General features: G+C 54.2%; 13 protein-coding genes and 4 long non-coding RNA genes across 44 annotated transcripts; 8 read left to right on the top strand and 9 right to left on the bottom strand.

The window, feature by feature from the left end:
• Positions 1-6,570: 6,570 nt before the first annotated feature.
• Positions 6,571-10,510, bottom strand: LOC148004445 (uncharacterized). Its single transcript, XR_015625054.1, has 4 exons — positions 9,923-10,510; positions 9,667-9,788; positions 8,430-9,540; positions 6,571-7,107 (listed from the first exon to the last, which is right to left on the bottom strand). It is a non-coding gene; the product is annotated as an uncharacterized LOC148004445 (long non-coding RNA).
• A 3,096-nt stretch (positions 10,511-13,606) lies between these two features.
• Mfsd12 (major facilitator superfamily domain containing 12) lies at positions 13,607-20,277 on the top strand. The gene is given in 10 exon segments (NM_001108730.1): positions 13,607-13,923; positions 16,120-16,330; positions 17,127-17,265; positions 17,340-17,525; positions 18,025-18,117; positions 18,205-18,297; positions 18,731-18,901; positions 19,001-19,095; positions 19,666-19,796; positions 19,883-20,277. Coding segments are annotated over 10 exon segments (1,431 nt in total). The 5' UTR covers positions 13,607-13,634; the 3' UTR covers positions 19,906-20,277.
• Tektip1 (tektin bundle interacting protein 1) lies at positions 20,162-21,921 on the bottom strand. Its single transcript, NM_001109605.1, has 4 exons — positions 21,834-21,921; positions 20,825-21,063; positions 20,619-20,744; positions 20,162-20,350 (listed from the first exon to the last, which is right to left on the bottom strand). The coding sequence occupies exons 1-4, from the start codon at positions 21,914-21,916 to the stop codon at positions 20,178-20,180; spliced, it is 621 nt and encodes a 206-aa protein (NP_001103075.1). The 5' UTR covers positions 21,917-21,921; the 3' UTR covers positions 20,162-20,177.
• A 1,713-nt stretch (positions 21,922-23,634) lies between these two features.
• Positions 23,635-35,473, bottom strand: Fzr1 (fizzy and cell division cycle 20 related 1). The gene is given in 14 exon segments (NM_001108074.2): positions 23,635-23,821; positions 23,917-24,009; positions 24,280-24,384; positions 24,644-24,877; positions 25,133-25,317; positions 25,398-25,500; positions 26,160-26,225; positions 27,267-27,450; positions 27,541-27,623; positions 27,779-27,906; positions 28,035-28,098; positions 28,174-28,299; positions 28,432-28,555; positions 35,362-35,473. Coding segments are annotated over 13 exon segments (1,482 nt in total). The 5' UTR covers positions 28,501-28,555; positions 35,362-35,473; the 3' UTR covers positions 23,635-23,779.
• Positions 35,474-35,853: 380 nt separating this feature from the next.
• Positions 35,854-39,769, top strand: LOC148004444 (uncharacterized). The gene is made up of 2 exons (XR_015625051.1): positions 35,854-36,116; positions 38,502-39,769. It is a non-coding gene; the product is annotated as an uncharacterized LOC148004444 (long non-coding RNA).
• Positions 39,770-41,212: 1,443 nt separating this feature from the next.
• Positions 41,213-46,043, top strand: Dohh (deoxyhypusine hydroxylase). 2 transcript variants are annotated; one of them, XM_087557061.1, is made up of 5 exons: positions 41,213-41,368; positions 43,419-43,733; positions 44,132-44,208; positions 44,811-45,051; positions 45,237-46,043. In XM_087557061.1, exons 2-5 carry the CDS (start codon positions 43,460-43,462, stop codon positions 45,551-45,553), a joined length of 909 nt encoding a protein of 302 aa, XP_087413187.1. In that variant the 5' UTR covers positions 41,213-41,368; positions 43,419-43,459; the 3' UTR covers positions 45,554-46,043. The 2 variants fall into 2 exon arrangements, with proteins under 2 accessions (XP_087413187.1, NP_001020177.1); NM_001025006.2 differs by having other exon boundaries at positions 43,416-43,733.
• Positions 46,044-48,120: 2,077 nt separating this feature from the next.
• Smim44 (small integral membrane protein 44) lies at positions 48,121-49,351 on the top strand. Its single transcript, NM_001408772.1, has 2 exons — positions 48,121-48,388; positions 48,556-49,351. Exons 1-2 carry the CDS (start codon positions 48,187-48,189, stop codon positions 48,756-48,758), a joined length of 405 nt encoding a protein of 134 aa, NP_001395701.1. The 5' UTR covers positions 48,121-48,186; the 3' UTR covers positions 48,759-49,351.
• A 1,674-nt stretch (positions 49,352-51,025) lies between these two features.
• Smim24 (small integral membrane protein 24) lies at positions 51,026-53,959 on the top strand. Its single transcript, NM_001398619.1, is given in 4 exon segments — positions 51,026-51,121; positions 51,715-51,826; positions 52,134-52,196; positions 53,310-53,959. Coding segments are annotated over 4 exon segments (357 nt in total). The 5' UTR covers positions 51,026-51,054; the 3' UTR covers positions 53,425-53,959.
• A 651-nt stretch (positions 53,960-54,610) lies between these two features.
• On the bottom strand, positions 54,611-89,287 carry Nfic (nuclear factor I/C). 4 transcript variants are annotated; one of them, XM_087555999.1, is made up of 10 exons: positions 88,513-89,287; positions 78,297-78,828; positions 67,855-67,926; positions 66,335-66,409; positions 66,107-66,230; positions 65,564-65,688; positions 64,047-64,172; positions 62,971-63,155; positions 61,602-61,678; positions 54,611-59,486 (listed from the first exon to the last, which is right to left on the bottom strand). In XM_087555999.1, exons 1-9 carry the CDS (start codon positions 88,756-88,758, stop codon positions 61,628-61,630), a joined length of 1,536 nt encoding a protein of 511 aa, XP_087412125.1. In that variant the 5' UTR covers positions 88,759-89,287; the 3' UTR covers positions 54,611-59,486; positions 61,602-61,627. The 4 variants fall into 4 exon arrangements, with proteins under 4 accessions (XP_087412125.1, XP_087412126.1, XP_087412127.1 ...); NM_031567.1 differs by lacking the exon at positions 88,513-89,287 and adding an exon at positions 84,839-84,868 and having other exon boundaries at positions 59,268-59,486; XM_087556000.1 differs by lacking the exon at positions 61,602-61,678.
• LOC120093769 (uncharacterized) lies at positions 68,865-69,858 on the top strand. Its single transcript, XR_015625055.1, has 2 exons — positions 68,865-69,131; positions 69,656-69,858. It is a non-coding gene; the product is annotated as an uncharacterized LOC120093769 (long non-coding RNA).
• Positions 89,288-92,045: 2,758 nt separating the features above from the next.
• LOC148004443 (uncharacterized) lies at positions 92,046-116,621 on the top strand. 2 transcript variants are annotated; one of them, XR_015625053.1, is made up of 4 exons: positions 92,046-92,239; positions 109,931-110,090; positions 114,508-114,706; positions 115,986-116,621. It is a non-coding gene; the product is annotated as an uncharacterized LOC148004443 (long non-coding RNA). The 2 variants fall into 2 exon arrangements; XR_015625052.1 differs by lacking the exon at positions 115,986-116,621 and adding an exon at positions 115,577-115,757.
• A 273-nt stretch (positions 116,622-116,894) lies between these two features.
• Positions 116,895-141,337, bottom strand: Celf5 (CUGBP, Elav-like family member 5). Of its 18 annotated transcripts, none has more exons than XR_015623990.1 (13): positions 141,087-141,337; positions 134,725-134,807; positions 129,358-129,409; positions 128,684-128,812; positions 126,956-127,035; positions 125,720-125,866; positions 124,838-124,979; positions 124,613-124,759; positions 123,719-123,781; positions 122,272-122,352; positions 120,399-120,501; positions 119,854-120,021; positions 116,901-119,512 (listed from the first exon to the last, which is right to left on the bottom strand). XR_015623990.1 is itself a non-coding variant. In XM_087557063.1 (13 exons), the coding sequence occupies exons 1-12, from the start codon at positions 141,229-141,231 to the stop codon at positions 119,894-119,896; spliced, it is 1,341 nt and encodes a 446-aa protein (XP_087413189.1). In that variant the 5' UTR covers positions 141,232-141,337; the 3' UTR covers positions 119,177-119,512; positions 119,854-119,893.
• Positions 141,338-145,196: 3,859 nt separating this feature from the next.
• Ncln (nicalin) lies at positions 145,197-155,148 on the bottom strand. Of its 4 annotated transcripts, none has more exons than XM_087557078.1 (15): positions 154,865-155,148; positions 152,177-152,367; positions 151,887-152,031; positions 151,657-151,751; positions 150,799-150,879; positions 150,007-150,110; positions 149,078-149,166; positions 148,654-148,972; positions 147,314-147,401; positions 147,192-147,230; positions 146,961-147,124; positions 146,623-146,676; positions 146,460-146,538; positions 146,291-146,378; positions 145,197-145,590 (listed from the first exon to the last, which is right to left on the bottom strand). In XM_087557078.1, exons 1-14 carry the CDS (start codon positions 155,046-155,048, stop codon positions 146,319-146,321), a joined length of 1,692 nt encoding a protein of 563 aa, XP_087413204.1. In that variant the 5' UTR covers positions 155,049-155,148; the 3' UTR covers positions 145,197-145,590; positions 146,291-146,318.
• Positions 155,149-157,094: 1,946 nt separating this feature from the next.
• S1pr4 (sphingosine-1-phosphate receptor 4) lies at positions 157,095-159,371 on the bottom strand. Its single transcript, NM_001108075.1, is given in 1 exon segment — positions 157,095-159,371. A coding segment is annotated over 1 exon segment (1,242 nt). The 5' UTR covers positions 159,059-159,371; the 3' UTR covers positions 157,095-157,816.
• Positions 159,372-161,633: 2,262 nt separating this feature from the next.
• Positions 161,634-182,286, bottom strand: Gna15 (G protein subunit alpha 15). 2 transcript variants are annotated; one of them, XM_087559329.1, is made up of 7 exons: positions 181,871-182,286; positions 173,578-173,762; positions 171,507-171,658; positions 171,086-171,214; positions 168,296-168,425; positions 167,328-167,481; positions 161,634-162,276 (listed from the first exon to the last, which is right to left on the bottom strand). In XM_087559329.1, exons 1-7 carry the CDS (start codon positions 182,013-182,015, stop codon positions 162,050-162,052), a joined length of 1,122 nt encoding a protein of 373 aa, XP_087415455.1. In that variant the 5' UTR covers positions 182,016-182,286; the 3' UTR covers positions 161,634-162,049.
• A 6,987-nt stretch (positions 182,287-189,273) lies between these two features.
• Gna11 (G protein subunit alpha 11) lies at positions 189,274-203,582 on the bottom strand. Its single transcript, NM_031033.2, is given in 7 exon segments — positions 189,274-189,692; positions 189,796-189,949; positions 190,033-190,162; positions 191,176-191,304; positions 191,971-192,125; positions 193,631-193,815; positions 203,215-203,582. Coding segments are annotated over 7 exon segments (1,080 nt in total). The 5' UTR covers positions 203,351-203,582; the 3' UTR covers positions 189,274-189,501.
• Positions 203,583-216,670: 13,088 nt separating this feature from the next.
• Positions 216,671-223,525, top strand: Tle5 (TLE family member 5, transcriptional modulator). Of its 2 annotated transcripts, none has more exons than XM_087556024.1 (7): positions 216,671-216,851; positions 218,395-218,492; positions 221,191-221,254; positions 221,784-221,828; positions 221,982-222,044; positions 222,435-222,509; positions 222,633-223,318. In XM_087556024.1, the coding sequence occupies exons 1-7, from the start codon at positions 216,825-216,827 to the stop codon at positions 222,849-222,851; spliced, it is 591 nt and encodes a 196-aa protein (XP_087412150.1). In that variant the 5' UTR covers positions 216,671-216,824; the 3' UTR covers positions 222,852-223,318.
• Positions 223,526-226,251: the final 2,726 nt, after the last annotated feature.

The raw sequence follows: 226,251 nt of genomic DNA, 5'->3' as shown, positions 1-226,251 counted from the left end.
AAACTATCTGTAACTCCAGTCTCAAGAGATCTCTTTTTACCTTTTTAGGAAAAAGAGCATTAGCATTAGACAAACGCGCGGGCACACAGGTTTACATGCAGGGAAAAATGCTCATAAACATGAAATAATAAATAAATCTTTTTTTTTAAAGAAATGCTTGAAGTTATTGCTCAGTGGTTAAATAAAACCTGCTGCTCTTCCAGTTCAATTCCTGTTAGACACACTAAGGGCTGGGGGCGTGGTCAGAGTGGAGCCCCGCCCATAATCCCCAATGAGGGACTGGGGACAAGATTAGGGCGTTTCCCTGATGCACTGCGGTCTTGGCCTCCGTCCTCCCTCACTGTTATAAACTGGAACCCTGTGATGGGGTAATGTTGGCCAGATGACAATGTGGTAACTCATTAGACACATGGCGATGATGGTATGTGTTTATGGGACCACGCACATGCTTACACATGCAACATGTGTTTGTCTGCCTTAATGGCAGGTGCAAGTGACGCCCCCAACTCGCGGCCTAGGGGATTCTGAGCCGCTTTTCTCAAGCAAGTGACAGTGCAGATAGAGCTGCTTAGATAAGGTTGGGCTTGATCAAACCTGGGCTTCCTGTTACAGCAGAGATAGAACATTGGGGGAGAACAATGGCCGGCGGCTGTGAGGACCGAGGCCAAGGTGGCCCAAGAAGGGAGCCTGGCAGTTACTCTGTACTGAGTCTCGACCTTCATCACTGGCTGTGAGCTTGGTGTGCCATTACCTACCCGCCTTTAATGCTGGCAGAAGGGGGGGAATCTCTGTAAGTTCCAGTCTTCCCTGTGCTACATAGTGAAAGCCTCTCAAAAACAGTTAAAAATAAATAAATAAGGGCTGGAGAGATGGTTCAGTGGTTAAGAGGACCGAGTGCTCTTCCAGAGGTCCCAAGTTCAAATCCCAGCAACCACATGGTGGCTCACAACCATCTGTATTGAGATCTGATGCCCTCTTCTGGTGTGTCTGAAGACAGCTACAGTGTCCTTAAATAAATAAAATATTAAAAAAAATAAATAAAAAGACAGAAGCCGGGGTTGGGGATTTAGCTCAGTGGTAGAGCGCTTGCCTAGCAAGCACAAGGCCCTGGGTTCAGTCCTCAGCTCCGACAAAAAAAAAAAAAAAAAAAAAAAAAAAAAAAAAAAAAAAAAAAAATTCCTTGGGCCTTCGAAAAAGACAGAAGCCGGGAGGTGGTGGCACACACCATGAATCCCAGCACTCGAGAGGCAGAGGCAGATGGATCTCTGTGAGTTCGAGGCCAGCCTGGTCTATAGATATGCAAGTTCCAGGACAGCTGGGATACACAGAGAAAACCTGTCTTGAAGAACCAAAGTAATTAATTACAATTAAAAAGATAGAACAGGGGGTTGGGGATTTAGCTCAGTGGTAGAGCGCTTGCCTAGCAAGCGCAAGGCCCTGGGTTCGGTCCCCAGCTCCGAAAAAAAGAAAAAAGAGAAAAAAAAAAAAAAAAAGATAGAACAGACCCAGGTCTGAGTTTATGGTGTTTTTAAGTCGACCTTGGAAGCACCAGGGATGTAGTTTCAGACAGGTTTGGCTGTGGGGTAAGGTTGCTGGGATGGAGTAACAGTAACGAGTCCTTGAGGCTCAGATAACAGATGTATCAGCGCGTCTGTTCTACGGTTGTTTTATTTTGTTTTGTTTGTGGTGGAAACAGAACGGAGACCTATAGAGACTGGGCAGGCTTTCTGTCTCTGACCCCCACACCAGCCCTCTCTGGGGGTGGGGCGACACTAGGCAGGGCTCCACCTCCAACCTCAGCTCCAGCCCTTCACTGAGGGAGTTTTAGGCATGAATCCCACCCTGGGCCATGCCCAGACCATTTGTCTGTCTGTCTGTCTGTCTGTCTGTCTGTCTGTCTGTCTGTCTTTCTTCTTTTTTTCGGAGCTGGGGACTGAACCCAGGGCCTTGGGCTTGGTAGGCAAGCGCTCTACCACTGAGCTAAATCACCAACCCACCATTTTTCTTTCTTTTTTGTAATTTTGTTTTCTGTGTTTTGTTTTGTCTTGTTATATGACGCAGGGTTTCTTTGTGTAGCCTGGCAGTCCTGTAGCTCTGTAGACCAGACTGGGCTCAAACTCACAGAGATCCTCCTGCCTCTCTACAGTGTAGGAATTAGGGTGTACGCCACTAGTCCCTGCCCTAGATCTTTTTAGATTTTTTTCTCTTCTTCTATCTCTTCTTCTTCTTCTTCTTCTTCTTCTTCTTCTTCTTCTTCTTCTTCTTCTTCTTCTTCTTCTTCTTCTTCTTCTTCTTCTTCTTCTTTAGATTTATTTATTTTATGATGAGACACACTAGAAGAGGGCATCCCATTACAGATGGTTGTGAGCCACCATGTGGTTGCTGGGAATTGAACTCAGGACCACCTCTGGAAGAGCAGTCAGTGCTCTTAACCGCTGAGCCATCTCTCCAGCCCCCTTTGTAAGTTTTGATTCAGGGTCTCTCACTCTCACTAAACTGCCCAGGTGCAGCTGAGCTTGCAATCCCCCTGCCTCACCCTCTGGTTAAACTTTCAGTGTGTTGTGTGGGAACAGAGCTCGGTGGCAGTGTCTGCCTTGCAAGCCCCAGGCCCTGTATCCACCCCAGTCTATCCCCCAAACCCCAAATGGCTTCTTAAACCTGGAGTGGGGGCTGGAGAGATGGCTCAGCGGTTAAGAGCACTGACTGCTCTTCCAGCAGTCCTGAGTTCAACTCCCAGCATCCACATGGTGGTGCATAACCATCTGTAATGGGATCTGATGCCCTCTTCTGGTGTGTCTGAAGACAGATATAGTATATTCACATACATAAAATAAAATAAACCTTTAAAAAAAATTAAGGGGTTGGGGATTTAGCTCAGTGGTAGAGCGCTTGCCTAGCAAGTGCAAGGCCCTGGGTTCAGCCCCCAGCTCTGAAAAAAAGAAAAAAAAATTAAACCTGGAGTGATGCTGCACACCTTTAATCCCAGCGCTTGGGAGGCAGAGGCAGGAGATCTCTGTGAGTTTGAGATCAATCTGGTCTATAGAGTGAGTTCCAGGACAGCCAGGGAAAGACCTTGCCCTGAAAAACTAGGGGCGAACAAAACACTTAAGTTAGACGTGAAAATGTTATTGACACACCATGGCCTCACACTCTCAGTCCTGTGAGGATCTCGTTCTTTTATTGAACAGTGAGAAACACTAAGGCCTCTTTCCCCTCCAGCCATCCTGAAATGTCAGGAAATTCAGGCGAGCCTGGCTCCCATCAGCGGGTCTGAACCCCACTGCATCAAAGCAGCCCCCGTGCCTGAGGCTGGACTTCAGCCACCAGGAAATCCGGATGGATGGAGGCCTGGGCTTGGTGTCCTGGGCTGCTAGGTCGCTGGAGGGACATCAAAAGCTGTCAGGATCTGTCTAGGCTCCCACCCCCAGGACCTGGACGCTGATTCCTTCCTGTCAACCTTCCTCTGAACTTGTCTTTTCTGACCTTTGCCCAATTCCAAAGCCTTTCCAGGGGCCACATCCCTTCCATTCACGAGGTTAAGCAGAACCATCACCTCTCTGTTGGGCTTTTTATCTGACATTGTCTCCGTCTCCCCGGCCAGAGATCTAACTAACATCCTGGCCGTCCAGCTTTGATCCTGCCTGACCCTGAAGGCTCTCAAGCCCACCGTGGCTCCTCAGGGCCCTCACTGTGACTTTCAGTTTTCAACATGGCCTGGAACCACAGATCCCTGGCGACTTCTCCAGCCAGCAAGGCACAAGGGAGGAGTGGGATAGCCTGAGGAAGTAGAAACCTGAGCTGAATCCATAAGGGTTCAGAAATGCAGAGACACCCTGCTGCTGCTGACACAGGAGGATTGCCCCAAGCCCGTCCTCTCAGCTCTAGAGAAGTGGGGGCAGGATCGAAAGGAAGAGTTCAAGGTCTCTGTTGATTATGAAGAGAGTAACCAGCCAGCCAGCCTGGGCTACATGAATCGTTAAACGGTGTTTAAAAGTAAAATATACTGAGCAGCTTGGGTTTTGTCCCCAGCAACTGAAGGAAAGGGAGGTGACGGCTAAGGCATTTGTCACAGCACTATGGAGGTCAGAGATCTAGGAAAGAGGCTCTGGAGTTCCTGGGCAGGAGTTTGAGGTCAACCTTGGTTACAAGAGACCTTGTCAGCAGACAGAGGCCACTGGGTAGGTGGATAGGACCTAGGACTGGAACAGAAGTTAAAACCCAGGCAGGCCCAGCCAGCAGTTAAGCGGTCATTCAGAGCTGTCAATCCAGACCTGTCTCTGCATAGCTTCCTGCCTCCAGCAAGTGACTTGGCTGAGAGCCTCCGTTGCCACATGCGTGACGTTTGGGTCAAGCACTAAGATTACAAGCTTGGCCAAGGAAGAGTGAGAAGAAATCACTCCAGTCCTATCTCTTCCTATCTTTTAATCCCCTTAGGCCAATGAAAAATCCCACGCAGAGAGACCCTTACTCAAGTCTTGGGAAATCGCGGACCCCAGACACAGAGAGACCATTTTGGATGTAATAAGCAAAGGCGAGGTTTATTACGGAGACCTATTACAGAGATCTCCGGGCCGACACGTATCCCGCGCAGGAGACAGAGGTGTCGGCCCCGAAACTCAAAAGTCAGAGGATTATATAGAGAAGGCTAGGGGGTTTTGGCATGGTTACATACAATTGGCTCATTCAAACATAGCAGTGAGAACAAAGCAGAAAGAGTACGTGTTAGAAGTCAGGGGCTTATCAGGGTCTGGAGGATGGCTCTGAGTGAGCTGGGGGGAGATGTCTTTCTGCCAGACGTCCCATGAATCAGTCCCATTAACTCAGGCTGGTTCCTGCATTCCTTTTCTTTATGGCTTGTCAGTCCTGCCTGGACAGTGTTTCTTGTGCTCTTTTATCTTTATGGCCTGCTAGTCCTGGCTGCAGGGCTTAGCCCTGGGTCTGTGGCCTTTTGGGGTTTATTCTTTTAATTTTTATATTTCTAAACCTAGAATTTGTATAATTTTCTTTTCATTCCCGTCTTCTCCTACTAAATAATTCTAATCTTAGAATTTTGATATCAAGTCTCGTATTTGGTCTCACCAGTTGTCCTAACTGACTGGTATTGTTGTCTCACAACCATCAACCGCACAGCACCCACTCAATTTTTAACAAAAGCAATTAACCTGTTTGTCACGCAGGAGCCAAAAACTAAAACCAAGAAAATTATTAATAATGGCCCAGCTGTAGCAGAGTGTAGGGTAGTCATCCAGGGAGATCTACTAAACTAGCTCTCGAACCATCTCTGATGTGTTTTCCTGTCTGTCTTTTGTCTAACCTTTTTTTAAAGTTTATTTATGGAGTCTTTAATTACTCCTGAATGGTCTGTATAGAAGCAACATTTTTCTTTCAGTATAGCACACAGACTCCTTCTTTAAGGAATATCAGGTCTGATCTTTTCTTATTTTGAAGGACTACCTCTGAGAGGGAGGTTAGGTATTCTTGGAGGTCAGCTAAAAAGTCTTTAGCATCAGGATTCTATCTGGACACTATCTGAACCTATATACCAAGGTCATGACTGTCTTTCAGAAAGAACTTCTAAACTTATACAGGTTGTGATCCCTGAGGCACAGTCCCAAGAATTGTTAGGAGTACTAACATATGTAATGTTACATCATTTGTAATAGAAATCAAGCCTATCCCCACACCTATCTCGATGGAACCCAGGACAAACATGACTGAATTTCCCTCTAGGTCCCAGCTCTCAGCCCTAACAGCTAGTACACGGCTGGTGAGGGCTGAGAATTGACGGCTGTCAGGGTGGTCAGCAGCACCAGGTACGGTCCTTTCTAGCGAGGCTCCAGTGTCTGGGCTCAGTGTAGCTGCTTCCGACCTGGAACTGATGGGATGTCTCAGGGGTCTCCGGGGCATAGGCTGTTGTCAGCTGTGAGCAGATTTCTTTCTGTATCACCTGTAGGTCTTTTAGCCTGGCACACAAATCATTATTACTATGGCACTATGACATGTTGGTTCAGTAACATCATCTAATACAGTCAGGGGAGCCGAGGCCCCATATAAGATCTCAAAGGGGGTAAGGCTGAATCTGGAAGGGGTATTTCTTGCTCTGAAGAGAGCAAGAGGGAAGGAGTGTCACCCAATCTGTGCCAGTCTCTATGGTCAATTTGTTCAGGGTCTCTTTTAAAATTTTATTTATTTACTCTACCTGTCCTGAACTTTGAGGTCTGTAAATATAATGTAATTTCTAATCGACCTCTAAATACTTGGCCACACCCTGGCTTACCTTGGCAACGAAAGTAGGGCCGTTGTCTGACCAGATTACCTTGGGCATTCCAGACCTGGGGAAGATTCTTCTAGTATCTTCTTGATGATTATAGAGGCCGTCTCTCGTTTGGTGAGGAAAGCTTCTATCTATTCCTGAAAAAGTATCTACAAGCACTAGGAGATACTTGTGATTATATTTTTCTGGTTTTATCTCAGTGAAGTTCACTTCGACTTTTCACTAAACTCTCTAGGTCTCTTTGCCCTGTTTGCTTGTTAAGCATTTACTTATTGACATATCTTATACTTTTTACTGTCTCTCTTGGCTAAAATCTTAAAGTCTATTATATATATTTTAACTATTTGGACAAACTTCTTATCTCTTAAATGAGTCCATTTCTTAATTTGGCAAAGTGAGTCTTTTGTTTGTTCTTTGGGGGGTATAGCTTTCTCTCCAAGTGTGTCATTGTCCTTTTATCTTTTAAACAACTTGGGCCTTTTCTTCTGTTGTACATTCTAAGTGAGGCCATCCCTTAGTCCAATCTCAGTTCCCAGTGGCTGTCTCTTGTAGGCCTGTAACCAGGATAGGCTCCTGTATAACCATTTCTCGAGCCACTTTATCTGTTTTGTTACTGTCCCATGTCACTGAATCTCTTTCCTCCTGATATCCTAAGCAATGAATAGTACTCACAGTTGTTGGCTTCATCAGGGCATCTAAGAGATGGCAAAGACATCTGTGGCGCTGATGTGCTGGGGGGGTTGGGGTTCAGCCATTCTAGATGACATTGTGTTGTCCACCATGGCAGCACCCACTTGTCTCTGACCTTCATTCATGAAGAGAACTGTTCCCGTCTGTGGACAAGGTCCTCGGCTTTCAGCAGGGGTCAATCAGCCAGTTGCAGAGGTCTTTCCTCCACCCATGTGCTTCTGTCAGTGTTTGACACTCGTGCTGTGGTGGCTCCAGGTCCGGATTGGGCAGCAAGGTGACCAGATTGTCCCCAACCGGTGGAGAATCTAGTCCATGGCAGCTGACCAGTGGTCCCATCTTTAGGGACACTCTATCAGCCACTCTATCACAGTTTAAGTCCTGGATTGGGTGATAATTGTTAGTGCCAGGCTGGCAGGAACGGTGTGTTCCAGGCAGAAAAGCACTAAGCCATTCATCTCCCAGCATCAGTTACTGGTGTACTGAGACAGGTCTTAAGCTCCACATACACAGTCTATAGATATGTAACACATGGCCTCATCCAGCCATTTTAGCCCACGCAAGCCAATTTGGAGAGCAATTTTCTCATGAGCAAGGGATAGGGGCAGTCAGGGATGACCATGAGCTAGTGGGTTACCCAGCCCACGCCAATGTCCACTGTTCTTCGGGCAGTCCATAAGTATTGTCTGTTGCCAGTAGGCCCCTGTACCCAAGGTCTTTGGATACTGGCCCACTGGAGCATAGGAGCACAGAGCATTGGGTCCCTGTATCCACAAAACAACTGGGCGGGCTTCCCTTCTATCTCTGTGTATAGCCAGCACCAAGAGGCTCTCCAGTGTCCCCTCTTGTTCTTTTTGGGGCAGTCCCTGACCCAATGTCCTTTTTCTTCGTATTAGGCACACTGATCTTTAGCCAGGAATTCTCTTCTGTTGTCAGGTACTATCTTCCTAGGTTCCCTAACTACTGTGGCCAGTATATGTTCCTCTCTCGTCTTTTATCCCTCTTTAGCTCTCTAACTTCCTCTTCTTAACTTTCTGTCTCTTTTCTTCTCTAGCTTTCTGTTTTTTTTTTTTTTTTTACGGTGTTTTTTTTTTAAACACTTATTTATTTAATGTATATGAATACACTGTAGCTGTCTTCAGACACACCAGAAAAGGGCATCAGATCTCATTACAGATGGTTGTGAGCCACCATGTGGTTGCTGGGATTTGAACTCAGGTCCTCTGGAAGAGCAGTCAGTGCTCTTAACCACTGAGCCATCTCTCCAGCCCGCTTTCTGTTCTTTTTACCTTTTTTTTTAACCTTATTTTCTCTGTAACTTATACTAACTCTCAGCAACTTAACCTTTTAAATTTTTGTAACTTTTTCTTTATATCTTTTCCTTATCTTAGCCAGATTGGTGGGGCACTTTCCAGCCCCTCAGAGACCCACCCTTGGAGCCTGGCGGCAGACCTGGAACACTCCCTACCTTTAGGCGTCTGAAGAGAGCAGGCAGAAGTGAGGGCCTTCCATCCATCTCTGGAACACTTTTTCTGGCCTCTAGTAGGATTCTGTCTTTCCTCGGTGGTAAAGAAGACCTGTAACAGTTACTAACAAGCATCTCAAATGGGATGGTGAGAAAACAAGGGAATCTTGAGAATAGAGGTCCACTGAAGAGGGCAAATAGCATTTAGTCACACAGCTAAGCCAGGAGGCTTTCTTGGACAAAAAGACCTTGTGTCTGTGAAACAGAGAAGTGAGCAGAGGGGCAGTCTATCTGTTACAGGTTGTCTCTCTGGACTTAGATTTTCCCTTAAGGAGTACCTTCCTTTAGTGTCAGCTCAGTGGCTTTATCGCTCAAGAGACCCATCCTCTAAATGGCACTGGGCTTCCAGTAACAACTAATAACAAAAGGATGGAGAGACGTTAGAACCTGGGTGTTAGATTCTAAGCAGCTGACAAAAGAATTGTAACCAGTTCACCTGGGGCTTTCAGGACCTCAGTAGCAGCCCTTTACCAAACTTTCTCAGTGGGCTAAAGGCCCATGGAAAAGAAAACATTAATCCTGACCTTGGCCACAGGCAAAGCCTGAATTTTAAATTCTGACTGGCAAAACAAAACAAAGTTCTTCACAGTTTGTTGTAGATTCTTTGAAACTATTTTAGGGGCTTCTCTGTCCCCCAACCTGGGACATTTCGACCACAGGGGCAGGAACTGGCTGCTGTGGGGATAGGATCAAAGGCATTCTCCATGTTAATGATGACCAGTGAGAAAAGTAATTTAATGCTGGAGACTGGCTCCTCTCTTGGAATAGGGCCAGCAGATAAGGCAGGCTCCTTAAAGAACTTCTCTTAATGAGCACCTTCTTTCTGTGAGCAAGAGTTGAAGGTCTGGTCACTAAAAGCAGAAATTCCTTTCTTGTTCTTGTTTTTCTTAGAGTCCTCCCCCACCTCACTCTCAGCCTTTTTAGATCATTCTTCATGTAGCATTTCTAACACAGCCTGTCCCTTTTTTATAGCCTGTTGACAGCATTTCTGATCTTTTAGGCAGCTACGCACTAAGTGTCATACCGGCTGAAACTCCGCCTTTAAGATTCCTTGCTCCAGGGGCTGGGGACTTAGCTCAGTGGTAGAGCGCTTACCTAGGAAGCGCAAGGCCCTGGGTTCGGTCCCCAGCTCTGAAAAAAAGAACCAAAAAAAAAAAAAAAAAAAAAAAAGATTCCTTGCTCCCAAGCAAAATTTAAATCCTTTTCCAGCTTATCTCAGCTGTCCACCGTGAGATTCCCAGAGATCGTGAACCAAGGTGTAGTAATTCACTAAGAAATCTCTCTATAGTGTTTCTTCTTCTTCTTTTTTTTTTTTTTTTTTTTGGTTCTTTTTTTTTTTTTTCCGGAGCTGGGGACCGAACCCAGGGCCTTGCGCTTCCTAGGTAAGCGCTCTACCACTGAGCTAAATCCCCAGCCCCTATAGTGTTTCTTTTTACCTTAAGCCTTTTCCTTTTAAACAGCTCCTGAAGAGCCAGAAAAATTGGGTGAGACTTGAGAAGTCCCCATGCTCGCTGCAGCAGCTCCGCAGCTAATTTCGCTCCCCCCTACTGTGTGTTGCTAGCACAAGCACAGATAAAGCACTATGTTTTAAAAAATTAACGTTGGCTATCAACCAACACACCACCACTAGAGCGGGGTCCATAAAATTAAGTTTCTTACTCACTATACTTGTTTCATACCGGAGGCCTAATCTGGGGAACTTTTTTATTTACGAGCGGTTTTGTCCTCAAGGTTTTTGTTAATGTCTGTTTACACAACTGTTAACAGCAGCTAGGCTGATCAAGGGGAGTAAAGGGAGGGGCCTCTCTCCTTGGGGAGGAGGCTCAAGAGAGAAAGACAAAACTCCCTGGCAGAAAACAATTTTTCTCAAGCAAATTATTTTTAACTCTTAACTTAAGCACCAAGAGGACCAAGTAAAACTCTATGACGAACAAAGCAAACAGTTTCATGATTTCAAACACAGTCGTCAGTCCAAGATTTTAAACACAGTCGTCAGTCCAAGATTTTAAACACAGTCGTCAGTCTAAATTTCAAAACGAAACAAAAGCCAAAAAGACACTCGACAATACCACAGAAAACAAACCAGACAAACAATATCAAGACAAAGCATCTTATAACCAATTTCCACAGATGCCTGGTACCTTCAGTACCTGGCCCAAACTGCAGCTTAACCTTAGCTGCTTCTGGGATACCAAACACAGAAACAGAATACAGACAACAGACACTAACACGTATTCTACTTCCACTCTCTAAGCACTGACCAGAGTGAGACTCCACGTCCACTCTCTAAGCACTGACCAGAGTGAGACTCCACGTCCACTCTCTAAGCACTGACCAGAGTGAGACTCCACGTCCACTCTCTAAGCACTGACCAGAGTGAGACTCCACGTCCACTCTCTAAGTACTGACCAGAGTGAGACTCCACGTCCACTCTCTAAGTACTGACCAGAGTGAGACTTCACCGGTACCGAGACACACATATACACACAAGGCGGAACCAAAACAGAGACAGACACAGACTGACAAATGCGGCGCCGCTCACACAGAAACACTCAGACAAACATCCAACTCACCTCCAAGGGGTCTTCGGAGTCTGGGGTGGTCGCGCAGATCCCGGACGAGCCCCCATTATGAAAAATCCCACGCAGAGAGACCCTTACTCAAGTCTTGGGAAATCGCGGACCCCAGACACAGAGAGACCATTTTGGATGTAATAAGCAAAGGCGAGGTTTATTACGGAGACCTATTACAGAGATCTCCGGGCCAACACGTATCCCGCACAGGAGACAGAGGTGTCGGCCCCGAAACTCAAAAGTCAGAGGATTATATAGAGAAGGCTAGGGGGTTTTGGCGTGGTTACATACAATTGGCTCATTCAAACATAGCAGTGAGAACAAAGCAGAAAGAGTACGTGTTAGAAGTCAGGGGCTTGGGCTGGAGAGATGGCTCAGCGGTTAAGAGCACCCGACTGCTCTTCCAGAGGTCATGAGTTCAAATCCCAGCAACCACATGGTGGCTCACAACCATCTGTAAAGAGATCTGATGCCCTCTTCTGGTGTATCTGAAGACAGCTACAGTGTACTTATATATAATAAATGAATAAATAAATAAAAAAAACATTTAAAAAAAAAAGAAGTCAGGGGCTTATCAGGGTCTGGAGGATGGCTCTGAGTGAGCTGGGGGGAGATGTCTTTCTGCCAGACGTCCCATGAATCAGTCCCATTAACTCAGGCTGGTTCCTGCATTCCTTTTCTTTATGGCTTGTCAGTCCTGCCTGGACAGTGTTTCTTGTGCTCTTTTATCTTTATGGCCTGCTAGTCCTGGCTGCAGGGCTTAGCCCTGGGTCTGTGGCCTTTTGGGGTTTATTCTTTTAATTTTTATATTTCTAAACCTAGAATTTGTATAATTTTCTTTTCACCAAGAGCCACGAGACGCCTGTTATCTGATGTCTAGCTCAAGCCAGGCCTCTTCCCAGAGCAGCCTGGGACACCCCTCCTGTTGTGCAGCCCAGGACTGGATCAGAACTGGAGGCTTCTGCCCCTACCTCCTAGATCTAGGATGGAAGTCTGTGTATATTTATTTAACTTGAGACAGGGTCTCAGTCTGTAGCCCAGGCTGTCCTGAAACTTACTATGTAGAGCAGGTTGCCTCAAACTCGAGATTCTCCTGCCTCTGCCTCTAGAATGTTGGAAGAAATGGCCACCACCCCTGGGTCACACATGTTGCTGGGAGCACATGTGGGGTCTTAGGCAAAGGAAAGACCAGTCCATTTGGAACCAGCCTGCATGTCTGTCTCTGAATGCCCCTGGAGGAAGGCATATGGTGATATGGTGCAGGCCTCTCATTCAGTGCTTAGGAAGTGGGGGCAGCAGAATCAGGAGTCCAAGGCCGGCCTCAGTTACAGAGCTAAGCGTGAGGTCAGCCTGGGGAAGGAAAAAGAATAACACATCACAAGGAGGGGGTAGGAGGACAGTTGTCCCTCTGAGGTCCCATGATCTGGGCCTGGAATTGTGTAGGGGTGTGTGGCACCTGTGTCTCTGAGTCACCGGGCCAACAGAGGCATGGCTTCCCCTTTCTGATGTGTTCCACAGAACCACCCACTAAGTAGGAGTGAAACCCAGGCGTCTGCCACGTGGGCGCCTGGCACCAGCAGCCCTCATTAAAGACTAGCCTGTATTTTGATGTTCTGCCCATCTATTATGTGTAATTAGTAATTAATTAGCACTAATACGTCCCTTAAGTGCTTCACCATGTATGTCTGGAAGTTTATGGGATCACCCCGTATGTTCTCATTCCGGCCCCTTCTGCAGGGAGAACGGGAGTGATCACCAGACTCCAGTTGCAAGATAGCTGGGGCCCACGGCAGGAAGGAGTGTGGATGGGCGGCAGACATCTGGGCTCCCTTGGCTAGGTCAGGCCTGACGCATTAGGCCTGAAATCCCATCAACCCTCGAGGCTGAGGTTGGAGGCTTGAGAGTTCAAGGCCAGCCTAGGTTGTAGAGGGACTTCAGGGCTAGCCTGGATAGCTTGTGAGACCCTGTGTTAAAACAGAAAGGTAAAAGTCGCGATTTGTGGATGCAACCCCACCACACCCATGGTGTTCTGTCCGGAAGGGAGGCAGAAGGAGCAGGAGTTCAGATCATCCTCAGCTGCATACTGCGCTTGAGGCTAACCTGAGCTACATGAAATCCTGTCTCAAAAGAAAAAGCTTTCAGGAAAGGGTAAATTTGGTGACTCCCAGAACTATGGAGGTGGAGGCAGAACGATGGGGATTTCAAAGTTGTCTTTTGCTAAGCAAAAATGTCAAGCCAGCCGGGGGTACAAGATACCCTTTGTTAGAAAATAAACAAAACCTTTTTTTTTTAAATCAAAGAAATTAAAAACACGAAGAAAGTAAAACAGAAACGAACTGCGACGATAAAAAGCCGGCGTTGTAGCGGGCGGCGTTAGGGCCGCAGGAGTACGGCGGACAGAGGCCACGCCTCCTCTTGCTGATTGGGCGCCAGGCCCAGACGCGCGGCTCCGGTTGGCGAGCGTGGCCGTTGCTCCGAGGCCCCGCCCCGTTGAGGCGGCTCCAGGGAGCGGCAGCTGGGTAGCTTCGCGGGTGGCGCGGGGCCACAGTGCGGTGAGGTACGATCTGCGGCCGCGATGTCGCCTCCGTCGGGCGACGCAGGCCCGGGGCCGCCGCGGTCGCTGTCCCTTGCCGCGCGTCTGAGCTTCGCGGTCGGCCACTTCCTCAACGACCTGTGCGCCGGCATGTGGTTCACCTACCTGCTGCTGTTCCTGCACTCCGTGCGCGGGTACAGCTCGCGCGGCGCGGGACTGCTGCTGCTGCTCGGCCAGGTGGCCGACGGGCTCTGCACGCCGCTCGTGGGCTACGAGGCCGACCGTGCCGCCTGCGTACGCTGCGGACCCCGCAAGGCCTGGCACCTAGCGGGTGAGCCGTCCTCCGCCCCGACTGTCGCCCTGTGTGTCGGTCCTCCCCTATGGCTGTCTCCCTCCCGGCCCCCCCCCCCCCCCGTGTCCGTCTTCCCCTCTGACTGTCATTCTGTGTCCATCCTCCCCTGTGTCCGTCGTGTCCGTCCTCCCCTGTGGCTGTGGCCCTGTGTTCCTTCTCCCCTCTGTCACGCTGTGTCCCATCTCCCCGTTTATGTCACTGTGTCTGTCCTCTCTCTGTCACCCTGTATCCTATCCTCTTCACTGACTGCCATCCGTGGCCCTCTAGCTTTTTAGGATTCTGTCCCCTCTGTTCCTCTGTCTTACAGCTCTGACCCCCCCCCCCCAGCTCCCTTCCTTCCCTGACTATCATCTCGTGTCCTGTGTCCTCCCTCTCTCTGTTCATCCCATGCGCCTGTGACTCCTGTCTGGGGTGGCCCAGCATGGAGTCCTCGTCATTTGGTGTGGACAGTGGAGAGGTTGGCCCTGGGGTTGTAGCCACTCCCTGTGGAATTCCAGCCTGGTTCCTGGAGGCTCCGGCCCTTTGCCTCTGGTAGTGACTGCAGAGTCAGCCCTGCCCCTTGATGACATTTTTTTCAAGACCGCAGTGACCAGCCCAGCTGCAGCTGCCAGCCTTGGAGGCTGGAATTTCTAGTTTCTCAGAATTATTTAAGGTTGTGGACCCCAGGAAGATTCTGGAAAAAGAGAAGGGGTACTAGTAATCTAGTGTGGGCTTCAAGGCACAACCTACATACCTGTCACCATATTCAAAAGCTGAAACAGGGGGATGGCTGCTTTGTGAGAGGCCAGGCTGAGTATCTGGAGAAGACCAGGATGACTCCTAGGCCAATGGTTAACTAGGCCCAGAAACAGCAGGGTGTGGTTTGGTCATGAGGTAGAACACACAGGCCTTACTGCGCCTGCCTGGAGCAGCCCCTGAAGATCTTCCTGGCGCCCCTCCTGAAGGCTGGTTTCATTTCTCAATCCAAAGCATGGTAGGTGGTGAAGTCACCTCCGGGCAGGAAAGGGAAGTTGGAAGCCCAGTGGCCAGGCAGGGGCTCAAAGTCCTTTCTGCAGGGTGTTTTTCTGTGTCTTCATGTGGCCTCAAGTTAAAACTAGTGTGGAAGGGTTGGACACAGTGCTTACAGCATACCCAAAGCCCTGGCTGCCATCCCAGTACCCTGCACTCGGGAGGCTGAGGCAGGAGGATCAGGAGTTAATTGCAAGCCTGGGCTCTGCGGTGCCATGGCCTTCCCCCAGATAGAGTGATAGTGTCCCCCTTCAGCTGCAAAGAGACCGCTGTTGTTAGCCCACCTGGGGACCTAGTGTCCCCAGTCCTGGCCTGGTTGCCTAGGATATAGAAGGAACTCTGGGGTAACCACACCCACCCTTGGAGCCTGTGGTCTGGTGGGCAAAAACAACTCAAAGGAGTCCCTCGGTGTGAGGAGCTCAGGGACTGCGGACACCTCAGGGTGAGAGATTGGTGGGATGGGTGGATGCATCTGGGGCAGCAGTGCAAAGGCTCTGGGGCTGGAGGTCACAGCTGTGCAAAGGCCCCGGGGCAGGACAGGCAGTGAACAGGACAGGTGGTCAGGGCATGATGGGATGCTGGAGGATCTTCCATTGATTGTATATTTTTTCTGAGTACCTGGAGGAGGATTGGGCACCCAGTATGTCCTGGATAGTGGCAGGATCTGCTCTGTCCCCAGGCCCAGGAGCAACCTTGACTCCCTCTAAGCCATCTGGGCTCCGAGTCCTCCCTGCCCAGCTGGGAAAGGAGAACATCGGTCAGAGAGTAGATGTGATGGGGCTGACCCCGAGCTCAAGGCATTGAGGGATCCCGTTCTTGTCCTTTCTGCCTGTCCTAGTTACAGGTCCTTAAGGTGTCAGGATGACACCTGGCCAAGAGTGTCCTTCCCTTTCTCCATCTGAGCAGGGGTGGAGGGGGCTCTGTTGTGTTTGCCTGCCTTGGCTGCCCCTCACCCCTATCCGCCCCTCCTTGCTCTTCCCTACCCTCCTCTCCCCTCCCCACACACCCTCACTCCTCCTCACCCCTCCTCACTCCTCTCCATCCCTCCTCACCCCCACCCCTCCTCACCCCTCCTCACTCCTCTCCAACCCTCCTCACCCCTCCTCACCCCTCCTCGCCCCTCCCCACCTCTCCTCACCCTTCTGTGTTGCTTTTCTACCATCATAGGCACTGTCTGTGTCCTGCTCTCCTTCCCATTCATCTTCAGCCCATGCCTGGGCTGTGGGGAAGCCACACCTGAGTGGGCTGCGCTGCTGTACTATGGGCCCTTCATCGTCATCTTCCAGTTTGGCTGGGCTGCCACGCAGATTGCCCACCTGAGCCTCATCCCAGAGCTGACCACCAGTGACCACGAGAAGGTGGAGCTCACAGCCCTCAGGTACAGCAGGGTTGGGGACAGTGATCTAGCCAGATGTCCCCTAGGAACGGTGTATCTGTCATCTATAGCTGTGTGCTGTGCCAGTGATCCCCACAGAGCTGGTGTCATCTGACCTCCACCCTTCTTTTCCCTCTTTTTTATTTTTGTTTTTTGCTGTTGCCTTTTGTTTTGGGAGTTTTGTTTTGGGGACAGGGTTTCTCTGTACGGTGCTGACTGTCCTTGAACTCACTCTGTAGACCAGATTAGTCCATCTCTACCTCCTGAGTGTTGGGATTAAAGGCGTGTACCATCATCAACCAATCAACCAGCTCATGGTTTTTAAAAATATATGTATTTTGAATCAGTTTCTTACCAATTTGCCCAGGCTATCCTCTAGCCTCAGTCTCCAGAGCATCTAGGACAACAGTGTGCACCGCTGTGCCTGGCCCAAAATGTAGCTACAGGATTTGAGGTGCTTCAGACTTCTCTGAGGCTGGCAGAGTGGTTGTGGTCCTGGGTATACCCTAAAGCCAGCTTCCTAAAGTGACCTGATCATGCTGGGCCTCCAGGGGCAGCCTCCCTTCAAAGGAACTCAGCTGACCAAGTTGTCACGTGACCCATGTGTTCTGGTGCCTGTCTCTCAGCGGAAGACACGGGCAGGGTAGGCTGAGGGTGTGGCTACTACAGCCACCGGTTTGAAACTTTAGGGCATAGTGTACCGGTGTGCTGACAGACAGTATTTATTGAGCACTTGCTGTGTGCCAGACGTAGCCTCTAGTGGACTCTCCAAGTGTTAAGGCCCAGCCCTCACCTGTAGGTATGCCTTCACTGTGGTCGCCAACATCACTGTGTATGGAGCGGCCTGGTTGCTGCTGCATTTGCAGGGCTCTGCGCACGGGGGCCAGAACATCAGTGTGGGTGACCAGCTGGGAGTCCAGGATGTGTCTGTGTTCCGGGTAAGTCAGGGCTGCATGCGAGCCCCGAGTCCTGGAGCCTGGGAGAGCCATTGCTGACCCGCTCTCCTCCCCAGAACCTGGCCCTGCTGGTGGTGGGTGTGGGGGCCGTCTTCTCGCTGCTCTTCCACTTGGGTACCAAGGAGAGCCGCAGGCCCCAGCACCGGGGGATCGAACCCGATGAGCACAGCCCCCTGGTGGCCCCCGTGCCCCAGTCACTGCTGTTGTGGAAACATTGGCTTCAGGAGCCAGCTTTCTATCAGGTATGTTATGGGGCTGAGGAGACCAAGGAAGATACCAGCACCACCTAGGACAGACATTACCAGTGGGTGTCACAGTCACACCCAGAGCAGACATTACTAATCAACCTTCTATGTTTACATGCAGAGCTGACATTAATCTCCAATGGGCCATGCATTATTATTCCACAGTCTATTCCATGCTCAGGGTGGATGTTTCTGGTTTCCATTTCACTACCAGGACAGACATCGCCAACAGCCTTCCATTTCATGTAGGCATAAATCCTCATCACCACTTCCCAACTGGGACACACATTACTCCTTTCCACTTCTCAGCTAGGGCAGACATTACCAATCACAGATCCCCCGCCCCTTCCTGGTGCCCTGGCCTACTGGCCAATCAGACTTAATGAGTCAGTACTATAGAAGCCCTCAGCTTGTTTTTAAATCCCTGACTTGTGGGAGGGAATGCACTGGGTCTCCTACTGAGCCCTGGCTTGTCCCCCTGCTGATCTACCCACAGGTAGGCCTGCTGTACATGACCACAAGGCTTATTGTGAACCTGTCTCAGACCTACATTGCCATGTATCTGACCTATTCTCTCAGCCTGCCCAAGGTGAGTTGTGGATGTGTGTGGAGACAGTGGGAGATGGGTTCCCTGCCGAGATACCCCTCTGGACTGCCATTGCTTCTCCCTCCACAGAAGTTCATTGCCACCATCCCCCTGGTGATGTACTTGAGTGGCTTCTTCTCCTCCTTCCTCATGAAGCCAATCAACAGGCGCATAGGGAGAAACGTGAGTGACAGGTGCTGCTGGGGAGGCAGGCAGGGGTGGGGACACACACACACACACACACACACACACACACACACACACACGGCCAAGGCAGACCAGGGACGAAAGCCCAGAGTCCAGGCTTCTTGGGCCCTCTGGTCGAAGGGCTCAGGAAACCTCCAGACTGTTCCTTCCAATACCTGGTGGGCTGGAGTATTTGGACTGCCTACCCAGATGCAGAATGGGAAATCGATTAGTAATGTCTGGCCTGGCCGTGGAACAAAGGATTAGTAATGTCTGCTCTGGGCAAAGACCAGTAGCGTCTATCTTGGGTGTGGAATAAGACAAGTTTTAATGGAGCCTTTTACTAGGCTGAGGACCAGAGAGGGCGAGTGTCTGGCACAGGGTGCCCAGCAATGTGGCCTTACTCAGGCCTCACCTCCTTCCTCCCTAGATGACCTACTTCACCGGGCTGCTGGTGATCCTGGCCTTTGCAGCTTGGGTGGCCCTGGCAGATAACCTGGGTGTGGCCGTATATGGGGCCGCATTGCTGTTGGGTGCAGGCTGTGCCACCATCCTTGTCACCTCCCTAGCCATGACCGCTGACCTCATTGGCCCCCATACGGTAGGGCTGATGGGAGGCGCCTGGGGGCGTGGTTAGGAGCTTGGGGGCGTGGTTTGGATCCTGTCCTGGGCACTAACCCGGTGTGGTGTGTACCCCCAGCACAGTGGAGCCTTCGTGTATGGTGCTATGAGCTTTTCGGATAAAGTGGCCAATGGGCTGGCAGTCATGGCTGTGCAGAGCCTGCATCCCTGTCCGTGAGTCCCTGTTCCTCATACTTGGGGAGCACACATTCCTTACTTTGGGCAGTTTATCCAACAAACACTGAGTTTCTTTTAAGCTGGGTGCTGAGGGCATTGTCTGCAGGGAATGCAGAACCACTCAAACCCTAATAGTGTGGGCTCCTGAGCCACCCAGCCACCCTTGCTGGCCCAGGACAATGGCAGCTGTGTCCATAACTGCTAATGCAGAAGTGGGGTTGAGCGTGGGGTAGGGGATGGTATAGGAGTCAGACAGGAAGCTGGGAGGCTCCCTGAGAACCTGTGCGGGAACCTCTGTACCATTACAGGGCCTGTGCAAAGGCCCTGGGGCAGGACTGAGGAGTCCATACAGGAGCCAGGGGACCGGGGCAGGGCTGTGGACTGCAGGGTACTATGAGCAAGTGCATGCAGCATGCATGTGTACATATTTGGGGTATGTGTCTAGGGTCCCCTGGAACTTTAGAAGGGAGCCACAGAGGCTGTTTCAGGGGACACTGCAGCAATTTCCAGGAACCAGCAACTGGAACCTTCCCTTCTATGTCCCTCCACTCTCTCTCTGTTCCCTAGCTCTGAGCTGTGTTGCGGAGCCTGCATCGGCTTTTACCACTGGGTGATGACAGCAGTGACGGGAGGCGTGGGTGTGGCCGCAGCCCTGGCTCTCTGCAGCATCCTCATCTGGCCCATTCGCATTCGCACCCGTGGGTCTCCATCAGTGGGACTTGGGTGGAGGCAGGGTGCAACCTGGGACCCGCCCTTGACAACGCCAACCCACTCCTTATTTCAGGGGACCCCAGAGACCGGCCCTGACTTCTGGCTCTCCAGGGTGACATGGTGAAGGACCAAACAGACATCCTGACCTCCGATCCCCCAACCCGCTCGGGGTCAAAGGGCCCAGCATGCAGGTGGGGGGTACCAGCCAAGCTTGCTGAGCCCTAAGAGCCCGTGGGTGCCCGACCCTACTATTGACAAGGATGCACCCGCCCTCGGGGAGGCTGCTGGGGACACATGCTTGGGCTGCACGTGGGAGAGATCGCCCGGCTTACAGGGACACGGACACATGAATCAGTAACACGGCTTTATCAGAGCGTGGGGGTGAAGACCGGGGGTGGCTGGCCAGTGGCCGGGTAGGGACGGTCCAGGCCCCGCTGTTTGAAGTCCTGTGCAGTGAAGCGCGGCCGATGTGGCGGCGACAGGTCCTGCACGTAGTCAGACCGCCGGGGCAGCTCTGCCCCAAACTGGTTCCTGTTGACCACTGCGGATAGGACCAGACTAGCTCTGCGCGTGGGGCAGGCGCCCCTCAATCCTTGTGCGGGCCGAGTCCACCAGGCCATGCCCATCCTGCGCTCCTGCAACTCTACCCACTGCCCGCCTAGTCCTCCTCCTGCTTTTTTTTTTTTTTTTTTTTTTTGACACTAGCTAGCTCAGGCTACCTCCAGGACTGAAATCCCCCTGCCTCTGTCGCTGAGAGTGGAGTGACCCACGTGCAGCACTGACCCTGACCCCCATCCCCCTCAGCTCACCGAACTCCTTGCCACGGATTTGCCTGTCCCTCCACTGCAGACACCCCCAGCGGGTGCCAGGGTTGAGGTACTGCGGAGGTATCGCGGGGTCCCAGAAGGCCGTCTCCCGCAAGTGCTGTGTATAGGCTGTGGGGAGGTGTGGAAGGGGCAGTGTGTGTGTCAGCGTGAGAGCCACGGTTGTGCGCGGCTGGGGGCAGGACACTCACCGGGCGGCAGGTCACGCTGGCGACTCTGGAAGCAGCCGTGCCAGCGAGTGTGGGCCTCGCGGTATGGCATGTCGAGAGCGCGGGGCAGCATGTACCAGGCATCACATGGATTCGAGTTGGTCAAGCCAGTGTACCACATCTGGCCGGCCGCGTCCTGACCCATGGGCGTGAACTTCCAGCGCACAGCTTGCTTGATGGCCTGCGCCCAACGGGGCCCTTCCATGGACAAGTAGTCATTGCTGTGGGAGCATGGGGACTGAACTGGGACGTCCTGCTGGTCCCAGGCAGTTTCCCTGTCTCAAGGGAGTATCTGACCCCTTTGCAAAGGTGCTATAGGGTGAGAGTCACCCCGTTTCTACCCAGCGCCTCCTCTGTGCACTTCCCCACCTGCAGTCTTTATCTCATGTAGCCGAGAATGGCCCTGCTTGAGGCAGTTGTCACTGTTGCCTAGTGTTGACCTCGCAGCAATCCTCCTGCCTCAGCCTTGAGCCACTTATGGATGCTGGAGGAAGGAGGGAGAGGGAGGGACCAAGCCGGGACCAAGCTGGAGTATGACTAGCCTGTAACTCCCCAGAGATAGTGCTCCTGAGTACAGTGTGCATGGGAGGCCATGCAGGCTGCAGTAGTGGCTCTTGCAAAGAAGGGCCCCATGGCTGAGGTGGCTTGTCATTAGCACTACAGAAGGCCAAAATATGATCAGGTCTATGAAATGGAACTTCTCTGCTGGGTGTGGGTGGAAACACTCAGCACACTAAGGCAGGAGGATCTCTGAGTTTAGGAAACTCACAGAACAAGAAAAGTGAAGGGTATTGTGGCACATAGCTGCCACTACAGCACGTGAACAGGAGAATCAAGTTCCTCAGCTAATGTGACTCCTCATCTCCCTGACCACACACAGACACCCAGGAGGGGCTGGGCACACTGCCTCCACCAACCCCTTCCACATGGTCAGGTTAGGGAAGGGGGTCTGGGGTCTGGGTGAGGAGAGGTCCCAGATACAGGGACCCACCGGTACAGATGGTCAGGGAAGTAGAGTTCGAGGGTGCCCGAAGGGACAAAGGGCCGAGTAGCCTCTCGCCTCACGTTTTCCATGTCTGGCCCTGCCTTCCGAGAGGGTCTAGTCACCAAGGCCCAGGGACCACTGTTGACAGGGACAAAGGTATCCCAGCAACAAGGAAGTGGGCAGCCACAGTCCATGACCTCAGCTTACTTCCTGGTGTGGGGCTGAAGCCAATAGGACCAAAGTAGGGCTGGGACCCCGAGTGTCCCTCAGCTTTCTCCCTGTACCACAGCGGGAGCTCATACCCAACCCAACCACTGTAGCCACCAGCCCCATCTGTGTCCTCAAGACATATCCAAGGAAGGGCTCGTGGGTGGCCGGCCATGTGCTCAGCAGAGACCCAGAGGCAAGGACCACAAAGTATGGGTTCCACACAAGTGGACACCCAGAGTCTTCCTTTGGTTGGAATCTTTGGTGACATCACTGGGTGCGGAGCCCAGGGTCATCTGCTTCTGTCAGTGCGTCTGCATCCTGTGTATCTCTTGACAATAAAGGCCAAATTGCAGCCGCCTGTGTGGGCGGGGCCTCTACCATGCCTGGCTCCATGTGGGCTCCTTTCCTCGCAGACATCACCTCCCCTCTGGTCGCTAACATGCTGAGCTTGTTCTGCTCCAGTCAGGCCTCTGGGGTGCCCCAGCCAGTCAGGGTTCTGGCCTTCTTACGGGGGTAGGGGGGTATGGGTGGGAGCCAGAGCCACAGCCCCTCCCTGCTTGGCTCTGTAACAGGCATTGTTCCTGACCCCCTCTCTCCTCTCTGACTCACCTGAGTGCAGGTATGTCCCGCCCAACCCTGACCCACACACCAGGAATGTCAGGAGTCAGAAGGCAGGCTGCACATACACACCCGCTGCATGTGTGCCCAGCAGGACTCCCACTAGCAAGAGGCCACAAGGGCCTGTGGCACTAGCGCATAACTTTAAAGTCCCCAATTGGGCACTTTGTTTTTGGGGACAGGTAGCCTTGAACCTTGAACCACTAGCTTGGGCTTCACTTAAGAATCCACGAGATACCCCTCTGGACCACCATTGCTCCTCCCTCCTTAGTTCATTGCCACCATCCCCCTGGTGATATACTCAAGTGGCTTCTCCTCCTCCCTCATGAAGCCAGGAGAAGCCACCTGAGGCTGTGACTCCCCTAGGCTGCAGGCAGCCAACACCATAATGACCTGTGTCCCAGTGGCTTCTCCAGCCATCAGCAATTTTGGGACAATGCAACAAAACACACAAGACAGACCCCAAGGTGTCACAAATACATATATATACACGTGCACACGCCATGGGCCACCACCATACTGGGGATGGATGCCCAGGTAAGGAGGGGCAGGAGAAATGGGGTCTGAAGACAGGAAGGCCTAGGAAGCTTAAAGGAGGCCAAGAAGAGTTGGACAAGGCAAAGTAGCTGGCTGAGGACAGGGCAGGGTGACACCAGGGAAGGGGTCACAGGAGGTGCAGACAGACACAAGGTGGCAACGCAATCAGAGTCAACGCACTTAGTGTCCCAGGGCAAGAGAAGCAGGTCCCTGCCACTGCCTCCCAGGATGTTCTCTGGCTTGGGTGTCCTGGGGTAGCTACAGGGAGGGGCATAACGGCTCCAGTCCATGGGTCCCCAGGTGACACTGGGTTTGGGGGTTTGATGGGATCTCGGCCTCCTGCTCAGCTGTGTCCAATATGGCTTGGGCAGTGGTAACAAGTAGCAAGTGTCCATCTGGCTGAGGGTCCCCACGTCCCTGTCCCAGACACTGGCTCCACAGCTCCCAATGAGGCATTTAATGAGACTCTGGGGTCTCCGGCCCGACTCCCGCCCGCCAGATGCGTCTGGGAACGGTAGGTACAGCAGGGCCCATGCATGCTGGCTACTCCATCTCTGCCCATGGGGCCGTGCATCCCGCCTGCGGGTCTATCGGATCCGGGTAAAGAGGTTGAGCACAGACACGGATTCCTGCAGACAGGGGACACAAGTGACTGTGTGCTAGGGTGCCCAGGGGTGCAATAGCAGGTGGGCAAGTGTGGCCACCACCCACCCAGCCATGTTACCTTTGTAGAGCGTGTCTTGCTGAAGACGTTCCAGAACCGAAGGGTCTCATCTCCAGCTCCAGTGACGATGGCCTCCCCGTCAGGGGACATGGCCTATAGAAGAGACATAAGGGCCCTGGCTATTTTCCAGCTCCAACAGGCAGCTTCTGCACCCAGGCAGGAGACACTGAAACTGGTATGGTATGGAGGCCTGTACCCTGTGGAGTGAGGTCTAGTAGATGGGACTCCCCACTTCCCAAACTGTGGGTTGTTAGTGGTGGCTTCTATTATGACAGCAGGAAGGCTAGGCTGATGTTGACCTTCCCAGCAAGGCCTGCCACATGGAGCCCCAGGATGCTGACAGTGACAGTGGCCAACACTCACCAGGTAGAGGACACGATACGAGTGGCCAGTGAGCTTGGCCACCTGTGTAAGGGACGGGTACTTCCACACGAGGATCTGGTTCTGTGAGTAGCCATGTGTGCTCACCTAGAGGAGGAGCTAGGCATCAGGGCTCAGAGGACCTGGGGATTCCCTGTGGGCTTCCCTCAATGGAGTCTGGAGGCCCCTGCTGCCTCAGAGATGGGACTGACCAGGACACATGCTGTGGCCTGCACTGCCTATTCCTCCGCCCAGGCTGACATCACACAGTACACAGGCAGCAGGCAGGGTCTCAGCCCCATGCTCCCACAGGCTCAGACTGCTCTGGGCAGTTTCTTCATCCTCCCCACACCCACTGTGCACTTACCAGCTCGTTGGCATGCTTGGACCAGGCCAGGTTGCACACTTGTGAGCCTGTGTCAATGCACTGCAGAGGCTGGCCTGTCAGAGTGTTCCAGAACCGGATGCAGCGGTCGGCAGTGCCACCACCAGAGGCCAGCAGTCCATGCTGGTGTGGTGACCAGGCAATAGCCTTCACGGCTGCCAGGTGCTCCGTGTACTGCTGCACAGGGCTTAGACTTGAGTGGTTCCACACGAGCAGCTGCAGGGCAGGGCAGGGCTATGACCAAGGCCCATTCAGGGACCAAGGATGCAAGGCAGGCACAACCCAGAGGCATGCGCACACCTCCAGGCCAGCTCTAGGGACAAAGTCCTCAAGATGACCCCCGACATACAAGTTTCCAATACCCAGGCCATGACCTCTGTGCACCCTGTAAACCCACCCTTTCCCTTGGGGGCATCAGGTCACATATGCCTGTCCCCGGTTCTAGCAGGAGCTTGGGGGACACAGCCCTACCTTGTTGTCATTGCCCCCCGAGGCGAGCAGCTGGTGGTCTGTGGACCACTTCAGGCCGCATACTTCCTGTCGATGGCCCTGCAGCCGCCGCTCTGACTGCAGTGCTGGTGTGCGGATGTCCCGTTGCAGGATCATGCGGTCCCGGCTACCGGATGACAGCTGGTCAGCATTCCAGGCCAGCGCCCCTACAGGGTAACAGCAGGTTAGCTGTGTCCTGCTCCAAGGCTGGGGCCCGGGGACGCAGCTGGGGAGGCTGGATGCTCACCCACGCGCGCTGTGTGTCCCTCCAGCACAGATAGCTTCTTGCCAGCGGCAGCATCCCAGATCTGCACGAAGCCCTTATGTGTGCCGACTGCCACCAGGTTCCCCTAGGGTGACAGTGTGGCAGGTGTCCATCAGGTGGGCATGGTAGAGCAGCTCACCCAGCTCACCCTCCACAGAGACTCAGGGCTATCTCTGTAAGCTCATTCTGTCGTTTTGCTTTTTCTTTTTTTTTTTTTCTTTTCTACGAAGCTGGGGACCGAACCCAGGGCTTTGCGCTTCCTAGGCAAGCGTCTACCACTGAGCTAAATCCCCAACCCCTCGTTTTGCTTTTTAAAACAAGGGCTCACTCAGTATTCCAGGCTAGCCACACACTCAAAATTGAGCCCAGGCTGACCTCAAACTAAGGACAATCCTCCAGCCTCAGCCTCTGGAATGCTGGGTTACAGGCTGCCTCTACAAGCTGCTTTGCTCAAACTCTCCCCAGTGTTTCTAGCAGTGGAGTCTCCTGGTCACAAAAGTGGCAGTCCGTCACCACTCAGGCAGCACTGCTCCAGCTCCAGCTGGGGCAGGCCACACTTCCATCCAGGAGTCGGGCTGCAGTAGGACCAGCACAGTCTCAAAAAAAAAGGCTGAGGTGTGGCTAGACAGTGTGGTGTGTACACCTGAGCACACTAGGGACAGTAAGCAGCCATACTTAGTCATCTGGGCTCTGCCATGGGGGGTTGGGGGGAGGTAGCCCCAGAACCCAGCCCTCTACACTCACCCGCTCAGACCAGCCCACGGAAGTCACTGAGTCCCCTTCTACGGAGAGGTCACAGAGCCGGGTCACCTGTTGGCAGGAGGTTAGATATGGGGCTGTGAAAGGCAGCCTGGTTCCGGGGGCTAGAGACCCCGGAGACCCTGAAGGGATGGGAGGCGTGTTGCCCGTTCTCAGGAAACTGGTCAGCCCTCCACAGATTTGTGGCCATGAGTATGAAAGGGCAACACCCCAAGCCCCTCCAACAGGTAGAGGATGTGACCACAGGTCACATAGGCTCAAGACCGATCTTTCTTTTTTTTTTTTTTTTTTTTTTTAATTTTTTTCGGAGCTGGGGACCTAACCCAGGGCCTTGCGCTTGCCAAGCGCTCTACCACTGAGCTAAATCCCCAACCCCAAGACAGATCTTTCTTATGAGGTACCCAAAGGCCTGGAGGGTTAGCTAATGAACTTTCCTTCCCAGACACTCCTCCCTGCAAAAGGTATTTAGTCTCAGGCTCACTCTGAGAAGTGGGGTAGTTTTACTCATCCACTTTCTGCCATGACAATAAATAATGTCTCATAACCACGGACTGTCTCTTCATCAGGATCTGCCGTGGGGAGCCACAGAGAAGGCCTCCCTGTTCTCCCAGCCACGGCCACAAGGACTAACCCCCCCAGACCCCCCTATGGGGCCAGCTGGAACTCCCTCCTTTCCCCTTTGGCCCCCGCGGCCCCCCACTCCATTCTCAGCTCTTCTGTGGCACCTGAATGCCGAAGAGACTGAGAATACAACAATCCCAGCCTCCTTGCAGGCCCAGGGACCCCCGAGCCAGCTCTGGCGGTCCCCCACCTCAGACTGTGCTTCCCCATCCCCAGAGCCCTGTCCCGCGGCTTCCCTACTGCTCACACCCGCCCAGTGCTGTAACTGTCAAACTTCTGGCATTCCGCCTCCCTGAGCATCGGAGCCCTGTGGCAGAGCAGATATAGGACCCCACCTAAACCTACTGTTAGAGTGAGGGGCATGTGGGCTGCGCCCTCCTGGGTACACCCCTGAAAGGCCTGGCCCTGTGTTGCACTGGCTGCTGTACTGGTCAGACCCCCAAGGAGGAGCACGGGTGCCTGGGTGCCCACCTGGCTGGTGCATGCGCTCCACAGGTACACGCAGGTGCCTAGCCCCACGCTGAGCACATTGAGGGAGGACCAGTCCACCAGGTTGAGGTAGAAGTCGTCCTGAAGCTCTGGCGCGTCCAGCACCTTGAAGGGAATCTTGGAAATCTTGCGCGTGGGCTTCCGAGGCGACCGCAGCAGCTTCTGACTGTGAGGATAGTAGGCTGCCGCTTTTGCCCCCCTAGACCCGGTACCCCACCGCCAGTCCAGGATACTTCGGGACCCAGCCCTGGCTTACCTTTTGTTGCTAACTGGGGATAGAGAATATGGGGACACGTCGTTGCCATCATCTGGACTCGAGCGCTTGCTGCTGAGGGAATACTGGGGGTAGGAAACTGGGTTGAGTGGCTTCTGCGGTCTCATGACTTGGGGAACCATGAGCACCCCAAAGCTGACACAGACAGGGTGGAAGCAGCAGAAAGGACAGAATAGACAGGACCCCAGCCTTGAGGGTCAGTGGCTGCCGCCTGGCTCACCGTAAAGAGACCCTTGTGCTCTGGGGTGGATGGCTGCAGCCGCCGATCCTCTGTCTGTGGGTCCTGCACCTTCTCGATGCCGGCACCCAGCAGCTCATTCTTCAGCAGTGCGGAGTAAGCAAGGCCATCTGTAAGGGGTGGGTGTGTCTCCATGGGGCGGGGCTTAAGGTGGGTGGGATATGCAGAGGGGGGCACCCAGGGGGAGGCCAGACTAGCTGCCAGGGGTTTGTGGGAAGGGATGGGGCCAACCCCTCACCTTTGCCGTTGTCTGAGGTGGCATCCTTGGCTTTGCGGTTCTGGCTGGGGGACTTCTCATTTTCCTATGAGAGAGGACATCTCAACATGACGCTGTCCCCTCCTCAGGGCAACAGTTCAGTGCCCTGCCTGGTACTCACATTGATCCTATGGAAGTTTACGCTCCAGTTGGCCCCGGCCCGCGAGGGGATGAAGCGGTCACCATGCTTGCTGGGAGAGGACACTGGGGAGTTGGCTGGTGTCAGGGTTCTCCGCATCTCTGAGACCTGTGAAGGGTTTGGGATTTAGTGGGGGTGACCTTCAAGTGGAATGCAGGCCCCTAGAGTGCCCCTTGGACAGAGTCAGGATCTACAGGTGATGTTGTTCTGGGGGACTTAACAGGATGGCCTGTCACTTACACACGGCACGGTGTTCTCATTTTGGATGATGATCTGTCGCAGGAGCCGTCGCTCATAGTCCTGGTCCATGGCAGGCGGGCAGGCGGGGCGGGGCCCGCAGCCGAGGTTAGCCTGCGAGGGTAGCCTGTGGGTGGGCAGAAACACAAGACAAGTCCAGGCCTCTGGGACACAACAATGGGGAAGGCCAGGCTGCACTTTTCTTGTAAATCTTTCGTTGCTGTTTTGAGACACAGGGTTTCTCTGTGTAGCCCTGGCTGTCCTGAAACTTGCTCTGTAGAACAGGCTGGCCTTGAACTCAAACACCTGCCTCTGCCTCTGCCTCCTGAGTGCTGGGTTAAACCACTACTGCCTGACTTATTATTTTTGAGACAAAGTCTCATGCAGCTCAGGCTGGTCTCCAACCCTCTGTGTAGCCAAGGATAACCCTGAAATATTGCTTGTCCTGCCTCAGGTATATGTCACCATATCAGCCAAGTACTCAGCATCCCTTAGCCTGAAGAGGAGATATGGGTGGGTGGGTGTGGGTTCCATCCTGGTTCTGACATTTCATCAGGGTCCTAGGCCAGCCCATCATGCTGTATGTGTGGTGAGGCTCAGTCCCTAGAGAGAGGTGGGGCCAGTGTCCAGTCATGACTGAAGGGGGGACTGGGGACTCCTTTGGCAACAGGAGCAACTGTGGCTGATGATCTTTGGTGCTCATGTTTACACTTGAGATGGGAGAGCGAGGTCAGCCACAGCAGAGGCCGTGGCCAGCGCTTTGCTCAGCCCATAGGCTGCAGGTACTATTTGATAGCACAGTATCCAATTCAGGGCTCCAGGGCTTCAGCTTCTTCCCACCCTCCTACCTGCCCCGCCCCACATCTCATGAGCGTGTGTGCATACACACACCTCCACCCCACCCCACCCCCGGCCCCCAGTCACCACCACAGACCCCTCTGGGCATGAACCCAAGGTTGAGTATACTGACTAGAGAGAAACACAAAGGCAGAAGCAAGAGATGGGCTCCAGCTCCTTCTCTAGAACATCCACTCCCTTCCCACACTGAAGCTTGTACTCAACACCGGCCTCCAGCCTCCCTGGAGCCAGCACCTTCTCTGCCCAGTCCCTTCAACAGTCAAAGAATGTGACCCAGGAAGTGCACACAAAACCCTGCAGGCTCAGGGGCGGAGGACAGGAATGGACAGACACACAGCAGGTCCATCTACATGCACTAATGTGACCTCAAGAACATCGTGCTCAATGAGGGACCAAGACAGAAATGTCACACAAGGTGGGCTCCATGATAGGGACCATGCCCACCACTCTATCCACCCACTGTCCTTGACACAGTGTCCTTGACACTGGAACTCGTGATCCTCCAGCCTCAGCTCCCTGGAGGATCATGAGTTCAAGTCCATCCTCAGGTACACTAGCTAGATTGCTTACACCTAGAGGACACAAAGCCAGGACAGCAAAAGGCTGGGGGCCTGTTCAGACGTGTCACCTTGTCACTGTAGGTGAGAAGCTGACTCTGAGAGGACAGAGCCTTCAGCAGCACTGGGTCCTACACCTTCCTGTGTGTGTCAGTGTCACCAGGCCCTCTCCTGCTGTGTCACAGGACACTGAGGAAGCTACTAGCAGTACTTAGTACCCAGCTGGGCCCAAGCACACTAGGAAGTGAGGCCACAGATGTGATGGGCTGTCAGTTTGTGCCTGCCCTAGACTGCTAGTGGGAGCCAGGGCCCAGCCGCCCATTTCCACTGTGCACCTGTGCTTTTGCTTGGCCCTCCCGCCCCTGCTACCAGGAAGCTCCCTGAGGAAGCAAGTTCAGCCCACCTGGCCTGCAACCACTGGTCACTCCTTCCAGAGGCCACAGATCATGAAAAACTGGTCCCCACAGCTAGTGTGTCAAGGACCTGAAGGAGAGCTCCCACCCATAGCCATGTGTGGGGACTCAGTGTGCTGCACTGTAGCCTCAGGCCCATATCACTTTCTATGGGGCTTGGTGGGCCCTGCAGGGTACTGAGTTGCATTCCTGGCCTCTACCCACTCCATGTCATGAACACCCTGAGTCCCAACAGGCATGCATGTTTCTGGAATCAGGAACACTACCAATGAGGGCAGCAGAGACTGCTCAAGGTACCCCAGTGTTGGCGGTCAGCTGCCCCCGACACCCTGGCACCACTGCCACCCAGGCACACAGCAACGCACTGGGCCTCTTCACCCCACTCTTCCCTTGCCACGGCTGCAACAGCCACCTTCCAGCCATGGGAGACCAGCACAGGGATATGGTCTGGCTGTAGAGCTGTCAGCCTGGCACACACAGTGACAGGGGTTCTGAGGAGCTGAGCCGTGAGAGGACAGAGCTGCGGCCTGGAGTCTGCGGTCAGCTCCTCTAGCACTGCCCATCTGGGGGGTGCCTGGACACAGGGCCCCTCCCATGTGTGACCTTGGATCAGATGTCCCACAGAATTTATTGTTGACAAGGGCCTGTAGTCTCCAGATACCCTCAGGTGTCAAAGGAAGGGATTTCCCAGTGACACAGGCCCCTAACAGGCTCCAAGTTAGCCTTCTACTCCCTCAAAGCCACCTTCTAGCCATGGAGACCAGCAGAGGGAGATCCTGACAGCCCCATTCAGCCAGGGACCCCAGGGGTACTACAGCTGCTCAGGTGTCTGCAGTCTGACCAAGGCCCAGGGTGCAAGAGAACTCCCAGTCTGCATACATACACCCATGTACTCCTGCACCAAGAGGTCGCACCCTGTCCCAGCCAGGCAGGTTCTAGCTGACCTCACATCCTACCGAGCTGGCCCATGGGGGAGAGACCCCTGCCACTGTTCTCCATGTGACCAGGGCATCATTCATGTATGCCAACTGTGTGTGAAAACCTCACACACTATACCCCCAGATTCCTTATGGCAGGCACAGGGCTAGAGGATGCTGTCTATGTGGTGGCCTGGGTCCTGCCTCTGTGCTAGGATGGGATGGAAAAGAACAACTCAGCAAGAGTAACAATGTGTGTTACCTTTTCCTTATGTTGCCACCTTGGGGGTGGCAGTCCTAGAACAGGGAGGGAGGGGGCTTAGCTACAGCTCAGGGCAGAGCAGATGATCAAAGCCTGCTGCCATCCCAGCCCCCAGGGACATGGCCCAGGTCCATCCCAGCCCCCAGGGACATGGCCCAGGTCCATCCCAGCCCCCAGGGACATGGCCCAGGTCTATCCCCAGACTCCAGGGACATGGCCCAGGTCTATCCCCAGACTCCAGGGACATGGCCCAGGTCTATCCCCAGACTCCAGGGACATGGACCAGGGAAACCATAACAGGAAACTTCTAGTTCAGACCAGAAGTAGGCTCCTACGCTCTGGAGGCTGGGGTAGCACCCAGTAGAGTGAATCACAGAACTAGATACCGGTGAACACATAAAAACCACGATTGTCCATTTTAATAAAATGTGGGACGTGAGAATGTTATCTGCATTAAGCAGATAAAAATCTAAACAAAAATTAATAAAAATCAACTTTCCTAAAGGCAAGGCCGGTGAAGACAGAGTCCCAGGTGGGCAGGGACACAGCAGCTCACCCCCACAGCCTTTGTGGGGCCAGGGACACCTGCCACCTGGCACATGGGAGGCTAAGGCAGGAGGACTGTTGAGTGTCTCAGGCTGAGCTACACTGAGACTGTGGTTAGAAAGAAGACCCAGGGGGTTGGGGATTTAGCTCAGTGGTAGAGTGCTTGCCTAGGAAGCGCAAGGCCCTGGGTTCAGTCCCCAGCTCCGAAAAAAAAGAAAAGAAAAGAAAAAAAAAGAAGACCCAGAAAAGCCGGCTGGGAGACGGTCTGGAAGGCAACTGCAGCCAAGCCTACAGGCCTGAGCTGCAGCCCAGTGGCCCATGAGGTGGACAGAGAGAATTCACCTCTGCAGGCTCCGTCTGACAACACGCACACAGAGACAAGTGGGTGCAGACACACACACACACACACACACACACACACACACACTTAGAGAGAGAGAGAGAGAGAGAGAGAGAGAGAGAGAGCGCGAGCGCTGAGTCAGCACACGCTGCCGTAGTGGAGGATCACCTCTAAGACCAGCTCTGGAGCATCCAACATCCTCTCTGGCCTCAGACAGACATACACAGACACAGACACACACACACAGACACACACACACACACGAAATAAAAAATAAATCTTAAAAGCAAAACAAAACCCCCTACAAGTTGGGCAGTGATAACACATGCTTTTGATCCCAGTACTTGGGAGGCAGAGGCGGGTGGATCTCTGTGAGTTGGAGGCCAGCCTGGTCTACAGAATGAGTTCCAGGACAGCCGGGGCTACACAGAGAAACCGTGTCTCAAAACAAACCAACCAGCCAAAAATGTACAACTTTCGGGTATGGGGCCACAGACCGCACCTAATCGCTAAAGAAAGGCCAAGTGGCAAGCAGGAGGCTGAGGCAGGGAAATGTTGTCCTGGACCTTGACTGTGTGGCAGGAATCTGCCACAAGGGAGCAGCAGAGGCTCTGGACTGCTCCCCACACAGCACTCGGTCCCAGCAGACAGGCCACGCACTCCCAGGATTTGCCAGTTTCTAAAATTCCAAGCCCCTTTCTCAGATCTTCACAGGCTTCAGAGGACCACAGAGCCCACTCTTTCTACATAACCCAGAACTGAAAGTCTCTGTGGTCCAAAGCCCCAGAGTCAGATCCTGCCTGAGAGAAACCTAGAAACACACACACACACACACACACACACACACACACGATTTAAAAATGGGGCTAGAGAGATGGCTCAACCATAAAGACCACATGCCAAGAGCCCAGGTTTGGTTCCCAGAACCCATACTAAGCGACTCAGAACCACCTGCAGCTCCAGGCGTAGGACACGGCACCCGGGTGGGCTTCTATGGGCACTGCATGCCAGGGGCAAACATACAGACACACAGATACACACTTATACACAAAAAATAAACACAGCCTTACGGCTGGAGAGATGGCTCAGTGGTTAAGAGCACTGACTGCTCTTCCAGAGGTCCTGAGTTCAATCCCTAGCACCTACAAAGCAGCTCAAGGCTGTTTTTAACTTCAGTTCCAGGGGATCTGACACCCTTTTCCAGTCTCTACCAGCATCAGGCACAAATGTGGTACCCAGACATACATGCATGAAACATACCCATACACATAAAAATAACCAAAAAGCCACACATACATTGTTTTTGTTTTGTTTTTTCCAGACAGGGTTTCTCTGTGCAATTCTGGCTGTCCTGGACCTCACTCCGTAGACCAGGCTGGCCTTGAACTCAGAGATCCACCTGCCTTTGCCTCCACATAAATCACTTCAGCCCAGCACCCACATACAGTTTTAAAAACAAAATTTAAAGGTAAAGAAGGCATTGGGCGTGGTCGGGGGTGGAGCCCCTGCCTAGAATCTCCCAGTAAGGGGCTGAGGCTCATTAGTGACCTCTCTCTTTTAAGCCATGTGCCTTAGGTTTCAGGCCCAGAACCAGGAAATAAAACACCAAGACTCCTGCAGTGCACTTAGCTCCTGACCCTCTATCAGAAGGAAGCAAAGGGCTAGTACTGGCAAAGAGAAGACACCCTTAAACAAGCCAGTGACCCATAAGCCATGGGCTAAATTCCTCAAGTACCAAATCCACACCTGAGAACTCCATTAATATTTACAACACATGCTTTCCCAGCCCCATGAGAGCCAGAGCCGCCAAACTCCCTTTCCAAGTCCTGATCCCCAGAGCCAGAGGTGGTGTCTGTTCTGGGTGAATCTTCACTGGGAAATCACGCTCATTCAAACTGCAGGAAGGAGCTAGGATTGGGACTCAGCAGCCAGAGGAATGAGGTCACCTCTCACACAGGATGGGTGGAGGGCATCCTTCCCACCAGGTGCTGTCAACTAGGAGTGAATTGGAGGAGTAGGGTAGGAAGGGAATACCCTACAGGGGTTAGTCCCAGGCTTATAGCTTGGAGACAAGTGAAGCTGGTGGGGTGATTTGAGGGCTTTGTAGGGGACAATGGCTTTGACTCAGGGATAGAGGATGGAGGGACCTGGACTTGCATTTGGAGACACAGAGTGGAGGTTCAGAGCATATGGTGGGTTTGGGGACACAGAATATCTGTGGTTTCTGACCATGTCTCCCCTGAGATGAGACCTGGTTGTTGGCTGAACCACTGGGTGTTACATGGCAAATTTAGTCCACAATCCCTTCCACAGGGGACTGCCAGATGTGAGATTCCTGGGCTCTGGAGGTTGACTCAGACCCCAGTTTGGATGGAGGGAGCATCTGAGGCAGGGGGATTTACATTCGGAAGTCAATAGGGTGTAGGTGAAAGGTTTGCAGTTGTAGAGTCTTGGGTGATCAGCATGGGGAAGAATTCCCAAAATGGGATATATAGCTCAAAAGAATAGTGTTGATGACAGACAGGGTGAGGTCATTGGGGACAGACGGCTCTGGGATCTGACTCAGGACCTCATCTCCATTGTGGGGTTTTGGTGGAAATAGTAAGGGTAACTTGGATTTGGGGGTGCAAGGAGCCTGACTTAGGGTCCTGAGTAGCAACATGTGGAATGTCTTGGATTTGTACATTGCTGTGTTCAGAACAAGGCTCTGGGGATGATTGCTGTGATGGACAGGGCGAGGTCAAGGCGAGGTTGCCAGGTGAGGGGACTCAGGGTTGGGGTGACGCAGGGACTCATCTGGAAGATGGGTTTGCATTCTGGGGTTCCGAGGAGCAGTATGGGTGGTGCCCTGGATTCCGGGAGCACGGCTCAGAGTAGAGCTCTGGGGATGGAGGACTCTCTGACAGACTCAGAGAGCTGGCGGGGTCCGGACCGAGCTGGTGGTCGCTGGAATGTGGGGTTCAGGGTCAGGCGGCACTGGAGCCTCTGAGAAGGAAGGGGTCGGCTAGGGGGCGGGTCCCCGAGTCACCCTTGTCCTCACCTGCCTCGCTCCGGTCGCCAGCCGGCTCCCGCCGGTTCCCGCTGGTCTCAGGAACACGCCGCGCCCGTTCGAGGCTCCGCCGCTGCGCCAGGCCCCGCCGCCGCCGCTCACGGGAATCCCCCGGCCTCCGCGGTGGCTAATATGGCGGCACTCAGCGGCAACCCGACTCCCTCCCCCCGTCTGTCCCGCAGGCCGCGCGCGCGCCCGCGACCGGCCCCGCCGCCCAGCGCAACACCGCGCCTAGGCCACGCCCCCTGGACCCTCCCCCTAGCGCAGCCAAGGTTTTCCTAGAACAAGCCACGCCCTCAGTCCCCGCTCACCGCCCACCACGCACGGCTCTCCCCGCCAACCCCCTGTGCCCTGAGCCGAAGCCACGCCCCTCGACTAACCAACGCCTCTCTCGGGACACGCCCCCGCACCGCCTCTGCCCCTGTTCCTTGAGGATACGCCCCCTAGACACGCCCACCCCTGCCGTGCTCGCGCCCACCCTGTACAGCTGCGCCTGCGCGCCCCAGCGCGGAGCAGCTCGGGAGTATGGGACGTCCTTCAGGATTTAAATCAATACAGGAAGCGAGGCGGCACTCGTTGCCCCGGGCAACCGTGGTCCGAAGAGCTGTCCGGGAAGCTGGAGACCAAGAGTGAATGGGGGAAGGTGGGGGTGGACACGAATACCTGGACTCGGAGGAAGGCGTGGCTCCAGTTTGGGGAAGAAATGGGGCGCGTCTCCCTGAAGCTTTGATTCACTCAACAATCAGGTGACTCCCCCAGGGACGCTGCTGGTTACTGTGCATTTATTGTTTTAATTTTTCGTGATGCCTCTCTCTCTAGCCAGGCTAGCCTCGAGCTGGAAGCAATCCTCCAGCCTCAACTTCCGCATTACTAGAATGACTGTAAGACAACTATCTCCGACTTCAAAAACTATTTATCGTGCCCCTGAGTACAGAGGCCCAAATGATGACAGCTGGAAACAAACCTCAAGAGGGTCCTGGTTCAAAACGATACATGTTCGGCTCATTGGGATGGTTCAAAACGTAGAGTGATCGCAGCCAAGCCAACTGGAGCCCAGTTCAATATCTAGAGCCACTTAGTAGAGGGCGAGAACCAACTCCTGCAAGGTATAACTCTGACCATCCCACAGCACACATGTACCAGCCCCTGGCTAAATGACACACACTAAACAAATAGGGTTGGTTTGTTGTTGTTTGTTGTTCAATTTTTGTTTTTTTGAGTTAGTGTCTCTTGGGGTAGCCCTGTCCTAGAACTTGCTCTGCAGACCAGGCTGGCATCAAACTCAAAGATCTGCCTGCCTCTACCTCCCAAGAGCTGGGATCAAAAGCATGCACCACCACCGACTGGCACAAGTAGAACTTTAAAAAAAAAATTGCATACGTACAGGGCAAAGGGTGAGTTTTGGGCTGAGCTGAGTGGACAAAGCAGGAAGGGGTCGTGGTGTTTAGGGCCTCTGGTGTTTAGCATACACAGCAATCTCAGTCTCAGATTCTGTGGCTGAATATTCTTCCTGTGGGGTCCATTCAAGTCCAACATAATACCAAAACAAAACAAAGCCTACTGCAAGACTCTGGAGGAAGCTGGGCCATCCCCCTTACCGGACAGGCAAGTTGTGATATCCACAGCCAAAGCAAGAGAAGTGGAACAGGCCTCTGCAAGGGCAGCCACCCACTCAGAACCTCCTACAGGAAGGTGGATGCCCCTTTATTCACAATCTAGTGCCCACCCACTGAAGAAGGGAGCAAGCCCTATTCCTGCAGGGGAACATAACACAGCCATGAAAAAGGTCAGGGATCTAATGGGTTATGAAGCAGAGGGATCCGAAAGGACACTGCTCAGTAGAGACAAGAAGTAAATTCATGGGTGCCAGAGGCTGAAGGAGGTTCAGGTGAGAAGTTAGGGCCTTCAGGGAGACCCTGGCTCAAAATAAGGAAGGAGCTGGTAAAGGGGCTTCCAGCCAAGCCTGAAGTGTGGAAGTTCAGTCCCAGGTCCAGGTGGAGGCAGGAGAGAATGAACTCCTTTCTGGTTGGCCTCCACAGGAGTGTTGTGGTATGCACACACACGAGCATATAGAAGAGATGAGCATTTAAAGATTTCAAATAATACAACTGGAAATATAGCTCGATGGGAGTGTTTGCCCAACATGAACGAGGTTCTTTGCTCAGCACCCAACAAAAAATAAAATGTGCTTTTAGGCCAAGTCTGGACCCTTACCTACACCATTAGCTCCATACAAACCAGGCAGCGTGGAGGTCATGAGTCATCTCAGAACTGGGAAATGGAGCCAGAAGGATCAGGAGCTCCACATGGGCTGGGTTAACGGCGCAGGGATTCTGTAACATTGGCTCTTGCAGAGGACCCGGGTTCAACTCGCAGCAGCCACGTGGCAACTCAAAACCGTCCATAACTCCAGGGGAACTGGATGTGGTGATGGAGAAGCCTGCACCAGCCTGCTGGGGGTGCACAGATGATGCCCCCAGGTAGCAACTTGCAGAGCACCTGCAGGCCCTGGGGTCCACCGAACGTGTGCAGGGAGATCTCAGCAAATGCATGGCTACAGGCCAGCCTGTGTGGGCTGCAGAGGGGCACAGCCCTCACCACCTGGCTCTGGCGTCAAAACATAAGTAGATGAAAAATTGTATTAAATTTTGAGGTGTGGGCAGTGGCACAGTGGGTAACATGTTTGCTCTGCAAACATGAGACAGGAGTTCAGATTTCAAGTCACGGGGCCAGTGAGACCAAGCTAAGGAACCTGAATTCAATCCTCAGAACACACACAGTGGAAAGAGGAGCTGACTTCTGCACATGGCACCTTGGCATATGCAATCTGCCCATAAATGTAAAAATAAAATGATAACAGAGCCAAGCAGCCAATCTCAGTGACACAGGCTTGTGATCCTACAGGGCCCTGGAGCAGGAAGAGACATAGGGGTCATTTCAACAACAAACCCCACTTTTCTCTTTGTTTTGTTTTCAGATCAGGGGTTACTGTTTTTAGGCCTGGCTGTCCTGCATTCACTTTGTAGACCAGGCTGACCTCAAAGTTAAGAGCCTGCCTTTGCCTCCGAGTGCTGGGATTAAAGGTGGGGTGTCCACTGCTGGGCTAACAAAACTGTCTTGTCTTTACAAAGACAGGGGTGATGGAGCCACAAGTTATCCACTACTAGCTAACCAACACGAGCTGGTGAAGCAGAAAAACTCCTCTGAGGGGAGACGGGCCTGTAGCCTCACGGATGATGGACTTATCACCACCACCGAAAAGCTGCTGAAGTCATCGTTTCTGGGTCCTGGGCAGTATTTTTTGGTATCAGTTACTCCCAGGGCGGCCTCGGCAGTACGCCAAGGTCTGGCACACCAGCCTCATTCTGAGTTCATATCTGCTTCCTACACCCCTGGGTCCATCCCTTCCCATTGGCTGGTATGGGGGGCTGGATCACACCTGGTATCACCCGATCCTGCGATCTGCTCCAGCAACCACAGCCTTTCCTGAAGCTGTAAACATTCGTTGGCGCTGTGCCTTGTGGCAAAGGTACCAGTGCTGTCTGTTCCTGCGGCCATGTTTGTTATTTATTCTATGCATGTGCCGGGCATGGATGGAGGCATTTCTTCAAGCTCTCTGTCTTATGTTTTGAGAACTGGTCTCTCACTCGACCTGGGGCTCACCCATTGGAGCAGGCCGGTGGGCCAGTGTGTTCCTGGCATTCTCCTGCCTCCGCACACACCTCACCTGGGAAAGCCAGCTTTCAGAGCCCACAGGATGTAGGTGGACATTTGTGATCTGTGGTCCCAGGACTCAGGAGCAGTGTCCCATGTTGGAGGCCAGCCCTGGTCTGCAGAGCAAGATGCTGGTCTCAACAACAAGCATCCAAAGGAAAAATCCAACCAAGAAATGAGAAGGTGCATCTGGGCCTGGCAGTGCCAACTCCACTGTGCTTTCCCACCCACACTGCTTGCCCATGGAGGACTGTCTATAAAAGAGCTGCAGCTCAGCGTGGATGGGGTTTTCACTGATATTTTAAGGCAGGTTTTTACTGTATAGTTCTAGCTGGAACTTGTGTAGACCTGGCCTCGAACTCACACAGCTCCACCTGCCTCTGCCTCCCAAGTGCTGTGATTTAAAGATGTGAGGCAGCGTGCCCAGTTATTAAATGTTTTAAAAATTAATTTCCGGGGCTGGAGAGATGGCTCAGTGGTTAAGAGCATTGACTGTGGGCTGGAGAGATGGCTCAGCGGTTAAGAGCACTGACTGCTCTTCCAGAGGCCCTGAGTTCAACTCTCAGCAACCACATGGTGGCTCACAACCATCTGTAAAGGGATCAGATGCCCTCTTCTGGTCTGAAGACAGCTACAGTGTACTTGTATGCGTAAAATAAATAAATCTTATAAAAAAAAAAAAAAAGAGCATTGACTGTTCTTTCAGAGGTCCTGAGTTCAATTCCCAGCAACCACATGGTGGCTCACAACCATCTGTAATGGGATCAGATGCCCTCTCCTGGTGTGTCTGAAGACAGCTACAGTGTATTCACATTCATAAAATAAATAATTCTTAAAAAAATTCATTTCCAGTCTAATGTTCATTTTACTTTGTATTTTTGGGCATATGCATTGTGTATTTTGGGGCTGGAGAGATGGCTCAGTGGTTAGAGCACTGACTGCTCTTCCAGAGGTTCGGAGTTCAAATCCCAGCACCCACATGGTGGCTTGCATTGTGTATTTTTATCCTGTCTACTCACATTTGCATTTTCTACATTTATATACATGTATCATACAAGCCTATATAATAACAGGCTTCCTTCCAGGTAGCATTCTGATAATACACAGCCTATTTTTGTCTTCATTTTTATTTTTAAGACATTTTTACCACAAATTAATTCTGTGATAATGGACTTCATGGGACTGGAGACATGCTCAGTGGTCAAGTGTACTGGCTGCTCTTCCAGAGGACCCAGGTTCAGTTCCCAGCCACCCACATGGTGACTCACAACTCTCAGGGGATCTGAAGCCCTCACATAAACACACGTCCAGGCAAAACCCGTGCATGTAAAATAAATCGTTAAAAAATTAGTGAACTTCATGATATTTATTTCCACACACATATTTAAAAAAAATTTTTTTTTGGTTCTTTTTTTCGGAGCTGGGGATTGAACCCAGGGCCTTGCGCTTCCTAGGCAAGCGCTCTACCACTGAGCTAAATCCCCAACCCCTAAAATTTTAAACTTCGATTTTATGGTCATGTCACTGCCATATAGCCTGTGGCTCCCCAGGATCGAACTCATGTCCTCAAATTGACTGCAAGTGCCCTCACTGCTGAGATTGCTCAGAACTCCGGAGCTCAGAACTGAACCCAGGGCCTAGGCAAGCGCTCTACCACTAAGCTAAATCCCCAACCTCTTGTTTTTTTTAATATTTATGTGAGTACACTGTAGCTGTCCTCAGACACACCAGAAGAGGGCGGCATCAGACCCTATTACAGATGGTTGGTCGTTGGAATTTGAACTCAGGACCTCTGGAAGAGCAGTTTGTGCTCTTAACCACTGAGCCACTCTCCAGTCCCAGAACTCCTATTTTATTTCTTTTTCTCCATTTGTTTGGTCCCACAGACCTCTGGCCGCCGCCTTCTAGAACACCGCCACGCCTATTAGAACCTGCGCACGTTCTGTGGGGATCGTCGCTGTTGCTCTTTGAATAGGATAATACCATTTTCTTTTCTCTATGGGGGAAAGTCGGAAAGACTTCTTCCGGAGGAAAACCGGAAGTCGCTTCTCCGGCTTTTAGGACAGTCCCGAGGCGTCGCTGCCGTATCGCTCTGTCTTTGAACACCCCTAGTCGCGGCGATGGTTCCGCCCCGTCTGATCACGTGGCCACCAAGATGGCGGCGCCCAGCGGACGGTGCGCGAGGTTCGTCAGCTGACTTGTTCTCGGAGCTGTGGCCGCGACCCGCTTCTACCTGTCCCGAGTGACCAGAGCTCAGTGACCAGTCCTTATAGTCGAAAGCAGGGTAAGCAGTGCCGGAAGTGCCTTCGGGGAGCTTCCGTTCTGAGGTACTCTCTGCCCGGGCGCGCAGGGATTGCCGGTGTGGGGACGTCAGGGCACCGTCAGGGTTTCCGAAGGGAATTGGACGACTTTGCCCTTTTTTACTTGCGTATTTGACACAGGGTATCATGTAGCCCAGGCTAGCCTCCAACACACTGTGTAACTACGAATGGCCCCGAACTCTAGCCTCTTCCTATCCGGTGCTCAGGTTTGCCGCCTGTGAGGGGCTTGCCAGATGCTAGGGTGAACTGGGGCTTCGTGCAGGCCCGGCCCGCGCGTAATCACTCAGCCTAAGTATTTGGGGACAAGATCTCCTGGGACCGGTTATCTTCCTGGTCAGCCTCCTCTTCTCGGGCCTGCCCAGCCCTGGAGCCTTTTTGAATTAGAGGGAAGCCCCATACTTCTAATGGGCCGCACTCTTGGACCCACAAGATATTTGGTCTCCTCTGTTGTTGATATAGGTAAATCGGGAGGTGGTCTTTTTTTTTTTTTTCCCCGGAGCTGAGGACCGAACCCAGGGCCTTGGGCTACCACTGAGCTAAATCCCCAACCCTGGGAGGTGGTCTTACTGCCGCACAGTGGCTGCCAGTTCCGGTGGACCTGCTTCATGTTTGTTGATTAATTCCATTTTCAAGGTGTGACTGTCTTTTTTTTTTTTTTTTTTTTTTTTTTTTGGTTCTTTTTTTCGGAGCTGGGGCCTTGCGCTTCCTAGGCAAGCGCTCTACCACTGAGCTAAATCCCCAACCCCAAGGTGTGACTGTCTTATGGGGTCCATGGTGAGGCAGTCATACCTGCCTCATTAAACCCAGGGCCCGAGGATGACACTAGAGCCCAGAATGCCTTCTAGTTTACCACAGCCTGTTAGTCCAGTGTGTTATGTATGCGTCTGCTGTCGTCTTTACTAGTGTTTAGCTGGCTGACAGGGTCGCGCCCTCTTGTACGTCTGGTTCCACTTAATTCATCCGGGAAAGAAAACACCTGTCATTGTGGGTGTGCTATCCTGCGTGGGGTCACGCACAGGGTAAAAGCTGTGCAAAGTCAGGAACAGGAAGAAGTTCAGAGGGAAGAGAGGAAGGACGAAGTGTATCCCAATGGGATTTGAGGGCTACAGGGAAGCCCCAGTAGTAAGGTGTTGAGAGTCACTCTGGGCAGGGATGAGATCCATTTTACAACTGACAGAGTTTCTAGATCATCCGAGCTGTCCTGAAGGAATGCATTCTCAGTTTCAGGGTTGAGTCCAGGAGGGGAGGTCACTGGTTGGGGTGGGGAGATCCCTCCCAATGGGGAACATGATTTAGGGCTAGGTCTGCATGCCCAGGGCCTGACTTCTGTTCGTGCCTCTCTGGGCAATGTGTGGAGCTTGTGGCAGATACATAGGGGAGAAGCCATTGAACCTGAGGCCCAGAGACAGAAAGTAACTTACTTGAACTGCACAGCAAAAACCATGGGCCGCTCTGGATTGTGAAGCCGATGCCAAAAACCAAGATGGCCTTGAAGAGTGCTCTGCTCACCCCCACCCCCACACACACCTTGGTGGAGGGTGGTGGATGTGGAGAAAGTTCTGTGGACTGGAACTCGGGATCCTTCTGTCTTAGCCCTGGGGCTGGAACGGCAGTTATGTAGGTGTGTTCCATAGCATGGGTCTTCTCCTTTTTTTTTTTTCTTTAAGATTTATTCATTTATTATATATGAGTACACTGTAGCTGTCTTCAGATGCACCAGAAGAGGGCATCAGATCTCATTACAGGTGGTCATGAGCCACCATGTGGTTGCTGGGAATTGAACTCAGGACCTCTGGAAGAGCAGTCAGTGCTCTTAACCGCTGAGCCATCTCTCCAGCCTGGGTCTTCTCCTTCTTTTTTTTTTTTTTTTTTTTTTTTTTGGTTCTTTTTTTCGGAGCTGGGGACCGAACCCAGGGCCTTGCGCTTCCTAGGTAAGCGCTCTACCACTGAGCTAAATCCCCAGCCCCTCCACTGAGCTAAATCCCCAGCCCCCTCCTTCTTTTTCTACAGCAGGTTTTTACTGCTGAGGACCTGGACCCGCTGGGAGGCTTGCCATGGTAACAGAACAGGAGGTAGAGGCCATAGGGAAAACCCTAGTGGACTCCACGCAGCCCCTGCAGGCCCGCTTCCGTGCCCTGTTTACCCTGCGGGGACTTGGTGGCCCCGATGCTATCTCCTGGATCAGCCGAGGCTTTGAGGACAGCTCTGCCCTTCTGAAGCACGAGCTAGCCTACTGCCTGGGCCAGATGAGGGACCCACGAGCCATCCCTGTGCTGGTGTCCGTCCTACAGGACAGGAACCAGGAGCCCATGGTGCGTCATGAGGCAGGTGAGTAAGAGCAGCCCAGTGGTGTGTTCATGTCTGTCCCTGGGGCACGGCTGGGTGCAGCTTCAGGGAGGTCCTGCGGAAGATGGGAGCCCCGCACAGGGCTATGGGTGGCAAACCGAGCAACCACCCACGTCCAACAGCAGAGCTTGGGCTTCTGAGCTGGCTTCCATGCCAACCCGTTCCTGGCTTCAGGGCCTTGGCACACTCTGTCCCTCTTGGCCCAAAGTCTGTTTGCTTTGTCTAGTGATGACTTCTCAACTCCACCCCGGGCACCGTCTGGGGTGGATGGCTGTAGGCCCAGCAGGCCAGCTCAGAGACTGTAGGCCTAGCCGTGGCCTGAGGGAGCACTGAGGTGCTGGGCATCGCGCAAGCTCCTTCCTACTGATTTGTCTCCTCAGGGGAAGCACTGGGGGCGATTGGTAACCCGAAAGTTCTAGGCCTCCTGAAGCAGTATTCCACCGACCCAGTGGTTGAGGTGAGGAAACTCTGACTGGTCCATCTCTGCCAGGACAAGCTCCTGACAAAGGTTGCTCTAGAGATGGAGGGGTGAGGTCAGGGAAGGTGGGCAGAGCCTCATGTGCTCCCCTTACCCACCCTACACCCAAAAATCTACCCTTGTACCCCCGTTCTGTACATTCCAGTCATGGAGTCTGCATTGTAGTCTTTTATGTCCTGTGTCTCACTGAGCACCATGTTCCAAAGGTTGATCTATGCTACGCTGTCGGAGCCTCGCTCCTCCTTTTCACGGCAGAGTAATACTTCAGTGTGTGAGGGCAGGCTATGTGTATTGTACCTGCTGGGCTCCCCTCTGCTCTCTGCCTCAGTCCTAATGTATGGGCTCCCGGGCACGAGTCTGTCCCCTGCCTTTTTCCTTGCTTTTCCTGCGATGTCCAGCCCCGGGGCCTTTGCACAGACTGCCTTGTGTCCCCCAGGTCTCCCCAGTGCCCACTCATGCCACTCTTTGGTCTGTGGTCTAAGGCCACTCCACCTGGCTTAGCCATAAGCCTGTGAGGACAATGACTGGCAAGACGTGCCCTCCACATAGGGACCATAGCTCCCTCTCTCTGCTACTTGCAGGTGGCTGAGACGTGCCAGCTCGCCGTTAGGCGTCTAGAGTGGCTGCAGCAGCACCCGGGGGAGGCCACATGTGCAGGACCCTACCTCTCAGTAGATCCTGCACCCCCTGCGGCAGAAGGTGATGTGGGGCGGCTGCGGGAGACCCTGCTGGATGAGGCGCAGCCACTCTTCGAGCGGTACCGTGCCATGTTTGCCCTGCGCAATGTGGGTGGCAAGGAGGCTGCCTTGGCCCTGGCTGAAGGTGAGGTTGAACCCTAGCCCCAGACCTGGGTGGTCTCTTGTGCAGCCTGAGGGGCAGCTTTGACTCCCAGGGGCCACCTCCTCCCCATCCAGGTGCTCCACACAGACCCTGGGGGGCTCGCCCTGGGCATCTGCCCTTTCCTGCCTGCCTGTCCTTACCCTGTTTTCTCGGCCCTTACCTCACAGGCCTGAAGTGTGGCAGTGCGCTCTTCCGACACGAGGTGGGCTATGTGCTGGGTCAGCTGCAGCACGAAGCAGCCGTGTCTGAACTGGCAGCCACATTGGCACGGACCACTGAGAGCCCCATGGTACGACATGAGTGCGCAGAGGCCCTGGGTGCCATCGCCAGGCCTGCCTGCCTGGCTGCACTGCGGGAGTACATCACGGACCCTGAGCGAGTGGTGCGGGAGAGCTGCGAGGTAGCACTGGACATGTATGAGTATGAAAATGGCCAGGACTTCCAGTACGCAGATGGGCTCGAGCGCCTGAGGCCACCGCCCTGACATGGCACCCGGCTCACCCAGCAGCACCCAGGACTCTGCCCGGCACCTGGTCACCTGCTGGGACTATCACCTGTCCTGTGATAGGCTGCCTCCCCCACCCACCACGGCCCTGGCCACATGGACTGTGTGGCCTCTGCTGGCTGTGCCTCCCATCTAGATTAGGGAGCAAGTAGCCAAGGGAGGGGCCTTGCTTTCCACTCTGTGTACCTGCCCTGCTGGGTGCTGGTGGGCAGTGCCACCCCATGCTGTCTGCTCTGTGATTCTGTCCCTCGCACCCTCCACACTAGCACAGATGGCAGTGCAGAAGCTTGCGGGCATTAGGAATGACTCAGCTCAGGAAGCTGTGGGGAAAGTTGTGGGGCCTGGGGCAGGGGTGATGGTTCTGAGTCCATAGGGGTCAGGCGTGGGGGGGCGCACCTCACATCTGGGTCAAGCAGGGAGCACAAGCCAGTTCCAGGGTGCTGCATGAATAAAATGTTATTTCTCACAAGTGCTGGCTCCTGCTTTGTGGGGACAGGGGCATGGCCTTTGGTGGGGCACAGAGAAAGGGGTTCAGTGGTACAGCTAAGAGTCCTTATTGTGGATTCCCATCGAGGCTCCCACAATTCCACGTTAGCTGGGGCACCCAGTTCCCCGGACCCCGTCCATCTCTTCCATAAGTGTTTTTGACACAGAACCCAGCAGCCCACAGCCATCTGTGCCAGCGTCCAAGGTCTGGGACTCAGGTGTCATACCCATGCACATGATGTCACCTGCCCAGTGGCCCCTGCCCTCCCACGCCTTCTGTGCTCTTCCCAGGAAGGGGGTGTGGCCAGCATGTATGCACCCATTTTTGAGTCTGGTTTGCCACTATGGCTGACCTGCTGAGGGCCAGCGGTCGGTCAGCATCGGTGACACCTGGGCACTTTTGATGGACTAGTTTTGTTCACTTTACTTACCTGAGACATCTCTCTCAAGAGCTTGCTGAATCACTTACCAAGATCATCCTCCTGTCTCAGTCACCCCAGTGCTGAGGTTACACTTATGGCCACCAGGCCTGGCTTTTCCATAGATTGCAGGATGTGAGTTCAGGTCCTCACAGTTGCATGATGAGAACCTTAGCCTGAGCTAGCCCTATGTATGCTCTTTAGACATGTGGGCCCTGGGAATCAAACCTGGGTGCAAGAGCATCCAGTGCTCTGACCAATGAGCTAGCTCTTGGTCTTTGTTCCTCTCCGGGCTGGGTCTTATGTAGCCCAGGCTGGCCTTGAACTCCAACCTGATGTGTAGCAAAGATGAATCTTGGTCTCCCTCACTGCCTTTGATAGCAGGTGAGAATCATGTTTAGCTTAATTTTTCTTTTCTTAGGGGCTGGGGATTTAGCTCAGTGGTAGAGCACTTACCTAGGAAGTGCAAGGCCCCGGGTTCGGTCCCCAGCTCCGGAAAAAAAAAGAACCAAAAAAAAAATTTTTTTTTTTAAATTGGAGGGTGCAATGTGTAGCCCAGGCTAGCCAAATTCATGGCAATCTTCTTGCCTTAGTCTCCTGGGTGGCACTCTTCCTGGCTGGTCACTTTGTGCTCAGCACAGTGAGGTTGCCAAGTCTCCTCACTTAAGTTTTCACTCACTCCAGACTCAAATGTCCTTGCCTCCCATTTCTCCCCGTCATCCTTTCCTACCTTCCCTGACACCATCTGACCTGGCTGATCCTCCGCCTCCTGGGAACATGACCCCTCCCTGACCCCTGGCTTTGCTTTTTCTTGGTCTGACCCTTAGCCTAGCCCTCTCTCCCCCTCCAGTCCTGTCTTTCTCTCTCCTCTGCCTGAGATTCTTGGGGCGTGAAACTCATGTTACAGATTGCAAAGACCACCATCTGGTGTTCGTGCCCCTACAGTGCCCTGCTGCCCCTGAATGCTGGGCTTATATGGGATGACTGAACCCTTGAAGCCAGAGGCAGTGTATGTGGGCTTAGCTGTCCTGTGATGACCAACCCCTTGCTGTGAGGAAATCTACCAGACCAGAGCCGGGACAGCCATAGCACTGAAAACCACCCTCAGAAATGAGATTTGAATCCCGCTGAACCACCCTCAGAAATGGGGTTTGAATCCCGTCTCTCTCGGCATACTCAGGCTGCCCTCGTCTGGCTCCTGTTGCTTCTAGAACTTCCCAGGGCTCCCTCCTAAGGCCCTGCAAGAGGCCATTGCACCCACCTACCCCTACCCTCTTCACCATCCTTCCCCATAGTGGCCGCTATGGGACGCCCTTGAGCACAGTCCGTTCTGCCTGCAGTTACCCATGGATCCCACCCAGCCCTATCCAACCTGCACAGTCCCCACTCTGCCCCTCCATGGTTTGGTCGGCCATAGCGACAGGAGCCCCCTGCATGCTCCCCGAGAGTACCAGGGTCCCGGTTGCCCCAGAGTCTTCTTTGCACAGGTGAGCACCCTGCCTGGCCTGTGCCTGGGCAGAGAGTTTTGACCTCCAAAGCCTCCAGGGTCAGTGTGGATATAAGCGTCACTTCTGCTGAGGGGACCAGAGATTCGCCACTGATCCCAACAGATGGCCTGGAGGAGCCGTCCTAATCCTTTTAGCTCATCCCCTAATACTCCCGTGTGTGGGTCACCTCCCTCAGGCTTCTGTTGAAGGTGTCCCAGCTATGGCAGGATCATTGGATGAAAGAGAGGCCGAGGACTGGAGCCCAGCCCCTCCGATGTATGAGGAATACCGGCCGCCCGCGCTGGACACCATCCGCCTGCCTCGCTATGCCCTGTATCTGCTGATGGCTGCCATCCTGGTGGTAGCCGTGGCCTACGCCATTGTTGGTCACCTCATCAAAGATCTAGCTCATGACCTGGCTGGTGAGCCACCCTCCCTTCGAATCTTTCCTGGGCTGAGGTCACGAGTGGAGTGGCATGGGATGGAGCTCCTGGCTGAGGGTGGGCGTGGCCAAGGTCAGGCCAAGGGGTGGGCTTGGTCACGGTTCCAGGTGGTCAGTCACTCCCTCACCAGCCACTTGTCCGTGCAGACTGGGCCTTTGGCCCTAAGCCTGACCAGGAGGAAGGTCCCCGAGAGCTGCGGGCCAGCTTGGCCGCGGAGGACCTGGAAGAGCTGGATCTTCAGCTGGCCCTGGCCTGGCGTGGGGAGGAGGACCCTGCCTATGCCCCTCGCCGCACCTCCATTGCCTTCAAGGACCCGCCGGTGCAAACCAACTTTTGGAGGCTGGACTAACCTGGAGGAGCAGTACCTGTGACGCTGGTGGGCTGGGCAGTTCCCTCTGCCGCAGTTGGGCCACCTGTGCATGTGACATGTCTGTCGTACAACACAGGGTTTGGCCAGGCTGAAACTCAAAACTCCCCTGCCTTGGCTGGAGTGTTCTGGTTGCAACCTGTCCTTCCACTTTATTAAGATTTTGAGACAGGTTCTCATGTGGCCCAGACAAGCCTTGAACTTGGTATATAGCAGAGGATGACCTTGAATTCCTGATCCTCCAGTCACTACCTCCTGGATGCTAGAATGCCAGGTCTGGGCCACTCTACCTGGCTTCTATGATACTGAGGACAGAGACAAGGGTCTTCTGCAAGGCTGGGCCAGTCCGAGGCCCTGACATTTTCCTTTTTTTGTTTCCTTCTTTCTGTTTCTCTTTTTTGGTTTTTGAAGACAGGGTTTCTCTGTGTAACAGCCCTGGCTGTTCTGGAACTCAGAGACATTGCCTGCACCATTTTTTTCCTTATAGGTAATTCCTCACACAGACTCCTTTTGTGTCTGGAGAAAAGAGTGAGACCAAATTTACATACAAATTAAAAGCCTACCTGACTATTTTAGTGCCTGTGACCTCCTTGTCTCAGCCCTGTCTCACACCCTCCCACAAAACCCTCCTGTCCGTGAGCCCAGTAGCAGACTGGAAACTGAGGTAGGCCACCGAGAAATGGCTGTGCAAAGGTCTCTTGGCTCAGGGACCTTGTCGCACACAGCATGGAGCAACCAAGCATTAGTGGCCTGTCAGCCTCAGCATTCAGGAGGCTGAGGCAGGAGGCTGAGGCAGGAGGATGGCACATTCCAGGCCAGCCTGGGCTATGGAACAAAAGGAGCCATGTAGGGTAGGTCCCCTCCAAGGGGCCTCCCCAACCTCAGCTGGTGGGCCTGTCAGTCTGTGCTCCTGACATCCCACCTGGGCTGAGCCATTTCAGCATAGGACTCCATGAGTATACAGTAAGAGCTTAATATAGGCATGCCTGGTTGGGTTCCCGGTGGCATCTTTAATCCCAACGCTCAGGAGGGAGAGGCAGGAGTATCTCTCTGAGTTCAAGGATAGCCTGGTCTACAAAGTAAGTTCCAGGATAGCTAGGGCTACACAGAGAGACCCTGTCTTAAACACCAAAACCAGAAAAAGAAGCCAAAACCTTTTTCCAAACGGTGTGAGGCTGGCCTCAAACTTGGCATGTAGACGAGGATGACCTTGAACTCTTCTTTCTCCTGCCTCCACCTCTGAATGCTGGGCTGACAGCATTCTAGTTTCTGGGGTGCTGGGGATGGAACCCAGGGCCTCATGCATGCTGGGAGACTGCACCGCCTCCAAGCTGCAGTCTCAGCACACACTTTTATTTCTGAGACAGGGTCTTGCTGTGGAGCCCAGGCTAGGCCTGGATCTAGCCATCCTCCTGCCTCAGGCTTCTGGTGTGTGGGAATGACAGGCACATGAGGATATCAATGCCTATCTCCTTACTGTCTCTTTCACGTGAGCAGGCTGTGTGACTGCGCCCACACAAAGGAGGACACCTTGGGTGGGGTCCTCCTTTGCCCAGGTGGGGCTCCATATCTAATCAGCTTGAGGCCGGAGGTTGAGGGCAGAAGCCTGTGCCCTGTCTGCGTATGTTGAGGTGTCTGTGTGTTCTGCAGGCAGGTGGCTCTGCCACTGCATTGAGGGTCCCCCTTCTGGGAGCCTGGTGCCCGCTACATCCTGGTGCTGCTCACAGAGCTGCACCCACCTTGCTGGGCTAACTTACCAGACACACAGCTGCCAGGCTTGTCCCAGTCACCAAGCCTGACTGTCACACTTAGTTGTGTGCACATGAAGGCATGGATGTCACATCTATGCAGCCTGACTTCTTTTTTTTTTTTTTTTTTTTTTTTTTTTTTTCCGGAGCTGGGGACCGAACCCAGGGCCTTGCGCTTGCTAGGCAAGTGCTCTACCACTGAGCTAAATCCCCAACCCCGCAGCCTGACTTCTTGCAAGAGGATACTGAGGACATGTCACCTGGGGCTGGCTGTCCCCAGGGCTGCTGGTCTCCAGGAAGGGGTGCAAGGCACGGGGGAAGAGACAATCCAGGTTAATATTAAACTAGCTGCAGACTCTGCCCTCTGAGGCTGCAGGAGTCTGATGCTTAGCCAAGCAGGCATGGGAGGCCGGGCCACAGGTTGCAGGTTCCTCACCCCGCCCCTCCCAACCACCCTGTCTTAACCCCACCCGAGCTCTGAATAGCTCACACCCGCAGTTGAACATCGACCTGTATGAAGCTCGCTGGTCATGGACACCCTGGGCAGGCTGCTGCTGCTGGCTACACTGTTTCTGACTCCCGCTGAGGCCCAGCAGGGTAGGACTGGGGTGCGGAGCCCGTGCTGGGTGGGTGTTAGGATCTGGGGCAGATCCTCGCCTCATTTCCCATGAGGAGGAACTGAGGCAAGGAAAAGTGTGCAGGAAAAGAGGAAGTGTGGAGGGGTTGAGTGCTCTACAGTGACCGCTTCTATCTGACACCCTTCTCTCCTGTCCCTCAATGCTGTAAGCTGAGACCACTGCCCTTTTCCAGCGGGTCCTCTGAGTTCCTTCGAGGCCCCACTTAGCTACCCACCCCCACCCCACCCAGTTACTTTCTCTGAGAACCTCACCCTCTAGGAGCTCAGCGTCTTTGGGATGTCCCGGCCTTTTCACAACCCCGCCCCTTGAGCCCCTGTCAGCTATTAGTGGACGTTCTTCCTGAGTTCCGCCTCTTTACTCCTTTTCTAAGCCCCGCCCTCCAAGGCCCACCCCCTTTCCGTTAACGCCCTCCCTCTCTCACGCAGACCCCTCCTCTCCTCACAGACCCTTCTCCCCCCCCCCCCCCCCCCCGCAGAACCCACTTCTCCTGCAGCTCCCCTTCTCCCTGCAGGCCCTTCGTTTTTTGTCTCTGATTTGTCCTGTCCTTCGCAGCTTCAGAGCGCCGCCTGAAGCCCTGGCTGGTGGGCCTGGCTGCTGTAGTGGGCTTCCTGTTCATAGTCTTCATCCTCATGCTGGTTAATCGTGTGTGGTGCTCCAAAGACAGGTGAGGACCTGCCCCTGCCCTACTCAGGGCCTCCTGTAACCTCCCTCCCGAGGTGCTCCCTCCCTGCTCTGCCTGGAGGTCACCTTACTTTGCTGCCCTCTTGATCCCTTCTGGTTCTTGGAGTTCATGACCTCAGCTGGGGATACTGAGGCAGAGAACAGCTCTTTTTTTTTTTTTTTTTTTTTTTTTTCAGAGCTGGGGACCGAACCCAGGGCCTTGCGGTTGCTAGGCAAGCGCTCTACCTCTGAGCCAAATCCCCAACCCCAGAGAACAGCTCTTATATCAATCTTTCTTTCTATGTGTGCAGAGCAGAGGATGAAGAGGCTACATTCAGAATGGACCACATTGTGAATCAGAACTCAAAGCCAAGGTACCCCGTGGGTGATTACCCCAGACAGTACAGACAGGCCCTGTTGGGGGCGGTGGCAGTGCCTGGCGGGGCGGGCAGCTGGGCTCTGTGTGGGAATCTCTAATGCAGATTCTGGATCTGGGAGATAAAAGTGGGTGAGTGTGTGTGTGTGTGTGGGGGGGGGGACACAGGCAGCTGGAGATACAGCTGTGTCCTGTAAACCTGAGAGGGACCTGAGGAAGGAAGGGCTGAGGACAGGCTGGGGTCACCTATAACCAGACCTGCAGAGAACAGAGCTGCCCGCCCTGTGATGAAGCATGGTTTCCTGTACACCATTGTTATCACTCTATCATAAGTGATCCACCCATCCACCCACCCACCCACCCATCCATCCACCCACCCATCCACCCATCCATCCACCCACCCATCCATCCACCCATCCATCCATCTACCCATCCATCCACCCATCCACCCACCCATCCATCCACCCACCCATCCATCCACCCATCCACCCACCCATCCATCCACTCACCCATCCATCCATCCACTCATCCATCCATCCATCCATCCATCCACCCATCCACCTATCCATCCACCAACCCACCCACTCACCCACCTATCCATCCATCCATCCACCCATCCATCCATCCACTCATCCATCCATCCACCCACCCATCCACCCATCCATCCATCCACCCACCCATCCACCCATCCATCCACCCACCCATCCACCTATCCACCCACCCATCCACCCATCCACCCACCCATCCACCTATTCATCCACCCACCCACCCACTCACCCACCCATCCATCCACCCACCCATCCATCCACCCACCCACCCATCCACCCACCCACCCACCCATCCACCCACCCACCCATCCATCCACCCACCCATCCACCCACCCATCCACCCACCCATCCACCTATCCACTCACCCACCCATCCACCCACCCACCCACCCACCCACCCACCCACCCATCCATCCACCCATTCATTCTTTTCTTTCCATTGAACATTTCTTTTCTGTGGGGTCATCCTGAGGTCACTGCAGCCCTGAGCCTGTCGTCACGTAGCCTGACAAGGTGGCTTGATGAGCAGTGACCATCTCTCACTGTGGCACCTTAACCCTACAGTAAAGCAGACAAGAAGAAGCAGAAGGTGGGCAGGAAGGGTGGACAGAGCAATGAAGGCTTGGACCTGGAGGAGGAGTTCTCAGACGATGAGAGAGACAAGAAAACAGCCTTGTAAAGAAAGCCTCCTGTTGCCTGGGGGGCTCCATCAAGCTGCAGCCACCACCTGAAACCAGACTGGTGTCATCTGGGTCTAAAACTGCCCTCCAATGAGGAGGCCAGCCTTGCCTATGCCACACTCATCCCCCCACTCCTCCACTGACGCCCCCCCACTGACACACTCACCACTGGCCTGGTATCCACTCCTGTTCATCTGCCTTCCTGCATCCTTTCTCATGTCCAATGTGCCCCTCTCCAGGCACGTTCCTGGTGTCACCTAACTGTCCCCTACGTCTCTGAGCCCCAGTGCTGCTCTTGGTGGCTTTCCACCCTCTGTGCTATGTGCTGGTGCCTTGGAGGAGAGACACCCCGTGGTCCAAGCTCTTTCAGCCAGAGTCTCTTCTCTGTCTTGACTCTGCCTTATGGTCACTCGGTTCTCTGTGAGGACAAGTCCTCCAGGGCAGGCTGTGTTTGGCAGACAGTTCCAGCAATGACCACCAGAGGGCAGGGTCACCTCCCAGCACCTACCCTTAATAAAGGCCCCTAATGGTGTAGACCCTTTGTCTGGATGGAACAGGGGTCCTTGCCACTGAGAGCTGGGCCTGGGCCCAGGCTGTGCACAGAGGCGTCTAGTTGGCCCTCATAAAGGTTATGGTCTTAGAGGGCTCTGCTCCTCTGTAATGCTGTGGGGCACTGGGAAGATGGTCTAACCTCTGTGACATCTGGGGTCAGGGTCCTGGGATATTTTCTCTCCAGCCCCTCCCACAGAGCTAAGGTAAGGAGACCCCAGCTCTTCACTCTAGGTAAGGGGGTTGGGTTCTTTCTTATTTTGAGACTTGGTCTCACGACAGCCAGGCTGGCCTCAAGTTCCCCATGAATCCAAAGAGGATCTTGAACTCCTGATCCTCCTGCCCCCAGACAGGCCTGAGCTGACCATGCAGTTCCCATGGCTCATGCTGGGACAGAGTCCAGGGTGCTGGCCCACGGAGGAGAGTCTGCCTTTCCCAAGCCTAGGCAGTGTGCCCCACAGCAGGAGGGGCCACCTGGTGGGCCTGGGTTGTCAACACAGGCCAGCGCCCATGGGCAGAAGGCACAGCCTGTGCAAAGGCCTTAGGCCTGGTGGCAGCCTCCCCTTTCCTGATCTAACTGGAGCGCTTCACAGACACACAGAAAGGAAGGACCCAGAGGAACCAAGATTAGGCGTATTTAATTTTTATACATTTTTCTTTCATTTATTTATTTATTTTTTTTGCCTTTTATTGAATCTTTTATGGACCCCCTCACTGTTTGTTTTCGTTTGTTTGCATAGGGAGAAACAGAACAGCAGGCAGTCAACGGTGCTCAGGCGGGTCCACAAAACAAAACAAAAAGCCAGAAACCAAAATGAGTTTGTAATATATGGTTATGAGTGGAGTATGCTGTGGGTGGGGGCTGTGGAGCAGGAAGGGCCTGGGGTGCCTCTGCTCCCCATGCAGACCCCATTCGCTCTGGGAGCAGGGGGCAGAGGTTGCCGCAGACCACGCAAGCGCAGTTAGGAAAAGCTGAAGACCAGAGGTGCATGGACCCAGGAGTAAAATACAAAGTGGCTGAATGGGAGGAAAAAAAATCTCAAAATAAACCCAAAAGATCTCTGCAGGAAAACACCCAGAAAACAAGGAACACCTAGGGAGAAGAGCAACGGAGAAAAAAAGATCCCCTTCCACTCCCTGAAACCCATGAGCACCTGCACTGCGCCCTGTCTAGTCCCTCAAACCCATGCTTGTCAGGCACTGCAGGGCACTCAGGGTCTATGCTGGGACCCTCAGACCCGAGTGGGCTTTGGTTGCGGGGGGCGGGGGGAGAGGGGGAAAGATGACTGCATAAGATCTGAGGTTGGATGGGGTGTGACATTTTGGGAGTATCCAGCTGGGTACCCCAAGTTGGGGTAGTGAGGCTGGGTGCTGGGGGAGGGGTGGTGGCTTGGGGGTGCATGCCTTCCTCCCGCCCAGTGCACCTGCTGTTTCCTGTCCCACATCTGAGGGGATCAGGGGTGGGGACTGAGGGGGCGGGGGAGGACCCCAAAACTGCACCATTGGATAGATGTGTGAGGCACTGATCGGGAAATGACTGTTTGGTATCATGGCTACAAGATCTGGGGACTCGCTGCCAGTCCTCTCACCTGGGCCCTGCCATGGGCGACAGTCCCAAGCTGAGCGCTCTGGAATACTTAGCGCTGGATAGATGGCAGAGGGAGAAGACAGCTATTAACAAGTAGGATATGAGGTTTGGGCAGGAAGTCAGGAGTGGTGGTGCACGCCTGTCGTCAGAACAACTAAGAAACGGAGGCAGGAGAATTGCCACGAGTTGGAGGCCAGCCTGCGGAGACCTTCCTGTCTCTAAAATATCAAAACAAAACAATCGGTGGGGAAATTAAGTGGCTGGATCTCGAACCCAGTACCCCGGAGGAGCAAGGGGCACTCAGGGGTCTCCGGGGCAAACTAAACGGAGGGAGGAAGCTATTGTGTCAGCGCTGCAGGGATTAACTGCAAACTAAATGTGCGTGTATGTACAAATGCAGCACAGCCCAACCGCGGCGGGCGCAATGGCCCCGAGAGTGGGGCATTTGCTGGTGGCCTGGGGGAGTCTTGCCTGCCCACATTGTAGTGCAGCATGGCCGGTTCACCCCTGAGGGATGGGGCTGGGGCGAGCGGGCACCACTCTTCTGGTGTCATTCCCACCACACTGGGTATTCCTGATTCCAAGATTTCTGGGCTCAGGACCTCAGACATGTGCTGGTCCTCACCTGGGAAACACAGTCGCAGGCTATACCCCAAAGCAGCCGGCTGTGGGGTTTCACCAAGGCGCCGATGCCCGGTTTGGGGCTGGGTAAGGGATGGTAGCTTGAGGAGAGGATGTTTTGAAAAATGTTAGGTTTCATACACAGGAAAATCAAAAAACAAAAACAAAAATCTGTCGGACCAGTATGGAGTCCCTGGGTGGGAACCGGAGATTTTTCTGAGAAATGGGGGGGGGGGGGGACGCTGAGTGGCCCCCTCCCAACCCGCCGCCAGGCATGCTCTGTCCACTGTCCTCACCACTACCCGCGTTAAAGGTCTGAAAGCTGTAAGTCAGCCAGGCCTACAAGTGACACACAGTGCACGTGAGGTGGGCAGGGCGGTGGTCCCACCCACCCGGGTTCCCCAATCAGGGCTGAGCCTGCCATGACCTCTCTGCCAGCGACCAACACTCAGGGCTGAGTGGGGCGACTGGCGGAGGTGGGGATGGGGGTGGGGGCAGGAAGAGGCAAGGGGATGGCTTGGAGCCTGGACTTCTGTCTGTCCCGCTAAAACCCCTGGCAAAACTGTCTTAGCTTTGGTGAACTTTAAGAGCAGATTTAACAGAAGACAGAAAAACAGAAGGACAAAAACCCAAAGGCAACTATAAACAGTAAAACCAAAAAAGAAAAACTGATATCACAGACTTGGGACGGGCCAGCTGTGTCCCCCCCCCCCTCCCCGGGACTCCCCACAGCTGAGCTCCACCCTGACAGACGGACGGATATTGCATATATTCAGCTTCGAGAGTTGGCTGGAAGACAGAGGAGGGGATTTGGGGAGGGACAGCCTCAGGCTGGCCCTGAGGCTGAGGCGGAGGGTTGGGGGGCTCAGGGAACAAGCACCAGGGCGACTCCAGTTCCCCACCGTGGGTGAGGTGGGGTCAGGGCTGCGGGTAGGGATCACAAAGCCTGACCAATTGTGACTTCCTTAATAGTGTTTTTCTTGTTTGTTTCTGTTTTGGTCCCCGCCCCTTCCCTTTTCTTGAGGCAACGTCTCGCTCTGTAGCCCAGGCTTGACCTGGAACTCACAGCAATCCTCCTGCCTCAGCCTCCCAAGGGCTAGGATCACAGGCGTGCGCCACCACGCCCAGCCTTCTTCCTTTTATTAAAAAAAAAAAGAATCTCGCTTTCGTTTGGCTTTCCTTTTCTTTACAAATAGAAGTACCACCCTTTTGAATTTTATTTTTTATTTCATGTAATCGCTTGTCTGTTTGTAACTATGCGTGCAGGGCATGCGTCTGTGTGCGCGGATATTATTAAAAGTTAATACTTGTCCTCGGAAGAGCAAGGCACATGTTGTGGTAAAAAGTTCGTGCAAATTTGGAAATAATGGATTTTTTTTTTTTGGTAAGGATATATATATATATATATATGGGGGGGTTTTGTGTGTGTGTGTATCCTTTTTTTTTCTTTCCTTTTTTTGTAGAGGCGGTGAGGGAAGTGGGTGGGTAGGCGGATCTGTCATGCACACAGCAGCCCGGCGCAGGAAGGGGGCTCTTGGGTGTCGAGGGGCCTTAAGCACCATGCAGTTAGGTAAATAGTTGGTTCTGTCCTGACCCCTGGGGGACCCAGCTGGCTGACTTGGGGGGATCAGAGGGGACTTGCCAGGTCTACCCACTGGCCTGAGCCCCATCTGAACAGTGGCCTCTGTGGTGTCCCAATGGTCCCCCTTCTGGAGGGTCCCTGAGGACAGACAGACAGATGGTGGGGGTTTGAGGCCTCAAAGGCTGGGGAAGTCTTGGGGAGCTTTGTACTTACAAGTGTCCCAGGGAGGGCGGCAGGTGGGTGGGGCCTGGCCCTGGGGGCTCTGCTGGGGTGATGGCCCATGGCCTCCGCAGGGAGGGGACATGACAGTGCCAGGTATGATGGGGCCAAGATGGGTGGCCGGGGAGGAGGGGCCTTTGTAGGTTCAGTGACCTTAAAACACCCAACATCCCCTCCCAGAGTGGGCCATCCAAGATAGGGCCCCAGGTGGGTGCCGCAGAGCTGGGGTTGGGGTATGGTCCTCGCCCCCCGCCCCCCCCCCGTCTTAGTGTTTTTAGTCAGTGAAGCACACATAGCAGATGGGGGACTCTGGCCATCAGTCCGCCCTGTCACCCCATCACCCCCAGAGCCCTCCCACCTGGGGTCCCAGTGCACTTCCACCAGCCTTCTTGGTCCCTGTGCTGGGCCCCACATCATCAGGAGGGTCAAAGTGCAAAGGGGGTATCCCCCTGCAGTGGGGTACCCCAGGGTGGGTCTCCAGGAAGTAAGGCACTGGCAGAAGTGTAGGGGACGGCGCATAGCCCCAGCCTGGGTTTCGGGACACCCAGCTCTACCGCCCTGGGGTCCCATCTCTCTAGCTTGGAGGGTGCGCGGTGATGAGCTACGGTACACAGAGACGAGGGTGGGGGTGCCCTGGCCACTCTGTGTCCCCAATGGACGAGGTGGACGGCGGGTGGGTGGAGGGGCTAGGCACTTAGATCGCGGCACCTCCCGCCTCCAGGGGCCTCGGCGTGGGGGGGTCCCCCGGTTCCCCCACCTCTGTTTCTCAAAGTGCTGATACTTTCCATGTGCGAGAGGAGGCCGGAGGGTCGGGAGCTGTGTGGCCTCTCATGCCGGGGTGGGGTGGGGACAAATTGCATAGAGAGATGTGTCCTTCCAAATGAGGTCCGCAAGGAGAGAGGGGCCAGAGGGCCCGGATGGAGGCTGGACGCGGGACCCTCCCGGGGATCCCGAAGTACCTGTGTGGCATGTCTGTCCCCAGCAGGGCCAGCGCTGGGCGGCTCCCACGCGCCTCTTCTGCCCACCGTGGACGGTGCCCACCGTGCCGTCCATCCACCTCCAGCCTCCTGTCTTTGGCAAACACTGTCGGTGGGGAGAGCCAGAGGTCCCCGAGGCTGGCGTTGGTGGCAGGCAGCAGGGGTTTGGGGAGAGGTGGCCTGGCTGGGTGGCCCACCCCATCCATTCTGCCCAGGCCTGGTCTGTGGGTGATGGCAGGGTCTTCGGGGCGCAGAAGAGCTGCGGGCAGCCAGTCGGCCATCAGCAGTAGGTGCCACAGAGACCCAGAGCTCCCATGTGTTTTCATCTTGGTTGGGAAGGGTTTTGTTTCTTGTTTGTCTTTTGTCCTTTCTCCTCCTGTCATTGCCATTGAGCTGGGAGTTGGCAGGGGACTTCTCACTCGTCTAATTTTCCACCAAAAATGCAGGCTGGGACTGTCACCCTGGGACTCCACCGGCGATGAAGGAGGTGTGGGAAGGCAACCTCCGCTACCCCAGGTACCAGGACTGCATGGTCCACAGAGATTGGGAGAGAGGGAGAGAGAAGGAGAGAGAAAGAAATTGGGTATCAGGAGAGCGGCTGTCTCTTCCCCTCCCCCACAGCGTGTGGACTCCTGGGTCCAGGTGTGATGCTGGGCTATGTCCTCCTGTCACCTCTGTACAAGGCTGCCTGGCAAAACAGAGGAGACCAGCGGAAACAGTGGCAAAAAGGAGATATGCCACTTCCAGTTAGTGTTGTCTGTCCCATGTGACATCAAGGGACTTAGAGTAAGTACATCCTGCATGATGTCACAGACATGTGAATACATTCCATGTGGCGTCAGAGGGCCGTCTTTGCTAACTTGACTCTGGCCCTGAGCATGAGAAAGCACGTGTGGGGGCGGCTCTGATCCTAGTTCAGTAATATACTGGGCTAGCCTAGAACTCGCTATGTGGCCAGGATGGCCTTGAGCCTTTCTTCCTCTTGCCTCAGTTTCCCTAGTGCCAGGATGACAGCCTATACATACTGGCCTTGTCTTCCCATCAATTATGCCCATGCCCCAGCTAGGAAGTTCCTGGCTGGTCTCAGAGTGGACAAGACCAGCTTGGATGTAACCTAGTCTGGTTCCCTTCCAAGACTCCTGGGGTGTCAGTGGAGCACTGTCCGAGGAGTCCTGTCTAGCCTGGTGCCTGAGAGTGCAGGCAGGGGTTGGGGGTGGGGCTGCCTCCAAAGGAGGCGGGGCCTGCAGTGCCTCTCTCAGCTCCGCCCTCAGCTAAGTTCAAGCCCCTCCTGCATCCCTTACCTCATGTCTGGTTTCCACTAGCAACCAGACAGGGTGGGGTGTGACCCTGCCCTGAGCTGGACCGTGGCGCTGGCATCCTAGGTAGCGAGAGGGGGCTGGAGCCTCAGACCCCGGGGGTATTTGTGTGCTTGGGTATCAGGGACCTGGGGGTGGTGGTGGAGTATGGTCGGTTTTCAGATGGGGGGAGGGCAAATGGGGGAACCCGGCTGCAGGGAGGCCGAGCCAGGAATAACAAAGTAGACAGCCAGGAAGTGCTGACAGGGCGGAATGAGCCGAGGCCCAGAGCTGAAGTGGAGGCCTGGAGGAGGGGAGAGCCCACACTGCAGCCTCCTGATTTCCCTGGTGGGGGTGCAGATCTTGTCCACTCCACAACCCGTCCCCACTCAGGGCTCCATCCCCCGAAAACCTTGTGTGGCTCCTTAGTATGCCAGGGGATGAGGCCTGCATTCGGAGGCTAACTCGCCCTGGCCCACCAGCCAGGACACTGCTCGGTCCTCCTCGGACCCTGGTCACTGGGTCACTGTGCTGTCTTCAGGCAGCAGTGGTGGATGGCTGACCTCAGAAACCCTTGACCCAGGAAGCCTAGGGAGCTACCATCACCTCAGTTTGTCAGGACTGGATTCTGGCTCAGCAAGAGGAAGGCTGGGGCTAGCCAGGGCAGGAGAGGAAGGAGTGAGGTTGAGGCTATGCTTGTGGGTCTAGAACATTCCCAGTCTTGTGAGGGGCTGGCCAAGCTACTACAGGAATGGGGGCTGGGCTTTGGAGGCTCCCAGGGTGGTGGCTGAGGCCTGAGGAACATTCCAAGCCCCTGGTCACATTCAAGGCTCCATGAGCCACAGATGGGAACCTGGACAGCTATAGAGGGTCCCACGCTAACATCTGACCAACATGGGAATGGAGGTGTCCCACCACTGCTGGGCGCCGGCAGGCAACTTGCCTTCCCTCTCTGAGCCTCTTCTCCAACACTAGCTTCCTACTCTACCTGCTCTGCACTCTGCCCAATCACCCTCCCTTTCTGCTCTGCCTCTTTCCAGAGGAGGGTAGGGAGCACAGAGAAGCCCTGGCCTGCAGTGTACTGTGTGACTCTGGGCTGGCTGCCTCTCCTCTCTGAGCCCCAGCTCCCAGGTTGGGTTCTCTGTTGGGTGGGAGCCATACAGTGGCAGACAGGGTGGAGGGAGACCTCACACCCAGGGGGGGCTCAAGGCCCGGGTTGGGAGCGAGAGGCTGGCTTCTCGTGAGTCCCTGCCAGGGCTGTAGCCAGCAGGCCTGCTGTCCCTGACCCCCCAGGCCGGCCCCTCTGCCCCACCCCCCACCCCCCAGCCGGCCTCTCGGCCCCTACCTGTCCCGCAAGAGGATCCCTCCGTCCTAATCCCACAAAGGGACTGTTTGCAGGGGACGTGCCGGGCGGAGAGCAGGCTGTGGGGAGGAGAGAGACCAGAGCCCGTTAGCACCAGAGCACGGGGCCCAGAGAGGGTGTCTGCTGCCTGGGAGTCACACAGCCTTCCCTTCATACCCAGCTGCAGTGGCCTAAGGGCTGCAGCCCTCATCATCCCCCAAGGGCAAATCTGGCCTCTCCAAGAGTCTGGGTTCTGGGTGACCTGGGGATCCCAGCTGTGGTCCCTGGGTGGTGAGGTAGGTGGGGCACTGGCCTTGGGCTGAGGCAACAAATAAAATATTAATAATCAAGGCCAGCTGTGAATAATTCAGGGTGTTCAACTGCGGCCAGGCTGGCGGCATCCCGCACACGGCGCCATCAATAATTAAGGGCATTTTATTTATTGATTCCTCTCGTGGAGAGTGTGGGGCGGAATATCTGCACGAATCTATCATCTAGCTGACTTTTGATTTTTTTTTTTTCCTGAGGCAGAGCCTCTCTCTTTGTAGCCCAGGCTAGACTTGAACTTGCAGCTATCCTTCTGTCTCAGCCCTCTGAGTGCTGGGATGACTGACAATCCTGTATCTCTATGCCCCATTCTCTACATATCTCAATCTTAACCATCAGCTCTTGTCTGCGGCTGAAAAACCTAGGTGCCGGGGAGGAAAGAACCAGGATTGTTCTTGCACCACCAGGGACAGAAAAGGGGAGAACACCTTATGGTGGGGTCAGAAAGGGGGTGTGGATCGCAAGCAAGACCCAAGGTGGGAGAAGGGACAGGACTTTGCATCTATAAAGGTCCTGTTGTAAACCAAACAGGGGCTCCACCCTGGCCACGCTCCCAACCCCTCACTGGGAGATTGTAGATTGATTTATTTAACTGGTGTGGAAACTGAGGCAGGGAGAGGCAAGTTCCTGGGGTTAGGCAGGGCACAAACTGTGTGGAAAGGCAACTTTCGCACCCATGGCTGGGTGGGGCCTGATGACTGCAGATCCCACGGTTGGTCATTGTGTCCTGGGACATGCTAGGTGTGGGTCTGGCAGGGAGGGACCCATGGGGACTCGGCTCACTTGGGATCTCATCCTATGCAATCCACTGCATCTCTGTGGCCATCTGTGGCCTTTCCACACTGCTACATGGCAAACCAAAGTTATTTCCCCAAATTCTCCCTGAGAGCCAGGTCCAGCGCCCCGAGTCCCACACACTCTTCTGTCACTTGACTGGGTTTTACCGTGCAGCCCAGGCAGGCCTCCAGCCTGTAGTAACCCTCCTGCATCAGCTCAAAGGCTGCACATCTCAGACATGTCTTGTGTTTGCAGCCATGAAACTCACCGGTCCTGGCTGCTGGGTGGCCGGGTCGCAGGCCAGGGACACCAGATCCTTGAGTGGGTCCTGGGGGTTGAGATGTGGCGGGTACCGGATGGCAGTGTGGGGGAAGTAGGTGGAGGCTGTCTGCGGCAGGATGGGCGTGGCAGGGAAGTGCAGGGCTGAGGACGGGTGGGGGCTCCGCGCGATGCCTGTGGACAGACAGTCCCCAAACTCTCATGATGCCCAGTATGGGTGGAACTTAAGGCTATCCTCCTGCCCCAGCTTAAGTGACACCACAGTGGTCCCCAGCAGGGCAGATGGTGGGTGGGTGGATGGGTGCAGCTCTGTGCTCCACAGACCCTTTCCACAAAGAACCAGGCAGTAAACCAGAACCAGGCAGTAAGTCGTGAGAAAGGACAACACAGGGCCTGGGTACAGTGTGCAGAGAGCTCCCCAGACTACACAGAAGCATTCGTGAGGTTGTGGCAGGAGGATTACTGTGAGTTCAAGGCCAGCCTGGGCTACAAAGGGAGGCATTGCCTGATTACAACTAAATGTCCAATTTTATAACCTCCGATATTTTCACCTTATGCTGTGGCAAATACCCCACCCCCTTCCAAGCCTGTGAACCCACTTCCTGTCTCTTGAGTGTCCTTTCACACACAGTTCCCGTCACAGAGCACACATTGTAAAATACAACCTATAGGCCCTCCACACTGTGGGGTGTCAGAGCCTTGCTCCTGTTCACAGCTGTGTAATACTCCAGTGTCATCAGGGCATCACTAAGTCCTCTCCACAGTGGTCACCCCACCCTACTCCTTCCCAGTCCCCTGTCTCTACCCTCACAGGGCTCTATTGGAGTATGGGTAACCTGGCATGTATACAACTGGAGTTCAATGAAGTAGGTGCTTGGGACCAATGCTAATCAAACTTTATGTGTCACTCTACAGGTGACACTTGGTACCCCTACAGGTCTCGCCACCCCAGGGCGGGTCACATCCTTTTTCCTGGCTTGAAGGCTACAATAGAACCAATGCTCAGAATCGGCAACACGTTTGTGGCTGTGCTGGTGGCACGTGCCTCCCACAGGTGACACTCACCGCTGTGTACCGCGATGACGGGCCTGTGGTGCTGTGTGAAGCTGGAGAGCCGGGGGGAGTCCTGGGGGGATGGGCTGTTGAATGGAGATTTGTCCATCTCTGTCTTCTTCACCGGGGATGAGATGCCTGTGGGGAGGGGACCCAAGTCTCCATTTCTGAGGGGCAGCAAGTGATGCCACTGCCCCCCCCCCCAGCCCAAGGCTGTACATGGGAAGTGGGAGAGCACTCAGAAAGTCCTCTAGTGGCTCAGGAGAGCGCACGGTGGAATACTACACAGCCACAAACAGGAGCGAGGCCCTGACATGTCTTCCGGGCAGGGTTCTTTCTGTTCTCAGAGACTTTTCTCTCTCTCTCTCTCATCCCCTGGGGACAGTGATGCTGGGGTTGACCACAGTCAGGTGCTTGTTCCCTGCCTCACTGGCTCAGACTAGTCTTCAACTCATAGCCATCCTCCTGCCCCAGCTGCCCAAGTGCTGGGATACCAACTACAGTCTGTATCTGCTCTCACCACCCTCATGTCAGCAGACACATATCCCAGGTTGAGAGGGAACAGACAGCGGTGGACACCTGCCTCCCTTGGGGGTGACATGGGAAGTAGACTATAAGGGATGAGGTCAGACTCTCTGGGAGCAGCGCCCAGTGTGGCTGCAGTGCCCTGCTGTCTCTGTCAGTCCTCCTGACCTCCCCAGTCTTACCCAGGGTCCCCTGGGGCAGCATCAGCTCACACCCCTTCCTGTCTAGACTGTCCCCATTACGGGCTCATTAGGGCCACTAAGCGGATTAGGGCAGCCTGTCTGTGTCCAGCCTTTGGCGCCAGGGCCTGCCAGCGCCAGGCAAGATCCCCTGAGCTCCAACATGCCCGGCCCCTCCCCGGCCAGGCCTCAGTTTCCCCCAGCCACATCGTAGCCTGTGGAGAACTCCGGGATCTCCAGTCCCTGCTCTGGACACTGACTAGTCTTCAACTCATTGCAATCCTCCTGCCCCAGCTGCCCAAGTGCTGGGGTACCGACTACAGTCTGTACCAACCAGAGACTCCGCTTCTCAGGCCGGGGGTCTCACAGCAGTACAGGGGTAGAGCTGGGGTTTGCGGGTGACTAGACCCCTCACCACCTGTGACTCCACCCCTTCCCACCCTCGACGCTTCAAGAATGGCCATCGGGGTGTTGCAAATGATGAAACGGAGGCTGCCAGGCTGGGCTCGATGACCCCCGTAGGCTGTGATCTCAGGGGTTTACAGATGGGGCCCCGAGATGCCCAGGACTCAGGGGGCACCCGAAACCAAGAGCTGTGGGAACGCCTAGTTTCCGGACTTGGCTACAGGACGAGGCATACAATTCCCAGGAGGCCCTGCAACTTGGTCCTGCTGCTTCTTACTTATGGCACCTGCAGTGTTCTGGCTGGGATATCTAGTTTACGTTAGGTAACATACGGCAGGACTACAACTCCCAGGAGCCCCTGCAACATTAGCCTAGCTCCTGCCCTGGGTTCGCGGGTCCTAACTGTGCCTCTAGTCCTACCTCCTTCCATGTCTTCCGTCCAGTTGCGGCTGCTACTCGTGGGCGAGTTGGGTGATGTGTAGTAGTCTCCGCCAGGGCTCGTGTCCACGTCCTCCTCCATCGAGCCCGACTTGTGCCGCTTGCTCCTGGAGTGGGTGGGGATAACAGTCCGGTTACCACGGAGATGGTGGAGCTGGTTAACTTCCCATTTGTAGGGAGAGTTATGGAGTCATCACAGGACTGGATCCTGTCAATTACCCTTTGCCAGAGACACAAGGGGCAGAAGAGAGAGGGCACCCCAGTGTCTTTGCAGGGTGTCATAAGGGAAACAGACACATGATCAGCTCTCTGTTCCACAGATCTACAGAGAAATTTGCTGGACTCAGCGGCCTATCAGGGCTCAGGGAAAGAGCACTAAGACTAGAGTTTTGATGGATAAATAGTTTATCAGCCCACCTGTAAAGCAGAAACAGATATTGCAGACAGAACAGTGGGTCAGCTAAAGTAAGAAGGGGAGGGGAGCTGAGACCCCGATGCACCCCGTGGGGTAACCTTGGCACCTACCCACTGGAGGAAGTACTGGGTAGAGTCCTTCTCATGCCAGCGCTGGCTGGGTTCAGGTCGTATGCCAGGTGGCCCTGCAGCTCTCCCAGGGAGAAGTTGGGCCCGGTTCCGGTCACCACAGGTGCTGGAGAAGGAGATGGATCTGATGAGAGGGCAGGGAGGAGCCCCATGGCCCCATGTGACCTCCCCAACCCTGGAAGTGGAGGGGCTGAGGGCAGGGACACTCACTCCGAGACACCTGGATCAGCTCCGTGACACTGAACACGCCAGATGTGACGAAGCTCTCCTGGAAGTCTGTCGTGTCTGGAAAAAGCACAGGGTCAGAGGTCAGCAGGCCAAGATGGCTGCCCCCTTTCTCCATGTTGCCCCACGAGGGGCCTGAAACCCCTCTGAGCCCTGATGGTTATGTGACACTCATGCTGAGTTCCTGCTCAGCTGTCACATGATCAAGTCTCCACGCTGGCAGCAAGTACTTTACCGGCCAGGCTGTTGGAATCTATGCCCTATGCTGTGGTGGGGACGTGAGTGTGAGTGCCACATGGCAGGAAGTAGCCACAATGGAGAACTACACAGCCATGAACAGCCCAACCAACTTGGGAGATGGGTCTGTGGGGATGGTGGCTCTTGTGAATATAGACTTGGTATGAGGGAAGATTCTGGAACTACTTAGTGGGCTTCACTGTGGGTGGAGGTGGGTGCAGGCTGGACAGCAAGTGAGATGCCATGGCCTGGACAGTACAAGGCCACAGGGTGCAAATGCAGTTCCCAGGGCTGAGCTGGCAGCAGGGAGCACACAGGGCAGAGCAGCAGTGGGACTGGCCCCCAGGGGGCAGCACAGTCCACAGGCACTGAGCACTACCCTTGTGGCTGGGGTGGCCCTCTGTGCCCAATGGAAGTGCCCCGCCCGTTTCCTGCTGACCCAAATGGTGGCGGGCGGGGGGGATTTCCTGTTTGTACAGCGCCCACCAAGCCCATGTCCGGAGGCAAGGGAGTCCTGAGCACTGGGATCCTCCCTTGGGGTCCCACCTTCTTCCACCATCTGGTTGGAAGGGAGGAGGCAGGAAGAGGCCCAGGAAGACCCAGGGTCATGGCCGGGATCACAAGCCTCCTGGCACAGCCCGGCTGCAGGGCTCAGGCCTTTGCTTCTCCCTTCCGAGCCCAGCTTCTTGTGCTTCTCTGCTCTTTCCTACCCTCCCCCGAAAACCTGTGTTTGCCACAAAGGCCATGATGTAAGCAAACCGCTGTCCAATCACCAGAAATATCTAAGTAAAGGGCACCCTCCCAAAGGAAATAGGACTCTTCCCACCCTTCACCGGGGAGGGGGGGGGAAGTCTAGACACGGCTCCACCCTGGCCACGCCCCCAACCCTCACTGGAGGAGTCTAGGCGGGGCTCCACCCCTGACCATGCCTCAGCCATTCACTGGGGGAGTCTAAGCAGGGCTCCATTCCTGACCACGTCCCCAACCCTCCCTGGGAGAGTCTAGGCGGGGCTCCATCCCTGACCATGCCCCCAACCCTCACTGGGGGTAGTTTGGGCTAGGCTCCATCCTGACCACGACCTCTAACTGGGGGAATCTAGGTAGATCTCAATCCTGATCACACCCCCAGCCCTGGGGGTGGAATTCTAGGCAGGGCTCCACCCTGGTCATGCCCTTATCCCCCCCCCAATTGTTTAGACACTCCTACTATTTAGTTCAGGCTACCCTTTTAAGTCATAATCCTCCTGCCTCAGCTCTAGCTGACTCACCCAGTGTAATGGGCTTGCTGTCCTCCTGGTCTGAGCCCACTCCTGTCCGGGGACTGCTGCTCTGCTCCGCATCTGCCAAAAGAGAAAGGGACAATTATTGACACGGCAGGGACCTCTGATCCTAGCTCTGCCATTTCTGTGCTGTGTGGCCTTCGGTAAGTGACCCCTCTGGGCATCAGCTGTGATATTACATATGGTGGGACTGAAGACAATGAGAGATCCTGGAGGCCTCTGGTCCCCTTTCCTCCCTGACCCCACCCACCCCATGCTTCTATCTTGAGGAAGGGCCTCATGTAGTCCAGGCTGGCTCCAAACTCCCTTTGCAGCTAGGATGACCTTAAGCCCCTGACTCTCCTTCTTGCACTCCCCCACCTTTAGTGCTGGGGCGGCACATCTGGTGGTGGGGCTTCCTAAGAGGGGCCTAAAGGGGCCTCCAGGCTCAGTGTCAAGAATCCCCTGGCTCCTCCCCTGCACTTTCCCTCCATTTTATGTAAAAATAATTCTCTCCTTGGCAGACACTGTGACCTGCTGTGGTGTGTGTGGGGGTAGGGGTGAGGTGGGAAATGAGTGAGTGGAGGGGGAGGGGTACAACCTGACCCTGGGCCTCAGTTTCCCCTAGCAGTGGCACAAAGGATTAGCAGGACCGCCTGGCTGGAGGCTTCTGGGAGGGGTCCCAGCTCCTGTTGAATCATGTGGCTTCAGGTGGGGGGGGGGCTCGGGGGAGGGACTAAAACTCGCTGACTCTAAATCCCAAAGTCACCGTAATAAGTGGGGCCCAGAGGTCAGGGGTCGGTCCATCCACAGAATCCCTCCTAAAATTCTGAAAGTGAAGCATGGCTGCACGCATGTTAGGAAAGTACTACACACCCGGACTCTCCTCCCAGGCAGGCTCCACCCCTGGCCACACCCCTGCCCCATACTGGGGAATTCTGGGCGGGGCTTCACCTGACCACGCCCCAAGGTGGCACTGGCTGGCAGGTGTGGTTTCGTGAGTTAGCCACTGTTCCCTCACTTTCCCAGTCTGCTTTGCTCATGCGTAGCCCACGGTGTCGCCTCCCATGCGCCCCAGTTTGTTCATACAAGGTGTGGGCACTGCAGCCACGGCCATGTCCTTCCCCAGTGGTTGAGAACTCTAGTGGGAAGGACACCAGAGACCTGGGATGGTGACGGGACATCTGGGGATGCCAGAGCAGCTAATCTTCCACAGCTGTGACTCCACTGTCATCCTCAAGGCCTCTGGGGCTGTCATATGACACTGATGGGCCTGGCCATGACCGGTAAGCTAAGGATGGTCATGTGACCATACAGGCCATTCTTGCGTGGGTCCCTAAAGGTCTAAAAATGGGTGCTTGGATCTGCACTCAAGATTCGGTGAGAAAGGGGTAACACAATGCGTGGAGCACTATGCATCCAGGATTGGGAAGGAGGCCAGTGTAGCTCATCTCTGCATCCAGTCAGCTTTGCTCCTCCCTCCAGACTGAGTGCTCCTGCCAGCTGCTGGAGCAAAGCTTATCCTGGGGCCTTTGCACGGTGCTCCCTTTTTCCCAGCATGCCCTGGCACAGGCTTAGGAAGCTTGGAAATCCCCTTCCTCCTCCCACGCACATCCAGTTCAGTTCTAACCTGCTAGGGACCCTGATCCCGACCCACCTTGTGCCTGTGTCCCTGCGGTAAACCTGGCATTTGTTGTATACACACACGTCTGATACCTGCTGTATACACACTGGCCTTGTCACAGGCACCCACAACCAAACGCCAGTAGAGACCACAAGGTTCTTAATCATGGATTTTTTTTCCCTCCAGCGAATCTGCAGGAGTCACAGCATGAATGGACTGGAGGTGGATGTCACAGGCAGACAGTGACACAAACGACCACCCTCGACCCACCCACAGAAGCTAACGTCAGCCTGGCAGTGCTGTGTCACTTCGCGGAGAGCACTTGACAGTGCTTAAAACACCCGCCAATCCACTGTTGCATAAATAAAAGAGGGGGCCAAACAGATGAACATGCGGGGAGCCCTGGGCTTGTGGAGGCGGGGCTGAACTTCCCATCTGGCTGGTGCTTTCCAGCTACAGCAGGCCTGGGCCAGAGCCAACTCGTTCTCCTGGCCAAGTCCTCCCAGGGGTCCTCCCTGCCACCGACAACCCCACCCAACCGCCCCGTAGGGCCCTGGCTAATGGCCCAGACTAGCGACCCTGAAGGGACATCCTGGCCTGGTCACTCTGTGCATGTGGCTGGGGAGGCACAGGGCCGGTCGACAGGCCACATGGCCAGTGACATCACTAACTGGGCAGCCATTTCCTCGGGGTTCCAGATGCTGCCGTGGCCGGGGCAGCCATTTTGTGGCTGGGGAGGGCCAACTGGTTACAGGCAGGGATATAGTGCCAACCCCTCCCCAAGAGGGGGGGACCAGGAAAGGGATCCCCGTTTAGGACATGGTGGCCTGCTCAGCAGCCTCTGGGGATAAGCAGAAGGCGCCAAGCTGTGGCATGGGGCCAGGTGGCCATGGTGGGGTACAAGGACAGGTGGTCATGTGGGAGATGGGGCCAGGTGGCCACGGCCACCCTCGACCTGGCAGTGACACCAAGGCCCTGTCAGTCGGGTGGCTCCTGGGCTTTGAGACTGGAGGTTAAAAATACCAGGCGTACCCTGGTCCTTTCCAAAGTCAAATGTGTCACCCGCCAGAGGGAGGAGCCGAAAATAACCCGTGTTTACACTCAGCAGATTCCTGGCTTCCCCCGGCTCCCCTCTCCTGGTCAGTCCCAGGAATCTATCTGTGGCTGCAAGGAGGACAGCCAAGCCAAAGCCCCAGGACATCCAAAGTCATGCAGGGGGCAGGGGTCCTCCTCGCCTCCCCTTCCCTGTCATGTCCTCAAGAGGTTAGCAGCCTGGACTGAGAGGTTGGGGGAGACAGGCTCCAGGTCAGCAGGGCCATCTCAGACTCAGAATGACCCTCCCTGTTTGTGTCATGGCTACTCATGCTGGAGGAGGAACGCACACACCATTCTTGCAGACCCATTCACCCTCTTCCAAGGAGGGTGCTCAGTGCTCACTGCTGCATTATGGGAGGACATGAAACAGGCATTCTACAAACACTTGTAGGGCAAGGAAACTCGGAGGAAGGGTGAGTTAATGGGAACCACCAACTCTGAGTGAAAGGGGTGGGGCCAGACAAGCCCCACCCACACTGGTCTCCAAAGTGAGGGCCCAGATGGTTGACTAGGAGTTTGCTAAGCCACGCCCCTAGTCCCCTCACTGGGGGATTATAGGCGGGGCTCCACCCCTTGACCAAGCCCCTCTCAGGGGAACTCCTGAAAGGGGTGGAGGTGAGGATCTTCAGTCCAAGTCAATGCAGATGAGCAGTTGAGGCTCACCCTGGGGTTGCATAACCCAGGTAACGTCTGTGGTGCTGGTAGTGGTTGGGCGTCCACACCTGGGGAATCTAAATGATTCCTTTTCTGAAACCCTCTAAGGTTTTCCTGGAGCCTCAGTTTCCCCAGCTGTCAGAGCAGCTGAGATGTGGCTTTATTTAGCTCAGGGCCAAATTGGCAGGATCGGAGCTCGGCCCCTCCCCCATGGTCTGCCAGGTGTGTCCTGGGTTCAAGTGTGAATTCTTTTCCTCTGGCCTCCTGTCAGGTAAGCACCAAGTTGGTACCGGCTGTATTCTGGCCCTTTGGCACTCATATCTACTTTTCTAATGTATGATGGGGAAACTGAGGAAGGGCAGGGTTGGCTAAGGCTCACCTGACTTCCACCCAGTGATCCTCCACAGCAGCCACTATAGGGCGCCTGTGAGCAGAGTGGCCCCTCCCTCTCCGCCCTGGCCCGCACCTTCCTGACCCCAGCTGTGCTCCTCCCTCCGTGCCACCTTTCCCTCTTCACATCGCTTGAGTGAAACAGGCATGAGGTGGGTTATGGGAGACAGTGGTGACCCAGGGCTCCGCCTTGCCTTGAGCTCTACCAGGCTGGCCTTTGCTGGGAACCGGGACTTGAACTCAGGTTTTGGTGCTTTTGCCCGCCGTCACCTCCACACACTGATCTCCGCACTCTGCTTCCTACATGCTCCACCCTCTTAGGCGTTTTTTCTGTCGTCGCTCTTGGCTGGGTCAACAGGGCTGGGAGCAGCGCCTTGCACATAGTAGGTGTTTAATAGTTGCTCGCTGCACACTGGTTTGGCTGGCCGAGTCCAGCCTCAACCCCCTCGTACAACACAACCCACCGCCTCTCCATTGGCTGACTAGTAAGGCTGCACCTCTTACAGATGGGGAAACTGAGGCTGGAAGGGATGTCTGACCCTGTCATTGGAGGGGTAGACTGGGCCCACGGAGGAGGGCTATGGGGTGCAGTCCCGGGACGCGGCCCCTTTAAGCCCCTCCCCCACGCGGCCGGCGCCTCCTTATGTAATTGGGCCGTTGTCCTTGCATAACCCAGTTACATAAGGAAGCCTGGAACGGGCGGCTCCATCCGGCGGGGACCAGTGCGCGTGCAGGCCCTAACATCCCAGCCGGGTCAGCAGCTGCCACAGCTGGGGTTCACACCTCCCACTGGCTCCCACCCATGGACCCCATTGACTCCTACCTGCTTCCCGCCCTCCCCCTACCGTCAGATCCCACCTGAGCACCCTCCACCCCCCAACTCTTTACAACCTCTACAGCAGCCAGGAAAAATAACCAGTTTCGAATCTAGCACAGAATCTAGGTCCTATTCCCATTATTCAGAATGGGAAACTGAGTCCCAGAGAGAGTGAACTTGAAGCCCAAAGCTGCACAGCGATGACCACAGCACAGGGAGGACCCCTCAGGGCACAATGACACTCCTGCACACACACCCTCCTGTGCCCTCTGCTGCCACCTGTCTTAGCAGGGCCTAGTATGCAGTAGGCACTCAATGAATGCAACCCTTGTGGCCATACATCTAGTGACATTTTAGGCCTTGGCTCTGCAAAGAGGGACCGTTTTAATGTTCCATCTAGTTCTCTGTAAAAAAGGGGCAAGGCTGCTTCCTACAGGGTAAACTGAGGCAAAAAGGAAGGGAAGTCTCAGCCTGCTTCATTCACAATGCACACCTGTGCAACCAGAAACAGCAGGTGTCCTATAACTGCACAGAACCTGGCCCCACTGTCCCCAACCCTGGGAACCCCATGTGTCTGGGATCGGGCTAGGTCCATTGAGCCTTGGGCTTCTGTCCTGAGGCTGGCCCTTTAAGGCTGTCTGAGGCTTAGGTCTGTCCCAGAGTGACCCCCAGGGAAGGGTGTGGCCAGGAACAAGGGGCCCATTCAGTTCTGAGTGGGTGGGGGATGGGGCGGGGCAGGCCCAGGAGGGAGGGACTGGTGGGAGTGTGTTAGGAGACACTGACAGATACCTGGAGTCAGACATAAAGGGGACCCCTGCTTCTGTGCACCCCTGGAATCAGCTGAGTCTCCCTGCTCCTCACAGTAGAGCCCTTCAGACCCAAAATGGCTGACGGGCTTCTTCCTGAACACCGCAAGTCCCAAGCATGGGTTCCAATCTTCCTGAGTGTCTCTGTACCCAACCTCAGCCCTCAGGGTTCAGTGACATAAAAGTGTCATATCAGGCAGTGTAGACACTAAGCAAGCAGCACCGGAAGGTGACCCCCTGCCTCAGGCCTTCCCTCAATAGAAGTGGTACAGAATCTGTCCCAGAGCCTTCTAGAACCTGGGACTCTGCAAGTTCCCAGCCTTATGATGGGCTTCTGTAGAGCTCAAGAACCACCCTCAGCTAAGTAGCATGTTTGAATCTAGCCTGGGCTACATAAGACCCAGTCTTGAAATCCAAACAAGACCAGCTGGAAGGGCACTGGCTCGTTCTCTGGGCCTCAGTTTCCCAGACTCAGGACACCTCATGTCTCCAAGAGTCCTGTCCATCATCACACAGCAAAGTCCCACCCACTCTGACTTCAGGCCCAGGCAGCGGGAAGGGTAGTGGGGCTGCTGTCTGAGGGAACGCAGATGTCCTGAGCTGCCCCCAGCCAGTCCCGGGCGTAGAGCCAGGGCACCAACTGTGTTGCACACAGGTGCAGGGGGGTATCGTCCACTGCTGAGCCCCAGAACACGGGTGCCCCAGGGTGACCCCTTCTCCCACACTCTGAGCACACGAGTTGCCATAGGGACGGTGGCACTTGATACCTTTCTGCACTTTAGCAGAGGAAATGGTAGAGACCAGAGATGTTCGAGTTTCCCAGGGTTACACAGACTGCAGGGTGGAACAACAGGCTCCTGGGCCCCTTACCAGCCCGCATCGAACTCCATCCCCTCCCCACACCCCTCACAGGCCTGGACCCTGGAGAAGCCTACAGCAAGCAAGCCACTTGTCCAGGACCACAGTGTCACCAAGTGACACCATGGCTGACCACCTACCAGACATGCATGACCATAGAGCCCCTAGGCCCCTGATGGGGAAACAGGCTTGAGGATGTTGAGCACACAGTGGGCCCTTGCTCACCTCTGGGGACTGTAAGGTCCGAGGATCTAGAAGGAAGTGGGCCAGCCTGGGCTGCACAGTGAGCCTGCTATTTTTTTTTTTTCTTCTTTTTTTCAGAGCTGGGGACCGAACCCAGGGCCTTGCGCTTGCTAGGCAAGCGCTCTACCACTGAGCTAAATCCCAACCCCGAGCCTGGTATTTTTGAGGCAGGTTCTCACTCTGTAGCCCAAGCTGGCCCTAAAATTACAGGAGTCTTCTCGCTGCCCTGTGCCTGGTGGGTTTTGTCTTTTTTTTTTTTTTTCCAGGAGTTTCCATCTGTTATTTAGGGACTCAGCTGAAGGATCACCGCTCAAAATGAAGGTGAGGCTGGAAAAGGGGGGCGACCCCTCCCCTAAAGATGGAGCAGTGAGACTGGGGCGTGGTCAGCGTGGAGCCCCGGCTAGAATCCCCCGAAAGTTTAGCCAGGGGTATGGTCAAGGGTCCCCACCCAGAACACACACACACACACACACACACACACACACACACACACACACACACACACACACACTGAGGAGCTGGGGCGTGGTCATGACAGAGCCCTATCCAGAACTCCACAGTGAGGGGGCTGGAGGCGTGGTGAAGACAGAGTTCCGTCCAGAATCCCCCCAATGAGTAGCTGGGGTGTGGTCAGGGGTGGAGCCCCGCCTAGAATTCCTTAATGAATGGCTGGAGGCGTGGCCAGGGATGGAGACCGTTTTACCGTCCCCCCCCCCCTTGAAGGGGCGAGGCCTTCCTCAAGCCCTTTGGGGAAGGAGCCCCAAGCCTGCCCCCTGCAATTCCAGCACCGACAGGGGCAGCATGGAGCTTCCCCCCTGGCACTCGCGCGCTTACACTCCAGCTCTGGATCCTGCCATGGCAGCCACCCCGTCCCCGTGGCTGTTGGCGGGAAGCGAGTCCGGCCATGACCAGCACATGGGCACCATCTGGGCTGGCAGCTGCTGGCCTGGGCGGGCCTGGCACCCCTCCCCCCTGGCATGGTGCCTGCCCGCGCTTCGGGTTTCGCAGGCTGCCAGCGGGGCGGAGTGGGGGGGGGAGGGCGGGCTGGCAGCCACCTCTCCCGCGGCCCAGCATTCCCAGACTCCTTCCAGAAAGCAGGCCAAGTCGGGGATTCTGACTCTATTCCTCCCGCCGCTGGCCTCCTCCCCATCAGCTCTCCCGCATCTCAGTGCTCCTTCCAGGCTCCTCCCTGTTGTGCTCTGGGCTTCTGTGATCCCAGGACATTTGCCCAGGCTCTCCCTGTCTTTCTCAGGCTCCTCACCTCCTCCACTGCTCCCCAAACTTCTTCATTTTAAACAACTGACTTTGAACTCAGTATTTAGCCCAGGCTGGCCCTGAACTCCGAAATGCTGTGATGACAGGCAGTATCTGCGGTTCTGGGGACAAAACCAGTCCAACCTACCTCGCCCACCACCAATTTAAACCACTGTCACCACTGTTTCAAGTCTCATGTCAGACCTCCAGCACTGACCCTTGCGCCCCCCAAGAGGTCAACCTGAGCTCTACCACCCCAGTGTTAGCATCAAACGTGGTTGGGACAGGGGACAAGGAACTTGTGAGGCAGAAGGGGGACAAGAGACCGTGCCCTCCACTGAACTGAGAACTACTGTCTCAGAGAGAGCTGGGTCAGGCCTCAGGACCAGACTGGGGATCTAGAGCTGAGGTCTCTCGGTGACCTCGCAGGGAAGCAGGGAGGTGAGGCAGACCTCTCCAGTTCAGGTGTGTGTGTTGGGGGGTGAAGGGGTGTTGGTGGCCCTGACAAGGCCTTAGCTTTCTCCCAGACAGGACAGGTCTCCTCTTTGACCCTCTGTCTTTTCCTCTGTCAAACTGGCTTCTGCATTGCTGGCCACTGCCCAGACTCCAAAAGAGCTGCTAGGCTGGGCATGGTAGCACAATCTCAGTGGTGGTTGAGGCTGGAGACCCAAGGTGAGCTGTGTTGCGACCCAAGGTGTCCAAGAACTGATGGAGGGAGGGCAGAGCTGGGAGTTAGGGTTCTGGAATATGGTCAGGAGATTTGCTTAGGGAAAAGCATTCTGGGGCACAAAGGACACTAGGCTGAAGTCTGTGACAGTGATGGTGGCTCTGGTGTGGCCTGTGCCCACTGCATCTTGGTCCCCTCTTTTTTTTTTTTTTTGAGGGATTTCTGGCATCTTTGGGGCCTGTTTGTGAGCACCCTACTCTATAGATAAGCAAGCAAGGTACTGAGACAGAGACTGACCTGCTGGGGTCACACAGACAGCTAGTAATAGACTGGCAGACCTCGGGTCTCCCGTCTTCCAGGGACAAAGCAGGCTGAGCGGGGTGACCTGTGGGACAGTGTCCTCCTCAGGAGGCCCCGCAGAGGCTGGGCAGAGGAGAACTGGGGAGGGGAGATGCAGGGAAATTGTGCTGACACAGCAGAAAGAACCTTTGAAATTTTTATCAGCTCAACTCCAGGGAAGCAGGGGAGGGACCGGGACCTGAATGCCAATGAGCCAGGGACCCCCAGCTCGCCCGCCCCCCTCGCTTCTGTCACCTGTCTGCCACCTCTGACCCACACAGCTGGGAGCTGATGGCTGGGCAGAGGCTGAGGCCAATGGCAGTCAGAATCAGGTGAGAGCTGGGACAGCCCCTGGTTGGCCTGGTTGTATCATTGTGGCCACCTGTGACCAGGGCTGGACACTGAAGCCCAGAGAAGACACAATCCACCTATCCGGGAGCAGCCTACGCAGCCCATGCTGCCCTCCATCATTCGGATTGGTTCTTGGGCAGTGACCCACATGGGTGCCTGGGGTACACAAGTGGCTTCCAAAGCTGACCCTCAGGAAGAGCATGAGCTGTCTACCTCACAGCGATTCCCCTGCCTCTGTCCCCAAGTTCTGTTGGTCCACCCCACAACAGCTCAAGGACCCCGAGCAGCTCTCACCCACCCTGATGCCTACTTGGGGGGCCCCCAACTCAGCTAGGACCAGAAGTGGGTGGAGCCATAAGTGTCCCTACCCAAAAGTAAGGCCCCACCTTATGATGGGTGTCCCTACCTCTAGCTCCTCCTGTACAAAGTAGACCACAGTGGCATTGTCCCGTATGGCCACCCCCTGTCTGGCCACGCCCACCCCAGCTCCAAGTCAGCTTCTGGTTAGGGTTCTGGTCACAAACAGTTCTTCTCCTGCCTCAGATCTGTGGACACCATGCCCACTACCCCACACTCCCCTGGGGACACAGATTCTGGCTGGGTGGAGGCCAGCTCTTTGATGGCCATTCCTTTCTATGGATCCACACACTCGACATCTGCCTACTTCTCCCATTCCCGACAAGCATGGCTCACCGGGCTCTGCCTGGAAGCAGGACAGGTATACACAGATGCTGATCACGCCTCCCATGGTAACCCAGCCCTGCCCTTGCACCCGAAGACCTTGCTCCAGTCCCTGGAACCAGCTGGTGACTATGGCCCCACCCACGACCGTAACCCAGGACCTCCTGACTGCGCATCCAACTTGGACCCCGACCATGGTCTCACCCCTGACTACCACCATGGCCCAGATCCTGTGAGGTAACCATGGCTTAGCATCTGACTGTAACCATAACCACCATTATGATGTCCCTAACGATGATCCTGACCCCCACCATGGCTCTGAACACCCTTGACACTGACCTTGCCACCCCCCCCACGACAATCTGACCCTGACCATGGCCCCACACTGATCATGATCCCACCCACGACCACAGACATCAATTACATAGGTCTTGACTATGACCCTAAACCAGGACCTTGCCACCAACAATAATCCTGTTTCTGACTGTGACCCTGTCTGTGACCTACAGTCCTGCCCTGCCCGTGGCCCCGCCCCCGAGCAAGGCTCTGACCCCAGCCTGCCTGAACCACAGTCCTTCCCAAGCCCGCGCACGGCCCCTCCCCCATTCGTTCAGGGTATCTTTGCCTCTGCCCACAACCCTGATCCTCTCTCCGCGCTCACCACACACTCACCGCGCTCCCGCACGAAGTAGGCCAGGTACAGGTCCAGCTCCTTGACGGCCACGCCAATATGGTGCGGCTGCACACACAGCACGGGGTGCGCGCAGGCAGCGGCCTTCACCAGCCGCTCGCCGTCCGTGCTCTCCAGTGGGATACCCTTGAACAGGATGACCATGACCAGGTCCAGGCGCCATACTTTGTCAGCCTGGCGCAGGCAGTCGATGCGCCGCATCTTGCCCTTCTGGTCCGGGTTGGACAGCACACAGCCTGGTGCCTTCTTGCCTGTCACAGCCAGTACGAAGTCTTCGCGGCACTCGGGCCGGATGTCCTTGCGCAGCTTGGCCAGCAGCCGTGACGCCCACTTCTGCTTCACCTCGGCCTTTTCACCCAGCAGTTCATCCTTCACCGCGCGCTCCTCGTCCTTCGACATGCGCTTCTCGTGCTTCTTGAAGTACTTGCGCTTGCGCGCCTGCAGGTTGAACCAGGTGTAGGCGAAGGCACGCACATGCGGCAGCAGAGCCTCGATGAATGGGTGGAACTCATCCTGCGGAGAGGTGGGGAAACTGAGGCTCAGGCTGTCCCACATAGATGGGGAAACCAAAGCCTGGATAGACCTCCCACTGATGGAGAGGAGGGTCAGGAAATGAAGCCCTGGATAGCTCACTAGGACTCCCAGGAGATGACAGGGCAAGCTGAGGACCTTAGGGATACCCATGTCCTGGATAGGAAGACTGAGGTTCTAAGGACAGGGCCTATCCAGAGAGGTCACCTACAGCCAGCATTCCAGAGCAGAACTGCCCACTATGGTTCCATTAGTGACACCTCAGCCTGGGCTCAGGGAACAGCGACAGTGCAGCTGACTTATAATAAAGTTTTATTGACAGAAGGGGACGAGTGCATCAGCTCCACATGGCAGCAGACTCCTGAGGTCCCAACTGCCAGCCTCAGGTACCCCAACTGCATATGGCAGGGCCAAGCAAACAGTGGCACTCAAACCGTGCATGGGCCACAGGCCTGAGTGGAGGCAGCCCTCGGACTTCCCCTAGACCGTGGGAGCAACGTAGGGTATCCTCCCCTGTATGGGAGAAGTCATTTTGAGAACACAAGGGCCATTCCCAGTCACAAAGTGCCAGGAATTTAAGGGAAAACAGTATTTTGTTTCTGCCTCTGCTGGGAGTCAGGAGTCTGACACAGGAGTCACACATTTCCCCACAGGGACCAGCAGGGAGCACCCCAAGCTCCACTACCTGTGGCTTCCTGGGGAAACTGAGGCCAAGGCCTTGCAGAGATACCCCAGGTCCTCACAGGGCCTTGAGGAGCGGATCACTGCTCGCTAGTCTGTTTCTTTCCTGAGTTGGGGTCTCCTCTGGACCCCCAACTTACTGAGGGGCCCCCCAGGTAGCACCTGCCTGCTCGGGGATCCAGGTCCCTGAACTGCAGAGCCAGTACACCAAATGCCACCTATTACCAAACCTCTGAAAATAGCTTGTGAGCTGGAGGAGGCCAGGCCGCCCGTCCCTAGGCCAATGTCCTCTGAAGTGAGTCACTGGAACAGCTGTGGCCTGAACCGGGGGGCAGGGTGCTTCCGATGCCTGTTGAGGCTGAGGGAATAGGGAGGCTGGGCTAGCCTGGGGGACAGGAGCAGGTCCCTTCTTGGGTCTGAGTGACATGTGAGATCAGAGACCGGATGGAACCTGTCTAGGTTTACACAGCCCTCAGCCGGGCTGGGGCAGCAGACTGGGTGGAGGGTCCCCTGCCCAAGGGATACATCTGCGAGTGCAGAATCGGGTGGTGGTCAGTGAGGGAGGGGTGCTGGCATCCCAGAGTCCTGTCTCTAAATTCATTCTAAATACATTCTGAGCCCCATTTGTCACCACTCTCTAGGTTCCTCCCCCTCAGGGAGGAATGTGGTGGGTGCCCACGTCACTGATGGCCCTAGTTGGCCAGAAAGGTAAACACTAAGTAACCGGGTCACAGACTTGCTGGCTGTGCTCCCTGGGCTCTCCTGGTCAGGCAGCCCCTCTATGTCCCACAGGTTCACCCATAGTCAGGACCTTGTCACCAGACAGACAAAGGACAGGGCCAAGACTGGCATGGGCCTGACAACCCTCTGAACTCCTACATGACCCTCGATGCCCAGTTTCCAGTGCCCCAGCTAAGGATCAGCACTGGGGAGGCATTATGGAAATGGGGGGAGGGGGCTGGTAAGCAGGCCTTTCACATAGTTGGGTCTCTGGAATGGCTCTGGCTGGGCCACTCCCAACCCATCCCTCCCCCTGAATCTGGGGGTCTAGAGCTGTCAACTGCACTCCCCAAACCCACAGTCTTCCTTACAGAAGTGACTGCACAGTTCTGGGAATCTGCTCATGGACTCCCAAAATCCGAGGCGTCCTTCAAAGCTCTTCCCCATGTGGCTGGCGAGAGGCACAGGGTGCCTATTAAAACCCAAGAATTATGATCCCTTGCCCGGGATGGTGATAGTGCCCCTGCGAAAGCTCAGAGTTTAGTGGGCATCTGTGGAGAGCTCTGACAAGGGAGGGTTCATTAGTGGCATTCACTGAGCATTTACTTTCTACCAGCCTGGCACGGCCAGTGCAGAGGTTCTGGGGCAGGAGCAGAGGGAGCGAGGGACGCACAGGAAGAGTACGTCCCTAACTCCCTGTGAATCCTTCACTCAATCCTTGGTCAGATACAGGTTTTTGTTTTTTGGGTTTTTTTGAGAGAGAGAGACAGACAGACAGACAGAGACAGAGGGTCACAAACTCATGATAATCCCCCTGACTCAGATTCCTGAGTACTAAAGTCACAAGTGTATCTATTTAGCTAGTTTTTCTGAGACAGGGTCTCTTTCTATGGACCTGGCTGTCCTGGAACTCCTTGTAGACCAGGCTGGCCTCAAACTCAGAGATCCACATGCCTGTGCCTCCCGAGGGCTGGATCAAAGGTGTGTGCCATGGCCGCCCGACTGCCTGGTGGATATTTCGCTCTACTCGCCTTCTTCCAAGTCATCCCATGCACACCCCAGAAGCTCCCAGGAGCAGGTCAGACGCAAAATCAGGGCAGGAGGTAGGGCTGGGGGAGGTGACTGCCTGCAAGCATCAGGGACTGAGTTCAAATCTCGGCCTCCTGTGACAGGCTCAAGATAAGACTGACCTTGACTGAGGAGACACCTGTGGGTGACCTCTGACCTCCGCAGGCACCCAGGTGTTTGGGGGTCACCACTAGTGGTTCCCCATCTCCCACCTCAAGTCCGCATCACATAAGCGACAGGATGAAGAAAGGCTGGGAAATGCCTGTGACCTAAGCCATTGGCCACAGCAGCAGCATTTATTGGGCATATACCCGGGCCATAAGTGTGGCATCTGCGGGTGTCTGCAGGGCACATGACCCTGGCTCCCCAGTTCTGTGTGAAGTGACATACCAACAGGCATCTCCCACCAAACATTTATGGAACAGCCACTGTATGCCACTACCTGTGTCTGGTGGCATTTATTGAGCTCCTACTGTGTGTCACACCCCATGTCCAGCAAATAAAAGATCCTCCCCCGCCCCGAGAGCTGAGGTGATCACTGAGACTCTGGGCTGATGTGAGGGTACCTGGCGTGGGGGTGGGGTGAGCGTGCACGCCTGGTTGGCAGCGGGTCCCTGTGCGTTGGGGAGGGGGACTGCACAGAGGCCTGAAGGAGGGGACAGGAAGGAGGCGGGAGGCTCCCGTGTCTGATGCAGGGCGGCCGCTCCGCAGGCAGGAAGAGCTGGAGAGGGAGCAGAGGCTGTGGCGGGAGAGGCCAGAACGCTGACTCGCCAGAATCCAGCGCCCTGATTTACAGGCCTCGGCCCTGGCAGAGGCACCTTTTCTGCAGTGAGGAGGGGGTAGAAGGGATGGGGACAGGGTTGTCACTGTGAACCCTCTCAGGAACACACTGAGGTCCAAGCCCATGCCATGCTGCCCTGGGACACTTCTCACCCTCTCTGATCCCATTCCCCCCACCCCCTTGGAATGAAACCCCAAATGTCAGGTGCCCTGTGCTGGGTGCCTCAGTTTCCCCACTGCCAGGATGGCAGCAGAGAGGCAGGGCTATGGGGAGGAATGAATTGAGGAGGGAGGCCCAGGGAATCCTCTACCTCAGCCAACAGGGATTTGGCCCCAAACCCGGAATAACTAATGTGGGGCGGGAGGGCGGGAAAGAGGGAGGGGGAGGGGACGCCTCAGCTTGGGATTCACAGAAATAACGGCGGCTTCCTTCTGAGAGTGAGAGTGGCAGACGGCACAGGGGACCGACCCATAGACTCCCAGAATCCTCTCGGGCGGGCACCTGGTGCCCTGGCATGGGCACTGACAACAGGGCCAACCCCGCCCCAGGCCAGGCTCCCGGTAGGATCCGGTTGGATCAGCAAAGGAGTTATTTCAGGCTGAACCCTGGCTGTAAAATTAGCCCATTTGGGAGGGACGGTGAGGAGAGACAGAGAGACAGAGACAACGAGAGACAGGTCAAGGCAGACGACATGAGTGGTGTGGGGGGGTGGGCAGGGCGGGAGTTTGGGGGACTGCAGCGTTGCTTTTGGGGTATTTTTGAGCCCCCACAGCTGAGGCTCCTGTCCAGCCTGGGCTTGTGTGGAGCTGGGGAGACCACACTTGGGATTCAGGGGACTCTAGAGATCCCATGGGGACTCCTTCAGGATAGGAGGGGGTGACTGAGATGACAGGGGTGGGGGGATCCCAAACTCAAGGCAGCCTGTGATCCCCTCCATCTTGTGGCGCCTCTGCTCTCTCTGCTCTCATCAACTACTCTGTCCCCCCTGTCCTCCCCCACCAGGTCGACCCACACCCTCCTTAGGGGAAACTGAGACCAAGGCCACACAGTAAGTTCCCAGGGCCGAAGCCAGCACTAGGGTTGCCCCCGCCCCTAGCTCCCAGCAGCAACCTGGATGGAGGCCTCCAGAAGGCCAGGATGGGGAATTCCACGTGCCCGGGCTGCCTTCCAGCCGGCCACGTCTGCCTCAGACCTCTCAGCAGCCAGTAGTCGGCACAGAGACTTCAGTCTCCCTGGGGTCACACAGCAATTCCATCCCAACCCCAGTGCTCCGGTGGCAACCAAGCAAAGTCTGCCCTGGGCTGTGGGGTACCCCCTCCCCAAATCTCACTTGAAGTAGAAACTGAGGCCTGCAGAGGAGCAGGCATTTATCCAAGGTCATCAGGGGATCATGGGTAGGGCAGGCTAGGGTTCCCTCAGTATGAGGGCCTCCCCTGGGGATCACAGAACTGCACCTCTTACCAGCTGGAGGGACCCGCAGGAATGGGGGACCCCCCAGTATCTTGTCCCTGAAATTGTCCACCAGGGCCTTCCCTGGCAAAAACAACCCTGCCCCTCGAAAACTTCTCAGGACATCAGGCAACTGCAAATTCCCCAGCACCATACAGTTTGGAGACCACTATGGGGGGGTCTTCCCACCCAGGAAGATTGGTTTCCACTCTCTTTCAGGGGAAACTGAGGCACACAGCAAAAAAATCACGAGAGGACTGTGGAGTTGGAAAAGAAAGGCTTAGGGTTCCAGGGGGCAGACACAGCTGGGGAGGTCCTTGAAGAGGGTCCCCTAGCAGGATGGATGTGCACCCCCCACTCCCTCTCAGATGCTGGAACCCAGCAGAGGGAAGCAGTTGGGCAGGTGCTGGGCTGGCCACCTAGTCCGCAGCCCGCAGTGTCCGCCAGTCCCCTGCCGCCGCCGCCGCCGCAGCCGCCGCCTCCTCCTCCTCCTCCTCCTCCTCCTCCTCCTCCTCCTCCTCCTCCTCCTCCTCCCCCTCCTCCAGTCCTGGCCTCTGCTCCTCCCGCCAGCCGCCTGGCAGCGCCTGCTCGGCTCAATAATTCAAGAATCAATGCGGAGCTGGGGGAAGCTGAGCCAGGGAAGGGGGAACCTGCGATGGACACCCGCAAGGTTGCCCCTCCCCCCGCGCGCGCCAACTTCGCGAGCCCCTCCCCCTCCCGCGCACACGTGGGCCTGAAATGGAGGGGGGTACTGCCAGCGGGGTGGGGGCGGCCACCTGGGAAACGGAGAACTCTCGAACAAACAGCCTGGGGGTCCCGTTCCCGCACAGCTAGGGAGACCCACGGTGCAGCAGGAAACCCCAAGATCAGTTCCACGGGCGGGTGGGGGTCTTCCTGCGGACACCCACTCTCTTATCCATCTGGAGGGGACCCAAACTTCCTGGGTGCAAAAGGTGAGGGCTGTGGGGAGGACGCCAGTTCTCCCCCCCCCAATCCAGCTAAGAGGGGAGAGAGGTCTAAAAACAGCCGACTCAGATCAAAGTGGGGGTCCAGAAAATGGGGTTCCAAGTATGCAACCAGGCTTAACGAGGATGGGATCCCCAATCTCAAGAGTTGCCCGCTCCCCAGGTCCATGCCAGGAACACCCGGGCCTCGAAGGGGGTGGGTAGGAAGGACGCGCGCGCTTTTTTTTTTCCCACCCCCGCTGCGGAGGGGAGGTTCCAGACTGCAAGAATGCGGTTCCAGGTGGAGCCAGGGTGCGGGCCGGGGCCAGGCCGGGAGCGGGGTGCGTACCTGGGTCAGGCAGAGCGGGGAGGAATACATCCCGGGGCGCTGGCACCGGAGGCGCAGAGGCCGAGCGGCCGCCGAACTTACTGAGTCATTTTTGCAGCCGCCCTCCCGCTCCTCCCTCCGCCGTCCTCCCCGCCCCGCGCCGCCTCCCGCCCGCCCCCGCTCCCTCCCTGCCGCCCGCATCCAACTTTCAAAGAAATCGCCGACAGCAAACAAACAAACAAACAAACTATGGCTCCACACGTGGACCCCCGAGTCCCCTCCCTCTAGATCTATCCATCTGCCCTAGGGTACGAGGAGGGCACAGCAACCAGGTCCACGAGATGGGGCTGAGCCCCTAGCTGCCGCCCCCATTCCACCTGAGTCCCTGCAGCAGCCTGCCTCTGCCCCCATCCGTACCCAAACCCCATCTGCAAACCCACCACACCACCTGTGCCCTCAAAGTAGCCAGTGCCAGTAGGGAAGGGGGCGGCCAGGGTGGGAGGCTTTCCTTTAAATGGCCAATAAGTGGTCTGGGGTCTCCGGGGAGGGGGCTTTGTAGGACTCCTGGTCTGACACTACTGTGTGCTAAAGAGTAGAGTAGGGTGACCCTGGTCATCCAGGTCCCCAAGCTTAGGTCACTGTCCATGCTGCCCATTTCATATTTTGGGGAAACTGAGACATGGGGAAATCTCAGTCCAACCAACTAACTTACATTTCTCTTTCTTTCTTTTTCTTTCTTTTAATTATTACTGTTTTTGAGTCAGAGTCTCATGTTGCCCAAGCTGGCCTTCAACTCTCTATTGTAGCTAAAGTTGACCTTGAACTCCTGACCTCAGCCTCCTGGGAAGACAGGTATGCTGGGCCTTGTCCAGACGCAGACCACCTTTCTGAAGGAGGCGTCTGGAGGAGCCTAGATACTCCCATCCGGACTGCCAGTGTCTACCCACAAGACCAGGCCATTTTCAGTTATTTCTCTCCCAGGGGCCTAAGGGTGTAGGATGCAGGCTCAGCAGAGCAGGGGTGGGGTGTGAGGGCTGTGTGTGGGTGCTACAGGGAAGGAAGATGCTTCAGTTGTTATCACTGTAACTCCAGTGAAGCTGGGGCCCAGAGAACGAAGCCACTGGCTGGGGTGTCGGGTCCCAGGTGCCTGCCTGGCATACGGGTCACCTGGTTCATACCCCAGGAGATGACTATGACACTAACGGAAGTGTTAGCACATTGGGAGCACCCAGGAATACTGCCAAACTACATGACAGAATGGGTGTGAACCCTTGGGATGTCCAGGACACTAGGGCCAACATCTGTCAGCCCAGCACGGATGAGGAGGCAGAAGCCCGAACCCATCTTGACCACCTCCCTATACTAGGGGCAGCACACAGTAGGTTCAATGTATGCATAATGTGTGGGTGTGGCTGTATCCCAGCCAACAACCATCACAGTCACTGTGCATCAGTTTCCCCATGGGCATCTAATGTTCTGGGTTGTGGATTTGTAAGCAGACACCTGCACCCAGGTGACCATATGTCAAGGGCACAGTGGGAGGTTCAGGTGGACATTAGACTTGTACCTTAGCGGACTAGGACTCATTTGTTAAAAAAAAAATAAAGTTAGGGTGCTGGAGAGACAGCTCAGCAGTTACAGGACTTCTCTGGCAGAGGACTCGGGTTCAGCTCCCAGCACCCACGTGGCAGCTCACAACTGTGTGTGACTCCAGCTCATGGGAGCCGACAGCCCCATCTGGCCTCTGCAGGCACATGTGGGGCACACAGAAATAAATAACAAAATAAAGAGAAATACATCTAAATATAAAAATTAAAGCCAGACATGGTGGTGCATGACTTTAACCCCAGCACTCAGGTGGCAGAGGCAGGTGGGTCTCTGTGGGCTCCAGGCTAACCTGGTCTACACAGAGAGATGCTATCTAAAAATAAAGACATCTGTTGTTATTCTTACCACATGGCCACCAACACAAACCTACACCAACTGGTGTGTATCATCATGTCCAGCACAAGACAACCCAGGCCTCGGCCAGGGACAAGCAGAAATCAAATACAGCCAGGGAAAACGGGGGGGGGGGGGGAGTGGAGGACAAGGAAGGGTTGATCCCTGGGGCTGTCCACGGGCTATCCAGGCAGGGTCCCCAGGAGGGCAGAAATCGTTGTCACTAACCCAGCCCCAGCAGGGTTTGGGACAGGGTGTCTCAGACTTTGGTTCCCAACTGCTCCACACTGGCAGTGACAACTCACACCTGTCCCCAGGGGACAGTCATCCCTGCTTGAGAGGCACAGGTGCTGACCCGGCCAGAGGACTCAGCGTCTCTCTTTTTGTTTAGGTTTGCTCCATCCAGGGTCACATGTAGCCCAGGCTAGCCTTGAATTCCTCACCACCCCCTCCACACTTCCTGAGTGCTCGGAAGACAGGCAGCTTTATAAACGACTGACTATGTGCGACTGACTATTGCACGAAGGCTATTCCTGGGCTGTGGAGCAGCAGTTAGGGTTGAGCGAGAACCCTTCAGGGACAACAGAGGGGATGGGCGTAGGTGGCTATGACTTTGTATAGTTCCATAGCGTTACCTGCTCCAGAGCCAAACCCAGGTCCTTCAGCTGGCTAGATCAATGGCCACGCCCCCAGTCCCTTCACTGGGGATTCTAGGTGGGGCTCCGCCCCAAGCCACGCCCCCAGTTCCCCCCAAACAAACTTTTGAGAACGGACTAAAGTTCTGGAGTGGCTCAGTCTCTGACCCCACTCCTCCCACCCACCCTTCAGGTGTCACTACGGAGGGAGCCAACACTGCAAGCCGCACAGGGGTCACCCAGGCAGGGTGGTGATAATGGCTGAGGAGTCCGAGGGAGGCCCTTCTCGTTGCAGGGGAGAAACTGAGGCTAGGGAGGGGACCCCGAGGTGTGTGGCTGCAGGAGGGACAGGCAGGCTGTCCCTTGAGGGTAGTGACAGCCTGTGCGGGTCGGCCTGCGGGGGGTGGGGAGGCGCTGTCCCTGCCTGTGCGGCTGCCGCGCTCCCGCCTGTGTACTGCAGCGGTCGAGCACCGGGAGTAAGGGTGTCCTGCGGCCCCCCCTGTGCTCCCCTTTTCCAAACACCTCCAACGGCGTAAGAGGTCAAAGCAAAATCCGCGGCTGCCCGCTTGGCCTTGCGGGTCTATATTTAGAAAATGATATGAAAAAACTGAACTCGCGCGGGGATTCCCCTCCGGAGCAGACAAGGACGCCGAGGCGGCGGCAGCGGCGGCCCGGGGCCGGGGGCCGAGCTTCCTCCCGCACACGCGCACGCGCACCCGCAGCCGCCGAGTTGGCGCGTGCGTGGGCCTGGCCCGCGGCTGCAGCCTCTCGAGTGCGGTCCCGGGGGCTGCGGAGGGCGGCGGTGGGCGGGGCGACCGGGCGCAGCGGCCATTTTCCGCTAAGCTGCGCGCGCCGCCGCCGAGTCCCCCGACGCGGGTGGGGACTGGGAGGGGGGGACGGCGGAGACGGGGGGAGCACGGGAGCCCCGCCCCGCACACCCTACTGCCCACCTCGGGGACCCTCGCGCGCTCGGGGTCCCGGCGGCGCCCGGCCCGGCTCCGCCCCTGAGGGATCCCTTCCTCCCTCCCTCTTCCCAGAAACCGCAGCTCCCCCTGATCCCACGCGCGGCGCCCCGGGAAAGTCCCCCCGCGCGGAGTGGGAGCGGGGGCGGAGACGTACCATGGCGCTGTGCGGCGAGGCGACGGCCGGCGGGGAGGCGCGTGGGGAGGCGCGTGGGGAGGCGCGTGGGGAGCTGCCCGCCCCGCCCGCGGACCCTCCCCCGGCCCGCCCCCCGCCGACTCTCCCCCCCCAGCCCGCGCTCCGGCCGGTCCTCGGCTGCAGACCGAGGCTGCCGCTGCTCCGGTGTCCGCGCCTGCATCCCCAGCGGCGAGTCCGCCTCCCGCGGGCGCGCGCTCGCTCGTGCATGCTTGCGGTCGCGGACACGCGTGCAGGCGACACCGGGTCGCGCACGGCTCAGCGCGCCAGACAAGAGCCTCCAGGCCGTGGAGGGGAGTCCGCACGCCAGGAGTGACAGGTGCCACGCGACAGGCTCGGCTCCGGCCAGGTGTCCCCATCTCCCGGGGAGTGGGGAGCGCCGCAGTCCCCACCCTTCCACCGCGCCTTCCCGGGCGTCCGCTTTGGGAGTCTCTGCCATCCTCCTCTGTCCTTCACCCGGGCCCAGGTCGTAGCCAGAAACCTTGACCTAGAATTTGAGGGACAGTTGAGGGTGGGTGCCCAGTGCGCTCTCGTGCACGCCCGTTCACTTTCCCTCACCTCTTCATCCGGTAAGATTCCCCCTAGTCCTGGCCTTTACTCTCTACCCACATCCCCGTTGTTCCTGTAACCGAATCCACGGAGTTCAGAGAGGGTGGTTCACCTCCCTGAGGTGGAACAGCACGGAGAAGTCGGCAGCAGACTGCAGGCTCTGCCATCTCCAGGGCGGTAGCGGGTGCCCAGGATGGGCGGGGCACTTCTCAAACTAACGGCGCGGAGCGCCAGGCTAAGAGCCGCCCCCTCCTCTTTTCACCTCTAATTCTCTGTTAATCCAGCATGGTCTCCACTCTGGGGTGAACGGGAGAACAGAGAAGAACGGTTGGAGGGGCAGCCAGGCAGGGATGAAGCCGGAGGGTGGCAGGCTCCAGAGCAGCCCGGGCAGATGCTCAGACCATGGTGGTGGGGAGGAGTGTGAGTTAGGACCAGCCAAGGCCTGGTCACACATTAACTCCAGGGCCACTCATGTTTTTGTTGTTCTGTAAAAGCCACAGAGTAAACATTTTCAGGCCTGAGATAGGAGTCGCGTGTTACTTTCTCAACTCTGTCTCAGTGGTGACACATGCCTGTCATCCCAGCACCGCCTAGCCCGGGAAGGCTGAGGCAGGAGATTAGTTTGCCTGTTCAAAGCCAGCCTGGACTACCAAGCGAGTTCTGGGTCTGTTCTGTCTTTATTTCTGTTTCATGAATGAAGGGGAGCACTGGGTGAGATGATGGCTCCAAAGTCACCTAGCGAATACCTTCGAAGTCTGGGTTTGAACTTGGGTAGACCCAGTGAACTTTGACCCACAGTGAGTTTGGTCGATCTTTATAGCCAAAAGAAAAGACAACGAATGTGAAAGGCCAAACTCTTTACAGTGGTTTTTTTTAACTGCGCATGCGCTGGGCAAGGATTTTTTTTTTCCCCCCACCCCACCCCCAGCCGCACTCCTGCCTTCTCTGTTGACTTTGAATTATGGGGACAAGTTCGGATCATATAGTCCAGGCTAGCCCACTCACTGTGTAGGCAAAGCTGATCTTCAATTGAAGAACCTTCTGCCTGGGCCTCAAGGCTGGGGTGTCAAGTGTGAGACACCGCGTGAATATGTGTCTCGGGTGGGTGGATGAGCTATCACCACCTGCGTCCCCTACCTGTGGCATCGCGACTCCCGCAGCCTCAGCTGACCCTGCAGTTATGGGCAAGGGCCCCTGGGGCATGGGCTGGTGCCATCAGACCCATTTCACAGACCGGAAAGGAGAGCTGCAGGTGCCGGGCCTCGGAGGAATATTTCCCGCGTGGCAGCAGCAGGTATTGGCTGCGAAGGGAGACCAGGCTCCGGGGTCACGTGTCTGTCACCCCAGCCTGAAGGATACGGAGCTCAGGGTCATCCTTGGCTACATAGTTGGAGGTCAGCCTGGGAAAAGTGATTCATAAATCAAAAGTGTGAGAATGAATGGATATGAACCAGGCACAGATGTCTGTCTACAGCGGGGATGGAGGGTTGGGGGTGGGAGGTGGGCTGAGCCTTACACGTGTGCTGCGGACGAGCCCCGCCCACTGCCTATCACTTGGGGGCGTGACCAGATGCCTCAGAACAGTCTATTGGCTGGGGTCCTTCTGTCAAGGTTTCTGATTGGCCAGACTGCAGCTCCGCCGTGTCTGACTAGCCGCCGGCGGCAGCTGCCCCTGACGCAGGCGATTCCATGTTTATTTTTGGCATTGCCCTCAGCTGCGCTTGTCTCTACTGTGTGACCCCGGGATTCACCCTTGTGGTCTCTGAGCCTCCCTGAGTGGGAGCTTGGGCGGACTGTGCGCTATAGGTGGGAAGGGTTGATCAAGTAATTCAAGCACCACTGCTTCTCTTTCAGATAGGGAAACTGAGGCTGGGTGGACTCCAGTGCTCAGTCTGCTCAGTGTGCAGGCAGATCACTCTGGCTTGCACATGGAGACTGGGCAGACCCCACACCCCCGAGGCCTTTTTGACCTCCTTTGTGAGACTCCCCCCATCCCTTTTCTGGAATTTTCCAAACTTCTGGGAAACTAGAAGAAGCTGGACAAGAGAAACTCAGTTGGACAGCTATTAGAACTTCCAGCTTTGGGAGTGCCTGAAGCGGGAGAGAAATTGTTACTTTTCTCATCTCCACACCTTTCTCTACAGCTGAGGAGCTGCTGAGCTGAGGCCAAGCTCATCTTTCTGACATGGCTGCCCGGAGGGCCTGGCACACACACAGGGGCGTGGGCACAGAGCCTCCCGGAACGGAAAGCTGCCCGCACACGCTGGGGCCTGGGCCGCCCAGTACCGCTGAGGAGTCCCGAGTCTCCTCACCCCAGGGAGAAACTGAGGCAAAAGACACAGGAGTTTTCTAGGTGGGGTGCTGACATGACGGCTAGAACGCTACAGGGCCTTCGCTCCCCTGACCCCAGCTGTTGCTCTGCCACTTGAAGGCTGGGCTCTGTGCCTCAGTATCCCCATGTATAACTGCGGCTATCCTGTCATCTGGTGGTCCTGGCAGATGACGCAGGACGCAGGACCCTGGTCACAGCCTGTGTTCTGGTTACTTGGTCAGTGCAGGGTAGAGGCCACTGGACACAGAACACAGGTGTGTGTGTGTGTGTGTGTGTGTGTGTGTGTGTGTATGAGTGTGTGTGTTTGTGTGTGTATGAGTGTGTGGGTATGTATGTATGAGTGTGTGTATGTATATGAGTGTGTGTTTATGTGTGTGTGAGTGTGTGGGTATGTATGTATGAGTGTGTGTATGTATGTGAGTGTATGAGTATGTGTATATGAGTGTGTGTGTATGTGTGTGTGTGGGTATGATTATGTATGAGTGTGTATGTGTGTGTATGAGTGTGTGTGTCTGCATTGAAGCTGGGGGAAGGCAGGCTGGGTGCTGGCACTGGGTGAGTGGTAATGACAGGAAGTCGAGGGAGGAGGGTGCTGACCCGCAGGGCGGGAGCTGGCACTCTGATTTCCGGCACTGGTGTGGCTAAGGCAATAGTAAGAGACACCATGACTTCCAAAGCTTCCAAAGAGGAAAACCTGAAGCTCCTGGGGGAATGTGGCTGTCAATGTGCCACCACCCCTGGAGACCACCCTGCACCAGGCAGAGAGGTGAAGGACAGGTGACACTCCAGGCAATGCTCAAGGCTCTGTCGGTGAGTTGCTTTGACATAAGTCTCAGTTTGTCCAGCTGGACAGTGGGACATTTAATCCCTGATACCTGAAAGGCTGTGCCCCCAGCCTGCACAGTGAGGGATTTCAGTCAGTGGCTCCACCCTTACCATGCCCCCAACCCCTCACTGGAAGATTCTAGGTGGGGTCCCACCTCTGATCACTCCCCCTCTCATCAACTCCCCCAGCCTTCTTTTTTATTTTTGAGACCTGTGCCTCTCATAGGCTCAGGCTGGCCTTAAACACATGACCTTCCTGCCTCAGCTTCTTGAGCAGCCAGGAGGAGCAGCCTGGTTTCACGGGGTTGCTTCCATCTCCCACGGGGCAAGCCCAGCACACACTCAGGGAGGAGCTGTGGCTCTTGAGGGCTCACACAGGGACCTCGGGGCATAGAAACACCCAGACTTCCTTAGTGGGACAGTCCCAGAGCTTCATGTCTGTCCCCATCTGCACTGTGGTGCCGGTACAACTTTGGGCCAGCTATAACTTCTGGTCCTCAACCAAAGAGCTTGGAGGTGTACAGGTGATCCTGCACCTGGGTGTCATGGGCCACGCCTGGCCTGAGGTGCACTTCTACCCAGGTGTCCTACCATGGGGTGGGGATGGGCGTTGTCACATCCTGGGGTTAAGTGAATTCTCACCGTGTGGCTTTTCCAGCTGCCTTGTTTGGACAAGCCTGGCATGCAATTGCTACTGAATGTGCGTCAGGAACATAGGTGGCCTCGACTCGGTGATCATCAGGGATGCAGTTGGTGCTAAATAATCACCTAACCACTCACACTTCAAGGAGGCTGGACTCAGGACTGTTAAACATGTTTTCTCTTTGAGGGAAACCGAGGCTTGGACATAACGGGCTGGAGGGGCTACGGGGCTACCGACGCCCTGCTTGGAACAGGGGAGTGGCCAGAGCATGGAGGGTGCCCTCCAGAGACCTGGCAGGGTCAATCAAACAGTGGCAGGCTGTGGACACTGCCCTAGAGGCGGGAACAAAGGACAGGGCTGGACTTCTGCAATGCACACAGCTCATCACAGAGGCAGATTCGTTTGGGGTTTCCTAGGCTGGGGGAGGGCAGGTTCCTGGGCCCTCCGCTGCTCCGGCAGCCTGCCCTCCCTCACCTTTGGCGATGTTTGTGCAGAAGGCTGAGCTGGGCTTGCCAGATTCCAAGTAGGAAGGCTGGGCACAGAAGCATGATGCTCTGGGAACTGTTTCTGGCGTCTTAGCATGCAGGGCCTTCAGAACAAACTTCTGGAGCTTTGAATCAACCCCAGCTGAAGTCCCTGAGAAATGAATTTGTGAGAGGCGGGCGTGTGGGTAATGAATTTGAAGAACTTAGTGTGAGCATGGTGCTAAATGATTGCAGATAGGGTATATAGTTGGCACTAAATAATAGCACAACCCAGAAGCTTAAATTGAGGTGACAAACATGGCTACAGGGAACTCAACTGCTACAATGGCAGTTGAGTGACATCCCATTCAGTTACAGGTGTGAACGAGGAACCCTTGAATGTGTAGGGCAGAGTGTGGGGCGCCATGTGTAAAACTATAGTCCCCAGGGTATGCTCCAGCCAGAGTGCTGATAACTGTTGCTGGGTGAGACCACAGTGCCCAGGGTTTTGGTTACACATTTGTCTCCTTGTTGCTGCCAAGGAGCACTATGTATGTGTGTGTCCATTGGCAAAGGACAGGAAAGACACAGCTAACCCCTGAAGGGGGCAGTGGAACCAAAATCAGTGAGACCTTACCAACATAAACTGAGGTTTACCACAGAAGACGAAATGGACACTCAGTTTATTAATAAAGTTTTGTTGGTAAATGGCCACACCCACAGGTTCCATATATGGATGCCTGCTCTCTGCAAGAGCCCAAGTATGGTTGTCATGGAGACCATTTGGCCCACAATTATTCTTCCCTTTAAAAATGTTGCCTGGTGGTGTGGACCATGCCTTTAATCCCAGAACTCAGGAGGCAGGCAGAGGCAGAGGCAGGGGGCAAGGGGCAGGGGGAAGGGGACAGGGGGAAGGGGGCAGGGGCAGGTAAATCTCAAAGTTCAAGGCCAGCTTGGTCTACAGAGTGAGTTTCAGGACCTAGGGCTATACAGAGAAACCATGTCTGGAAAATCCCCCCTCCATGTTATTAAATGTGTGTGAATGTTTTCCCTACAGGCATGTTTGTGCTACATGCATGCAGAGGCTAGGAGAGGTGTTGGGTTCCCTGGAACTGGGCTTAAAGATGGTGATGAGCTATCATGTGGGGTCCGGGACTCAAACACAGATTCTTTGGAAGAAGAAGTGCTCTAAGCCATCTCCCACTGTCCTGATCACCTCCTTTAAGAGAGTTTTCTGACACTCAGCTTACAAGCAGCAGCAGGCTTCAGGAAGGACATCGTGTCAATGATTTAGGAGGATGAGGAAGGATGATTACCAATTCTACACTAACCTGGGAAAGAAGAAGAAAATGGAGGCATAATTCAGGAGTAAAGGCCCCACTTAGACTCCCTCATTGAGGGGCTGGGGGCGTAGTGGAGCTCATGTCTAATATGAGGGAGAACCTGGATTTATGCTTAGAATTGCAGAAAAAGTTAATTCCAATAAAAACTGTGCATGTGAATTAAACATTCACCTGAAGCCCCCTACAGTCACTTAAAATCACTCGCAGTCACCGACAGATACATACTGTCACTCACAGACACCGTCAGGCACATACAGATTCCTACAGAAACTTACAAACTACTACAGACACCTACAAACTCTTATAGAAATCTATAGACCCACACAGACACATATATATACTTAACTCCTACAGAAACCTGCAGAAACATACAGATTCCTACAAACACCCACACTTGCATATTGACATCTACACCCCCATTCAGACACCCACAGGCCCCTAAGACACCCACAGATTTCTATAGTAACTATAAATTCCTACAGAAACTCACAGACTCAGAAAGTCATCTACAGACACCTACAGACTCTGAAACACACATACGGATTTCTACAGACATCTAGAGATTCGTACAGACACTCACAGTCACTTAGCGTTGCCTGGAGTCACATACAACCACAGATACCTATAGACATAAACTCCCACAAAAACCCCGACTTTTGCTGTCCTACAGACACTCACAGATACCAGTCACCTACAGACTGCTACAGATACTTACAGACACCTAAAGAATCATCACAGAGGGGCTGGAGAGATGGCTCAGCGGTTAAGAGCACTGACTGCTCTTCCAGAGGTCCTGAGTTCAATTCCCAGCAAACACATGGTGGCTCACAGCCAACTGTAATGGGATCTGATGCCCTTTTCTGGTGTGTCTGAAGACAGCTACAGTGTACTCATATATAATAAATAAATCTTAAAAAAAAAAAGAATCCTGGGGCTGGGGATTTAGCTCAGTGGTAGAGCGCTTACCTAGGAAGCGCAAGGCCCTGGGTTCGGTCCCCAGCTCCGAAAAAAAAAAGAAAAAAAAAAGAATCCTACAGACACCTACAAATTCCTACAGTCACCCACCCACATATAGGTATGTACATTACTTCTGGACACCTACAGTCACCTACAGACTCTTTCGGACTCCACTGACACCCACAGATTTCTACAGACAACATTAGTCACTTACAGACAGCTATAGATTCCTAGACACTCCTCACAGACTTTTATAGTCACTTAGAGACACTTATCTACACTGACAGAATCCTACAGATACTCACAGAGTATTAGAGACACCTACCATCACCTGCGTATACCCATAGATTCATAGAGACTCCCACAGACTACCGCAGACACCTACAGACACTACAATCACTCATGGTCACCTACAGTCACCTGTAGTTACCTATAGTCACAAACAGACACCTACAAACAGAGACACCTACAGACACCTTCAGACTCCTACTGACACCCTACAGACTGTTACAGACAGCTATAGTCCCCTAAAAATCCACCAGACAATTGCAGATTCCTACAGAAACACATAGACTCCTGCAGACACCTCCAGGCTCCTATAATAACCTCTACAGACACACAGACTCCTACAAAACCCTCTCGAAGCCTCCAAACACACACAGAAGCTTGCAGACACCATAAGAAATCTACAGAAATGTACAGATACCTAAAGACACCTACAAATGCGTACAGACACCCACAGACGACTAAAGACACCTAAAACCTTGTACGGACACCCATATACTCCTTCAGATACCTACAGTTCCTCCTGACACAGACAATATCCTATACACGCATGAAGTGGAAACTTAAGGTTTCTTTGGAAAGTCAGTTGTGTCAAATGGTGGTTTGCTGGGTGCAAACACGTGAAGGAGTATTTTCCTGAAGCAGACACAGGAGAGAGGATGTTCTACTAAAGCAAGCACGTGAAAGGACGCGTGATGAAGGACTCTTCACTAACAACACACGTGTATTTATTAGTCTGCCTTACATTGCATGACTGAGCTCCCTTTGTTGAGACTCCATAGAGAGAAACACACACACACGTGCGCGCACACACACACACACAAAACTGGTGGTGCGCTGAAGGTTTCTTGCCTTTACGGAGGAGTCAAGCCGATTGGCAGAGTATTGTATGAGTATGAGTCTGATACAGACTCATGTGGAGTTTTGTTGTTGTTTTTTAAAAGATATATATATATATATATATATACTGTAGCTGTCTTCAGACACACCAGAAGAGGGCATCAGGTCTCATTACAGATGGTTGTGAGCCACCATGTGGTTGCTGGGATTTGAACTCAGGACCTCTGGAAGAGCAGTCAGTGCTCTTAACTGCTGAGCCACCTCTCCAGCCCTTCATGTGGAGTTTTGCTAAGACAGATTTACATGCTGAGGCCAGACCCAGGGAGGACACATGAGGTTTAGAGATTGTGAGAGGGGCTTTGCTTGTAGGACTAGCTCTGCACTGCTTCTTGAACTCGTGTCTTCGCTGATCTTTGCTTCATTGAGAGAGGCACAGCCAAGAACTCCTCGTGTTCTTGGTAGTCCTAATCTCTCTTACTGATTCATGGCGATTGGGCTGAGCCCTGGCTGCTCCTGCTAGGTCATGCTACTGCTGCTGCTTTCCCAACTCTACTGAACTGGGCTGCTGGTGTATCTGTAAAGGATTTGCAAGTAGATCGAACTGCTTCTCCTGGCCTCTGAACTGAACTGCTGATTTCCTGACAGCAGAGATGGGATTTGCCCCCAAAGAACCATTTCTAAACAGGTCCACTTCCCCCATATCATAATAACCTTTCTTTTCCTCTACCTGGCGGGTGGTGGGCTAGAAAGGAGGTTGAAACATTTAAGAACATCATTAAAAGTAGGTTTTAAAAAATCTAAAACAACACACACATACACACACACAGACATCACAGACACAGACATGTACAGTCTCCCACAGACATCTGTAGATTCCTGAAGACACCTATAGACACCAGCCATCACATACATACACCGACAGATACTTACAGACTGCTACAGTTACCAGGGGTCACCTACTGTCATCTACAGGTACCGGCAGACACTAACAGTCATCTAAACTCCAACAGACAGCTACAGTCACTTACAGTCACTCATAGTCACCTACAGTCACCTGTGATCACCTACACTTACCTATAGTCACCCACAGACATCCATAGAAACAACCAGACATTCACAGAGTCTTATAGACATCAATAAACTCCTACACACATGTAAAGATTCTTACAGGTACCTGCAGACTTCTGCAGACACCTAAAGATGCCTAAGATATCCACAGACTCTGATAATTACATACAGACACCAACAGAACTAAAGACCCCTACAGGACCCTACAGATGTGTACATACACCTGGAGACTTCTACAGAAACAACAGACTCTTGCAGACCACTATAGACCTAGAGACCTTGAGCCAACTACAGGTCCCTACAGAGTCATACAGACTCTTACAGCCACCTACAGACCCCATTAGAAAGGTACAGATACCCACAGATGCCTAGAGACAACCTCAGACACCTATAGTCACCTTTAGACACCTAAGAACACCTATAGACTCTAGGGAAACATACAGTCACCGTCTTCCAATGTTATCTACAGTCATTCATGGTCACCTTCACGTACCTAAAGTCATCTACAGATATATATTCCCAAAGACATCCACAAACTTTTACAGGCACAGAGATCTACAAACACCCACAGACTCCTACAGTCACCTACATTCTACTGTGGCTATCTACAGCCTCCTACAGGCATGTACAGATTTCTGTAGAAACCCACAGACCTGTATAATTACCAGCAGACACCTATAGACACCTAGAAACACCTACAGATGTCTACAGGTCCCAAAGACCTACAGACACCTACAGATTCTTACAGTCACCAAGAGACTTTTACAGACACCATGAGATGCCTACAAACTCCAAAATTCAACTACAGACACCCATGGATATGTATAGACATCCCACACTCCTTACAGACACTTACAGACATGTACAATTATCTAGAGGTGTCTACAGACTCCACAGACCCCCCAAACTCCTACACACGCATATAGACTTGTACAGTCAACTACAGATTCCTACAGACTTTTACAGACCCCAAGGGATGCCTACAGATACCTACAAATTTCAAGACTAGTACAGATACCCATAGATGCCTACAGATTCCCACAAACAACTATAAAGTCCAACACACATAAGACACTAGTTATCATCTACAAACTCCTACAGTCACCCTTGGCCACAAACAAGCAACTACAAGTACTTACAGTCACACACAGACTTCTCCAGTCACCTACAGACTCCTAAAGACACTTACAATCACTTCTGGTCACCTGCAATTATCCACGATCACCTACCATTACCTTCAGTCAGCCACAGACACCTACAGATATCCACAGACACTTGCAGATGCCCACAGACACCTACAGACAGCTTTAGTCACCTACAGATGACTGTAAATTCCTACAGATTCCTATATATACTCACAGACTTTCATAGTCACGAGACAGGCGCTTTAACCAGCTAAGCAATGGAGCCACATAGACTTTCATAGTCACAAGAGACACATACAGACTTCTACATAATACCTACATAATGCTACAGACACCTATAGACTCTTACAGTCACCTATAGACACCAGTAGTCAACTACAGATCCTATTTATACCTACAGACACTTATAGTCACCCATTGTCATCTAGAGGCACCTACACATAACTTCAGCCAATCACAGACACCAGCAGTCATGCACAAACTCCTACAGATGCCTACAGGTATCTACACTCACCCAGAGACAATTATAGTTATCTACATACACCTATAGCCTCCTACAGACATCCATACCTTCCCACAGACAATCATAGATTCCTACAGTGACTATACATTCCTACAGACACCCAAAGTCTCCTACAGTTACTGATGAACACCTACAGTTTCCTACAGACACCCAAACTTTTAAACATCCTTATAGATACATACAGACACATACATACAGACATTCTCCTCCACATACCTACAAACACCAAAGTCATGTATAGACACCCACAGACACCAACCATCATGATCAGATGCTTACAGATTCCTAGGGTCACTTGTGGTCACCTACAATCAAATACAGTCACCTATAGGTACTTACAGTCACCCACAGATACCTACAGTTACTCAAAGTCATCCCATAAACACTTCAGACACCCTCAGACACCCTCAGACACTCAAAGACTTCTCCATGCACCTACAGTCTCTAGAGTCACCTACAGTCACCTTTAGACCACTATAGACACCTATGAATTCTAAAAGACACCTACAGATACTTATAGACTCCTATAGACACCAAAAGAAAACAGCCATCACCTACAGACTCCTACAGTCACCCATAGTCACCTACAGGCCTCTGTAGGTGCCTATAGTCATCCATGGACACCTAGAGTATCCTACAGACACCCAGAGTCACTTAGTGTCATTCCAGGTCACCGTGATCACCTACCTTTACCTTCAATGACCCACAGACTTCTACAGACCAGTATAAATTCTTACAGTACTGTAGACTTCTACAGAAGCCCACAGACTTGTATCATCACCTACAGATACCTACAGACTCCTACAGATGGCTAGGACATCTATAAACTCATACAAACAGACCTGCAATTTCCTACAGAATTTTGCGGACACCCAGAGATAAATACAGACACTTACAGACTCCAACAGACATCTACAGACAGACACCCACAGATGCATATAGACACCCACAGAATTCTACAATCAACTACAGTCACCTATAGTCTCCTACAAAACCCTATAAACACTCAAAGATGCATAAAGACATGTACAAACTCTAATAGATACACACTAAGAAAACCTACAGAGTCTGACAGACACCTAAAGGAACCTACAGACATCTATAGACTTCTACTGATTTTCAAACACACCCATAGATGGCTACAGACAATCACTGACTCAACACACTCCTACAAATACTCACGGTCTCCTGCAGAAACCTACAATCTTCTATAACCCCCCTTCAGATGCCCACAGACACCTACAGATTTCTTCAGATTCCTATATACACCTAAAGACTTTTGCAGAACTCCTACATGAACCTACAAACACATACAGACTCTTCTAGACTCCTACAGACACCTACAGGTTCCTATGGGCACCACAGATGCCTACAGATACTAAATTCACCTACAGACTCCTACTGAACCTACAGACATCAACAAACTCCTACAGACACACTTAGCCTCATACACACAGAAACTTCTACAAACAGCTACAGTCACCTACAGACAACTTTCAATTCTTACAGAATCCTACATAAATTCAGACTTCCACAGTTCTCTACAGACATATACAGATTCTTATAAACACTTATATAATCCTACAGACACCTATAGACTCCTACAGTCACCTACAGACACCCACAGACACCAGTAGTCAACTACAGATCCTACTGATACCTACAGACACATGGTTACTAGAGTCACTTACATGTACTTTTAGTCACTCAGACATCAACTATCACCCATAAAAACCTACAGTCTCCTACAGACACCACAGGACACCAGCAGTCACAAACAAAGTCTTACAGACTTCAACAGATACCTGTTGTCACTTACAGTCATTTATAGGTTACCCACAGACATCTAGAGTTACCTGCAGAATCATCCAAACTGTATACTGACAAATACACCTAGTGATTCTTACAGAAACCCACAAACACCATCAGATTCCTACAGAAATATAGACACTTACAGACACCTATAAACTCATACAGGCTCTTTCATAAACTCACAGATTCCCATAGTCACCTACAGACACCTATAGACACCTATATGATTCAATAGATGCCTAGAGACCCTACAGACTCTCTGTCTGCCCTCCTCTCTCTCTCTCTCTCTCTCTCTCTCTCTCTCTCTCTCTCACACACACACACACACACACACATTGACATATATAGATCCACAGACACAAGCAGTCACCTATAAACTCCTAAAAATACCTATAGACTCCTACAGTCAGTCATAGTCACCTAGAATCCCCTACAGGTACCTATAGTTACCCAGACACTGTTACAGTCACTTACACCCTCCTATAGATGCCTACAGATACCTACAGTAAATATGCATCCCTACAAACACCCAAAGACTCCTACGTACTACCTTCAGACACTTACAAAGTCCTACAGATACATAAAGACACCTACAGACTCCTACGAACATCATAGACTCCTGTAGTCACCTACAGATACCTATAGACACCAGCCATCACATACAAATACCTATAGATACTTACAGACTGCTATAGACACTAGGGGAAACTCTAATCACCTACAGGTAATCACAGACACCTGTAGACTCCAACAGACACCTACAATCACTTACAGTCACCCACAGTCACTTATGATCACCCACAATTATATCTAGTTGCACATAGACACCTATAGAAACCTACAGACATCCACAGAGTTTTATACACAACCACAAACTGTAGCTGTCCTCAGACACACCAGAAGAGGGCATCAGATCCCATTACAGATGGTTGTGAGCCACCATGTGGGTGCTGGGAATTGAACTCAGGACTTCTGGAAGAGCAGTCAGTGCTCTTAACCATGAGCCATCTCTCCAGCTCACACAACCACAAACTACTACACACATCCTTCAGGTAAAGCTACCCACAGACTCCTGCAGACATCTATAGATTCTTTTTTTTTAAGATTTATTTATTTTATCTATATGTTAGTACACTGTAGTTCTCTTCAGACACTTCAGAAGAGAGCATCCCATTACAGATGGCTGTGAGCCACCATGTGGTTGCTGGGAATTGAACTCAGGACCTCTGGAAGAGCAGTCAGTGCTCTTAAACGCTGAGCCATCTCTCCAGCCCCATCTATAGATTCTTAAGATACCCACAGACTCTGATAATCACCTACACACACCAACAGACTCTGATAAACACCTAAAGACTCCTTCAGAAATATATAGGCCCCTATAGACCATTACATACACCTAGCGACTCCTACAAAAACATCAGACGCCTAAAAATGCAGACTCCTACAGACTGCTGTAGACCTTGAGACCTATAGACTACTACAGCCACATCCAGATTTATACAGACTCCTACAGTCACCTACAGACTCTACCAGAAAGGTACAGACACACACAGATGCCTACAGACAACTAAGATACATATATTCACCTTTAGACACCCACAGACACCTACAGACTGATAAAAATGCCTCCAGACACCTAAGGACACCTACAGACTCCAGAGACACCTATAATCACTTACAGTTACCTACAGTCACCTACAGGTACCTAAAGCCACCCACAGACACAAATTCCCACAGAAAACCACAAACTTCTACAGACACAGACAGACTCCTACAGTCACCTACATCCTTCTAGGGACATCTAAAACCTCTTACAGACATGTACAGATTCCTACAAAAACCCACAGACTTGTATAGTTACCGCCAGACACCTACAGATTTCTACAGACACCTAGAGACACCTGCAGATACCTATAGATCCCAAACTCCTACAGACTTCTATAGTCACCTAGAGACTTTTACAGATACCAACAGTTGCCCACAGACACCTACAGACTCTTACGGACATCCTACATACCTCCAAATTCCTACAGGTACCTAAAGATTTCTATAGTCACCTACAGACTCCTATAGAAATACCTACAGATATCTACAGACTCCAACAGAAAACTACGGCACCCACTTATACATACAGACATCTACAGACCCCGACACACGTACAATTATCTGCAGACCCCTACAGACACCTTAAATCTCCTCTTGACACCCATAGACTCCTACAGACAACTAGAAATCATAGAGCCGTCCACAGTTATCTACAGACTTTTACAGACAACTACAGACTCCCAGTGAACTTATTCAGTCAACAGACACCCACATGATCCTTCATATAGCTACAAACATCCAGTGACTCCTACGAATAACCACAGACTCATGGATACCTATAGACACATATAGACTATTATACACACCTATAGACTCCAACATATTCCTAAAGACAGGTACAGACACTAATGTACTCCTAGACAAATACAGACACCCACAGATACTAGTAGTCAACTACAGATTCATTCAGATACCTACAGACACCTACAGATTCCTACCGCATCTACAGACATCAATAGATTTCTAAATACACCTACAGACACCCACATACTTTTTCATAAATCTACAGACATGCACAGACTTTTACAGACAGCCAGAGACTCATACAGATATTTAAAGACCCTTACAGGGGCTGGAGAGATGGCTCAGTGGTTAAGAGCACGGACTGCTCTTCCAGAGGTCCTGAGTTCAATTCCCAGCAACCACATGGTAGCTCACAGCCATCTATAATGGGATCCAATGCCCTCTTCTAGTGTGTGAAGACAGCTACAGTGTACTCATATTCATAAAATAAATAAATTAGTAAAAGAAAAAAAAGACCTTTGCAGACTTTTACAAATACCTTCAAACTACAGAACTCTTACAGACATGCAGACACCTACAGAATCCTATAGACACCTATAGAAAACTATACACCTTAACTTTTACAGACTCCTACATATACTTACAGATACCTACATGTTAGGAAAGACAGGTACAGCCACCTATGTACACCTACAGGCACCCACAGGCACCAGTAGACAATTACAGACCTGTTCAGACTCCAACAGACTCTATAAGTTACTCGTGATCACCTACAGTCACCTATAGACTCTTACAGACCACTACTGTCATGGATAGACTCCAACAGACACCTTCAGACACTCAAAGGCATCTATAGGCGCTGACAAAATCCTACAAACACCTACAGCCTCCTATGTAGAGAGAATCTCTTATAAGCAACACCTGTCAATAAAAAAGCTGATAGCCAATGAGCTGAGGTAGGAACTAGGAGGTGGGACACTGGCTGGAACAGAGAGGATTCTGGGAACTAGCCTGAGAATAAAAGGAGATGCAGAGGGATTTGAGAGGGGACAAGGGCGGACAGATGTAAACCAGGAGTCAGATGAACTTAGGCAGGTGCTGAGGAGACTCCACCGAAGAGGCAGGCTGGGACCGAAGGGGAGGTAAATGACCAAATGGTAGACATAGAGCAGATTGAAGGGGTTAAATACGCTAGTCAGGGAATGAGCCAAAGCTCCTGCCTAGGCATTCGATAATTAATAATTAGTCTGAGAGTCATCATTCCAGGAGCAGGACTGGGAAGGAAAATAGTTAAAAATTATTTTAACAATTCTACAACCATGTGCAGACACCAAGAAACTCCTATGAAGTCTTACAGACACCAATAGTCTCTTAAAGACATCTGCACACTGATACACACACGTTCATGTAACTATAGACTTCTACAGTCACCTACAGGCAGCTACGGGCACCTGCACTCACCCATGGACATCCACAGTCACCTACAGACTCCTACAGATGTCTGCAGTCACTTACATAAGTCAACCACTCACAAGCCACTCATGATCATTGACCCTTGTTTTCAGTCACCCACAGTCATCTACTGACACCTACAAATGCCTACAGAGACGTACAGACACCCACAGCCTCCTAAGGCACCCAAAGACTCCTATACTTCTCTACAACTATGAATTTCTACAGACAACTTTAGATCCAGCTGAAACTCACCGAATCCTATAGCTACTTACAGATAACAATAGATTCTTTAGTCACCTATAGACACCCACAAACACCTACAGATGCTAGGAGTTAACTGTAGATCCCACTGATACATACAGACTCATGCAGTCATCCATGGTCACTAGAGCCTCTTACATGTGTCCTCAGTCACCCACAGACATCAACAGTCTCTTACAGGCTCCAACAGACACCTATAGCCACCTACAGAGCCATACAGAAATGTACAGACACCCACATATTCCTGCAGCCACCTGCAGATTCCTATATCACTCACAGATTCTTACAGATACTCAGAGACATTTATAGACATTCACAAATCCTGCAGAAAGTCAAAGATTCCTATGAACCTATATAGCCCCCTGCACATTCCTATAGACACCCACTGACTCCTATAATAACTTACACAGACCTACAGACTCCTACAAAGACCTACAAAACTCTCAGGACACTTAAGTATACCTAAAGATGCCTACAGAAACCCACAGACCTCATCAGATTCTTACCGAAATCGCCAGACATCTTCAGACACCTAGAAACTTGTACAGACTCTCACAAACTCACGGATTTCCATAGTCAATTGCAAACACATACAAACCCCTATAAATACCTTTATAATCCTACGATGCCTAAATACACAGACACAGACACACACACACACACACACACATACACACACTGATACACATACACACAAACACATATATCCACGGACACCAGCAATCACACACCAACTCCTAGAGAGTCATGTATAGACTCCTGTGGTCACTCATGGTCACGTACGGATACCTACAATTACCTTGAGACAGTTACAGTCGCCTACATACACATACAGCCTCCTGTAGACACCCACAGATTCTTATCTATGCATTCCCACAGCCACCCAAAGACTCCTGCAGTTACCTGTGTTTCCATATAGAGTCCTATAGACACATAGAGATACCTACAGACTCCTACAGACAGCTATAGACTCCTGTAGTCATCCATAGGCATCCATCGACACCCACTGTTACATACAGATGCCTACAGATACTCAGAGACTACTGCAGTCACCAGAGGTCAACTACAGTCACCCACAGACACCTACAGTCACCTATAGACTCCAACAGATACCTATGGTCATTTACAATCATTCAGTTACTGTGATCACCTGCACTTACCTATAGACACTCACAGACACCTATAGAACGCTACAGACAACACAGATTTTAGAGACACCCACAAATTCCTACAGACATTTAAAGATTCTTACAGACATGCACAGACTCCTGCAAACACCTATAAATTCTTAAGACACCCACAGCCTCTCATAATCAGCTACAGACACCAAGAGATTTCTATAAACACCTAGAGACCCCTATACCTAAACATACCTACGGACTCTTACAGACTACTATAGACCTAGGGAGTCACACAGATTCCTACAGACACCTACAGTCTTCATCAGAAAACTATAGATAACCGCAGATAACTACAAACTCTAGAGACACCTACAGTCACTTACAGTCACCCACAGTGATGTACAATTGTGTGGTTACCTACAGGTACCTAAAGTCACCAACAGACACAAATTCCCACAGAAACCCACAAACTTCTACAGACACAGACTCCTACGGTCACCTACATCCTCCTGGGGACATCTACAACCTCTTACAGACATGTACAGATTCCTACAGAAACCAGACTGCTACAGTTACAGACAGAGTATAGTTACTACAAACTCCTACAGTCACCCAGAGACTTTTGCAGACACCAAGAGATGCCCACCGACACCTACAGACTCCAACAGACAACTTCGGGTACCCATAGATGCTTACAGATACCTACAGAATACTACGAACATGTTCAGTCATCTACAGACTACTACAGGACCCAACAAAACACTCAAAGATGCATATAAACATGTATAAACTTCGACAGACACCTATGGATTTCTTCAATACCTAGAAACTGCAGGTACCTTACAGACACCTTCAGACACCCACTGACTTTTACACCCACCCATAGATGCCTACAGACAATCAAATATGTTTTTATACACACACATACATAGATATCTACAGACATCACCACACATCTATAGACTCCCACACAGTTCTTCTGATACCTACAGTCTCCTACTGGCACCTACAGTCTTCTATAGACAGTCACGGACACCTAAAGACTCCTACCAACTCCTGTGTACATCTAAGGACTTTTGCAGACTACTCCAAACACAGACAGACTTCTCTAGACACACACAAACTCCTGCAGACACCTAAATACTCCTACTGAAATTAAGGCAGCAACACACTCCTAAACACACCTACAGATACCCACATACTCCTTCATATACCTGCAAATAGCCACAGACTCCTACAGAATCTTACAGACTCACACCAACCTGTACAGACTCCTATAGACTCCTACAGTCACTCACAGACAGCCACGGGTACCAGTAGTCATCAACAGGCTTGTTCAAATACCTACAAACTTACTGTCACCCACCTACACTTACAGTCACCTTAACTCTTACAAACCCTGACAGTTACTCACAGTCACATGGGATCACCTAAGGCCATTCACCAACACCTACAAAAACCACAGCCACCTTCAGGTCCACAAATACTTCTACAGACACAGACAAAATCCTGCAGACACCTACAGGCTCCTACTACCATCTATAGCCACCGACAGACTCCTACAGACATCTATAGACTGTTCGAGACCCCTACAAATGCTAGCCGTTCCCTACAAACTCTGTTGTCATCCACGGTCTTCTATAGGTATCGACATACACCTATAGCCACCTACAGTCACTCTCCATCACCTACAGTCACCCACGACTACCTACCCTTACTTAAAGTCACCAAGAGACACCTTCAGACACTAATAGACACCCATAGAAACCAGCAGGCTCCTACATACACCTATGAACTCTTAACAACTTTTGCAGACACCCATAGATGCCTAGACACCTACAAGTTTCTACAGTAATTATAGATTTCTATAAGCACTCCCAGACCCATAGAGTCACCTACGGACACCTACATAGTCTAACAGTCATCTAGAGACCCCTACAGTCATCCACAGACATCTACAGTCACCACAAAACTTGTGTAAACTCTTCAGACACCTATAGTCACCTAGTCATCTGTGGTCACCTAGAGTCACCTACAGACTCTTACAGAGTCTGCAGTCATCAGCAAACACCTGCTATCCCCCCCCCCCCCCAGTGCCCTGCACCCTGCCCTGCAGCCTCAGCCAACTGTGGCGACTTGCAGTCCTATTCTGCCCTCTACTGTTCACATCCAGCATTTCACCCACTGCTGCCAGCTTGAATGGACTGCAGTGTCCGGGATGAGACACAGCAGATCCTATGCAGCTGCAGAGGCTGGAGCAAGGTGCCCGAGTTGAACATAAATTTAGTGTGAGACAGATATAACCTCTCAGTACCGTGTGGTGTGCAAAGGGCATGGGTTCAATTCCCAGCACCACCTGGCTTCACACTTCGATGTCTGGGGTTTGTGATGTATACAACACCCTAGGAACCTCTGTTTTTCTGTTGATTTTTTTTTTTTTGTTTACTCTGATCTAAGGGGGTTTGGGCATCCTGAACTTGGCGTGGTCTGTGGCCTCCACCCACGCCAAGCTAGGAGCTCCCAGTTTGGGCAGTGAGTGGCTTGGAAGTCAGGACGTAGTCAAGGCTGACCTGCCTACCCCCTAGCCTCTGGGATGACACTGTGATCACGTGGTGCTCTCCCACTGAGCCCTGTCAGTATACAGACAGATACGGGTTTCATTCTCCAGGCTCGGGACAGGAAGGGTCCCCTGAGGAACTGACTCTCCACTTTGTACATCTGATTCCTCACGTGGACACAAGGCATCATGACTGTAGGGGCGGTGTGAGCAAAGGCTATGAGGTGAAGCCACAAACACAGGGCCCAGGTGGGTCTGCCCTCAGATTCCTGACAACATCCCTGTCTCTGACTCCTCAGAGGCCCAGGCTGCATCACCTGCATCCTCCACCGCAGATGCAACGCCTGTGTCCCACAAATTGGGTGGCATTGTGGGGGGAGCCCCAATCCCAGCTGCGCCAGCTGGGAACAATCCCAGGAACGGGTCATTAGGAGATGGGCTGGGGCGGCTGCTCCCGAGTACACAGACAGCATTTAATTTTCCACTGATTTCTCTGTGGTGGGTCTTGAGCCCAGTCGGGGGGGCAGTCACCCCAGAGAGTGCCCACAGCGGGCAGAGGGAGAAGGAGGAAGCCGGGAGAGGTAGACCTGGCATCAGGTGAAGCCTCTGATGCACTTCAACCTGGACCACACAGTCCATGGCATGAGAAGCAGAGACAGGAACAATCTAGGCATGGCTGCTGTTGTGAAATTCATCTGTCACTGCGGCTGCTACACAAAGGTCACAGGATATCTCGTGTCCTTCCAGCATGTGGGGCCTGGGACAGAACTCTGGGGTCTGACTGGCAACCTTTTGATGAGGACAGACAACTGATTCCTTTTATCCTGAAAAGTATTTTTCTTTCCCCAAACAGGGCCTCTCTATGTAACTGTGGCTACCCTGACACTTGATATGGAGATGAAATTGACCTTGAACTCAAAGATCCACCTGCCTCTGCCTCCTGAACACTGGGATTAAAGGGGTGTCACTACCCAGCTAGTGTTGGGATTCTTTTCATGACAATGTCTAACAAGGTGAGCAAACCTTAGAAGCCAATAGGGAATAGCATATCACCCACCTAGCATCCACCCATCCATCCATCTGTCCATCTATCCACCCGTCCATCTGTCATCCATCCATCCATCCATCCGTCCATCTGTCATCCATCCACCCATCCACCCATCAACCCATTCATCCATCCATCCATCCATCCATCCATCTGCCCGTCCATCCATCCATCCATCCACCCATCCATCCATCCATCCATCCATCCACCCGTCCGTCCGTCCGTCCATCCACCCATCCATCCACCCACCCATCCATCCATCCATCCGTCCGTCCGTCCATCCATCCACCCATCCACCCATCCATCTGCCCGTCCATCCATCCATCCATCCATCCATCCATCCATCCGTCCGTCCGTCCATCCGTCCGTCCATCCATCCATCCATCCGTCCGTCCGTCCGTCCGTCCGTCCATCCATCCATCCATCCATCCATCCATCCACCCACCCACCCACCCACCCACCCATCCATCCATCCATCCATCCATCCACCCATCCATCCACCCATCTGTCCGTCCGTCTGTCCATCCATCCATCTGGTTTGTTAATACTTCCATCTTCTTCTGTCCCTCAAAAGCCTGTGTTCAAATCCCTGTCTCCTGTTCTGTCTTTGTGGACAGCGAGCTTTCCTTCACAGATCCATTTCCATGTTTTCCGCATGTCGAGGGCTGGCATTCTCTGTGCCCAGCCTCTGGAGCTGTGGGTGTCAACAGTTCCGACGCTGCCCCCATGGCCCCGGCTTGGCCCTACTCTTCTTTCAACTGGGTGTCCCGCCTCCCTCTGCCCCCCAACATCCCGCCGGGCGCTCTGGGGAACATTCCGTGGTTTGCAGCAGACTGTCCGGCTCCGCGGAGCCTCAGATGTGGGCAGAGTGGGCGGCGGCCTGGCGGGCGCGGGCTGGGGAGACAGAGACCAGGGACCCTGCACTCCAGTTTGGCGCAGGAGGTGGTGGGTGGCGCAGAGCAGCAACGGAAGGCAGCAGGCACCCACTTGGTAACTAGGGAATGCCACCTGTCTGCCGTCCTCCGTGTCTCCCTGCGCCTACAGTCCTCCCTGCAACTCATCCAGCCCTGGCCTCTGCTCCCAAACCTCCTGTCTCTGCCCCAGGATGCGTATGCTGCAGCCTCACGGGTCTCCTTCCAGGCTCCATCCTGCCCCGGGGCCTTTGCAGCCGTGTCCCCTACCCCCGGCCACTGTCCTATTGCCCTCTTCTTCCAAAGCTGCCTTCCTCCACTCTGTCTCCCTCCTCATCCGTCGGGGCGCTCTGCTTCACCAGGACACATAATCAGTGCCTAATCAAGGCGACCGCTGCGGAAATCCTTCTGGAATTTAACCAAAATCCCTCCTGCCTGGTTTCTGTGACTGTTACACAGCTCCTGACTCACACTGTGGAGGCCCTTCATGGAGACCGCGTCACCCACCCATCCCCCACTCTAGTGGATGAGGAAACTGAGGCAGGGAGATTTCGCCACGATTGTTCTTGAACAAATCATTAGGACCATGGACAGTGTGGCCTGTCATGGCCTCCACTTTCGGTCGCCCCATGCGTAAAGCGCAATTGGTAAAAATTCTTGGAGCCAGAGAGACCCTAGGTCAGTGAAGTGCCCTGGGCGCGGCGCAGAGCAGGGTTCTGAGTCCCACAGCTCCTGTCAAAAGTAAGGTAGAATGGCAGGGACAGGAGGACCCGAAGGCCAATCAGCGAGCTCCAGGTAACAGCGGCCCTGCCTCACAGATAGTGTGTGGATAGTGGAGGGCGACCCCCAGGGTCAACCCCGCCTCAGCCTCCACAGGTTTGCAAGGGGCTGCACACACAGGAGTGCTGGTTGTCGCTGGGCTGCATTCCCCTCCTCTGGGAATATACCGTGCTCACCGTGAAGTTTTGTTCTTTACCGTGACTCCAGGGTCTTTGCACACACTGAGGAAAATGCTCCACTACCCACGCTCCAGACACCTCCAAAAAAAATTTTTTTTTTGAGACAGGGTCTCATTGTGTAGCTCAGGCTGTCCTGAACTGTCTCTGAAGACCAGGCTATCCCCAAGCTCACAAAGATCCACGTGCCTCCTTCTTTTGGAGCTGGGGCTGGATTTCTTCCACTGTCCACAGACCCTGCGGATTGGACTTGTGTATGCTCTGACTTCCGGCCTCTGATCTCAGACTTCCTCTCTGTCCCTCTCACTGTGTGACTCTTGTAGCTCAGTCTCTGGGCTTCTTCTAGAATCCCAGGTCCCACCCATTCATGGTCTGAAAACACCCTACTTCCCTCACAGACCCCCCCCCAATATGCCACCACATCATCATAGCTAGCTGTGCCATCCTCCCTCAGAAGCAAGGGAACTTTCAAAAAGATACAGTGTGAGTCCCAGCTTGACCAGCAGTTCCACCTCCCACCTCCCTCAGGGTCACAACCCAAGTCCTTCTTGCAGCCACAGTCCTAGCCTGCCTGCTCCTTCCTCTCTCTGCCCAGTCACCAGGTTCTCCTCCATTACTGCCCTAGAACCTCTGCGCCAGGGACTTTTGTTGGGCTCTGGTTGTGCATTCTGCAGAGTTGCTTTAGCAACTCTTCTGGCAAATTCCATCATCCATTCATCTTAGCTCAGATCTCCCCTCCTCCTCAGGAGGCCATCCTGGCCCCCCCCACCCTCTCTGTGGTCCCCTGCCTTCCTCCACCCCAGCTTCCCCACCCACTGCGGTCCCCTGCCTTCCTCCACTCTAGTTTTCAACTATTACACACCATTAATTTAATTCCCCCTCCCCCCTCAGAGTTCTAGTCAAAAGAACTGGGGACAGATCATGAGACACAGTAGGTGTTCAATAAATGCTGACAGAGCACGGAACAGACAGCTCCACAGGGTGCCAGTTGCTGCAGATTTATTAGGGAAACTGCCTGACTGCCCTGGCTGGGTCACACATCAGTAGACTAGGGACCGCCATCCACAGCCAGGCCCATCATCCCACTCCAAGGCCCAATTGTCCCTGGGATCTTCAGAGCAGAATTAGAGACATCCCACAAGTCCCAGCCACAGATTTCATCGCTCCCCTCTTCCCAAACCTGTGACCCAGAGAGGGTGAGACAATGCAAGGACACACAGCAGTGTGTGACCCGGAACTGCATGGAGGTTATTTGAGAGCCATGGAGAGCAACAAGCAACCAAGTGGCTCTTGGGCAACTGGATGCCCAGGACATGCGGCTGAGGCTGCCCTCTCTTGTAGCCAAACTCACCCCCAACTACCTCCCCCGTCCCAGAAGCTTCCAGAAGGATTCCTAGTTTAGGCAACATCCATCCACAGACAGGAAAACAATCTCGCCACCTCCCTTCAGTCAGTCAACATTGCCGCAAGTGGGTACGCTTTCTGCCTGGACGCAGAGACACCCCGAGGTCAGATGGATCACACAGCTGGACCCTCAGCTCGGGTGGGGGTGGGGGTGGGGGTGGGGGTGAACCCTGGGATTCCTGGCCCCTAAGCGTGCCTAGCTCTGGTTGGGAGTCTGTCTGGTCCCAGAATGAGGCCTAGTGGTTTCCGCCACCTTGTCAGGTAGAAGACACAAAAGTAGCCCCGTCACCCCATCTGCCTGGGTCTCCCCACTTGTGAGCACGCAGAGGGGTCCCCACACCCTCTTGGACCACTCTACTGAGGCGGGCCCCTCCGCACTCACCATCCACCACATCTTCGCAGTCATGTCGTAGCACAGTTGCCATTTGACTGAAGTCTCCCCAGGCTTCCCGGACACTGGGGGCCCTGGGACCTCCATGTTGGGCCGAGATGCCTCCGAGTCACCGGAGGTCCCGGTGCTCGGCTCCCGTGGAGCCCAGTGAGTCAGAGGAGGAGGGTGCCTGGGACAAGGGGAGGGGGGGTATAGGGCCAGGGAGAGAGAGCTGGAGGGCGGGGACAGAGGCCACCCACAGCCCAGGAGGCGGCTGCAATCACAGCAGCCCTGGATTTGTGAATGACACCCCCCTCGCGCCCCCGGAAGCACCGCGGCTGTCCCCGCCTGCCAAGCTGGGGGCACATTAAGAACTCAGACCAAGGGCACCAAAGACTCTTCCACTTCCAGGGACCTCGGGTGAGAAGGGAAGGCTGAGGTGCCCATTCCTGAGTCTGGAGACAGCTTGAGGCTGTGTGAATGTAGGTGACCGCTTTGCCTCTCTGGGCTTCTGTATTTAAATGAGGAAGCTATGAACGAGTCCAGCGTGCGGTGGCACAAGTCTGTCATGTCAGTGCTTAGGAGGCTGAGGCAGGAGGATTGTTGTGAGTTTGGGGCTAGCCTGGGCTACACAGTGAAAACCTGCCTCAAAAACAAAAATGCCAAAAAAAAAAAAAAAGCATACAAAACCCCAAAACCATTAATGTTTTTGTTGTTTTGTATTTCCCTTCATTCTCCCAATAGCACATATGGAGAGAGCAGGAGGCAAAGTCCATCTCCTTAGTTTAGTATCACTGTGCATTCACGGAGCAGAACTTGTGTGCCCAAGACAGGGATAGGGGCTGTGCTGCAGGAGGGACTAAAGGTGGACTGCAGGAAGAACTTCCCAGGGAAAAAGACACCTGCTGACTGGAACTGGTGGTCTCTTCTGTGAAGGACACAGGTAGGGGGCATTGGGTGCTGGGCTGGGTGATCATCCCTTCTTCTGGATTCTCCTTCCTTTCAGTGCCTGACGGCTCCTATGCCTCCTTCAGAATCCCCAGCCCTGCCATTCTCTCTTGCAAGGACAGGCTGTGGAGGCTCGGAGAAATTCAGTCAGGAACCCAGGGCTGCATGGCTCCTCTGCCACAGAGCACCAGCTGTTGTTACTTCCTTTACGTCTCCCCCACTTTGTACCCATTTTACAGACAAGAGGGGGTAAAGTGAGGGCATCTGTGAGCCCTCCCTCTGCCTGACCAGGGTGAGGGTAGAGGGCGTTGGGAGAGTGATGGACTGTGCAGGCGCAGCCCCCACAGAGCCCAAGAGAAACCCGGGGGGGGGGAGGAGGCTCCTGGTGAAAATATGAGGACTAGGGGTTGGGGATTTAGCTCAGTGGTAGAGCGCTTGCCTAGCAAGCGCAAGGCCCTGGGTTCGATCCCCAACTCAAAAAAAAAAAAAAAAAAAGAAAAGAAAAGAAAAGAAAAAGAAAAAGAAAAGAAAGAAAGAAAGAAAATATGAGGACCAGAGTTTGAGTCCTCGGCGCTCACATCAAAATCTCGGTGACGTCAAAGCTGCTTCACAGCTGGGAGACGACAAAGCCCTGAGGATGCAGGGTCATGGCCACCAAGTAACCTTTCCTCTTATATACAGGTTATCTCCTGCATTTTGTCATAGTCAGGGACACCCAGAACATGAGTGCCCACTCAGGAAGTCAACACACTTCTACATAGCCCAGGCTGCTCTGAAAGTCCCTGGTCCAATTAATCGTCCCACCTCAGCCCGCCGAGACACTTTGTAGGTGGGTTGCTTATCTTTAAAAATAATTAATTCCCAGGCTGGAGAGATGGCTCAGCGGTTAAGAGCACCGACTGCTCCTCCAGAGGTCCTGAGTTCAAATCCCAGCAACCACATAGTGGCTCACAACCATCTGTAATGGGACCCGATGCCCTCTTCTGGGGTGTCTGAAGACAGCTACAGTGTGCTTATATATGATAAATGAATAAATCTTTTAAAAATAATTAATTCCCACTGGAAATGAATTTCTCTTAAATTTTAATTTCCTTTTGAAATTTCTCTTACAATTTACTTACTTTCTTTCCTGGAGTCTCCTCTTTTCTATTTTATTATCCTATCTTCAGACTGAATCAGAAGCTGCCGCCTAGGCTGGCCTGCATCTCCACATCCTCCTGCCTCCGCCTCTCCTGGGTGAGGTTTGCCTTTGCCCTTCTCTTCCATTTCCACAGCATCTGCTGAGAACCACCTGTGCAGCCCCATCCTGAGCACCAGCCTGGCCCTTGGGTTGGGAAGTGGGTGTTCCTGACAGCCCCGGAGAAGGGATGCCCGGATGCCTGCTGGAGATGCTGGAGACGCTGGGTGGAGAGACATACGTTGACTTTGCATATTTTGGGGAACCCCTTAAGAACTTTGGACAGGGGCTGGAGAGATGGCTCAGAGGTTAAGAGCACTGACTGCTCTTCCAGAGGTCATGAGTTCAATTCCCAGCAACTACATGGTGGCTCACAACCATCTGAAATCAGGTCTGGTGCCCTCCTCTGGCCTGTAGTTGCATACATGCAGGCAGAAAGCTATATGATGTATACATAATAAATAAATAAATGTTAAAAAAAAAAGAACTGCCTGCTGGAGACGCTGGGTGGAGAGACACAGGTTGACTTTGCATATTTTGGGGAACCCCTTAAGAACTTTGGACAGGGGCTGGAGAGATGGCTCAGTGGTTAGGAGCACTGACTGCTCTTCCGGAGGTCCTGAGTTCAAATCCCAGTAACTACATGGTGGTTCACAACCATCTAGTTGAGATCTGATTCCCTCTTCTGGTGTGTCTGAAGAGAGCGACAGTGTACTTGCATACATAAAATAGTTAAAAAGAAAAAAAGAAAGAACTTTGGACATGATTTTTTTTTTGTTTGGTTTTAGAGGATACAGGTTTCTGTGAAGTCCTGGCTTTCTTGGAACTGGCTCTGTAAACCAGGCTGGCCTCAAACTGAGAGATCCCCCTGCCTCTGCCTCCTGCGAAGTTAAGGACCTGTAACTATCACGCCCAGCTCAGAAAAGTGTGTGTTATTCATACATTGGGATGTTACTCAGTTCCACACAAGGAGCACGCCACGACGGGGAAACAAGGTGACAGATAATCCCTGTTAACAAGTAAAACTTTTATTAAATAAACTTTTAGGGTTTTTGTCTCTTCTTTTCCAGACCAAGGAGAAGTGATTTGATGTTGAGAAGCTCGCTCACGAATAGGAGGCGCGAGACTCAAACCCCACATCCCTCTCCACTCTTGGCTCCCCCTCTGCTCATCTCCAAAATTGAAGTTTGAAATTTCACGAAATTCATCGTAGCAGAAACTAAGCCCGTTGTACAAATCACGTAGGGTCTCTTGTGTGGAGTATAAAAATGGTATTTACAGCTCGTAAACATGAACTAGACAGTGCGCACGCCAGCGCACGCCAGCACGCACTCAGCGGGCAACTTGCGTGGGGGTGGGGGGACACAGCGACACCCCGGACACACACGTTCGCACACTACGTAATACAGTAAGTCTTACTGTGTTACGTTCAGAACAAGGGATCATCAAACCGGAGACGAGAAACAAGGTGGGCAGAATCAGGGTGGGTTTTTTTTGGTTTTTTAACCCCCCTTTAGTTTAGGTCAGTCAACAAACATTTTGGTAGAAAAGAAAAGGGTTTTTTTTTTTTTTGCTTGTTTTTACATGTTTTTTAGACCTTAAAAAACTTTTATCTCTTTTGTTTGCTTTTGGACCAGTCGGAAGGGATCTGGACCCCCCCCCAGGACCCCCCTCCCCTGCTTGGTGGGATGTCCAAATTAACGACTCTGTGCTTTGTGGTGGGTGTGTGGGCAGGCTGGGTAATATACAAGAGGTGGGCTCTCTCACCAGGCTTCCCAAACCTCCAACTAGGAATCAAAGGCGGATTATCATGAGTCCCCACATCCCCTCCCTCTATGCCCTTCTCAGTGGTCTTGTTGGCACTCACTCAGAAAAAGACCACCGACATGATGATAGATAGATGATAGGTAGGTGATACGTAGAAAAGGAAAGTGTGGAGCCTGCGGGGTCAGCAACCGGGTCCGGTGTGGCCACATCTGACTCACGGTGACCTCGGGTATGAGACCTTCAGTTTACAGCTGGTGATTGGAGGACCGTGTGTGTGTGTGTGTGTGTGTGTGTGTGTGTGTGTGTGTGTGTGTGTGTGTGTGTGAGAGAGAGAGAGAGAGAGAGAGAGAGAGAGAGAGAGAGATCTGGGTGGGTGGGCAGTGGGGGACAGGAGTCTCCCCTGGCAGGAAGCTAAAGACACCTGGTCACCCAAGTAAGGCTATGAAAGTGGGAGGGGCAGGGCGGGGGCAGCAACCGTGGAGACCCCAAAAACTGGAGGTATATGGTGTTGGCGGGGTCCTGGTTTGGTGTCCAGTCAGGGCGGCGTCCAGCCGGCCTCAGCTGGTCTGTCCTTGGTCCCCCGCTGATTGGCCGGCTCAGAGCCACCTCCTTGACGGAGTTTGGCCACTGTGGTTCATTCTCCAAAAATATATAGTCTATGGTGCGCACATGTCTATGCACAGCTACGGGAATAGGAAGTGGGCGGGGGAGGGGAAACCTGGCTAAGGGGGATACTGGCTGACCAGGAAAGCCTCTGAGTCACGTGGGGGTGTCCCCAAGTTGAGGGGCATGTGGTTATTGGCAGTGTATAGGCCCCTCAAACCCGGGCTCAGACTCCTGTTCCCTGCCCCACAACACACCACGGAGTCTTCTGAACCTCAAGTGGCTTTTGGTGGCTTCGGAATTTGGGGGGCCACAAGTCGGGGACAGGTGGAGGAAGGGGGTCACTGGGAGAGCTGGTGTCCAAACTTGGCTGTAATTTACATAAAAGTCCTGGAGCGGTTGGAAGCGGGAACCGCTCAACCTGGGGAGGATAGGGGGACATTGAGGAGAAGCAAGGGGAGCGGGGCGCAGAACACAGTGCCCCACTTTGTCCTGGCAAGAAAACCCCAGTGTTTTCAAAACAACAGTTCCTGACAGTCACCATCAGTCTGGGGACATTTGCTCCTCACATGGACCTTCTCTCACCAGCCCAGAGCAGATGGCCTGCAGGACACTGGGTTGAAAGTGAAAATACGGCAGCAGTCCGGGGATTTCTACGTGATTGATGGGTTTCCTAATCGAAGCCAAAATAGATAAAGCCCAAAAGACCCAGGTAACGGACAAAAAACACCGAAGGATTAAAGACTGTCGATCTCTACCAGGCCCTGGGCTGGGTGATGAAAGAAAGAAAAAAAGGAAGAAAAAGTACTCCTGGGTGCTCTGTAGCCGCTGCTATTGGACAGCTGGGCTGTCACCTCCACGGCGCCGCCATTGTGCAGTTGTGTTCACCTTTTAAAATCAGTCCAGTCCCAAAGAAAGTGCTGAGAATGTTGAAGGGGAAATTGACTTTTGGGGGGTTTTTTGCTTGTTTGTTTGGGTATTTGGTTTTGTGTCGTTTGTTTTGTGAGATTATAACCGGCACTCTGGGTTTTGTTAACCCACTGGGCATGATATTAGAAGACAGGACTCTCAGGGTCCATGAGAGCTGGTGGGGACAGAGGTGGGGGACCACAAGGCTATGATGTGTCCCCATTTCCTCTGCTTCAGTCCTGGGCCATGCTTAACTGGGCATTCCAAGTTCAACTGTAGGGACACAGAGCTGGGTGTGTGCGGCACGTCCTTCTCTGGATTAGGGCTTCTCGGCTGGGGGAACAGCTTCACAGGATGGGATAGAAGCCCCGCCCATCACATCCTGCACCCCAGACCACAAGCCCCAAACCAGTTCACTAAAGTGAACTCCTATTCATCCTTCAAAACTTTCCCTGGGAAGGAAGTCACCTGTGTGGAACCTCCTAACTTTCTCTCACCCTAGTTTCCCCACCCTAATCCCACCCTCTCTGCCACCCAAGCCACAGGTGATGGGGGAGGGTTTGAACCCTCAGTTGGCCTTTTGGAGTGTCACTCCCGCCCCCAGGATTTGGAGAGTAAGCTTGGGATGGGAGGAGGGTTGAATGACGCCAGGGCTGGGCGGAGCACAGGGCCGCCTGGCGGCTCACCTGGGGCCACACCCACAGCGCAGAGGGGCTGTGGGCGTGGTCAGTACGGGTGTCCTGGGTCTTTGGGTCTCTTCAGCTGCACCTTCAGCCTCTTCATACCAATCTGAAAGCCGTTCATGGCCTGGATGGCCGCCTGCGCGCTGGCTGGGTGGTCAAAGCTCACGAATCCTGAGAGAACAAAGTGACAGGAGCTGGTGAGGGACGTGGTCCAGGCTTCCTGTAGATAACGCTGGTCTTGTACGGCTCTAAGGGTGGGGGCCTCACTCCCACTCCATCCAATCTGCTCAACTTTCCTTGTGGTGCGGGGGCCACAGCCTCCCTTTCTTCCTACAACACTGATGTGTCAGTGAAGAGTATTCCAGAACCTTCTACATACAGGGCAAGCTCTCTACCCTGACCACGCCCCAGCCCCTCACTGAGAAACTTTAGACCGGGTTCTACCCCTGGTCACGCCCCCAGATCCTAACTGGGGGATTCTAGGTGGGACTCCACCCCCTGACCACATCTCAGACCCTCAATGGGAGTCTCTAGGTATGTCCACTCACCGAAACACTTGCTCTGGTTGGTAGCCCGATCCATAAACACCTTGGAGGAGATGATATTGCCGAAGGGGAGGAACATCTGGGTCAGCTCCGTGTCTCCAAACTCCTGGGGGAGGTGGTAGATAAACAGGTTACAGCCTTCGGGACCTGTAGGTGGGGGAGAGAAAGACATAAAGCCCCCAAGGAGAGGAGGCGGACCCCCCCTGGGTTGGGGTCCAGTCCTTATCTCTGGCTGTGGATAGAGTGAGGAGCTTCTCAAGATACAAGGAGGGAATGGCTAGGAGCAAGGTTGGGCCATGCGAGCCTTGACCCAAGTCCACCCAGCCATCAGCTCACCACAGACCAAACCCAAATAGCATCTTCACCCCTGCTGGAACTCCACAAGCCAGAGCCTCCCTGACAACTCTAAGCCCCCAGGTGATTCCCAAAGCCCCACATTGCCTGCTGCCAGCTTCCTCCTGTGGGTAATGCACTGGAGTCAGGAGAACAGGGTGAAGTGATGGGGGCAAGGTGGGTGTGGCTCAGCAGTGACTCTGTGGGCCTTGTGTTGGTCTAAGAAACACATGACATTTAAAAAGATGCTGGGCCGGGTTGGAGGCTCACAGCCATCACTGCAGCACTTGGGAGGGCAAGTCGGGAGACTTGCTGTGATTATGAGCCCAGTGTAAGCTGCACAGTGAGATCTTGTCTTTAAAAAAAAGCCCAGAGAGAGACGAAGGGACGAATGCACTCAGCGGTTAACTGCTCCAAAGGTCCTGAGTTCAAATCCCAGCAACCACATGGTGGCTCACAACCATCTGTAATGGGATCCGATGCCCTCTTCTGGTGTCTGAAGACAGTGACAGTATACTCATAACAAAAATAAATAAATAGATAGATAAAGTATGAAAACAAACAAACAAAAAAGAATTCACTCCCATGAGGGAGCCAGGCCTGTCTATGTAATTAATTTGAGGGGGCGTGTATACCACTGTGTATGTGTGGAGGTCAGAGGACAATGAGCAGGGGTCCTTCACCATGGGGTTCTGGGGATCAAACTCAGGTTATCTTGCTTGGTGGTAGGTATCTTTACCCATCCTCCTGTCCTGGACTTGAAGGAGGGCCAACCTTCCCCAAGTGCCCACTGATGTCACCTGTGGTTAGGTTTCGGTCCTGGCTGTCAATATTTAGACAAGCATATCCTTCTGGTGGCCTCAGGTACAGTGTCCAGGGGACACAGTGCAGCCCAGTGTGAGACAATCCAGGGGCACTGGCTACCCTCAAAGTCAAGGACTCAGCTGTGAACCCAGCCCCTGCCCCCTGGAGTGTGAATCCCAGGTGAGGGCAGACTCTCCATAAGGGTGGCCTAAGGCTCCCCCTCCCATCTCTCCCCAGGCCCTCCAGGTCCATAGGTAGGTAAAAGTAGGGCTTCCTGCAGAGAAGGCCCGCCCACAGAACAGGAACTTCTCAATGACTCTATGTCACACAGGTGGGCCCAGGACATCTGAGCTCCAGATGGGGAAACTGAGGCAGGTTGTTAAGTACTCTCTGATCACTGTGCCCAGTCACAAGAGGATTTGAGTGGCCCTGGGTTGCAGGGCTCTGGACTCCTGCTTCCTCCCGCATGTCCTCCACAGGCTTGGCTTCACTGGGAAGGCCTCAGTTTACCCAAGATACCTCCTCAGACTCCAGATTCCTGCTTTCTCCCGCATAACCTCCACAGGCTTGGCTTCACTGTGAAGGCCTGTTTACCCAAGATGCCTTCTCGCACAAACGCGCACCAAAAAGGGGGTTTCCTCGCTTGTCCATAGGAGTTGGGAACCTCAAGGGCCGCAGTTCCATGGAGGGGCGAGGTCAGCAGTGCAGGTGAGGGTGGGGCTGGCAGGGGTCGCCTCACCTTCACGCTGCTGCTGCAGGAGGTGCGGAGGCTGCGGAACGCTGTGTGCCACGGGCGCGATGGCCGCGGTGGGATACATGGCTGTAGAGAGCAGAGGCCATGCTGAGCCACAGGACCAGAGCAGAGAGGGCTAGGCCAGGGCTGGGGCTGAAGACCTGGCCAACGGGGTGGGGCCGGGCTGTGGCTTTGCTGAGTGGCAGGACCAGGTCAGAGGATGAGGTCACGACCAAGGGGCGGGGCTTGGGCTGTGGCTGAGGGGCGGGGCTGTGGCTGAGGGGCGATGCCTAGAGGGTGGGGCCCAGCTGGGACTTGCGCTGGGTGGCAGGACCAGGACCGATAGTGAGGATAGTGAGGCTGGGACTAAGGGCCGGGAATGGCCGAGGGTGGGGGTGGGGGCTGTGGTAACGAGGGGCGGGGTAAGGGCTGAAGGATGGAGACAAGGGGCAGAACTTGGGCCTAGGGCCAGGTTTGGGTGGATCGAGGGGCACTGATGGTGCTGAGAGTGGGGTGGGGCCAGGGCCAGAGAGGTAAGACCAGGGCTGAGGGGCAAGACAGGAATGTAGGAGGGGCTGAGTGGGTCCAGACTTGGGGGCTAAGGGGTAGGCCCTGACCCTTGCTCCATGTCTCTGCCTCCCTCCATGCCTTTGCCCTTCATTCTGGCTCCCCATAAGCTGTGGCTCTGGCCCTGCTCCTTGTGCCCTGAGCCTATTCCTCAGGCCCTAACGCTGACCCTTATGCCCTAACCCTGCTCCTCAGCTCAGGCCCCACCCTTTTCTATCCCCACCACCACTCTGCCTTTACCTTGCCCCCAGACCCTGGTCTTGACCGGTTCCAACCTTGTCCCCTGTCCCTTGCCCTGCCCAGTCCCTGGCCCACCCCTCAGCGCTGCCCCTGCCCCACCATTCAGCCCTGCCTCTCTGGCCCTGGTCACACCCTTGAGCCCAAGAACCACCCTCCACCCCTCGGCGCTGGCCTCACCCAACCCTCAACTGGAGGGAGCAGGCACAGTGGAGGGCAGAACCACTTTTGGTCAAGAGGTGGGGCCAAAGTGGAGGACAGGTTCTGAGTGTAGTTGAGGCACCGCTGAGGGAAGGGTTATGAACTGAGGGCTGGGATTGGGGCGTGGCCACAGCAGGGAGGGCAGAGTGGAAAGGGCGTAGGGGTGGAGCTCCACAAGGGACTGAGGAATGAACTTAGTTAAGCAGGGCTCATGGGCAAGGCATTGGGTGGGCACAAGTCTCAAGAGGTGGGGTTAGATTCACAGTTGGGTGGGACAGAGCTACGGAAGGTACACAGCCAGAGGCAGCCCTGGCTTCGGAGGAGGTGGGCAGGCCCCTGAGGGACCTGGCAACGACACGTGGGGAGTCCCAGGTTTAAGGGACCTTGTACATTCCTTGGGAGGTCTCGTGGAGGGTGGGACATGTGGCCAGGACAGGGCTGCCTCTACCTGTGTACTGCTGGACTCCAGAGAAGGCAGGATGGAGGGTCTCTGCCACAGTGGGGCTCTGAGCTGCAGGACAGAGGATGAACTGAGTACTGACATCCACAACCACCCAGCTTCCCTTGTATGGTGACCCCCAGGCCAGCCAAGCCGAAGAAACTGCATCTCTGATGTGGCTCAGCCCGTCCAGGTACACACACCCCCACAGTAAACACCGGTAGCCAAGTGAACCTGTGTGACCATCATCTGACCCTGCTCCCCCACAGCACTCAGGAAAACCCTTCACTGAGAGTCATCTGTACCCCATCCCCTGCCCAGACTCCCTCATCCAGCTTGTGGGGACCCCTGGGTGTTCTGTGGTTCCCCCAGTTCCTGGTTTGGTCCGTTAGGACTCAAGGCCATCCTGCCTCACTTCGACAAAGCCAAGAATAAAGATTTGAGCCAGGCAGGTGCTCTGGCTGTTAGCTTAGCATTTGGGAAGTGGAAGCTGGAGGACTGCCCTTGGTGTGAGGCCAGCCTGGTCTCCAGAGAGAGTCTAAGGGCAGCCTGCGCACACAGGGGATTGAAGGCAAGTCTGAACTACACAATATGACCTCCATCTGTAACAGCAAACAAGACGTGTGAATCCCAGGCTCCTATCCAGCCTTTGATGTCACCTGTCCCATTGTCCAGCTTTAGAAACCAGCTAGAACTGGAATTTGAACCCAAAAACCAACCGATTCGCCAAGTGTGTGGTTGTGAGGTAACTTCCCTCCTCAGCCTCTTCCTGTGCCCACACCTTTCTAGCCACTCCTTGCCCTGCCCCGCACAGGTATAAGGCTGGGGGACCTAGGTGTGTCCCTCAGTTACCAGATCCATTCCAAACACTGTCCTAGGCTCTGGAGCACTTTCTCAAATTACCTGGGTAGGGCACAAGGCCATTGGCATACACGGTCTCCAGGGCAGGGTGGCTCCCGGGAAAGGGCAGAACACCTGGGAAGCCACTGGGAATGGATGTCATCAGGCCAGGGACGGCGGCAGTGCCCAGCAGTGGGGGTGAGTGTAGCCCTGTGGGGCGAGAGAGGGTCAGACACAGGGCCTAGAGGGTTCCCACTTGTCCTGAGACCTCCCAGAAGCTGCTCTCACCAGAGGCAGGCGCGATGGGTGTAGCAGGCAGACCATTAAGGCTGACAGTGCCAATCTGCTGAATGTGGCAGGGAGGGAAGGCCACACCGGGGCTCAGGTAGCTGCCAGAGGTGGACAACACTGTTGTCTGTTGCTGCATGAGCTGCGGACAGAGATGCTGTGAGTGGGACCAGTGCCGCGGATCAGGAACTGGGGTCAGGGAGGACCTCGAGAGACACCAGTTCAGTCAAGAAACCGGGCTCTGGGTTGGGGATTTAGCTCAGCGGTAGAGCGCTTGCCTAGCAAGCGCAAGGCCCTGGGTTCGATCCCCAGCTCCAGAAAAAAAAAAAAAAAAAAGAAACCGGGCTCAGCTCCAGATCAGCAGCATCTGGTTTGGGATCAGGGTCCGGTAGGCATTAGCATTTAGCTTCTGAAAAAAGGCTCAGTCTAGACTTAGGGCTCCATTAGAAACTGAGGCTCATACTTAGGTTAAAGTTCATTCTGGGATGAGGGGTCACTCAGGCAGTAGGGCTCAGCCTGAGATCCCAGGTTAGTGAAGGATATGGGGTCTGGTGTGGCACAAGGTGACAGCCCAGCTTTGACTCAGAGCCAGGGTTAGAAACAGGGTTCAATATTTACATCCAGATTGGGGTCTGGACTAGGAAAGGAACATGGTGGCATTGGGATGTCAGGAGCTGGGATGATGTCAGCCTTGAGGGTGGAGCCAGAGTTGGGCTGAATGCAGATTTAGGAATGGTGGGATCTAGGCTCCAGCCAGTTGGGACACGAGCACTCTGCCCACCATCAGAGTGTGTCTGGGTCAGGCAGGGAGGGTGGCTGTGGTTAGAGCTGTCCATCAAGATCTGGGCTTTCGGGCTGTGCCCATGGGCTGGGGCCACTCACAGCCTGGGCGTAGGCACTGTAGGGGCTGAAGGGCAGGGTGAGGGATGGCGTCAGGATGCCCAGCTGGCCAACCATCTGCTGCATACGCCGTAGTGTCCGCTCTTTGTCCGTGTCGGCGAATTTGACCACCAGGCTGGAGGAAGCTCCCTGTAAGGAGAGCGTGTGGCATTGGGACAGGGGAGCCCGGACTCTAGTGCTCCTCATGGATGGGACTCCACAGCCAGAAGAGCCAGGACCACATGAGAAGTGATAGGGCTTTTCACCCTGGGCCTGGCCATGTGGTGACATGGCCGTTGTGTCTGGGAGGAAGCCACAGCCATACTGATAAGTGATAAGAGGAGTATAGAGGTTCAACTGTCATGTCTGGGACAAAGATTGGGGGTGGGGAAGTCCTAGCTGAAGCCATACCCTCAAGGCCGGGGGGGAATCCAAAGCCCAGAGAAGGATGGTGGTGGTGGGGCACCATGCAACCCACATCTGGGACCAGTGGGTTCCCTGTAAGGATGGTGTGTGGCCAGCGAATGGGGAGGACATGACATTTGACAGTGGACCAATCGCCCATGCTGCTCAGGGGACTCAGTCAGGAGCTGGGGCTCAGAGTAAGCAGCATGTAACTCGGGCTCAGTGAAGAGTTAAGGCCTGGGAGGCAGAGGTTAGCAGGATCAGGGCTCAGCCAGGTGCTTCCTGGGGACTGTGCTCACATACCCCCGGCCTAGTTTGCAGAAACCCCTTGCAATCTCTCCCTTCCAGATGCCCCCCTTGGGCAGACAGCCTGTTCCTCCATTCCAGTCATGAGAAAGCTGGCCCTGGGGGTAACCTGACCCAGCTCTACTATGTTAGGGAGACAACTACTGCTCTCAGCTAGGGACTCAGTTTATGTGCAGTAATGTGGACTTCCCGGGGTAAGATGACAGCCGTACGCACATGATGTTCTACCTAGGACCTTGGACACCTGTTCTCTACCTCCCTTGGCTAAACGGGTCCCCAGGACCCCTCATTATCTCCATACAGTCTACAGATGAGCTCACCCTCAGGTGAGAGCCTGAGCTCAGGCCCCTCTAGGTACAGCTCCAGGACAGCGTCCAGTCACACATGGCTCTGATCACAGTCTGGGCCGCACATCCGGCCTCCTGTCTGAAGCAGTCCATGATGGGAAGATGACAAAACCACCCATATCTCCCACACACCCTCAACTTGCCCCCAGCCCCACTGTAGCTGAGCACAGGTCTCACTCACCGGCATTGTCTGGCTGCCATGTAAGGCGTGGATGGCAGCCTGGGCCTCTGTGTGGGAAGAGAACTTCACGAAGGCACAGCCTGGGAGGAAAGGGAGGAGGAGGTGAGGGACTGAAGGATACAGTGGATATAGTGGGAGCCAGGGGGAGAAGAAGCCCTCGATTGTTGAGTTCACATAGATATAGGCAGGACCAAGATGGCCTGAACTGACAGGACACACCTACATCTTCTAAGGCCAGAGACTTAGATGTCAGTCATGAATTCAGCTAAATAGAAAGTCAGTAATCCATCCACCCATCCACCCACCTGTCCATCCATCCATCTATCCACCCATCTACCTGTCCATCCATCTACCCATCCATCTACCCATCCATCTACCTGTCCATCCATCCATCCACCCATCCATCCACCTGTCCATCCATCCATCCACCCACCCATCCATCCACCTGTCCATCCATCCACCCACCCACCCACCTGTCCATCCATCCATCCATCCATCCATCCATCCATCCACCCATCTACCTGTCCATCCATCCACCCATCCATCTACCTGTCCATCCATCCATCCACCCATCCATCCACCTGTCCATCCATCCACCCACCCATCCACCTGTCCATCCATCCCTCCATCCATCCACCCATTCACTCATCCACCCACCCATCCATCCACCTATCCATCCATTATCCATTCATCCACCCATCCATCCACCCAGCCACCCATCCATCCATCCACCCATCCATCCACCCATCCACGCATTCATCTACCCATCCACCACCCATCCACCCATCCACCCATCCACGCATTCATCCACCCATCCACCCACCCATCCACCCATCCACCCATCCACGCATTCATCCACCCATCCACCCACCCATCCACCCATCCACCCACCCATCCATCCATCCACCCACCCATCCACCCATCCACGCATTCATCCACCCATCCACCCACCCATCCATCCACCCACCCATCCACCCACCCACCCATCCAGACAACAGGAAGTCAGCTTAGCATCCAGGAACTGTTGAGACCCCAGTAACTACACACACTTCCAGAGGAGCCTGGGCTCCAAGAAGGTTCCATCAGAACAAGTAAGAAAAGGTTTAAATGGCCACTAGCCCTGACTTACAGAGCACAGATGGTGAACAGGGACCTGTGGAATCATGGAAGCTGGCCAAATGGGCAAACATACGCATTTATGTGGTGTTCACCAAGGCACCTCTAGCCAGGGTCATCCAACGTGGAGCCATATTTTATGCCTTCCAGTCATATAGATGGACAGAGACACATAAAGACTCAGAACTTGAGACACAGGGAAAAAGCTGAGAGGCTCGAGGACAGAAAGAACTCAGGCCATATTCCGGAGGGCCAATCTGCAGGGACACTCAGGAGCAGGGACACTCAGGAGGAGCCAGGGCTGACTCTGTCTCCCATAGACCTGATCTCTCCTCTTCCTCAGCAACCAGGCCTTCTCCTTCTTTCCCTTTCTTCCCTCCCCACACCCAAATCCCACCCACTAAAGGAATAGTGCACCAACACCTCTCCTCCAACCACAAACACCCACCCCACCTGCTCCACCCCTTCCCATTGGCCATGCCCACCTCCAGTCCCATCCCATTCCACAATTCGTGCAAGTTACTGCTCTGCACCTGTGCCACGCTCAACCCCGCCCTCGCTGCCACGCCCTAAGCCCCGCCCCAGGCCCTGCCCCAATCGCCTGCCAGTCACCTTTGCTGCTGCCATCGGGTCCTCGCAGCACTGTGCACTCGTCTATAACGCCAAAGGGCTGGAAGAGCCTGAGCACGTCTTCCTCCGACTGCTGCTTGTTGAGCATGCCCACGAACAGCTTCCGGTCCCCTGTGGGCGGAGCCCCGGCCCACGGCCCCGCTGAGCCCGCGCTGGTCCTGCAGACCCTCAGCCCTGGCCCGCGCTGCCCCAGGACCTTTGCTCAGGCTGCCCCGCTGCCCCTTCGCCCAGGAATGAGAGCCAGGTTGCTAGGGAAACCATACTCAGATGGCTGTCACTCACTGGGGTGAGAGGGAAGGAGGAATGGCAGCAGAGATGCTTGGGGGCGTCAGGGAAGAAGAGACAGGAGGTCGGGGACAGTCAGAAGCAGGAGACAGCGCAAGAAGGATGGGGGTCGGGGGAAACCCTGTCCCGATAGACATAAAGATGGAAAGTGACAGGACTGGAAAGGCTGATTTTACAGAGCTCCTACACATACATATAGGGTCCCAACAGCCTTGCCCACACCTCTCCCCGCACCCCAAGTCTGCAGCCTTCAGGCACCCGTGAGGGAACTGGAAAGGTGTGGGGTATCTGAAGTCTGGGGGAGCAGTCGGAGCCGGCCGGAGCCCCAACCCTGAGGCTGCAGAGGCTCACAGCCACGGGGAGGTTACTACTACCTCCACGGTTCTCACTGTCTGCCGGTTTCACCTGGATCGGCCGCGCCATCTGTGGAAAGGGGGACATGGTCAGGGTGGCAGAGAATATAGTGGGGCGCGGGCACCTGTTGTCCACCTTTGTCTCTGCACACACTCAAGTCCAGTGCAAGGGAGAACTGACCCGCAAACTCTTAGCTAGTTTTCAAAACCCAATCATAATTATTCCAACAGGACAAACTGTCTTTGAAAATGGCCTGATGTCACCTTGTGACTTGCTAGCCCACAGGATCACCAACAAATGAAATGGTAGGGGGTGGTAGGCCTCCCTTCCCCATGCCCCAAGGATGGGCTAACGGGGAGCAGGGGGTGGGGCAACTCATAAAAGACTGAGAGGCTTTAATTTTCCACTGGCCCTGGATGGGAGAATCCTGGGTGAATTCCTCTGTCTGCCTCCAGACAGGGGCCTTAATGTCACCACGTGGAAGAAAAATCTATCATGCTATGGGTAAAGAAGGAAGGGATCAAGAGCGTCCAAGAGTGGGATCTCCACCAGCGTCAGATCAGGCTAGCCCTCCACACGCAGTCCTGTGACATTCTGGTCTCCTGTGTTCTGTCCCTGAGCCAGAGAACTTGTCTCTGGTGCGGTGCCCCCCTGACAATGACAGTCCGACGACTGAGCCAGACGCCCCAACCTCATCCCCTCACACCTCGGCCTCTTCCCGCTCCTGAGAGTCCCTCAATGTCCTCACTCAGCTATGAACACCCCTCCAAGTTCATTCCCCATGCCCTCCACCCCCAAACCCCACCCCTACCCCTCGCCCTTCTCCACACCTCTCTCCACAGCCGTCCCCTCACCCTCACCCCTCTCCACACCCCTCCCCTCTCCTTCTGCTTCCTTTGGGCCCCTCCCCTTCCGGAATCCTCCTCCTCCCTCCCCAACTAGGAGAGCCCCTCCCCTCCTCTGAGACCCTCCCAGGGACTAGCACTACCTGCCCCCCTCCACAGCCGGCCAAATCCCCCCAAACCCGCCCACCCACACCCCATCCCCTCTGCACCTGGGTACCACACCACATCCCGGGATTGGGGGAGGCGATCTGAACCGAATAGTTCCGCTTCTGGGGTCAGGGCGCCTAGGAGGGGTGTGGGGCGAAGAGGCAGGGGAGGGGTCCCCCAGATCTAGCCTCTCATTCCCCCCGCGGCCCCACCCACACGCCCCCGCCAGCCATCCCCCCTCCTAGCTATCCTCTCTAGCACCTTGGGTAGATGAAGATGGGGTTGCCATGGCAACGCTGATTCACCCCGCGGAAGCTGGCAGTTGTTGCTACCATGGAAACCGCCTCTGTGGGGGCCCCCTCCGAGTTCAGATCTCGCCTCGCACAAAAGAGATTTAAATATAATCTTTCAGAGACGAAGAAGGGAGGGGGAGGGATGGAGGGAGGAAGGACACCGGCCCTGTCGCCATCACCCCATCACTGACCTCAGTCTCCCGCGCTCCCGGGATCCCCCCTCCACCCCACAGTGACAGAAAAGGGGCCACGGAGCGCCTTCCCCGCCCACACCACGTGCCTCCGCCACGCATCCGAGCTGGGTCTCTCCACCCTCCTGCCCCCCAATCTGTCCCGCCCAGGTGCCCACCCATCCCCCATGCTCCTTCTGCAACTCCCATCTCCGCCCCCTTCCCCCACCCCCTTTCTCCTCACATTCAGCGGACACCGACACTTCACATTTCCGGTTGTGTAAGATCTGAGGGGACCCTAGGGAGGATCCTTACTAGTGTTGCAAAGTGGGGTAACAAAAAAAAAAGAAGTTGCCTATGACCATGGTGGAGAAAATTCTTTGGCGGGTTTTGAAGCAGCAGTAGGAGTTCCGTGGGGTGTCTGGGATCCATTTCATCTCTGAGCTAGGATGGGAATATCTGAGCTCTGTGTGTGTTACAGATGGGGAAACTGAGGCCCTTGGACAATCTCACCCTGTCTAGCCAGGGCTGTGCAGATTTCTCCTGCAGTTGCTAAGTTTTACCTTTGGAAGATTCCAGAACCAGGGAAGACACCAGTTGACCTCTCCCACGTGGACACGGTGAACCCCTTACCCATCCTGCACCTGCCATGGCTTCTTAGCACTCCAGCTGCTCTTACAGTCTCTCGCTGCAGCATCCAAAGCCTCCAGCAAGAGCCAGCTCCCAGGACCCCTCCTCCTACAGCCCTCTCTACCCTTTTCAAAGCTGATGCCTTTAGGAGTGTTTCCAAGGAAGGATGGCTCCTCCCACCTCTAATCTTCTGACCCTTTGCCAATAGACACCAGAGGACAAGATCTAACCAGAAATAACATGGCACCCTCAGCTTCAGACCTGGTGGATGAGCCCTTCCATTGAGCTGTGGAATACTACATAGCTGTGAAAAAGCATGGGAAGACTCTTTTAGTGGGGGGAGAGAAGTAAGAGAGGTTCCAGGAGCCACCTGCGTGGTGGCTGACTCCTTCACAAGTGTGTGGTGTATTGTGTGGACACTACAAGGTGTCTGGTCCACCTCGGTGTCCTCCACCGCTCTCTGCCTGGTTCTTTGAGGCCAAATCTCTCCCTGATCCTACTGATTTTTATGGAGGTCATGGTCCCCACATGTGAGACCCTTGCTTTCAGAGAGTAGATGCTTAGGTCTGGGGACCTCGGGCAGGTCACCTGCCCTCTCTGAGCCCTAGTCTTCCTGTCTGTTGGGCAGAGGAGGCACGGCTGGGGAAACTGAGGCCTGGAGCTGTGGCTCGACACCAACCACAGATCTCAACAAAGAAAGACCTGGAACGTCAAGGTTTCAGTGTCACCCTCAGCGGGCACCAGAGTCTAGAACATTCAGGATCTTCCTGGGCCATGTCAATTTCTCAGAATTAAATGATATCAGTGCCTCGCTTCCAAGTCCCAGCAGAGGACACTTCTCACCTGGCCCACGGAAGGGGCAGGGGCAGTGGGGGTAGGTCCTAACTGAGTGCTGCTAGGCCACGCCCACGCCCTGTTCCAGCCCACCCATGTTTCTTCCCCCCCCCCCCCCGCCCCAGATGGGGACCGAACCCAGGGCCTTGCGCTTCCTAGGCAAGCGCTCTACCACTGAGCTAAATCCCCAGTCCCCCCACCCATGTTTCTAATAAAGTTTTATCAGCATAAGGCTGTGCCTACCCATCTCCATGTTGCCCCTGGCTGGTTCAGTTCTCGTGTGGCCTTAGTACTCGTTGTATGAACAATGGAGCCATAAGCGCAGAATCCTCCGTGTATGGGGAGGAGCGACGGGACAAACCTGGCCTATGGCGGAGCATGGAACGTTCTAGAATGGTGCAGAGCAGCCACGTGCGGGTCCCTGAGCGCAAGATGGAGCCCGAGTTTCAGTTCATCCTAAGGCCCATAAATGTGGGTTTGACATTGACACCTGATCTTATTCTGGGAAAACTTGTGGCAAAATCAGGACTGTGACTGTCCTATGTCAGCGATGATTCCCATCAGTCTCTGGTTGCTGACAACCCGCCCTGCATGGAAGTGGAGGCAGGGGGATTGTGTGTTCAAATCAGCTTGGGTTACATGTAATAATCATCCTGCCAAAAATTATGAAAATGCAAGAAAACAGGCCACATTGGCAGGAGGGAGGGGGCGTGTGTCCTCCAGGCTGCTCGGTATTGACTGCGTACTAAAAACCTAGTATTAACATGGACATCAATGTTTCTGTCAAAAATTCCCAGCAACAGACAGGGATGGCCTCACATTTTTAAAAGTCAACGTTTTTCCAGAACATTCTCCACTTCTTCCTGTTCTAAGCAGAGTCTGTCCCTGGGCACTGGAAGCACATGGCTGGGTCATTCTCAGTGGGTTCTGGGCCCGAGTCCCTGGCTTCCACCTACTCCGTGCCAGGAGTCGCCCAGTGTGACAGCCACACTTGCCCCACAATGTCACTCACCATCCCCAGAGAGCACAGGGACCCGTGGACGGGACCCACTCTCAAGCTGTCAATCAATGAACCTCTTAGGTTCCTTTCTCAATGGGGCCACTCCCACCTGGTCTTCATACTCTGCGCCCCACATCTGCCCGCCACATGCCTAGTGCTTACACTGGCAACATGCCCAAGGCCACATGGTCTTCCTCCCTGACCTCACACACTGCTCACAGCTGACAGGAACTTACTGATACCTCCCTCACCAGAAAATCCCTCCACATCCATCCCTTCCTGAACACCACCAACCTATGTTTGGGGAAAGGGTCCTTGGTGCCCTGTTTGGGGGAGAGGAGAAGCCAGGCAGGGAGGGGTAAGGACAAAGATGAGGGCAGGGGTGGGGGCAGGGGTGAGGGTAGGGGTGGGGGTAGGGGTGGGGGCAGGGGTGAGGGTAGGGGTGAGGGCAGGGCTGAGGGTAGAGTGGGGGCAGGGGTGAGGGCAGGGGTGAGGGCAGGGGTGAGGGTAGGGTTGAGGGTAGAGTGGGGGCAGGGGTGGGGGCAGGGCTGAGGGTAGAGTGGGGGCAGAGATGAGGGCAGGGGTGGGGGCAGGGGTGAGGGTAGGGTTGGGGACAAGCATGAGGACAGAGATAACGGCAGGGCTAGGGACAGGGATGATGGCAGGGGTGGGGGCAGGGATAGGGGTGGTGTGGTGGCAAGGGAGGTGACAAGAGCAGGCACCATATCTCCACAGGAGCCTGGGGAACCACAGAACAAGGTGAGCATTGGAACAGGAATGATGCTCCTCAGAGCCACACCAATGCCAGCCCAGGTCCTTGAACCCCAGAACTATGAGACAGTTTTTCTTTATAATGCCTTGGGTGTGTTATTAGAGTCCTACCAAACACCAACTGTTTCTGGTGACATCTTCCCTGGCACCAGCCATGCACAGCTGCCTTCTCCCTCTTCTCCACCCTCACCTGTCAAGTTCTTTCAGGTATCAGAGACCAGAGTAGTCAAGTGACTATTTCAGGGTCACACAGTAAGAAGTGGATGGAGCAGAACAAAGCTGTTTTCTCTCTTCGGGGTGGTAAAAAAGGTCCACGTCCTTTGTGGCCAGAAAGCCCTGCCCAGCCTTTCTCCTCCTGTCCCTGTCCCCTAGGCTCCCTGCTCCTGTCCCTTCCCCAAACCCCCTCTCTGTCATCCCTTCTGCTCCAACCACAGGGGTCTCCTCGACATTCCCCCAATGCTGGGCTGCCCTACCCCAGGGCCTTTGCATAGCTGCCTGCCAGTGAGGCACATTTCAGACCAGGTCAACTTGTAGTGTGTACAGCCAGCCCTTCTGTGATGCACAGAGCCCAGCATACAGTAGGCATACAAAAGATGCTCATGTTCATGGCCTTTTTATTCTACCCCCTTCTGTGTCCACTGAGCCCAAGTCTCCTACAGCTGAGAGTGTACCCTCTGCTCCACCGACCACTCACCCCTGGCAGGGTCTTCTGCTCGTGCAAGGCCGTCTGAGCTTTGATGGCAGAGTCCCTGGCGCAGTACGTGAGGAAGGCACAGCCTGGTGGGAGAATAACAGCTGGTGAGGAGATGGTCCCAACACCATGGACACAAGGACCCAAAGGTAGTGGGCAGCCCAGGGGCAGGGGTAGATGTCCATGGACACCATGGAGTATTACTCAGCCACAAACAGGACTGAGGCTCTGACACACACACCCCCCAGCATGAGGGGGCCTTGAGGCCACTTGAGCTAAGTGCAAAAAGCCACACAGTATGGACTCCAGGAGAAGTCCCAGAAAGCAGACACAGGAAGTGGATTTGTGGGTGCTGAGGACTGGAAGAGAGGATGGGGTACCCGAGTGTAGGGGGTCAGTGCTGGGGAGATGGTGGTGCACTCTTGCCATTTAAGCACTGGGGAAGTGTAGGCAGGAAGATCCCTTAGGCTCGGGGGTGAGAGATGTGGGTGGAGACTGAAAGGCAGCTCCTAAGCAAACCCTCTGGGCTGTGCACGCACGTGAATTACATGGGGAGGAGTCCCCTGTAACCTACCCAACCCGTTCAGGATATGGACCACACCCTCCAAGTTGAAAAGTCCAATTAGATGTGGTTGGGCCAGAACCGAAGACAGCAACCATGAAAATGTCACCAGTTAATGGATAAATGATTGACACATGGGGTGTGCTCTCCCACCCACAGCCATGAAAATGAAGCTGTATGTCCCGCCGCAGAACAAACAGATGGATGTCAGGGTCCTAAGCTCAGCCAAGGAGGCTGGACAGACAAGGAGTGTGGTGGGCACCGCGGAGTCCTTGAGGTCACTAGCATCAACAAATTCACACGTAGGAGGATGAATGGTGGTGGGCAGAGCGCAAAGGAGACCGATTTTCATCTTGGGAAGATGGGGACGCAGCCTAGAGCTCCACACTGGGCTGCGGCAGTAACAAAAGGAGCCGGCCTGGGGAGCCGGCTGCAGAAAAGAAGCCTGTAGCCCTGGCTGTCCTAGAACTCACTCTGTACCAGGTTCCCCTGAACTCAGAGATCCGCCTGCCTCTGCCTCCTGAGTGCTGGAATTAAAGATGTGCACCACCACACCCAGCTCTTTATGTATCTGAGATAGGTCCGCCCTTGCCTGACAATCACTCGACGCCATTGGTCCCAGCACCTGGAGGTACAGGCAGCAGAGTTCCAGGTCCTCCTCCCCTACATAGAGTTTATGATAGGCCTTGTCCGGAAAAATCCAAGAGGAGGAAGAAAAGGACAGAGGGAGGATGGAGGAGAGAGGGCAGGGCGGAAGATTGTCACAGAGAGCAAAGAGAGAATCGCCCTACCTCCTGCAGTTGCGAGCTCCCCCACCCTCAACCCCACTCCCACTGCAGGCCCTGGGCGAGGGAAACCCAGGCGCATTGGAAGATGCCGCTGTCCGCGGTGCTGAAGCGCGTCCGCCGCCCTGGTCTGGCCACCAGGGTCCCGACGGTCCCTGGCTGAACCTTAACACTGGGGCTGTCACCTCCCTTAGAAAACTTATCCCTCATGTCTGGGTGCCCGCTTTTAGACTCAGAGATAAACGACGTGTTAAGAGGTTCCTGGACACTCTTAAATCTGGGAACCTTGGAGAATGTGGAGAAAGTCCCACCATGCGGACAAAAAGACTGAGGTTCACAGTGGCCCCCGGTAACACTCAGATAAAGGCCAGCTCTCTTCCGCGTGCATGTGCGCTGGGGCTGCCTGGCTTGGCTGGAAGTCCCCACCCCCACCCCTGCCACTCTCTTCGTGCCTAGATTTCAAGGGTGGCTTTCAAGTGCCCCTCATGCAGATGACCCTGGGGCAGACACAGACACTAAGAACTGAGGGTGTCCTGGAGACAAGTGGAAGGAGACTGGAGTTACAAGCAAGCAGAAGCCACAAAAGTCAGGGCACTGGGAAGCCATGGAGGGTGTATGAGCCTCTGAAGCTATCCAGGGAGAAATCTGAACGACCCCAAATTACTCACCCAGGCTAGAGGTGCCCCTGTGCACTTGCTTCTGGGGTGTGGTTAGACCTCGGCAGATACCACCAACTGGTCAGGAGTCTTAACACACACACACACACACACACACACACACACACACACACACACGGTAAACATAGAGAGGCACAGCAGCCTCACCGAGGACACACAGCAAGTTGGGAACATCTGCCTTTCAACCCAAGCAGGGATGGGGAGGGAGGGGATGGGGGAAGCTGGGGGTGATGAGTGCCTGAAGGATTTCTGAGATTCAGAAAATTCTGGAATGTTGAAGAGGCCATGTTTAAATTACTTTTCTTGGCCTATGGAGGGACCATGGCATGCTAGCAGGGGTGAGCAGGGTCCCTGCTGGAACCCACCAGGCACCAGGTAGCAGGCAGTTGTAAGCACCTGAGGGTGCTGGGAATCAAACTCAGGTCTTTGGGGGGAGCAGTATTCACTCTAAGCCTCTGAACCACCTCTCCAGCCTCCCACGCACCTTATTTTGGAAATGGGCCCCTGACCACCTCTGTAGCCAAAGCCAACATTGACTGATGATCCTCAGCCAACCAACACCAAGACACCCAGCTGGACACTCACCCCACAGCAAGAACAGTTTCCTGTGAGTCTATCTGACCCTGCCCTGTCATCAAACACGACAAGACGGGTGGCCTCCCCTCACACCCCTGACCCCACCCTCACCTCCAATCCATCCTTCCTGAAGCAGCAACCAGAGATGGCCATGAGCACTAAGACAGCATGACTCTCTACCCACGGTCATGCCTGTGGCCTCCCTCGGCTCCTCCAACACACACCCCTTCCTGCCCCAGGACCTTAGCACAGGCTGTGGTCAATCTGCAACATCATTCTCCAGATAAATCAAAAACCAATGCCTTCCTCAGCCCTTCCAAATCCTCAGCATCTGATGAGCCCTACCTCAAGCTCTCCAAGCTTTACCCAGGAAAACGTGTGCTCATAACCACATCTCCACCAGGCAGTTTTGCTGGGGATATCACCGTCCACCCACCCTCAGTCCATCCACCACTTATCTACCCATCCATCTGTCCATCAATCCACCCATCTGTCCATCTACCCATCCATCCATCCATCCATCCATCCATCTACCCACCTGTCTACCCATCTGTCCATCCATCCATCCATCCATCCATCCATCCATCTACCCACCTGTCCACCCATCTGCCCATCCATCCATCCATCCATCCATCCACCCATCATTCCACCCATCCATCTGTCCATCTACCCATCCATCCACCCATCCATCCATCTACCCACCTGTCCACCCATCTGTCCATCCATCCATCCATCCATCCATCCATCCATCCACCCATCCATCCACCTACCCACCTGTCCACCCATCTGTCCATCCATCCATCCATCCATTCATCCATCCACCCACCTGTCCACCCATCTGTCCATCCATCCATCCATCCATCCATCCATCCACCTACCCACCTGTCCACCCATCTGTCCATCCATCCATCCATCCATCCATCCATCCATCCATCCATCCACCCATCCACCTACCCACCTGTCCACCCATCTGTCCGTCCATCCATCCATCCATCCATCCATCCATCCATCCATCTACCCACCTGTCCACCCATCTGCCCATCCATCCACCCATCATTCCACCCATCCATCTGTCCATCTACCCATCCATCCACCCATCCATCCATCTACCCACCTGTCCACCCACCTGTCCATCCACCCATCCATCCATCCATCCACCCACCCATCTACCCACCTGTCCACCCATCTGTCCATCCATCCATCCATCCATCCATCCATCTGTCCATCCACCCATCCATCCATCTACCCACCTGTCCACCCATCTGTCCATCCATCCATCCATCCATCCATCCATCCATCCACCCATCATTCCACCCATCCATCTGTCCATCCATCCATCCATCCATCCATCCACCCATCTGCCCACCCACCCATCCATCTGTCCATCCTCTCCCATTCACCTCCATTCACTTTCCCCAGCACTTTCCGTGCAGCCTGTGTCCTGCCTCTGTCACACAGCAGTCGACTCCCTGCTGAGCTTTCCCAGGCCTTGCACCTCTGGGCTTTTGCAGTTGCTGTTCTCCGCCCCTGCCTGAGAAGCCCAGGCATCAGAGTGTAACCCACTCTGTGAGCCCAGGCCTTGTGCCCATAAGTTCATTAAAATCCCCTCTACCCTCTACTGTGGCTTCCCCTGAGAAGATCTTGGAAGCAGCTAGGGAAACTGAGGCACAAAGCACGATGCTCCCCCACTTGAAGCCATCATGGTGGCTCAAGCAAGCATCTGGCTGTGGCCCAGGACAACTGCTCCTTCCACACCTGTGGGTGGGTCCATGTGTCCCCAAGGCTGCTTGTCACTTGTAGGCTCCAAGTCACTTCCTCCTGCACCCAACAGCTGCTGCTGCTCCCATGGTAACAGCAGGCCAGGCCCCCAGAGCGAGCGGCTCCAAGGCAAATGCTGCCATTAACATGAAAATGCATATGGTCTGTAGGGCCAGAGAGACCTCAAGGGTTCTCCCTTAGAAACGGGAGAGAGGACCCCAATGTGAGCCCTGACTGAGGGAGCCCCCACTCTCTGGATGGCTCCAGGGAGGGTTACAGAGGGTCAATGTGCCCCATCTCTTCTCCATTCCCTGTTCCTTCTCTGCATCCACCCTGGGACTCCACCTCTGCTGTTATGGGCTATCTTGAAGATGTATCCCAGAAACAAAGCCATTGAAATGTTGACAGGAGGGCCCAGGTTTACCAGCTCCACTTATTCTGTCTTCATTTGCCTGAAGCCGAGAGAGGGGCAGCTATTGGCTGACAGTCACTCCATATTAACCCACACAAATCCACTTTTCTTGAACCAGGATGGTCAAGTAGCCCAGGCTAGCCTTCAACTTGCAACGTAGCCAAGGATGACCTTGAACTTTTGATCCTCCTGCCTAAGCACTCTAAGTTTCGGGGTGAGAGTCGAACACCAGTGTCCCTGTCCTCCAAATACAGACTTCTGTTCAGATCCTAAACCCCTCCTTTGCTGGCCTGGGCATCCCCCTTTCCCATTTGGGTGCGGCCTGGGAGGTTGTTGTTTCTCTAGTCCCCAGTGTCACAGCCAATGATACCCTCCGCTGCCCAAATTTCACCCCGCAAGCAACATCCCTAAATACCAAGGCTCCCAGATCCCCTACATCTACCAGAAAGACAATAACTCCATGTCCACACCAGCCCTCACAGTCCCTTCATGGGCCCCTCATCCACCACTGTTTCCTGTCTGGAATTCCCAAGGGAGATGACTCCCCCACCCCAGCACCCACCCCAGGCGCTAAGGCGCCTCCTGGGGTCCTGCCAAGGATGGAGATCCTGGTCTTAACCTTGGGCCCCTGTCAGGAGAGCTGGTCAAAGCCACTAGATTCAGACACTAGGGCTTGAGACAGAGCAGAGCAGGGCGACCCTGCGCCCCCCACCCCCATGCGTCCATGGGAGGGAGAGTCAGGTTTTTTTAGCCACCTGCCGGCGAGGCCACATCCCCCAAGATCTGGGCTCTGCCCAGAGGACCTCACGTTCGTTGTCTTAACCACAGCTCTGGCTCTCCCAGGTTCCACCTGAGCCCATGGTTGGTGTAAGGGGCCAGGAAGATGGCACCACCCAGGGAGGGTTTCCCTGGGACCCCGTATCACCTGGGCCCCAGCCTCATCTCCCTCCCCACACCCCCACGTCTTTGTAGTTACCGCTCAGACTCGGGTCCTGGACATGTGTCCTGGCTGCAGCCCGAGCTAGCCCGGCTTTGTGAGCAGGATTCCCAATCCCGAGGTGGGAAGTTCCAAGCTGGGCCAGGAAGACCAAAAGCAACAAGAAGGGTGGTGGGGGCTGGGAGGCTGGGGTCTCTGGCGCTCTAGGCACAGGTTAGGAGGGGTCTGGGAATGGGAATGGGAGGGAGAGGGGAAAAGAGAGGTAGATGCCCGGGGAGAGGAGGGAGACAGAGGGAGATGATGGAGAGCTGGAGAGCGATGGAGGAGGAGGGAGTGGGGAGGAGGGAGGAAGAGGGGGCGGAGGACAGGAGGGGGCAGCTGGATCGCGAGCGGCACCCCCAGGGCGGAGGAGGGTGCAGGGGAAAGTGAGTGGGGGCTGGGATGTAGGGGTGCAGGAGGAAGGGTTTGGGGAGGAATCTAGAAGGCTCAGGTGCAAGGGAGGAGTGTAGGGGTTGGGGGGTGCAGGTGTAGAAAGAGAGGTACAGAAAGGGCTGGGGCTGCAGGGTGGTGGTGCCGGGGTGCAAGGGCGGGTTCGGGGTGCATAAGGCGGGGTGTAGGGGTACAGAGACGAGTGAGGGGTTCGGGACATGGTGCCCACCTTTGTGCACGCCGGTGTGCGGGTCTTTGAGCACTGTGAGCTCGTAGATGCGGCCGAACTGCTCAAATAGCGGCTTGAGGTCCTGTTCGTGCAAATGACGCGGGATTTGGCCCACGAAGAGCTTGATGGCGTCCAGGTCCTTCATGCCGTCGGGCCGCGCCCCGGGGCGCTCGGGCCCGCTGCCGCCCACCGGCCTGGCCCGGGCAGGAGCTGTGGTGCGGCCGCTTCGCTCCGTCAGCGGCCCCGCCCGCGCGCGACTGCGCCACAGCGTTCCTGGCGGCCGCCGCGGGTCCTGCAGGAGACGGGCGGGGCTGGCGCCGGGAAACTGAGGCCTCGAGGCTGGCAGAGAAATGGGGATTCCAGGGAAAAACTGAGGCCCAGAGGTCCTGGAGCTGTGGGGGTCTTCAGGCTGGACATGCCCATCAGAAAGACTGACGGGTCTCCCTGCTCTGGCCTTGGCATCCTTAGTGTGTCTGTCACCAACAATCATGAGATCTGCCTGGCAGCCAGGTGCGCTCAAGAGACTGAGGCAGGAGGATCGGGAGTTCTGGAGCAGCCTGGGCTACATCATAAGAGCCTGTGTCAAGATAAAACGAGTCAGCAAACAATGAGTAGCCATGGAAGGGAACTGTGGCTCTGAAAACAGGGAGGTGCATAATGAAAGCCAGCTTGTGACATAGACACAAAGGGCAGGGCAGGGTCAGGGCGGTTACAACAAAGTAGGGTAGAGAAGCCGACGAGGACAGAAGCAGACACCCAGGCTGGCCTTTGGAAGCAATCCTCCTGCCTCAGCTGCCTCCATCGTCAGAGTGGGATGGCAGGCCTGCGCTGCCTTGCCCTGCTCATATTTTTATTTTCAATTGAAGTTCCTAGTGCCATGGATGCCTGTTCCAACACGCTGGCCGTGCCTATGCTGGCCGTGCCTACGCTGGCTGTGCCTACGCCGTACATAGTGAAAATGGTGACATTTGCTGGGTGAGGCAGCACATGAACGAACTCTGTGAGTCTGAAGCCAGAGGCTACACATTGTATTTCAGGTCAGCTAGAGTTATGTCAAGAGACCTTGTCTCAAAACTAAATAGGTAATATTTTGTGCATAGCATTTCTGTGTTCATTTTAATTATTGCAAATAGTTAATATTTGCAATATTAAATAAAATACTCTGAATGTTGATGACTGAATTTGATGCTTTCTTTTTTTCCAGAGGAGGAAGAGGCAAAAGGATCAGGGTTCAAAAGCATCCTTGGGGGGCTGGGGATTTAGCTCAGTGGTAGAGCGCTTACCTGGGAAGCGCAAGGCCCTGGGTTCGGTCCCCAGCTCCGGAAAAAAAAAAAAAAAAAAAAGAGAACCAAAAGCATCCTTGGCTACAGAGAGTTGAAGGGTAGCTTGGGGCACATAAGACAGTGTCTCAAATACATAAAAGAATTAAGGAGTCCTGTTCCTAAAATTTGTTTTTGTAAAAAGATTTACCTATGTGCAGCGTGTTGCCTGTTTGTGTACATGGCCAGAAGGGGGCGTCGGGTTCCCCGGAACTGGAGTTATACGTGGTTGTGAGCCGCCATTGTGGGTGCTAGGAACAGTACTGGGTCGTCTGTGGGAGCAACCAGTGCTGTAACAGCTGAGCAACCTCTCCAGCCTCTATAACAAAAAACAGAAACAAAAAACAAAAGACAAAACAAAAAAACCCCAAAAACAAAAAAACAGGAAATGAGGCCCAGAGCAGTTGATGCTTTGGGCAAGGTCACAAAGCAGGAGTGCAGGGATCTAATGCCAATTATGGAAGCCCAGATGTCTCCCATGATTTCCTCTGTCTGCTGCATGGACCACGCATCTATACCTCCATTTCTGCATGTGCTATCGACACTGGAGGGAGAACGGGCTAGCTCCTCATGGGCTTGGTTGACTGCCATCACTGTAATCCATAGGTAGCGCTAACTGCAGAGACACCATGTCTAGGCTGGAGCAGGGAGGGGTGAGGCCCAGGGTCCGGAGTCACATACAAGCATCCCATCCTCTGTACCCTGGGAGATGCTGGTCCTCAGATGAGCTGTTTCCATGGAGACCGGAGCAGGATGCTGGGAGCTCCATGGGCCTCTGAGCTGTGGGAATCATTAAAAAGCATCAAAAGGGGGACCAGGCTTCCCAGGAGCTGAGGATGGTGGTAGAAGGGAGTCCTGCCATCTGCCCCACAGCTGTCATCCCCCTGTCTCAGTATCAGCTCTGCAGTCACAGGTTTGAGCCACCATGCCCAGTTTTAAAGATATCTCAGTCCTCAAAACATGTGGACAAGAGGCCTGTGGAGCTGGCGCTGCTCCCCTCAACCCCGAGCACCATGTTAGTCCTAAAATAGCACCTGTCTGGGGGACTCCTTCCCCCACACCTCCAAGCCCCCGCAGGAACTGATGTCACCATAGCTATGCTGCAGGAGCCTGGCGGCTGCTAGTCCACAAGAGACAGAAAACCAGAACGGGGGGGGGGGGGGCGTGAGGGTCTTAATCACCTTGCCTGGAGCCTTTGCGTATGCTCGGGTGAGTGGACTGCTTTAGAACTTGCTTCAGGCTCATTTGCCAACTTTCAGGGCCAATCCATTCTCCTGGGTGCTGAGCTGAGCCCCTGCTCTGCACACCGTCTATGGTGGGAGGTTGCCCCCACCCTGTTGTGACAAGTGCAGGTCCCCAGAGGGCGGTCTCCCCCAACAATGACCCCGACGCAAGAGCACTGAAGGTGTCCTAGATCCTACGAGTACCTAGGTGTCACCAGCCCCATCCCTTCCCTGGAGGTCATAGGCTGGGGCCAGCTGTGTCCACCACTCACCCCTGGGGTTCAGCACAGGTACCTGTGGATGCCAGGGAGAGGAGCGAGACTTACAATCTCTTCACTTTTTTTTTTCCTTTTCTTTTTTTCGGAGCTGGGGACCGAACCCAGGGCCTTGCGCTTGCTAGGCAAGCGCTCTACCACTGAGCTAAATCCCCAACCCCATCTCTTCGCTTTTGAAGTAGGGTCTTATGTCTCCCAGGCTGGCCAAGGATTACCCAGAACTGATGCACCGCCTTTAACCTCAAGTGGCAGGATGACATCACGTGCCACCATGCCCAGTCTATGTAGCCAGTGTGGTAGTGCAGGCCTGTCACTTCTGTTCTTAGAAAGCTGGGGTAGGAAGACTGCCATTATGCCAGCCAAAACTGCAGTGACATCCTCCCTCAACAGTAGAGGAGCTAGTCCCCACCATGAGCCCAGGGACTTGAGTTGGGATCTCCAGCACCCGGGCATGTCACAGCTGAGCATGGCAGCCATACTAGTCACCTGAGTTATGGAGATCAGAGCAGGAACCTGACTTAGGGCACAGACAGAGGCCTTAACTCAAAAGGTAAGGCAAAGGGATGCTGAGAGGGCTCAGTGGGTAATGGTGCTTGCTGCCAAGCCTTATAACCCAAGTTCAATCTCCAGGTGAGGTCAGGAGAAACTGATCTTGTGCTAATCATCCACAAGCACACATGTGCCTGTAGGAGGTGGGGAGACCCTTGCAATCTGCAGCCTCTGAAGTCCCTATGCTGGGACAGGCTGGCTCTCAGTGCAGATCTACAACAGCCCCCCACGTTGGGCTCAGGAGCACAGCATCAAAACCTGTTATTGTACCAGTCCCAGGACCTGGGAACAGGCCATGCCTCTGCTTGAACCCAGACCCCCATTTTGCCAGGATCTGTGGTTATAGAGACAGAAGAACTCCTGGTGCAAATGCCTGTGGCCTACCTGGCCTGCTCCCTTTCAACAGTGGGAGATTAGCAATCCCATCATGAGCTGGTGGACAGGCCCCAGCCTCACAGCGGCAATTCAACTTTTGTTTGCTGACTGACTTTACCAGACAGGCACTTGAGCAATGAGCAGGGCCCAGAATCCCAGGAGCAGCAGGGCCCTAGTGTAAGCTTGGGCCTTCAGCCCTGCCATGACCCCTGCCCCATGTGGCATGTCCCCAACCTCTTCCACTGAGAGCACGTGCAGTGCCAGTAAGCGATGTTCATTGGACAGCCCAGGAGAGATGGCAGGGCCTGAGGTGACACTCCACAGACCCAGAAGAGAAGCAAACAGCACATGTTCAGGACACCTACAGGCTCGGTCCTTCAATATGGCTTTTATTTTGTAACCCACCAACTGCAGACCCGCGGCCACCCCAAGGGGCCAATCCATCCCCATGACCCATCGGGACAGAGGGAGGTGGCACATGCCCTGTGTACTTCTTCAGTGGCAGGTGGCACTGGCCTCAGACCCGTAACCAGCTGCCAGGTTAAGAGTAGTGAGGGGAACGAGAGTGCCCAGGGCCAGGGCAGGAGGCTGACCCCCCTCGTCCTATGACACGAGTGCCACCAGGGTGGCAGCCACCACTGCTGAACCGAGGCAGCCTACGGTGGGTGGGGGGAGCCAGGCCTCAACAGGTGCTAGAGGGATGCAAGCAGCTGGTCTTCAGATGGCCTCCACTGCCCCGCCTGACACCTCCTGGGTCATATTGCTATTGAATCAATTGAATCAATTCACTGTGGGGTCCCTGAGGTCAACCATCAGCACCGGTGTCCCCCTCCCAAGGCCATCCTGTTGGGGACATCCAGGGCTGTGCTAGGCCTGGTTGTCCCATCAGACACTATGACAGAGGACTGGACTCCCCAGAATGTATCTCAGGTAGGGAAACTGAGGCTGGGGGGGCAGTGTAGAAGGTGGGGAGACCTCAGAACTGCACACACTCCAGACCAGGGCCAACTCCTGCTCAGTCACCAGCACTGGGACTGAGCGAAGGGACGCTTGCAGGAGGGGCCAGAACCTCAGGTGGCTCAGATCCAGCTGGGGGACCAGGTGGGTTCAATGGTGGCAGAGGTGACAACAGGCGGGACAGGGGTATGAGGAGGAGCATCAGGGAGACATTGTCGGGTGCTGGCCAGTGCTGGGGCGAGGCAGGCTGACGGTGGCTGCCTCTGGGGAACTGCAGAGACGGGCTTCTGGGACCCAGCCACTGGGGAGGCCAACAGCAGTGTGCGGCCCTTCAGTGCATGTGGCCCGGGTCATCATTCCATCCCAGTGGGCTCGTCTGCAGGCGGGCGGGGCTCTCCTCCAGGGACATTCAAAGAAATGGACAGGGAGAGGTGTCCCTGCATCCTAGTGACCCATCCAAACCCTCTGTGGTTCAGTCTGGCTGCTGTGGGTGCGTGGGCTAGTACCTCCTGGGCCACCTGTGCATGGCCACTGTCACTGTGCCTTGGCCTTGAGCAGCAGTCTCTGCACCGTCTTGTACAGCACATGGAAGTGCTGGTGGGAAGAACAATGCATGAGGGACACTGGAGAGCCAGCCCCCGCCCACCCCAGACGCTTGCACAGTCGTTCACCTACCTGGACGGCTGTGTATGCCATGCCCAGGTACGCCCCAATGCACAAGGCCAGCAGCAGGTCAAAGATGGCTGGCTTGACCCTGAGGGACAGTCCATGGGGTCAAGGACGGGAGAATGGTCATCCCCACAGATGGTGGTGCCCTGGACTCTGGCCCACCACTCACCTGTAAGCGTTCATCACTTGCTTCAGCTGGTCATAGAAGACAAACTCAGGGTCCCTGTGGAGAGACAGCCCTGGTTCAGTGCCTCTCCCCCAGGCTCCTCCTCAGAGAACTCCCTGGCACCACAGTGCTTGGGAGGTCCATGCAGGAACATGGCAAGCGTGACGTGAGGCTTGCCCAGACTACAGGTCAAGTGCTCAGTTCAGGAAGCTAAGAATATTTCTGAAATAGTCAAGAAGGGGACTAGGAACTCTCCTGGACTGACACCCATGCTGGCCCCTGGCCTGCTCCTATTTTGAGCCTGTGTCTCCCGTGCTGAGGGCCCGTGGCCGGCCGCTCACCGCTTGTCGGCCTTCACGTGGTGCTGCCGCACGTCCTTCAGGTAGCGGCTCAGGAAGTGCTCCAGTGTACTCAGGAACGTCCCGTCCTTGTCCAGCAGTTGGGCGGCCCGGGGCTGGTTGGTGAGCCAGTCCATGACTGAGTCTATCTGCTCCTGCTGGACCTGCTAGAGGGGTGCAAGCTGGGGTCACAGCATGGGTCCCTGTGGCCCCCCCCAATGCCCCACACTTTACCATCTGCTCCGTGAACACTGGCATGTCTGGGGGCGTCCCCTGTAGAGGGAAGGACAGGGAGGTGTGAGCTGGTCAGCAGGGCTGTACGGACTACCCAGACAGGGCCAGCCCAGGAGGCTCACCTTCTCTGTCAGGTTGTAGATGACCCTTGTTAGGGCCTCAGCGATGATCCTTGTGTTCCGAGTCAGGGTCTTGGAGTCCACCCGGGACCTTGGGGACACAGGGACAGGCTCCTCAGGCAAGGCAGTCAACCCTAGTGACTAGGCTCTGGGGACAGCAGCTAGGTAGCAAGGACTGGGCCTAAGAGTGTGCGTGAGCATGGCCTCCGCCCAGGACAGCCAAGGCCCAGTGAGGTGGAGGTGCTATAGGGAAGTGTGGGGGCAGCACCGCACCTGCAGGGCCCAGGACACCCCGCAGGGAATAGGGAACCCAGGATCCCTTGGCAGGTGGATGAGTGACCTTCTTTCAACCCAGCAACTAGCCCGAGTGGTGTCCTGGAGACCCTGCTCCTCACTGCTGACCTCCAGCTGTGGGATGGGCTCTTGGCCCTACAGCCTGCTCCTGACTCAGCTCCACCCCACCCAGGACAACTGCCCACACCCTGTTCCATGGGCAGCCCATGGAGAGCTCTAAAAGATGGCCCTGCTCCCCTACAAAGAAGGTCATTAGCTCATGCCCCACCCAGGAAGCTCACTCGCTCTGTGCGGGTGCTGTAAGGTGCCCCTTAAAAGGTTCTAGAAGGAAGCCCCAGCATAGGCCCCAGAATTGACCCCCACAGAAGATACCCAAGGGAGGGTTCTCCACCTCCCCTAAGAGACCCATGGAAGTTTCTAAAAGACAACCGTCCTCTGTGAGACTGTTACAGAAGAACGTCTCAGCAAGTTCTAGAAAGAGCCTTCTATGAAGATTCTAGAAAGTGCCACCCACAGGTTCTGAAGGGTGCTCCACCAAAGGTACCCCTACGGAAGGAAGGTTCTACAGCAATAGTTCTCAACCTTCCTTTAATATAGTTCTTCATGTTGTGACCCCCAAATATATTTTTTAAAGATTTATTTACTTTGTTTATATGAGTACACTGTCACTGTCTTCAGACACCCCAGAGGAGGGCATCAGATCCCATTACAGATGGCTGTGAGTCACCATGTGGTTGCTGGGAATTGAACTCGGGACCTCTGGAAGAGCAGTCAGAGCAGTCAGTGCTCTTAACCGCTGAGCCACCTCTCTCTACCCCACATTATTTTATGGCTACTTCAAAACTGTAATTTTTGCCTGTTATGAATCTTAACGTAAATATCTGATGTGCAGGATGTCTAATACGCAACCTCAGAGGGGGCTCAACCTAAAGGTTGAGAACCACTGTTACAGAAGCTGCCCCTGCCCAGAGAAGGCCTGGAAGGCAACGGGCAGGCAAGAGCCCCAGAGGCCTGGAGTCCCAGAGGGCCTGGAACAGTCTGCTGCTCACCGCACATCCATGATGCTGCTGCGGGGCCCTGCGCGGTGGTTCTCCAGATGGGACAGCGTGAAGGCGGGCAGCCTCCGGATGGCAAAGCGCTCATGCTCCCAGGCCAGCACGTCATCTGCTAGATTGATTTTCTTGTGTACCATGGAGAAGCTGACGTCAGGGAACTGGTGCGCAGCCACCATCTCCAGCTCGCGCAGGAAGGCATGCTGCAGTGTCCCCTCCCGCGGAGGCTTGGACACATGCAGCCGCAGGTGGCTGCCACGTCCCACGGTGTCCAGGCATAGAACAAAGGCTACGTTGTCCTGCAGGAGGCTGGAGTCTGTAAGGTGAGGAAAGGGGTCAGAGGGGCATGGCCCCGCCCACCAAAGACAGACTCCGCCCACCAGCCCATCGTCTGGGACCTCCCACACCCAGCCGGGCTTGCCTGTGTGATCCAGGCTGTCCTCAAGCCAGCGCTTGGTGCCCTGGTAGTTGAACTTGCCCCCTCCAGATGCGAAGAACAGAAGGTTGTACCTGTGGGTGTGGGTGTCAAGAGGGTGACAGGACCAGGACAAAGGTTCCCAACTGAGACGGGAAGCCTCAGGTTTCTGCAGACCCACCACCAGGTGACAATCCCCCAACGCCAGGCCAGGGGCTCCACAATTTGGACAGCCACAAGTGTCCCCTGAGGGCCCTTCAGGGAGGCCTCTGAGAACCTTAAGTGGAGGAGCTCAGACTACCTCCACACTGCCCCAGCCCCAGATGCCAAGGGCCAGCGGACACACAAATGTGTGGACTTCACAGGTGCCTCACATTCTCACCAGTCTGGGAACCAGAGCCAGGCCACTGAGCCCAGGTTGTCCATGGCCTGTACTGCTGACTGGCCACTGTCACACAGGGCTGCCAGGGCTGAGTGAGGCCACTGGTGCTGGCCGTAAGGGACAGACATATCCATGGTGAGCAAGAACAAAGCTGCTTCATGACTTTTAAAAGAGTGACGGCCCTCAGTCCTGTGACCACTACGGGACCACCTTGTGACCATGAAGAGGCTGCCGGATACTGGCCGCCACCTCTCACTGTTGTAGGCTCCCGACTGTGGCCACCCTGTGTGCCCCAGCTCACAAATGCTGAGACCACTCTCCTGTGACCTGGGTGGTACCTCAGGACAGGTGTGACTGTCCCAACTGTGGGCATGGATGGGTGGAGGCCGGGGATGCTGCTCAGGTCCCTCCAGGGCTCAGGGTTCCCCAGAGATCACCCAGGAGTGTCCATAAAACAGAGGGGAGATTCTGGCTGCAGATGGTTTCATCCCCACTGACCAACAGCACCCTGGGGTGGGCTGGACCAGCCCCCACCCCCACCCCCGGAACTCACGCTGCATGAGTGCGCTTGTACGTGTAGAGGCGTGAGAAGAGGCGAGCCAGCTCCAGCAGTACAGAGATGCCACTCCCGTTCGAGTCTGCACCCAGTGACAGCCACTGTGGGCAGAGGGCCCATCAGTCATGGCTCCTGTAGGCCAGGCCCACCCACCTGGTGCAGAGCCACAGGGCACCAGGGGAGAAAGCATGCATGAAAGCCCACTGGACAAGCATGGCCACGCCTTTAACCCCAGCACGTGGGAGACTGAGGCAGGGGGATTTGTCTGAGCTCCAGGACAGCTAGAGCTGCAAAGAGAGACCATCTCAAACAAACAGTCATGGGAGGTTGGGGCAGCCTGCCCTTGGAGGCTCTGGGGACAGATGGACAAGGCAGGGCTTGGGGCCAAGTGTGGTAGTTTGAGTAAGAATGGCCCCCAATGCTCAGTCAGCAGTGACACTACCTGAGGAAGATTAGGTGTGGCCTTGTTAGAGGAAGTATGCCACTGGGCTGGGCTTTGAGTACCAAAAGCTCATGCCCAGCCCACTCTGTCCATCTGTCTCTGTCTGCCTCAGCTTGCACATCAGAATGTAGGGTCCAGCTCCCCACTGCCATCGCGGTTAACTGACTCACCCTTTTATAAGTGTTGTCACAGTCACGGCACCCATCTCCTCAGCAACACAACACTCAAGAGTAGGTGTAAAGTTCTGGGTCCCCGGCCACCCACATCACCCACCAAGATGGTGCCAGGCAGCCTCTGCCCTTCTGTGGTGCCCCTGACCTTTCCTGGCCCTGTGCCAGGGTACTTACTGGAGCTACCCCAAAGGCGTCGTAGTGAGCTACGATGACGATGGTGGGGAGGTCCTCCCCTCCCAGCCCTGTCAGCCGCCCCTGTAGAGAGACAGAGATGGATTCTAGATGCCCAAGGCAGTGGCTGTGATTCCTGAGGGTCACCCTGATGTGCTATAAGCCTTGACACCAAGAACAGGCAGTGGTAGCACCCGTAGGTGGACGGTCCCCTCAGCCCCGGTGGACCAGGGCACAGACTGAGGTCCAGGAAGGGACTGCACAGAGGTGACCACACCAAGTCCCCAGGACCCTCCATGACTAAGGACAGTCTGTCTACCTGCCATCACAGCACTCACCAGAATGCCATAGACAATCATGCAGTGCACACTAGGTCTGCACGGCTGCCCGTGGCACTGCAGTCTGGCTTGCTGTCCCCCTACTGTGACTGACTGACTTATCCCCTCAGAGGACCCCTGGTGACAGAACTAAAAAAGTAGGGCTTTCTTTTCTTCTCATGCTCTTGCCCTCTTTCTCTTCTCTGCTCTTGTGCCCTCTTTGTCCCTGTCCCTATTAAACTAGGGTCTCCTGTGTCTCAATGGTAGTCTTGAACTATGTAGTCAAGGATGGCCCTGCACCCCTCATCTTTTTGCCCCAGCCTCCCAAGTGTGTCTTAGCACACCAGGCTCATGTGACCCTGGGGAGTGAGCCCAGGACACTGAGCTGCTAAGTACTGCCCACTGAGGCACAGCCTCAGCCTGCAGTAACGTTCCTTTGTCATGCCACCTCCCACACGTGGCAGATGGGTGACTAGATGTCTGGGATCAGGGTGCTGCAGCCTGTGCAAAGGCCCTGGGGCGAACTAAGAAGGTGGGGGCTCACCTCCACACTGGTGATGAGCCAGTCACTCACTGCCTGGCTCTGGGCTCCACTGGTCACCATCTGGAAGCCATTGGCTGTGGCTGTGTGCAGCAGTACTGGGGACAGAAGGGGGGGTCACTTGGGTCTGTGTCTGGGGCCACAGCTGGGGTGGAACTGCAGACACAGAAGCCTAGGAAAGGCCCGTAGATGCAGGACGCAGCTACCCCACCTGCTCTGGAGGCTTGGCTCACCTTCGGCCGCAGAGGCAGAGCCCTGGGAGGCAGAGGCAGCCTGGGTCTGCTCATAGATGGACAGCAGGGCCTCATCCTCCACAGCAAAGTACACGGGGACCACAGTCTCCATGGCCAGCATCTCAGGCTCGATCTCCATGAATTGCTGTGGGGAGTGCAGGCATTCAGGGACTTGCAGCCACCCCCAGAATGCCCCCAACCTCAGCTTCCTTCCAGAAGGGGAAGGACACGCCCCCGTGTTTCTAAGATGCAACCTGAGGGACACACATGGGACTGAGACATGGGCTTACCCGTACAACATCCTGAGGCACCGCAGCCATGGCACGGGGCAGGATGATGACCACAGCACCTGCTGACTGCCGCAGGGCCTTCTGATAGTGCTCATAGGAAAAATCCAGGAGCCGCATGAGCACGCAGCGGCGGCTCAGCACATCCGCGTCCACTGTGCGCGCCTCTGTGTTGAGTACAGCATTCCGTGTGCCTGTGGGAGACACAGGGTGACAGTGTCATGACCTGGGGCCTGCACCCGTCACAGCAGCACAGTGAGTCCCCTGGGCCCCACTTACAGTTACACTGGGTGGCACAGAATACATTAGGTGTTTTATAAATGCTCAACTCTCACAAGAATGATGGCAGGCAGTACCCCTTAGATGCACATGGCCAGGAGGGGGCACAGACAGAGGGCTCACTGTGGAGGGAACTCCATTCTAGTGGGGTCTCCAGGGTGGTCACCTGAATGCTGACAGGACACCCTCCTACTCAGAGACCCGGGTGTCAAAGGCACAAGGTGGCTGAGTCTAGAACAGTTCATGTATGATCTTCCCAATCACATGGGGTTGAGACGCACCCCAGGGCAGCAGCCGGATGTGGACCTGCTGCCCAGACTTCCCTGTGGGCAGCATAGAAATGGCCATCTCCTGGGCACACAGGGAACCTGGGGCGCAGGCCCAACTGAGGCCCAGCCCCCACTTCCTAGGACCGCAGAATCCATGGGAGCCAGGTGAGGGAACAACTGGAAACAACTTTCCCAAAAGTCAGCATGGGCCAAGCACCTCCCGGCAGGCAGACACCCTACTCCCTTCAGGGAGAGGTGACAGCTCTCCTCCTCAACTTGTTCCTGGCCTCCAAGGGCGGCTCAGATAGCAGCGCTCCCTGCAGGTCCCTCCAATGTCCCGAGGGAACAGTGCTTTCTGGGAGTCCTAGAGACTGAAGCTGGATACGTGGCAAGATGGTGTTCCGTATCCAGCTTTGTTGTCTGTGGGGACGGGACACAGAGCCCCGGTGGGCAGTGCTGGCCAGCACCAGTCCCCAGGACTCCCCAAAACCATTGTGCTACTACCCACAGGAGGCCAGCTAGGGTCTCAGTTCCAACTGAGTGGTGCCAGCTCAGGGGTGTCATAAAGGCAGGTGGGCAATCAGCAGACTCCCCCCCAATGCTGGCTGCTTGGCTCGGTGGTGTCAGTGACCAATAAAACTTCATCCACAACCAGGGAGGCCAAGCCTCATCAGGTGGCTCCAGGACAGTGAGGTGACACTGGGCCTCAGGGTCACCGAGGCCCTGGGGAGGCTGACAGATGCTGAAGTTCTACTCCAAGCCTCAAGATAAGAAGGCCAGAGTCCACAGCGGGAGGGATGGCAGCCTGGGTCACAGTCACACTGCACAAGCCGCCTTTCCCACCAGTGCTGGTTATTTCTCAACAAGACGCAGGGGAAGCTGGGTAAGGAGAGTTGCGGTAAGGCTGTTGAGTAGCCAGGGGCTGAGGGGAGCTCACGGGACTTAACCCCAGGGTTTTTCAAGACCTGCTCTGGCTGGCTGCCCCATGCTGGGTCCTCCAGGGTACAAACAGGATGCAAGATCCCACTGGTTCATGTCCACCCAAGGATGTGCTAGAAAGCCACACGCCAGGCATTGCCCACTGTAAACGAGTCCACTCACACTACACGCCAGCCCATCCAAGATTCTGTGCATTTGAGAAGCAGATGTGAAAATTAGTGGTTTAGGAACTGCCCTCCGGATCACGGAATGCTCTGGAACAACCGTAGGCTTAGTACCACTTGCTTCAAGTGGCTTCTATGATTCCCTCGGCCATCCGTGACACCCCACAGTTGGCAGTTTAGCAGGTGGCTCTTCAGAAGACGCCAGGTCACTAAGAACTGCAAGCAGATGCTGACGGCACTAGGAGCACCTGTTTACCTACTCTTGGTCCTGTGGACCTGGCCTAGAATAAGACCCTCACCCCAGGGTGCCCTAGGCACCAGGGCACTGTTTCAGGGCACTTTTCTAGGCCCTGCAAGGTGCTGAGCAGACCTCCACCCCTTAGAGCTCCCCAAGCTGGGGCAGCAACATGACCCTGCCATGGTAACAGTGCGCTTTAAAGAGAAATTAATGTAATTCTGGGTACAAGGGCCCGTGGGGTGCACATAGACAGGCTTGGGTCCACAGACCAGGCTGGCACACCCGCTCAAAAATGGGGGACTGGTCTTGTCATTCAAGCAGAGACTTAGCATCAAGGCTGAGAGGCAAGCCAACGAGCAGAAGGTTCTGGAAGGCTAGACACCATAAGCAGGGAGCAGGAGGCTCTGCGAAGCCCAAAGCCTAGGTATGGGGACAGAGATCCTGGGGAACCTTGGCGAGGGGTGGGGAGCAGAGCAAAGGGGTGAAGGCGTGGTGCTGTGGAAGCCAAGGCCCCAGGGAACCCCAGGGGCAGACGCCAGCCTGAGAGAGGTCTGAGGCAACCGCTATCAGAGAGGGATCAGGGTGACTGGATCGAGGAGAGGTAAGAATCAGGGTGGCGATAATGGGATAGGGTGACAGGAGTCAGTGTTACAGCAGGGAAACTGAGGGGAAGGGCTGGGGAACACGATCAGTATGTCAGTAGGGGTAGCAGTCGGGGGTCCTCTGCATGACAGTAACTGGGGGGACTAGTGTGGCAGTAGGGGGATGGCAGTGTCAAGGGAGGAGGTCAGGGGTCGCGCACCGTATGGCTGGCCCTGTAGGTCGTACTGCTGCATGCGGTACACGGTGAACTCGTGCGCGGCGTCGGCGGCGGGCAGCGGCGGCGCCACGAGCAGCAGCACAGCGGGCAAGAAGACGATAAAGCCGAGCGGCAGGCACGACGCCTTCAGCACGTTCTCGAGCACCTCGCCCGCTTCCTCCAGCATCCCGGTGGGCGGCAGGCCGCAAAGGCGGCGGCGGCGGACGGCGACAAGGAACGACCGCGGTTCCGCGGACTCAGCTCAGCATGGGCGGCTGCTGAGGTCCTTCGGGCAGAACCACGGATAACCCGCGCCTGCCCTAGGGTCCTTCGGGCAGCGCTGCGGACGTCCCTGTCTGCCGCATCGCTTTTCGGGAAATGTAGTCTTTCTTGTGAGCGAACCTCGTTTTAAACGGCTCCGTGCGCGGTGGAACGCTGGGAGTTGTAGGCATACTAAGACTCGCGTTGCGGCCTCTCAGAAGCTGTGGCAGTCCTTGCGCGTGGAGCACCCTGGAAGTTGTAGTACCACTGTGCGGCTCCCAGACGAAGCTATGGCGGACAGTCTAACTCATCCAAGCCTCAAAATACAGATCATTTACAAAGCTATTTAAACCTATTCTCAGTAAAGGTTGTTTAAGCCCTATGTTTGGCGCAGTTAATGAAAAGGAAAATAAAAGACTTAAAAGTGCAGGACATGACCGTCCGACCCGGAAAGAGGTAGGAAAGGAAAGAGAAAGTGCCCATCCGGTACCTTGGTTTTCTGGGAATTGTAGTCCTATCGGGCAATCACAAAGGAATATGGGAACCGGAGTCGTTCTTTAGTTTCTAAAAGGAGGGGGGATTAAAATGTGCAAAAAAAGGAGACTTGAAAATGAAGGCTGAGGTCTTTGTCTTGAAGTTTCTACAGGATTTAAGTGAAGAAGAGGGGCAGGTAGTAAGGTAGTAAGGCAGGAATTGGCACAGGCTTTAATGGCAGTGAGGAGATCAAGATAACTGGAGTGGGACTAGGGCGACGATGGGAGGTCTTTAGTGTCCCTGTTCATATTTGGGACATATTTAACTTAACATTTTTGGTTTACCTATTGCAACTTCAATTTTAATTTCAGAGTACCCAATATTGCTGTGGATTTGACTAGTCCCCGTGTCTTGGGGTAAATTAGGTGTGAATTAAAATTCTGTGTCGGGCTGGAGAGATAGCTCAGCAGTTAAGAGCACTGACTGCTCTTCCAGAGGTCCTGAGTTCAAATCCCAGCAACCACACAGTGGCTCACAACCATCTGTAATGGAATCTTCTGGTGTGTCTGAAGACAGCTACAGTGTATTTATATACATTAAATAGATAAATCTTTAAATAATTCTATGTCACTCACACCTCTAGGGATACAATATTTGAGAAATAAATGACCGGGGCTGGAGAGATGGCTCAGCGTTTAAGAGCACCGACAGCTCTTCCAGAGGTCCTGAGTTCAATTCCCAGCAACCAGATGGTGACTCACAACCATCTGTAAAGAGATCCGATGCCCTCTTCTGGTGTATCTGAAGACAGCTACAATGTACTTATATATAATAAATGGATAAATTAAAAAAAAAAAAGAAATAAAAGACCAAACAGTGCCACCCACCCACCTCCAGGCACAGTTGGAAATTCATCATGCAAACTGGCATGAGCTGACTTTGAGTAAGGTGTGCAGTAGGTGACTGGTGAGTGCGGGCTATTAAGAAGCTTGTGGAGAGGGAGCTGGAGAGATGGCTCAGCGGTTAGGAGCACTGACTGCTCTTCCAGAGGTCCTGAGTTCAAATCCCAGCAACCACATGGTGGTTCACAACCATCTGTAATGAGATCTGATGCCCTCTTCTGGTGTGTCTGAAGACAGATACAGTGTACTTATATATAATAAATTAGTAACTCTTTAAAAAAAAAAAAAGAAGCTTGTGGAGAACTCAGGGATGGTGCCTTCTCTGAAGACCTTGCCCTAGGGTCCTTCTAGGTAAAAAAGCAGAGTCTAAGACTCAAACTTGTGGCCTTTTCCCCCAGGGTAAGCATTACTGCAAGGCATGGATGCCAGCTGTCTACTAAGGTCACAGACAATGAGAACTGAAAGTATAGAAAAGACAGTTGAGATGATGTGTGCCCAACACCTTGAACTTGTGTCATCTATAACGGTGACAATCACTAGCGTCCTAGAGTTACTGTCAGTGGGACTCGGTTACAATACACTGAGAAACTGAATGTGTGGGTTTCACTCATTTTAATGCATTTTACACAGTCCTGTGTGGTTCGCAGCTGTACTGTCACAAGGTAGAGTCCACAGCTTCCTGTCACAGCATATCTTGGTGATTCAGAACCGGAAGGGCGAGGCTGTAGGGTTACATGACCAGTTGAGATTGCCCCAGACCTCGGGTGGGTGGGTCTATCTCCCCACAGAGAGATAGAGAACCCGGAGGAGAGAGGCCATGGGGGCAGGTTGCTTGTCCCAATGGGGAAGTCACTGAGAAGAGGAATGGATGACAGACTGGGGTGCCCCCAGCCCCTCCTGTAGTTCTTACAACACATCAGGTTGTCTTCAAACAAATGGTGCAGGTGTACCCCATCCCAGCACACTCCCAAAGCACTGTGTGCCAGTGACACACCCCCAAAGCACTGTGACCAAGAGACATGTTACAGCATCCTGGTCACAGCACACATGTGTCTAAGAAATAACCGTAAGGCCCTGTCCCATCCATGGCCTCGGACATGGACACCCCCTTTGCTGCCTGGGAGCCCCATCGAGGCCCAGACTCACTGGATCTGGATCTGGCCACTCCCTGCCAAACATTCATCATGGGGAGTTTCGTGGAAGGAACCCGGGGCCTGCAGGCATGTTCTCAATCACTGTCAGGCTAAGATCTTGTGTCCAGTCCCTTCTCACCTCTCCTGGGAGGGCCTGCTCGGTGGGCGACCGGCTGGTTCAAGCTCTAGGCGCTGCGGATGCTGGAAACGCTGGACAGCGGCTCTCGCATCTTGAAGCTGAGTGACCTCGAAGTCCGAAAACTGTCCCTGGGCCTCAGCGAGCTGTCAGTGGTGGATGCCCCAGAGTGGGCCTCGGTGATCCGGGTCAGGCAGTCTCCAGGGCCTCTCAGGCCTAACCTGAGGCAGCCGCAGCACAGGAAGGTCAGCACAGCGTGCTGCACCTCACGGCTGCGGAAGGAATAGATGAGAGGATTGATGGCTGAGTTGAGCACAGCTAGGGCCAGGATCCAGTCCATGCCGCGCAGGTACTCCTGGGCCCAGACATTAGATCCAAAGATGTCGGCCAGGAGCAGGCCAAACAGGGGACCCCAGCACACCACAAAAGCCACCAAGATCATCAGCACGGTGTTGAGTAGCCTGCGGGACTTGCGGCGGGCAGGAGGACGCGGGGACTTCTGCCCGTTGGCTCGGACCACCCTAAAGATGGCCCCGTAGAGGCTCAGGATAGTCACTAGGATTAGGGCGAAGACCACCACACAAAAGAGCACATAGCCCTTGGAGTAGAGGGGCAGCAGGCTAGAGCAGCGCTGGAAGGCGCACACACAGTTCCAGCCCAGCAGGGGCAGCAGGCCCAGGGTAGCTGCCAGCAGCCAGCACAGACCGATGCAGCCATACACACGGCTGGTCTTGGTGGCCCCGCTCTCAGCCACCCGCACCATGGTGGCGAAGCGCTCGCCGGCTGTGAAGAGGAGACTGAAGGTGGACGCAGCCAGGGCCATGAAGAGCAGGCCCTCCCGCAGGAACCAGTGCACAGGTGACAGCTGGAAGGTGCGAGTTCCTGACAGCAGCACGTTGACCACGTAGGCCAGGCCTGTGAGCAGGTCGCTCAGGGTGATATTCAGGAGGCAGTAGTACACCCAGCGCCGTGAGCGCATGTGGATGGCGATGGCAGCCAGCACCATGGCGTTTTCCAGCACCACCAGGCAGCCCGCTGCCACCGACGGCCCCCGCAGCATCCCCAGCCCGCCATTGTCCTCAGGGCCCCCACGGCTAGCCAGCCTGCCGCTGTGATTGTAGTGCAGGACGATGAGCAGGCTGTGACCGCTAGCCGCCAGTCGGTGGCAGGACTCTGGGGTCACTAGCGTGGACCAGGTACTGATGTTCATGGCCTTCCCCGGGGATAGACTGAGAGCGGCCCCCGGCAGGGTGGAGTCACAGCCTGGCCTGGGTTTCCTGTTGTTTGACATTTCCTGTTATGCTCAAGGTGCCCCAGAGTGGGTGGGGGCGAGGCCAGGGCAGGGAGGGGCATCTGAGCAACCGTTGGAGTGACTCTGGGGGCTTGGAGAGGACGACTCCTCTGGGCACCCCACCCTGCCTGAATTGCTGTCCTTGGATGGGAGTCAGAGCACTAGATGGGATGTCACTATTGGACAATGGGCATCACCTGGCACCTGCTCCGGTCCCAAGAACCCCTCCGCCCACCTCCTTGTGCCTAACCGTTCCAAGCATGCTTATATACAGCAGGTACCTAATAAATGTTTGTCAACTGTACACAGGAAGTATGTCATAAATGCTTGTCACTTGTATACACCAGCCAAGCCTCAATAAATGTCACCCAAACACATAAAGTGCCAGCTGTGAATAACAGGTGCTTACTATCTTCTTAAGATTTTTGTTACATTTATTTATTTGTTTGTTTGTTTGTTTGTTTGTTTATTGTGTAGGAATCTTTCTGAGTCATGTCATGTGCTGAGGTCAAAGGGCAACTCTCAGGAATCCGCTCTCCCCTTCCACCATGTGGGTCCCAGAACCAAACTCGGGTTGGCAAGTTTGGTTTCAAGCACCTTTCTCCCTGGGCCGTGCATTCACGGGTGCCGAGTGTTTAGTGACCTAACACAGCAAGGGCTTGATCATCAGTGTTTGCTGTGTGTACACAGAAGGTGCTTAAAAACAGGTGGCGGGCTGGAGAGATGGTTCAGCGGTGAAGAGCACTGACTGCTCTCCCAGAGGTCCTGAGTTCAATTCCTGGCACCCACATGGTGGCTCACAACTATCTGTAATGGGATCCGATGCCATCTTCTGGTGTGTCTGAAGGCAGCTACAGTGTACTCATATATAATAAATAAATAAATCTTTAAAAACCAAACAAACAAAAAAACGTGGCACATCGGGCATAGCAGCACACACCTTTAATATCAGTACTTGGGAAGCAGAGGCAGGAGGATCTCTGTAAGTTCCAGGCCAGCCTAGGCTACATAATAGAGACACCCTGTCTAAGAAAACCCAAATAATTAATAATAATAAAGTGTGCCACCAATTCATAGTAGGTGCCTAAAGTCACCCATCGAAAAAAGTCACCCACACATGCCAGGTGCTTAACGAGATTTCGTTGCCTGTACCGGGGGTGCTTCATAATGTTTGTCAACCCATGGCAAAAACAGCAGGTGCCTAATCCATGTGCAAGGACCCCTATAGCTCCCCTGGCAGCGCCGACTCAGCGTCACCACACGGGGTTGCCCTGTGCTCTGATCCCAGCCTCAGCCTGGGACTGTCCTGAACCCCGATCCCTGCACTGAGCCCCAGTCCTACCAGAGCACAGCTCTGTCCAGGGCCCCTCTGCACTGACTCCCCAAGCTTATACCCTATACTGAGCCTTGATCCCAGGGTGAGCCCTGAGCCTCACTGATGTGATCACAGACACAGTGTAGTGCTGACACACACAAGCTGAAGTTCCAAGCTGAAGACCAACTCCAGCCAAGTCCATGACTGGGTCTCATGTAGTGAGTTCAAGCACTGGGGTACTGAGCACAGTACAGCTCTCTGCCCTTCGAATCTGTAGCTGAGTTTCAAATGCACCCTGAAGATAGCACCGGGGCCCGCCTACAAGGCAATTCTCTGGGGTGCTACAGGTAGATAAAAAAATGTTGGCCGACACAAAACAGCAGTAGTGTCCAGCTTAGAACTCCCACCCCCAGCACCCAGACCAAGCCATGCTCTGTCCCAGGGTGGAGTACTATGCAACAGTGTAAAAAGACATGGCCCAGGGAAGGAGCTCACTCAGTAAAGTGCAGCTGACCCTGTATCTGGATTCCAGGACCCTGAAGACAGTCACATCTCTAACTCCAGTGCTCAGAAGGCATGGGAAGGTTGTGGGTGACGGGGTGATGTGGACACAAAATATGAGAGCAGATGACTCAGTTCTATGCCCTCAGTGTCTCTTGTGATGTCCTCAGAGGTCCGGCGTCTTCTTCAGTCTCTCCCTGGGTCTCTCACCAAACCTGGGGCTTGCTGATGATCGAGACAGCTGTCAATTCCTGCATTTTACCCTCTTAACCCCCCTCACTCCAGTCCCTGTCCAGATTTGACATTGTCTCTTTGAGTCAGCACCCTGTTCATGTCCCCTGCCTTGCTGTGAGAACGCTGAGCTGTAATTTAGGACATGAAACTTGCAATCCTCCTGCCTCAGCACCCGAGAGCTGAGATGATATTTCTCTCTTCCTTTCTGCATGTTTGTTTTTAAATTATATTTATTTATCTGCGCGGGTAGGTGTGTCACCACCATGCATGCCTGAGGAGATGGAGGACTTCTCACGAGACTCAGTTCCCTCTGTCTGCAGAGCAGGTGCGTGGGACTGAACTCCAGTTCAGTCCACTTGGCTTAGTGACAAGGCGCCTTCACCAGCCATCTCACCGACCTAAGTTTCCCCATTGGTAAGATAGAGTGAGACCCACGGAGGTCGTGGGAGAACGGAACGCACAGCGATATGGGGCAACGCTGAAGTGTTGTGGGCCGGAATTTGAGGACAGAGGGCTCCTCACAGATACGATATATCAAAAGTCAATCTTTAATTGGAGTCTACCTCAGTCCAACCAATGGGTAGACAGCAAGTAGAACTTCCTTCCTTGCACATTTCACTTACCCAGCATGAGGCCCACAGGAGGACTTGGACAGGATCCCTGGGAAGTCACAAGCCCCGGACAGTTCTATCCGGTTTTGTTTGTTTGTTTTTGGCCCAGGATCCCGGAACTCACAGAGATCCTCCTGCCTCTGCCTCCGAGCGCTGGGGTTAAAGGTCCTTTCTCTAACAGCTAGGAGAGTGAGGGGATAAATTACAGAGGGGCTGGGCTTGGAGGCCCCGTGGGGAGCAGACTCTGGACTGACTTCCTTGGCCTGCAGTTCCGAGAGTGGCCACCAGGGGGCGCAGTGTCCTCGCCACCACCGCTTCGGGTTCCCCGTGTCACAACAGGTTGATCTCGTCCAGGTACCGGGCCAGCACTGAGTCCCGCACGTCCTTGAACACGCTGCGGACGCTGTGCGTGTCCGTGGCACAGGTGAAGTGTGCGAAGAGGCGGCGCGCGCGGGATCCCTTCCTGCCACCGTCGTGGGGCTCTGCACAGCTCGCGTACACGCGCGCGTACATGTCCAAGATGAAGCGCTTGGCGGCCTCTGCGTCCCTCCGGGGTCCTGCAGAGAGGGCGTGGGGTTGGATGGGCTCCTTTTTGTAGCCCAGACTGGCCTCAAACTCCCTACGTAGCCTGAGATCACCCTGATTCCCTTATATAACCCAGGCTGGTCTCCAGGTCAGTCTGTAGCCCTGGCTGACTTTGAACTCCTGACCACCTTGCCTCCACCTCCCCAGAGCAGGATGGTGGATCAGCAGCATCCAACCGGGTTTGTGTGGTGCTGGGGATTCAACTTAGAGCTTTGTGACGCTCTGGGGATCCTTCACTAGGGTAGGGAGGGGTGCGCAGAGCCACTCGGGCCATCCTTCCTGAGGGCAGGTGCCATGTTTGTCAGGCCAGCCAATGGGAAGGAGAAGATGTACCGTGTAAGAGTTGCTCATGTGACCTGAAATGGCCTGGTGGGGCTCAGTTTGAGAACTTGAGTGCTAAAATGGGATGGGGGCTGCTCGCAGTGGGAACTCTGTGAGCGTCCAGAGATCTGGGTGTTCAGCACATGTGCTCCTCACTACGCACTGTCCATCTCCTTAGGGAAACGTGGAGGTCATACAGGGCCGAGTGGGAGTGAACTCTGGCTGCAAACAGTGTGGGCTCGAATCCTGCCTGCTTTCAGGGTGGTGGCTCACTTGCTGCCAAGCCTGAATTCGAATCCCCAGCACCCAGGAAAAACAGGAGTGTGCCTGTGCATGAGCCTATAACCTCAGTTCTGGGAGTAGGGTGTGGGCTCGAATCCTGCCTGCTTTCAGGGTGGTGGCTCACTTGCTGCCAAGCCTGAATTCGAATCCCCAGCACCCAGGAAAAACAGGAGTGTGCCTGTGCATGAGCCTATAACCTCAGTTCTGGGAGTAGGGGTACGGAAGCAGGCAAAGATCGACAGAACAGGACTCAGGCAGCCTCCACCTGTCCCCCACCCCTGTCCCCAATCTGTTCCTCACTGGTTCAACTGCCAGCCAGTGACTGCCCCTCTCTGTGCCTCAGTTTCTCCATTTCTACAATGGACACACCCTACTCTATGGGCTTGCTTTATTTTTCTTTTAATCTGACCAAAGTGCCGTGAGTTTTCTTTTGTATTTACTCGGTATGTGCGTGGTTGTGGGTGCATTGATGTGTGTGCATACTCAGGTGCAGGGGCAGAGGGCCACCTGGGCTGTAGCTCTTTTCTGAGTCAGAGCCTCACTGAACTTGGTACTAGGTGGTCTGTCTGGTGATGCCTCCTGAATCTGCCCAACACCGTGCTCACTGAGCTATTTATGCCACTGGGAATTCAAACCCAGGTCCCCATGCTTGCGTGCCACACCCTTTATTCACTGAGCTAGGGAAATGCCTCTTCAGATTCAATCTTTTGTTTCCACATGACAGGGTTTCTCTGTGTAGCCCTGGCTGTTCTGGAATTCACTCTGTAGACTAGGCTGCCTTGAGCTCACAGATCATCTTACCTCTGTCTACTGGGTGCTGGGATTAGAGGTGTGTCCCACCACTGCCTGGGTTTTAATTTTTTTCCTGGCAATATTGGGAATAGAAACCAGGGTCTCTCACTTGCTAGGTAAGCACCTTAAGCATCCTCAGGTATTTTAGTCTTTTAAAGCAAATAACTATGAAAAAAATGTCGGCTTGGGCTCCAGTTCCGGTGACATGGCTAAAAGCACCAAGAAGGTTGCAATCCTCAGGAAATACAGGACCTGCTATGGTGAAAAAAATTGCGGGGTTGGGGATTTAGCTCAGTGGTAGAGCGCTTGCCTAGGAAGCACAAGGCCCTGGGTTCGGTCCCCAGCTCCGAAAAAAAAGAACCAAAAAAAAAAAAAAATTGCACGCCAAGTACACCTGCTCCTCTGCAACAGGACCAAGATGAAGAGACAAGCCGTTGGCATCTGGCACTGTGGTCCCTGCATGGAAACAGTGACCAGTGGGGCCTGGACCTACAATACCACCTCTGCAGAGACAGTGAAGTCTGCCATCAGAAGACCGAAGGAACTGAGAGATCAGTAGAAGCCCTACCATCTGAGGCTTGCCAGCCCGCAATAAATGGGTTAATTTACACCACAAAAGAAAAGAAAAAATCATCACAGGATATAAAACACCTGGAGGAAATTTCAGTGGTAAATAAGGTTTCTGGAATCTGTCCATGGTGTTTGAATGAGAGCTATCCCCACAGGCCAATGTGTTAGAATACTTGGTTCCTAGTTGGTGGACCTGTTTGGGAAGGATAAGGAGTAAGGAGGTGCGGCCTTCTTGTAGGAGGTGTGGCCTGGTTGGAAGGGTGTGGCCTTGGGGTTGGGGATTTAGCTCAGTGGTAGAGCGCTTGCCTAGCAAGTGCAAGGCCCTGAGTTCGGTCCCCAGCTCCAAAAAAAAAGAAAAAAGAAAAAGAAAAAAGAAAAAAGAAGGGGTTGGGGATTTAGCTCAGTGGTAGAGTGCTTGCCTAGCAAGTGCAAGGCCCTGGGTTCAGTCCCCAGCTCCAAAAAAAAAAAAAAAAAAGAAAAAGAAAAAGAAAAAGAAAAAGAAAAAGAAAAAGAAAAAAGAAGGGTGTGGCCTTGTATAGGAGGTGTGGTATTGTTGTAGGAGGTGTGGTATTATTGTAGAAGGTGTGGCCTTGTTGGAAGAAGAGATGTGTCATTGGGGATTCAGAAGCCATCAGTCGCCAGGCTGTCTCATTCTTTCTTTGCCTGCTCCTGAGGATCTGGATGTGAAGCTCTCCACAACTGCTCAACACCATGTTTGTCCTCTTCCTGCCATGATGATTACAAACTAACCCTCTGAGTTTCAGAGATAAACAAACTAGTTTCAGAGGTAAACAAACCAGTGAGAAAATGCTTCCTTTACAAGAGTTGCTGTGGTCGTGGGATAGAACAGTCAGTGAGGTACTGTGCAAGCCTGATGTTGTAAACAGTCCTTCCAAACTACCTGTTTCCTCCTCCCAGCCTCTCTACGCCACAGCCTGGTTCTCGAGATGTCTCAGCTAAGTCAGGGTTGGGAGTGACCAGAACTTCACTTGGGGTGAGAGCATGACAGATTTTAGCTCTCAGCTACAATGAAGTCAGTGGTCAAATTCCCATACCAGGGGTCACCAGGGTTGAATTTGAGTGACCTTTGACCTAGTGTCAAGCATGGACCACAGCTGAGGTGGACTGCCATAAAAGTCTCCAGAATCTCATCTGCCCAGCATTGCAGATCATTGCCTGGTTCACAGTGGGTGTCTCATGTTCACCAGTATTGGATTTCGGGTCTCCTAAGTTGGCATGAAACTCATTTCTGTTTGTTTAGGGCCCTAGGCACAGTCCTCTGTCCCAAGAGCCACAAGAAATGAGAGAACTTAGCTCCAAGCTGGCTGGCACGGCCTCCTGCCGCCCTCCACATTAGGTAAAGCAGCTTCCTCTCGTGTTGAACCTGCCTCGCTTGGTCAACCGACTGTGACACAAACATTCCTGAGACTTGATCATGAGAGGCAGTCTCCACATGGTGGAAAGTCTGGCCACCCAGAGGCAGCCACTGTGACAATTCTGGGTATGGACAATGAGGTCCAGAATGGGGGAGGACAGCAAGATAGGGAAAGATACCTCAGTGCACATAGCACTGGACTGCTGGGAGGTGGCACCTTGTGTCTTTCTGGTCCCAGTCACCAGGCAGTCTTACCTAGCTCAGCTTATCCCAAATCCCTGACCATCGTGCTAGGCCGGGTGGTGTACGCCTGTGGTCCAGTGCACAGGAGGAAGATCTGGGTTCTAGGCCAGCCTGGTCTACAGAGTTGAAGGCCAGTCAGAGCTATGCAGTGAGACCCTGCCTCAAAAAGGAGAGAGAGAGAGAGAGAGAGAGACCCAAATTCCTGACCATGAGACCTTGAGCCAGGCAAACCAGCTGGTCCAAGCCCGGATGGTGTCCTCAGCAACAGAGAGAGGATCCTTCTAGCACTCTATGTTCCCAGGGCTCCAAACGCTACCTCCTTCCAAGACAGATCTGAGGGAAGGTAAACGGCAGTCCCGCCTAGCTGCTTCAACCTGCCTTTCTTTGTGGAAGGTGAGTTTTCAATACTATTTATGTGTGTCATATGTTTCTGCATCAATATACAGCTGAGTGTGGGTAGTCACGGTGCACCCCTTCAATCCCAACATTGGGGGCAGAGACTGGTGGATCTCTGAATTTGAGACCAGCCTGGACTGAGTTCCAGGACAGCCAAGGCTACAGAGATCCTGTCTCAAAAAAATAAAAAAACAAAAAAAGGTTACACAAATGAGATAAAATAGAGACTAGTAAAAAAGGGTTGATGAAGCTATGACAACTATAGTATAGGATATGTGGGGATTTCCTGTACAGAGAAGCCCCACCTAGAATCCCCCAGTGAGAGGCTGGGGGTGTGGTCAGGGTGAAGCTCTGCCTAGGACTCCCCAGTGAGACACTGAGGTTGTGGTTAGGGCGGAACCCCGCCTAGAATTCCCTCATTGAGGGGCTGGGGGCGTGGTCAGGAGTGAAGCCCTGCCTAGAATCCCCCAGTGGGAGGCTGGGGGTGTGGTCAGGGTGGAACCCCGCCTAGAATTCCCTCATTGAGGGGCTGGGGGCGTGGTCAGGAGTGAAGCCCTGCCTAGAATCCCCCAGTGAGAGGCTGGAGGTGTGTTCAGGGTAGAATCCCTGCCTAGAATCCCCCAGTGGGAGGCTGGGGGTGTGGTCAGGATGGAACCCCACCTAGAATCCACAGGGCGGGGCCTGGGGGCGTGGTCAGGATGGAACCCCGCCTAGAATCCCTCATTGAGGGGCTAGGTACCATGTCAGGGTGGAGCCACTGCCTATTATGTTCAAGGTCATGCAGTTCCACCCCTATGGTGAAAACAGAAACCGATTTTTATAGAATCTTTTCTCGTTCAGTGGCATCTGCTAAGAGGATCATCTTAATTTCCACTCCACAGAGGAAGAAACTGAAGCTCATGACTTATATCAGAAGCAGCAGAAGAGTCCTATTCTCTTTGAAGCTTCTGCTGATTCCATGTAAGGGCTGAGCCTTGGAGAAGGTTCTCCCCGGGAAACTACCTTTGGGAGGTGAAAGCTATAAAATGTTCTGGAACAACTTACCCTGGAAGCTGGGGAAGTATGAGGCTAGGTGGGAGGTGTGGATTTTATCCTCCAGGATGTCTGTCTTGTTGAGGAAGAGGATGACCGAGGTGCTCTTGAACCAGGGCAGCTCTAGGATCGTGCTAAACAGAGCGAGACTCTCCTTCATACGGTTCTGAGTGGGAGACAGAGGTGGGTGGTGACCCTAGCAGGATGTCCTCTCCCAGGGGATGATGCAGCCTCCTGTCTGGGTGAGACCTTAGACCCTGTGTGCACAACATCCTGTGTTGAGCTACGTTCTTCTGAAATCAGTGTCTGATTGGATGCTAGAGCAGATCACCTGCATAGAGCTAAGATGTGACTGGCAACGACCAGTCAGCAGAGAGCCGTCTAACCCAGTGACTGTAAGGAGGAGGTACACGGGCTGAGCGCCTACAGCCAAGGACACCAGACACTGAGAGGAACCTGGGACTCAAGTGGTTCAGCCCCTTCCTCACTCCGACCTCACTCTCCAACTCCCAGGACTAAATAAGAATCGGGGGTGTCCCTGCTTCAGACTGAGCTGTGTCTGCTTGGTCACAATCTCAGCACTAGGTAGGCCAAGCCAGGAGGACTGAGAATGTGAGCAAACCCGTGTGTGTGTGTGTGTGTGTGTGTGTGTGTGTGTGTGTGTGTGTGTTATATTGAACCACCCTTGCAATGGGGACACCAAACCACTCTCCTAAAAGATGTTGAGCCGCACCATGGCCACCAGCAACAGGACTGAGGGCACAGTGACCCCCCAGAGGTTGTGTCACGTTATGTGACTTGAGATGTAATTTGGCTACAGCTGTGCATTGGTGAGGCCAGCAGAGGAGGGGACCCCTGTGTGTGCCGAGGTGAGCTTGGGGACCCCACAGAAAAGATGGAGGGTTAAGATCAGAGCTGCGTGGGATCTCACCGGCCCTCCTTAGCCCCTGGGCGCTGCGCCTGAGGCAGCAGTTCCTCACCTCCTGACTGTTCTCCTCCAGACACTGGTCATACTCGCTCAGAGACGCCAGGTAGATGAGGGCAATCACGTTCTCGAAACAGTGGATCCATTTCTTACGTTCTGACTTCTGGCCGCCAACATCCACGATGCTGAGGACAAAGGAAGAGACTCACCATGGAGAGGTCCCTGCTCACCGGCACACACAGCCGCACAGAGGTGTGAGGCCTACTGTGGTCAGACAGAAGACCACACTGCACAGCTGTGCCACCTGCTGTATGCTGGCCACATTATGGAAGCTGGGGCAGTACAGAACAAGCAAAAGGCTAGCCTGAGCTATGGAATGAGATTCCTTCTCTCTCCCTTCCCTCCTCAATCTCTCTCTCTCCCCTCTGTCTCTGTCTCTGTTTGTCTCTCTGTCTCTGTCTCCCTGTCTCTCTCCTCTCTGTCTCTGTCTTTGTCTCTGTCCTTTCTCTCTCTCTCTCGTGTGTGTGTGTGTGTGTGTGTGTGTGTGTGTGTGTGTGTGTGTTAATAAGAATATAAACCCCAGGGCTGAGGAGTTGGGCAAGGAGGTGTGGTTCTGGATTCTTGGCATGAAACTGTAGTCATAGCAACGGGAAAGGGAGCTGAGACTGGGGGGTGCTGAGGAAGGGCTGAAGAGGCTCTAGGCTCAGTGAGAGATGCTGGCCCATGAACCTGAGGTGAAAGTTGATGTTCACACACATACAGCACAAAAATCACAGGAAGGTTGTTCATTCACTCAGATAAGCATGGTCTTTAAGACATCAAGACTGAAGTCACGTCATTAGGGCTGAAGAGACAGGCGGCTGAGCTGTTAGGGCACCAGCTGCTCCCCCAGAGGACCCAGGTTCAATTCCAGCACCTACATGGCGGGGGGGGGGGGTCACAACTATCTAGACCTTTAGTTCCTGGGAGATCCACTGCCCCCTCTGGCCTCTTCAGCCACCTGCATTCACATGCACAATCCCAGACCATGCACATACAATTAAAATTTTAATTAATTAACCAGTATCAGATACATGCAAGGCATAAGGATATTAGAGTATAGGACACAGGGCCCGACAGAAATTCTGTTCACAATTCCTCAGGCTCAGTTTTCCCATCAGTAGAATGGGCCACTGTGTCCTCTGCTGGTTCCCCTGTGTGGCAAAGCTGAACGAGAAGAGCACCCCGTTCCCTTCCTCCATCACAACAAAAGCATGGACGTCACCCTTCCTGTGGCTTCTTAGAAACTGGGTCACTGATATGGATCTTGGTGTCACCTTCCTGAGTATAGCTGTGACAAAGTGTAGATGACACAAAGTCCTCAGCGAGAGGAGGGAAGCTGAGGCAAGCTCAGCAGCCGGACTTGAGGGGGAGAGAGAGAGAGTTCCTCTATCTACACGTAGGAAGCTCTGCAGTCACAGGTCTCAAAGGCTCACACATCCCCTTTGCACAACAAGCAACGTCACACAGAAGCAGGACCAGGCCCGTGGGGCACGCCTTTAATTCCAGCACTCATGAGACAGAAGCAGGAACATCTCTCTCATTCAAGGTCAACCTGGGCTACATAGAAAAAAATCTGTCTCAAAAAGAAAAAAATGGGACATGCAGACAGACAGGCCTGGTGACAGACTTTTGATATCACTGTCTCAAACCTCACTCTAGGTCACAGAGAGTCACCAGAGCATTTGTGAGTTTCTATGCCAGACCACAAAGTGCTCAGGCAGCTCTCCAAGAAAGATCACACGTTAGCTCTGTGTCCCATGTGCTTCCAAGCTGGACACCATTCCTCAGCACATGCAAACCATGTGCAATAATGGTCCTCCCATCCATCCATCCATCCATCCATCCATCCATCCATCCATCTTCCCACACACCCACCCACCCATCCACCCATCCATCCACCCATCCACCTACCCATCCACCCATCCTCCCATCCCCCACCCACCCATCCATCCACCCATCCACCCACCCATCCACCCATCCACCCACCCATCCACCCATCCTCCCATCCCCCACCCACCCACCCATCCATCCACCCTCCACTTCTGTTCTCCCTCAGCATATCCACGCCCCTCCACAAGTATCTATGCCCTTGTCTCATGGCCACCACCCTGTTTCCCAGCAATGTTCTGCCTGTGGATCTCAGCACATCAGTGGCAAACCCTGGGGCTCACCTGGTTTGGATGGTGTGAGATCTATTCCAAAGCACTTGGAGGATCCAGACTAAACTTCCCCAGGAATGTGCTGTGACCGGTATAACCCAGCATCTCCTGCACCCATCCTTAGCCACTCTATATTACAGGTGGCCCTAGCAGTGATCCCATAGTCCTCTCTCCCTGTATCCTTCTTCACCCCTGCCATTTGTCCAGTCTCTTGGCACTACCTGCTCCTACCATTTAAATGGGGTTCCCAAACGTCTTTCTCTTCTTTAGTCTCCTCACTGCAGGTGGCTTCTTTGCTTGCCCTCTCCCCTGGCTATTAACCACTCCAGAACTCACTCTATTCCCGCAGCCCAGAGCCATCCCTCCATTCCTGTGATGACCGTACAATCTGTCTTCACTTCCCCAGCAGCATCCTTTTGAAGACTAGAACTAAAGAACTCCTCTTCATCCTCCAATACCCTAATAACAATGTCCTTTCTCCAGGAATATCTGTTCTCCAGTTGTGGTACCTCACTCTGCCTGTCAAGGTTTCAGGCTAGTCCACAGAAGGGTCAATGTCAACTTTTCCTTCCCTGAAGGGCAGGACCAGGAAACCCAGCTCTTACACAAGGACTCCCCAGGCCAGGCCTCTGCTGAGTGCTCACCGCAGTTTGGTTTTCTGCACGGAAAAGCAGTACTCATTGATGCCAGTGGTGGGCATGCGACTGCGCAGCACGTCCTGCGCAGTGGGGATGTAGTCGTCCTCGGCGATGCGCTCCAGGTGTGACAGGTAGCTGTTGGGGGAGACTGTGTGAGACTGTGAGGAGGAAGCTAGGTGAAGCCTTTTCTGTGTTCCCTTCCCACCCCACCCCCCACCTCCCGCGCTCCACGTTCTGAAACTCTGCCTCAACTCTGGCCACGCCCCTTGCAGACCACTTCTCTCCCTGGGCCCCTCCCTTCCCCTGGGTGTCCCTTCCTTGGCCACATCCCGAGGCCAGGCCCCTGAGACCTTGCCCACATGACCACTGGCCACGCGTCCCCGTGCTCCGATTCTATGACCCCTCCACCCACCAATCCTAGACTCACTACACCGCGGAGTCCAGCAGGTGGAATTCACGCCTCCGCTCGTAGCATGCGCGGATGCCCGCGTCCCGCCACAGGTACTGCATGGCCACTGCATATGGCTTCTCGAACGAGCTCACTTTATAGGGGTCCTGGGTCATCACCAGGCTGGCGTGCTGCTGTGTAGGGAAGGGGAAAGGTTCGCAGCCTGCGGGAACTGTAGGTCCCACTGCCATCCCTAAAACACACCCTTCTCTCCCTTTCTCCATCCTAGTGCCATTTTGACAGATCCTACAGGGCTAACCGGCCGCATCCCTTCATACACGGGCCTACACAAGGAAAGGCAGCATCTGAGGGGTGGTACTAGAGAACTACTATTCATCATTCTGTGCCTTTACTTACAAATACCCCTCCTCCAGTAAGACCTCTCCCAGAGCTCTGCTGTCTCTAGGCTCCTCCAAGGAGAAGTCTTGACTCCAGATGGGCTGTGGGTGTCAAGGACCATGCATGAGGCTTCCCACCAGTGAAGTAAGAGACTGAAGTTGTCCCCACTTTATGGAGTGAGGCACAGAGAAAAGCAAGGGCCTCCTGGGAGGGGGAGGCAGGCATCCCTGTCAGACCCTGCTGTCTCTGTTCAGTCTCCCACACACTTGCCTTGCTCACACCCCCATGATGCACTGTGCATACTAGTGCCTACGTTCACACTCATGTGTTCACGCATGCACTTTCCTGTGCTGTGTGCGTGTGCATGTCTGTATGTGTACAGGCAGGATGTGCAAGGAGGCAAACCTTTTCCCTCCGGACCCTGGGGACCTAGGCAGCCTGGGGGATCTTTTTTTTTTTTTCTTTTTTCTTTTTTTTCGGAGCTGGGGACCGAACCCAGGGCCTTGCGCTTCCTAAGTAAGCACTCTACCACTGAGCTAAATCCCCAACCCCGCCTGGGGGATCTTAAAGGCAAGTCTCCTGTTGTCTCTGCAGGGCTTGGGGTGGAAGATCGTCCCAGCTGAGCCTGTTCTCACCCCCCAGGGGGGCTGGGGCCATATCTGAGTACACAGCCACTCCCTGGCACCTGGTACTTGCAACTGGTCCTTAAATGTGGCCTCTAGGAAGGACTGGAGTCTAAGGGCTGAGGAAGGCTAGTGGCAGGGCCCATCCCTATATGGTTATGCTCCCCGAGGCTTGTTAGGTGGAAGGAGCACCCACAGCCGTCAGTATGTTCTGTAAGGTGACCCAAGAAACTCTCTGAAACCCAAGCGACCATTTGGCAGATGGTGTCTCTGTCCTTTGGCACCTTGGGAAGGAGAGGGAGTTGTCCATGTCTCCACGGGGGTGGGGATTTTACTAAGGCTGTCATGAGGGTATCATGAGGCTGGGGAACATATGGGTGACCCTGGTCAGAAGAGCTAGAAATGGTCCGTGTCCCCAAGGGCCTGTCAGAAAGCTTGTAGTTGGCTGTGAACCGAACCTTGCAACCCCAAGTGAAGCAGGACCCTGGGGATCTCTGCATGTTTGGAGATGGAGCCATGAAAGAGACCTCATCAGGACGTCCTAAACCAACAGCATTGAGACCTTAGAGAAAAGGAAGACCATGTCTGGGGAGTCGGCTCAGTGGCTAAAATGTATGCTCTGCAAACGACCTGAATTCCAGCCCCACATCCATCTGTTCCCAAGTGTAACTCTAGCCCTGGGATCCAGCGGCCTCTTCTGGCCGCTATGGGTTCTCAACGTGTGGCTACTAACCCCTTTGGGGTCAACAACCCTTCTTCTTTTTTCTTTTCTTTTCTTTTTTTTCCGGAGCTGGGGACCGAACCCAGGGCCTTGCGCTTCCTAGGCAAGGGCTCTACCACTGAGCTAAATCCCCAACCCCCCTGGCCGCTATGGGAACTGCACTCACATGCACAGACACAGTTTAAAATAAAATAAATAGTAAAATAAATAGATAAATAAAAAGAAATCAACTGCCCCAGTAAGCTTGTTTCTGGCATAAAGGGGAGCCTGACTGGTGGTTCTTTGGATGTTCCTGGGATCCCGTGCTGGGACTTTTCATCCACCTCTGGAAATGGCAAACAGCACGGGGGACTTGGTTCTCTCTCACCTTGCTGTCCGGCCTGCTGAAGGGGATCTGCAGCCTGTCCATTGCTTCAATCATGGCCTGCATGGAGACGAAGATGTTCTGGTAGACGAGCAGCCGGAAGGCTCTGCGGTCCTCCTCAGAGTAGCCGGCGCCGTGAATGATGCGCATTTGCTTGATGAACGTGCTTTTCCCGCTCTCACCGGGCCCTGGGGACAAACAGCGTGCTTAGGGGTAAGGGCTACACGTGGTGCTCACGGTGAACACAGCGCTCACAGTGCTCATGGCACCAGCAGCAATCACGGTGTACCCAATGCCTACGGCACACAAGGTGCACACGGTGATCACGCTGCCCACGCCACCCACGGTGCCCACAGAGTCCATGGAATCTTGGGCTGCTCAGTATGGAACAGCATTTTAGTTACTCCTCTCCTTGCTATGCCAAAATGCCCAACACAGCTGCTTTAGAGAGGACGGTTGTGTGGCCCAGGGCTGCAGGGCACAGCCCCCCGTGGGGCAGAAGCAGAGGTGACTGCTACCCTCTCATCTAGTCCCGACCCCAACTCTGTGGGGTCTTCACCCTCAGCTACAGATATTTACACAAGCCCTGTCAGGCTCTGCTAGAGGCCGACCTGGTCTAGATTGTTTTCCCTTACAGTGTGGGTGGAGCTTAGAAGATTCTAGATCAGACCAGCTGACCACCACTATGAAGCAACATGGGTCCCCGTTCTCGTCAGGGTTTCTATTGCTGTGGTGAAACCCCATGACCAAAAGCGAGTTGTGGAGGAAAGGGTTTATTGGCTTACACTTCCACCTCACAGTTCCTCATCAAAGGAAGTCAGGGCAGGAACACGCACAGTGCAGGTTGGAGCTGGTGCAGAGGTTGTGGAGGGTGCTTCCTTGACTGGCTCAGTCAGCTTCTTATAGAACCCAGGACCATCCACAATGATCAGGTCCTTCCGCACTGATCGCTAATTATGAAAATGCCAGCTGGTTGGTGGTAGCACATGCCTTTATTCCCAGCAAGGGAATACCTCTGTGACTTTGAGTCCAGCCTTGTCTACATAGTGAGTTTGGGGTCAGCCTGGCTACATAGAAAAACTGTGTCGTAAAAAAAGAAGAGGAGGGTTGGGGATTTAGCTCAGTGGTAGAGCGCTTGCCTAGCGAGTGCAAAGCCCTGGGTTCGATCCCCAGCTCCGAAAAAAAGAAAAGAGAGAAAAAAAAAAGGAGAGGAGGAGGAGAAAGAGGAGGAAGAGGAAGAAGAGGAGGAAAGAAAGAACAATGGTAACATAAAAAAGAAGATATGCCTGCCCTCGACCTCTGACCTCAACATGAACACACACCACCACACAAGTACAAATATGGAAAGAAATCAAAATGAGAAAGTGGGGGGTCACGTGGAAATCACATCACATCTCCCTGCCCGTGGCATTGTGTGGCTGAACTGAGCTCTGAATAGAACTCAGCAGCTACACGGGCAAGGCAGATGTGCTTGAGCTGTACTCCTGGCTACCAATAAATAAAGTTTAGTCAGAACCTGGCCCATGGGTTTGCTCTTGTGCTGTAAGGGCAGCCGTAAGAACAGGGCCTGTAAAGGTTCCTGCCACCAGGGTGCCACAGGGTGGGAGATGCCCACTTACCTGCAGCCCGGTCCAGTGGTACTGAAACCACTCAAGTGTTTCCATAGTGGTTTGCTTTGCCAGACCCATTCCAGGAAGAAGACACTTTAGGACCATTCTCTCAGGTTTGATCATTTTACTTTGCATGTATGTGTGCTGCCTACGTGTGTGCCTCCGTCACATGTGTGCAAAGCCTGTATTGTTCCAAGAGGGCTTTGGGTTCCCTGAAGTCGGCATTGCAGACAATTGTGAGCGAGCTGTGGTTGTTGGGACTTCAACCCTGGTCCGCTTCGAGAGCAGCCAGTGCTTGTGAGTGCCGAACTGTCTCTCCGGCCGCTACGCTGGGGTGGAAGTACTCGCTGTAGCCCAGGCCTGGAGCTCATAATCCACCCGCCTCATCTTCCAAGGGCTGGCATGGCAGGCATGCCCAAAAGGAAGAGGACCGTTAGTGAGGGAACAGAATAGAATTCTCATCACCAGGGCAGTCATAAGTGAAGCCGTGGCTCTATGGTGTGTAATGATTATATTACAGTCTTCCTTTGGGGTCCAGGGCCTGGAGCTCAGACCGCACCTCCCTGCTGTCTGACTCTGATGCTGAGAGCATGTCTGATCCTGAGGTGGCGTCCACTCTCTCACCTACAAAATGGACCAAAGCAACAAACCCGCTGTGGTAGAAACCAAGAGACTAGCCCCAGCTTGTTAACTGTCCGTCCCTTGGGTACACTGCACACAGCCTTTCCAAGGAAGGGAAGTGGAGACCAACTGCTTGGGGCTCCCCAGAATGAGGGTCAGGGGCTCACCCAAAAGGAAGTGAGAAAAGTTACAAGAACAGAAAAAGGAACAAGGTCCAGGGCTCACCTGCCGTGCGTGTGGCTCTGCGTTTCATCTCTAATACCACATAAACCTGGCACAGAGGCCATAGCCTGCCATTTCAACACTCAGAGATGGGGACAGGAAGATTAGAGTTCAGAGCCATCCTTGGCTACACAGTAAATTTAAAACCAGCTTGGGCTACATGATAAAAAGAAAGGACGGGAGAGGAACAGACTAGGGCCCTGTGGTCCTTCTGATGACAGGAGCCTCAGGGGACTGGGAGGCAGCCAGACAGCGGTACTGTCTGAAAATCTGAGGGTCACGTGGACAGGACAGGTAGAGGCATGGCTCCTCTCTGGGACTCAGTTCCCCAAGGTTCTCAGAAATTCTTTGTTATTAATGATATTTTCAGGAAGACAGGGGTGCTGCTGTGAGGGATAGAGGAAGCTGTGTGTGGAGCAGAGCCTGCGGATGCTGGAGGGGGTGTTCCCTCAGTAGGGTTTGCACACTAAGCAGGGCTCCACCCCTAACCACGCCCACAGCCCCTGACTAGGGGTGCTGGGTGGGGCTGCACCTCTGAGTCATACCCCTAGCCCTCTGTTACTCTTCAGACAGGGTCTCACTGAGTTCCCAGAATGGCCTGGAACTCACAAGCCTCCTTGGTCAGCTCCGAGAAGCCTGGGTCACAGGTGTAAGCCACGGATCCAGTTGACTTGTACATTATGATGTGGTTCATGTTCCTGTACCCAGCTTTAGTCATGATGGTGATAGCGTATGTTTCCCTTTGTTCTGAGATACTGAGATCCTGGCTGAGATACTGAATGTCTTTGCCCAGTCGTCACAGATGATCAGCAATTTCTAAGAAGGCACAAGGACTCAGAAAGGTCATGATACCAGTCTCAGAGGAAGACCAGGGTGTCGGCCTACACAGCCTCTACCACTGATGCCTGTGGGAAGGCCTGTAGGAAGGGATGCTGTGGGAAGGGACAACAGGACAGGACATGGCCTGTGACTTCCTTGTCATTCCTAAATACTCACACCCCACTTCTGACTGAAGGGCAGAGAACAGTTACAAGCTCCACCCACACACTTTATTGTAGTTCAATGACATAAGTTTTTAGATTTTGCTATTAATCTGTTTTTCACTTTATTTTTTGTATATGGCATTTTGCCTCTTTGTGCACGTGCATGCAGTACCTGCAGAGGCCAGAAGGGGCGCCAGGTTCCCTGGAACGGAGTCAAAACAAGTGGCTGTGAGTCCAGGTGCGAGCTGGGGAAACCGGTGCTGTAACCGCTGAGCCACTTCTCCAATCCCAGTGATATTACTTCCCTCCCATAGTGGTGGTCAACACTGGCACAGGAGGATTGGTACTTTGAAGTCACTTTGGGCAACGTGGCAGAAAATAAAATAAAATATAGAGCTTGGGGATTGGAGATGAATCTCAGCGCTTACACCACTGGCTGCTCTGCAGAGGACCCAGGTTTGGTCCCAGCGCCCGCTTAGCAGCACGACCATTTGTGACTCTAGCTCCAGGGGATCCTATTTTGTCCTCAGGCCCTTCATGTTCTGCTTACACATGTTGCATAGACAAACACCCAGGCAAATAAAATGAAAGTAAAATAACCCTTTTGAAAGGTTACTTAAGCTGGGCATGGTGGCACACAGCTTTAGTCCTAGCACTCACTCGGGAGGCAGAGGCAGGAGGATCGCTGGGTGTTTGAGGCCAGCCTGGTCTACAGAGTGAGTTCCAGGTCAGCCAGGTCTACAGAGAGAAACTCTGTTATGAAAAACCAAAAGAAGTCAGTTAAAATAATCTGGTCAGGACCAGCCATGGTAGGACACGCCTTAAATACTAGCAGCCTGAGAGTTAGAGATACAGGCGTCCTGGGGCTGTTTGCAGGGCCCTAGGGAATCCATGAAGCAGTCACAAAACAAGGAAACAAAGGACTAAAACAGGTGCCCTGTGTGGACTGTGGCCTCCATACACGAGACAGAAACACCCGAACACAGCCTGTGACACATCACTATTCTGAAGCATACAGAGCCAATGCGCCTACGGGCAAACTGTGGTATTTATCTCTTTCCAGAAACTTCCACAGGGGGTTCGGCTGTGGCAACAGCTCTCTCCACCTGGCCAGGCTGCCCAACCCAGACAGGAAGTGTCTGCTTCCTTCTGGAGAAGGCAGGAGGAAGTGCAACCAGGCTGGGGACAACATGTGGGGGTAGTCATGCTCGACTCGGGTGGCATGAGGATCCAGAATTTCCCTCACACCCCAGGAAATGGAGCATGTGAGGGGCAAGGCTACCACAGCTGGTTCAGATTAGTTGCAGACCCCAGGCAGATACTGACACCTTCCCATGCCTGTTTCCATAGTTGTCACTGGTTGCTGGACAGAAGCACACGAGGAATACAAGACTGTGGGACTAAACCATGAGCCGTGTGGCTTCAGGCGAGTTGCTTTACCTCTCTGGCCTTGTTCAGCAAAGGCCACTTATGCCTTCATTCTGACTTTTTTTTTTTTGCTCTTGGTAACATGCAAGCTGCTTCATTCTTAGCAGAGACATGTCCCTCTTATCCCCACCCAGGCTCACCCCAGCCAGCTTCCTCAAAATCCTTGCCCACTCCAGCAAAGAAATTGTATACTTTTGGATTCAATTCCTGTTTTCAAATGGACTGAAAAGCATCCACAAAGAAGGGACAGCCAAGGTCTGCAATGAAACCTTGTCACTGCTCAGAGGACAAACACTGGCCCAGCTGACTTGGAAGAAGGTGAAAAGGTGCAAAGAGGTGAAAAATGATTACAGTGAAACCGTAAGAGAAAGCCAGGGAAAGGCTGGGAAAGACTAGGGAGAATCTGTCCAGAAAATGGACTAATTCATTTATCAACCTGCTCATCCACCCATGTATCATGTATCCATTTATCCATATAGCAACACATAAATTGAAATATCCACCTACCTATCCGTCTTTCTGTCTGTCCATTTACCCACCCATCCATCTACCCACAAACCCACCCACCCATCTACCCACCCATCCACCCATCCATCCATCTACTTATCCATCCATTCACCCATCCATCCATCCACCCACCCATCCATCTACTCATCCATCCACCCACCCACCCATCCATCCACCCATCCATCTACTCATCCATCCATTCACCCATCCATCCATCCATCCATCCACCCATCCATCCATCTACTCATCCATCCACCCACCCATCCATCCATCCATCCATCCATCCATCCATCCATCCATCCATCCATCCAGTCATCCATCTTTTACGGTGTGTTTACTGAGCTCCACCCATGTGTGTTCTTCTGCATGAAGAAGACAGACTCAATCCCTGCCCTTTTGTTGTCTGCTGTGTAATTAGAGACACAATTAGTTGAGCAAGTAGAGGACTTTGGATACCGATCTAAATAAGGAGGAAGAAGACTATCTGGGAATTGGCGATTTGGACAACCGGACAACACTGTTGTCCTAAGATCTAAGCCCTGTGCTCAGACTGCCGTGGAGCAAAGAGCCAGGGCTTGCAATGTCCAGGGTACAGAGGCTGAGAGCTCAGAGGAGGCAAGCGCAAAGGCTGTGCGGTGGAGCCAGGGATGCTAGACATCGCAGACATACTGCTGCAGTGAGGAAACATAGGCTTGATGGATCAAGGCAGAGGAAGAGGGAGAAATGGCTTTTTTTTTTTTTTTTTTTTGGTTCTTTTTTTCGGAGCTGGGGACCGAACCCAGGGCCTTGCGCTTCCTAGGTAAGCGCTCTACCACTGAGCTAAATCCCCAGCCCCGAGAAATGGCTTATATGAAGCAGATTCAGTCGCTGTGAACCTTGACCCAGGAAGAGGGGCTCAGGCAGTGTGGACTTCTTTTTTTTTTTTTTTTTTTTTTGGTTCTTTTTTTCGGAGCTGGGGACCGAACCCAGGGCCTTGCGCTTCCTAGGTAAGCGCTCTACCACTGAGCTAAATCCCCAGCCCCCAGTGTGGACTTCTTAAATGCTCCCATTTCTCGTTCTCTTTCTGTTACTGGAGGCATGGATCAAAGGCCTCACTGGCACCGTGCAAGGGCTCCCCAAAGATGCCGTCCACAGCCCTTACTAGGGGCCTCTAGGAAGGGGCTTCATCCCTGAACAGTGCTTCCAGGACTCAGAATACACTCCTCTGAACTATCAGAGGTGTGATGGGGGCCATGCATGTGGAAGTCACAGGTCTATTTTAGTGAGTCTCTTTTCTCTCCTCTCTCTCTCTCTTTAAAGGATTTATTTATTTTATGTATGTAAGTACACTGTCACTTTCTTCAGACACACCAGAAGAGGGCATCGGATCCCATTACAGATGGTTGAGATGTGGGCGTTGGGAATTGAACTCAGTCTTCTGCAAGAACAATGCTCTTAAGCCCTGAGTCATCTCTCCAGCCCCTCTTTTCTCTTTTCATCGTTGCTAGTTCAAGCTTTGAACCCAGGTCACAGGTCTCTTCAGCAAGCCCCTCTCCCCTGAGCCATCTTATCTCCCTCAAAAATTCAAATCCTTCATTCGAACCTTCTTGGGCTCCCACAGATTCTTTGTCAAAGTGACCAAACATTGAAAGACAGGAGAATTAGGTGATTCTCTGTGGAGCCAGGAAGCCAAATGTGTGTATGGAGGATTCTGAGGGAGAGTCATGGGGGCTCCCGTCTGAGGGGTGAAGTTGGGGTGGAATGTGGCTTTATGCTATACCAGAACTATTTTAAAAGGAAGAAAAACTTCCCATTTCAGAAATAGGAATTAAAAAGCACTTATTGAGCTGTAATTATTTCATCCGCATATGGGCCTTGTTTCGTTCCTCTTTGATGACATCATCATCATCATCATCATCATCATCATCATCATCATCATCATCATCATCATCATCATTTAGACTGGCTCTCAGTACATAGCTCAGGTGGCTTTGAACTTGTGGCAATTCTGATGTCTCAGTTATCAGCCTTAAATTCCTTCTGTAGCTCAGGGTGACCCTAAACTCCTGATTTTCCTGCCTCCGTCTCCTGAATGCTTGGTGACAGATTTATACCTCTGACATCTGGCTCATGTGGCCTTGTGATGGAAGCCAGCATCTCCCTAATACTCAGGGGTCTTTCTGCCTGCTGAACCCCAGTTCCTGTTCTACCCCCTCCCCACTTTTATCGATTTCTGATACAATGTCTCACATGGTCTAAACTGGCCTCTAATTCACAACCCTCCGGCCTCAGTGTCCCAAGTACTACTAACTGATAGACAGGAAACACTTCGGTCGGTTCAAGAGTTTAGAATTGGGCTGGAGAGATGGCTCAGTGGCTAAGAGCACCGACTGCTCTTCCAGAGGTCCTGAGTTCAAATCCCAGCAACCACATGGTGGCTCACAACCATCCATAATGGGATCTGATGCTTTCTTCTGGTGTGTCTGAGGACAGTTGCAGTGTACTCATACACATAAAATAAATAAATAAATCTTAGAAAAAAAGAGTTTAGAATTATGAATGAATGGACGAATGAATGAACGAATGAACGAACGAACAAACGTTCATAAGCCCAGAACAAGGCCCTTGGTGGACATGACCCAGTGACTAGCAGCTTGGAGCCCCGGTTCAGGCAGTCGGAGGAAGAGGCTTAGCCCCTCCCTGGGCCAGGCTGAACCGAGGCTCACCTTCATTCCCTTCCCGTGACACATACGGGTGTGTTAATACGGCAGCGCTCGCCAGGGACACCTCCCCGCAGCCGGATGCATGGCTCAGCCATGAATGAGAGAGCCAGCTTCCTAAAACCTTGCTCACCCGTCTAGAATTTGGGTCTGCAAGCGAGCCACTGCTACCTCGGGAGTCGTCGACCCAGTCCGCTCTCGCCTCGGTGCTGCATCCCACACTCACCCAACAGCAGGAGTTTCAATTCCCCGCGCTCTTGTTTCTTCTGTTCCAACAAAATCTTGTTGATCTCCTGGTCGATTCTGGCGGCAGTCTTCTCCTCTTCCGTCAGGCACCAGGGACAGCAGCCCCAAGTCAGGGACCGGGCCATGGTGGGCGCCTCACAGGCCACCAGGCGACATTGCTCCTGCAGCCTGCACAGCCCCAGCTACCGGATTCTTTCTTCTCTGGATGGAGTGGGGGGTGGAGGTCCCTCCAGGACCCCCCGTGTCCCTGCCCAGGGCCTGTGGGAGCCCAGGCAAAGGCTTCAAGAGGCCTGGGTGCTGGAAACAGGGCGGGGACCTAGGTGCTGCTTCCCGCCCCCTCCAACTTGCCCAGACCTGGCCGTGCCCGCCAGACAGGTCGGTGGTGGAAGCTCCAGTGGCTGGGGAGGGAGGGGTGGCTGCCTCCTGGGGAGCACAGTCCTCGTGGTGTCTCACTTGAGCCTCCTTCCTCCTTCCCTAGGAGAGTGGCCTCACCCCTGGGCTTCTGACACTGCTGGCCCCAGCTGCCCCCTTCTCTGGGCCAAGTAGGAAGCGACCAGTGGGCACAGCTATTGCTAAGGGCTGATTTCAGAACTGCTGAGGTGGGAGGGAAGTCTCTGCTTCCGTGTCTGTCTGGGCTCCCTCAGCACACGCACCAATGTGACAGACAACTGAGGAGACTGAAGCATGGAGTAAAGGCAGGGGCTCCCCCAAGACCTAGGGAGGAGACAGAGGGTCACGTCTGGCCCCTTGGGTCCTAGAGGAAGAAGCAGAGGAATCAGTGCGAGAGGGACTGATGTGTTTCTGGAGCACCTACTGTACAACAGGAGGGCTTCTATTTTGCGCCACAGAGGACTAAACAGAAATGTTTTAAAAGTTGGTGACAGTGAGCTGTATCAGTGGGCATCCCTGGGGCTCATGTGGTGGGAGGGAGAGCCAATTCTGCCTTCCAACTAAACCCCAAACCAAGCAGAACAAAACAACTCTCAGGATGCCAGACGGTGATGAGTTCTAGAAGTGAAGCAGAGCTGTTGAAAGGCTGGAGGGGAGGCTTTAATAGGGAGTTGGAGAGTAAAGGTGACAGACACTAAAGGACTCTGAGAGTTGAATCTTTGGGCTGAGCCTCTCAGACCCCAGACTACTCAAACTAAAAGTTCTAGACCCTTCTGGCTCATGTATCTCTAGCTGTCGGAGATTAGCAGAGCCCGGAGCCTCTTCATGGATTGGTAGGGTTCGGAAAGGGTGTTTGATCCCAGGAACACACAACTTCCTAGTCTTTGTCCTCCTCTACTCCGGGTCGGTGGCAGGACGTTGACAGGTTGGCAGGCCCACGCCTGCTTCAGGCTGACTTCAGTTGACTGTTGATTCATATTGCTGCAGATGGGAAGTGAGATAGGGGCGGGGCGGGGTCACTGAGGCCAGGGGGAGCTTCCCTGCCCACTGAGACTTATGCTGCCACCATGGGGAGCAAGGTGGAGGGGGTTTGGGGGAGCTTCAGAACCAGCCTGGTCTTGCAGTAGCTGGAGAATAGTACCCTGCCTGGTCCTTTTGGGACCAGACACAAGGCCCTCAAGATACCCCAGTGGGGACCAAAGCCTCACTCTGATACCGTCTGTGCCCCCCCCTCTGCGGGGGTCCAGGGGTTTCAGCAGGTGGATCCTGTGAGCCATGGACCAGCCTGTGTCACACAGTGAGACCCTGTCTGAATTTTTACACCGTCTTCTTCTGCCCAGTCGGTTTCCTGTACCTCTGTGAAGACATTGTATCAGTTGCTAACAGGAACCTGTTGTCTATTTTTTTCTAATGTGCTGGGCTTTTTTTCTTTTTCTTTTCTTTTTTGTTTGTCTGTTTGTTAGTTTATAAGTACATTGTAGCTGTCTTCAGACACACCAGAAGAGGGCATTCAATCTCATTAGAGATGGCTATGAGCCACCAAGTGGTCACTGGAACTCAGGACCTCTGGAAGAGCAGTCAGTGTTCTTAACCACTGAGCCATCTCTCCAGCCCTTTCTTTTCTTTTCCTTTCTTCTCCTTCCTTCCTTCCTTTCTCTCTCTCTCTCTCTCTCTCTCTCTCTCTCTCTCTCTCTCTCTCTCTTTCTTTCTTTCTTTCTTTTTCAAGACAGGGTTTCTCTGTGTAGTCCTGGCTGCTCTGGAATTCACTCTGTAGACCGGGCTAGCTTTGAACTCACAGAGATCCCCTTGCCTCTGCCTTTCGAGTACTGGGATTTGAGGTGTGCACCACCATTGTCACTGCTGGTCTTTTTTCTTAAATTTGTCTAATTACATTTGTCTATTTGTTGTGTGTGGCTGCACATGCCAGGAACGTGTGCACGTCCCATGTTCTTTGAGTTGATTATTACCCTTCCAGCATGTGGATTCCAAGGATCAGACTCAGGTGGTCAGGCTTGTCCACAAGCTTCCACACCCACTGAGCCTTCTTCTCACTCTTACATTGTTTCTTTCTAAAAAACAAACAGGCACACAAACAAACTAGATGCACTTGCTTAGTCCCAGCACTTGGGAGGCAGAGGCAAGCAGATCTCTGAGTTAGGGGCCAGCCTGGTCTACAGAGCGAGTTCCAGGACAGCCAGGGCTACACAGAGAAACCATGCATCCTAAAACATAAACACACACACACACACACACACACACACACACACACACACACACACATATTTATACATATATATCTTTGGTGTACTCGGGTGCTTTGCCAGCATGTGCATTTATGCACATGTACGCGGAGTACTCATAGAGACCAGAACAGAGCATTGGGTCCCCTGAAGAAGGAATCACAGGTGTGGGCGCTGGAATCGAACCCCTGTCTTCTGGAAGTGTAGTCAGGTGACAACATGACTGGTGCTGAGCAGCGCGGCCGCAGGCACACATCTGAACTTGTTCCTTGCTTTCGGTTTATGCCACAGCTGTTCCTGGATGGCATCTGGCCTCACAGCTGCACTCGAACTCAGGACCCTCCTTCCCAGGCTGCGGTGACTGCGGTCAGAGGTGCCTGGTTGCAGCTGTGTCGGTCTTCTGGCGACACCTGCTGGACATTGGTGGAATAACAGGCAACTACACTGCCGAGGAGACCAACGACCATCCTTCCTGACCCTCTGCCAGCACCTTGTCCAATCTCAGCCACTTCTGTTTGGTCCCTGACTGGCTCTGACTGTCACTCCGCGTCCTCCCTGCAGTCCTCGGACCTGCCTGTCAGGCCCTTCCTCTGCTCCAGCTACACACGTCTCCAAGCCCACGTCAATACCCAGAACCCACATGGTAGAAGAGAATGGAGTCTTGCAAGTTCTCCTCTAATGTCCACTGGTGTCCCAAGGCACCATTCTGCTGGCTTCATGCCTACGTGACATAAGTTAGAGTCATCTTAGTCAGTGACCAACGGGGGAGGGCACAGCCCACTGTGGGTGGTGCTGTCCCTGGGCTGGCGGTCCTGGGTTCTATAAGGAGCAGGCTGAGCAAGCAAGCACGGGGAGCGAGCCAGGGAGCAGCGCCCTCCACGGCCTCTGCATCAGCTCCTGCCTCTGGGTTCCTGCCCTGTGTGAGTCCCTGTCCTGACTTCCTTCAGTGATGGAATGTGATCCGGGAAGTGTAAGCTGAATAAACCCTTTCCTCCCTGGCTTGCCTCAGATCACGGGTTTAACACAACAATAGAAACAAAGTTCCGAATGACTGATGTAAGGGAAGCCCATCTCACACCCTGGATCCCATCTTTCACCCCCCCTTCAGTAAAGGCTGTTTTATGGGGACCCCACTGCTAGGCACACAGTGTTTCCCCACGCTCACGTCACTGGAGACCCTGAAGTCATTGAGTGGGTTTGGAGCCGCCCTCCATAGCTGGTGGAATGGTGTGATGCCATGGGAAGTGACCATTTGTGGTAATACAGAATTACTGTGTCACCCAGCCAGTCTTCTTAAGGGGTGGATTCCAGGACACCGACAGCCAAAGGCTCAATAGACCAAGCTTCTGTTGACTGGCTTCCCAGCAGCCAAGAACTGGAAGTCACCCTAATGCTGTAGAGATGAAGATACCACAACCTACCCAGTGGAAGAAGGAATGTTTTTTTTTAAAAAGATTTATTCGGGCTGGGGATTTAGCTCAGTGGTAGAGCGCTTACCTAGGAAGCGCAAGGCCCTGGGTTCGGTCCCCAGCTCCGAAAAAAAAAGAACCAAAAAAAAAAAAAAAAAAGATTTATTCATTTATTATATATAAGTACACTGTAGCTGTCTTCAGACACACCAGAAGAGGGCGTTAGACCCCATTACAGATGGTTGTGAGCCACCATGTGGTTGCTGGGATTTGAACTCAGGACCTCTGGAAGAGCAGTCGGGTGCTCTTAACCGCTGAGCCATCTCTCCAGCCCAGGAATGTTTTTTTTTAAAAAAAAAGATTTATTGGGGGTTGGGGATTTAGCTCAGTGGTAGAGTGCTTGCCTAGCAAGCGGAAGGCCCTGGGTTCGGTCCTCGGCTCCGGAAAAAAAAAAAAAAAGAAAAAAAAAAAGATTTATTTATTATGTATACAGCATTCTGCCTGCATGTATGCCTGCAGGCCAGAAGAGGGCACCAGATCCCATTTATAGATGGTTGTGAGCCACCATGTGGTTGCTGGGAATTGAATGCAAGACCTCTAGAAGAGCAGTCGGTGCTCTTAACCACTGAGCCATCTCTCCAGCTCGGAGGGAATAATATACAACCATGAAAAGGAAAAGGGCATTCTGAGCCCTGCTCCAGGGCGAATGAACCTGGACATGGGCCAGTGATGCCCAGGGTCCCACACGAAGGAGACTGCTGATTGCTTAGACCCACAGAGACAGGAGGTGGGAGTGTGGGTGCTGAATGGGGACAGACTTCACTACCGAGATGGAATGTTCTGAAGCTGGTGCTGGGGACTGGTGGACAGCTGTAGGACTGAACTTCATGCCACTGAGCACTTTTTTTTCACTTTTTGTGTGTGTGCCTGTGGAGACCATCGGTATCTTCAATTGTTCTCCACCTTGATCTTTGAGACAAACTCTGAACTTAGTTCATGGACTGGCCAAATTGGCGACCAGCAAGCTCTGTGGGCCTGCGTGTCTGTGTGTCCTCAGTGCTGGGGCCTCAGGACCACTCCAAAGGACAGGGTTGAACCCAGGTCTTTCTGTTTGGGTGGCAAGCACCCTACCCACTCATGCCGTTTCCCCAGGTCGGCCTTCCCCACCCCCCAGCAACGGTGGCAGCTGGGGATGGAGAATCGCTGGCCTAAAGTCCTGTAGCAGGAGTTGGGGACCGGGCAAGGGCTCCCCCCTCCTGGTGAGCAGCACAGGGGACCTAATGTTTCACGGCAGAGGCACACTGGTTGATCAGGTGATGCTTGGGTGACGGTCAGAGGTGCCTCGGGTTTAAGCTTGCTCTGACCCCACTTCCCACACCCACACTTTAATAACAGTCCCAAGGGAGCCAGAGTTTAGGAACAAAATTTATTCCGATTTAAAACAGAATTCAAGAGAAAGATATGAAAAGGTGGCTTCAGCAAGACCCTCTGGGTTAAGGGGTCAGGACCCTGACCTGCTGCTCACACCTTGGCGCCCAGGGCCAAGGGCCTGTAGAAGCCTGGCACTCAGTCGGGTGCCTGAGCCTCCCCTCACACAGGAACATGCTTCACAAAGGACAAGGGTTAAAAACAGTGTTTTAAGTGTTCTCTTAAATAGGCTGAAGTTTGAAATCAGGACTGTGTAATATACAAGGGTCACAGCAGCTGCTGTCAGCCACCACAGGCCCGGCCTGGGCTCCCTGGACCGGGTGCTGGATGGTGGTTGGCACTCCCAGTGCACCAAGGTGGACACAAAAAACCAGCCTGTCCCCTGCAATTGGGCCATCCCTTGGTGAGGATCGAGTCAGAAGTAGGGAGGCTGGGGTCCCCACCCTGACCTGTATGGCACAGTCCCAAGGGCCCCTGACCCAGTTCCCCTGGGCAGAACCGGCCACCCACCACTCGGGTGAGCTGGTTGCTGCCCCAGAGCTTTGGCTGTGGCCACCATGGCCCAGCGCACTTGGCACACACTGCTCAAAAATGGGTAACACTTTGCTGGCCTGGGGTGCTCCAGCCCTCAGACACCTGTATAGTCCCAATTTCTCTTCCCACTGTGTAGCACAGATGCCTGCTGTGAGGCCCTGGGTTCCCCAAGGAGAAGTCTGTGGGTGGCCAGGAGGACCCTGACAGCCTTCAGCTCTGCAGTGGGTGGGATGGCACAAAACTGGACCCTCAACTGCAGACAGGAGAGGGGCCTGGTGTGGGAAGGCGGGGGGAATCCATGGGCTGGAGGCCAGGAATATGGGTGATCATCATAGCCACCCATCATATCCTAGGGCTGTCATGTCCACTGGTCCTTTGTTCCCTTCTGCCTGGGAGAGCAATGTAGCCACCTGCCCAGACTGGCATGTGTCTGAGTGGACACTCTGGGGCCTGGAGCCCAGCTTGGCAGGCAGGACAAAGGCATGGCTGGATATCCAAGCCCAGAGCGCACGTGCAAAAGTAAAGAAAAATCTGACGGACAGACAGACAGACAGACACACACTGTAGTGTTTATGAGCAGCAGGGGCTGCCTGTGCCCTCTCTGGCTGTGGCCATCACCTGCTATACGCTGGCCCTCTGGAATCTGACAGACAAACAGACAGACAAACACTGTAGTGTCTATGAGCAGCAGGGGCTGCCTGTGTCCTCTCTGGCCGCAGCCATCACCTGTTACACGCTGGCCCTCTGGTTTAGGATGCACCAGGCATGGTGCAGTGACTAAGGCCAGGGACCAGTGTGTGGGGTGAGGCCACTACCCGTGTCTGGGTACGGACCTGAGAATACTTGGAAGAGGCCCCTGTGTACCCTGCTCTGACTGGGCTGTGTGGGGTGGGCCTTGCTGAGCCACATAGACTTGGGCAGCCCCTCCAGCCGCCCAACTCTACGTAGCCCCTCAGGGTTCCCAGGGCCTTTCCTAGGCAAGCCAGCGAGCAGTGGGTGTTTGGGGACTTAATTCCCCCATCCCCACTTCACCAAAGGCCAGGCCCTGCCTGTAGCAGGGGTACACGGGGGTTATGGTCACTAGACCCTGCAGTGTATCACCTGCCTGCCAAGTCAGAGTGGAGAATATTTCTCTTTTCTTCAAAAACAAAAACAAAACACAAACGATTAGGCACTTCCCAGGGTGGGCATGGGGCTGCCCACCCCCACTTCTTGGAGTCTAGGGAGCAGAGAGGGTGCAGACCCTGAGGGCGTATGGGACATCAATAACTTAGAAAAGGGGTGGTCCGTGGTCCCCAAGCCTCCAGCCTCCTGGGGGAGGAGTTGAACTCGGGACCATGGGCTGGGGCTGCAGTGGCCCTGATCTCAGTAGCCCGTGGCTGTGGGGGAGGGCACACTGTCGGTCACGTCTTTTTTCTTTTTGTTGTTTTTTGTTTTCTAGGAAAAAAAAAAAAAACCCTCAAGCCACATGGAATCAAGGCCAAAAAGAGGCCACTCTGCCCTTGAGGGACAGGGACAGAAGTGAGCAGGAAGAGAGGCGAGCCCCAGTCCCCTGTGCCCAGGTCCCTTGGTTGGGTGACCGATGCTGGCCCTGGCGGTGCCGCAGTCGGTCACACCAGATTGTACTCCTTCAGGTTCAGCTGCAGGATGGTGTCCTTCACGGCAGCAAACACGAAGCGGATGTTTTCGGTGTCCGTGGCGCAGGTGAAGTGCGAGTAGATGATCTTGTCGCTGTCGGGGTTCAGATCCACAAACATTTTCAGGATGAACTCGCGGGCGGCCTGTGCGTCCCTCTGTGGCCCTGCATGCAGGAAGAGGAGTGGTTTGGTGAGTGGCCTCCAGGGCACCCACCCTGGTGGCATCCAGGCCTTGGGGTGAGAGTGGGGACCTGGGACAGTGCTCACCATCGAACTCGGGGAAGTAGTCGACCAAGTGTGAGTGCAGGATCTTGTCTTCCAGAAGGTCCTTCTTGTTGAGGAAGAGGATCACAGACGAGTGCTGGAACCAGGGGTAGGTGATGATTGTGCGGAACAGGGCCTTGCTCTCCTCCATGCGGTTCTAGAGCAGACACAGTGCGTGAGGGGCCACTCATGCCCTGCCTGCCCCAGCCCTGCCAGCCCCCGAGTGTGTCCCTGCCTCACCTCGTTGTCCGACTCCACCAGGACCTGGTCATACTCGCTTAATGCCACCAAGAACATGATGGACGTGACATTCTCAAAGCAATGGATCCACTTCCTGCGCTCTGACCTCTGCCCGCCCACATCCACCATCCTAGGGAGAGATGGCAAGCCACTCTAGACACTGCCTGCAATCTGTCCCCATCCCTAAGGGCCCGGGTGGCTGCAGGCCAGGATGACCTGGCTGGTGTTTCTGTAAATGCTCAAGGGCCTTGTACAGACAGAGGGCAGTGTTTGCCTATTCACCTCCACATCGCTCCTGACCACACACTACTGCGCAGGTCGGGGCGCATGACATTTCCCTACCACTCGTGTTGCTGGCATCAAGTGCGAGGACAGTGAAAGCCTCTGCCTGTGACTTCCTTGCTAGTGGCCTGAGGACCACGAGGCTGCTCACCTGGTCACACACTGCCAAGACTTGAGGTCACAGGCCACGTGGTCCCAAACTATGCCCCACAGTCTCTGCCCTCCCTGGAGTAGCTGTGGCGACCAAGGGGGGAACACCCGGCTGGGAGGTTGGGGGCATGGACACTCTTCTGGGGAGATGTGGCATCAGTGCTGAGGGAGCACGTGTCTGAGAGGCCACCCAGGGAAGCGAGGAAAAGGGAGTGATGGACGTGGAAGGCTCACACGCATGGCCGCCTGGGAAAGGCTGTGAACAGGAACAGGTTTCTGCCCTGGGGTCAGCATCACAAAAAAGATTAAGGAAAGAGGGCGTAGAGATGGTACAACATGCCTTTAGGCCAAAGACTGGAGGACAGTGGCCACCACTAGACACTGGGGAGGGCGAGGGGGAGCTGGGGCAACCGTCATCTAATCTGCCCTGACCTCCTCCTGTCTGACCCTGGCCCTCTTGAGTCCATGGGAGAAACTTCTCAGTGGGAGCAAAGCACACCCGTCCCGATCCCCCATGCATCTGCAGGGTTTGTCTTGTGTTCTTCAGGTTCACAGGGGTCCCAGGGAGGGGCCCTGACAGGTTCCTCAACAGAGTCCATAAAGCCCCACTCTAAGTCTCAGGGTCCCTGCTGCCGCCCACCCTCTGTCACAGTGGAGCCTGCACACTCTTCCCGCCAGCTCCCTGAGGCCTCACAGAGCTCAGACCATCACCTGAAGATGATGTTCTCCAGGTCAAACGGGTACTCGATGATGCCAGTTGTGGGCACACGTACCCGCAGCACATCCTGCTGGGTGGGCAGGTAGCCTACTGTAGCGATGCGGTCCACGTCCGTCAAGTAGCTACAATGTAGAGGTATCTGCTCAGGAGCCCACTGGGGCCAGTGGGCACCTGGGACATGGCACAGCACCCCACACCCACAGACAGACAGGGACTTGGCACTGGAAGGGCTGAGGGCCTGGCTGTGTACTGGCTGTGGTGAAAGCACACTGTCTCCATTGGCCTGGAGTCACCGGTGGCTCAAATAGATCGCAGGAAGAGATTCAGTGCTAAAGACAGCTGGAGAGTGAGGCCCACTACAGCCAGAGCCACGGCGTGGGGACACCTCAGAAGGCTCAATTCACGGTCACTACTGATGCAGGTGCCTTTCTCAGTCCTGAGTGCCCTATCAGCTGGGACTCTCTGGAACAACTCCTCGATCACAGGCTCCCCTGAGCTGTGACTGTCTCCTAGATGTCCTCAAGTCTCCACTGCCCCGGTTGGCCCTCCGGTCAGGCCAGGACTGGGCTCTTTTCCCAGCCAGGCATGAAACAGATGAGAAGCCTGAGTGTTGCCCCTGCTCTCTAAGCCTCGCCTTGGTCTCTCTGAGGCCAGCATGTAGGCAGTGAGTGGTCAGGCCAGCCCTGCCCTGTGTGTGATGAGTCTGTGGAAAGGCTTTGGGCTAGGTCATGGCCACTCTGACCCCATCCATGTCTCTTGTGTTAGCCATGCATGCCAGCCCCACTCACTACTTAGCCGAGTCAGAGAGCTGGAACTCTCGCCTGCGATCGTAGCACTCCTGGACACCAGGGTCACTCCACAGTGTCTTGATGGCGTTCACATACTGATGCTCAAAAGTCGTGACCTTCTCCACATCAACCTCCCGGATCAGGAGTGCATTGGCCTGAGGGAGAGTAGGACTGTGAACTCCTGGGGGACCCTGGTCAAGCAAGGAGCCTACAGAGCCGGCAGGGCAGTGAGGGGAGCCATGGTCTCTAGAAGACAAAGCCTCTGACCGCTCAGTGTGGGTGGGTGTGAGGGCTGGGAGAGATGATCATAGATTTGCATTTCCATTTCTCTACTTTTCTGATTTTGAAACAAGGTCTTGTGTAGCCCAGGCTGACCTAAGGATGTAGCCAAGGATGACCTTGAACTTACCCTGCAACCTCTATCACCCATGTGCTGGGATTTATTTGTGCTGGGAATGGAACCCCAGGCTTCATGCAAGCCAGGCAAATGCTCTACCCACAAGAACCCAGTCCGCCCCTGAACCTGCTCCTTGGAGGCCCAGAAAGGGGAGTTGCTGCACAGGGCACACATAAGCTGAGGTCGACTCCCTTTCCTGAAAGCACCAGAAGGTGGCCCTTCCACATCTCTAGGTCAGAGGAGCCGGTAAATACACAGCCCCCAAGAGCCTGACTGTGGGTCCCTCCTCTGTAGCCTTGTTAAGGTGGCCTCTGTCCTGGGCTACTAGCAGACATGGCTCCCAGTCTGATAAGGTCTGTGGCTCTACACCATTCACACAGTACCCAACATGCACTGGGCTGCCTGGGCCTTGCTGAGCCCTGGCAGGGCAGCTCCCACACACCTGCCTGTCTCTAAGTGGGAAGAGCCCTACCTTCCCAGGCCCCACCCACCTCCCCCGCACCAACAGGACATGAGGCTAAAAGGGGCCACACAGCATCCACTGTCAGGACACTGCAGACCCCAGGGCAGGGCAAGTGTGAGCCAAGGTGCCCCATACATCCACACCCAGAACCACAGGACTCCAATTTGAAACGGGGACTCCTCAGGTCCCCATGATCTGAGTAAAGTTCTTACGACAATCCCTGGCCCTTGGGAGACGGAGGCAGGGGGATGGAAAGTTCCAGACCAGACTGGAGCTTGAAGATCCTGAGCAAGAAGACCCTGTTTCTAAAGCAGAAGGGTGAGGAAGTGCCAGCTCAGGCCTAAGAGTGCCAGAACCCTGAGCCTCATCATATGTACATACATACATACATACATACATACATATGTACATATATACATACGTACATATGTACATAAATACATACGTACATATGTACATAATAAGAACATACAGCCTGGTGGGGAAGGATTAAGAAAAAGTGGGGGAGGGGAAATACTAAGTTCGAAATACATGAAATTCTCAAAGAATAAATAGCTCTATTTCAAAATACTACTTCAGCAGCAGCAGCAGCAACAACAGCAACAGTGAAGCCCAATGGGCACGGGTCTGCAGGAGGCCAGGCGATAATGACACCCACAGCTAGTTGGCACCCTCCCATTAGTGGTCCTTAGCTGTACTCCCAGCTTCTCCCCTACTAGGCCCCGCCCTCTGGGGGGACGGGCCCTTCCTGCAGACCCCGCCCAGCAGGCCCCGCCCCTTAGCCCCAGCCCGGCCCTCACCTTGTTCTGCTCATACTTGTAGCGGATCTTGAGCGTGTCCATAGCGCGCACCACAGCCTGCATGGCGGTGAAGATGTTCTGGTACACCAGCTTTGTGAAGCCGCGTTTGTCCTCCTCCGAGTAGCCGGCGCCATGGATGATGCGCATCTGCTTGATGAAGGTGCTCTTCCCACTCTCGCCAGTGCCTGCAGACCATTTATGTGCCTTCACCTCAAGCCCCAAACGCCTGCCCACCTACTATGGGCACTATAAACCAGCCACCCTCAAACGTACTGCAAGCTTGCCCACCCAAGGGATCCTGCTTGCCTCCCACCTGACAACACGGGGTGCAGCTCAGGGTGCTGCCTGCTCCCCAGCTGCCGCAGACAGGCCCTGAGTCTGAGCCCGTCCATGGCTGAAAGCACAGTAGCCCCTCAGATACCAGCAGCACCAGGCGTCTTGCCATCAGTCTCTGTGTCAGCCGTGATGGTCCCCTGAGGTCAGTTGATATTTCCCTCTGACACCGTGCAGCCACCACATACAGTCTGCATAGAGGGTGCTCACTTGGTCACCCTAACCCTGCTCTCGGACCCTACCTACACCTCCTACACCTGAGGGAAATGCCCAGGGCTACACCAAGAGAGGTTGCTGGGCCTTAGGCAGTGGGCCTGAGGCCATGCTTACAGCCACCTGCTGTGCATGTGGCTCTCCCAAGACCCCACACAGAAACTGCAGAGTGGGCAGACACTCCCTAGGCCTGTGGCTCTGAAGCTGCTTCTCTACAGGCTACACACGCTGGTCCCAAATGTTGGGGACATGAGAGACATCCAAATCTGAAAGGGTCCCAAATTCCAAAACTCTAGGTGTTAGGTCAGCAATCAACAATACTGTCTTGTGGCCAGCCTGGTCTACGCGGAGGTTCAGGCTAGCTAGGACTATATAGTGAGACCCTGTCTTTTAAGAAAAGAAAGAAAAAACTCTCCAGCACGAGTGCCCCTGCCTACGGCACACATTCACATCTGTGTACACATCTGACAGCTGACGGCTGCATCGGCATGGGGGCCCAAGCACACAAGAAACCTGAGAGATGAGGGTGGGGTGCCCACCTGTAAGTCAGTGCTTAGGGCATATAGGGACTCCACAGCTGACCTAGCTGAACGAGCACGATTGTGCTCAGTAAAGTGAGGAACAGCTAACCTCTGGCCTCCACATAATATGCACACACGCATCTGTAGGGACACAAACATGATAAATGCTCACATGCCAAAAATAAAATACAAGTATAAAGTAGGACTAGGGCTGTCGTTCACAGGCAGAACCCCCACCTAGAATCGCCCAGTGAGGGGGCTGGGGGCGTGGTCAGGGTGGAGCCCCGCCCAGAATCCCCGCAGTGAGGGTTAAGGGGCGTGGTCAGGAGTGGAGCCCCGCCCAGAATCCCCGCAGTGAGGGGCTAAGGGGGCGTGGTCAGGAGTAGAGCCTGACCTAGAATCTCCCCGCGCCCTGCATAGTCCTCCTTAGAGTTTATATCTCTTTTGGAGTTACAGCTTTTAAATATTAAAACCCAAGGCTCAAGAGATGGCTCAGGGGTAAGGCTTGCTCCTCTTGCAGAGGACCTGGGTTGGGTTCCCATCTCCCAAGTCAGGCAGCTGGAATTATAGCTCCAGAATGTCTGTCACCCTGTTCTGGCCACCACAGGTACTGTACTCATGTGCACAACCCAACACATACAAGGTTTAAAAAGTTAAATAAAGCGTGAAAAATTACTAAAACGTCCATGCTTGTGTGAGTTGTGCTCAGAGAGACAACATGGGCGTCACACCTCTCTCATCAGTGAGCCCTCGCCTACAGTCAGCAGGTCCCAGTGTCCTGCCCTTGGCCCACTGAGCTCAGCCAACCACATTGCCAGAGGATGCAGCAGGCAGGCAAGCAGTTGCCAAAAGACGAGGAGCCACAATACAGGGTAGAGAAGGGGGACCTACAACAACAGGCGCAGACCAAGGAAGGCCGGGAGCTCAGGCTGCTAGTCAACAAGCTAGGCCTGCCTAGCCTGGGCTTCAGGCCACCCTGGGGCACTTGACTACAACCAAACAGCATGTGTCAGGGACAAGGTGCAACTCAGATTAGTATCCGGCTGGGCCATGCCACCGTGTGTGGCCATGTCTCTGGAAGCCAAGTCTGCCACTGTTATGTCTGGTCAGCCAGCTCTGGGGCTGGACACAGGCTCAGGATCCCCATGCACCACACCCGAGTCATGCCTAGGACCCAACATGATACCCAGTGTCCATGGGCAGAGACAGGAGTGACGTTAAGGAGCCAAAAGGGCCGGCGTCCCTCTTCCTGGCTCTCACCACAGATACCCCATCCCTTGCCTGCTTAGGGTGGAGTCACAGTTCATCTGTGGGCTGGCAGCAGGCAGTACTAAGGACCCTGGGGTATCAATGGATCACAAAGCAACAGTTAAAGAACACCCAGCTGGTGCCTTTCCTGAGGATGCTGGGCATGGTGTTCCTAGGAGGTCTGACCGCACTAATCTGTTTCACAGCTCCGAGTCCACAGACTGACACCAGCACTATACACGCATGCTCTGGACAGCCACTGAAGCCATGTACCCTGCAGTCCTCAGCAGGGTCTGTGCTGGGTGTCGTGATGTTGGAGTTCTGCAGGCATCTTCCTGCAGGTGTTCCCTGAAAGTCAGAGGTACCCATGGAGGAGGACAAGGCTGAAGCTGGTACATCACACAGCAAGCCCACTGCACCACTAACAGGGGCCATGCTGTGCTAGCACCAAGTAGACGGCGAGAAAGGGTGGCCACCAGCCAGACTAAAATAGGTTGATCAGAGTTCCCACCTAGAGCGAGAGGACACAGAGGGACTGAGCCTCCACCCTAGGAGGATGGCAGGACAAGGAAGAAGATGCTGTAAAGGAGGGGCAGTCAGACCAGTGGATAAACAGATGGTTGGAAGAAGGGATAAATGAATACATGTGAGGGGGCAGAAGAATTGATGCGTGGATGGGTGAGTGTGTGGGTAGATGGGTGGGTGGGTGGTGAGTGGGTGGTGGGTGGGTGGATGGGTGAGTGTGTGGGTAGATGGGTGGGTGGATGGGTGAGTGGGAGGGTGGGTGGTTAGATGGGTGAGTGGGTGGTGAGTGGGTAGTGTGTGGGTGGGTGGATGGGTGAGTGTGTGGGTAGATTGGTGGGTGGGTGGGTAGGTGGGAGGGTGAGTGGATAGATGGGTGGGTGGATGGGTGAGTGGGTGGGTAGATTGGTGGGTGGGTAGGTGGGAGGGTAGATAGATGGGTGGATGGGTGGGTGGTTAGATGGGTGAGTGGGTGGTTAGATGAGTGGGTGGATAGATGGGTGGTGGATGGGTGAGTGGGTGGGTAGGTGGGAGGTTAGATGGATGGGTGGGTGGGTGGTTAGATAGATGGGTGGGTGGTTGGGTGAATGGGTGGGTTATTGGGTGGGTGGATAGGTGGTGGGTGGATGGGTGGATGGATGGATGAATAGATAGATGAATGGGTATGTGGGTGGGTGGATATATGCTAGCTGTGTAGGTGGGTGAATGAGGTTGGATGCATGTAGACTGGAGCTGTGTTGCCCTGTCCTGGCACTCACATCTGGACTCAGTGTTTTAATGCAGGCGGTATGGGAGTCAGCGCTGCCCCACAAGGTGGCCAGATGGCTGCAGGTGGCAGAACCTGCAGTGTAGTGAGGGAAGGTGAGACGGGAAGCCCTCCTGACCTGGGGAGCAGGCTCGGACCTGGAGGAGGCAGAGCTACACTTGTATCTACCAAGCTCACCCCCTCCCATGTGAGCCTCAGACACTCAGACCCCAACTTAAAATAAGAGTCAGGGGAGGAAGTGTCACCTCTGGGCTGGTGTAGAGCCCAAGCTACCACAGCACCCACAGACTCAGTTACAGAACTGTCACTGAGGTCCACTTCAGGGAACTGAGTCAAGGAGCAGTGAAGTGGCTGGCTGACAGGCCTGCGCACACCTGTGTGCTGCGGCTGTAAGGCCTGGTCCTGTCTCGTGACAGCCCTGGGTAGTCAAAGTCACAGCTACCCAGTGGCAGTTGCCACCAGCAGTCACAGGCCACATACATTAGCCTCTGGACTTACCACCATGATCTTATCTCCAGGCTGGTAGCAAAGTCTCCCAGGGAGCCCAAGGTGTGGACACTGATGGCCTCAGAGGGCCACAGGCCACACTAGTGGCTGATAGATAGGACGTGTATCACCTACTGTACAGCAGCCAAAGTGAGCCTTCTACACCTCACTGAGTAGCTGCACTCGGTGCACTGGGCTACCTCAGGCCTTTATGAAACTCCACAGAACCAGAGACGCCTGCTGTGACCTTGCCTTGCCTCCACACATCATTCGGCACAGGCACCAGGCTCCGCGACTCAGTCCATAGCTGACACTGGTTGACAGCAAAGGTTTGCTTGTCCACCTGGTGGAAGGTTTCGTTCAAGATCCTTTTTGGACAGGATTTCACTCTGTAGCCCAGGCTGACCCAGAACTCACAGGTCTACCTGGCTCTGCCTCCTCAGTGCTGGGATCAAAGGCATGCACCACACCCAGGCAGTCTGAAGGTTCAGCCTCCCTGATTTACACCTCTGGAGGGAAGGTGTGGAGCAAACCTGCACTGTGTGTGGGAAGTGTGAAACCAGCGTGTAAGCCGCAGCTGAGAGGTAGAGTACCCATTGGACACCGAGTCCCAGCTCCAGCACTCCATACACCCGGCTCAGGGGAGAACCTGTCACCCCAGCACCGGCTCCAGGTGGACGCAGGAGACTCAAACTCAAGGTCACCACCAGCTACATAGTGGCTGTGAGCCAGCTCAGGCTACAAGGCAGAAAACAAAACCCTGTTCCTCCTCTAGGCAAGGCCCAGAACCCCTGCAAAGGGCCGGGTCCCCTCCCCTGTAACACTCAATGATGCTTGTCAGGCTCCTGAGTCCACACAGTGCTGTGCCAGTCCCCTGTGTCCACCACATGGCCCTTCCGGACACCTGTGGGCACAAACCAGGTTACTAGGGTGAGTGCAGACCTTGGTATGTCAGCCCTCATTACAGAGCTGTGCTGACACCCATGACAAGGGCTGTCCCCACCAGCCATAGTGTCACTGCCATGCCAGGCCTGGGGTCAGCGCTGTCAATGGTGGGCAGGCCCAACTCTGAAGACAGCTACCCATGGCAGGGGACCACTGCTGACCATGTGGAGCCATGACCTGGAGGATGGCCATGAAGCAACATCACCCTGTCCCCTAGAGTGACCACATTCTGTCACTCAGCCACCCTCAGACCTTGTGGTGACCCAGAAGCCAGTGTGGTCAGTCCCCTGCAGAGGGGGAGTCTGGGGACACCGGCACCACACTGTAATAAAGACAGAGAACCCTTGCAGTTGGCAGCATGACACCCTGAGCACAGATCTAGGGACACTGCTATGGGTACTGGTGTGGAGTCTCCAAGAACACGCCAGAGTGCAGGGCACACTGTAGTGGGTGCCACGCTGCCTTACACACAGCCCATAGCATGTCCCATCCCTCTGGCTGAGGGCCTGTGGGGTTGCCCAGGTTGTCCCTTGTACACAGCAGGCAGTTGATTCCATTGGCCAAAGGGCAGCCCATAAGAACAGCACAGCCCACAGTGTGGGTGCCCTGTGCCAAGCAGGGGCCACAGCATGGGGACAATGGGCGCCTTGATTCCAGCCCAGAAGCATGTTGAGGACAGGTGTGACCATCACACTGGGGGGGGGGGGGGGAGTCCTGGCACAGTGGGTAGAGGGTGGAGATGCTGCACAATGGCCTGCAGGGAACAATCAGGAGCAATGTGCCCAGCACTCACACTAAGAAGAGGCCCGTGTGTGATGGCGCAGCCACCAAGGAAACAGCAAAAACATCCCCAGCAATGAGTGGACACAGGCGCCCCAGCTCTAAAGCCACCTAGCCCTAGGGAAACTGAGGCATGGACCTGCAAACATGGTGGCTACATGGGACAGCGGGGATGCTGAATGGTGAAGCCCCGCCCTGTTCACACTTGGTCATCTACATGCTGTGCACTGTACAGGGCCACGGAATGCAACTCGGCTCCTGCAGACACTCAGCCCTGCCCTGCCTCGGCTGTTATCCCCAGCCTGCTGTCCGTCCCTCCATGACATCTGACTATCCCGGGAACTCCGGGGGACATTGAGTGGCTCCTGAAGGCACCAAGTCAGTGGCCGACAAAGGGCTGACCTCGCTCTCTGTATTCACCATGCCCCTAGGGCCACACAGCCTGTCCGTGGCAGAGCCACCGGTACTGTGTGCCAGCTGGAGCAAGAGGGTCCTCTGTAGAGAAAAAGGCAAACCCATGCAGGTCACCACTGCTCCAGCCACCTTAGACTCAGGATAGGCCTCACCAGAGTAGGGACAGCACTGTACTGGTGGAAACTCCAAGTCCTTAGAGATACAACCTGTTCCCTCCTTTGGAGACAGGGTCTTATGTTGCCCAGGCTGGGCTCAAACTCCCTATATAGCCTGAGATGATCTTGAACTCCTGATCTTCCTGCCTGCACCCCGGCCTGCACCCTAAACACCTGGTTTGTGTGGTGCTGGGGATGGAATACGTCTTGCTAGGAATCAGTTAAGGACCTCATAGGGAGGGGCGGTGCATCCTTGGCCTCTAGGGATGACCTGAAGCCACCAGGGTCTGGAGACAGAAGCAACAAGCAGGGAGCCAGCTGAGGCCTCCTTCCCAGGGCAGAAGTCAGGCCCAACCCTTGGGCCACCCCCGCCGGATCCCCGGCCTTTGGCCGCCCAGCCCACGGGCTCGGGACAGGAAGCTGGGAGCCAACCTCCTGCTTTATTTAGAAAGCCGGGCCCAGCCCTGCCCAGCCTAAGGGACAGGGATTTCCAAGCGAGAGTTCTGGGAGCCTGGCTCCCCAGTGACAGCACTGCTCTGCTCTAGCCTGGAGCCATACAGGGAGGCAGAGGCCCCTAGGGTCTGCAGAGTCTGAGCCACTGGGACGTCTGAACAGCTGTACTGAGTGTGGAGCTGGAATCTGTGTCAGCCGGAAAGGCCGCTCCTGCTAGTCCCATACCATCAATGCTCACTACTTGAGCCACCTGAGTGTCACCCTATACCATCACTGCTCACTACTTGAGCCACCTGAGTGTCACCCTACAGGAAAGGGGCACAAAGTCCTGTGTAGCCTCAGCTCTGAGAACTTGCACTGGCCTCCAGTTAGTTCTGCAGGTTATTTTATATCAGTTACCACCATGGATGGCTCAAGGTGGGGTGTCTAAGCCTGGGTACACTGAGTGATGTCTAGGGATGCAGCTCATTACCCTGCAGTGACCAGGACGCCCACCCTGAGAACAAGCCAGTAGTCAACTGTTTGCCTGGCTGAACACTCTCTCCAGGACACACAGGGACTGGCAGAACAGGACAGAACACAAAACTCCCAGACTGGACCGTTTCTCACAGATGCAGTCCCAGTATGAGGGTGGTGGCTTCAAACCTGGACAAAGAGGTCAGAATCCTGTACACAGAGTGGGGCTCTCCCCGAAGGGACCACTCAGGGTATGTGGCGGGAACCCTGCCTGCTCCGGAGGGCAGGCTCCAGGACAGCAATCCTGGCCTGCTTCCACCTCAGGCAGTGGGGCACAGGGTCTCCACCCTATCCAGACAGCTGATGTGAAATGAGGGACAGTGCGACCGTGAGGCTGCAGGCAGGAGGTTGGAGCAGGTCTCACAGAACCGCCACCCCCAATACCTGGAACAAACAAACTGCCAGAGAACCAAGGTCATGGTCACCTCCTCCAGGAAGCCCTCACAGCAAGACCTGAGCAGTGCCCAAAGCTCACTCCTGTCTCCCTTTATCCTTCTGCTCTTATAAAGTAATTCCCAGACTCCTGTGGAAGGGTGTGACTGCAGACAGGTGCCCTGAGGGCACAGGTGGCAGCTAAGAATCCAATCACCTAGGGTAGAGGCATGGTGCTGTGTGCAGGTCAATGCAAGGCCCTTTAGCTGCTGGTCAGCTTAGCCTGGTCACAGCACAGAGGGCCAGGGAGCACTCCTGAATCCGAGGGGACTTCAAAGCCAGCTTTGGAGACAGAACAGAGCTGGGATGACACATCATTGGGCTCAGTCACCCAATGTCACCCTTACCTGGCAGCTTCTACCACTGAGCCCACCAGAAAGCTGCTGAACCTCTACAAAGGTCAGCTAGGGCCACACTGTGCCCCCTAGATGGCTACCTTGGGGCTACTGCTGTTTGCTCTGGACTGCTCTGTCCTCTTCTTATCCCTCCCTTCCTGGAAATCTGCATAGATTTTGAGGAATCCCACCATGTTGGGGAGAAGGAACCAAGGCCCCATGACCCTGAGAACCACATGGGCCACAGCAACAGAAGAGAACATGTGCTGACCCCTCCCATGGGACAGTTCAACTGTCACTGCCCTCCATCCCTTCTAGTCAAAGGCTCCCACAGTCCTTTCCTCAGGTTCTCCAAGGCCACCCTTTGTCTTGGGTCCCTGGACTGCAGCTCACCAGGGAGCTGGGAGGGGCAGGCAGAGCTGCCCAGTCTGTTTTGTAAACCCCCGCAGGGCCCAGGCCACCCTGCCCTCATTTTGGGCTCTTATTTAGGGTGACAACAAGAGGACCTTGGCTCCCTGGCTCCCAGCAACAGGTGGGCCTTGAGGAGTCAGAACTCCAGGGAGTGACAGACATATGTTGAGTTCCCTGGGGTGGGTGGGCTGGGGAGACGACCCCCAGGAGGCAGGACAGGGGAAGGGAGCCTGCAAGGCTGACTGCTGTCAACCTACTGAGCTCAGGCGCAACAGAAGCCCAAAGAAGAAAAGCCACCCACTCTCCTGCACCCAGCTCCAATGTGGAAGAATTCAGAGGCTCTATGGAAGGAACACAGAGGGAGACTGGGGAGTACCCAGGAAAAGAACAAGCCAAGAGCAAAGCAGGACCCTTTGGAGGTTGAGAAGAGGGTGTAACCCTTGGGAACTGTCTTGGGGAACCTGGAAGCCAAAGGGGTATCATGGGGGGCAAGACAGCTTAAAGGGTTCACCCGAGGCGATCTAGGGACAATGGAAATGAGAGTCTACTTAGTGCAGCAGGGCCAGGGGCAAGCTCTGTACAAGAATTCTCAGGAGTGACAGAAAGCAAGTCTCCCAGGGCCCTGGGGTCCGACGTGGCCAACTGGCCTCGGATATCAGAGGCAGGAGGCTGACCCCGAATGAATCCAAGGCCTGGATAACAGAGGCTGGCCACAAAGGGTCGCACAGGCTAAGCCCAGGAGACCACATGGAAGAAGCTGGCCACCACAGGCCCAAGCCACCTGCACCGCTCAGGGTGCAGCAATCCCGGAAGGGCTGACCGCTGCAGGACGCGCTGACCAGTTGCCCCGAGGACACCCGGGGTGGCCCGACCGGCCGTGGGCTGTGGTCTGGAAGGGTCGCGCCCCGCTGTCACCGCGCGCTACTAGCCGGAGACCAGAGACCGCGGCGGGTACAGCGCCCTGCGCGCGCGGAGACCCCGGCAAGGCCCGGATGCCCCGTGCACCCACCGGGTCCCAGTGACAGAGGTCCCACAGCTCGGAGACGTAGCTCACCGAGAAGCAGCAGCTTGAGCTCGCGCCGGGCGTCGCGCTTGTCTCGCCGCAGCTGTTTCTCGATCTCCGCGTTGATGCGCTTCGACTCCTTCACCTCGTCGCTCAGGCAACACGCCATCATGGACTCCAGAGTCATCGTCGCGGTCCCCCGGCCGCCGCCGGCACGGCCCTGCCTCGTCCCAGTTCCCCGAAGGCCTGGCCCGGCCCCAGAGGCGCGTCCACCGTCCGCGCCGTGCAGCGCAGCTGCCGCCGCTGCCGCCACCCGCAGCCGTCGCCACCGAGCGCCGGCGCCCGACGACCTGAAGCGCTGCCACGGGCCCCGCGACGGGCAGGCGGCGCGGCCAATGGGAGGGGCCGCAAGGCTGCGCGCGCGCGCGCCGCAGGGACAGGACTCTAGAATCACCCGGAGGCGGAGCCTCGCTACTCGGGGGCGGGGTCTGGAGGGCGCAGCGCAGGCGCACCTTGGGTTGCGTCGACGTGGGAAGGGGTTGAGCGGCCCGCAGCTGGGCGCGGACGCCGAGCATTGTGGGAATGGGGAGGACTCGGCCGCCCGATTTCGGTTCCTTTCGGGAAGCGAAGCTCTTCTCGGCTCGGGGAAGTGCCGCTCGGCTACACTCGGCTCTTTTCGGCACGGGGAGGCACCGCTCGGTTGCTCTCGGTTGCGCTCGGCTCCTCTCGGCTCCTCTCGGTTCCTCTCGGCTCCCCGAAGCTGTGCAGGGAACGCGAGGCGAGAAGAGAGTCTGCAATTTTCGCCTGGAGGGAGCGCCCACAGAAGCCATCACCGCCTGTGGATGTGAGAAAACGCCCTGACCAGGGTCGCTCATCTATTCCTTTTTAAAATTTTAAATATTATTTATTTAATGTATATGGCTGTCTTCAGACACACCAGAATAGGGAATCAGATCCCATTACAGATGGTTGTGAGCCACCACGTGGTTGCTGGGAATTGAACTCAGGCCCTTTGGAAGAGGACAGTCAGAGCTCTTAACCACTGAGCCATCTCTCTAGCCCTCGCTCATCCATTCTTAAGCAGGCCTGTCCTACTGTATACAGTGCAGCACTCGCCGAATATCACGCAAGTAACAAGTATGAACAAAACGCTTGCTGGAGAGTATGCGTTGATGCGGCAGCCTGCTGTAGCTCAGGTATTAATATCACATCTACTGTATACCAGGCTTCAAGGGAACACGCATATGAAACTGTCACCTTCAGTATAGGGTATATAAACTGGGTGTTTTTCACATATTACGACGTGTGCCAAACATGAATGCTGTGCCTGCTGTATACCAGACATTATATGTAGTTTGTATATAGATAGTTATGGAGCCCCTGCTGTCAATCAGGCTCCTGGCAGCTGAGGAATAAGCATTAACAGTCTGCCTGCTGTATACCAAGCACCAGCCTCTGCTGCTATACATGTGAACGCCATGTGTGATGTTTGCTGTTTTACAGTGCTGGGGTGGAACCTGGGACACCCCCCCCCCAGCTCAGGCAGGTAAGCTCCCTGTTGGGGGGGCCAATCTGAGTCCCCTAAGGGTGAACTAACTCACAAACCTGAGAAGTGTTTTCCCACCTTCCAGTCAGTGCTCAGTCGGTGCATTAATAACAAAGGCAACTTAAAAGCCAGGGCTGTGCTGCATGTGTTCCTGTCCCCGTCCCTGCCTGACCGCCCAGCCTTGAGATAAGGCTGCGAGGGGAGGGTCAAAGTCTCCGTTTACTAGTTGATTGGGGTTATAGCGTTATCCACCGAAACTCTCCTATCTGGGCCTCTGTCCCCACCCCAGGAGTTCACGGCACAGACAAGGGGCCCCCGTGTGGCCCAGTGAGGTCAAAGTTCCTCTTTCAGCTCAGGGCCACAACCCCATGAGCCTTGACCATACCAGTGCTGAGGTCACAGGCATGTGCCATCGTGCCCGATCACATTTATCTTTGTGTGCATACCTAGTTCCCTTTTCTTAAAATAATTTAATCTTATTTTATGCGCACTGATGTTTTCCCTGCATTCATGTCTGTGAGGGCGCCGCATCCTTGGAGCTGGAGTTAGGGGCAGCTGTGACCCCCTCGTGGATGCTGGGAACTGAACCTGGGTCCTCTACAGGGACAGAGGGTACTGTAACCACTGAGCCATCCTGACCCTCCAGCCCCTATGATCTGCTCTGTTTGGGTTCATGGGTTAGAGATCATCACTTGGTAAATTGTCACCAAGAAAGGGTTCCAAGTATCCAGACAGTGGTTCATGCCTTTAATCCCGGCACCCTGGAGGCAGAGGCAGTTGGATCTCTTGTGAGTTTCAGGACAGCTAGGGCTACACAGAGAAACCCTGTCAGAAAGAGGGGCAGGGAGAAGCTCAGCTCCTAAGAGAGCTTTCTAGGCGAGCATGGGGACCTGAGTTCAAATACAACACCTACAGATGGCTGTGCATGCTGGTGACCCCACTCCCTCCCCCTGCACTGAGGCAGAGACTGGTAAATCCGGGTGCGCATGGCCTAGCAAACTGGAGTTGATGAGATACCCTGGCCCAGGGCGAAGAAGCAGGGAGCCACAATGGAGGATAACTGATGGCCTCCACGTGGGTGAGCACACCCACAGCCAAGTGCCTGTGTCACCGAGGAAGGATACACTGGGGCTCTGGAAAGCAGGCTGACCTGGACGGCAGCTTCCTCCTGCCTCAGCCGGTTTGGGCAGTCGATTCCTGCACTCCAAACTGACCCAGGATAATTCCTGTTCTCAATGACAGTGACACCCAGCCTGAAGCATGGGGACTCTCCAAGCCATTAAAGAATGGAAAATCACTGGGCATGGTGGCTCGGGTCTTTTTCCCCCAACACCATTTTTCTTATTATTTGGGAATTTCATATTCATCTACCCTGATCACACTCACTTCCCCGCCCTCCCAGGTCTACCCCCAACCTTGTAACCTTCCAAAACAGAAAAGGAAAAATGAAAAACCTACAAACCCAGTTAGTGTTGCCCATCTACGCACCCACTCCCCAAGTCCAGCTCCTTAAAGAAACTGAGTCCATCCCCACCTGCATTCTGCCTGTCAACGGTGGGGAGCTACACTTCAGCATCCTTAGCAAGTCTTCTGTTTTTCTTTTGTTTTCTTTTTTTCGGAGCTGGGGATCGAACCCAGGGCCTTGCGCTTGCTAGGCAAGCGCTCTACCACTGAGCTAAATCCCCAACCCCCCCCCCCCTTAGCAATTCTTAAGAGGTCTGTTGGGTGGATGGCTGTCTAGTGTGTTACATTCCTTTCAGGGGTAGGGGTTGTCGACAAAGTCTTCCATGTTCCTTCCCCTCAACTGTGCACACTGCAAAAGTAGCCCTTTACAGTTGGGAGCACAGAGCATGGACTTCATATGGTCTTTAGTGTCAGCAAGTGCCACAGACAGCCATGTGGCCCTCAGTGGTGCCACCTTGTATAGCTTGGGAAGCAGAGACAGGTAGGTCTCTGAGTTCAAGGCTAGTCTAAGCGAATGAGTTCCAGGACAGTCAAGTTGACATAGTGAGACTGTGTCTGGGAGAAGGAAGGAGGGAGGGAAGGAGGGAGGGAAAGAAGGAAAAATATAATAACCCACAAAGCTGAGCCTGTGGTGTAGACCTATCCTGCTGACAACTTGGAGCCTGAGACAAGAGGATGACAAGTTTGAGCAGAGCAAGAGAAATTAGAAGTTACCTTGTATTGTAGCTTGAGTCTCAAAATAAAGAGCTCTGGGGGTTGTCACCAACACCAGAGGGAAACTGAGGCCTGAGCAGAGGCAGTGGCCTGAGATTATACGGCCACCCGAGGCCCTGGAGCCAAAGTCCAGCTGCCACACCCTGCAACCCGCCTAGCTGCTCCCTCCTTTCTCGGCCTTGGCCTGTGAACCTGGGTATGGCTCCATCTTGGGCTGGGGACAAGACCACTCCTTGTCTCAGAGCCTGGACAAAGGTATGGATACCGCGGAGGATTTGGGGAGCTCTCAAGAACCTTCAGACAGCCCAGAGAGGACCGCCCTCCAAGCTGTGCCTAGCCCTGAGGAGCTGACCTTGACCTTGGCCACCTGGGACATGTGGAGCCTGGGGAGAAAGACTTTCCTTGTCCTGCCCGGATTAAAACATCTTTAGTTCTCACCTTTATTTTTCCTTTTTATTCCCTTTTAAATCTTAAGACAAGATCTCACTATGTAGCCCAGACCGATCTAGAACTCACAGTGATTCTCTGAGATGACTACCTTGAGCCACATGTCTGGCTTTCAGAACTTTAGCTGAGAGTCACATCCCCGGGCTGTACCTCTCTGGGCTTCGTGCAGCAACCCCCAGGAGCATGAAGGGTGCTTACAGTGCCAGTCAGCAGTGCCATCAGCAGGAGACTCGCACCAGCCTGATGCTACTAACATGACAGGAAGGGGTGGAAGGCTACATCAGAAAGGCGGGGAGTGGGGGTGAGATGGGGGTCAGATAGAATGATGTCCGAGGCTCTGGGGTCCATCCCAGTGCACATAAATCAGGTGTGGACCGGTCCCACACTGGTCACTGGAAGGCAGGTCAGTAAACCAATGTCATCCTGAGCTACGTATTAAGTTTGGGGTTAGCCTGAGCTACCTGAACTAGCCTGAGTTAACATGAGCTACATGAGACCCTGCCTCAGGAACTCTGATAACCAACGGTGATGGAAACAAGACTTCTCTGTGATCAGTTACAGCTTCGTTCATAAACCCCAAGTGGGAACAGCCAGTGTTTGTGGTGATGAATGGTTAGGTGGTACCCACTAGAGTGAACCGGAGCAAGGCTCTGACACCCCATGGCATGGAGGGAGCTTGGAGGGCACAATGGAACTGGGTGAAGATGGAATGTTCTAGATCAGATAACCTAACAATCTGAAGTCACACAGTCTGCAATGTGAATTTCACAACACTTGAATTATACTTCAAAAAATACACCAGTAAATCGGGTAGTTCCAGGTATATGAGAGGCTGAGGCAGGAGAGTGGCAGCGAGTTTGAGGAAGTGAGGGCCTTTCTTGTAGATCATCTACAAGATTGTCCCAGGCAAGAGCTCACAGCCTGGGCAAAGGCCCTGGGGCAGGGCAAGCCTGTGCTGAGCAGCATGAGGGCTCCTGTGGCTGCACAGGGAAGGAGGGAGAGCGACAGGGAGGAGGACAGCAGGGGCTGGGCTTTGATCCTGACAGACGGGATCTAGGAGGACGCTAACTCTTCTTTGGCGACCTCTGGTGGCCGCTGTGAGAAAGACAGCCATGGCAGAGTGACCACCCAGTTCCCTGGTTCAAATCTCAGCTTTCTCTTTTTGTTCTCCCAACTCCACGCTCGTGGAATATCAACTGGAATTGAGAGGCCAGCCTCTCGGCGCCTCCACTGCCTGCCTCCCAGAGCTTCAAAGCTAAGTATTCCCTCCCAAGGCCCAGCTGCGGCCCCTGTATCTTTTCTGCTTGCAGATAGTTGGGGAGAATGGGGAGAATGGGGGTGGCGTGGAGATTTTGTTTTGTTTTGTTTTGCTTTGGTTTTTTGAAGCAGGGACTCACCGTATCCCTGGCTATCTAGACTTGCTATTGCAGACCAGGCTGGCCTTGAACTCACAGAGCTCTGCCTGCTTCTGCCTCCTGAGCATGGGAGATAGGCATCACTCCTCTCATCTCTCACATTCACCGCAATCCTCCTACCGCAGCATCAGCGGCAGCCACCTCAGCAGCCACCTTCCAAGAACTGTTTATCCTTTTTCTCCCAGCCTCCTTTGAGACTGGACCCAACCTGGCTTCCTACAGGACAAGGACGGAAGACCCACACACTGCATGACCCCAGTTCCCGGCTTTGGGCCAGGTAACTGGAGGTGGCCAGCCAGTGACCCATCTAGCTCCTTAGACATGGTTGCCTCCTTAGACAGGCTGTCCTCACAGCAATAGTGAACTTGTATACTTGCTTCAAAAACCTTAACTCAAAACGCTTCTTGCTCTAGGTAGCTGTCCTCAGTGTTTTTCTGTGAGATATTTAATCTACCTCCCATGGATTCATCTAGGCCTGATCTTTCCTTCCACTCCAGCCCACAATCACCAGTGAAAACATGACCTGCCTTAAGCCCCCCACACAGCTTGCCTTGTAGCTCCCACCTGTACTGCTTGGAGTAAATTCAAGGCCTAGAATCTGCCAGCGAGGGGCGGGGGCCTGGTGCGGAGAGAGTTGGCTCAATCCCCCAGTGAAGACCTCACGGCATAGCTGTCACACTGGGAGAGCTACTAGCATAAAATGGGTAGAAGCCTGGACTTAGTTCAGCACCCCGCAGAACCGAAAATATCCCACTAGAGACGACCTAGCCCAGTGTCTGCATCACCTCAGAGGACCCCCTGGACTAGCCTTCTAGGCTATGCTGCATCAGAATGAAGCACCCTGCGGGAGCCGGAGCTCTCCAAGCCTGGAAGTGACATCAGCACCCGCCAGGCCTTCCACAGGTGGGGAGGAGGGGGAGACGACAGCCAAATCTAGGGAGCTGCCGCCCCCGTGTGGTCCGTACTAGAATTGCAGCCTTCGCCTTCTGCGACTATCTGGCAGTTTTGATGTTAAAAAATTGTGTGCGGCCCTGGCCACCGGGCTCCGGATCCTGGAACTGGGATATCACCTGTGTCCCGGGGGAGAAGTCCCTACCAGACCAGCTCAGTCCCTGTGTGGGGCCTGGGTGCTGAGCATAAGGGTCTCTAGGGATGGCTGTCTGTGGCTCCCAGCCTGGCCCAGTTTTAGGAATATGTGGAGAACTGGCTGGTTCCGGATTCTTTGCAAGTTTCTGAGTCTTTAACTTAGGCCTAACACCCATTTTATAGAAAAGAGACAAAGGGGCAGAGAGGACGGAGCTGTGTGATTTCAAGATCAACTCAAAAAGAGAAGCGATGCAGTGTGGGTAAAAACACAAGAAGAATTATGGGAAGCAGGTAACTATCACAGGCAAGCAGTACCCCTCAGAGGCCATTGGCTCCCAAAGCACCTGGGCAATAATAACATGGTTCACTTCAGTTCTCAAAATGCAGGAGCCATGAGCTGGGGAAACGCACTATGCAAACCTGAGGACCGTAGTTTGAATCCCTACCCCACAAGCATACACCCTTCAGTCTAATGGCACACGGTATGACCATCAGATCTTCCCAGCAGGACATGAGCAGCTCTTGGAGACACCAGTTCAACCCTGTGATTGGTTCTCCCAGGCCAGGATCCAGTTCGAATCGCACTTTCCCTAGGAAGTTGTGTGCCTTTCGAGCACTGAGCACTGTGTTGACATCTCTGAGCCCCCTTTGGCAGCCAAAGCCGCTTACTGAGAGAATTCTCAACTTTGAATAATAGAACACATCATGCTCTGCCACCCGTTGCAAAGGAAGTACGATCTGGGTTCGCTCAGGATGGGCGTCACTGGGTGTGGTAGGTTGATATGGGGATCTGGGGTGGCCCTCTCTCTGTCCTCACCTGGCAGCCAGCTCAAAGCTGTTCCTTCCCTTACTAAATGGCTGAGTTTTGAATGCAGAGTACGATGGCACAGGCCTTTAATCCCAGCACTGGCAGAGCCAGGCATCTGTAAATTCGAGACCAGCCTGGTCTATAGATTGAGCTCTAGGAGAGTCAGGGCTATACAGAGAAACCCTGTCTCAAACAAAACAAAACAAAACCAATAAAACAAAACAAAACAATAAAATGGTACGCTCCGGCCTCTCTCCTTACTAAGCTGTTTTGTTTTTGTTTGTTTTAAGGTTTTTCATTCTTTGATGTTAAAGGTTCATTTTTATTTTGTGTTTATCTGCCTGCATGTTTGTGCATGTTCTGTATGCAGTACCCACAGTGGCCTGAAGGGGGTGTTGGGTGCCCTGGAGCCTGGAGTCACAGACAGCAGTGAACCCCATGTGAGTGCTGGGAACTGAGCCCTGTCCTATGTGCGAGCATTGGGTGCTGTAACCACTGAGCTGTCCCTCCATCCCCCTCCCTTTTATTCTGGGCCTAGAGTGCAGCAGTGAGGCTGAGCCAGCCAGGGCTCCCCAGGCATCCTCCTGCGTTGCCTCCTGCCACCTGAAACGGCACCTATACCACAAGCCCAGCCATGTGTCGCTTTGAACCCAGGTCCCCGTGGGCCCATGTTAACCCACTCAGCAAACTTTCCAGCCACAAAGCTTTTGTTTTTTTGAAACAGGTCTTGTGTTGTCCAGGCTGGCTCCAAACTCAATTAAGTAACAGAGGATGTCCCTGAATTCCTGATTCTCCTGCCTCTGCCTCCCGTAGGTAGCCTCATAAACAGAAGCCTGGAGATGGACATACCTCACTCCAGGGGTTGGCGGCTGAGCACCTCAGGGACCATTGAAGACTATCTGGGAGCCCAGGCCTTTCTCCTCCCCAAATTACCCAGGTGTCTCCAAAGACACATTTAACCTCACAGTTACACCGACAGTCCCCCTGGGAGGCTGGGCAAGACCTTAAAAGCCCTTAAACACCGCAGGCGACTCCCTGATCTGAGGTGCCAGTTCCCATGTGTGGGTCAGGTGGCCCTGAGCAGAGAGAAATCTCACAAACGCAAGACACTGTCCCTGAGGACACGGGGAGGGAGAGGAGGATTCCAGTCCCCTCAGCCAGGCCACAGGCTTCTGTCAGCCTCTGCTGCCTCACATACCCAGGGGGTACTGGACTCCATCCACAGTTCTTCATAAACTAGGTGTGGAAGCAAGGGCCTCAGATGTTCAAGGTCAGCCTCAGCTACAAACGGAGATGGGAACCAGCCTGGGTATATAAACCCTGTCTCAAAAAGAAAAAAAAAACAAGCATTTTTTAAAATTTTTATTTATTGTATGTATGTGAGTACACTGTAGCTGTCTTCAGACACACCAGAAGAGGGCATTTGATCCCATTACAGATGGCTGTGAGCCACCATGTAGTTGCTGGGATTTGAACTCAGGACCTCTGGAAGAGCAGACAGTGCTCTTAACCACTGAGCCATGTCTCCAGCCCAAAAACCAACCACTTTGAGTGTTGGTCCTTGTCTGAGGTTTTGGAGATGAAAGGAATGAAGGCATGATGAGCAAATTAAATAACTACATGCACATGGTGTGCACATGCATGTATATGGTGTGCACATGCATGTATATGGTGTGCACATGCATGTATATGGTGTGCACATGCATGTATATGGTGTTTACATTTACATTACATTGCAACAGGTGGGGAGAGCAGAGGTCACAGCCACCATTGGGTGGGAACTAGGTCAAGGCAGTGGTAGAGAAACAGGAACCCCAAGGTGAGCCAGTGAAGGCGTAGTCCTGGATGCTGTGCGGTCAGCTGCTTTTTGTTGTTGTTGCTGCTATTGTCTGAAGTGCTGGGGATCCTGGGGCCTGTGAGCACTCAGAGACAAGCACCACACCCCCAGCCTGAAAGGTTTTGCTGAAGGACTCACTCAAGTAGCCCAGGCTGGCTTTACATTCACCAAGTAGCTGAGACTGTCCTTGAACTTCTGGTCTTCCCCCTCTGCCTTCTAAGTGCTGGGATAACAAGCATGTGCCCCACCATGTCTAGCCCAAACAGGAAGACAATGTATATAAAGTCCTAAAATTACTTAACGTCCACACATCCAGTCTTGACTCTGCCTGGATCCCACAAAAACCACCCACAGCCTTGGTGGGAAGGCCCTGAGCAGGATTGTCGGAGGAGCAGAGACCCCGATGTCTGGGGCACAGGGAGAGCAGCATTAGGGAGGGGGAGGCTTGGGTAGAGGTGGCCTGGGAAGACAGGTTGAAGGCTGCACGCCCACATACAGAACCGCCTGGCAGTCAGCACTCAGTAAATGCTCACAGAGGGAACAGATGGGAAAGAGTCCGTGTTGGAACCTTGGTGCAGCCTCTGCCTTGCTAATGGGGAACTCAGCCCACGCGAGGACCCACAGTCAGGTACCAGCCAGGGTGGCTGGCCTGAAGCTCCAGATCTGGACAGACAAGCCCCATTTCCACCTTGCCTGTTCAGCAGCTGCCTGTTTGCCCTGGCCTCTCACTAACCCTGAATGCTCTGCCATCATGGCCCTGCCCTGCGCTCTCCCATGTGGCCTGTTGGTCATGTGTATCCCAGCCGAGAAGGACGTGAGTGTCCCACGGTTGGACACTTGAAATAGGTCATCACGGTGAGTGGCCCTCAGGACTCAGAGCTGCAGACTGAGTATGAAGGGTGGAATGTGGGTGTCAGGGGAGACTGGACTCCCACAGTCCAGGCCACAAACTGTTTTGTTTTGAGTGACAGGTTGACAGCCCTCATTCTGGGATTTTTTTTTTTTTTTTTTTTTTTTTTTTTTTTTTTTTTTTAGGAGAGGCTCTTTTGGGAAGGTCTCGTGTAGCCCAGGCTGGCCTGAGACAAACTGTTTTGGGCAATGGCTCTGAACTCCTGATCCACTTGCTTCCACGGCCTGGTTACTGCAGTGCATGCTGGGAACACTCTGCCCTGTGAACCCAGTTTCTAGCTGGGGGTGACAGTGACATCATTGGGCTTGATTTCTGGAGACATGTGTCACTCTTTGCATGGAGTGGGTGGAAGCCATAGTCATAGTGGTCAGCACTGACAGAACCCAGGACACCCACAGAATTCAAAGGACAAGGCTGACAGAGAAGCCTCTCTCTCTGGCACCTCACAGGGTACCCAGTGCTTTCTGGGTAATAGCTCAGCTCTTAATCTCAGGGTGCAGCCCACTCCATCCAGTATCCTAGAGTCACCTGCATTCATGCCACCCAGCAAATGGCCCCGACACAATGAAACTGAGACTATATCCGTCCCTCTGCCAACTGCTGTGTGACTTTGGCCATGTCAACTCCCCTCTCTGTGCCTCTAGTTCTTCATTCTCTTATGGACACTGGTAGCTACTTCCCATTCAGGTATTTAAGCCAGAACCAGGTGCAGATAGAGGGAACTGGAGAGATGGCCCAGTGGTTACAGTACCATCTGTGAGTCCGGTTCCAGGGGACCCAACACTGCCTCTAGCGATTGTGGGAAGGGTAGGTATGTGGTGCCCACAGACTTGCATGCAGGGATACAGGAAATAAATAAAAGACAAAAATGAAACCAAGAATATCCTGACAGAGTCATGGTGCATGGCCCAAGACTGTTATCCCAGCTTTTTGGGGGTGGGGGGTAGCGGGGAGAATCCCAAGTTCAGAGACAGCCTGGGCCACTCTGTGAGACCCAGGCTGAAAAGGTAGAGTACAGTGCATAGTAAGAGGGCTGGTGCTTGGTGGAGGGGCAAAGTCCTCCCCACCTCCCAACCTGTCCTGCCGGAGGGAGGTCCTTGGATATCCATAGTCAATAAATCAGTTTATATGTCACTTATACATGAAACACAACCTGATCACAATTCTCTCCGTCCCTGAGTGCTATAGAAAATTATTGTTTTGAGGGGGAAGGGCTGTGATTGGGATATAAAGTGTATGAATGAATGAATGAATGAATGAATGGAAAGGGGAAAATTGCTTGTTTGTTGTTTATCCTTCACCCAACCACTCATCTACCCATCCATCCATCTACCCATCCATCCACCCACCCACCCACCCATTGGCATTTTGAGGTCCTGAAGAGGTCTTTGAAGATCAGGTTGGCCTTGACTCACAGAGATCTCCCTGTGTCTCCCTCCCGAGAGACGGGACTTAAGACATGAGCTGCCACACAGTTGATAAATTCCTGCTTCAGAACAGCAGACACAGCGATTCCTGGGCCTGCAGTGGCCTGCCCTGCCCTCCAGTGTCAGGCCTGTGTCTGGTCCTCCCTTGCTGGTGTCCCATGTTTGTAAGCTGTCGAGTCTGGTACTTAGTAGTCACTTCAAGAGAAACTGTGCCATCCTGGAGTCTGGGAAGTCAGGGAGGGGGTGTGGCCACATAGGGCCAGTGACTGCCATGACACTTGAGAGCTCTGGCCATGTTGGAATCAGAGACTGTCAGCAAGCCACAGAAAGGGGATCTGTATACCCCAAAGTGGGACAGGACGATAGTCATAGGGAAGGCTGGTCTGACGCAGGAGGGTCAAGAGTTCAGGGTTATCCTGTGCTACAGAGTTCCAGGCTAGCCTGATCTCCACGAGACCGTGTTTCTATAAATAAAACAAGACAATGTCACAGGCCAATCGTGGCACCTTCACCAAAAGCCCTACCAGCCGGGTATGGGTCAGCACCAGGAGCAGCCTCTTGGACTCCTGCCTCCAGGGTACCAAAGTCTGAGTCCGGGTCCTGTCTCTTGAGGCCTGGAGATGGCTTCCTCTTTCCTTCATTGGCCCTCTGTGGCTGGGGGAGGACCCCGACCACCCCACTGGGGCTTGGCATGGCCGTGGCCTAGCCAAGCCTGGCTGGCCACTGTGTCTGGGCCATTTGAGTCTGACACTGTATGGAATTGTGGAGACAGTGTCTCGCTCTGCAGTTTAAGTTGGCCTGAAATATAGGGGTGAATCATATTGGCCCAGGGAACTCTTCTTCTTTCATATATTTTATGTTTTATTTTTTATTATTTTTGAGACAGGGCTCAGCCTTGAACTTACAGAGGTCTGCCTGCCTCTGCCTCTGCCTCCCAAGGGCTGAGATTAAAGGCATGTGCTACCACAGCAGCATATTTATTTATTATATATAATATATGTCATATACATTTACATATACTTATATGTGTATTTAATTTTTTGGACAGGTCTCACTCAGTAAACTGGGCCACAGGTTAATGCTGAAGTCCAACAATCCTCCTGCCTCAGTTTCCCAAGTGCTGGGCAGAAGCTAGGACCTAGGGAACTCTTTATTTATGAGACAGGCTCTCTGTGTAGCCCTGGTTGTCCCAGAACTTTCTATGTAGACCAGGCTGGTCTCAAATCAGAGATTCGCCTGCCTCTGCCTCCAGTGCTGGGATTAAAGGCATGGGCCACCACCACCTGCTGTGCCCCTCTTTAACTTCTTGATGTTTTGAGATAAGGACTCCTGTAGCCCAGGCTGTATTCACTGTGTACATCAGGCTGGCTTCCACCTACCTCAACCTACCCAGTACCGGTAATAACTCTTGTAGCTCAACACAAACCACGTCTTACTTTTTGTTGTTTTGAGACAGGCTCTCTGGTAACACAGGCTGGCCTGGGACTCTTGATCCTCCTGCCTCCGCACCCCAGTCAGTGGGTTACAGACCTGGACCCCCATCCTACCTCTGAGGGACAGGTGTCACTCTGCTACCCAGTGTGCCCCCCAGTCATGCCAACCCTCCGACTCCAAAGAGGATGTAGCACGCTGTAGGCACTCCATAAATCCACCCTGAAGCCTGGGCGCCCAGGCTGTGAGTCCGTGGCCTGGGGGCTGGGGGTTTGGGGGACCATTGAGGCAGGCCTCGGGCCGGGGCTCCGGACCGTGGCGGGGGCGGGGCGCGCGGGGCCAAGGTCACGGGTGGGGCGTCCGGGCCTGCGCAGTGCCGGGCGCGGCAGGTGGAGCGGGAGCCCGGGCGGCACCGCGTCGCCATTACACAATAGCGCGGGCGGCGCGGGCGGGCGGCGGGCGGCGCAGGAGGCGGGACGCGGGGCCCCGGAGCTGTCGATCGGGGACAAAGCGCGGCCGCCCGGCGCCCCCCGAGCCGCCCGAGCCGGGGCGCAGCCCGCGCCCCCCGCGACTGACATGATGTTTCCGCAAAGCCGGCACTCGGTAAGGGGGACCCCGCGCACTGCACCCCAGAGCTCTTCCTGCACCCTCAGCTCAGCTCACTGCACCTCCAGCGCTCACCCTGCACCCCTTCTAGGTCGGATCCCTTCTGTCTCCCCGCCCAGGGCCTGTCCCAGAGGCTCCCTGTGCTCCCCCACCTCCTACAGGCCTGTGCCCCAGCCCTTGCACCCTACAACCCAGGCCCTACGCACCCCACCAGCCCAGCACTGCATCCTTAGCCCGGATCCCTGAACTTTGATCCCTGCCCTGAGTCCCCTCACCGCCTCCCCTCGCCGGCCCCCCCATCCCGACTCCAAGGTCTTCTCCCCACCCCCAACCCCTACTCCCGGGCTCCGGATCAGCCTGTCTTCAATCTTGGGCCCGCACCCCACTACAGCCGCATTCCGCCTGTCTCCCGGCCCTGGGGCTCAGACCCAGAGCTGCAGCACCCTAGGCACAAGTCCTTCATCCCCTTCACCCCAGGCGCGCATGTCCTCCAGCCCAAGACCTTGCATCCCCACCCTGTGCTCTGCACCCCACCAGGCCCAGCTCCTTAAGAGCTCCAGACTGGCCTGACACCAAGTCCAAGGCCCTGCACCCACCACCACCTCGGCCCTGCACTTCCTTCCACCTTAGATCTGCCCTGTCCCCAAGTCTGGTGCCCTCTACCCCCCAATCCAGTCCCCACACCCCCTGTCTCTCCCTCCAGCCCTGTCGGGCCTGGCGTCACCATCCGGGCCCAGCGCCACCTCCAGCCTGGCTCTGCGTCCCTCCTCTAGCTGCAGGCCCCGCACCCCAGCTGCCTTCCTCCTCCAGGCCCCATCCGGCACCCTCAGCACTAGGGTTGGGGGGACCCTGTGCCCGTATAAGGCCCAGTGCTCCCTTGTCCGGAGCCAGATATCCCCCATTCCCCTGCACCTCCTCCCCAGCACTAGGCTCTGTCCCCCTCACATCCATCCAAGCCCGGGCCCATCTGTCGCCTCCCACACCAGATCCCAGTGGCCATGCTCCCCACACCCTACCCCTAGCCTTGCTACCCAGAGAATCTTACAGCCCAACTCCTGACCCAGTGCCCTCAGATGCGGGCCCTGTAAACGCCCCCCAAGCCCCTCCCCCATCAGCTCTCTCCCTAACTCCCAGGCCATGACTTCCCTGTGGCTTTGGCTGGGACCCGGGAGGAACCCCACAGGGCACTCCTTGTGGCAGGGCAGCTTTTGGGGGGGGTCCACCCCTGAAGAGCACACCCCTGAGGAAACAGGTGTGATGGGGTACCCCCAGGAAATATAGGGTGGTAAGCTAGGTGCCTTTTCCATGCTGGCTTTGGAGGGAGGCCTGTTATCACCTTGCTTGACTTAGAGGGGCTTTCTGGGGAGTTCCTCCGGGGGGCAGCCACATGGGTGCTGCCCCTCACAAATGACCAGTGTGTAAAAGCATCACCACTGCCTAGAAGCCTCACAGTCCCTTCCTGGCTGCCAGGGCCTGTAAGCAACCCAGGAAGTGGGGCGTGGGTGGGGCAGGGCGCTGCTCACCCTCCTGCACTCCGCAGGGCTCCTCCCACCTCCCCCAGCAGCTCAAGTTCACCACCTCCGACTCCTGCGACCGCATCAAGGATGAGTTCCAGCTGCTACAAGCGCAGTACCACAGGTGAGCAGGGCCTGGGGACCCCACCTCTGTAGACTTGTCTGTGGCATCAAAGAAGGCGGGGTGGGGGGTGCCTCAGCCATCTCAGGGCCCAGGAGGTGGACCAAGAGTGTCAGCAGTTCAAGGTCATCCTCAACTACTTAGCCAGCCTGGGCTACATGAGACCATGTGTACAAAAACAAAACAAGCAGCCCCTAGTGTGGAGGAGGAAACCGAGGCACACAGCATTCGCGGTTTCAGAGGCCCAGTCCCCATGCATCCCTCTGTTTAGCACAGCCTGGACTGGGTGCCCAGAGAGGGTGAATAGTCCGCCCAGGTTCACACAGCCCCACCTTCTCCTTCTGTCCAGTTTTGGAGTGGGGAAGCTTGCAGGTGTCCCACAGACCCTCCAGCCTGGTCACTCCCACCACAAATACTTTTCTCATTTCTGACGGGTTCCTCATGTGTGAAACTGATCACCCCAAAGCCCAGAGGTGTTAGCAGTTTCCAGGAGTGCACAGCACAGAAGCAAGAAAGCTGCAAGCAGCCTGAAGCTGGGGAGTTGGGGTCCCAGCCACGGGTCTCCGTTTGACCCTAGGCTGGACCTGTTTTATAGGATCCAGTGGTGAGTGGGCATGGGGGTGCAGGCCCAACCTTCCAGCTCTCACACAGTCAGGCGAATGTTGTTCTGGGCTAGCCTGAGGTACAGAACAAACCTCTGTCTCAGAAAATGAACTAATAATAATGATGATAGTAATGATAAAATCTTTAAAAGACCCTTAGATTTCTCCAAGAAAAAGGTAAACCTCAGTGTTTGTGGAGTTTTCTATTTTAAAAAATTATTTTATTTAAGTTTTTGGTATTTATTTTGAGACAGGGTCTTATGTGGCCCAGGCTTTCCCTATATAGCCAAGGATGACCTTGAGCTGCTGACAGGACAGGACAGGCAAGGCCCAGGGGGTGCTAGGCCAGCCATCTACCCGCTGGGCGGCTCCCCCAGCATTTGCCATTTTAAAGAGGAATTTAGGGCACCATTTTGAAGAGGGATTTAGGCACCAGTGCAGGCTATGCCCGCATGGCTCTGGGACCACTCTTAGGGTGACTTCTGCCAGGACCTGCAGGGCAGACAGAGGCTGTGTGTCATCCCATAGGCAGATGCCATCTCTGAGCTGCATTGTGCTGCCCTCTGTGCACTGGGCCTGGGTTCGGGACTGGGGAGCGGACCTCGTGCACTCACGGTCGAGCCGCAATAGCCTTATTTATTGTGTTTGTGTGTGTGTGTGTGTGTGTGTGTGTGTGTGTGCGCGCGAGAGAGAGAGAGTATGAGAGAGAGAGGGAGGGAGAGGGGCCACAGTGTGACTCAGGGTCCACCACTCAGTCTTGCATCCCTGAGCGAGTGCGGCCTTCACTTGGAGAGCATATCAGAAGTTAGCTGGGCTAACAAGCCACGCTTTTCCCATTGCTCCTGTCTGAGCCACAGGCCCTTGAGCGGCTGAGCCTGTTCAGGGCTGGCCGAGAACAGGGTCACTGTGCAGGCTGTGTTGGCCTCCCGTTCCTGACCCTGTGGCTGCGCTAGGCTGGCTTTATGTTTGTTTGTTTTTTGTTTTTTGTTTTTTTCCAGGACAGGGTCTCACTCTGTAGGACAGGATGGCCTCAAACTCACAGACGTCTACCTGTCTTACCCTCCCAAGTTTTGAGGGCCTTTTGGATTTAAAAAGAAATATTTTGATGGGCTTGTGGGCACAGGACTTTAACCCCAGCACTCAGGAGGCAGAAGCAGGCAGATCTCTGAGTTCCAGGACAGCCAGGGCTACACAGAGAAACCCTGTCTTGGAAGAGAGAGAGAATGGGGGGGGGGGAGGTAGTGCTGTTGTTGAGGTGGAAGTCAGAGGACAACTTGGGGGAGTCACTGCTAGGCAAGAGCCTACCCCACTGAGTAGCCTCATAGGTCTGGAAAGCAAGCCACAGACCCAATCCCTTGATTCCACTGACCTGTCCTGGTCCAGGAAGGTTGCCACTACAAAGAGAAAGCAAGTGGAGTCCAGAAAGGTAGAACAGCCAACCTAGAATCACACAGCAGCAGAAGGCAAAGAGACCCCAGCCTCCAGCCCCGATGAGACTAGAGAGATGGGCTGGACCTGAAGAAGTTTCCTGAAGCCAGGACACCATGGGGTGTCTGTTCCTTTCAGCCCTGGGCCATCTCAGTCTTCAGCATTTGTTGTTGTGTGGAGATATCTCCCCGGGTTTGAGTACTCGGGTTACCGCCGGCTGTGTGACCTTGAACCTCTCACTCACCCTCTCTGGGCACCCACTGAATCCCATGTTAAGATGAGATAGGGGGATGACAAGTTCTGCAGCCCTCATCTCCTGCAGGAAGGTACCTCTGACTTTGGTGGTTGTTATTCCATTGAGAATGCTTTTGGAATTTCAGTAGGGGAAACTGAGTAACCTCGCCTGCCCAGGATTGCAGAAAACCCAGGGGTGTCCTTAAATGCAGCCAGATGTGGTGTTTGGCCCTGTCTCAGTTTGCATCTTGGGGCTGTGGCTCAGTTGGCAGGAGAATCAGGACTTCAAAGTCATCCTCAGCTACATAGTGAGTTCAGGGCTAGCCTGAGCTACATGAGACCCTGTCTCAAAAAAAAAAAAAAGTTTTTGGCTTGACCCTCCAGAGGTGCCCCCTACCCCGAGGGGACCTCAGTTGCCTTCCCTTGTGTGTCCTCAGCCTGAAGCTGGAGTGTGACAAGCTGGCCAGCGAGAAGTCAGAGATGCAAAGGCATTACGTCATGGTAAAGCCCTCTCGGGGCGGGGGCGGGGGCGGGGCGTTGTGAGCGGCGACCCCAGACTCCCCACATACTGCAGGTGCCTGCTACCGAGTCCCCACAGGCTATCGGCAGCCTGGCCACCAGCCCAGGTAGTGGCTGAGGTGCCAAACCACCGGCTCGCAGCTCAGGCCGGCCAGGTCTCAGCCGTCCTTGGCGGGCTGCAGGAGGAGGCAGCTGTGGAAGCCTGCCATAGCCAGCCGGAAGCAACAGTTCCCTCCCTCCAGGCCATCCGGATGGCCAGGCATCCCTTAACCCTTCCTTGACCAGAGACCTCCTAACCCCCACAGGACCAAAGGGATTGTGCTTCCGTCCTTTAGTTCCCAGCAGGGGAGGTTGCTGGGGTCTTGGGGCATTGTGACTGGGGTCTTGAAGAACAAATAGGAGCTCACTGGATGGGGGTAGGGTGGAAGGGCATTGCTGGAATGTGCAGGGAGAAGCAGGCCACCCATAAGGCCACAGCCCTTTGGCCCTGACACGCTTCTCCACCTCACAGTACTATGAGATGTCTTACGGATTGAACATCGAGATGCACAAACAGGTGAGCCTCAGTATCCCTCCTCCATGACCCCAGTGCCCTGTGATTCCCAGACTGAGCATTGAGGCCACTCCTGTTACCCCCAGAGGTGGACTCAACTCCCCCTCCCCTGCCCTCCAAGTGCCCCAGGTACTGAGGGAAAACCATGTGTTCCAGGCTGAAATTGTGAAGAGGCTGAATGGGATTTGCGCCCAGGTTCTACCCTATTTGTCCCAGGAGGTAAGCAAGCCACCAGCAGGGAGCAGTGGGATTCCCTTCTCCCTGTGCTGAGCAACCCCCTGAGCACACACCTGCCCTCTCTGAACTTAGCAAAGGTGTGAATCGGAGCAGCTGGAGTCAGACCCCTGTGGCGAGGCAGAAAGTGCTACCGGGGTGGGCGGGCCGGCGCAGATGATTGATGGGGGACCGGGTGGGCGAACTCTGAGGAAATCGCTGTGAAGCTGGATTCCTAGTCTCCCACCCCGCCAGCCCCTGAGCCCCTAGGACCGGACTTCCCTTGTGCACTCGAACCGATTGCCCACTGCACAGGAGCCTCCCCCTTATGTTTAAACTCCAGCCTGACTGTCCCTTTGCCTGAGAGAACTGTGTCTCCTCCCTTGCCTCTTCCAGCATCAGCAGCAGGTCCTGGGAGCTATCGAGAGAGCCAAGCAGGTCACGGCTCCCGAGCTGAACTCCATCATCCGAGTAAGTCGGAGCTCCTGGTGGGCGGGGACTTGGGTGGGCAGGTGTATGACCCACGGTGACTGGGGTCAGGTGACAAGACCCTGAGCTGACTCTCACCCCACCCCCACCCTCGCCCCACAGCAGCAGCTCCAGGCTCACCAGCTGTCCCAGCTCCAGGCGCTGGCCCTGCCCCTGACACCGCTGCCTGTCGGGCTCCAGCCGCCATCCCTCCCTGCGGTCAGCGCAGGCACAGGCCTGCTGTCACTCTCTGCTCTGGGCTCTCAGACCCACCTCTCCAAGGAGGACAAGAACGGACACGATGGGGACACCCACCAGGAGGATGATGGAGAGAAGTCCGATTAGCTCCTGGGGAGAGGGAGGGGGAGGGGGGATACCAGGGGAGACAGGCACAGAGAGCACAGTGTTCTGAGGGCCACACTGCACACAGCTCGGTCCCTACCCAAGCTTCCACCTCCAGTCCTGGTTCCAGCTGTGCACCCTGGGCCTAGGAGACGCCAGAGGGACAGCCCAGGCTACAGGGAAAAATTCCCCACCTTCAACATTTCCCCGGGCTATAGCCACCAATCTCGGCCCAGAATGTACACAACGCTAGCCGCCCCTTTCCACCCTGTGCACCCCGAATTTGCCCCCTTTCCCCTTCTCTGCTTCCTGCACTGCACACCTGCTAGGCCCAGACCCCTCCCCCCAGCTCACCCAGCTCTGGTTCCCTCAACCGCGGAAAGAAAGCATTGGCTCGGGACTGCAGTGGGGGTGGGCACCCCACAAACTTCCCTCTCCCCTTCCCCAAATAAACGTGAGGGTTAAAAGTCGGTTTGTTTATTATTTCTTTTTCGTCCCAGTACTCTATAGCTACCATCTAAGAGAGAAAAAGAAGGAAGCCCTGGAGCGAGCGAGGGTCTGTCTGTGCATATAGTTAGATTTTTCTGGTCGCCTCGGCTTTGCCACCGAGAGGTGGAGGGCCGCTGTACTGAGGGTGGGGTCTAGCTGTGCCTTCAAAATAAAAACATGAAAAGGTCGGATGGTGTGTCCCTGCCTCTGTCTTGTGGGGTGGGGACCCCTTTCCTCAGGGCACCCTGTGTTCTGCAATAAGACACTCCTTGAGCAAGCAAAGGCCCAGAGGGTAAACTGGGGCCCTGCAGTCCTGGGGCAGGACGGTGCAGCTCAGTGCTCAGGTTTTCAACTGTTTTGGCAGGGTGGCCTGTGGCACCCACATGGGTGCCTTGGTTACTTTCTGAGAGGTGGCCTGAAGGCTCTCTGTACCCCTTCCAGGCTAGGCTGTCCCCTGGGGACCATGCCTTTTTGGGCCTCAGTTTTGGGCCTTTTTCTGTCTTGGTTTTCTGTGTAGCCCTGACTATCCCGAACTCATTCCTCAAACTCATAGAAGTCTACCTGCCTCTGCTTTCTGAGGCCGGGCAGTGGCGTCCTGTGCCACCTGTTTTCTTTATTTGTTTTCTGTTTGTTTTTCATTTGCTGGTTTATCGTGTCTGTCCGGTTTGAGGACCTCTTACAGGAATCTGTCCTCATCCTCCTTGTATCCTCGGGGTCAAACCCAGGGCGTCACTCTTTGTAGCAACTCCTTCACAGCAAAGCCATGGCTCTCTCAGCCAGTTTTTGTTGTTGTTGTTTCAGACAGGGTCTCACTGTGTAGCCCAGGATGGCCTGGAACTTGGTTTGTAGCCTGGGCTGGCCTTACTCGGATCCCCAGATTGTTTCTGTGTTTTGAGACAGGTTCTTGCTACAGCTCTGGTCCAAGCACTAAGAGGCCTGGAGTTCACCCTGGATCTTGGGGTACTGAACCCACTCGGGATCTTCAGCCAAAGAGTCAGAGGGTCTAGGGGGGCCAAAGCTTCTCCTCCCTCTGCTCCTGGGAAATCATTTTGAGGTATCTCATTGAGGGGTTATTGCCCCCTTTCCCCCTGTGGCTCTTGTGGGGAAGGTCCTGCCAACAGCTGGACTGGCAGTACGGGGACCCCAGGGAGAGTGCTGAGCCAGCTGACCTTGTATAATTGATCACCTATGTTCTAGTCACCTGATGAAGTGTGGAGGGGGACAAGGAGGGGGCTGAGGGTCCCAGCTCCTTATGCCCAAGACTTGAGCCTAAGACAGCAATGGTGACCAGGTGACACCCCCTCCCTGAGGTCCTTCCTTAGGGATTTTGTGGCTTTCTGGAGTCCTCCTGAGGTAACTTCTGCTACTCCATCTCTGTTTACCCATCAACTCAGTGACTCTTAACATCTTTTGTTCCAGGGGTCAGCCTGTGGCTTGGGAACTCTTAGGATTATAGGTCCCCACCCCAGGGCCGGGCCACTCTTTGGGGTACCAGTTCCTAAGGCTCCATGTAGATTGGGAACCAACCCTGTGCCCAACAACTGTTCCCCTTCGCCTGGCCTTGGAGACTACACCCTAAGACATATCAAATGATCCTATTGCGCAGATAGGGAAACTGAGGTCCACAGAAGTAAAGGAAACCATACAAGGCTACAAAAGGGTTGCTATGTCTCCTCTGGGCAGTTGACCTTTCTGTTGGGAGCTCTTTAAAGAGAATGAGCAGGGAAGACCAAGACAGCACCCCCAAAATAGCAAGATGTTAAAGCACCAAGGCTTGCTGGGTATTGCCCAGGCCTCAGCTAACCCTGAGTCCCTGTTGCTTTACATGAACAGGAGAGAAGCCCAGAGACAGCAAGCAGCTGGATCAGGTCACACAGCCAAATGTGTGTGGACAACCCAACTTTTTTTTGTTCGTGTTTTCTTTCTTTTTTTTTTTTTTTAAAGATTTATTTATTTATTTATTATATATAAGTACACTGTAGCTGTCTTCAGATACACCAGAAGAGGGCATCGGATCTCTTTACAGATGGTTGTGAGCCACCATGTGGTTGCTGGGAATTGAACTCATGACCTCTGGAAGAGCAGTCGGGTGCTCTTAACCGCTGAGCCATCTCTCCAGCCCATTGTTCGTGTTTTCAAGACAGGGTTTCTCTGTGTAGCCCTGGCTGTCCTGGAACTCACCCTATAGACCAGGCTGGTTTCAAACTCAGAGATCCTTCTGCTGCTGCCTCCCAAAGGCTGGGATCAAAGGCATCTGTCACCACCGCTCAGTAAAAACCTAACTTTTTCAAAGCTCACTAAGTGTGAGGAGTCCATAGTAGTGACTTAGGGAAGGGGGAACTGAGGGGGTACAGATGGTCAGACCATCAGAGACCGGAGGGAGTGCTTGCGGGGCAGGGGACTGGCAGCCACTTCTCCAGGAGCCAGTGTTTCTGCAGATGCTCAGAGGGGAACCAGTTCAAATCTCAGAGGAGAGGAGCACCTGGGTCCTTGTGGGATGTCAGCTCACTGCAGCCATGGTGGGTGTTTGAGCAGGAGCGTGGCACCTTCAGATGGGAGCAGCACAATCTCATCTGGGAATGGGGACATAGAGGGACCAGGATGAAGACAGAAACAGGCCAGGCTCCAGGGAGGGAGTTCCCACGTGGCTGCTGACTCTCGGGGTCCTCCTCTAGCTCTGTCTCTGATTTCCACCCCCCTCATACCCTGTCCCCTCCGGCTGTGAAGCTCTTTATCCTTGCCTGCTGGGTCCCTACTCCTCTTCTCACGTGTCCCATCCCCACCCTCCCCTACAAACCTCTCCACAGGCTGTGGCCCAGGGGGCCTGGATGCTGGCCGCCAGCCAAGCCCCAGACAACCTTGACCGCCTCCAGCAGCCGCCTTGCCTCCCCTCCCCTCCCCTCCCCTCCTCCTC

Source organism: Rattus norvegicus, chromosome 7, assembly GCF_021556685.1.
Source record: "Rattus norvegicus strain SHRSP/BbbUtx chromosome 7, alternate assembly SHRSP_T2T, whole genome shotgun sequence".
NCBI classification, from domain to species: Eukaryota; Metazoa; Chordata; class Mammalia; order Rodentia; family Muridae; genus Rattus; species Rattus norvegicus.
This window is presented reverse-complemented; position numbering and strand designations above follow the sequence as displayed.

Excerpts from the sequence above, each read along its gene's own strand:
- Tektip1 (NM_001109605.1), bottom strand. The coding sequence starts at position 21,916 with ATGGAAAACGTGAGGCGAGAGGCTACTCGGCCCTTTGTCCCTTCGGGC. Across the intron at positions 21,064-21,833 it reads TTCCCTGACCATCTGTACCG|CAATGACTACTTGTCCATGG; the intron begins GTGGGTCCCTGT and ends ATGCTCCCACAG. Across the intron at positions 20,745-20,824 it reads CCAGCGTGACCTGCCGCCCG|CCTATACACAGCACTTGCGG; the intron begins GTGAGTGTCCTG and ends ACCTCCCCACAG.
- Dohh (XM_087557061.1), top strand. The coding sequence starts at position 43,460 with ATGGTAACAGAACAGGAGGTAGAGGCCATAGGGAAAACCCTAGTGGAC. Across the intron at positions 44,209-44,810 it reads CCACCGACCCAGTGGTTGAG|GTGGCTGAGACGTGCCAGCT; the intron begins GTGAGGAAACTC and ends TGCTACTTGCAG. Across the intron at positions 45,052-45,236 it reads TGCCTTGGCCCTGGCTGAAG|GCCTGAAGTGTGGCAGTGCG; the intron begins GTGAGGTTGAAC and ends CTTACCTCACAG.
- Smim44 (NM_001408772.1), top strand. The coding sequence starts at position 48,187 with ATGGCAGGATCATTGGATGAAAGAGAGGCCGAGGACTGGAGCCCAGCC. Across the intron at positions 48,389-48,555 it reads TCTAGCTCATGACCTGGCTG|ACTGGGCCTTTGGCCCTAAG; the intron begins GTGAGCCACCCT and ends TTGTCCGTGCAG.
- Nfic (XM_087555999.1), bottom strand. The coding sequence starts at position 88,758 with ATGCACGAGCGAGCGCGCGCCCGCGGGAGGCGGACTCGCCGCTGGGGA. Across the intron at positions 66,410-67,854 it reads CAGCAAGCCCATTACACTGG|ACACGACAGACTTCCAGGAG; the intron begins GTGAGTCAGCTA and ends TGCTTTTTCCAG. Across the intron at positions 66,231-66,334 it reads GCTGATCCAGGTGTCTCGGA|CACCTGTGGTGACCGGAACC; the intron begins GTGAGTGTCCCT and ends CTCCTTCTCCAG.
- Celf5 (XM_087557062.1), bottom strand. The coding sequence starts at position 141,231 with ATGAAGGACCTGGACGCCATCAAGCTCTTCGTGGGCCAAATCCCGCGT. Across the intron at positions 124,980-125,719 it reads ACAGTGCCTACGCCCAGGCT|CTCATGCAGCAACAGACAAC; the intron begins GTGAGTGGCCCC and ends CTCTGTCCGCAG. Across the intron at positions 123,782-124,612 it reads TGGCCTTGTGCCCTACCCAG|CTCAGAGCCCCACTGTGGCA; the intron begins GTAATTTGAGAA and ends TCTGTCCTGCAG.
- Ncln (XM_087557078.1), bottom strand. The coding sequence starts at position 155,048 with ATGCTGGAGGAAGCGGGCGAGGTGCTCGAGAACGTGCTGAAGGCGTCG. Across the intron at positions 152,032-152,176 it reads TGCCTCAGGATGTTGTACGG|CAATTCATGGAGATCGAGCC; the intron begins GTAAGCCCATGT and ends CACTCCCCACAG. Across the intron at positions 150,880-151,656 it reads GGCTCATCACCAGTGTGGAG|GGGCGGCTGACAGGGCTGGG; the intron begins GTGAGCCCCCAC and ends GTCTCTCTACAG.
- Gna15 (XM_087559329.1), bottom strand. The coding sequence starts at position 182,015 with ATGGCCCGGTCCCTGACTTGGGGCTGCTGTCCCTGGTGCCTGACGGAA. Across the intron at positions 171,659-173,577 it reads TCAGCAGGCCGGACAGCAAG|CACGCCAGCCTGGTGATGAC; the intron begins GTGAGAGAGAAC and ends CCTACACAGCAG. Across the intron at positions 167,482-168,295 it reads TGGAGGAGAACAGTCAGGAG|AACCGTATGAAGGAGAGTCT; the intron begins GTGAGGAACTGC and ends TCTCCCACTCAG.
- Tle5 (XM_087556024.1), top strand. The coding sequence starts at position 216,825 with ATGATGTTTCCGCAAAGCCGGCACTCG. Across the intron at positions 221,255-221,783 it reads TGCAAAGGCATTACGTCATG|TACTATGAGATGTCTTACGG; the intron begins GTAAAGCCCTCT and ends TCCACCTCACAG. Across the intron at positions 222,510-222,632 it reads AGCTGAACTCCATCATCCGA|CAGCTCCAGGCTCACCAGCT; the intron begins GTAAGTCGGAGC and ends GCCCCACAGCAG.